The sequence below is a fragment of the Diadema antillarum genome, unplaced genomic scaffold (genome assembly GCF_040938485.1).
Source record: "Diadema antillarum isolate AM-2024a unplaced genomic scaffold, OU_Dant_1.0 seq00000894_RagTag, whole genome shotgun sequence".
Classification (NCBI taxonomy): Eukaryota; Metazoa; Echinodermata; class Echinoidea; order Diadematoida; family Diadematidae; genus Diadema; species Diadema antillarum.
The window spans coordinates 849176-1137533 of NW_027271757.1; the positions used below are offsets into that span (position 1 = coordinate 849176).

General features: G+C 38.9%; 7 protein-coding genes across 12 annotated transcripts in view; 3 read left to right on the forward strand and 4 right to left on the reverse strand.

Annotated features, from left to right (window-relative positions):
- Positions 1-3367: 3367 nt before the first annotated feature.
- LOC139740991 (solute carrier organic anion transporter family member 3A1-like) lies at positions 3368-28994 on the reverse strand. Its single transcript, XM_071651575.1, has 12 exons — positions 27554-28994; positions 24760-25023; positions 24075-24260; positions 14980-15153; positions 13634-14050; positions 12119-12283; positions 9767-9980; positions 8829-9021; positions 8266-8465; positions 6374-6438; positions 5124-5347; positions 3368-4064 (listed from the first exon to the last, which is right to left on the reverse strand). The coding sequence occupies exons 1-12, from the start codon at positions 27639-27641 to the stop codon at positions 3972-3974; spliced, it is 2283 nt and encodes a 760-aa protein (XP_071507676.1). The 5' UTR covers positions 27642-28994; the 3' UTR covers positions 3368-3971.
- A 9929-nt stretch (positions 28995-38923) lies between these two features.
- LOC139741002 (uncharacterized) lies at positions 38924-47684 on the forward strand. Its single transcript, XM_071651592.1, has 7 exons — positions 38924-39076; positions 41535-41607; positions 42317-42410; positions 43627-43761; positions 45269-45344; positions 46670-46815; positions 47492-47684. The coding sequence occupies exons 1-7, from the start codon at positions 39035-39037 to the stop codon at positions 47682-47684; spliced, it is 759 nt and encodes a 252-aa protein (XP_071507693.1). The 5' UTR covers positions 38924-39034.
- A 14707-nt stretch (positions 47685-62391) lies between these two features.
- Positions 62392-174637, reverse strand: LOC139740992 (serine/threonine-protein kinase MRCK alpha-like). Of its 6 annotated transcripts, none has more exons than XM_071651577.1 (40): positions 174459-174637; positions 168747-169036; positions 140917-141008; positions 138653-138736; positions 137422-137517; positions 136157-136399; positions 135619-135675; positions 118677-118820; positions 116858-117032; positions 114027-114189; positions 111746-111897; positions 111132-111215; positions 110098-110212; positions 106752-107028; positions 103811-103921; positions 102590-102739; positions 101736-101942; positions 99920-100044; positions 99384-99489; positions 96735-96883; positions 95886-95992; positions 95040-95107; positions 93764-93805; positions 86939-86992; positions 85803-85962; positions 83619-83690; positions 82720-82924; positions 81586-81667; positions 80918-81134; positions 78923-79063; positions 78087-78410; positions 77450-77557; positions 76617-76697; positions 75739-75836; positions 74976-75075; positions 74136-74232; positions 72814-72834; positions 65960-66047; positions 63430-63682; positions 62392-62588 (listed from the first exon to the last, which is right to left on the reverse strand). In XM_071651577.1, the coding sequence occupies exons 2-40, from the start codon at positions 168928-168930 to the stop codon at positions 62518-62520; spliced, it is 5103 nt and encodes a 1700-aa protein (XP_071507678.1). In that variant the 5' UTR covers positions 168931-169036; positions 174459-174637; the 3' UTR covers positions 62392-62517. The 6 variants fall into 6 exon arrangements, with proteins under 6 accessions (XP_071507678.1, XP_071507677.1, XP_071507681.1 ...); XM_071651576.1 differs by having other exon boundaries at positions 95040-95113; XM_071651580.1 differs by lacking the exon at positions 93764-93805.
- A 4106-nt stretch (positions 174638-178743) lies between these two features.
- LOC139740998 (protein jagged-1b-like) lies at positions 178744-213779 on the reverse strand. Its single transcript, XM_071651587.1, has 25 exons — positions 213719-213779; positions 212275-212720; positions 211588-211645; positions 210711-211085; positions 210162-210222; positions 209544-209674; positions 195467-195586; positions 194115-194228; positions 193073-193186; positions 192248-192361; positions 190663-190709; positions 189650-189823; positions 188736-188886; positions 187853-188020; positions 187415-187528; positions 186446-186559; positions 185852-185965; positions 184803-184919; positions 184119-184232; positions 182934-183047; positions 181630-181754; positions 181022-181378; positions 180485-180616; positions 179879-180041; positions 178744-179174 (listed from the first exon to the last, which is right to left on the reverse strand). The coding sequence occupies exons 1-25, from the start codon at positions 213777-213779 to the stop codon at positions 178744-178746; spliced, it is 4029 nt and encodes a 1342-aa protein (XP_071507688.1).
- A 2865-nt stretch (positions 213780-216644) lies between these two features.
- Positions 216645-231556, forward strand: LOC139741003 (F-box only protein 28-like). The gene is made up of 4 exons (XM_071651593.1): positions 216645-217037; positions 228627-228875; positions 230267-230465; positions 230932-231556. Exons 1-4 carry the CDS (start codon positions 216900-216902, stop codon positions 231411-231413), a joined length of 1068 nt encoding a protein of 355 aa, XP_071507694.1. The 5' UTR covers positions 216645-216899; the 3' UTR covers positions 231414-231556.
- Positions 231557-245107: 13551 nt separating this feature from the next.
- LOC139740999 (uncharacterized) lies at positions 245108-252698 on the reverse strand. The gene is made up of 6 exons (XM_071651588.1): positions 252638-252698; positions 250071-250210; positions 248921-248991; positions 248043-248140; positions 246264-247753; positions 245108-245211 (listed from the first exon to the last, which is right to left on the reverse strand). The coding sequence occupies exons 2-6, from the start codon at positions 250192-250194 to the stop codon at positions 245108-245110; spliced, it is 1887 nt and encodes a 628-aa protein (XP_071507689.1). The 5' UTR covers positions 250195-250210; positions 252638-252698.
- Positions 252699-253077: 379 nt separating this feature from the next.
- Positions 253078-288358, forward strand: part of LOC139741000 (CDAN1-interacting nuclease 1-like) — a 36096-nt gene continuing 815 nt past the window's right edge. The window contains exons 1-11 of the mRNA XM_071651589.1: positions 253078-253194; positions 255424-255582; positions 256826-256871; positions 260569-260633; positions 261636-261696; positions 262111-262183; positions 263441-263520; positions 264163-264212; positions 265282-265349; positions 267017-267082; positions 267683-267788. Of these exons, the coding sequence (XP_071507690.1) occupies positions 255482-255582; positions 256826-256871; positions 260569-260633; positions 261636-261696; positions 262111-262183; positions 263441-263520; positions 264163-264212; positions 265282-265349; positions 267017-267082; positions 267683-267788 (716 nt within the window). The 5' untranslated portion in view covers positions 253078-253194; positions 255424-255481. The remainder of the gene's footprint in view (positions 253195-255423; positions 255583-256825; positions 256872-260568; positions 260634-261635; positions 261697-262110; positions 262184-263440; positions 263521-264162; positions 264213-265281; positions 265350-267016; positions 267083-267682; positions 267789-288358) is intronic.

The window sequence follows — 288358 nt, forward strand, 5'->3', positions numbered from 1 at the left end:
CCTACTACACCATAACGTGAGGAGTAACGCAGCATAGAGAGACTGTGAAAGGAGAAAGAGATGTAGATATGCGGGGAGGAGTAAAATTACACTTTACTGACACAAGTTAAAAGAACAAACATTTTAGATACCGATAGTCTTAAGCTATTTCAGTTACGACTTATCAATAGAAATATATTTCGATGACCAAAAGAAAAAAGCAAAGCACGTCTTCCCTCTCAGGTCTAAACATGTCTGTGTGCACTTTGCACACACACACACACACACACACACACACACACACACACACACACACACACAAGTCAGCGCTTCTAAAATTAATAGAATTATTACGTATAGGTTGGATTAGACGACTTATGCATTACGTACTGTACGACAGATCATTATGAAATACCAAATCAGCGTTCAGCCAAACTTTGGCCATAGATAAGACAGGGTGATCAAAATTTGACCCAAAATGCTCATTGTGTGGGTCTTCCATGAATTTAAGTGCAATTTAAACACTAGCGAGTTGTTTCCTGGGGTATAGCCGGACATAGTGCACCAAGATATACTCCGAAATGACATCAATCAAGTTGACACGTGTACCATGTATACTTCAGCATGGCTACCGGCAATACAAACCCCGAGGAATGATTATTATACGATAATGTTTGGCAAAACAACAGAACCATTCAAGAAAGCAAGAAGTTATTAAGTAGGGGGTGAAGATATGGGTTATGAGTTTTCTTCCATTTTGTCTCCCTTTGTACAAACGAAATTTGCAAGATTGCAACACGTGATATTACATTTTTAACCAACATACCGAAGAAAAAAAAAAGAACCAGCGGAATTCGAACCTGTATACTGTATTCCGGGCAGCGAAACTACCATCTGGCTATCCCTGGTTGCCAGCAATGACAATGATGGACTTGGAACTAATTCCCAAACTCCGGAATTCCGACATTTTTATGTTAAGCAATCCAAGGCAGACAAGGCATATTAAAGGAAAGCAAGTGGTTATCAAGTAGAGGGGTGAAGATATGGGGGATGAGTTTTCTTCAGTTTGTCTCCCTCCCGATGTACAGACTGTTCTTTTTTTCCCAACATGTTTGTTAAAAATGAAGGTCAGCAGTTGCGATCATGCAAATTTCGTTTGTACAGAGGGAGACGAATTGAAGAAAACTCTTCACCCAGAACCATTCATGCTACAAAATATGGCTGGTATAGGAAGCAACATTAAGTCTGATTTTTCATATGTATACATGCACTTTGCACTGGACCGTCTTCCAACAACATCTTCAAAGTTTACGTATAGACTCTGAGACCAAGGTGAGTCCTCCCAACAAGAATGGTAACAATTTCAGTTTAAGTTTAAATTTGTCTATTCATTCGCTTATACAAATAAAATTCATTACGTTCATTTATTCATTCATTAAATCAACAACGTTCACATCAAAATATAGATAAGAGTTCTTAAAAGGTAACGAAAAGAAATAGACATATTGACGTGTATACACAAACAAACATTTCATATTATAGTATCTTATGGTATACTATCATATAGGGGTGAAGGAGATAGCGATAAGCAGGCTGCTGGAATGGGATTACGGCCTATTGGAGGTATGGTATCTTGTGATTCTCTCTCATGATTTAACTGAACGAGCGAAACACACATTTATACCAAGATAAATGATTTCAACCTCGAAAAATTTCATCAAAGGGGATAACAGAAAAGGAGCCATAGAAATAGGGCCATAGAAGGACATGCCTGAACAGGGAGAAATTGAGAGAAGAGAATAGATAGTAACATCTATGAACAGTGTATCAATGAATAGTGTGTATATATATATATATATATATATGTGTGTGTGTGTGTGTGTGTGTGTGTGTGTGTGTGTATGTGTGACTGCGTCTGAGAATGATCAGACAATGAGTTCCATATACATCAAAGGTCCATGGGTGTCTTATGATATTTTGTGCTATGATGGGTTTACTGTTTTCTAAATGATAATCTGTTGCGTGACCGCCATACTTTCGGGTATGGTATTTAATAGCATACTAAAGACTGAAACATATCTTTAAACTTTACAGGGAGGTAGTCATTAGTATATTCATACATGATTTTTTTTTTGTCATGTGTGTATATCAGTGATTCTGAGGGTCATTAAACAAGCAGTCAGTGTGTGCTAAATGATGATAACCAATGATAAGTCTTACAGAACGTTTCTGTATTGAAATATTATAGCATTGATTTCCCCATATACAATAACAATTACAATAGGCTATTAAAAGGTAGTATCAGAGCATTCATAGGAATTTGCAGAGCGTTTATTGTAAGACATTCTCTAACTTTCTAGCGGATCCCGATATTTCCCGCTATTGTTGAATGGACGTTATAGATATGATCTGACCATGTTAAGTGTGAATCAATGATCACTCAAAAAAAAAAATAACACATGACTTAAAATCGCATCTTTTACCCTCGATGTGAACAATAACATTTTGATTTGGTGTATTTTTAAAGAACTTGATTCGTTTAACCAATATTTTAATTGTAAAAGTTTATTACATTTGAACCATATTGAAACTTTTAATTATCATGGTTAGCGAATGTAAGATTTCATGAGAAAAAAAAAGAAGTGATTGTATCATCCGTAAACAAAACAGAATTGAGCAACAGTAATAATAGTTATAACTAGATCATTTATACAATTCTATTAAAAAATAAAGGTCCTAAAACTGAAACTAATTCAACACAACTCAAGCTTAGCTTGACACGACATAATATTTCAATTCAATTCATGAAAGGTATTTTATAGGCACAAGTAGACCAGTTAACATGAAATTGAATAGCAAATCAGCATATTAAAAACATAAATCAGCATATTCAAAAATGTAAATTAGCATTTTCAAAATTGGTCTATATTTGTCCAGATTTATTTGAGATAGGCCCACAAATCTCCAAAATCTTCAAAATATCATGTAGGCCTACCAATCAATTGGAGAACACAATGGTGCTATATAGAATAAGAAACTATTTCTTTCAAAGGCAATCGTCCTCATTTGCAAATCCTGTTGCAAACATCTGATATAGAATATGGCGTGTTGCATCCTCAAATAATGATAGGTACGATCAACGGAATGTAAAAATATTGACTAGTGATTATACTATCGATTTTCTACCTGTATATCTGTCAATTTAGCAAACAAAGTGCAAAATGAGACCGTCTTGAGTTGGTAAATGTGGCACGAAACATTAAAAGAAAGAGATTTACAAATGTCACTCCAGTCTGCAAACCAGCGTCTTGGTTTGACATTGCGAATTAGCACTATTTTGAAATGTAAGTATATCATCCACCTAAACAATCAATGAATTAAGGCTGGACTTACATCATCATGCCTTTTTTTTACATATCTACAGAAATCGTTTCTGTTGGTCGAAACAGTATTTCTTTGTCAACAGAACATGCAACTCCTGAGACCAATTCATGTCTTGCCATCCTGCCTCCCAGTCGAAGTACAAATATCCTTGCACTTGACGACATTTTTTTTTTTAAATCCGGCGACAGGCACAAGACTATTTTCGCATTTGAATTATCATCCGTCTCATTTCCCTCTGACCTACATTTCAAACGTGGATGTCCTCTTCCTGGTGGAAAAGATTTGTAAGCCGAGTTCAGTTTAAATGAGTCTTCGGAAAGAGAAACACTACAAGATGTACTGTTTCATTGTCTCTCTGCCTTTTAACTCAAAACTTAGTTGTTTGTCAACGTGACACATTATAAAAGCAGAGTAAAACGGTTTATTTGGTCCTCTTGGCGAAAGACACTTCTGTAGAGTCTCAGCGATGATCTTCTTCGGTCCTTATTCTGCCTTTCTTGTCGAAGTTCTTCGAGACGAGGTTGCCTTTATTATATGCCACAACGTCGTGCCAAAGTTTCTCGAGAACAGATATGAAATGGGCCGAATTGTCGTCGAGATGGACTTTTCTATATCGAGGTGTGTTTGAAGCTCGCGCTGCCAGCACCACTCTCCATTTCGGACACGTACCTTGTCGATAGAGGGTGGTTCGAAATGTAATCCTGTTTTCAGGGTGTGGATAGAAAGGAAGAAAACAATACTGAGTAGTTTGAATCCAGTCAATACACTACGAATGGTATTCTAGGCTAAAACAGCGTAAAACGCAAATAAATCTAAACTTGTACCTGTAACATAACTTGAATTAATCATGGCTTCCATGGTAACATGTGTAAAAAGAGCATAATGCTCCCTACAATGCTTACTAAAAGGGGACTGAAACCAAAATATACATGTGGATTGAGTTTAGAGAGCAATATTAGTAGAAAATATCAGTGAAAGTTTAAACAAAATCAGACGATCTGTTCAAAAGTTATGATTTTGTAGATTTGTTTGTTTAGCCATCCCTGAATGAGAAGACTACTACAGTTTGTGACGTCACATAGATTATAAAGAACGACATAGAGAAAACTATATGAAGAAAATTCAACAAGTTTAATTTTTCGTCAAAAGTATACATTCCCTCGACATGTATACTGACACATATTGCCCATTGTTAAAGCTAATGTCATTCCCCTTACCTTCAGGAAGAGGTAAAGTCATGTGTTGTTTATTTTTTCTTTATGCAAGAAAGGATGTAAAAATCTGTTGAATTTTCTTGAAATTATATTATATATATATATCTTGGAATTTTCCACGTGTTGGACTTCGAATGTTGTAATTATTAGAAGAAAGAGTCTCAAGTACGCCATGGATCCAACGATTACAAAAATTTTTATTACCAATTTTTGTAATCGTTGGATCCATGGCGTACTTGAGACTCTTTCTTCTATATATATATATATATATATATGTGTGTGTGTGTGTGTGTGTGTGTGTGTATACAGAGTGAGGAAAAATATTTGTTTTTATATAGATTATGATAGAAATGATAATGATAATAATGACAATAATGACAATAATAATACTATTATTATCATCATCATTAGTATTATTAATATTATTGGATCATTATTGTTATTGTTATTATTACTATTATTATTATTATTATTATTATTATTATTATTATTATTATCATTATTATATTAATGAAAGTAATATCTTCTGCGGCTCTGGTTCGTTACCTCCTCCTCCTCCTTCTCCTGCTCCCGTTTCCTGACCGAGAAGTAGGCCACGCAGTAGAGGATGAAGGCGACGACGCGCCCGCTGCACGAGAAGATCGTGAAGACGAGGCGAAAGGCCTTGATGTCATACACCAGGCAGTTCCCGGTCCGGCCGCACGCCTCCTGGAAGAGGAGGCAGGTCTTCTCCAGGATGGCCCCGAAGTACACGGGTCCCGGGATGAACGCTGCACCGCGTGAATTGGGGATTGCCAACATGAAGGCGGTTATAGATGACATCGAAGATGAGGGAAGAAATTTACAGTAAAGAGATGGAGAGGAGGGAAAAAAAAAAGAGGTGAAGTATGCATACATTCGCGAAAATTTACAACGTGTCATTGTTTGTTTGCTTGTTTGTTTGTCTCATTTCCATCTGAGAAGATAGCTGGATCGCCCATATTCAGCAGCAATAGCTGGTCAACCACGGGGTATGTATAAAGGCTGAACCACTTCAACGGGTTAAACACCCTGCTCTTTGCGATGAATAAATGAAAAGGGATCTTTTGCGTGCATGAGTTGTGACTCATTCACACACGAGATGTAAGTATATATGGCGTAGCTGTAGGACAGTATTGCAAAGGTAAACAGTGGTAGACATTGTAAGGAAATGTAGTAAGGAGAATTATTTGGGTGACGATTTGCTTGATTTATATATTATATAATTCCATTATTTCATGTTTGTAATTTTGCTGTATTATTTTCATTTCAGTTGTTGCAATGAAAAAAAAAAAACACGAAATGTGCACTTTCAGTTTCAGTTCAGTGTCAATTTCTTATTTCCAAGACGGGAAATATTACATAGTAAAGGAACTTGTTTTTTACGACGTACAGCAATACCAGACTGATAGCCTTTTTTATTGTTTGAATGGAAGTGAATGAATAGTATCGGGATTTTTTTTGCACATCTATTTTCGCGGTTGATACACGTAGTTGCTCGCTTAATGGGGGAACACAGCTCAATAAAATGTATAATCATTTCAGCCACGCAGATGCTCAATAGTGTCAAGTCTAACATGTATGTTGCAGCGGATCAATTACTTTGATATTTCACTGTACTTGAATTTCCTCTTCTGTTGGCTACTGGTGCAGTAATGAATGCTTTTCCACAATGATATTTATATTTCTCGCGTTTTTTTCCAATACGCGGTTTGGCGTGCATTTCATAGATATCAAAATAAGGTTGACCACTGCTAATAGTCAATACACACACTTACCCACCACCTTCATCAAAACGTTGCTGACACCGAGCGCAGTTGAACGATCTTCTTCCCGATGTGACCTGTGACGCCGCAAACGGAAAGAATAGACAAAGTTTTCATCTTTCTTTATGAAATCATTGAAATAGTTAAAAACGCTGTATAAGAATACCTCGTATTTACCAACACGATAGATTCAATATGGCCTATATATACATGATATTATTATTATTTTTTTTTATATACTCGACACTCGGGAGGAAGAAATCAAAGGGGAAAACTTCTACCTCGAATCTGCCTCCAAATTGAGATTTAATGGAAGAGGTCTTAAAACCGAAAGATGTTGGATTTGTTTCCATTCTGTTCTGGGCATGAATTTCAATGAGAGCATCAAGCCAGATCATCAGGTGTCATTGCTATTAAAGGGGACTATATTGAAATGCATGTTGTTCTGATCTATAAGACACTGTACTGCTATGATTGACACAAGATATCGGAGTGCAACGTCCCAAACACAGAGTATAGCTTGTATGTTTCCCTGCTGATCATGATAGTTTAGCAATGATAGGCAGATGATCAAAAATTAGTTAGATTAAAAACAAACAAACAAACAAAGAAACCTTGAATCAAACTCGTTGCTACGATGCTTCGCAAATTATCAGTGAGTTTGATTCCATTCTGTATTTTAATTCAACTAATCATTGATCTTGTACTTCGACTGGATGAATGAAAAGAATTTACATCAGTCTATTGACAGATGATGTCACTAGCAGAATCTTGTTTTGGAAGGTTTACGTGGAAGTATCCAATTAATCTGATAAAATACTGTAGTTATTATGTAATTTATGGCACGCATTTAAGATATACATTTGGCCACATAAGTGATGTTGAGGGTGTCATGAATCAACACACTTTAACAAGAATTTGCATTGCATATAGTTTCTTCATAAATGAACATGATTATTTAGATCGCGTTGGTTATGTTGTGTTACCCTTTGAGATCCGAGAAACGTCATTTCAGCGGTTTCGTAATGTATGTCTTTTTAATACATTTCTAAAGGTTTTTGATGTTTCATGAGGCAGAGTGAAATTTTACCTCTCATTTAAGTCCATTGATGAAGACAGATTATATATGGTTTGGTTAGAAAATTTCAAAAACCTCTTATTGCCAAAGTCATAATGGCATCTGAAGTTTTTTGACAAGACTGAAGTTTTTCCTTCCCTCTAAGACTGACAATTATTGGTGTCTTTGCTGCTATTGTGCAGATCTTATGAGTTTAACCAGTTACATTATAATTTTCTCTCAAACATACAGGATATGCACTGAAATTCAGAGGCTCCCGCTTATTGACGACAAGATGAAAACTTCTGCAGCGGAATTTTCCCAGCATAGAGGGCTCCATCAATTACGGAGTGTAACTACATCTTACCACTACTTTAGGGCTCACACGGATAAACAATTCCCCAAAGAGACGCGTGTTAAAAAAATCAAACAATTCTTTAAAATAGCTGGGAGAAATGAAATGTTTTATCTTCACTAACCTGGATAAGTGAACTATACCCTGTCACCATTCAAATTTCCGAGGCGGTTTCTTCAGCTCAAACTCTGTCCAAGGGTCCGCAAAGCCAGACTACGAGTTCTTTTCACTCAAAGATCACTCTTTTTCTTTACATGCACCCAATGAAATATAGTCCCTTCAAATTCCATGAGAAAAGATTTCATCTTCAAATTAAAATGCAGTTTGTATAGGAATTCATACTTAATATCTGCAGCTATTCAGTTTTATGCCAAACTGCATTATTGATTTTTAATTAATTTTTTATTCATTTATTTTGATATATTTGTTACGAATTTGTGAAGGGGTCTGGGACATTCCATTTTATTTACAGGTGTGAGCCCTATACTTTACCTGAATTGAAGCATGAACGAAGGGTTGTGCAGCAGTGAACCAAAGAGGGAGCCAAACAGCATCATGCCGAGAAAGTAGTAGAGACGGTCGCAGAGCCATGGACACTCCCCTAGGAAGGCAAACCCGTTCTCCATGGTTTCCAGGCCGACGATCTCCGTCTCGTTATCGGGTGGAGGTATACAGCTGCAGTCCACAAACAACTAGATTTGGACCGACAAAACGTAGCATCAAACCATCAACAAACTGGACCTGGGTCTACGCTCTATTGGCCAAAAGTTATCATGGATCTTACAGATACATCAAGACAGAAAACAACAGCAACTGTTTCCAGGGTTGCGTTAAATTCTCAATATCCGTTTTGTTCTTTTTTATGTGTTTGTATCAGTTTTAATTGAATTTTAATATCTGCCCCTGCTTAAGGTAGATTTCACACATCTGTTAATCGACACCATCATTATCTCATTTTTGAAAATGTATCTCCTGGAATTTTTATATTATGTAAAACAATCGGCTGTTTTCTCTCCTCAACGGAAGATTGGTTCAGCCAGGCATGTTGAACTCACCGTTGTGTTGGAGTCTCCCATGTTGACCTTTTCATACCTGCGGCAACCCGCGTGGCATGCGGTGGCGTAGGTCAGGCCGTCCGAACCGCACACGGGCACGAAGTCCCGCTCGCAACCGCAGTCGGCATTGCAAGGCACCGTTAGGTCGTCCGAGTACTCCACGGGCGGAGGCAGCGTTGCGTAGTACGGCAAGCTGATAGAGAGAAATCGATACTTGGAATTTGGAGATTTGGTGCTTTCTAATCCTCATGGTCATGACAAATGGTGATTGACGAAATCCTTAAATCGGGACTTCAAAATGGAGATTACTATATTATAACTTGTATTGATAATTGTAATGATGCCCACGTGAATGGTAATAATTGATGATAATGATGTTATGCTAATGTTTATTACAACAATACCATGATGAGCACGATCGAATTAAACGTGACATCATATTGATGATTATAAAGATGGAGATAAATCAACCTACATCTTACTTTTGAATCCAGACGTTTGGTTATCACTCTTTTCGCTCTGATCATTGGAATAGAATCTATAAGATGGGTTGTAGAATCTATGCAATCTGATTTGTCAATTACTATGTAGTGATTTTTTTTTACTGATCCATACTGAGCCATGCATCCGGCAAATCCCAACGCATAATGGGGGAAAAGGTTGAATTTCATGATTTTATAAAACGAATGATGCGAAGGCCCATTTCGTGGATCAGTGAAAATAGGATGCTCTCGTTCTCACTTTGGAAACAGTCTAAAATGCACTCGCTGCGCTCTTCGGATTAAGCAGTATAATTCTTGCCTATCCACTCTGCCCTGTGCATCATTTTTATACTGAATATGAAGTTTGTCCCATACTTTTCAACTATGTTTGGAAAGGAATATTCCCACACACACACACACAATCGTCATAAGTCATTAGACGTCGATCAGACTCACCTGTCTCCGTCTCCATAGGGAGCATAGGGCGTGGTGACACCGGCGTTGGGGGGATTGTCGCACCCCAGCCAGTACAGGGTGGGTGCCAAACACAGTAGCAAGCCCTCAATGCATATAACCATCTTGGCACACCCCTTGCTGCTGAGTTTGAACTTGCGCACGATCAAGCCTGCCAGGAGATTTCCTATGATTGGTCCTGGCAGCATCATCATCCCTTAATTGTCAAAAATGGAGAGTGAGAGAGGCCATAAATGGAGGGAAGGAAACATAATAATAGTGATCATCGCCATAGATTCATGAAAAGTAAATATACCGAGTTCGGATGCCGCCTGGTCCGAATGTGTTTTGACGGAATGTTCCACCAACAGCTGTTTTTCCCTAATGAAATGGATGCATTAATATACAATGTATTACAATTCTTCTATTAGTACTTTGCATAGCACAAAGTGCCAATGATAGTTATTACAAAATGGGTTCAAGAATGTAGCCAATTGGAAGCGCAAAAATGAGTCACGTGTGCGTGCATTAATTTCTCACTAACATGCACGGCCTGACGTCACAATGTTAACACTAGCAGTGCGCATTCAATCAGTTGTTACAAGTGCGTCGCGCGCTACTATACGCGCTGTCAATCCTATAAACGACTTCTAGTTCGGGCTGCCGGCCGGCCTTTCTTGTGTGCATAACGTGTGTGGCGTACGAATACTCGTACTCTTATACGCACAGTACTTATATTTGCGGAATTTCCGAGTGCGACGTGCGTAAATGTTTGGGACGAACATCTTCGGACATCTTGACTCTTGAGCGAGTGCTACATGTAGCTGACTGGTATTGACCCACAAAGGTACGTGAAAAATGCTGTTAGTTTTCGACCCATTTTATAAAACAAATGATGAACAGGATTATTTCTTGGCGTTAGTGGAGATGCAGATCACTCTCGGGTATTTACAATGTAGTGCAACATGCACTCGGCTTCGCCTCGTGTATGTTTCACAATTGTAAATACCCTTGAGTGCGCTGCGTCTCCACCAACGCACTCCATCCTGTGCATCATTTGTATAATAACGCTTGCTGACTATCGCAAGTCCCTTTATGCGATTAGAACCACAGGGGGTCGGCATCTGGCCCGTTTTCCAGCGTGGGTCTGTAGGTGGACCACTTTATCAGGGCCCCATTTCATAAAGAGTTGATATGATAGCAACTCTTGCTGGAATGGCAATAGTCATGGTAACGACAGGAATCCAGCTTCCTGATTGGCTGTTGCTATGGGAAGTTGTCATTCTAGCAAGAGTTGCTATCATCTGATCATACCAACTTTTATGAAATGGGGCCCAGGTAAGCACCCTCGCGCTTTGCGGCGAATGACTGAAGTGGGATCTTTTTTTACGTACATTATAGTCAACCGCAGAGAGCTATACTTGGTACAATGATTCCATGTTGGAGCCAAGCAAATTCGTGCATATGCAAAACGGTATGTTTTTTTCCTCTGAACGTCACGAAAATCTTAAGTTCCATATTGACTGTCCTGACGACGGACAGTCAATCTGTGAAACGTTGACTCCTCGAACAGGTGCTCAGTTCCAGGAACTTGGGGTAAGCTTGCTCAGTTCTTGTTAGAGTTACCAAGAGAAAGTATTAATATACCTAAGCACTCTCACACGATGACTTAGTAAACTCAGAAGCTTTAGTCATTATTCATCATATTGTTCTTGCCATATTTATGTTATTGCCATTATCACTGGAATTATTATCATATTACGACAACTGTTACTATTATCATCATCATACTATTTCCCTCCCGCTATTGTTGTTGTTGCTGTTATTTATTCGTAGTATTGATTATCAATTTCATCATCAAAGATTATGATGTCACGAACCAACGATTTAACGTTTATTCTCTATAATGGAATGTTCTGAAAACACAAAGAGCAAAACAGAAAGATAATCGAAAATATAAAGACACTAAAAATTCGGACGTAATGACACGGGCAAATAAGAATAACAGAAATTATGATTAGGTTTTGCTTCCTCATTCTCTTCTCTGCCTGTGTCAGGTTCTATTTTCGCCTTCAACATATTTATATTCTTTCTCAATTGTTTTTTTTTAATTATTTTGTAATGAAACAAAAAACAAACAAACATAAACTTGAAATTCCCTTAAAGTATATGGTTAAAATACTTTTGTGGGGTTAATATACAGTTCTCGTAAATCATTCAGTGTACTTCAAAGAAACAAATCTGGTTACAGCTGTGTCATATTTTAAACGTCATTACTGTCAAACTATTCAGAGTATCTAAAGATATACATACATGTATGTACAATTGTACTTGACACGTTGATGTAAAACTTACCGAACAACATTGATGACTTTGCTGGGGGAAGTCGGTACTGAGTGTACATGAATTTCGGCCCGAATATAAACCATCCCACATGCCCGGTAATCTCGGCACATACGGCAAAAAACACCGACATGGCTGTCAGGTTAGTTACTATCCGTTTGATAGTCTGGAAAAAATCTGCAAAGAATAGGGAATAATAATAATAATGATGATTGTTATTATCATTTACTTATTTATTTATTTATTTATTTATCCATTATTCGACCAGGATAAAACATATAGGATACATATCATTATAAGCATTACAAACATGAAACAAACACCAGAATGAACATTACAAAAGGGATACACTGTACTGTACATATAACACAAAATGAAAAAGAAATGAATGGTGACAACATGTAGGTCGGGGCACACAAAAGTAAAGACATTCAAACAATCAGTAGGCCTCGTACTGCAAGTACATGTATCAAAAACTGACATCTCATCTAAGACGTCAATTCGCAGTCCGTCAACAATGAATACATGTAGAACTATATTGACATGATTAGGATATCGCAACATGCCCAAATGCAGTATATAAGGCAGAAAGAAGGACAGTGACAAAAACCATCAAAGATGATATTAATTATGATCATGGCTTCCTCTTTACTCGTTAATGATGGCACACATTATATTACTTAAAGCAATTCAGGATTATTAACATTTACATTTTCTTTCTATATTTACATAGTATTATAGATACAATACGGACTGCCGATTGTCTGCACGGACAGAATAGAAAATAGTTAATTTATTGCACGCCATGTTGGCAAAGTGACAACATATTTCGGCCCATGTATAAATGGGTTAAATGCTAAGCACATGGACATACAGTTCAACGAGTTAAGAAGAAAAATACAGCCTATAATATGTCATCGATTCTTATGATAACAGTCTATTAATCAGTGACTCGTACAAATGCAATCATATAGCTGCGGCACCACGCCCTTACATCCTGCAGAAAACCTCTAGTGTTCAAGGGAGTAGAGCGCAAAGTCCGAAGGCCAGCTACAGAGGAGTACACTTCGAGCTTTCACGAAACATAACGTACGATAATTCCACTTGATTCTTGTGTCTTGTGATACTTTTTTTCATACTTCAATATTACCAGACACATAGGATTGGGAAAGTCTGTGCGTATGTCAAATTTGTCACTTATAATTTATAAAAACAATCATGTTCATAGGTTCCTTATTATGACATTGAGAATAAGGTGACAGAATGTGCAGACGCACTAAGCCTATGTCAACGAGACAGGACACTTAATGAATCAAACAAAACTAGATCCTATTCCCATTTAGTTTGCTCTTAAAAATTGAAACGTTGGAATATCTATAATTCTCAGTATATGGGCATAATCTTTCTGCAGCTAGAAAACCAGACACAGGCTTTCTGTTGCAAAGATACAATTCACAATAAGGCCAACACTGCAACGATGATATCGTAGCTACTGATGTTCTAACACTGACTGAGCACATTACGAACCTGTCAGAAACGCTACGAAACCCTGGTCGCTCGATCGCGGACTCGGCTTCGATGGGATCATGGCCGATATGGCACCACCGTGGCCGTTTTGGTTGTTGGCTTCCCTCTCCTTCACGTCCATCAGCTCCGTCACCTCCTCCCCTTCGTAGTGGTGGTCGCCGCCGTGGCCGACCGCGCCACCGGCCGCCTTCTTGCGCATGCTCTTGGGGAAGAAGAAGAACGGCACGCTGATGCAGATGAGCAGGAAACCGTTGATGAGGAAGCCGAGCCACCAGGCTCCGATGTAGTATGGGTGCTCCTGGCTGACGGCAGGCGGCGGGACCGCAGGGTCGTGGAAGAAAGTGGGCTTGACGAGGCACGCAGTGGCCACCATGTAGCCCAGCGTGGGCCCAAATGCGAATGTGCTGAATATGACGGCTGGGAGAGGGAATTGCATAAGGCATTAAAACAAGATTTTATTTTTGTTTGCTTTTTTTTTACCTCTTCATTACATAGGTGCAGCCATATCTTTTGACAAAGATATGGCATAACACAACAACTTACTAGCTTGTCCAGACATATACACATCGTATACAGCTCGTTATTCCGAAGGTTCGTTATTCCAAAGGCTCTTTATTCCTAAGATTCGTTATTCCGAAGGTTCATTGTTCCGAATTTCATTTTCGGATTAACCGATCTTCGGAATAACGAACCTTCGGAATAACGCCACAAATTTTCGGATTAACGAACCCTTTTTCATTTACGGATTAACGAACGTCTAGGTATAGGGAATTTGCGTGTTTCGGTTCAGCGACCCTTAGGAACAACGAACCTTCGGAATAGCGAACCTTCGGAATAACGAACAGCACCCATACACATCACACGGATGAACATTTGATAAGCAACTGAATGAGTCGATTCATCGGTGACTATATGAGATAGATAGACGATTAACAAAGAAAGAGAGAAGGAAATTAATGTTAAACTGACTAGATAATAACAATGTATTATAACCTAATGTCAAGATGATATTGCAGATTGTGCTCAGAGAAACAATGCGAAATTTTGTAAGCCCTTTTGTCACACACATACAAAAATTTTACTTGGTGTGTATCGTCGCAGAAAACTGCAAACTATTGAAAGAAGGAAATATTAAAATGACTAGATGATAACAATGTATCATTTAACCAAATGACACGATGATATTGCAAATTACGTGTTCAGAGAAACAATAATTGCAAACTATAGCATTCTCCTAACATGCAAGATAGGATATCACGTTGGAGAAGGGGGGGATGAGGGAGGGAAATTGAGAAAGAAAGATAGAAAGAAAGAGACAGGAAGAGAAGGAGTGAAATATCACATACCGACAAAAATGGTTGTGGTACGCTTATTCTTGACGTTGTCGTCCAGATAGGTGATGCAGAGAGGCTGCGCGCTCGTACCTAGCCCGCACAGAACCTGGCCCGCCAGAATCCACCCAACCTGCCAGAGTAAAGACCCGGATGTTGCCTCTTCCATCACGTCACATGTTTCTTCGTCTTGGTTGTCATAGAGACAAAAAAAAGAAGAAATGGTAAAGCGAAGAAAACAAATTAGTGGAGTGGTAAATTAACTACACAGGTGAATGATTCAAGATTCAAGATTCAAATTCAAGATTCAAATTCAAGATTCAAATTTATTTTCACTTCCATCAAATAAACAAAGAAATTATATACAATGCATATGTACAGGATATTTGTAATAATTGCAGAATGTGATTTAAGAAAGTACATATGAAAATGAGTAGCAGACGGAAAAAAAACCCCACAATTATATCTTTGTTAATATATACATAAAGCGTATAATACAAGTTAACTAAGGATGGGAATGGAAATGGAGGGTCCCACTAAGAAGCAATCGTCTGATAGAAGCGATCCGCCTCTGAGCCGAAATTCATTAAAATCGAACTGTCTGTTTTTCAGGGTGGCTGCGTTTAATACGACATGATATAACACTTTTCAGTCAGATCTATTTTGTAAAATTAAGAAAAAACAACAACAATAACAAATTGAAGGAGCTATGCATGTCAGTCAATAACGAAAATCATTCAACAAAAATGCTCAGATAGGAGAGCTTTAAAGGGATGATATAGCTTTTGTTGAGTTCAGGGATTCAGATTTTATGAGACTTTAGCAAGATAATTAGAAACCACTTATGAAATATCGAAGAGAATGCAGAGGAATTCAAAGTTTATTTGATAAAAATCGGTTTTTAAATGACTGAGATTTGAAAACAAAAAACAAAGTTAAAGAAAGTGGTTCTAATAAAAAAGGAGGCTTGAATATGTCGTAGGAATTATTTCCTTTTCCAATAATTATTTTTCTAGTTGTCATTTTCGTTGAAGTGAGTTATTTTATCATGAGCGACATTACAAACGAATCTTGCTCGATGCACGGTTAACAAGATTAACATTAGTGTAAACAATATTGATGAAAAGAGTATATAGGGTTGCAGACCCCCCCCCCCCCAAAAAAAAAAAAAAAGAAAAAAGAAAGGGGGGGGGGAGGGAAGCTTTTTTTTCACTCTGAATGACACTCATGGATCAAATTTGCCCCACTTATGTCTCTCTGTATTCATTCATGTACCTGTTGACTTCATTATGTACCGGTACATAATCGTACAGATAGATAAAAAAGAGATGTGCAGATATCTCTGCTTCTTCATCTATTCTTCCCATTCCCTCTTTCTCTCGTCTCTCGCTCTTCTCTCCCTTTGAATATACCAAGAAGTAGCCTGAGGTACACATTCATATCCCTTTTGACAAGGGCTTTTCAGACACTCCCACTGGTAGAATTAAAGATAACTGAAAAAAAAAAACTCACAAAGAATGCGAAACCTATAGCATTAAAAGATAGGTATTTAGGACAGGGTGCTAATACTTAGGACACATACCTTATTTTTCTCGTATATGGCAATGTTCTTCTCTTCTCTTTCTTTCTTTCTTTTGAATACAAAACTTCACCCAAGACATTCAGCGATTGATTTGCAAAATATATATATTTTTTTATTTTATCCGATTTCGATTTGTTTATCACCTTGCCTGCAATTACTGCGCTGTGAATCTTTGCTCTCTTGTTTTGCGAGTATCATTTTCTTGCAAAGAATAAAACCGGATCGACTGATATGCAGTTAAATAACCACCTTGTTGTTCAAAATTGCACATTCTTAGTGCCAATATTATAACTATAGCTCAAAATTGCTAAAACTGATTTAATAGCGCGGAAGGTTTACAATGGTTTATGAGTGAGCAGAGAAAACAATGAGAGACACAGAGGACATTGATTTATGTAATTTTTGGATATTACGGACCAAGCCATGAGGGTGGTCCTTTCATTATATGGCAGATATTAAAAGAATCTAAGCGGTCCAAACGCATGTTGACTTATTCATGATACCCTCAACATCACTTACGTGGCGAAACAAATATCTAATACGTTCCATGTATTTTATGATATTGTACTACTTTTTTGAGTATAGATTCATCTCGTAACTTCATCTGTCAATCGTTGCTAAAGTACTAACATGATTAACAAAAGACATTGGAATAAACTTTCCCCTACACTAATGATAACTTGCATGTTCTCATGCAATGTCTTTTGTTAAGTCATGGAAACGTGTAAGCTATCCTCAGTCGAATGGAAGATATATTCCAATGTCTTTTGTTAATCATATTAGTACTTTAGCAATGATTAACAGATGACATCACAGACAGAATCTGAAATTGGAAAGTTTTTTGTTTTGTGCGCGTTCCCAAGTAGTATAAAAGAAATGGAAAGAATTATTAGAAAAGACATGGATTGTATAACTAGATATTCCTTCCGCCACATAAGTATTTGTTGAGGGTATTATGAATCAATAAAAGTTGATATGCATTGGCATTACATAGTTCCTTTAATATTCCGCCACATTCTCGTCCTCTTTGTGCATTTGGCAGTCGCATCATGTTCTACGATATACTGAGTAGCTGATGACATTATATATATACACAAGTATGATGATGCGTTAAGTGTGCTGTTCTATGTAAATTTTTCATATTATGCTCCGTTTGCCAACTGCGCAGCATCGCCATGTTCTGGAACAAGGTGTATAAGTGAATCACTCTTTCGTCGACTTGGGATATTTTCGACAATACCAGAAAAATGCTATAGGGCACATGACACTATCGGGTGATCTGAGTCGTGGAGCAGTAAAGTTGCAATTGATATACATTACATTCACCTGAAAAACAAAAACAAAACAAAAACAAAATAAAACAAAACAGATAACATCGTCCTGCCTGTAAGTAATGTCATTACATTGCATGACGAAATACGTTGGCATGCTGTTTGCGCAGAGAAGAAAGACTGAACAATAAGATGATTAATACATTAGTAAACTTCGATTCAGAAATTTTTGTCGTTTTATTTTCCCGTGCTCCTTCGATATGATTTCGCAGGAGGCTTCAAAGTTCAAATACATTTAGCAAAATTGTGATAAACATTATTTGAAGTTGTTATATGAATTGATCTGAGGGGAAGGAGATAACCAGGTCGCCTGTTGATTCTAGGTAAACACACCACTTGCTCGTGAGTGCAAGCTCGAAAGCTTTTTGTCCCTAAACAATGAAGCAGCGTACCCCATTATTTCATGTATTTCATAAGTCGCAGTAACGGGGAACAGTTGTGATGCACATGTTAAGAAGCTGGTTTGTGTTAATGATATAAGGACACAGAATCCCCGTCAGAGACCAGCAATTATGCTCAGGGTAATCAAACCTTAGTGGAGTTTAACATTACACGGTATCCTGTTTTAAAAATTCATGTACTTTTTAAAACATAAACAATGACACTGTATGGGGAACTGAATACATTCGAACAAATCACTATAGTAAAACGTAACTTACTGGATTTAGCACATTTTTAAACCGCCTAAAGAATGCCTATATAAATCCACGTAATCTCATATGGGAGGATTTGGTCCAAATGGACTCAATATTTCATTAAAATACGGAAATTGTTCTTTGACTCCTTGTCACGAGAGTTTGAATAACAATGTCTGTTATAAAACATTAAGCGGTCTGTTGTACTTGTTTGGAATGAAGAACTTAACATGATTTGGCGATTTCTTTAACTAATTGAAATTAGCTGTCGTCAAGTCAAGTCTTAGTTGCCTCAGTTAAAAAAATAACGACTATAAGTTTTTGCTTTATAAATAGTGCACGGCTTGAAAAATGCCACTACATTTCTCTCCTGTGTTTACTATTGTCGATGACCTTTCAAAAGTTCTATCATTATAGTATACTAACATTGCAGATGTCATCCCGAATACAAGACATTGCATTGGGTAAGACTCAATACACACTCCACTGAATACAACTTCTATCATGCTCGTGGTGAAGCCTGTAAGGAGTGGTGTAGGGAATCTCTACGACTTGAATGAAAGTCTTCTCTGGGTTTCCTCTGAGGTTTGCACTCCAATGTGCGAATGTAGACCCTCATCGTCTTCGTCTCTTTCTATGTTCTTTCTCTGTCTTTGGTGTTTATATGATTATACCTGTCCGTCTATTTTGTTGTAACTGATCTTTTGTTTTCCTGTCTTTCTGTCCATGTCTCTATTATACATGTCGATCTAACGATATGTTGGGATTAGTCTATCTATCTATCCTCAATTAATGAAAATCATTATTATTAGTACGCCATCACTATTTATTTTCTGGTTGTATGCGTTTAAAATGGATCGGATGTTCAAAATGCAAATAGATGGTTTAAAAAAAGTTGCATACTGATCACGAACCATATTCACGAAATTTGATATTGATCATACCCATATATATATATTATATATATACATAAAATTTCAATAATAATATTAATAATAATAATAATAATGATAATAACAATAACAATAATAATAATAATAATAATAATATAAATATATCTATATGGGTCTTTATATGTAATTTTTGCACATTTTCTGTTTTTACTTGTCATTATCAAATCACTTTGATTTTTCAAGAAGGAAAGTTTATGTCGTTTTCCATTCTTAATCTGCATTCGATTACCCTTTCATCTTTTATTTGTCCTACATATGGAACTGCTATGGCACGGCGGAAGCACGACACGGTGCGAATCCGGTCAGCCGACAAAACAGAATACTGAGTACTCGAATAGTTTGCGTAAAGTTTGTATTTGTTGAAATGCGATGGCAGATCATGGCACATGTATGTTATGCCATATATCTAGGTTACAATGCTCATAAGCTATTTTTTCTGTATTGTTTAACGATAAAAAAGTTAGTGTTTTAAAGTGGGTTTAATACTTGAAAGCAAAATAGCGGAGAAGTAGGCAACGACTCAGCAATTCAACATCACGCCCCTGCACATAACAAATCATTCCTAATGATCTCTTTGTGCCCCGACGCCACTTGACATGGATACTGCATGGTCTCCAATGCCACTGATAGTAGCACCCATTTCTACTCTCGTCAGATACAGTGGCCGATTGAAGCTGACGGGCGTACAAACATTCGTGTTTGTCTTGCTCCACCGCTTGAATTTGTCTGCCTTCGGGAGTAATCCCGCTTCTTGAAATTCAACAAAAGAGATGAAATCTTGATTCATCGGGAAGCCTTTTGAAGACACTCTTTGCATTAAGAGAGAGAAAAAAACACACACACCGACCACTCGACTATGTAAAATGGCAAGAAAAATGCAGCCTACCATCCCCTCTCCCACCCCCGTCTCTCTGTGTTCGACAACATAAATGGTTTGACACGTGAAATAGCTTTTTAACGAGCGTGAATAAACGATGACACAGCAGGATCCAACGCTCACAATGTTCAACAGAAAAATGACTTGAATTGTTGTTTTGTGCTCATTCCCGTATCGAAATAAATCATCAGGTATGAGCACAGTGTGTGATCAAATAACAAAAATGTTCTACTTTTAAATCAGCCGGATTGCTGAGCATCAGAAGTGATTATACTTCTAAGTCCCATTCACTAAAAAAAAAAAAAAAAAAAAAAAAAAAACGTTGATACGATAGCAACTCTTGCTGGAATGGCAATTGTCATGCATGGTTACAACAAGAATCCAGCTTCCAAATTGGCTGTTGCTGTTGGTAAGTTGCCTTTCTAGCAAGAGTTGCTATCCTAACATCTTTTATGAAATGGGGTCCAGGTCTTCAATGGGGGCCGGTCGGTACTTCCAAGGGGATTCCTATTGTCTAGACTAGGACACTTTAACACCATTTTGTATCAAAAGAGCATAGGAGATTATGATATGCATCATCTGGCTCCTGCACTTTGAACGAGAACTCAAATCTTGTTTATTCTGTGATAATCATAGTCATGTTACCAGTAAGTTTGCTCACTAATAGTTATAGCCCCCATGAACTGTGGAAGGTAAGCTTACGAGTATGCCATAATGATTTCTGTAAAGTAAACCGAGTCTCTTTTGGTATATAATTGTTAATAGGTGAGTTTATCAAGGATGGACATACACACAAGTCGAGTAACTAGATTTTGTTTGCCGGCACGACACCTATGTCAATTATCCTTTAGGCCGACATGTTGAGTGTAAGCTGGTGGCTCTCGGGTGCAAATAGCGAACGCGTGGGAAGATTGGGCCTCTCCAGAGTTCACCCCTTGGGTCTACATATGGTATGATTACAACATCAATATTTGCGCAGGACTTTGGTATACATGAGATATTATGAAGAGCAACCAAGGCGGACGTTGGCGGTAACTGACAAAAGGCCTAAGTCCAGAATTCTCAACGTACAGGCCATTACCAATGTCATATAGTAATCTTTGCCCTGTGCATATCAACGCTAGCTGTCCTGCATTAGAAGGTCGTAGCAAGGTCCTGCTATTTCCTTCAATCGGCAAGGGAAATATATTTAACTCTTCTTCTTTTTATTCTTCTTCTTTTTCTCTTCTTCTTCAGCTCTATCTTCTGCCTCTTCTTCTGCTCCATCTTCTGGTTCTTCTTCTTCTCCATCTTCTGCTTCTTCTTATTATAATTTCTTTCTGTTCTTCTTGTTTGTCTGCCTTTTCTTCTCCTTCCCCGTTTTGTTCTTCGTCTTTTTCATGTTGATCTGCCTCATTCGATCCTGAAGATTCTTGAAGATCACAGAAAATGTCAGTGTTTTTTGTGTGTCTTACCACTTTCACCGGGATTTCACCATGCTCTTTGCGAGAAAAGTTAATTGGGTTCTTTTACTAGCATTTAGAGTAAAGCTCTCGTATACACGTTTCAAATTTCCTCCGAAAGACGTGGCAGAGCGGATAACAGTGCCTTGCAAAAGGGCACTACTGTCCCAAATCATTTGGTGCTTTAGACTATCAATGGCTGATCGATCGATCGACTTTGCTCCCACGAACCGGTAGGAAATATCCACTTCGTATCCAAGTTGACTTAGATTGAAAGAATTGTGTCAAACAGAGCTACATACAAACTCCATTAAAATCGGATTAAAATATAAACAAGATAGTTGTGGATGTTTATGCTACGGAAGCCTGGAGATTCACACGGTATCATGACAGTGATATACAGCGCACCCAAACGCAAAGTATTTTAAATTGATATCTATACTTTGTCAGCAGTTTACGAGCTTGTCCCCTTTGACAATTTGTGATTGCAAAATTATGACAACTCTAGAATTTGAAGGATGCAACTTCCTCCGTTTGAAATCCTAATCAAGAAAGATTAGTGAAGACTATTGCGTCAGCTAGCTTCGTTGGAGACTCGTAAGCCGATCATTACATCACTTCGCATGACAATTTCTTGAGAGTCTTATACTCATCTGCTTATCACGTTAATCGTCTGACCATAATAGGTATATGTGTGTAATATATGCACATTCAATTCATTGGTGCAGAAAAGGTTAATTGTCATTCTTGGTCTCTCTTTTACTTGTTCTACGTTTATTAAACTACGACCAAATATTAGTACAGTGACTTCGTCTGACAAAAACCAGACACCAAGTTAAAATGACTCATTTTTCACGATTTTCCATTTGATTTCATATCTGCGATATTAAGTGCATGTGATGTGAATAATATCATACTCAGGAAGTACAGATCTTTTTTTTTTTCAAATTACACAGTGTATGAACTATTCCAGAATCATCAACATATATTGTGATCAAGTTTTTTCCTTTAGAAAAATAAGAAATGAGGGATTGCATGCATAACTGTGCTCATGATGAAATATATACTTTTGGAAGAAGGAAGCGTTAGTATACAAATAATGACTGCTATGAGGGGTACAGTTAAAATTATGGGCCCAAGGTGATGTGAAAACCATAATTATGTCCGAAGCGAAGCTGAGGGCATAATAATGGTTTTCACATCACCGAGGGCCTACATAATTGTAACTGCGCCCCGAATATCAAGCTGTCATTATTTGTTTTGGATACCGAAAATATAGATTTTTCTTATCTGATTGGTTAAAAGGTTACCTGAATAACAAGGACTAAAAGCAGCACTCGTAATCAACGCTGATCAACAGCACGGCGGTCGTATCATTGGTGCGTACATATGAGCGATCTATGTGTACGGGGTTGCGACTGTCTCCAAACCTATTTACAGGGCACAGTTGATTCTATGCCCCGGGCACAGTAAATCATGACGTCATTTTGATTAAAAATGGGGCACAGCTATTTTCATGACTCCACTTTTAACCAATCAGATGAGAGGAATCTATATATGAGGTACTAGTATATAATTCGTTTTGCTGTATCATTTTCTCTAATCCTATTGTTTTGCTGTCACCATAGCCACAACTGAAGCAATCACATAACGACAACCTTCCTCATGCCCGTCGTTATGATCGTGGTTTGCAGCACAGTTGATCAGCATGATCATCATCCTGAGCATGACGAGCAACAACTACCATTATCAGGATCATTATCAGATTATCATTATCAGGATCATCTACTTTAACATCAACAATCTTAGCCGCCACAGGAGATCATAGGGGTGGACAAGACAGGCAGGATGATGTGTAAGAGAGAAAAAGTGTTTGAGGGAATTATTCATTATTCGTTATCTTATGTATTTTCTGAGGGTCCCATCACATCGTACAAGCTTTGCTTTTTTGTGGGACCCTTCATTACCATTCCCATCCTTATTCAATTTGTACTATGCGTACGTATTAAAATGCAATCATGTTTTCTTCATTTTGTTACTCATTATCACATATATTTTGTTAATTTACGTTTGTGCAATTATTTCAAATATATTCTGCTTATACATTACATATAATTTTCTCTGTTTATTTGATGGAAGTGAAAATAACTTTGAACTTTGAAGGAGAGGAATGATCCAATGCCACACCCACCCTCAAAGCACCCATTGCTTCCATTGCTCATAAACAAAAATAAAGAAAGAAAAAAAGAAAAAAAAAGGAAAAAGAAAGAAACAAACACAAGCAACTTACTAGGATCGCTGGAGTCACCGGGTCGACAGGTGTCCTGGCCTGCTCCACGCCCTCCCCCAGAGGAGCCCGTTAGGTTGCCCGACCACATTCCCGTCATCTTCGCCATCATGGCCTGTGGCGGGTCGTAGATGAAGTGCGGCAAGGCGCACATAATGGTTCCCAGGCCGACTGCAGCCAGCGCCGCACCTGCCCGGAGACAACGAGACGATGTCAGTGCTTTCAATGCATTCTTGTCATCAGCGTCGCAGTAATCATCGCCGCCATCAGTGTAAGAATCAAATGCCACTTGCAGAAGTCTTTGTGGCATTATCAATACTTACGCTATGACGATTATGTTAATGTTAAAAACAATGATGATGACTGTGATTCAATTATGACTGAGGTAAAAAGAATCCATAGAAGAGTGTGTATAATCACCACAGCAATCGTATCAATCAGCATCTTCGTCAACGTAGTCATAATAATCTTCAGGTCATTAATGATCGAAGTATACTTGGAATAGGATAATCTGATTTAAAAAGAAATACTAGTGTGTGTGTATCGTTTAGGACAAGGAACATATCCCAGTGAATATGACTGTGTTGATTCAAGTTAATGCCGTAGATTGGGAAACGATGGATCTACATAACTGTTGCTTTCAGCAAAAGTCATTAGTCTAAATGAACGAAATTATCAGCAACCTTACCAACGATCCTCGGCCGATGACGAGAGTGTCCGAAGTGCGTGACGAAGAGCACGGCCAGCATCCCGGCGACGTCGTTAATGATCGTGATCGCACCGGACTCCGAGCTCTTGAGCTGGAATCGACGTTCGATGGTGCTCAGCGAGGCGCTGACGTAGCCGCCGATGGCCGAGATGTAGGCGACATTGCCGACGCAAGTGAGAATGAGGTAGACCCAGGGGTTGAAGAACCAGTGACGCTCGAGCTCGATGTCATCCGAGGCTGTCACTGATAGAGATCGAAGGGAGGAAGCAATCATGGTCGTATAGGTAGCAGAATGATGCACTTCATATTGGGCGCCAGTCCCTTCCACCTCCATTATTAACTGGGCCCACACATTAGGGCCTACAAGTTCATTCATTCCATTCATTCATTATTCATTTTTATTTCCAAACAATATACATGGATAATACAAACGTCAAACGTCAAACTGAATGCACCATGCAAGTTGACTTGCATGGTGCAGTGTAAAATTTTGAGTGTAAAAATGTCAGATGGAAAAAATGTCGGAGGCGAAGTAAATGCTTTACGCCAGAGATTACGCCATAGATTAAACAACAACAACAACAACAAAGCATCCTCGCTGGAAAGAAGAGTGTTCCACAGCGTGAAACACAATGAGAAACGCAGTGTGAAACACAGGTAGTGTGAACACAGCGTGAAATCTATTCACACTGTTAAATTTGAGCGTTTTAACATTGTAAGCACTCTGTGAATCATCAATTCACAGTGCGACCCCCCCCCCCCCCTCCCCGCCAATATTACTATGTGAAGCAAACACTCTGTGAAAAACCACTCCACAGTGCGAAATCATCTTGTCTTCAGATAGACGACTGTGTGAACAAATAGCGAACACACTATGGGAACTGTGTTTTTTTTCCGGCAGGAATATCCGAGATGAAACACAAAAACGAGCAGAACAGCAACACTTTCATCAAAGTAAACATTAAAATAAAGTTATGGAATTCCAGCTTTTTCACAAATCTTCTTAATCTTCTTAATCTTCTTCAGTGATATCGGTCAAACACGAATGCAAGTGCATGATGTCATCGTTATACAAATCTTCCATTGATTCGAAAACATATATATTGCATACGTCATTTTGGTAATTAGTTTTTTTTTTAAGTCAGCATTTCTAAATCATAGCAATAAACTGTTTGATTGATCCAACAATCCTTTTGATTATGCTTATTAACTGCAAACGGAATATGCAATGTGCTGACGATTTCCATGGTATTGCTCTGATATAATACACTTTTTGTGTGAAAAGCGTGGGAAACTTTATCTTTCGTTTATATTTGTAACTTGTAACTCCCAACTAACACACAAAAGCTGTTATACATAATGCTCTTCTGTACATTCTTTGCAAGGACGAGTCATTGTACCTTTAATAGTCGCAATGACTGAGGGCAAACATTGCTGCTTCAATGGAATTTACGAATTATTATTTTTTTTTTAAAGATAACGGTGACCTGATCGTGCGTGGCGAAATTTAACTAGATGGGTGATCATGTAAAGCTACATTCACATACTTCCTTGTATTCTTCCTTTTATCTCGACAGCTAACTCAAGGTAGCTTGGGTAGGTCTTGTACCATTCTTGCCAAAATTTCTCCCAGTATCCAATTTGGAAGACCCATAATTTTGCTCCTGTATTGTCAACATTGGCGTGTACAGGAAACCCACTGTACCCTTCACATAATAGACGCTACTGAATTGCTCTATCGCGTGCTTAGAATGTCTCCATGCATGCATGTGATGACAACTTTAGTACTAAAAAAAAAACTGCGATGTAAATGTGCTATGGTATATTTAGTCCTCTATTGCATTCCAGCAATGGAACCATGGTTTTTTTTTTATCCTGTTCTTGCCAAGTTTCTTTAAATGCACCATGGTGGATCCACAACCGCCCCTCCCCGTATTATCGACTCTCTTTATTGTCCCTTCTTGTCTGTTCATGTACTTTTACAGTCCACATATAAATAACATTTTTTTTCACTCGATACAATAAGTATGTTCATTCTTTGTCGTGATTTTTACATGACTTACGTGTCTCTGTGTTTGTCCCTTTTGACCTTTACTGCTCCCACGTTTTTCGATGTTTTTAATAATGTATGTAACTAAAAAAAATGTTCTGAATTGAATCCTAGTTGTTATTCAAGCAGCCATACAATGCCTTCTGGAATGTTAAAGTTTGACTGTTATTCGTGGCGTCTCATTCATGTGGTTGTATGATTTGTGTGTGTCTCTCTCTCTTTCTTCCTTGGCTTTCTTGTCACCCACCCACAGCTCTGTTTTGAGGTAAAGTAACGCCATGTTCGAGTGTATCAAAACGTGGTTAAACTGTACATGACATATATCGCTGATTTCAAAGCGTACATAATAGACAAAACATGAAAATCATTAACAACCTGTCTTTCTTATAGACCTAAGACGAGGTACAATACGTCAGTGCTTCTCCTTTCATTGCCAGTAGTTAATGTAAAAGAGACTTTAAGACATTTTTCCCATGCTGTTCTTTTCAAACACAAACGAAAGAGGAAGTGCGTTGGAACACGCACTGATAATCGGAGATATTGTTTACAACCCCTGAAGCAACTTGAAGAAACTTCACAAACAAAATGTATAAACAGCGTATAGTATATGAAAAGCCGTGATTTACGAAAAGCTTATACGACAAATGTCATAAATACTATCATAACCATTGTCTGCACAGTTTTTGAGGTTTAAAGGGTTGATTGTATAGCACTACATCTCACCTTTCTCCGATTTTCTCTTCTTCTTAGGGGTAGTCTTTCCTCGCCCTTCCCCCATAGCGAAGTCATATTCGTCCATACTGTCTTCCATGGCTGCTGAATTTCGGCGGTGTGGGGTGTTAGTCCGAACACTGCTGGTGGTGTACAGCCCCCAGATGGACTCCACCCAAACGGGTTGCTTCGAACACGAGTTGTGATTTCAATATCAACTGCCGAATCCCACTCAACACATGGTCACACCAATTAAATTTTAGATACCCGAATGCAAATCAGCGGTGTCTAATGACATTTTGTGGTGTCGAGCTAATCAAAACGTTAAAAGTGGCCTTTCTCCGTCGCAACGGAGACAGGAGTTAAGCAAAAGATGAAATTAAATGTTAAATGTCCTCGAAGTCGACATGTCGTTCCTCAGTATACTGCGCCGGGTGGTGTCGGGTGCCCTCTGATGTATCTACCTTGTTTTTCGTGTCTTTGGCATCCGGAGATGGTGTCACGTAGAGGGCATGACCTAAAGTGTATTTGGTGACAGATTTTCAGATCTTTACGGTTCGTTCCTTTCTGTTTTTAACAATTCAGTTCAATGTAATAGACAAGGACTCCACTTGGAACGTCCCAAGTAATTTGCGCTTAGATGATACCAATCATTGAAAACTGCTGCTTATGCGATCGCTCAGGCTTGATTAAATAAGCCGTTCCAGACAACCAACAATACACAAAAGAAGCGACAACCTTTGACTTGCTAAGGTAAGTGCGATCATGATCAACTCCTTTCCCAGTAAAGGTAAGATCCGCGTATCTACGAGGAATCTTCGCAGTAGACGTGGTAATAACCCGAAACGGCCCGTTGGGCCGTGCCGGTCTGTTTCACGAATAATCAGAACTCTTCTCGTTCTTGTCAATAGCTCACCCGTTCAACACGTCTTGTACAAAGAAAATCCGTGCGCATGACGTCAAACATTTAACAATCCTTACTATCCTCTTAGCTGGCTGTCGATCGATAGACATGAGGCAAGTACACCTTTGATGAGCTGTTCAGTCAGTCTGCGTGACTCCTGCAAAAGTCTGCGCGCAACGGACCTGCTCTCCACCTGTAGACGAGACTGGTATAGCAACAGTCCGTATAAGCAGGGATGTGGTATTATAAGAGTGTTTTTAATTAGTTTGCTGCTTACGCCGTACAGATCTCGCTTCTTTCGTTCTCCAGCAAAAGTATCGGTCTACTGCTCGCACCCGAAAAAGGTGTGTGCCCGTCCCCTTCTTGACTTTGTTCCGTCGCAAAATCGCATTGGTCTTACCATACTAAAAGTCTCTGGGTTGTCAATTTAAACAATGTATCAACCGCTCTTAAGTTAGTCGCTAAAGGTGATCAGGAGAAACCCACAAGACACCTGCTACTAACCTTTTTTTCTTCTTTTCCACCTGCATTTGAATCCAGTTTCGACGCCTCTCTCAATATGATAACGTGATATTATATATGATCCGTGTTATTTTTACACTGACGCATGGAAGCAGAACAACACAGGTCCAAAGTCTGTCTTGCACTCAAGATTTTTTTGTCGACGGGAGAGATTAGCGTCCTTCAAAAGAAGAAAATATTCAGAAAAATAGTTCAAAGGACATCTGAAGTTGAATATTAACGATAAGCTCTAAACAAAAATCTTCGCCCTCACACCGCAGCTCTCTATCGCCAATCAGTGATTTCTGGTAATGACGTCCTGTATACGAAAGTAAAAAATTGTGGCATCTCTCCCTGAGTTTCTTTCTGTTTATGGCATAAACTGTAAAGGCAAAACAAATAAACAAACAAACAGGAAGATAACACAGCGGTGAAGTTCAAAGTCAAAAGAATGCTTTTTAAAAAAATCAGATCTGCTCCATGAAAAGATCTTATGACATTTTCTTAATTCAGATTAAATTGCAATTTCAACACGTTTTCCGAGTCCGAACGACAGTGACAAAGAGGTACACGGTAAAAGGTACATTTGAATGCTGCATGGTGAGTGAACGTTATACCTCTCAAAACTGAAGTATGCTTACATTGTTGAAGCTATATGTCACGGACATTTATGTATGTATGTATATCCTTTAATTATGTAGACAATATCAAATATGAATATTGCCAAAACATGTCATTCTTCAGTGTATATATATATATATATATATATATATATATATATATACATATATATACGTATATATATATATATGTGTATATATATGTATATATATATATATATATATATATATATATATATATATGTATATATTCATATATTCTTGAAGCATTTCAGAAGTATTTGTCTCATGCAAGCAAACTGGAATCAGAGTTTCGTAGTAGTATGCTGTTGAGATATTTGAATGATCTAATAGCTAATAGTTCAACTTTCTTTGTATCGGTCCTTAAGGAGTCACAATCCCCCCCCCCCCTCCCCCACCCCTGAAACCTCTATGAATTAGTTGGTATATATTTAGATGAATTGAAAAAGGCGAGGCAGTACTTTAGCTTCTGTGGTCTTCCATTTTAAAGACTGAAGCTCTTGAATAGAAAGTCAAAGAGGGAATTTGTCTCACATTATTTATAATTCATATATTTGTTTGTTGGGGGTAGACAAAGACATCCTGACAGAAATCACAGGAGACGTCAAAAGAAAATAGGCGATGCAAGAGAAAGGTAGAAATAAAGAGAACAAAAAAAAGATGCACACGCACATAAGATAAAAGAATACACATAAAGAGTTAAGTCAGAGACAGTAGTTCAGTTATCAGTTATTGCCCACGAAGAGACTCCAAATCACAAGCTTTGCTGTCACTTCCAACAATTCTGATTTTGATTCGGTGTAATCAGAAATGCCATGTTATTCAATGTCAATTCACAGTATTTCTTTGTTACAACATTGTACTGAGTTTGTGCCACTATGTGTATGTAAATGTTTTGTGTGGTTGGGAATGAAATAAAATGAATGGATGGAAGAAGACATGGAAAGACGGAGACGATTTGATTAGGCAGTTTAAAAAAAGAGGCGGAGAGGGGGATGGAAAGAGAGATAGATTAATGGATAGATAGATAAATAGATAGATAAATAGATAGATATAGATAGATAGATATAGATAGATAAATATAGATAGATAGATAGATAGATAGATAGACAGATAGATAGAAAGATATATATATATATATATAGATAGATAGATAGATCGATAGATAGATAAATGGATAGATAAATAGATATAGATAGATAGATAGAAAGAAAGAAAGCTAGATAGATAGATAGATAGATATAGATAGATAGATAGATAGATCTAGATAGATAGATAGATAGATAGATAGATAGATCTAGATAGATAGATAGTTAGATAGATAGCTATATATATATATATATATATATATATATATATATATATATAGGCCTATATATATATATATATATATATATAGATAGATAGATAGATAGATAGATAGATAGATTGATAGATGGACAGAGAGAAAGAGGGCGAGGGTGATAGACAAGGGAGAGTTTACACATTCAAAACGTTTCCTCGGGCGTCCGAGGATAAATATTGACAAGCAATTTTGGGGGCATTCCGAGACATCCCGCATTATATGACTGTGGCATTGTTATCACCGGTTCACAGTTCGGAATTTGTTTCTTTCTTTTCTCTTCATCTGATTCCACAAGCAGCCTTCTTAGACGTGTACAAGTCTTAAAGGGACTGTACAGTACTTGTTGAGGTGAGGATTCAAGTTTATAAAATTTTTAGTGAGATAATGAGAAACCTCTTATGAAATATGAAAGAGCATGTAATTTAAAGAAGGCTTCAACGTTTATTTGATGAAAATTGGCTTCAAAATGGCTGACATATCCAAAAACAGTGATCCTAATAAAATTGACAGGTCACGACTTTTATTACGATCTCTTTGTTTTTCCTTGTTTTTAGATATTATCTCTCAAAACCGATTTTCATCAAATACACTTTTGATTTCCATTAGAATTGTCTGCTCTTTAACATTTCATAGAGTGATTTCTAAATATTTCGCAAAACGTTACAAGCTGAATCTTCACCTCGACCAATACTGTGCAGTCCCCTTAAAGCGTGAGTCTACATTTACGTTGTTGTTTAAGTTTACGATTTAATGTCTTTATTTCGAAGAAATTCCGAACATCTGTTAGTTATCATTCTCCCACGAAAGCCTAAGCGAAATAATGTTGTACTTTGGAATAATGGTACTGTCTTACATGACATGTTTACACCTTCTTGACGACACAGGGTCATTTTGAGAACAAAAAAGAGAGAAAATGTAAATGCTTTGATAAGCCGCACATAACAAGGATGGTCGAACCAATGTTTTTCTGTAAACTTGTTTCTATGTTTCGTTTTTATTTGCTTTGTGTGTCTGCATGTGTGTGTGCATGCGTGCGTGTTTTATTTTCTTTTTTTCATTTGTATGGTTTCATCAAGGCAAGTCAAAAGGTCTTGAATTCATACAAGGTTTGCTTTGTGGCCGAAGCATGTGCATTTGAAAGAAAATGAAGGGCGTTCGAAGAGCACAAAACAATAAAGCCATTTCTGGTGGTTGAAAAGAAAGTTTGCACGGTATAGATAAACAGAACGTAATGAAATCAGGAAAGAGGCATTTGAAAAAGAGTGGAAATTGTCTCTACAGCGTATCTTACAAAGTCACATCAACCTATAGAATGAGAACAGGCTGAATGTAATTATCTTAAGGGCTTTTTACACTTGTGTTTCTTAACCCCGGACTTTCTCTGACCCAGGACTATCGTTAGTCCCGTACCAATTTTTTCAGCTTTTTACACTCGCCAATTAGTCCCGTACTATCTCTTGTCTGGGGCTAAGGAGAAAACTGACCTTTTTACACTCGTATTTCTTAGCCCCGGACTTTCCAATCCACATGAATATTCATAATTACGCTGTGTACTGTACACGGACACGCACGCACCGGCAGCACTTGATTACCTCGTTTCTGATTGGTCAGTGAGGGTCGGACTTCGTCTCCGTCGCTTAGCCCAGGATTATTTTTTTCGTTCTGTTTACACTCACTTGCTTGGCACCGCAATTGCGGTGCTAACCCCTGCTATTTTGCAGGGCCAGATAGTACCGTACTATCGGTGGGGCTAGCCCACTTTGGCAAAAACGAGTGTAAACAGAAAGTGGGCTAAGGATAGTCCCGTACCAACGGTGGGGCTAAGGCCCCCCCCCCCCCCTTAGCCCCACCGTTGGTCCGGGGCTAAGCAAAAATTTACAAGTGTAAAAAGCCCTTTATAGTATCCTTCACTGTCACTCGATTGTTGTTTTTTTTTCTCCAAATGTTATGACCGTGGTTACAGCGGTCACAAAGTTAGTACATAATAGTGACAGTTTGTGTCTAGTTTCATCATGAGTGCGACCTCAATCTATACGATATACGCTCCATATTTGAACTTTTGGTCACTTCCTTTTTAGTAGGTCATGGTAGTGTGTTTGTTTGGAAAACACACGTTCTTTCCGGTGCGTTACCAGTCAATCTGTGGCGATGCGTGCTTATATTTTATCTGATGATGTTTAAGATGTTATCTGCATGTAACCATGAATATTCTCGTAAAGAGTTTACTTAGTTGCTTTATTTGTCCCTTGAAAGACAGATTCATGTAAATATTAGGTTTGCATATACCCATGAAATAACAACTGCATGCTCATCTTCATTTTGTATAATCATGAAATAATATCGTACACTTTGTTTATCACTTACCTGTTTCAAGAAACTCTTAGAGTTAAACAATAGTAAATGACCATTTTCAATTGTCTTTGTGTTACATTTATGTATTAAAAGGAATGCAGTAATAAAATCAGTCGATCCAGCCATGACAGAACACCCTTGTATTAAAGCTTGGTCTACGATCACTGTTTCCGTATAATCATCACACTAGGGTTTATACATACGTTCCCTGATGTAACCCCAAAGCACAATTCAAGGGTTTTTTATCCTTAACTGTTGTCACCCGGTGGGATTAAAGGTTAACAATAAGGACAGACGGAAATATTGGTTGTTTGTTTGGTTTGTGTGTGTGTGTGTGTGTGTGTGTGTGTGTGTGTGAGTGTGTTTTGGTTGTTTGGTTTTGTTTTTTTTTTTGGTGTGTGTGTGTTGTTGTTGTTGTTGTTTTTTTTTTTTTTTGGGGGGGGAGGGGGTCGGTCTTGCTGACCTTAAAGGGGATGGCTAGTAACTGATCAATGGGTATCAGCGGGAATTCCGGGAGATGATTGTTCCAATCTTTGTGGGATTCATTTAAGAGTACATTATATATATGTTGTGTGAACATTATTTGCTTCAGAATGATATCATATTCCAGTAATGTGCAGTTTAATGTTTCCAGGTTAGCATGCCTGTACAGTGACGGGGCATTAAACTGCACATTACTTGAATATGAGACCATTCCGAAGCAAATAATTGTCACACAACAATAGACATATAATGTACTCTTAAATGAATCCCACAAGAATTGGAACAATCATCCCCCTGCATTTCCACTGATTCCCACTTATCAGTTACTAGCCGTCCCCTTTAAGTGAAGCCAATCACGTTGGAGAACTCCCGTACACTAAGGAAACAGATAACGTTCTTCTGAATAGATAATCATATCACTTGGAATTTATTTCCTTCCTAATTTTCATGTAATGACAGGGCTCAAAATGTCGAGTTGCTGCCAAGCAAGAGAACAAACATATGGAGAACTATAGAAAGAACCATACAAAGGAAGAGACGGAGAGAGATCATAGAGAGATATATAGAGAGAGATAGAGAGCAAGAGAGAAATTTGACAAGAGAGGGAAAAGGAAGAGAGAGAGGGGGGGGGGGAGAGAAAGCTGGGAAGAGATCGAGATCAACAGATAGAGGGGAAACTGAATGGGAAGAATCATCAGCTTTTAGCCAGCATTGTTTCTACTGATTACTATACAGCCTGATTGTATTCGCCTTTTTGTAGACAACCCCAAGGATTTAAAGAGAGATAGATAGATAGATAGATAGTAAAAGAGGGGACTGAGGAGGAAGAGAGCACAGGGAACATAAGAACTAATATGAATATATCAAAATAAATATATTCATCCACGATCAAGATGACTGTAACAAAATATTTAACAAGGGTAAAATCCAACAAAAAAATTGATAGAAGCTTCACTGAAATGAACAAGACATGACTGTACCTCTGTTGATGGTTAAAAGCGTTGTAAAGTTACACAAGTTTACATGGAGCAATGTGCATTGATCACAATGTCACATGCAACAAAGATGAGTTTCATGACGTCATCGCCGTACAAGATCTCAAATTTGACTTAAACACAAATCTTCCATAAAAACAATGTTAACCCTCGAAGAAAACTCGTAGCAAGAAAAAAGAAAAAAAAAAGAACGGAAGAAGACTGAATAATGATCTCGGGATTACATTATTGCGGACTTGCACTAACTTCGCAGGAATTACTTTAAAGTGAATCGGGTTGTAGATTATAAATTCTTGGCCATGAACAGGCATCGATGTGTAATATATGCTTTGTGTATAGACAAATTAATACAGAAAAATTTTAGACGATGACGTCATCTTCTCATGTGATTTACATTTGCGGTCAGATATGTTGCGAAATTTCATTTTAAAAACGAAAGAATACACGTGATGTTCCATTTGTCACTCTTCCCACTAAATCATGAAAACATATTGAAACACCATTCAGTCATTATCAAAAACTCACATTAGATGTACCTTTCATTTTGAAGGAAGGGCACGCTGTGTCGAAATAGCAGTGTTCTCTTTAGAGCCGATATAAATGTTTCATTGATTGCGAGTTTTAGATTAAGCTATAAATCTCTGTGAGCCTACCACAATTAAAGGAAGGTATAAAGTATACGATCTTATATGAACACATTATAAAAATCACGTAATCATCATTGTTCTCCTGCAAGACATGAACAATAAATTGCAAAATTCAGTTGATATGACATAAGTATATGGAGTTGGGCCCTCCATGTCCCCTATATATACGATATATACAGAAAATATATATTGATGTAATATTTAATGATGTGACATGTACTTTTAAGAAAAATACATTGATAGCATAATATATGAAATAAGATAAACGAATCACAAGAAAACTAAAAACAAAAAAATCGCACATGATGACAAAAAATGACATGATAGCAATAAGATAACTAATACTGCAACATAATATCGTTTTGTCACACCCTTTGTTACCCGACTGATCATATCAATGATTGACAGCTAAAATACGTACCAAAAAATACAAATACTTACAATTCAAGAAGTTCTGCTCCTGGCAACCCACAACTCGTTAGTATGATGTCTTCATTATCACTGGTTATCCAGAGAGTAAGGGACTTGCAGTAAATAAATAATGGAAAGATTATGATGATAATGCATGGAAGTCAAGTATCAAGTGTTTGACATTGTGTCAGGAGACAAACCAGCGATAGCCCTTGAAACGTTTCCGGAGCACGCTCAGGGTCAATGCCATCGAGAGAAGTGTCCGATATAGGAAGTCAACCCTGTTTGTTCCCCGCCAGTATCCGATCCTTCTATTTGACCCCGAAATCAGATTCGGACAATCAGGGCTGAGTGAGGTTGGACTAAACTCGGTCGGTAGAACTGTCCGCAAAGACATGCCATCCATATAGGACAAATCTAACTCTGATAATTGCCACGAACGATTGTGGTTGATACCACGACAATATTGTTGGTTTGGGGACTTTTTCGTGTGTGTGTTTTGCTTTGCTTCTTTGTTTGCTTGTTTTTTTTTCAATAATTAACCAGTCAAGAGGACGAATGAAGGAAAAGTTTGTTGATGCGTCGTCAAAGAGTGAGAGAAATCTTAAAGCTGTAAGACCGTTTAATGTTATTTTAAACAAAACATCGAAAAACTTTGTATGCTTATGCGGGCATCCATTCAATGTACAGTGTGTTCGTGCGTGTGTGTGTATGAGTGTGTGTGTATGAGTGTATGCGTATGTCTCTTTCTGTCTCTCTTTCTCCTTCCCTTTCGACCTCTCGTTTCTCTCTTGCTGTCCTTTTTTTTCTTCTCACGCTCTTTTCCTTTCTTTTTCCCTACATTATCCCGTGCACTCTTATTCAACGAACTTATTTTTATATACATGTAATAAGCTTGCACTATTATACTTGAGGGCTGCAGGCTAATGTACGTATAGGCATAAAAGTAATGTACCACTTTGTCATAAATGCATTTGCGAGTGTCTGTGCCTGTATGTATTTTGTGTATCTGTGTTCTGGTTTGTTTGTTTGTTTGTTTGTTTGTTTTTGGAGCGAAGTGCATGCGTGCGTGTGTGTGTGTGTGTGTGTGTACGTAGCATGTGCAAGTTTAAGTTCAAATTTCTAACTTCAAGATTAATCGTGGATTAATTTAATGAAACCGATTCATGCTTTCATAATAATTCAAATCACATCCAACTAAATTGGACACTATTCAGCTATTACTCATCTCAACGACAGTGTCATCTGATACATAGTTTTCGAACTACTAAGGATCTAAAATTTGGAAATGTGTTTTTGTAACATGTGGTATACTGGGGGTCGACAAGTGCAAGGGGGAAGAGAGGGTGAAGGGGATGGGGGAAAAATGATATTCATCATAGATTACAATATTAGGAGGAGCAGCTGTGGAGAGCTGGGGTGGTCTTTGGTTAATATACAATATGACCACGTTGTGTTTTGATGTATAGTTTTGTATTTTGTTCAGTTTCAGTTATTATTTATTTGATGACTGGAATGCCAAGTGTCAAATATCCAGTTTTCTTTCTCATTGATGATATTATTTTTGTATGTATCATTACCCGAAACATATATAATTATGTCAGAAACAAGTCGATGGAATGCTTTATATATCGTGTTTGAATGTGGAAGAATAAAGATTGCTGAAAAAAAAAGAGTGTGATGAATGCGCGAGGCCGATTCCACCTTCAAAAATGTGTCCCCCTCGCTCACTCTTGATCCCTCTTTTGTATTTAGCATTTCGTAAATCGGAAAATCCCTTTCGTAATACCAGTTAAAGTCGGTGAGGAATCCTTATACTACCTGTAATACGCTTGCACTATGGGGAAGGAGATAATTATTCTTCTTGAATTGGAGCTGACTGCTCATTTAAATTTATCATAGGTAATATAAGCCAGTTAACACTCGTCTGCAGTGACCTTTTGAACCACAGAATTTACAAAACACGTAATAATCTTTTGGAAGAGCATTAAAAAAGAAAAGCCAAGAAGAAAGTGGTACCCATATATGTAAGATGCTGCGTGAATGTCTTTTATTGATTCAATGGAAAGAATGCACATTTGCCTCTGCGGTCCTATAGGCACTTAGTAGTTCATACATGGTTATTTCTAACACAGTGTTCATGGAGACCTATAATTTGTGTGTGTTTTTTTAATACACTTGATATCAGTTTACAAGTCAATTTCAAGGGAAAGTCTGCAATGAACTTTGTCTACACATGCTCAACCCAGAATCTTGAAGTATGGATCCCTTTCATCAGCTCCTGGGGGACCTATAATCCCGGGATTGGTGAAGTGTCGTGAGTCAGTGAGAAGTGGTATCATTAATTGTGAATAAGACGATTTCAAATGTCACTAATGTAAGGCCTACAATAAAAATGACCATGCATAGTTAAAGTGAAAAACATGCCTCTTTGCTTAGAGCATGTGTGACCCAACAGGAGGTTGCATCTCTTGATGGGTTGGTAATCTCGACCAAGGGTCCAGCAGATGGTTCCGGGTTCTGACAGCTCGCTGGAAAAAGGAAAATTAGATTGCAACTAGTTCTGTGAACTGGCTGATAAATGTTGTCCTGAGTTGGGTGGTTTTTAAACTGGATTGATTAAATCTATTGTTTGACTGGGACAACTAATGGTTTGATTGACATAAGTTTACGAATCCTCCTCGATTACTTCAATAGACCTACCACATTCACCACTGATACTTTAAAAAGTAAAACTCTTAGCGACGGCCATGGAACTGATCGAGTGAACTCGGTCACGTTCAACCACTACTGACACCCCCTCACGACACACAGCTCGAGTTCATCCTAGTATAGCTTCATGTACAAGCTGCTTCTCAAGGGATTACTGCATCAAGGTATCAAGGTACTGCTGATACTGAATGATGTACCGCCAACACCCACAATATAATTGGGGGGGGGGGGGGGTACCCATTGGGGAGGTTCTCCCTCCCAACGCAACTCCCTGACGAATGTTACGTAACAGAATTTCACCTGCTGCGTGACGGATGTGTGATATGAAACGCATTTTCAGAAGAGCGTCCTCTCTAGTGCCAAAACCGACTTGCGACTACTGATGCTGAAGCTCTAGGACCTGGGAAAGTTTGGTCGGGTCTCTGGGTCGGTGTCACGTTTCATTTCCACATATTGGAATCGGTGATTTGAAAGTATCACCTCTTCCCAACGAGTCAGAAAGATGCCAAGTAAAAAGAAAAAGTACAATGCTCGATTCCCTCCCGTGAGTATCATTATGTTTTGTGCAGCTCTTTGAATACTGTCACGCAATAATATGACGTGTCCCATGTACTGAAAATTATGTTGGATTATTAATCGTGACGTTTTACATAGCATCGCAGCGCAGCCATCTAATCACGTCCTCACAACACTGAATACATGTATTACACCACTATTGCAGTGGAGTGTGACAGCATCGGCTACAAATATGTCTGTATGGGCATTTCTTGTTTCGTGTCAAGTTTGATTAACAACAACAATGGGTCACATTGGGTGTCGTGTTGCCAGAATTTATTCAGTCTTTGCTATTTTGTATGAAATTGCGGCAATTGCACACTTTATTACGGCCCTGTTTAACACTGTTAACAAAAAGTTAGTATTATCAGTGCCTCATTCGCCGTCAACCAAGGTGATATCCCATGAATGAACCACCTCGCACTGAGCAGCTGGCGAACTTCTCTTGCTGTAAGGAACGCTGTTTGACAAGTGATAAGGTCACTAAAAGCCTGCCTCAATCACTGTACTTCTGCGGAGCTGACACATCAAACACTGCTGGGCGATCGCAATTTCGCGTACCGTGCCAGCCCAGCCTTTGCTCTCCGATACAGGATTATTGAGCTTTCAGATCTACAATGTTGCATCTGCTATGATCATGGCGCAAAGTGTGAGAAAGTTGGCAGTAGTGTGCAGTACAATAGATTCCATTCTTGAACATCCTATTCCTACAATTGTAGCTTGCGCCAACTCGCCACAACGGTTACGTGAATATTTGTATGCCTCCTTCATTCATCCCATCCGACCCCATCACAAATCGCGCAAACCAATCACGTAGGCGAGGCTCTGTGTGTGTGTGTGTGTCCATGTAGTGGCTGCCTGTAAATTGGTAGCTGTACACACTTTGCACGGCGTCTGGACAAAATAAACACTAACAGACTGATGAATCTGAATAAGATTTTATTTTGTTTTAATTATTATTTCACAAAATGATTTCGCCAAGGCCGTGAGTGGACGTATGTCCTCTGCAATAGGTTGATTAGTATAACATCCTCTGCTTAAGATATGATCACAGAATTCATTCATTTAAAATCATGATTGAAGGGCGGAAGTTTAACACTCATTGCGTTCCGTTGTGTGCCAATGCACAGTCACCCTGTTTGTATAGGCAGGGAAGGGCAACCATGTGACGTACCGTAAATGCTTTCATCACGCACACACACGCTGACACATTCACACATGACACACACTACATCCCAATGCGAAATCTCGCACACATGCACACAGTCAAGTACATGAAGACATGCTGTTGAACCCGCGGTGCCTAACAGGCTCTCGAATTCTCGTGCACTGCTCCATTAGGGTGAAATCTCGCACCGATAATATAGGGCTGTAAAGTGCACAGTTGCTGAAATGGCAGTATCTAGGTCCTTTTTCTAGCGCTCCTCTGCTCTGTCTAGACCCCTAGGTCTAGATTAGATGTGGGTAATGATAGACAAACGTACAAGGGACGTAGCGTCTAGAGAATTCTGATGTTAGTATCGGCACCGGCACCAAGGTTCGACTGTGTGCAAAAGCGTATAGGTTTCTACATGTTGGTCTAGCAGGCAGTCAAAATTTGGATACGGTAGTGTTGTGGTCGATAATGCGGCTTGCGAATTGCGGTATTTTCACATTTCTAGACAAAAAAAAATTGTCTTTCCGGCCTCAGGAGTTTGAACTTTATAAAATTTTTCACTTTCAGTGTGATATATAAGTGGATAAAAAACATACATTGGCGCCACCGCAGGCTCAACAAAAATGACCTAGAAGTCAGTGGGTTGCACTATCTCCCCTATTCGATATTTCAATTTACAGACTGGTATATTCAATTACTGTAAAACGAGGAATGTTTGCATGCATTTTAATTTTGCGAATTTCACAAGAGCCAAGATTCACGAAATTGAATATACGCGAAAGTTCTTGTCTGCAATAAATGCATCGGAATGTCAGCGGCAATTCGCGAAAATTTCATGCCGCGAATATATCATGTTTGACAGTAGTCCTTCTTCCCTAGGATTTTATGACGAGCCTTTTCTGACCACAACTAGTGACATCATTGGTGAATGCATATATGGGACATTGCATGCACATAGGTTTTCACCCTTTCTGTATGCATAGGTTCATGTTTAGCTGAAGTAAAAGACAGTGAGTGGATGGGTTATGGTGGCCTCTAATGCTCTTGAAAGGTTTACCAATGTTCGTGTTTTCCTCACTGTAGTTTCCTTCCTTTTAAGTCATTTCTCCAAAAGAGGAACATAGAAAGTATCCATTTCTATTGTATCTTCTGTTGGGAGTGGTAAAAAAAGGGGGAACAGTATCCCTAGAAATAGGGGCATCAAAAATTTAGAAGACTATTTTGAAAGATGTGTTGCTTTACTGTATGTTTATGACAATGCAATAACATTTTCTTGTGTTTGCTTTTCCAGGCTCGCATCAAGAAAATCATGCAGAAAGACGAGGATGTTGGAAAAGTAGCAGCTCCAGTACCAGTACTTATCTGTATCCTTTCTTTATCATCACTCCTGGGGGGCGTTTCATTAATGAGTTCGTCGGAGGTTTTCACCGACAAATTTGCTATCAGCCAATCAGACCTAAGGATTTCAGTAGCTTTTAACAGTTGTCAGTGTAAATCACTGACAAAAAGTTTCATGAAACGGTCCCCTGATGGTGCTAGACCCTCATATGCTGTAGACAGTCATATTTAATGTTTTAGCATGCATCATTCTAGCGAGTGCTAGGATGTGAACGAGAGAGTAAGAATATTGCTTTAAAATGTGCCCCTGTTTTTATTATTGAGATCACAGGGATTAGATTTTCGTTACTGCCACTGGTATGATTTCATTTTAGATGACATGTGTGTCTGGAAGTAGAGTTTTATAATTATAGAGAAAGCACAGAATGTGTATGAAATTTGATCAGAGAGATACAAAGAGTATCAGACACGCTGGATAGAAGATTTGGAAAGTAGAAAGAAATTGAGACAAAGAGTAATGTGAGGGAGAAGGAGGAGGAGAGGAAGAAGAGGAAAGTGATGGGAAAGAGGATGACAGCATGGTGGTTGTGTTTTGATGTAACTAGCCTTGTTTAGTTAGCACAATGAGTCTCCAAACCACTGACAGATAGGGAAAGATTGATGATATTCACTTCCGTGCCAGCAGATGCCTTTATCCTTGACGAAGAATCTTCCTTGCGTATCTGTGCATTTCAGCTAAGGCACTTGAAATATTTGTGGAGGCTCTGATTACGAAGTCTTCAGAGCATACCCTGTCCAGGAACGCAAAGACATTGACAACGTCACACATGTAAGTAAACACCAAGGTATGAAAGTTGATGCCCTTTGCGAAACTGTCCCATTAAATCATATTGATGAAGACAAGTAGCTCCTTATATCCCCCCTCGGCACAAAATTTGTCACATTTTGGTGTACGATGTGTTGGTTTTCTTGTCATTTTCCTTGTGGGTTGTACCATGATGTTGATAGTATGACCAGAGCTGTATTTTTTTATAGACTGGTATGCAGAGCATTTTAAATGTATGCAGATTGTTAAAGTTACAGATGTATCAGTCGTAGCATTTCATGATGCTTTAAAATGAATGAACTATTATCAGTAATTTGTTAGTCATTCGCGTTCTTTTAATGACTGTGGGAGGTTCAGTCATCTCGCTCACTGGATGGTTTTAAAGGACTAAAGAGGAGGGTTTTTTTTTATGTGAATGAAATATTGATTGAGCGTTATTTTACATCTTGTACATAAGGACCACTTTGTCATTTAGGCGAGACTATGGTATAAGGACTGTGACATGATGGGGTTTTGTTGTCGGACTTGTAGCGTATGTAAAAATGTGACAAAGAAGAACCATCCATATTGTTGCCCTGATGCAGATGTACAGTTGACTGGCATACTAGTCTATTATGAACTGGAATACTGACTGACACAAGATAGCCATAGTAGCTGCTAATGGCATCTCCCGTCCCCTCCCTCTCACCCTCCCTCTCTCTCTCCCTCTGTACATCTTGCACACTTGGCTGTATTACAGATTGTATAAAGAACTAGAAAAGCACTTGGAGAGTGCAGACCTCCACCAAGCAGCTCATTTCCACCAATACACGCATGCTCAAAATTGCCCAATTTTCCAATATAGAAACCTTTCGTTTATGTCGTCAGCTTCCAGCTGTGCAACACCTTGCCCAAGTACAGTACACGCTATAAAGAGCACATGCAAACCTGAAATGCGCAGCTTGAACTCCTGAGCCAAAAGATTAAAAACCTTCAAAAATCCATTCAAAACCCCTTATCAGTACCAAAATGTAATCATCCGTTCCTTGTGTCGTTATCATCTTTTACTGCAAGTTTCATTCAAATCCGTTCCCAACATTTTGAGAGGTTTTTTTTTTTTTTTTTTTTTTTTTGGGGGGGGGGGGGTTGCAAACAGAAACAAACCAATGCTGATGAAAACATAACCTCCTTCCTTGCTTGAGGTAATTATTGAATCATGTGTTGACTCCCTCCTTTGCAGAAAGCAGTGCATTGAGCAGGAGAGCAAATTTGACTTCCTGAGAGACCTGGTGGAGAACGTACCAACCATATCTTGTGAGGATGAGGAACCAAATCATAGTGGATCCTACTCTGCTGAGAAGCACGCTAACTCAAGGTAGTCCATAAGAGGACTTGTATTGTTATACGAGTTTTTTGCACAGCCAGTACATGTACTATGGTACTTGCTCACCTAAATACATTTCTTTTTCTTTCTTTTTTTTTTATCATTTTCTTTTGTTTTCCTGGGAGCGTTACTCAAGTGGCATGTATGTGTACCATATCATGACAAGCATGTAACATAACTATAAAAGGATTTCCAAATTCAAAGAGACTTGTTTGATATCATGAGATGCACCTTGGCTGAAGTTAATGAAACGTTCAGCTAAGCTGACTTCCCACTCTCCCCCTCCCCCTTCATGTCATGGAGGTCATATTGATTCAAAACTCGTGTCCAGCAGCATGCAAAATTTAATTTATAGAAAACACTTCCAGATAGTAATTGTGTTTAGGAGAAACATGGTACTAAGGCACTTAACAGACCTAGCAAAAACAAACAAATCCAAGAATTCTTAGTTTAGAAGGAAACATGTTTTGAAATTATATTTTCAATTTTTTCTTTTGTTACTATGAAAAGGATTTCTGTCTTTTACTTTGAAGAAAAAGAGAGCAATCAGATTCCCAGATATAGTCTATAGAAATAAATAATGAGTTAATTGAATTAAAGAGAATTAGGTATTAATTCTCGATAATATTTAATATGTCTGATCAATACTTAGTTAGTCTGAACAAGAGTCTCATTGGCAACCCTTTTCCGCAGAGCTCGCTTGACGAAGATGGTCTGTCAGTCTATATCCCTTATAATTCTCCTTAAAGGACAAGTTCACCGTCATAGACATGTGGGTTGAGTGAATGCAGCAACAATAGTAGAACACATCAATGGGAGTTTGAGGAAAATTGGACGATCTGTTCAAAAGTAATGAATTTTTGAAGTTTCTGCTCAGTCACGGCTGGATGAAAAGACTAAGTAAGCTTGTGATGTCACATGAGTACAACGATATAAAGAAAGAATAAAGAAAATTCAACATATTTCCATTTTTCTCGCATAACAAAAGAACACTCGACTTCTCTCTTTCAGAAGGCAGGGGGAATAGTATTACCCTAACATACGTCAGTAGCAAATCAAAGAAATGTGCACTTATTTCAAAAAGTAAAGTTTTGTGAAATTCTCTTTTTATTTTTCTTTAGTTGTACGCATGTGACATCATACACTGTAGTAGTCTTCTCATCCAGCAGCGACTGCGCAGATACTCAAAATATTCATAACTTTTGAACGGATTGTCCGATTTTCCTCAAACTTTCACTTATGTGTTCTACTAATATTTCTGCATTCTCTCAATCCTAATGTATATGAAGGTGGACTTGTCCTTTAATACAACTAATTCTCTTTGTTGGAGTATATTTTGTAAATTATGCAAAAGTAATAATCATTTAATAAGTAATTCTCTTTAATTTTATTAGAGTATATTTTGTAAGTTATGCAAGTGTGTCAAGCAGATTTTGCACAAAGGAAGCCAGTTGATATCATGGATCTTATTTTGTTTTCCTTTGTCACGTGTACATAGGAGAAAGCATGGAATAAACAGGAATACCTCGGCTCAGAGCAGCATACAGTCTGTTGACGAAACGTCATCTGATGAGGTGAGTGGCATTGCCAGTTGTGTTGCAGGTCATGAAAAATCATTTCCTCAGTTTCGGAAAAAAAAAAGAGAGAGAGAGAGAGAGAGAAAAAAAAAAACTGCATTGTGCACACAATATCAGCTTATGATGCCTCAGGGGTAATTTGTTGCTTTCTGCCTTTTGTGTGTTTAGGTTTGTATGAGATTACAAAAATATATTTCATTTGGGATAATGATGTGAGGTCATTAGCCTAAGGGGAGGGGGGCAGTCAGAGGGCAACATTTGACATTTATAAGCCACTTTACATATTTCAATTTTTTCTACATTCAATGAGGGCTATCAGATCAAGAGCAAGTTACAACATTTGTACATGATCCTGTAACATGCATTTGATGTGATGATAATAAACTGCAGCAAAATGAAAAAAAAAAAAAAAGTTACAACATTTGTACATTAACAAGCAATTTGATCAGTTGTGGATCAACAGTGCGAGGAAAAGTATTAAACTAGAGAGTGGATTCCACAAAGGGCATTACTCCACTCATACAAATTATCTTTCACTACTCTTGTCAAAAATGTTATTTTACGACGTCATGGACTTATTCATGAGAGTAACCCCCTCACTAAATATTGTTCTCTCAACAGTTCCAGCCATCGTAATAACTACAGCATTATTGACTGCCAATTTGTGTGCCTGGGTCAAAGGGACATGGCAGTTAATATTTTGATATCCTATTAAAAATTGAAAAAATGCACACACTGTGTTAAGGTCAAACCCAAAGAATCTCTTGCTAACAAGTCCAGGACTTTGTGAATTGTTACCACCGTGTTACCTAACTATAACCTGGCGCATGACAAAGGAATACTGGAATTTCTTTCAGCCTACTGGACTGAAAAGAACGTAGCAGGTTTCCAACAATCTGCCTGATTAGGGAGCTTTAGATTTGCGATACAGACATTTGAGACGACGATTGCATTGGACATTCTCCTCTCTCCCTGCATCGTGCTGAAAAGTAGCTTTAGATTACGTGAGAACGCAACCTATTAAAAATAAAATGGGGCCCCATATGATCATTGCATTTAGTTGCTCTCTGTGTCATGAATTGAGCCGACATAAAAATAGCCCAGAACGTGCAGTGAAAACTCAGACAACAAGAGCTATAAATAGATTGCTTTTGATGAGCGGTTTTGTGCATACTCAGAAAAGGGTTTGTCCTCTGAACGTCTTGTCGCGAAAATCTAAAGCTCCCTATTATCAGATAGGATAGAACATTTCCTCTCATACAACATTCTTCTTGTTTTTATGTCGTTACCGCCCCCCCCCCCCCCCCCAACTCTCATTTCAGGATTCCTTTGAATCAGATGAGTCCGCAAAGGAAGAGAGGCACGCTCATCCCGCCGGTGATAGCAGAGTGCCATCAATCGCTCCATCGTCATCATCATCGTCACTCCACAAAGCTTCACCTGCAGTGCCAAATGTCCATCAGAATAGGTCTGTAAACAAGTACATCAAAATACTCTCCAATTTTCTCGTCTGTCAGTAAGACTTAATGTGTTGTGACTGTCTGGAGGCCTACACATGTATTTTTGTAGTACTCAATCTATGGGTGTGTGTTTTAATGCAGGTTCTTAACAATTTGAGAAAATTTTCATGGTCCGAAGTATCTGGTTATATTTGGGTTATTTGTATTTTCACAAGAATTGTGAGCTACTTTAAATTCTTACAAACTGAAATTGTATTCCCTTTTGTATGTCACAGACACAGTTTTCCATATAATTTATGGTCCAAATGTTGCCTCTAAATGTTATTTGCGTAATTTTCAAACCAAGACATTTTGACTGTTGTCTTCTACAATGTATGTTAGTAAATTCTTATTGCATATCCAAGCTGGGCATTATGTATCATATTTTGTTATATTTCATGCATTTTTCATGAGAAATACGAAAATAGATTGAAATTGAAATTGGTAGATATTGTGTTCATTCCTTGTAGTACCTTAAAGTGGTACATTTCAGGACAGGTGTGCAGTGATTCAAGTTCATTCTTTGTGTTATAGCTCTGTGTGTGTCATTAAATGTTTGCTTCAGGTTTTGATATTGTGCCAGACATATTACTTGATAGTTCTCATGCGCATATTTTGCTGTCTCCTCAATATCGCTGACTCTAGTTTACCGCACCAGTCGGTGCACCAGATGCCTGGCACCGCATTCCCTCCCAGCATGCCTCAGCCCCTACCTCTGCAGCACGGCGCCCTCACCGGCAACACGCCGGCCATGGGCTCGTACACCATGCCCCACGCCAGCTTCTCTCAGGGTGAAAGCAAGGACGACGATGACAGCGATGACGACTACGATGCATAGCGTCTGGCGAAGCTTGAAAACCCTTGAACTAACTCTAGTCAGAGGGGTGGATGGGTCACCATGGTGATGGCAGGAAAGATGCATCTGAATTTTTAGGCTCCTTACAACTCCTTGCTGTAAGAGAAATTTATCAACGAGTCAGATTGGGAGAGAAACAGACAGTGGAGAAAGATGTGTATCGTTCACACCAGACACGTCCCTTGTGTGCATCATGTGAAATGAAGTTGCTGCGTGATGCAGATGCTTTGGTTGCTATGGAGATTATACTGTAGCCTCAGAGACCCCCTGGTCCTAGTTTGTAACCTGAGGATGAGGAGTGCCTTGTCCAAGCTCATATGTGCAAAAAGAAGGGGGAAAAAGAATAAAAAAGAAAAGAAAAATATGTTGTTGACAAGACTGCAGACCTTGAGGCGAAAGTGAAGTTATACCTCCTCATTGACAATCAGATGTTGTTGTCATTTAGTGTGTTTTTCAGATTGTTTCTGTTTTAGTTTTTCCCCCATTGCAAAAATTGCATCATTGAAATCGTTGAAATATGAGGGAGAAAAAGAGCTTGGGATGATAATGACAAGATTATAATTGAGGCATAACTGCTGGCAGCTGATGTGCCTGAGGTGGTTGTCACTGTGAGTATGTCCAGTTGAATTATATGCTGCAGCAGAGATAAACAAACCATACAATGATTACTACACATGTGTATATCTGGAGTTTGTTTATGTGTCTGTAAATTGCTTTTTATGCCTCCGCCACGAAGTGGTGCCGGAGGCATTATGTTTTCGGGTTGTCCGTCCGTCCGTCCGTCCGTCCGTCCGTCCTTCCGTCCGTCCGTCCGTCCTTCCGTCCGTCCGTCCGTCTTTCCGTCCGTCCGTAATGAATTTTGTGGACAAGGTAACTATCAAAAGCTGTTGAGGTATCCTGATGAAACTTGGCATGTATGTGTATTAGGGGGTGAAGTTGTGCCTATCAACTTTTGGGTGCACGTGCTCAAGGTCAAAGGTCAAAAGGTCAAGGTCAAATACATAAAATTTCACTATTTCCACCATATCTATGCAATGCCTGAAGATATTTTCTTGAAACTTAGTGTATACATGTATTACCCAATTTAGATTCTCTGGTGAAAGTTTGGGTCATGAGGTCAAAGGTCAAAGGTCAAAAGGTCGAGTAAAAGTATTAAAACTTCTTTTTTTTCTCTGTAAATTGGAAAATTGTTCAAGGTATCTTCATGGAACATAGTATATATACATGTACTGACTGGCAGTGATTATCTAGAGAATGTAGGGTTCATGGGGTCAAAGGTCAGGGGTCAAAGGTCAAGTGCAACACTTCAAAATTTTACTATTTCCCTCATGTTCATGCAATGCCAGCAGGATTAGTATTTTTTTTTTACACTTGGTGTATGCATGTGTAACCTAATAGAAATTCTCTGGAGAGTTTTTTTTTCTTTTTCTTTTTTTATTGCCTCAAAGGTCAAAAGGTCAAAGATCAAGTGAAAGTGCTGAACTAACTTTTTCCTCCATATCTCGGAAGTGGCTCAATTTATCGTGAAACCTACTGCATATCTATGCATGTTCTACCTGAAAGTGATTATCTTATGAATTTTAGGGTCTAAGGCCAGATGAACATGGTAACAATTTACTATTCAGTACAGAAATTGCACTTTTTCTCCATACCGGTACCATGAAAATTACTCAATGCATAAATGTATGAATGGGTCAAAGTCAAGTTAAAGTCCTTAAATCCCCAAATACATGCTCTCCTATTCATCCAATTAAACCAAGTTCAAGGAAGGTGAACATTCAACACATTTCTGACAAACTTGTCATTTCAATATTTTGCCAGTTTTGTGAAAATGTAATCACACATTGTCCACATGGACTATCTAGACCTATTAGGAGAATCATGCATTATGGCAGAGGCATACCAGTCGCCATAGCGACATTTCTAGTTCTGAAATTGTGAGGACTTTAACCTCGTAGGTATTCAATATTGAAAAGCATCGAGTACATGCATGTGGGTACAACTCTTTCAAGTGAAGGTATGAACATCAACTGTCCAAGCATGCTTCCCTTCAAATGTTTGTTTCTGAAATGTGCATCTAGTCTCTGCTTGAGTCAGCCCCGAAGGATGCGTTTGCTGCCGTTATAATGAGTAGCTTAGCTTCTCACTGTTGGCAAAAAAAAAAATGCTAATAATAATAATGAATAAAAAATAAATAAAATCAGACTTCAGGGAAGGATGTTTGCTTGTTAGTGTCAGCAGTAAGAATAAGTGTGAGATATTCTTATTCAAGATTTGTACAATCCACATTTAAGCACTTCTGAAGCACTCATATCTTCCAATATCTTCTTGTTAACCAAAAAAAAAAAAAAAAAAGAGAAAGAAAGAAATACATAGATAAATATATACTGGTATCTAAATTCAGTAGACGTATACATGTGATATACAGGTAAGTTATCATAGTTATTTGTAAGAAATATGACAGTGAAACAGAGCTATCTTTTAGTTCCTCTACGTTATTTGGGTAGGCATGTGTCTTCATGCTGTTATTGGAGACACATGTGCCCAAATATGGATATCAGTGCAAGTGCTTGTCAATTGTAGAGTAACTCGTATGAATTGTATGTCGTTTTGTGTTTGTATAGATCTATAAATCAACATTGAATTTCTATCTATTGGAAGAAGGGAAAGATTAAAATCCAATATACATGATGGAATGTTATCAAAAGTGTGAGCCTTGTCCAAGAAACTTACGAGACAGTAAGGCCACCTCGCTCATGTGTAGAAGCAGTGTAGCAAGCAAGAAATGACCAGTATACAATGTATGTATATGAGAATTGGAATAACAATTTGAGCAACTTGTGCATTTGGATGATTATATTTTCTTTTTCGTTTTCCATTTTTGATTCAGGTAAAATGTAAATTCAGCATCTTCACTCGTGCTTCACAAAGTTATGAAAATACATGTACACCAGTTGATTATGAACTGAAATTGAATTGAAATTATATATTGAAATATGAATTGCATCGAAAACAGTATCTGAAAAAAAAAGTGATACACTCCACTGTACTGCTGTACCACAGTTTTCTTTTCAATGAGAAAATATTTCTATTCTAGCATCTGAGTGGCACAAAAGGGGAAAGCAAGAAGTAGGAAAAATATGTTTTTTATTGTGGTTTCTGCCTTCAGGTCACTTGCTGATTGTCACTGCAATATGCAAAGGAAGGGGGAAAATATTGCATCACTTCGTCCACTTCATTTTCTGCTCTGCTTTGAAACAAAAGAAAAATATAGCAATGCCAAGAGCAGAGGCATTTCTCAAAGAAAAACATGAGTAATCAGCTCCACTGGTGTTGGACAAACAACTTGTTGAGGGTACGCTTCCAAGAGAACCACCGCCTCTATTTCCATCTTTTCCTGGCCAAATGGCAGTCACTATTTCTTCAAGTGCCTTACATGTGTCGTACCATTGTGTTCCTTTTGTTTTGTTTTGTTTTGTTTGTTTTGCTTTGTTTCCTTCTTGCCTTCTCGTATGTATGAAGTGTTAAGAGTATACCAGGGCGTCTATGTCATTACATTTATGCAATTGTTCTCTGCTTATTGCTGTCATGGAAGAATTTTAATTTGTACAGATAGCATTATTTGCAAATGATGTTTGACTTTGGAGGTTTTTCAGCTAAAGATTGTGATTTCAAATAATTACTGATTATTGTAAGATATATATGCTTTCTATTGTTTGTAGACTTGAATCGGTCTCCATTTAATGGAGAATATTGATATGTCTTCAAAAGTCGAGGAGTAAGCCACCATTACCAGGAGCTTGAACTGAAATTGACTTTTGAATTTGTATGAAGAAAACATGTTGACGGTACATAAAAAACAGGAAGCCTCAGTTTTTACTGAACAGTTACTTAACTAGATAAAAAAAAAGAAGAGGTAATGGTGATTTTTATCGGTCTATTCAACCAAGAGAGAAGTTTTCCATTATCAGGGAGTGCAGGAATAGATTTGCAACACAGTCTGACCTCTCCTATCTGGACATGTCGGGAACGGCGCTCATCTGATAAGGGATTTGGCCGAATATGGGAGACCCAATGTTTAATACACGCAGATGCCTACCAAATGGTAGCTACATGTACTTGCATCAGTTTTGCGTGAATATGTCACATCCTTGTCAGCTGGTCTGCATTCAGAATTTTTTGATAATTTGCTCAGTGAACGATCATGACCTGTATTGTGTCCTGACGTACAGTATTTAAAAAGTTTTTTTTCCATGTTCTTGCTTTGATTTTGGAGTAGTGAGGGGGTAGCCAATGTCTGAATGCATGTTATTTAGATGAAAATTTGATGTGAATGTATGTTAAATTCTGTTAGGAATAATATGTAATTGATATGAATTGGTGCAGGAATTTTTCAGAATTTTGAATCCCCCTTTCCCCCTGGAATTATTAAATTAATAAAATGAAATGAAATAACGGCGAGATTGTATAATAGAGAGATCCGGATAAAGGGAGGCCGAATAGGAAAGGTTGAAATGTATGTTCATCCTATTGCTTTTCACAAAAGGGCATAGCTCTGTACGTATCATACAGACATTTTAACATTCCCTGTTTTAGAGTCAACTTTGCTTCTTCTTTTCTCCCAATCAAGTTTACTAGCTTTTCAAGCAGACATTTCATTGATGTTCCACTTTGATTATTAGGGCGAGCTCTTTTTTTCCCCACAACCTCGCCTGAGGAGTCGCAAGCGTAATGGTCGTAGTTTGTTCATGTTCATTCTTAAGTACATTTAGTAGTACCCGTTTGTTTACAAAATATTGTGTTTCTTGGGGGAAAACAGCTGCATTAGAGCCCAAAATTACTTCGTGTGTGTCACCCTTCACGTCGGGGAGTTTGTAGGCGGTGTCTGCCTTGAGCCTGATGGAAGGAGACTCGCCCTGTTTATATTGACTGGAATGTGCTGCAAACTCTCACAGAAAATAGAAAGGAAATCTGTCACCGCTCTTGCGTCCTTGCTGCTGAATGTGTTTGGTTGATTGAGCAAACAATTATGGCATCTGTTGTCTGGAAATTGAATAATGTTTGGACAGCATGCAAGAGAGGGGATATGGACTAAATATTTATTTGACATCTATTTATCTAAATAATTTTAGTACAAAATAGCATTAAGGATTTCTTCCTGTGCAGTGACAGTTTCTGTGTCCGGTTTACTTGATTTTTGAAGTGGTGAATGACTCCAAGAGACCTGTCGTGTATGTCTGCCGAGGGAAAGTCATTGTATTGTCAGTACAGTATGTTACTTCTGATTTTCAGAGCTGTCAATTGGTGGACACGATTGGTCAAACCAATATCTGCTCTCATTAGAGTACCAAAGCGATGATGTCACTGTCTTTTGGTATAGCTTAGTGCTGGTTCCACAGGAAATATCTATACACAAGACTTTGGGTACAAGCATGGATAGCAACCATTGTCTTCACATATATTCGGGTTACATGAGGTCGTTAAGAACCCGGTTTCCATGGCGATGAATGGCTATGATGTCACTGCTCGGCTCTCTGTTGGTGAAATGTTTGATGAATTTGCTCCATTTTGTTTTCTCTGCATTCTGTCCTATTTTAGCTTGGGATATGGTCTCTTTTTATTATTGTGTTGCTCCAAACTACTGCAATTTCTCACAGAATCGATGCGTGGCCTGCCCAGTTTCTGTGCGCACATGAACTTCCTCGATCCCTTCATCTGCTGTTTACCAGAAATGATTTTGATAACAATGATATTGCAAAGCACATACTGTGCAGCATCACCCAAGTGTTACTATTATAAGGCATATTTTCTTTTTCTTTTTTTTTCAAGGGATATATCTGTTCATTGCTTGAGTAATTTTGTATTCCCCCCCCCCCTTCCATGTTTGCCTTTGAAGGTACTAGATAAGGTCCATATTTGGGGGGTTTCTTTTTCATATAAGTCATAATATGAAGACAAAACAGTCGGGTTTGAGTTGCAGTCACAATTGTTTTCTGTGCAGATAAATGACAGGAAAATGTCATATTTTTTTCCCCTTTATACTAAATTGTAAATGGCATTGAATTAAATGAGATTTTATGAAATCTGACGTGCGTTGTGGCAACACTTTGTTTCTGTGTTTCCATATCTGTAAAACCAGAAATATTTGTGTTCATTTTAACTGCGAATTTTGCAATCTGCAAAATTAAAATACATGCAAAAGTTCTTGTCTACACTAAATGCATGGAATGCCAGTAGCAATTTGCAAAAATGTCATGCTGCGAAATTATTGTGCTCTACAGTTTGCTACAAATCTGACAAGTGTACAAATTGGCAGTGCATTTGGCACAAGTAATGATCTTTTTTTTTTAAATTTCTTTGCAGGCATTTCAAAGCTCTCAAAATTGCAGGTACTAGTACATTGTACATGAGTCGTGCAGGTCAAATTCATTGCACCTGCAGATCAACAGCTTGCCCTTATAAATAAGGTGCATGGGCGGTGCGTAACTCATTAAGTTAAAGACATTTTTTGGTCACATCGAAGTACTGGTTTGTGCTAAGAGCGAGCTTCCGCTTGACTTTGTTTCTCACTGGGTAGGCCTGTAAAAAGTTAATCTGAGGCATAGCACCCTGTCAAAATGTCACCTATGACTGTTGGATATTCAATAATGATAACATTTCATGACATGTGCTTCACAAAATCTTTAGTATGGATGATGAATTTAGTATAAGTTGTATAATATAGAATAGTAAGTAGTATATTTATAGCAAGATTTGAGATTGGTTGAGTTGGTACTTGACATTCATTGACTTCATTACAGTTCACAGTACAAGTGTACTAATAACTATACTTTTTTTTTAATTGCACAGGGAACCAAGTGTTAAAGTAATACATGTAGTTTGATATAACAGTCACTAATACACTATTTTCTGCATGCATTGAATTGGTACATGTCCTTCCATGCACTATTCTAGTCAATATACACTCCAAATGCATAATTAGCCCTTGGGTAATTCTATTTCACCACAGCTGAAATAAAATTGCACTTGGACTAATTATGCATTTGTCATACATAGATATAATCTAGTACAGTACATTCAAAATCATGTACTATTTATGTAATGTTATACAACTATTATGCAGATGCTAATAGAGAGAATGTCTATGACTGCAACTGCAGTTTAATACTCCACAGTTCTTCTCAGTTTCAATTTCTGGGGTCTAATCTTTAAAAAGGAAGAAAAAAAGGTATTTGTCATAAATATACCTTGCAGTTAGTGCAGCTACTGCAGCAACAATTTGAAATGCTCACAATGGATAATTTCCTGGTTGTTGTCATAGTAACTGAGAGCACTACAGCCCAGCCTACGCTGATTGGGGACGTCTGACAAAGTGGGACCGTGACTCATTTCTAAAGTCGGCTGCTGGAGCAGAGGCTACGATGCATTCCAGTTTACCAACACGATGGTGTCAAGTTCAGTCACATGCACACAACAACAACAACAACAACAAAAATAAAGCAATTGACTACAGTTGTTGTTTTTTTCTTTCTTTTTTTTTATTACTATTTGTACCTGTTCATTTCTTCTCCATTCAAAACAACTAGTGCAGGCATTGACAAAAGTCTCTTCTGTTTCCAACATCCGATCGGACAGAATTCTGGATTGCTTGCATCTTTCCTCCCAATCATGACATTACATAATACTATAAACAAATGTAGTAAAACCAGACATAACTTTACACTTTGCTGCTCACATCGTAATGTCAATCCTTTGTTAATATACACAACAGACAGTATGCTTAAATACATAGAAATAAGACTAGGCATTTTTTTTTTCTCATAAGAGGGAAGAGAAGACAAAAAGAAAAAAAAGGAGAGAATAAGAATAATTCTTATACTTGATACATATAAATAATACATATGTTCATTCATAATTACAGTTATATCTACCTCTTTACATCAACATACAATGTATTACAAGGTAAAGAGTGCAAAACTCTGATCAATATAATTGTATAATTGTAAATCCGTGACGATAAGAGTTACCCCTGTTCGATTTACTATTTGAAAAACTCCAATTACAGTAGGTCATTACCTGCTAAGAATACAGTAAAATCATACTAGCCAACTGGTACACACGAAAAAAAGCACCTATAAGTGGCTGGTTTACCATTCATCAAGGAAAAAAAAAAGAAAGAAGAAAAATAACCCACTATGCCTATTGAGGTAAAAAATACTGAAACTTCATCTCTCAGAACAATCGCAGACATTGTGACTTGCGTATAATACGACCAGGAGATAGAGCAAAAAACAACAAAAAAAAGTTTGTATAAAAGAAAGATGCACACACATAAATACACAAAACATAGGTTCCTCGTTCTCCGAGTGGCTGAGCAGTGAGTTTACAAGAGAAACCTATACACTTGCTCACAGATATCGACACCGATGCAGACAGACAGACACACACAGACACACACACACACACTCGCACACGCCATGCACACTGCAAGCAACGGAGGGTCCCCTTGTGTCTTTGTGTACCAGATCTGTGCAATACATAGTTAAACTTTCTTTCCTTTTTCTTTCCTTTTCAAATCTGGACATCCTTTGCGACCTTTTGACATTGAACGGTTCACGCAAAAGAAAAGAAGAAAACAACAACAACTCTGCAGGCATGGAAGACTGACACACTCAATTTGGCTAGCCTGCACTACAGGACTGTTTAAACAACAATGAGCGAGAGAGAGAGAGAGAAATAAGAAAAGAAAAAAAAAAAGAAATTGCCCTTCATACAAGACATATCTTTCTTGAGTGACGCACTCTGTTCGTTCATGCCAAATTCCCATGCCCTGGTAGACTGTCGCGACAGCGCAAAAGAGCTTTACTCGTTCCGGTTACCTGAAATTGCCAGTCATTTCCATTTCGCCATACTCTCTTTCTCTCTCTCTTAGGGCCAGCTAACAGTCAATGTATCCAAAACACAAACAGGTACATCAATTAGTTATGCATTTATCAATCAAAAGTTCAACATTCCTTGGGGGATACAAAATGGTGGGGAAAAAAAAAATCACAGAAGAAAAGCATTTCTCTAGTGAAAGCTAATTAAGAAGTGCATTTACAGCGAGAGATTACATCAAGGTCTGACAGAATCCAAAAATAAAGACTAAAGCAACAAACTAAAAAAAAAAAAGAGAAAAATATTAAAAAAACAGTGAAAACTCTTCAAGAAAGAGGGCTGCTTGTTCTTGTGTGTTATTCCAGTAGCATGAAGAAATTGCAACATAAGAACTAGCTAGTACTGCCCTTCTTTACACCAGACTGGCTTGCAGTCAAAGAAATTTACAGACAGGAGTTCGCACAGCACAGGATGATACAGTCACAGAGAGAAAAAAGAGGGGGGAGGGGGGAATCGATGGACTATGAAATCTGCAAGCTCTGCAAGCAAGTCAAGGATTCTATGTGTGCCAAAAGCATAAATCATGAGTAACTCATATGATCAAACACTACTACTCCAAAATGAAAAGAAAAAAAAAAAAGACAGAGAAACACACAAATGAGAGGCATACATGTTCAACAGGCATAAGATCATTACCCCGCAATTCCCTCTCATCTCCTCCTTCACTTTTGAACCCTAATTCACCCATAATTTCACGAGGGTACAAGACACAGGATTTGAGTTGCAACAATATAGCCACCTGATAAATTTTTTCTTCTTCTTCTTTTTCCTTTTTTTTTTTCTTCATAATACTGTCTTGCACACTCAAGCACATGAATTTGAGAACGCAGACTGTCTTACCATTAAAACTGCATACTTCGTTTCGGAAATAAAACTTTCCACTGCGACATGGTTTTACACAGCACAAGCAGCGCTAGGTACACCCTGAAATACACATTCTACATCACTTATGGTAATCTATTGTTCGCTATTTTAACTTTCAAGAAATTTCTCTCGACTTTGACTACTCTGACTTTTCTGCATTTTCTCTCTCCTTCATTTTTTTTCTTCGTTTTTGGTAAATTTTCACGGTATCATACAAACATGTCACACCTTGTTATTCATTCTGATAGTACTGTTACTTATATATTGTTTTCTTGAGAGTCTGTCGTCTGCAAATTGGGCAGATTAGTCTTACGGTTCCACTTTTCAAATCTGGTTTGTCCGTCGGTCTCCGACCCGAAATTCTTCCAATCATTCCGGGCTATTACGCTATTGCTCTGATTAACCGAAGTATACTAACTGTACATGTAAAAATCGGCAATAAAAGCAGACATCTCACTACAAACGGTCATCTCACATTCCAAAAGGGGGGCAGCATGAACAGTGCCTCTTGCCGACAATTCTCTTTAAGACCCGGTAGCATTGGGATTCATGGGAGGCCTGATTCATTCGCTGCCCACCGGGGGTACATTCGAAGAACACAAACAGCACCGGTCAGCGAATATGTGCATTGAAGCGTACCCTCGTCGGTAACGGTCGCCTCCAGTCGAGATTATTCGGCTGTGTTTGAACTTACATAGAGATAAGAGACAAAGCTATACACAATTTGTTACAGGGATTCTCAATATCCCTGCCAGGCCAGCCTTCCCACTATATGATATCCCTACGCTACCAATCTTTAACAAGACCAGTACATTGTACCACCAAAGAAATCTCACATTAAATTACCTTCATTTTCTGTTCAATATAAGCCAGCCCCCACCCATCCCATCCCCTTCTTTCTTTAATTTGTTGTTGCTGTTTGTTTGTTTTTTATTTGCAATCTGCTATCTGCATCAATGCTAAACGGGACTAGCTGCTGTAGATACACAAAAACATAACCACTCCTCGATATGACACATTTGTACACAGAGCAAAGGTAACATACAGTATGTCGTCATGTGTGTATGTGTTCAGCGTGTGTGCGTGTGAGTGAGTATGTGTGTGTTTTAGACATTCATAAGAGAGAGAGAGAGAGAGTGAGATATGGAAAATGATAGAAATATAGATGGATAGATAGACGAATCTAGATATAGAGTAAGATATAGAAAATGCATCACTGCTTCACAGGACTAGCTGCTGCAATATGCAAAATGCTAAATAGACAGGTAGACAGACAGACAGATAGATAGATCGATAGACAGTCACACACACACACATACACACAAACACACACACATACACACAAACACACACACAGTGACCTCTAGTGTAAACTGAAATTTGTGAAAAATGCTCGGCTTGTTCAACACAGCTGCTTTCTTGTCCTTGCAAGTTTGTTAGGGTTGATCTAGGCACTTAATGAGCTCAATGGAGGGCATTCCGTGGCAAAGCTTAAGGATTAGTTTCGGGACAAGATGCATCACCTCTATGGAAAATAGAAAAGAAGTTAACACGAGCATTCTGCACTCTCACGCACCGATAGAGTGTGATTTCCCAGTACGAGGAAATATTATCCTCCCACGAGTTTTTCCTCTTATCAAATGACAATACACTTTTTTTCTTCTTACAATAAGATATTCACATTTGTACAGTATATATAACACAACAGATGCTCCACGACAAATATAAACAGGAAGCCAAAAATAATTAAGTACATCTTAGCGGTCATCTTTAAACACTTTTTTCTTTCTCTCCTCTGCTGTCATAAGTTAGGTTTACTATGAGCTAATGAAAGACACAGATACGGCTATTCCAGAAGAAATGAAATAAAGGATTAGAGTTTAAATGCCAAGGAAGATATACCACATAAGTATAAACAAATGTCCATTATTTCAATTGTAACTTATATATCTCTAAAATTTGATATGTCTGGTAGGACATGAGTAAACTGATGAACACTGGTTGGTTTAGACTGTGCATCCAATGACACAAAAAGTATCCACTTCAAGGCAGGGTGTATTTGAGAGAGAGAGAAAAACAAAAGAAAAACAAAAAAAAAACCTAATGGGCACTTTAGTATTTCAACAAGGAAGCAATGGGTAATGTTACCAGCACACAAGAGTTCTATAGACTTTTATCTGTACAAAATGCAGATGTCAGTACAACCGGTACAAGTACAAAAATGACCGACCAAACAGAAACTTTGAACAGCTCTGATGAACAACATACAGATTCTTGAAATGCACTTAAAACACCACAAATAAAACCCCAACAATTTAAAAAGGAAAAAAATATATATATATTAATGCTGCTGAGATGTTCTGCATTTGTTCCTCCTCTCTATGTTGAATAGATACGAAATAATAACAGGATACATACACGGTACTGAAGGAAACCCAACAATACATATGTTCCACACCTTACAAGCAAACAGTAAACTGGACCTCAAAAAGAAAGGCATTCACAGTCACACCGCCAAACATTACTAAGAATAGCTGGACACAAACAAGCGAGCGGTTTTCTGTGGACCTTCTGTCTGAATTTCTTGGATTGTGGCCGCTCTATTGTCATGTCAAACTGAACAACATGGCTCAAAATTTTCGATAGTCCGTTTCAATCTCTATTCCTGGACTATTGCCCTTTCTACATTTTGAGCATCTCTCTCTCTCTCGAGTCCTTGTAAAGTCTCACTATTGAAAAAAGGGGAAATTCCTGTTTTACAACAGGCTTTTTATTGTTTTGTTTTGCTTTCCCTTTTTATATGTTTGTTTTGGGTGTGTTGTTTTGTTCTGAAATCTTAGGCTTGTGAAAAATCTACTCTGTCGCAACCAGTGCCTCGAAGTGCCATGGCAATTGAACACGATATACTCGCTGTTGTCTAGACTTGGCCCCTACTTTGCTCTATTTCATCACCATGGACCAGGTGTTCAGACATTTATAGCTTTAATGCTGGGTTAGCAGTTCTTCATTAGTTACAGCAACACATGCATGGGGTGAGTTGATAGACGACTCTCCCTCACCCCAATTACCCTCCCCTTTTGTCACTCTCAGTGAGGTTATGAGAGATGTGTGGTTTGGAATTTCATCTCTCTTGTTGGCAGCGCATCCGCTGTACCGTCATAATATGGACCAGTTCTGGGTGAATTGCATGACACAAGTGTTTTTGGTGGGGCGGCCTACGTAGGTACCCTTCACATTATCTTTGAAACCCTATTTGGCGCCTGTCACTGCAGTAAGTTTCAGCACGGCAACCCACCCCCACTCTGTATACATATGTACTCTGGGGCCCAGATGAGGAAGAATGTGTGCATGTGATAATAATGACAGCAATAAATATTTATAACAATGATGATAATAAATACGAACAATAAAAGAGTGCACTGAACTTCTGTAGGAACGGAAGGGTCAGCTCTTTACTGGGGGATAGCAGCACATCACTACCCAACTCACCGACTGTCTTTCTTCACTGGCATTCACTTGCACTGAATATACACGCTGACTCGCACACACAGACGCAGCAAACATAAAGCTTTACTCTCGCATGATTTTTTTTTTTTTTCCGGCGTTTCGGCTCTCTGTTTTGAAGTTGTTGGAAGATGTCCTTGTTATTTATAGCAATCCTACGCTACACAGTACTAGGATATGTCCACGCATTTCTCTTTGCAGGCAAATATGGTGCAGCATCACACATGTTTGTATGGTTCCTTTTCACTTTAAAATTTCTAGAGATGACCTGTTGCTCTTAAAAGACTTGGAACTCACTTCTCTCTATGTCGTATCACATAAATGCCACTCACAATCCCCACTGAGGTGAAAGGTCAATGCTCACAATTGCCTCTCTTTTTTTTTTTCTTCTTGGGCACAGCACAACTATTTTTTTCCTCCAATTCTAATTCTTTTGGTGGCTGCAAACAGTACAAGCTTTTCGTATTCTAGTGATTATCACCAGGGATGAATGTGGACAGTGCATTGCCTCTTTTCAGTGGCACATTCTACCTGGGTCTCGCACATTTTCCCCCCACCTTGGGAAGCTGAACCAGAAACGAAAATCAAAAAGCCTCCCACTGAATACTCTCTTTTAATGATGGCAATACTGGACTCTGTGATGCTAACCGTAGGACGACCAAAGCGCGGCAAACACACGATTCCACTCCCCCGCGGTAGACATCCCTCTTGCAGTGCAAAACATGCAGTTTAGCTCATGAAACTAGATTGATCACGACACCACCGTGTACTCCCTGGGCACTCTGTCCCATCCTCAGCAGGTCAAATCTTTCATCACACAGGATCTGCCCAACTTACACAACAGCATTGCATGTTCAATCTATTCATTTCGGCATTACTTGTAGGCTTCTTTAATACAACATATTCCCCTCCCCCCCCCCCCAAAAAAAAAAACTTTCTATCCTTCTATCCTTCTCAAAGTCTGAGTGATGACTGCTTGCGCTGTACCGTCATCTCAACAGATGCCATCAAATCAGTCGCAATTTGAAGCCATGTTTACTCGAGTTACGATATTGACGATTTGTGCTTAGAGCCTGCTTTCCTACATTGTAGTAAACACGACACTCTAAATTCCTGGTAATATATATATATATTTGTACGTATATTTCTAGAGAGGAAAGTCCCCAATATGCCAGAGCCTACACATCTACTTCCATCCATGGAAAAAGAATCACCCAAGCATTGGCATCTTAAGTTATAGCCTAAGCAATGCCGATGTGTCTTGAAAAATTAGCCATGACGCGCGGCCAAGGCGACACAGAAGTAAAAGCTAATCAAACACCGAGCTTCAAATGTGCCGATCTGATAAGACCAAACAGCAAAAACTTTCATGCAAATGTAGAAATGGGATAGGTGATACGGTGACACGATGAACGTTGCCCCTCGCAGACGATGACAGCATCCTTTCGGGGCAGGGAGTGCATCCCGCGCCCCCCTCCATTCCTCTCGTCTCCGGATCACTGCACCCCCCTTAGCTCGAATTCTGGTCCGGGTCGGCGTAGCTGGTCCGATGCGGCGTGGGTGGAGTCCCGGAGCTGGATGCTGTGCAACAAAGCATTAGGAAGGACAAAATAAGATGTCAGACGCTTTCCCCATGCAAAAGGCGACAGGTCACAGAAAGCATCCAGATAGTTAAAACCACACGTGAGATATTCCCATGATACCCTCAAGATGTTTTCGATGTGATGCCACACCATGATATCTACGAGTAATCAACCCTCCCACGGATGTGGGAAGTCTCTCTTGCTACCATCTCCCTGATCTTCCAATAAAGAGAGTTACTGTATATGCCAAATATTTCACGAGTCAGGTGCTCTTTGCGAATTTAAAAACACGCGAAAATATCAACTCTGATGCCGACATGAATGTGACCCGCATGCATACATTTCTCCATTCAATACTGCACTCCAGATCACAAATTTAGCCACTTGCGAAATCATTGGGAAGTCCCCATTCAAAAAAAAATAGACTCCCTAAATAAATGGTGTATATAGTAGCCTCATCCAACTATAATCACGAAAAACATTAACCCCAGTAATAATCTACACTGTATAACTTGTAATTCTTTAGTGATTTGAATTTTAGATATATACAAGAACTAGGTGGCTTGCATTTTTTTTTTGTAAACACCTAATATCAAAATATTTTTCAAAGTATGTCCCTGAAATGCTTTTCATGATTCTAATACAGATACAGTGCACTCCCGTAAAGCCAGCAGGGCTATAATGAGCACAGTTATAACAAAATTCTCATTAAATCACAGTACAAATTAATGTCCCGAAATCATCATCAATACATCTTAATATGCTATACTGTTTGGATACGACAAAAGAAAACTGCTGGTCCCCAGGACTTCATTATAATGGTAGTCGCCTGTACCCACCTTCACCAAGCGAATGCCTGGGCGAGTGGCCAGAGAGGTCGGGTGATTCCTGCGACCCCTGGGAGTTGTCGCGCGAGGCCACGTTCACGTCAAAGGCGGCGCCGAGGGAGGATCCCGCCTGGCCGTTCTGGTCCCACTCCTTGCTGATGTTCATGACAGTGTTGGGGCGCTGCCGCGTGACCCCCGACGAGCGCAGCTGGGCCGGCTGGCCCATCATGCTCTTGATGCGGGCTGGCTTGTTCTCGGGCAGCGACTACGGGGGGAGGAGGAGGAGGAAGTGGAGGGAGATGGGGGGAGGGAACGGGTTGAATGAGGGTATGGGGGAACGGAGAGAGGAGCGTACAGCTTATAGCAACTTAAAAAATGTGCCCAGGGAGGAGTGATTTTACCAACGAACTTACAGGACAAAAGCCACTGCACCACTTTACTTTACAGATGTGAGGTAGATGCAGTTAGAAACTAATCCAAACACCTTTTAGAAGCCGAAATCCAACTGGATGATGCTCTTTTAAAATCAATTTGAAGATTGTGTTTACGCAATTTTACAAAAGCTGAAAATAATGACCACGCAGACGATAACAAAATAAACCAAAAAAAATAATAATGGAGGGTCAACACTAAGCGTCAGAGTCAGCATGCGATGACATCTTTTAGGAAGCAAATAAACAAGCAAACAAAACAACAGAAAACATAATTAAATTGTTGAACGAATCTATTGCAAGAAAAGGTAAGTAAGTAGCACATTATAGTATGCGATTCCTTGAACAGAAATTAGTAAATGTTTTATTTTCCATTAGCTGAAGAGGATTGAAGAGTTTTAAAAAAAAGACAAAAGTGAAATCAGTGCTAAACTGAGATAGGTGCATGTTTAACCTGATCCACAATCAACATTTTCTTGAGGCAAAATGATGCATGTGAAGACAGTACATCTATGTGTATAACATACGTGTATTCTCATTCATATCACTTGGGTTTCTTTCATAACAGTTATGCAACAGAGCATGGTTAAAAATGTTAATGCAATGAATATCTTCCTTTTTTTGGGGGGAGGGCAGTGGTGGTCTTCTTCCAATCCTCAGCTAGTCATGTCTCATATTTCCTTCACTCTTTTAAAGTCAAGACAACTGACTGGCTAAATTTGCATTCTTCAATGAATTTCGTTTCTCAGATTTATTTTCAGGCTTTCTTATCTATAGTCTGTTCCCAAGTGATGTGCAGTCCACCTAGTAGAAATTTTGACTCGGATGAGGACTAGCACGCAAAGAGGATCTGCTCAGTTTACATATCTCTCCATTATAGGCTGCAATAATGCCTCCAATGAAGCAAACATTCACAAAGAGCACTCTTTTATTAAGTTTTCATGTTTTCATTGGCATTGTTCATTTAATTTGGGTCGTTCTCAAGACTCAAAGGGCCTGAAACATGAGTGAAGTCAAGCACAAGAACAACACGATATTCTCCCCCTCCTCATTTCTTTCTTTTCTTTCTTTTTTTTTTTTTTTTGATCCTGTGTGCTTTAAAGAGAAAAATCAGTCTGTCAGGCTGGGCCAACAAATTGCACGATGCTCATGTAACAGAAGTACTGTACGAGCTGAAATTTTCGCGGTGGTTTTATTTTCGCGAATTTCGCGAATCACCTTTGAACCGTGAAAATAACAACGCGCGAAAACAACGCAGATAAACACGTATCCATTTTCATCCTGCGTGTTATTTTAACGTCCACTTGCAAACATGAAATGCATCCCGTCCTGCGCTGCACCTAGCTAGCCTTCAACTTGTCGACTGTGCACGCACGTCGCACAGTACAGCTAGCTATAGCTGTTTAAAGTGCGTTCAGTCTACTCTTGCAGCTGCATTCTTGGTGTTCGCCTGTCGATGTCAGGCACGAATTTCGAGAGTCCTTGTAAAGTATTTCTTTTTGATATTTGTTTTACTTTCAAATTGAGAAACTACTAGTACTTACACGTGTAAGGTACTTTTAGTTTAGACAACTATAGTTTTTTCGTGAGAGTTCAAGTAAGTTCAGTTAGACCCTCGCAACCGCGAAATTGACAACACGCGAAAATGTCCTCTAAGTAACAATTCGCGAAAATATCTGTACGCGAAAATTCAGCTCGTAGAGTATCAACCTTTTCATGACAACAAATGAAGATCATTTCAAATGCATTCACTTTTGCAGTGTCAATATGAACTTTGCCCCCTGCTACGCATGTTTAAATCAGAAATCGTTCATGGACTTGCTGCAACCCAAATTAATTTTCATACCTTTGCTACATGGACATCGCATACATATATATATATATACATATCAAACATTGGCTATAATTCCTCCCGTTTGAAATTGCAACATCCATGATGCTTGCGCACTAAAACTTGGTGGGATAACGGCTTCTTTCTGAAGTCATTATTGGCAGATATTTGCTTGGTTTTGATGAAGCCTGGATTTTGAGTTCTAGTACACGAATGTCACAAAAACTGACCCAACCCTGTGGACTGACCCAGAAGGGAAGCGATCTCACCCAATACTCACCGGCAGATCCTGCAGCTTGGACAGGCTGTCTCCCGGCCCCATGTGAGTCACGTGGTAGAAATTTGTCGGCTGTGATATATGAATTGTCCTGTTTCGTGAGAAATGGGAGGGAGGGAGGGAAGAGGTGGGGGTTGTGAGGAATAGACCAAACAGCATGATCAGACAACATGATATAATAACAACAACAACAACAAAGAATTGCCAGCAATCAGGAAGAAAGCTATCAGGAAGAAATTAAACTTTTTTTTTAGGAGAAAACCTGTGTGCTGCACAGCACTGTTCCACAGAAGTGGAGTAATGTAAAAGTGGAAACTTCTGAGAGAGTAATTTTCCACGCTCAGCCGCGTAGAGTGAATTTTGCATGAATTTCATTCCGCAGAATGAAAGCAATATATCATTACGTATAACAAGCAATAGCAATCACACATTTTTATTTTTCATGCTAGTTTCATAGCATGCAAAATTTCCACTTTGACAGAATCTAGCAAACTCTATCAAGCTTGTACGCTCCAATAGCCTCACATCTAGAGATGCAGCCACTACTGCCTGATCAGAACAACAGGGCAGCACACCGCTCTCCTGGCTATTTACTGTAAAGCAGGTGTCGAGATCAGAAGAGGTTAGAAATCCACACAACATTATGTGGTGGGCCCAGGTTGGAACCAACCTGGGCCCTGTTTTATGAAGAGTTATAATCGATCATATAGTTGAATTCTATGGTAAGTCTATGGCAGCCTGTGTGGTAAGAAAATTTATAATCGATTATATCTTTTGATAAAACGGGGCCCTGGGCTATGCTGGTGAGCTATATAAAGCACTGTCTGACGATAATTTCTAAGCTACTGTTCAATATCCTATGCCATATACAATAAAATGGCTAGAGCTACATTTTGTCAAGCATTTACTGAATTTTTTCTCAGCAGCAAGATTAATTATCTAAAAACTTTGTATTTCGTACAAAGATTTACTGAAAAGTTCTGGCCACTAAATCAAAAAAAAAAAAACAAACAAACAAACAAACAAATATATATATATATATATTGAAGTGGTATTGTCTCATTCATCAGTGTTCCCACATATCCGAGTCCAGATAAATGTTGGCCGCCATATTCTAATGCATAGCAGCTTCTTACCCTTGTGTGAACATAAAAGAATATGACTTAATGTAGCAAAATACAGGAGAAGGGGGATATCCACCTCGTTGTATGGTTAGCCTTGTGTCAATTTTTGGTTTGGTTTCTGCATTCATTCCTCAGTTTGTTTTGGATCAAGTAACTGCCATAACATAGTTGTTGTGTCTCATCAATTCCCTCTTTCCAAGTACATGTGACAGCAATTATAAGGTGCATATAAACTTCAATCCCCCTCCCTCCTCTTCCCCCACCCCCCCCCCAAAAAAAAACCAAACTTGCTGATTAAAACACTAATGCACTGATTTTCCCTGGCTCATGCGGAGCACAACAATTTGTGGCAAGACTACTATTTCTCTATATATAATGATACAGGCTATAAAAACCCACTTCAGGGGGGCATTTCATGAAGCATCTTGGTCGAATATTTTTCTGACAAACTGTTACAAGCCACTGAAATCCTTGCATCTGACTGGCTGAGAGCAAATTTGTCGAACAACTTTGTCGGACAAAGTGCTTCATGAAATGCCCCCCTGATCTCCAAAAATAACAATTAAAAAATGGTGTGTTGAGAACAAGCCATGTATTTCTTTCCAATATTCAACATTCTTCACATTCTTTTCATATCTTTGTTTACAGTCAGGGTGTGTCCGCTGCATACAACTCTCTGATATCACTCACAAGGGTAACAGCATAATGCCCTCCATTCATTTTTATTTCCACTGAATGTGTTTACATGTGTTTACATGTATTCTGTCTGCTTGTCCTTCCAACTATTCATCCTGGCTTGTTATTAAGATATTACTCATGCCAACTGATTCTATGAAGATTGAATGCATACATTCAGGGAATTTGGCAATTTTGTAGGGAATAAGGAAGAAATGACACCATGTAAATAAGGTATGTGCTGTAAAGTAATAATTCACAGACAAAATGAAAAACACTTAAAATATCTGAAAGCACATAATAGAACCATACTTTGAAGCAGTGGGTGTATAATATAAATGAGTTATATATAGCTGTGCATACACAACAATGTATTTTGTACTGTATACAAAATGATATATCTTTTCTTTTCTTTTTTTAAGGAAGAAAGAGAGTATGTCAAGCCAAATGAAGCTTTTAATACATGTCAGTCTTTTTAGTTCTCCATCACAAATATCACATTCCTCTGTTAAGTCATATCAGCCTATAGTAATACATGTAGTAATATGATAATAATGATATTGAAATCTTCATTTGATGTGTCTTTGAGCAACAAGATTTAGAGTAGATGCGCCATAATCAAACAGTTGATTGGATAACATGAAAATGTTATTGTTATCAATCTTAAGAATATCTTCCACAGCACTGAAAAAAAAAAAAGAGTCTCAGAAAGAAGGTTCAATTTATACACAGGTAGTATATTGGTTATAGCATAGCTTAAAGAGACCAAGGTATTAAATTCATGTTTTTATCACTGAACATCACCATCATCTGTAAATGGGTTAGATCAGAAGTTGTTATTCTGTCTTTTGGTGTGATGTAAGGTGATAATTGTAATTCTCAGTGACAATAATTGACTAATATCACTTGGGCATGTTAATCAACCTGATCACACATCAAACAAATTATTAAAACGAGGATATTGTTGAAGATCACGTTTGAATTTCTTCAAAACAAAATCCCTCCTCTGATAAATGAATAAATTTTGATGTGAGTACAAACAACAACAAAAGTAAGATATTGATTTCTTCATACAATGACAAGTCGGTTTAAGTTTTCAAGTAAAGGTGTAAATGATAGCAGAAAGATATGAATATGGTAGTTAAACATTCATGATTGTTATTAAAGAATGTCAGTATTTGATTCATCTCCATGGCCACAGAAAAAAAAAAAGATAACTAATTGTTCCATGATTCACTCCCTTATGGAATACATTCACTAATCCGGACGATAACTCTTGGACAAAACTCTTGTAAAATTTCACGAGACCAAGAATTTTGCCCCCTTTTGTCCTCAGTGCTCTCAAAGAACTTGTAGCGTGGGGAGAGACGGGCGGCCTGATTTAATTAAACTTCATTCCCTGCCTGCTTGGGTACATTCAAAAAACCTTGACTACTGCAGCCACTTTCACATCAGCAAATATGTACATTGAAGTGTATGGTCATCAGTAACGTTCCACTCCAGCCGAGATTCTTCAGCCATGTGCGTACTTACATCTATATAGATCTGTGATAAAGCTACACACAATTTGTGGCAGGGATTTTCGAATTCATCCAAATCGGGCCAGCCTTCTAATTACACAGAGCCCCATGCTGTTGGGTCTTAAACATCATGGCTCGGTGTTTTTCAGTGCAAGCATGTAAAAAAAAAATCACCATTCTACTACAAATACCTCCTCCAGCACAATGTATCGCTTTCTCCTCTTTCTGATGCTTTCTGAGAATGGCACACACCTGCATCTTCCATGTTCAACAGGCGGTTTGTGAGACATATTAAAAATGTGCGATGCGAGTAAAATGCCATCGACTATTCATCGAAATGAGTTGTGGAAATGGGTATCTCTTGAGAGTAAATCGGTAACCAATGTGAGTTATTACGGTGAATGGCACAGACACACTGGTACACCACATGATTTCATCTGAATAAAAGTGTAACGAGGTACATTAACAAATATCGTCGCTGGGGTGACAAGACCTTGTATCTGCAATTTTGGTGAAAATGACTTTTTTGCATTTATGGTCAAATAATCGGTTAAGTGATGTCCTGTCCAAATCCTAGCTGTCTTACCCCAAAAATGAAGCCACCATGGCACGTCAAAGAAACGGCTGTCCCATTTGGTATAGTCCTTTGGCCGTCATGTTTTTTGGCTCTCCTGAACATTTGACATTTTGTAGATACGAGGTCTTGTCGCCCAAGCGACGATATGTATCTGCCCAAATGATCTATTTAAACAGGCTAATAATCTAATTTTTCCGACTGAACACATGGTGAGAAGAGACTGTGGATATCTGGTTGTGACAAAATGAGGACCTGACATGACACAAAATCACCAGTGACACTGTGAAGAAGAATTAGACACACCCAAGATACAGAGCTAGGCTTCCCAAATAGATGGCAGTCTATGCACAGGTAGAGTCAAAGAATACTGCTGGAGAACATTATACAGATATTACCTTTTTAGAGGTGTAATATAACACCTGGCATCCCCACAGGAAAACATAATTCCCAATGGACTGTCAAGTATTACATTATAACGACAGACAGGGCAATATTTGTTATAATAGATGGTCTACGTATATAAAATACAATTGTACACATCATTTCCTTGTAGCGTGGAGTCACACCAGTTTGGATGTGTTGCAAAGTTGCAAAACTGCGCATTGCACATCGCGTCGGCAGCCAGTCGAATTTTGGAATTATGTCACCTGAAGTGACGTCAGTACTCACAATATAACAATATCAAATCCTCACTGAATTAGTCACATGATTGCATTGAGACCAATTACTGACCGATATTTATGTAGACCATTTAATATAAACTTTGTTGCCCTAAGAGACAGCATCTCCTCCTTTGACTAGTGTTGTTGTTGTTGTTGTTTTTTTTTTCTTCTTCTTCTCACATTTCATACAAACATCTCATATTCAACAAATCACAGCTCACAAATGTCCACAGTGAATGAATGAACACATACTCAACACTTACAGGTACATTTGCAATGATGACAACTGCTACAATGAATTCAGAGTGAAAAAGGAATTGATTTCTTTTTTTCTCATCTAGCACAAAAAAAAATTCAAACAAACAAAAAACTAAGACTGATGCTCAAAATTAAACAAAATATGGCAAAGCGCAAGTATGCTAAGGGCAAAACTACTACCGTGCAATGAGCATGCTTCGCTTGTGATTGAAACAGAATAGTAGCAAGTCTGAAAGTGCACTGATGGTCTTCAAGTCCATTCAACTCAACATGTACCTTCATCTTCTTGAAAGGTAAAAACATTCATTTACTTTCCTCCAACTCAATATGTACCTTCATCTTCTTGAAAGGTAAAAACATTCATTTACTTTCCTCCCCCTTCCCCCCCCCCCCCAAAAAAAAAATCACCTTTCAATCCTTATTCAGACAGACAAACTGCCAGTGAGTGTACATAATTTATCACATTCAGATGGAAATGCGGATAAAATGTTACCCGAGGTTTACGCATCCCAAGAGAAAGCCAAACTCTACTCCTTCCCTGTATGTCGTGTCTTTGTTTTTCCAATTCTCATATAATACAACAAATCTATACTTACTGCATCAAAAGTCTTTTTTATTTTTTATTTTTGCTTTGTTTTTCTCTCTAGTGCTCTGTAAATGAGGGCTACTACTAAAATTGGTCTAAAAGAAAAAAAAATAAGACAAGAAAGCATTTCTTTAGCAATAGTAAGTGCCAATTCTGGCGGAGCTTCAACTGGAAATTGAAAAAAAGAAAAAAGTCAAGGCATGGTCAATGCAAAAAGGGTGGTCAGTGATCAGCAAATCAAAAGCAAGGCCAGCCATACAGTTATTAAGAGCAGCACATGCATGCTGTCCACTACTCAAAAATCACGCATTGAGGGAAAGATGCACAAAGCCATGCCATTCGCTGCGCAATAGTCCTACGAAATCAAAAACAGAAACAAAAAACAAACAAACTGGCAATAAGATCTTGAGCAGAGCTAAATTAGGACTAGATTGTGGATTGCTATGTTCTGCGGGGCGAAAGAAGAGAAACGTTACTAAACTCTTTGTTGTTATTTTATTTGAATTGCAAATGAAAAGAAAGCAGAAAAGAATCCTCCCTTGCAATACAGACTGCACTTTCTTCAGTCCCTTCTCTTCATTTTTGTGTAAGTTAGCCTTCTCCAACTGGATTGTTTGCCTTAATTTTGACTGAAAATCTGTCAAAGAGTGTCGATAGCCTCCTTCTACGGAGAATTTGTGCAAAGATGTTTGGCTTAAAAGTCCTTCAACATACACAAAAAAATCTACCATGGAAGTATGAAACACAAAATGAGTTTGCACTATACCTATGAAGAGGATTCGGAAAAAAGAAAGAAAAATTCCAATGTCCATGATACCATAGTGAAATGTCACAAACGATGTGGGGATAAAATGAATGTGATCTGTGTTTGAAAGAAACCTCCACATGATCAATGACATCTCTTCATGGTCAATTTATGACACTTGAATTACCTGTAAACTGTATTATCAAAGGCTTCTGTAATTTCGGGCACACTGTCTAAAAGCTCTATTTCCATGGCCTCATTCACTAAGTGCAATTTTTTAATGTCATGTGAAATCCGCACATACAGGCTTCTACCCCCTTCACTTTTCTTTTCTTTCTTTCTTTCTTTTTTTTTTGGAAGAGAAAAGAAAAATTGCAAAATGGCACAGAGGCATTTGAATTTCAGGCCCATCAGCTCCCGCTGTAATAAACGCCGCTCAAAGTAGCAAAAATATGTTAAAAAACAAACAAAACTAAAAAGAATTTAGAATTTTAGGGAAGCTGCGTGGGTAGGTGCTGGATTCCAAGGCTGCGGCTGCTGAAAAGCGTTGTGTTGGTCAGTGACTGTACATGATGATATTACAAACATCCATATGGTGGGGTTATAGAGTCAAAGGGGAGTAACATCAAGCTATTAACACTGGGAGTACAGTGATGGTATGAAGAAGTCATCGGGAGATACGAGTTTACCTGCAGGAAATGTATACATACCTCATCTGAAACTTCGCCCCTCTGGTCGCCATGTACGTTTTGTTTTGTGTTGTTATGGTTGTTGTTGTTTGGGTGGTTGTTTGTTTGTTGTTGTGGTTGTTGTTGTTTTTTCAAAGGGTTAGGTGGGTGTAATAAGCAAACACAAGGATACACAGGTTTAGGTACGACAAAAGCATTTAACACAGCATTCATGCAGGTTGTCACACAGTTTATCTTAAAGCAAAACACAGATTTCTTTTCTGTTTCCGTCTGTCTTTTCTTCTTTTCTTTTCTTTTCTCAAACTCAGAAAATGTGCACTTCCCAAACAGAGCAAATAGAAAATGGCTTCTCCAGTCACAGCCAATATCTATGCCATTTACAGAAAGCATGGTGACAATGTCTCTTGAATCCCAATATGGTTCTTGATTAGCATAAATCTATTCTTAAACTAAATTTACCAAAAAAAAAAAAAATGACGTCGAGCTGCTAAACCATCCCAATTATACTTCCTGCTTAATTAAGCTTTTATGATCTCGAAAATCATGTCAGCAAATTTTGTCACAGACTTGTCCAATTAAATTTACAATGCTACTGACAAACATCCATCACTGCAAGCAAAGCATACCAGTGATGTACACCTGCCCTGGGATCCGGACCATTACATAATCCTTTGCAACAACAAGAGTGAGTGCATTGACCCTCCTATTACTGCCAAGCCACACCAGCAGTCCGTGAGGCTAGATGCTTTCATCTCACTACATCATGCATCTAATGGGACGGATTGCTACACAGGCCGTAAAAAAAAACAGGTCTATCAAAAAGCATCAGGTCACAGCACACAGCTGGGGAGACATGCAGGATCAAGTGGGCATCTCTTCATAGGGGCTTCTTCATAAGCATCTTCTGGGTTTCTTTTTTTATTTTTTTTTCTTTCTCTCTCGCTTTTGCGGTTGCTGTTGGTTTTGTTTTGTTTTGCTTTTATTTTTATTATCACTCGTGAATTCCCATAGGCACGACCTCAAAAATAAAGCCTATTCAGTTGACATGCTTATCATGGGAAATCATTCACAAATAATCTGTATTTTCTTGTTTTTGTTTTGGGATCTTTTTTTATTTTGGGCAGAGGGGAGGGGAGGGGAGGGGAGGGGCTCAGCACAAGGAAATTAGCAAACATAAAGCAGCATTAAGGGTTTCTTCTTTTTTTTTAAAATCCCGTTGCAATGCATGGTTCACATAAAATGAATGTAAACATATAAATCTAAACTTGGAATACTCTTCTCGGGTTTGCTGTAATATCGTCAAATCAAATCCCCAAAAACATAGGGATGATAACAATGCTTACTTTTTGATGTCTTCCTTGGACTTGAAGGAAAATTTCCTCTTGTTGGCAGCCTGCTTGCTGGACTTGACTATTGTCGGGATATTGAGCTTCTCCTCATCTGAATTCAAATGGTTAAATTGGGATAACAATAACTTCATAAACTAACATATAACACACCAAGATAAAAGTGACAGCTACGAATTCAAATTATAGTTACTGGGAAAAGAGGAGATGCATACAGTGCACGTCAAATGGCGTGGAAAACAAGAATGGAAATATGTGTTGTGTTACAGAAAGTGAATCATCTGTAAGCTGTGTAAACATACATCACAGATGAGTGACACAACAACTAATAGGTATTAGCACAAACACCACACCTGTGTCAAATTCTAGTACTACATAAATTTTCTTTGACAAGAGCTTCAGTTTCAGAAACATCTGAAATATGTGAAGGATCTGATTCTCACATGATAGACAGAGAGAGAGAGAGAGAAAATAAAAATTGTCTCATACTCATTCAATACTATAATGCTAACAATGATGGTGACGAGAGCAATAACTATTACGACAATGAAAGTGGTCATAACAAAATATAACAAGAATATTCATCATCAATTCTAACAAGTTTTTTACAGTTTTGCCTGCATGTGTTGTATGGCTCTGCTACCTTCACACTAAGGAAACATTTTGCTCAAGCATTTCACAAAACTTCCCTTCAAAATTTCTCCAGTCCTTGCAATACCCTCAATTCATTGAATCAGACACCAGTAGAGACACACTGTCAACCATTGCTGCAGCTGTCTGATCGCCCAGACGGACAGCCGCTTTGCGGAACCCCAAAACTTGTGGCTAAGTGCTCACCCGACACAGAGAGCCGGTTGTGGAAGTAGACGAGGCGGGGCGCGTGGAGGTCCGTCACGAAGCTCAGGTTTAGACTGCCGTCCCACGAGAGTTGCCGAGTCTGTCGGACACAACGGAACGAAAGATAACAGCGTAATCGTCATATTCCTTCACGTGCATCTCATGGCATCATCCCACCCAAGGGCGAGCAAACAAGTTTGTGAGGCTGCTCTTCCAGAAGTGTTTTGGGTGCTGGGGACTCTTGGTGAGACTCCGTAAAATCATCACGTTACATCTGCCTACTTTGGGCGTTTACCAAACCCACACGAGGTTCCACCGCATTAAATGATACCACCGTTAAAGCCCACAGTTTGGTTCGAAAGCATGGTCAACAAACTGAAAAGTCCCCAGCACTCAAAGTGTCCTGGCCTAACAATCTGAAAAATTTTACCCATTTCTTCTTTAAAAATTCTTCGACTACAATGTACTACATGGCAATCACTATATGAACAATTCTCTTAGTACACTCTAGACAAATTGTCAGTATAATAGTTGAGGACTGTTCTAAGATACCGACAAACGTGTTGCACAGAAAATGAACGTCATAATACTGGACACGGAATAAGTGCAATGTCACTTTGTAACAACACTGGCATAAAATTAGAATGCATGCACCATGACATGGCAACTGCTGAATGCACAGCTATCTTACAGATGAAAAAAAAAAGGCATCAGATCTTTCTAATTGCATTTGAGAGATAGCTATTGAGTGTTTCCAACTCACTCCTTTGATGGGGATTGTCTGCACCCATTCCAGGAGTTTGATGTCGTAGATGTCGACGGAGATGTCACTGTATACGATCAGGTACGGATTGTTGAAGGCTGTCACAAGGGGAAAAAATGAATACACGTCTCAAGCAAGTGTGACATAATGCTGCACGTCACAGCTATCACCTTGTAACTCTGCCAATAACATACAATTCTGTGAACATCATTGTGCAATGCATAAATAGATATGTTTGAGTCTTATTCATTTTTGTGGCGGCCATCAAAGCAATAAAATGCTGTTATGCAAGCAACCATCAGATCAACTAAGACCCTCCAAGATGGACTAGGTGATGGAAGATTATCAAGTACTTTGCAATAGGGATCGAGCATTGCTGTTGCTGGATTAGAACCAGGGACCTCAAGTATGAGAGTCCATAGTCTTAACCACTGAGCCATAATGGATCAAGTGGAATAATCAACGCAGACAAATCTTCCTCGAAGAGGGAGCCCTTATAATAATTTCGCCCTGGCTCAATAATGGACTAAGCCCATATTATAAAACTAATCTCTGCGTCCATGACACTCCTGAGGACACAACTGGCTTAACTTTGCTAGGTTTTCCACATTCAGTGACCTTTCTAGGACAGCGATGTTATCTGTGACAAAGATCCGGTATGCCTGTTTCTTTAATCTTGATTATTTTTCCTAGAAATGGTTGAGGTGTGTCATATCTTCTCACAATACCCTATGAACTGACTGTCTGTAACCTTTCAAGAATCCTTCTGTAGATAGAAAAACGCAACTTGGGTTCTACAGAGAGTTGCAAAACACAGTTGTCTGATCGGAATGACGGCAACTCTGCATGTTTTCAGACTTCTATAGTTGGTGCCTTACCGATGGTAGTAGGATGAGACGGCCACATGAGTTCCTGTTGTCTCGACCGCCTGCCCTGGAAGTCTACATACACACCAAGAGCTGCACAGCAGAATGAGAGGATGTTTACAGACAGACATCAAGGGGGGGAGGGAGATAAAGTAGAAAGCAGAGAAAGTATGGAATCATAGAGGGGGACAGAGAGGGAGAGCAGAAAATAAATGAGTGAAAGCAAACACGAAACAATCTTTGAATAACTATAAGAAAATTACATCCATACACTGGTAGAGTAGCATTTTTAAGCAGGCTACAAGAGACTACATTAGTGCAGTTTCTATTAGTACATACTCAAGTGTGTGTGTGACCTCATGAAACAGCTATATATTCATTGAAAATGCTTCCCAGAACATATTTGCTGTAAACCTCAAGCAATAATAACCCAGGGAATAAAAATTGCTCATACATCATTTCTTTACTTAATTTTTTTACATACTTGTTCACACATAATCTTGCCCCCGCCCCCCTAAATAAAAACAAAAATTAAGATGAAAACTCAGATTATTTCCAGTACAGAAATCATGAATGAATGACAGTATTCCAAATGTACGTCACTTCATCAAAATCAAGCTGAAACATGACACTGAACAATTTGCTCATTGGTTACTACAGTCATCCCATCATGGCCAAAAACACAAAACAAACCCCTCCCCCCCCCCCAACAACAACAACAACAAAATTACAATATACTTTGTTCAGTTGAACAAAAAAAGCGCTATAGTATGACAACTCCCAACTATTGAATCAAAATGCAACTATATGTTTGCGTAAACAGAGAGAGACTTCAGAGTACTAACTTGAAAAGCAAAGCAGGTACTCCCTGGAGCTGATCTCTATCGCAGCTATCGCCTCTGTCGGGTTCTCGGTGAGAAACCTCAGTGATGGGTCCTCAATGTTCAGCAGGGCTGGGTGTGGAAAATAATTGGCATAATGATAATAAACAGTCTTTTGTATGGTGCATTTTCACTCAAACTGATCAATGTGCTTTTACATGACCTATATCATCTCAATGACGAGGTCAAAAAGAAAACAGGAACCTTTTTTTAGATTCGTTTTGAAAATTGACACTGAGGGTGATGAGCATAGTTCCTTTGTATGTGATGGGGTTGTAAAAAAAAAACGAAAAAAAAAATGAGAATCTAATCTTTGGTAAGTCTTTGATAATCATCACAGCATCCGTTATGAGTAGCGAGATAAATCCATACATACATCCATACTTCTCCCCTCCCCTGAACACAAAAGAAAATGACACAGAAAAACAATGAATATGCATACTTGGCAGCTTTGCAACTCTGAGATTTAAAAAAAAAAAAAAAAAGATTACCAAGAAGCTACATGCCAAATAGATTCCAGATTAAAGCTACGAAACATAACACATTTGTAACTGATATCTTTTGGCTAACTGGGGGAAAAACTTCATGATTGACAACTTACGCTGGACGTGCTGGTCCACCATCTGGATGCTGAAGAGACCGAAGCCGGAGGTGTAGCCGGCGCAGAGGCGGCCGCCAAACACCTCCATGCACTGACAGGGTGCGGGCAGCGTCACCTCCTTGATGCGCTTGTGCCGGCCCATCTTGCGGTTGAACTCGTAGATGATCACGGTGCGCTTCATGGCCACGCACATGCAGGTGGTGGAGCCCTGCCGGATGAGGCCCGTGGTGAACATGGTGCAGCCCCGCGGCTCCTCCACCTTGATGACAGTCCCCTCCCCGTCCAGGCAGGCGATGGGGAAGAGGCGCAGGTGCCGTCCCCTTCCTGCAAAGGTGGCAGAAAATTTTAAGAAAGGGGGGGATGTGGGAGAGAAATGTACAGAGAGAGGTGACATAGTCTTCAGGTCAAGGGTCATTTAGAGGAGAGCTTTTAAGTCTTACATCATCTGCAAACAATCTTGTCATGGACTCATGTTTTCAACCAACAAAGTGTCATAGATGTTGGCAATCACATGTTATTCCATTTTGACTTTACAACTTTTAAAAACCCATTTCACGGCCTTTTTTTTTAATCTTCAAAATATTGGTTTGAAGTACACATCTTGCTATGGACAAAATTTCAATGACACACCACAACAAAGATCAAAAAAGGTAACCGCATAAAAGTACACAGTCATTTGCCCTTATACAACCCCTCACTATAATCACAACTTTGTGCAACTCATTCTTCTATCCAATGTTTAAGAAAGACACACATATTGTTCTGACATGAATGCAAGACTAAGTATCTCATTCCCACTCTCTCCTGCCTCGCCTCACATCACCACCAAGACCTACCCGATATGACAATGACTAGCTGCTCGTCCTTGAGTACCCGTACTTGGTGGATCTGCTTGCGGTCTACCCTCACTATGTACCCCGTGGAGATTTCCACCGTGTACAGGCCATCCTCCGTACCAATCACAAAGCGGTTGGCATCTGTTTGCAACGAGTGAAAAGTGGAGAATAAAAGAACATGACATTCACTACAAGATGGGAACCCGATAGAAGAAAAACAAGAGACCCGGGGGTCTCGCGCTCACCTGAGTATCACAAGTTCACCTTCCATGCATTCTGGCATACTCCTACCTGAGAACATTGGAAACTTGTGGTGGGGTAGCTTTGAGAGCTGGGGGCATCATGTCCATTTGCATATTCCGTCACACTGGTAAAAATATCTTCAAAGTACACTGTACTTTATAGAATGTTGGACTATGCAGTTTTGGGCCCCCAGGTGGGCATGGTACCCATTTGATGGAATTGAGATTCTATCCCCGTAGGGATGCTACCTGCCAAGTTTGGTGAAAATTCATCATCCCAGGTTTTCAAGAAAAAGATTGAAATTTACAATTTAGGCCCCAATTTAGGCCCCTGGGGCCCCCGAGGTGGGGGCATGGTGCCCATATGATGGGAATGAGATTCTATCCCCCTAAGGATGCTACCTGCCAAGTTTGGTGAAAATTCATTTAGGCACTTTCAAGAAAAAGATGAAAATGTACAATTTGGGCCCCATTAGAACCCCTCCCCACCCCCTTCCCCTGGGTCCCAAGGGGGGCACCCCTGATTCCGCCATGAACAAACTTGAAACTACAGTCATCAAAGTATCAACTCACAGTATTGACTTAGCTCTATCACTTCTAGTTCTAGAGAAGAAGATTTTTTAAGATTCCTTAATTTTGGGGGGTTTGGGCCCCTCTGGGGGCCCCCCAGGTGGCACATGGTGCCCACTTGAACAAATTGAGATCCTATACCCCTAGGGATACTACCTGCCAAGTTTGGTGAAAATCGGTCATGGGGTTCTCAAGAAGAAGATGAAAATGTAAAAAGTTTACGCATGACGCATGATGGACGATGGACGTCGGACGAAGAGCAATCGCAATAGCTCACTTGAGCCTTTTGAGCCTTTGGCTCAGGTGAGCTAAAAATAGGCACAGGTTACCGTCACTTCGATACCTAGTGGGGCTTCATCATGAAAGACTGAACTTCAATCACGTTTTCAAACAAGCATTTAGTCTCTGTTGACATGTGGATCCTATATTTGTAGCATGCATCTGGTCTATGCTTTGTAGTCTGGCCAACCATAAAGGGCCGTGTATATGAAAACACAAAAACAAACTCCTCTGACTAAAAGCTTCTTGCAATTTGCAAAGAGACAATATACTGTTTACACAATATATTTAGCTAGTCTAAATTTTCACGAAACGGGACTTCCCGACAATTTGGCGAGTGGTTAAATTCGCGATTGTGGAGCACAGTACTCATCACAGAAATGCATGCATGCACATCATATTGGGATCAGAGCTAATATTTTTGCATGTTTTTAAATTTGCAAATAGCACCCGACCGAAATTCACGAAAATAAAAACATCGCGAAATATTAGGCGTATACAGTACATTTGGCATCATATAGGTCCTATGGAAGTTACATGATGCCTGCAAGACATTCTTACCTTCTCAAACTGAAACAGTCAGTGATATTTTCACTACTGATTACATAATCAAAAGCAAATACTCAGTTGAGGTAATTTTCCTACTTGTGCCACCTGATTCATTCCAAGAAAATACTGTAAAATGCATGCGAAAGTTCTAGTCTACGCTACATGCATTGAATGTAAGAGGCAATTTGTGAAAATTTCATGCCACGAAAATATTTTGTTTCACAGAATTAGCTTCAAATAGAAAAATTAAATTCTTATCTCTGTGTTGCCTTATAAGTGCCAAAACTGGTGACATATTGAACAGTCACATCAAACAGAGGGTACCCAATCATTATGGGGAAAAAAAAAAACTCACCAACAAGGTCAGCACAGTGTGTGACCTTGACCAGGGGCATGCTGCTGTCAAAGACCTCCTGCGCCCTGAAGACTGACCGGTCCGGCAAGCGGTTGGACTTGAGGCGGCCGTGGAGGCTGGCGAGGGCGTCCACCCACTTGCGCTTCTCCTGCTCAGTCCCAGCCAGCAGCAGCAGCTGGGCCGTCAGCCCCGGCGGGTTCAGCTGGGACACCGAGACCTGGCGGGTCACGGATGATGAGAGGGGGGCAAGGGGGTGAGGAGGCGAAAGGTCAAGCGGTGAGAGGTCATTCGTGATGGGTCAAAGACAAGTTTGGACAGTATTCCTATACGTAATGACAACTCATATTGCTCTTCACTAGAGAGTCTGCATATCAGCAAACACCTTTCTAGCATAGTTGTGCCACATCCGATGTTAGTGGGTTGAAGACTACACAAGCATAATTGACAACATCTCTGAAATTGAAAGTAAAGAAAGAAAGGAAGCTTGCCCCACAGTACCACTGAATCATATTTGGACTGATAACAGAATCAAGCCATACTGGCGTATTTCTGAGGTAAAGTGAATTTGAATGAAAGGAAAAAAATTGGGGACATCCACGTTCAAGGGTATGATTACTGCATGATGATTGCTGAGATGTACAGACTAGGACAGGGCAAGGAGGTCTCACCTTGAATATACACGGCACATCTTTCTGGGGTGCGTGGATGACATCAGATGCTAGAACTGAACTGACCGAGAACTCTTCGTCCCTGAGTGAGCACAAGCATGGGCAAAACAATGTGAATGTGAGAGAAGACGAGATGTTCCGCGGTCAACTAACAATAAAACGCTTTGCTGGTAGAGGGTCTAGTTTACGCTCAGTGATGATGGAGTCCCAAGTAAATACAATCCCAAGATCTCTGAATAAATAATGTTGGTTGGAGGGAGTCTCATGATGATCCAATATCAATTACGTGCTGAGTCTGTGCCATTTAACACATCTTTTTTTTCTTTTATTGTTTTTGCATTGTATACATCAATAAAAAGGATATATGCTTATCAAATGCAAACCTAATCCACTGTTGGATAACTTTGGATATGCAGAGTATAACAAGACAAACAGAATGAAAGGAGATTATTACAATTAGACACAAAAAAATAGAAAGGAAGTGATGTCGTCTCTACAAAAATCTTCATATTTTTCCCCAACTTTTGCATGAAGTCATTTCATCATTATCAGAATATAGCATATTCGTAAACTTGTAAGTGAGAAAAAGAGGTGTGCAACTGTGAAATTGACGGCCAGAAATATGATTTTTGTGATATTTTTGTGCACAAAGCAGTGAGAGCATTATGAGGTAATGATATCACCGCCAGGAATGCCAACCTTGTTAACAGCACTGCAGTATTCTGAGAGCTGAAAAGGCATAGTTTTGATGGAAAAATAGTTTTGTTAACTCTCCTGCAACAGACATATTTGGTACAGGTGACTCTCGTAATTTATGACAAAGTCCTTGGGATCTGCAGTTCTCTTTCGTCATATATTTAATGATTTTGGGATCTAAATTTTTCCTTACTTTAACATTATTTTGTTGTAAAAGCATGTTTGTTGAAGAGGGTGCACCCCGTAATGCAATTTGGAAAAACAGTATATTCAATGAAACCTGACATGTTCTTGGGGGGAAAAAGGGGGGAAAAAGTAGAAAATACTGTTTAAAAGAAGTGGCAGTTGGCATCCCTGCATAGCCTGTGCAATATAAAGTCTGATTCTATTTCACTGCAGTAGACATAGCAATGTCAGTGTTGTTGCACTACACCCTACCTCATGTCTAAGATATGTGAAACATCGTTGGTTGGTTGACCGTTCCTCCCTTCGAAGACGTCGAAGAGGAAGAGCTTAAAGTCGCACACCACCACAAATTGCTTCATCCAGCCCTTCCTCACGCCGCCGGGCTTGGGTATCCTCAAGAAGCCCTCGTACGCTGTGCCGATGCCTCGGTCCGGGTCTATCCCCTGTGGTTTCGCCACTGGGCAACATAAATGTACAGAACAAGGGAATGTTTGCCAATATCATCATCCACACTTAAAAATGCCCAAAGAATGTAAATATGAGAGTTGAGATCAACTGCATTTATTAAAAGCAAAAAAGATTGTATTCATAACTAGAAAGCACTCAGAGAGCGCAGACCTCTGCCAAGCAGCTCATTTCCACCCTCTCCACCCATACACGCATGCTGAAAATCGCCCATTTTCCTAGAGTAGAAGCCTTCTGTTTACATCATCACTTCCAGCTACGAGGCGCCTTGTTCGAGCAGAGCACGTGCTTTACTGCGCGTATGCAAACCTCAAATATGCGCAACTTGAACTCCCAAGTTCATTGACCCTTTCTGCCAAAAGGATAAAAATCCTTTGTTGTCACATTGATTTACCAAAACATACCAAATGATTTGCTAAATGACACACCGTACGAAAGGACAGCAGAAGGAAAACTGCTACCACAGATATGCAAGGGAAAACTATAACCTGAAGTAACAGAATTAATTTCTCTTCATCTCATTTCAAAACATATTAATTACAATTGAATGTAATAAACCCCTTAAGAATTGACTTTGGTGTGTTTCTCACGCACAGACAGACAGATGGACAACCCGAAAACATAATGCCTCCAGTGACACTTTGTGGTGGAGGCATAGAAAAGGTAGGAAAGATGAATTCACTCACTTTGCTGGGCGGGCACTGGACATACGCTGGGTGCCTTATCAGCACAGGCCACATGACACGCATAGTGACATACTGCAAAGTAACAGCATCAGAGAAAAAAAAGAAAATTAATCAACGACAAATACATTTTCACTGAAAGAAGTCCAAATACTCATGCCGATTTATGATGTGTGGCACTTCACTTCTATTTCCTCATTTGCTGACAAGTAGTAGTAGCAGTAGTAGTAGTACAGTACACTCCGCGTAATCGGGTATCGCTTTAAACAGGTGCTCCGTTTAATTGGGTAGTATTGTCAGAGTCAGTTCCAATGCACATTAAAATTACCTGATAATCGGGTTGCCTCTCCACATAAACGGGTAAAAAATTTTCTTCTAATCTAATTTTTACCCACATTTTATCGCAGATATAACACTTTAAGAAATCATGCATGTCAAATTTTTCATGGCTAATCACATTTTCTGCTTAATTTGCAAAGAAGACCGATCATTTTGGGAGTGATTAAACATGCAAACACTTGTACACATACCGACTTGCCACACGAAAACGAACATTACAAATGTAGCTGGCACTCACAACTGCATAGACAGACAAGAGTTGAACACACTTGCGCTCCTGCCTTGCTCCGCAACAACGTTCACAATACGAGAAGTTTGCAACAAAAATCAGGCCATGCACCATCTGGCCAGCTCCATATAATTTTGCCTTTCCCCAGTCACTTCTCGAAAAGTAACCCGACGTTCTACGTGACTTGTGCAGGCAAAGAGACGTGTTCATTTCAGAAAACATCTGCGTGTTAGCGAGGAGTCTATAATCAAACGACAAAGTGTTCTGAAGACATATTTGTCCCTAAAAAAAGAGTGTAAATTATATTGCTTGTGACTGAGCAAGTGAAAGGTATTTATAATGTGCCGTGCAAGCATGGGTGTTAAGCATACATTGTAGGTGTTTGGTGCAGTATACAATGCATGTAAATACACATTGTGTGTGTTAATTGTGAATGAGACGTGTTCTTCTGTTAATCGGGTACTCCGCTTAATCGGGTAAGAAACGCTCTGCCCGAGCCTACCCGATTATGCGGAGAGTACTGTAGTAGTAGTAGTAGTAGTAGGAAAGGTATACATTTATTCACACAGTCTTGGGACATCAGACATCACTTTACTTTACTCGGGCATCAGCTATGCCATGCCCTCTCAATATTGTAAAAGCAGACATTTTCGTGCCGTGTAATGTTTCACACTCGGCCGGGTAAGATGAATTTGCAGTGTTTTCAATTTTACCCAGAGTCATAACAAATGAGGAAGCACTTGAAACAGCTCACTGCTACCATGGTGCTCTAAGAGCTTTGGCAGCACATACTGCAATAAAAGGTAACTCGTCCACACTATAAAATTCGGGTGCTTTTATTTTTACACTACAGTTCGACCTCTCCTATACGGCCTCCCTTTATCGGGATCTCTCTGTTATCCGGATGTGATCTCGGCATGATTTTTTTCTTTCAATGTAATAATTATGGGGGAAAGGGGGATTTCAACTCAAACAAAATTCCTACACAAACTCACATGAATTACATATCTATTCCCAACATATATTTGCATCTAATTTTCATCTAAATAACATGCATTTAAACATTCACTAATTGAATCTCCCATATCCGGTCAAATCCCTTATCCTGATTAGTGCCGGTCCCGACATGTCTGGATAAGAGAGGTCGGACTGTAGTTGCATGACGCGCAAAACACACAAAAATTTCCATGTTCACAGTAACTGTTACTGTAAGTCAAAGATGCCTCCTTCTTAGAAAAAAAAATAATGCTGTAGCTACTCTGGAACAGTGGGTCATGAGTCAGAGTTTAGGAAACATGAACATTAAACACACCTGTCTACAGCAAATTTAACGCCAGCTCAGAACAAATTTCTCATCTATTCATCATCCATTCATTGTCCATTTCAATGAGCTACAATTTCAAGATGTGAATAACTTCTCTTCACTGAGTTTGGTTCTGTCAGAATATCGAAAACACACGTAGGCAACTTTGGGCTTTACGAGTAATGACTTTGGGTTTTATGAGCGATCACTTTGGGCTCTATGAACTATAAAAATGAGGCATCACAGATCACAGCCGAGTCTTGACTGGTCACGAGTCACATGGGAGGAAATCTATTAAAATTCATGCCCCCCTTACCTTCACACATCATGCCTTGCCTGTCCTGGCCAATCATAAGAGATGTGCAGTACGAACACTTGACTGGCGTCTTGAACTTGGTGATGAGAAACTTGTGGGTCTTGAGGTGCTTGGGAGTGGGCGGGGGCGTCTCGCTTGATGAGCCGGACGATTCTATACTCTGGATATATCACAGAGAAAAAATATCCACAGGAGACGTGTAAATGACAATGAGAACTGGGGCTAATAGAATCCACTGACAATATTTACTTCACATTCACACATGTATCCAAAATTCCAGTGTCGGGGGATACAAACCATGGAAATAGCGTTGCAGTATTTCGAGAGCTGAAACGGTGCATTGTTTTCTTTAGCTTGCTCTCTTTCTTTCTTTCTTTCTTTGTTTTGCAGAAAAGTACTATTGCCACCTTACCTGTGATTGGCATGTGTAGTAAAACAATTTGGGAAAAAACAGGATTATCCCTGAATCCTGCAGTATTTTTTGGCAAGAAGCAACGTATAACACTGCAAAAAGGGTAACACTTGGCATCTTCGAGTGTCGCCATGACAAAGCTCAGATTATGACGATGACAAAGCCACTGCAGGAGAGGGGCCAGATGAGGTTGAACATTTCCTCAATCTCTCTTTTTCTACTTTTGGTATGAAAATACTACTCCATGTGCCTTACTAAGAAAACAAAAACCACAAATTCTCCTTGAGCTGAATTCTCCATAAAGGGGAAACTCTCATGACTGGCTGGCATCAATCTTGGATTTGACTGACAATCTATAGCCTGTATGTTGAGGTCAAATTTTATCATGAAATCATGCCCAGATTCCTTACGATTTTGCCTAACCTTTTGTTTTGCTTCCAGAGCCAATTTGCACAGGAAAGCCCCTAGCGTTGCGCACACTAAAATCCGTATCATTGAAAGGGTTGAGGCATCGATTTTTGGACAAAAATGTCATACACACACCCTGTGAAGACACTACTGCACCACAGATTGACTTCCAAACAAATAGATTATGAAGGCAGAAAAAAAAAAACATGCATGTGTCACAAGTCACATGGCTTTGTGATATGATACCCAGAAATATCACTAGAGCCATGGTCCTGCCAAAAGCAGGTGCAAATGATTACAACCCGCGAGTACATACCGGTTCGTCTGGCGGCTTTGGTTCATCTCCGCCTGGCTCATCATCTAGCTCAGACTGCAAACGACAAAAACAACAGCAGGGAATAAAAAAAGAATCCAAACAAAGACAAAATGAAATGAAAGAAAATGTCTACAACGAACATGTGACATGAATGAATGAATGAGACTATATGTGAAGAAGGAACATATGGGACTCGATACCAAGGAAATACTCTTGATAGAAAGGCTAACCCAACCAAACAAGATTTGGATGAAACACATACAAACTTGTACACGACTTATGGGCATTTTTTTTTTCTTTGGCTACATGTGATGAAGTGCCCATGGACATGAACGAAGCACAAACGCATTACCAACATAAGATGACTTACATGAGAAGCCCAGGAGTAGTTAGTGGCACACACATGATTCCCATAGCCCAAAGGTACACTATCACAAACACTTTATTTTTCCCTCTTAACCCCAAAAAAAGACTGGGAGGGGGGGCATCATGTCCCCCCCCCCTCCCCTGGAAATTTTACGATAACTTCCAGAATTTATAAGATCTCACCTCTGAGACTTCATGACTTTTTTGAGTCTTACACATCTTTTGATACCTATTATACGTATACATATACCTGCAGCGGTTATGGTGTTACGTAACATTTTACGGTCACATGTCTGTGAAACATGGCATATTTGTATATGTTTATATGTTAAATGAATGAGGTTTCGCAAGATTCGAATGTGTTACTTTTGTTTTTCTTGCAGTCTGTTTTTCAGCTATTAAAATCTGATCTGAAGTTGAAATTAATTGTTCTGAATATAAAAAACAGAAAACAGAAAACATAAGAAATAAAATACTGAGAAACCTAAGTTTGATATGTACAAAATATAATTTTTGGTCCTAGACAATCATTTTTCTTAAAAATATATGTAAATCAACTTCCTTTCACATATTTCACAATTAAGGGATCACTAGACAACCATATTAGCACACAATAAACAAACAATGAAAAAAATCCATAAAAATTAGCATATTTGCATAATTAATTAGCCTTGATTAGACAATTAGGGTAATTTTTGTAAAATTTACAATCGGACATTCCATGGCCAAGATCTGAGGGGGGCCATCATGCCCCCCTCGCCCCAATCCTCAAAACCTTCAAATTAGCCCAGTCTTTTTATGGTTAGAGGACAAGACCACCCAAATATATGTGTCGATTTAGTGAATGCAGCAATATTAGTAAAACGCATCGGTGAAAATTTGAGGGGAATTGGACGATCCATTCAAAAGTTATGAATTATAACATTTCAGTGCCGCCATCGCTGGATCATTGCAGGACGATATGATGACAATATAAACAGAAATCCAACACACTTTCATACTTCCACCAAAAATGAGAGAGCACTGGACTTTACCTCTTTCAGAAAGCAAGGAGAACAATATCAACCTCAACATCTGTCCATTAACAAGTCGAGGGAATGTGTACTTTTCATAAAAAGACAAAATTTGGTGGAATTCTTTTAATATTTTCTTTATGTCATTGTGCATAAGTGACAGCACAAACTGTAGTGGTATTCTCATTCAAGCGATGGCTGCATAGAAACTTCAAAAAAAACTATAACTTTTGAATAGATTGACTGATTTTCCTCAAACTTTCACTGACGCATTCTGCTATAAATATTGCTGCATTCACGCAATCCATACATACATTTGGGTGAACTTGTCCTCTAACGCTTGCAGACCTCCCGGACAACAGAGACACGACTGACCAGCAGCTGAAACATGGTCTCTAACTGAACATGGAACCAATATATTATGTATTGTATATGACACTTTCCACATGTACCCACAAGGCCATGTAATTTAATGATATGGGCTTGTATATATGCAAAGGGAAAAGATCCAAGTCCCACTCAGAACCATAGTCTAGTTTCCAGCCACGGTGGTGGTACTGCCTTTTGTCTGTGATGATTGGCAATACAGGGCATGATGTAGTTTACATAGTGCAGGCCAGAAAGCATTCTCTTTCACCGCCACCAAATTTAATGGATGTCAACGGCACTTTCATCCTGCGATTATAGACTGGCCCAAAATTACATGCTTTACACATTCGCTCACTACATAGACGGTGATATAGTTCATGGCTGACTTACTTTCGTGAATTTTGGTAGGGGGAACCAGCAGAAAAGAAGAACAGCACACCAAAACATTGCCTCCCATAAACAAATGAGTAATGTTTATCGTCTCTAAGCTCAGAAATTGCCAATTTGCTTCCTGTGGTGAATTGATGGTACTCATTTCTCATTCTTTCTTTGTGGTTTTCCACTATGAATTTCAAGGGATGATATAGTATTGGTTGAAATGAGCATTGAGCTATTTACTTTTCACAAGATTCTAAGAAACTGTCACACAGCATACAATTCTACGAGGAATTCAAAGTTTATTTGATGAAAATTGGTTTTGAAATGACCAAGATATCCAAAAACAAGGTAAAACAAAGCCTCTGTTTTGGATATCTCAGCCAATTCAAAATCAATTCTTATCAAATAGACTTTGAATTCCTCTTGGAACAACATACTCTTTCATATTTCATAAGAGGTTTCTCATTATCTCACAAAAGAAAAAAAAATGTTGGAAATCCAGAAGTACCATCTCAACCAACACTATATCATCCCTTTAAACACTTGCAAAGTTGTTGTTCAACTTATAATTCACAAAATATTAGTCTCATGGAGTATAAGACATAGGTAATATATGAATACTATGTCCAGTTAGGTCTGCATCCCCTTCACACAGCAAACTTCCACCTTTTCATTTCTTTTTCTTTTTTTTTGGGGGGGGGGGGTGGGTGGGTAAAAAGTGAACAAAATAAAGAGTCTTGGTTTAATTTTCTGAGGGGTTTCTTTTTTTCTTTTGAAAGGGTTAGGGTTCAATAAAGCATTCAGTGATTACTGGATAACTGCAAGTCCATCACCCATTGTTATGTACTAATCTTGGATTATGCTACAAAAAAAAAAAAATAACACTTAATATACATTCAGAGTCCAACTAAATTGAGTTGAGAGCCCTACTTTACATGTTGTCCACAGCCTACCTAGAGATAATTCTGGTGTTTTGTTGTTGTCGTTTTTTATCCTCACAAAGAAACAGACATTTCAAGACAATGTTAACACTGTCTACCAAGATATATGCAACCAGAGCCAACACGACTAAATTTTCACCTATCACATGACTACGAGATCTCTCTACTGGTGCATGGAAGATTTGACACACATGAATGCTACCAATGCGAGGGAAACGATGGCCAATTCTCAACAACTTTTCAGAGAAAACACATGACGGAAAAAATCTGGGCAGCCCTAAGTGAGATGGAAACAATGTCACACGACACCATGGTATCACATCATCTGCCATTTCAGCAATTTGGCTGAACCACTGATGTGGCAGACAACAAAAAAATAGTTGAATCTGGAGCTCTCCCACTAGGTTCATAAGTTATGATGATTATCCTTACTCAATTGCCTTGATTCATAGAAAATAGTTATGTATTTTTTTTTTAAAGGGAAAAAATCCTGTGATTTTATCAAAGGCTTTGAAATTTGACCATTGGACGACATCATTACAGTGCAATTACCATAAGTATGCTCTTGAACTTGAGTCGATAATCAAAAAATTATTCGAGAACGAAAGTCACTTAAAAACTGACAAGTGTCATTTCAATCCTTTAAATGCTTGTGTTAGTAGCAAATACTGCCATTTAAGTGCTGACACAGCAAATCTGGGGTATTTTTGTAGTCAAGTGTTGGACAATACAATTTGGGGAAATGAAAAAAAGAAAGAAAGAAGAATTTATCAAAATATTAGAGAAGCGCTCCTTTCAAGTTAGTGAACACAGGTTTATTTGGAGATTTCCAAACAAAATATCTGACATTTGGTGCACCTGACACAATGTGAAGCAGTGTTTATCATTAATAAAGACATATTCATTTTATTTCTTAGTAGCTGGAAGAGCAGGAGTGTTGTACAGTGTACACATCAAATCACTTTTAGATCTAGTACACTATGTGTGTGTGGTTGTGTGTGTGTGTGTGTGTGTGAGCATAGCCAAGGTGCATTACCGTATGGCAAAAGAAAAAAATTACAACGGAACCCTCCGCAATGATAACTTTAAAAATAGTGAATCAATCCACATACAATTTCAGGGTATGAAACTATGACTTATTACTGACATCTTACAGAAACCCCATCCGATTTGCTTCAGTGGTCAAAGAGAAATGAGGAGTTTTGTAGAGCATGTCAGGAATCCTTTCCCTCCAAGTTCTGTCCGTCGTGTTCACACATTATTCAGTTCCAAGAGCATCCAAGTGCTAAACTTTGAAGAATCAGACCCTTGACATAATTTACGACAATTCCACATTTCTCTGTGACCACTTAACCAAATTGAATGGGGTTTTCTGCAAAATATAGCTAAAATGTTATAGTTTATGACCTTGAAGTAGCATTTAGACAGTTTAATCATATAGGTAGTAATCAGCGCAGAAATCCGATTGTAAGTTTTTTGGGGGACATACTGTATAGGTCCAAGGAATATGCAGTCTACAGTCAAATCTGTCTATAGCGGTCACCAAGGGAATGAAAATAGTGGCCATTGTAGACAGGTGGCCGCTACAGACACTTCAGGGTCTTTAACATGACTCTTTGATTGGAGGGAATTGAGTTTAGTGGACGTATATGGCAGGTGGCCGCTATAGACAGGTGGTCGCTGTGACAAGTTTGACTGTATATGCAAATCCTCTCGTTAGGACCATATCATTCTCTACATTTAGGAAGTGATTATGAAGTGGCTACCACTACTGTAGACATTCTGAGCTTCTGTCCATTTGGCCCTTAGAAATGTTGATCTCATCTCATCAACATGAGGTGTTCTTGTAAGGTATTTTTGCTGCAAATTTGCAAATGCAATCAACAAGCTCGTTGATAGTCCCTGTCATGGTATGTTCCAGTGCTACATATCATTTCATGAAAAGTACTTGATAGTGAAAAACCCAGCTGCATCATGCTGGAGTCAACAGGTGAGAAATGGGCAAGGCAGAACAAAGTAAGAGTGATTCCTTATCATGACAAACTTTCAGTTTAGATGCTCATTACTACAAATCTATACTTTTAAAACCTACGTAATGAAACACACAACACACACAGATTACTGAAATAACTGAATCTAGCGTTGCACCTACAAAATTTGAAATGGCAACACAATGAGAATGAAAGATAAAATTACTGAAAATGATTGAAAAAGTCCCCTTTTTTTCCCCCATGAAGTAAAAAGGATTGATCAGTGAAATGATAACTGAAACAAAAAAAGGTGTAGGTGACCCATCATCTCTGTTTAAAAGTCAAAATATAAAGTCCTTCATTTTTCACAGAATCAAAGCTGTCAACATGGGTACATGTTACAGAAGATGCCAACATTTCTAAAGCTTTTTCTCTGGTATTACAGTAGGTTTTTGATTAAAGGGGAAGTAACACTTTTTGCCGAACATGATCTATCTAACACGAACATGATCTCTATCGTCCCTGGGGTGACAAGACCTCGTATCTACAAAATGTCAAATGTTCAGGAGAGCCAAAAAATATGGCGGCCAAAGCACTGTGGCGAATGGGATAACCATTCCTTTTAAATGCCGTGGTGGCTTCATTTTTGGAGTAAGACAGTTGGGATTTGGACAGGACATCACTTAACCCATTATTTGACCATTAATCCAAAAAAGTCATTTTCACCAAAATTGCAGATACAAGGTCTTGTCACCCCAGCGACGCTATGAAGCTATTTAATGATAACCCGTATGTTCGGTGAATGTAGCCCATAGGCTTTGATTGATCTTTCATCTAAGAACGAGTTCAAGATTTTTTTCTGTTTGTTTGTTGTGGAGTTTTTTATGTTACAGCCATGATAATCGTCGTGCACGCGGCAGAAATGTTGTTAACCCTATGCGCACTCCCACAGCCTAGCGACAATGTGCCATGCGCAGGGAAGCGTGCTAACAACATTCTGCCATGCGCATGATGATATATTCTAAAATGTTGGCACGGTTCTGTCTTTTACCATAAAGCTTTTAGGACACATGAAAATGGAAAGTTCAAAGAGCAAAGAGAGCAGTTCACTCTAATTTGTCACATGAGTGGATTTGGAAAATGACTTAAGCGATGACTGTGATTTACACTGCAAATATGAAACACAGCGAAAATTGGACAAAACTGTGACAAGCCCTTCAACTGCAGAAAAATATGATATGTGATGAAATTTCATGTCATACACTGTTACTATGTTGAGGCAAAGGAACGACCCACACGTACCCTTCAAATGCAAGATATTTTGCACTTTCTCTACCTAATCTAGCTTGGAAACTTGGGAAAGGCTGAACTGCCTGTGAAATGTTCAAGACTATTCTCACTGGTGTAATGCTAGACTACCGACAATAAAGGAAATGGTATTTTACTATACGGAAAAGGATGGAAGTGTTGTGTTTGTTACCCCTGCTCTACAGACACTATTCAGATACACGCATCTGAAATTCTGCTCACAACTTGCCAACATGCAAACACGTTTTCTCTACAAAGCCACGTGTGATCTAGATCTGACCTGAAAAACGAGGCAGCGTGATTTGAGTGTATGCTGATGCTTTTTGTGTGCTAGGCAGCAGAATGGCATATTTACACATAAAACCATATATATATATATATATATAATGTATATATGTACAAACGGTGATTATAAAGTGTGGTCTACAAGATATGGAAATGAATCCGGAAACAGCACAAACAAAAAGAGTGTTTCTGAACCTGCATTGCAATTGAGATTCTCTGTAATTTCTGTTTCTGTTCCTGGGAAATGAGACAAGAGAACAGAAAACGAAGAGATATCATGCTTACAAACGATTCTCAGACGACAAACACACTTGACTTGCACTGAACATGTCCGAGCAAAACATTTTCCACACAAAGATGTACACAACAGTGCACATGAAACATTCACAAAGGGTGCTGCATAGTAAACCAAGCGTTGTTTCTAGCAAAATTCCCGTGACAACCAAATGATCTGCACTGTGGTCTCCACCAATCTTTGCCCAAATTCGAATTGTTCTACGCAAGTGAAACGGACCATTCTTGTAACAATCCACCTTTTTGGTGTTCAGTCTAATTTCTACCTAAGCTCACAGATTTACTTCCATTTACATGTCATTTCTTCACACTGCATGTCCAACTTACAGCACAATCAATTAGTGGCAGTACAATGACAAATTTTGATATACATTTGCATTCATTTGTATATGTTTTCTTTCTTTCTTTTTTTTTTGTTCAGAAATGGGACACAATACTAATGACAACAAACTCATTACACCATATGACCTTGATATACTCATAATAGACCTAACTGTTGGATCTGAGAATCTGTTAGAAGTGTTAGTTCTTGTCTTTACTTTCTTCCTCTCCTCATCCCGCTTTAAATGGCACAAAGAGTGGCTTTGAATAAAGGGACTTCAACACTTGGAATTAAGCAATAAACACACACATACAAAATTAAAGGGTGTGTACAGTTCTGGTTGAGGTGAGGATGTAGCTTTTAACCATTCTGTGAGATGTCAAAGAGTATGCAATTCTAAGGGGTATCAAAAGTCTATTTGATGAAAATCGGTTTTGAAATGGCTGAGATATCCAAAAACAAGGTGAAACAAAGAGATCCTAATAAAAGACGTGGCCTGTCGCAATTTATTATTATCACTTTTTTGGATATCTCAGCCATTTGAAAACCAATTTTAATGAAATAAACGTTGAATCCTTTTTAAAATTACATGCTCTTTCATATTTCATAAGAGGTTTCTCATCATCTCACTTAGGAATGTTCAAAACATGAATCCCCACCTCAACCAGTACTGTACAGTCCCTTTAAAAAAAAAAAAAAAAATCTTGCAAAATTTGGTACACATAAATATAAAAAAAAAAAAATCAGGTTTTATTGAGGACTTTAGAAACAACAAGAACAACAAAAACACAAGGTATTCATAGGAGTAAATTAGTTTTGCCTTGTCTAAAATACACTTTACTCCAGTAAACTTACCAAGTCCAGCTTGACGCTACTGCCGATGTCCAGCACCTTGGCAAAGAATTCGAAGTTATTCATGTCCACTGTATCTTGGAAAGATGATAAGGAGAGAGCTTTACACAGCAAGCCACATTCCTGACAATTCAAACTCAGTTTTGAAGTTTACCTTATTGAATGTTCTGCGTCAATGAGGAATTACTTTATTGCTTTATTCAGACCACACATGCCTCAATCCAAAAACTGTGTTTGAACTATTTGATAACACTCATAGATATTCTATGGTCAAGACTGCATCCTGAAGAGTGTGCAAGATTATGTGCATTTGTGAAAACCACACATCTTGGTATGTGTGACTCTAAAAATGAGCTCGAGAAAGCATGACAAAGGAAAACAGAAGTACCATTGATAGTCATGTTCCATGTCACCAAGGACTGGTGTAAATAATAGCAGGAGCAAGAAATAACATGTTTATAGTAATTTAATTATTCATACAAAGTTAGGCTGAGGAATAAGATGGGTATTCAATACCATCTAGCAGTAGAGTGCAAACACATTTTCAAAATTTCAAGGGTATTCTCCACCTATCCATCTGCCCCCAAGAAAAAAACCGAAGTATGGACTACCCTAATGGCATATAAATAATGACCTCTAGTTGCAGGGAAAACTGTCCACTAAAATCTGGGGGGGGGGGGGGGGGGGAAAGAGATACAGAAATCAATGCTGGTGTTGCAATATGCTGTTTGTTTGTTTGTTTGTTTGTTTGTTTGTTTTTTTAAATTAGTCTGCACTAGTAGCTGAAGGATTGGGCATCAAACAGGAGTGGAACTTTTGATACAAATAATAACCTCTTCAGATACTCACTGGATTTTGAGTTCTGAACCTGCTGCTCCAATTCCAGCACACGGTTATTCAGCCGAGTCACCTCTTCTTCCAGCTCGCTATTCCTGCCTTCTGCTTTCCTCAGTTTGCTGTGACGAGAAACGGAACGCACAGAAGAAGAATATCAAATGCCTGACTGTACAGTTGCTCAGAGGGAGCAGTATACTGATGGAGTAACCAGAAGTGCGTACAGAGATATCATGCAATGTGTGGAGTATGGAGTTTAGTGCCGTGTAATGTGGTGAGCTGTAGAGTCGTAAGGTAGAAGTGAAACATGTGGCATGATGACTGTATGTACATGAAATCGACCATTATGTGAAAAGTAAGATTACCACAAGTAAGCTTAAATAAGTTCATGGTGCATTTAATGTGCTATGAGATGGGAAAGAGCAAGATGTAGTGTTGTGTTGTGTTGTGTTGTGTTGTGTTGTGTTGTGTTGTGTTGTGTTGTGTTGTGTTGTGTTGTGTTGTGTTGTGTTGTGTTGTGTTGTGTTGTGTTGTGTTGTGTTGTGTTGTGTTGTGTTGTGTTGTGTTGTGTTGTGTTGTGTTGTGTTGTGTTGTGTTGTGTTGTGTCATGTAGTGAAGTGTAGTGTAGTGTAATGTAGTTGTACAGTGTACAGTAGTATAGTGTAATGTAGGATAGTGTGGTGTACAGTAGTGAAGGATAGCAGAGTACAGTATAGTGTAGTGTAGTGTAGTGTAGTGTAGTATAGTGTAGTTTAGTGTAGTGTAGTGTAGCATAGTGTAGTGCAGTGTCATGTAGTGTAGTATACTGCAGTGCAGTATAATGCAGTGCAAGCATCGAGAGTAAACTGGTGTAGAAGAACTGACCTCTCATCAGCAGCATGGGTAGCCTTGACTTTTTTGAGTTCTTCCGTGATCTGCTCCTTGGCCTGAATCTCGCTACGCAGGTTGGACTGCAGGTTCAGGAGTTCCATCTTGTCCATCTTCTGTGACCGCCGGGACTGCCAGCTCTTCTCCTGCCATGACAGAGGAGAAACACCGGTCACATGTGATCTCAGTGTTAGATCATCACTGGCAACGTAATCAGAGCACTCCATCTCCATCTTGTCGGCAAAGGCTTATCGACATCATTACAAGCTCATCAGAATGCTCTTTCATTTGATCTTCTTCCTCCTCAGCATCATTACCATGCTCCTTCTCACTGTCATCATCATAATCATCTTCGTGATCTACTCCCACTTCGTCCAATAGCCATTTAGTCTCAATCCACAAGGTCTAATCCCGTTTTGTCTACAATCAATTCGTCTAATGACCATTTAGTCCAATTGCCACATAGCCTTATTACCAGTTCGTCTACTACCATTTCGTCTCATACCCACAGTTTACTAGTTATTAGACGCAGCGGGAGAAATCCAAGGACACAAAATTGCAATTAGACCATCTGGTAATTAGACAAAACAATAATTAGTCAAATTGGGCATTAGACCAAGTAAGGATTGGACCAAACGTGCATTAGACAAAATTGATAATGGACCAAATGAGTTTAGCCATAGTGGTGTTAGACAAACTGGGAAGTAGACCGTCTGATATTAGACCATGTGGCAATAAATCATCATCTTCATCCCCACCATCACTATCGTCACCATCATCATTCACTGTCACTCAGGGAGCGTCACCCATCACCCTAACCAGCATCTGCCATCAGTCCTGCTCTCCGTACTGCTAAAAATCATCATTCAATCTGCCATCATCGCCATCATCATTTCAATGGCGTGCTCACGGTTCCCAATATCATCCTCATCTAATAGACCTAGCATAGTGCTCATGATCACCCCTACAATCAGGGGGGCATTTCATGAAGCGTTTTGTCCAACAAATTCGTTGGACAAATTTGCTCTCAGCCAATCAGATGCAAGGATTTCAATAGCTTATAACAGTTTGTCAGAAAAAAAAAAAATCTGACAAAAGGCTTCATGAAATGCCCTCCCCCCCACCCCAAAAAAAAAAAAACAAGAGACCCGCGGGTCTAGCGCTCACCTGAGTATCGCAAGTTCACCTTTCACGCAGTCACTAATCTAAATCATTCACAGCTCTACCAAAATTTGACCAGGCATTATCAAGTAGAAGATGAAAATGTACAATAAGGGCCCAAGTTTTTTAAGATTCCTTAATTTGGGGAGATTGGGGCCCCCTGGGGCCCTCTGGGTGGGGCATCGTGCCCCTTTTCATAAATTGAGATCCTGAGCCCCTAGGGATGCTACCTGCCAAGTCTGACGAAAATGCATCATGAGGTTTTCAGGAAAAAGATGAAAATGTACAATTCAGGCCCCCATTTTGACCTTCCCAACCAACCCCCCCCCCCCCTGCCCCCAAGAGGGGCACCCCTGGATCTCCTATGAACAAACTTGAAACTACAGTCATTAATGTACTCACTCATAGTATTATCTTAGCTCTATAACTTCTGATTCTAGAGAAGATTTTTAAAGATTCCTTCATTTTGAAGGTTTGGGCCCCCCTTGAGGCCCCCTGGGTGGGGCATGGTGCCCATTTGAACAAATTGAGATCCTAACCCCCTAGGGATGCTACCTGCCAAGTTTGGTGAAAATGGGTCATGGGGTTCTCAAGAAGAAGATAAAAATGTACAATTTAGGCCCTATTAGGACCCCACCTCACCCCCTCCCCTGGGTCCCAAGGGAGGCACCCCTGATTCTGCCATGAACAAACTTGAAACTGCAGTCATCAATGTACAAACTCATAGTATTAACTTAGCTCTATCACTTCTGGTTCTAGAGAAGAAAATTTTGACAGATTCCTTAATTTTGGGGCGTTTGGGCCCCCTGGGTGGGGCATGGTGCCCATTTTAACAAATTGAGTTCCTAACCCCCTAGGGATGTTACCTGCCAAGTTTGGTGAAAATGGGTCATGGGATTCTCAAGAAGAATATGAAAATGTACAATTTAGGCCCCTTTAGAACCCCTCCCCACCGCCCTCCCCTGGGTCCCAAGGGGGGCACCCCTGATTCTGCCATGAACAAACTTGAAACTACAATCATCAATGTACTAACCAATAGTACTAACTTAGCTCTATCACTACTGGTTCTAGAGAAGAAGATTTTGACAGATTCCTTAATTTTGGGGGGTTTGGGCCCCCCTGGGGGCCCCCTGGGTGGGGCATGGTGCCCATTTTAACAAATTGAGTTCCTAACCCCCTAGGGATGCTACCTGCCAAGTTTGATGAAAATAAGTCTTGGGGTTTTCAAGAAGAAGATGAAAATGTAAAAAGTTTACGCACGACGCACGACGCACGACGGACGACGCACGACGGACGACGCACGACGGACGCCGGACGAAGGGCGATCGCAATAGCTCACTTGAGCCTTTGGCTCAGGTGAGCTAAAAAATACACAGGAAATGATACTCCAGATATTACACTACACCAACCAAATGAATTTATACAAAGAAGTCAAAGCAGAGTAAAAAGATCAAGGTGGCAGCACATCTGCCACGAGTAGCTCACCCTTGCAGCACCGACGATGCCAGACACCTTTATGCTCTCCAGTTCGTCTGTCATCTTAGAGGCAAGGGCCTGCAGGTATCCTCTGGCATCCTTCTCATCACTCACCCTGTTGAGATGGGGAAGGGGGAAAGGACACTTGTAAAGGTATGGTGCCAACATAGAGCAGTTCATGGACCAGTCGCACGACAATCCACCATGTTGCTTAAATACGAGAACAGCATTCTGTACTTGCAGTATTTACAATCTGAAGAACACTATGTGGACCATATATGGCTAACAAACATCGCACTGCATTAATTTATCACTTCACGTCTGGTGGCCATAATTCACTCGATCTTGCTACATTAAACAAGTCCTTGCATGCATTTTCTGAATGATGCATAGATAGCATGTTTGGATTGACAAATTCACTGACTGAAATTCATATAGATAGTCGCTGAAATGGTGCAGGGTTGTTGTGTTATATGGGTGCACTGTACTATGCCCTGCCCTACTGCTCTGACTGTTGAAAAAAAGCACTGTCATGAAGTTCTCACCACTGAATAATCTCCGATATCTGGGCCTCCCAGTGGGCCACGGAGTCTTTGTTTCTCGACACTTCTTCCAGCTTCTCCTCCGATATTCTGTGGTCTCTCTGGAGTCTCTCGTGGTCAACAGTGATCTGCGGAGAGAGTAAGTCCGTGAGTAAAAAAAAAAAATCCCTCACGACAGGTATCAAGGGTAGATTCTTTATTACAGGCGTGTTACAGTTTTGGTTGAGATGGGGTTTGAGGTTTCCAACGTATTTATTTGATAATTTTTGAAGATTCCAACATTTTTTGGTGATCATATTTTTTTTTAGATAATTACAAACCTCTTATGAAATATGAAAGACCATATAATTCCAAGAGGAATTTAAAGTTTATTTGATGAAAACTGGTTTTGAAATGGGTGAGATTAAAGCAAAGCGATCTTAATAAAAGGTGGGACCCACCTTTTATTAGATCACTTTTTTTTTCTTAGTTTTTTTTGATATCTCAGCCATTTCAAAACCAATTTTACAATACAATACAATATTAGTATTTCTATAGCGCTCTTACAAATAGTAAACATGTATCACAGCGCTTCATTTTCATTAAATAAACACTGAATTCCTCTTAGAAATAGAATTGTATCCTCTGTAACATTTCATGGAGTGGTTTCCAAGTATCTCGCAAAAAGTTAAAAGCTGAATTCTCACCTAACCAATACTATACCATCCCTTTAACCTGTTGAGGACGAGCTGATTTTGCCACAACACGCATTTCCAATAGACATGTGGCCGAGTATACTCAGGACTCGTCCTGAACAGGTTAACATTTGACAACGTATAACACTCAAGGACAGGATGGCATTGATACGTCAACCTATGCGACTTCTTTGTTGTTGTTTTTAATTCATGACTCTATCATGAACAAGGGACGTTCAGCACAACACAAGCTTATTTGACACTTTTCAGGAAACAACATTTCATTCATTCAAATGTCTGCTGTAGAATAAAAGAAATTTGCCCTAATGAAAGTGATGGGTGTCTACCACAAAGGGACTTCCTCAATCTGAGGTCAACTGAAACCCACACACACAAAAAAAAAAAGTCAGTCTGCTTTAAAGATACAGCTCACCCCCCAAAATCAGGAAATATTAAGGATGAAATGCTACCACCGTCCCTCAATTTAATACTGACAGAGATTTCATTTTTCCCATCATAATGGCTATTTCAAAATCTTTCACAGATTGAAAAATTGTCATATGCCTCATCATCACATCTGCAGACCTCCCAACCTTTCTGACTGAAAAATAAGGGATGATTTAGCTCAAAAGTAGGAAAGAAAGAGCAGTTCCCATAGGAGTGTGTAGCAAAAATTATCAAGAAAAATAAACTCCTATTGAAATAATAGCTGGGAATGGTCAAAATTCAGATTCTTTCCTTTAAATTCAGAATGGTTGGGAGGTATGCATCTGCTACATGAAAAATGATCAATTTGCAAAACTGAAAAGTATAATTTGCCCAACTGATATTGCCATTTTTGCACTTGGGTGTCATAGAGCTTATCTACAATTCAGTAGTCTCATCTTACGGGCCTCACTACACACTGCCTTTTGGGTGGAGTGATTTGCACTGGCCAGATTGGATCACTCATTTAGTGGGAGTCCCACTTAAAAGTTTGTTTCCTGACCCCTCCTCATTAAAGTGGGATGTTCACACTGAAACTCCCAGCTACGCCAGTCAATGGATAATTGCACTATACTCCAGGATGGCACAGAATCAAGGGATGTTCCAAGGAAAGGATAGGGGAGGGGCACCCCCACATGAACTCCCAATCCATCTCTTACCCTGTCAAGCTCCGCTCCCAGCCTCGTCTTCTCCTCGATGAGCAGGGAGCGCTCCCGCTCGTGCTTGCGCTTCATCTCGTTGATGCGGTCCAGCTGGTCCTGCGAGCTGTCCTTCTGGGAGCGCTCCAGCTTGTCCTGCAGGGTCGTGATCTCCCGCCGCATCGACACAATCTTGCTCTCGTTCTCCGAGTTCTGCTCCTTCAGGATCTGGGCGTGGAAGGTGGAAGGGGGAGGAGAAGCAGTTGTAGAAGTTATTCCTGATTACAGCTTCTTTAGACATTGGCACGAGTATTGTGGTCTTTTTCTTTATACCTAGGTTGAAATTTCAAATTCTTGGTAGGAGTCACAGCAAAGAAACAAAAGAGAAATGTTATACGCAGGACTTAACAGTAGCGGTGGCCTGGTAGCCCATGGCCACTTCAAATTTATGTTGGGCCACAAAACTTTCAAAAAGGATACCTTTTGGTGGCCAGATTGGGCTGCTACAATTCAAAATTCATTTCTATTTCGGGCCACCAAAATGGCTTCCAGAGAAAACTGTCAAGCCCTGATACGTGTATACATCTTTTGATATGCAGAAACATATAACGTAGGTTTTGCGAGTACAGTCTGTCAATCATTTTCAACTTTCCATTCTCAATATCAAAGTGCTGCAAGAAGTTGATGTTATGCAAAACAGAAGTGACATTAGGCCACCAAAAAAAAAAAGCAAATGCAGACAGCTGTGTCACAAAGACAGAATGGAAGTCATAACAGGTTGCTTTCATAACCTCAGTAAAATTGGAAAGAGCTGTGCTCATCAATCAAGACTTTGGTGTCCAACACCGGTATCTGATGGGATGGGGGACACTCACCTTCTCCTCCATGGTGTGCCGCGACTTCTCCTTGGCCAGACCCTCCTCGTACTGCACCTCCTTCCTCTCCATGGCCTGCTTCAGCCGCGTCACCTCCTTCTCGATCTCCATGTTCAGGGCCTCCGGCTTGGCCCGCCCAAGGGAGTTGGCCTGGGCAGGGTGGAAGACCAGCACATTTTCTAATTGAGATTCTCTCTGCTGGGAGCAATTTTCCTTCTCAAAAAATGAATAGAAATTTGAGTCCATGGACAATATATTCTGAACAAACTGACATACAACTCAAAGTAATAAAATTGCTGCGCAAATGAAACTTTACATAGCAATCATGTCCTACGAGCAGAGCAAGCTGCTGTGCAATACCAGTGATATTATTCCCTGCTGTGTATCGTGTCTTTCGTCATGCCCGAGGATAAATGCTTCTTTCGAGATGAAGAGCTATACCTCGATCACCGGTTGACATTCATCAATTCTGACGGGTGAAATAGGTTAGAATGGCTTCATCATCTCTTCAGAGCAGTAATGTGGACAACATCCCATCATCTCACTGTCGATGGGAGCATCATCTTGTCATATTTGTAATACAGTGTGCCCAATATTTAACTTTCAAATTCAGGGAGGTCCAAAATGGCTTTATGGAGATACTTTAATGCTTCAAGCATCTCAATATGATGGACTCCCATTATAACGAAGTCATCGGGACTGGCAGTTTTCTTTCATTAAATTGAAATTTTGTTATAGCCAACCAAATAAACAATAAAAAACATAGAGAGGACAATGTTGCGGCCTCAATTTTTATTTCGTTGTATGCGGAATTTTGCAATAGCCGTGTTCGTTATAATGGGAGCGCACTATATAGGATGGCAATATCAAAATCAGGGGGGCTCTCGTGTTCTGCTGTCAAAACCTGAAGCAATAGGTTACGGTGTTCACAGAGCCTCCTCATCTCTTGCAAAACAAAGAGCAAGCACCGAGCAAAGTTACAGCTGGGGGGGGTTACAACATTAATAACCTTTGCCTTTACAGATTCCAGCTCCTATAAGATCACCATTAGCGAGAGCAGTGGGCAAGTCACTGAACCTAGGGAAGATAACGGTTTTCGGTTGTGCTTTTTTTTTTGGGGGGGGGGAGGGGTTGTTATTGTTATTGTTTTTTATGAGGGGCAGTCATGTTTCTTATCTTCCATGATTGGGCTAGAGACCCATTTTGCTGGCACTCTCTTACCTTGTGGGCTTCCAGCTCCTCCTGAAGCTGCTTGACATTCTGCTCGCTCTGCTGCCTGAGTTTCTTTTCCCTGGCTATCTCTACTTGGAGGTCCTCGTGGAGAGCCTCAAGCTGTGCAGGGAGAAAGGAGGGTGGGAGGGGGGGGGGGGGGAATCAGTTAACAGTCTGGTTCACTCATTCTACTAGTCAATCTGAGCAGCTCTCTTCCTTCTGGTCATATTCTATTCATCTTTATGGCTTATAGACTTAGACCTTTTTCTTCTTTTTTTTAATTACAGATTCTTGTGTCAAGTTGTTCTTATTGCAACTGACTGACAAACTGCCCTTCATTGACAAAAATGAACAATGATTTATAATAGCTTCTATTCAAAAACAATAAAACACTGAATAATCAGTGTTTATTTACGTCGATGAAAGGCAATCTGTCAATCAGTGGCGACAGATTTTGTTGTTGTATGCATTCTCACTGGGGGGAAAAAAAAGAAAGTGACATTGTATTGAAAAGTACTGGATTTTATATGATGCCTTACAGGAAAATGTTACAAGATGGCTTTAATGTCTTTCTCACTAAGTACTGATCAACAATTGATCATGTTTTGCTCACAGATGAACATAAAAGGTGACAGGACTATTTATTGTATATAAGCTTGACCTTCACACCTTTCACAGAGTTGAAGGAACTTAAAAGAAATAAATGCATGGATCTGCACATCTAGAGTTGACAAAAAACACATATAACAAGCTGAAAACGTTGGTCAAAATCCCTTTGGCTAGAAAAATCTTTGAAGGGGTACTTGTCTTAATCATTTGCATGTCAAATATTTCAGGATGTGACGAATCGACCATTTTTATCCGCCCAACAAAGTGCACCCACACTTACGATCGAGGGAGTATGGACAGATCTTACAAGGCACTTATAGACACGGTAGCATGGGGATTCATGGGTGGCCTGATTCATTCATTGTCCATCTCGGTACAACTGAAAACCAAGGAGAGCACAAGTCAGCGAATATGTGGATTGAAGCATACCCTCATCTGTAATGGCCGACTCCAGCCAAGATTCTTCGGCTGTGTGTGTACTTAGGCAAAAAAAAAAAAAAAATGTCGTATTGGCGTAACATGAGATTTTCAAATAGGGTCGGACGGGCAGATTTTTTTTTTTTTTTTTTTTTTTTTTTTGCTACCTGCATTTTACGTGTAAAACTCATATTTAACAAGGAAAAGTAGAAATTACGCGGTGCGTAATATATGTCCCCGCCGGAAGTAGCATTTTGTAGCAAAATGTGCAATATAGGTAAAAAATCAAGGTCAAAGGTCAAAGAAGTCAAAGGTCAAAATTCTGTGTAAAAGTTTTGAAGCCCTCACCTAGTGCCATCACATAAAGCAAACGGAATCGAAATCGGGTTAGAAATGGCGAAGGAGTAGCATTTTATAGCCAATGTACAATATAGGTCAAAAATCAAGGTCAAAGGTCTAAGAAGTCAAAGGTCAAAATTCTGTGTAAAGTTTTGAAGCCCTCACCTAGTGCCATCACATAAAGCAAACGGAATCGAAATCGGGTTAGAAATGGCGAAGGAGTAGCATTTTGTAGCCAATGTACAATACAGGTCAAAAATCAAGGTCAAAGGTCAAAGAAGGCAAAGGTCAAAATTCTGTGTAGAAGTTTTGAAGCCCTCACCTAGTGCCATCACATAAAGCAAACGGAATCGAAATCGGGTTAGAAATGGCGAAGGAGTAGCATTTTGTAGCAAAATGTACAATATAGGTCAAAAATCAAGGTCAAAGGTCAAAGAAGGCAAAGGTCAAAATTCTGTGTAGAAGTTTTGAAGCCCTCACCTAGTGCCATCACATTAAGCAAACGGAATCGAAATCGGGTTAGAAATGGTGAAGGAGTAGCATTTTGTAGCGAAATGTACAATATAGGTCAAAAATCAAGGTCAAAGGTCAAAGAAGGCAAAGGTCAAAATTCTGTGTAGAAGTTTTGAAGCCCTCACCTAGTGCCATCATATAAAGCAAACGGAATCGAAATCGGGTTAGAAATGGCGAAGGAGTAGCATTTTGTAGCAAAATGTACAATATAGGTCAAAGGTCAAGGTCAAAGGTCACGACTGAAATACTGTGTAGAAGTTTCAAAGCTCCCATGTAGTGCTATCATATAAAGCAAACAGAATCAAAATTGGCTCATAAATGACAGAGAAGTAGCAAATTGAAGATTTTGATCACACACGGACGCACACACGGACACACGGATGGACGGACACACGGACGGACGGACGGACGGACGGACACACGGACACACACACGTACGGAGCCCGTTTCATAGTCCCCTGCTCGAACTCGTTCGGCGGGGACAACAAAACTCCATTCGATACAGAGGGTTTCCAACAGAATGGCACTCTGGTCGGACAGCAGGACATCTTTGAACGGACCTGTTTCCGCCTTCCCCACTTTAACAACCGTCATGACAGAATACGAACGAACAAATTCCTGGGCTAAATCACCCAGCGCCACAGACAAATCGATTCTCCGAATAATATTGAATAAAATCTCCGAACCGGACTTGCCGGTCGCCGACAGCTGTACTGCGCGGCCATTTTCCGACACCAGCTGTTGTTGTTGTTGTTGTTGTTTTTGATAATTCGCAAACCCGTATCGTGCCCTCTCTCGGTAAAAATGATGTATTTCCTTCTTTTTTTTTATGAAAAGTTCAGGGTCGGGGTTTTTTTAGGGTCGGGGTTTTTTTAGGGTCGGGCGGGTTACGCCAATACAACATTTTTTTAATTTTTTTTGCCTTATCGAGAGATCAGTGATAAAGCTGTACACGCAATTTGTTATGGGAAATTCTGGAATACATCCAGGCCAGGCCACCCTTTCTACTCCAAGGTACCCCCACGTTTCCAGGTCTTTAGAGGCACATACTATGGAGGGTCCACTAACTAACCTCCTTGTTGGCCGATTCCTGCTTGCGGATCTCGGTTCTCTGGGAGTCCACCTTCTGCACCACCACATCCATCTCTTCCTCCTTGTCACGCAGCTCGCGGGAGAGCTTCTGCTTCTGGGACATGATGTCCGCGTAGCGGTCGTTGATCTCGGTGAACTCCTGCATGGCCAGCTTGCGCTGCGACTGCGCCTCCTTCAGCTCCTTGTTGATGTGGCGGCAGCGCTCCTTGAAGTCTTCCAGCTCTGACGTCAGATTTTCTTTCTCCTGCTTCAGCAACCTGCATGGGGGGGGGGGGGGGGGGAACACATATCGATGAATGATTTGTGAATAAGAGAGGGAACATCAGTGAATGTCTTTTCAGAATAAAGCAACAACAACAACAAATCCATACTAAGCAATGGTTTTATAGAATGGCTTGTAGAATGGAATCTTCATATGATGACTCCCTCAAAAATTCTGGATCCCACTTGATTGTAATGTGTCAATATTCCTGCTGGTTTTGGAGTAAACACTTCTCTGCACCTGGCTCCAAGCATGAAAAGAGAAAATCATACGTATGACAACAGGAAGTGAGCAGGGTGGAGGGGTGATGATAGAAGCCATTGGGCATTGTAATCAGTGCTGAAGGCTAAGTTTGAGATGTTCAGCAGTGCAAAGGCTGAATTGTGGAAAAACAACTACAGGACAAGACAAAACATGCATGAACAAAGAGCACTCTCATCACAGGCTGCTGTACGAGCTGAAATTTTCGCATACAGATATTTTTGCAAATTGCTACTTGTGGGACACTTTGGCATGTTGGTAATTTCGTGGTTGGCAGGGCCTCCATTAATTGTTACTTCATCTTTCATGAAAAAAAAAAAAAATAAGTAACAAATGACGATACTAGTAGGCCTGCTGAATGTCTTTACTCAGCAATTCCCTGTACATAAACAAGTAATGTGAACTGAGTTTGAAGCACTGTACAAAATGTGCAAAATTTTGCTATGTCATGGCCCATACAGCATGCTAGACCCACAGCAGTTACTGGTTGTGCTAGATCCTGCTCTGGCATGGCTCGATTCTTTCTTTCTTTTTTTCCTTTTTTCAAATAAAAATTATTCTTGTGTGTTGTTTTTGTGTTTCTATATCTGCACATTGTTATAGTCACAGTTCAAAGGTGACTCACAAAATTCACAAAAATAAACAAGAGACCCGCGGGTCTAGCGCTCACCTGAGTATCGCAAGTTCACCTTTCACGCAATCACTAATCTAAATTATTCACAGCTCTACCAAAATTTGACCAGGTATTCTCAAGTAGAAGATGAAAATGTACAATAAGGGCCCAAATTTTAACAGATTCCTTAATTTGGGGGGATTGGAGCCCCCTGGGGCCCTCTGGGTGGGGCATGGTGCTCATTTTGATAAATTGAGATCCTGACCCCCTCGGGATGCTACCTGCCAAGTTTGATGAAAATCCATCACGAGGTGTTCAGGAAGAGAAGATGAAAATGTACAATTCAGGCCCCCATTTGGACCTTCCCAACCACCCCCCCCCCCTACCCCTGCCCCCAAGAGGGGCACCCCTGGATCTCCTATGAACAAACTTGAAACTACAGTCATTAATGTACTCACTCGTAGTATTATCTTAGCTCTATAACTTCTGATTCTAGAGAAGATTTTTAAAGATTCCTTCATTTTGGGGGTGTGGGCCCCCCTGGGGCCCCCTGGGTGGGGCATGGTGCCCATTTTAACAAATTGAGATCCTAACCCCTTAGGGATGCTACCTGCCAAGTTTGGTGAAAATGGGTCATGGGGTTCTCAAGAAGAAGATAAAAATGTACAATTTAGGCCCCATTAGGACCCCTCCTCACCCCCCTCCCCTGGGTCCCAGGGGGGGGGGGGGCACCCCTGATTCTGCCATGAACAAACTTGAAACTACAGTCATTAATGTACTCACTCATAGTATTAACTTAGCTCTATCACTTCTGGTTCTAGAGAAGAAGATTTTTACAGATTCCTTAATTTTGGGAGGTTTGGGCCCCATGGGGGCCCCCTGGGTGGGGCATGGTGCCCATTTTAACAAATTGAGTTCCTAACCCCCTACAGATGCTACCTGCCAAGTTTGGTGAAAATGGGTCATGGGGTTCTTAAGAGGAAGATGAAAATGTACAATTTAGGCCCCATTAGAACCCCTCCCCACCCCCCTCCCCTGCGTCCCAAGGGGGGCACCCCTGATTCTGCCATGAACAAACTTGAAACTACAGTCATCAATGTACTAACCCATAGTATTAACTTAGCTCTATCACTTCTGGTTCTAGAGAAGAAGATTTTTACAGATTCCTTAATTTTGGGGGGTTTGGGCCCCATGGGGGCCCCCTGGGTGGGGCATGGTGCCCATTTTAACAAATTGAGATCCTAACCCCTTAGGGATGCTACCTGCCAAGTTTGGTGAAAATGGGTCATGGGGTTCTCAAGAAGAAGATAAAAATGTACAATTTAGGCCCCATTAGGACCCCTCCTCACCCCCCTCCCCTGGGTCCCGGGGGGGGGGGGGGGGGGGCACCCCTGATTCTGCCATGAACAAACTTGAAACTACAGTCATTAATGTACTCACTCATAGTATTAACTTAGCTCTATCACTTCTGGTTCTAGAGAAGAAGATTTTTACAGATTCCTTAATTTTGGGGGGTTTGGGCCCCATGGGGGCCCCCTGGGTGGGGCATGGTGCCCATTTTAAGAAATTGAGTTCCTACCCCCTACAGATGCTACCTGCCAAGTTTGGTGAAAATGGGTCATGGGGTTCTTAAGAAGAAGATGAAAATGTACAATTTAAGCCCCATTAGAACCCCTCCCCACCCCCCCTCCCCTGGGTCCCAAGGGGGGCACCCCTGATTCTGCCATGAACAAACTTGAAACTACAGTCATCAATGTACTAACCCATAGTATTAACTTAGCTCTATCACTTCTGGTTCTAGAGAAGAAGATTTTTACAGATTCCTTAATTTTGGGGGGTTTGGGCCCCCTGGGGGCCCCCTGGGTGGGGCATGGTGCCCATTTTAACAAATTGAGTTCCTAACCCCCTAGGGATGCTACCTGCCAAGTTTGATGAAAATCGGTCTTGGGGTTTTCAAGAAGAAGATGAAAATGTAAAAAGTTTACGCACGACGCACGACGGACGACGGACGACGGACGACGGACGACGGACGACGGACGACGGACGACGGACGACGCACGACGCACGACGCACGATGGACGCCGGACGAAGGGCGATCGCAATAGCTCACTTGAGCCTTTGGCTCAGGTGAGCTAAAAACCACTTCGAAAATTTCAGCTAGTGCAGTACTGACGCTACTGGGGTACTTACTTGTTACTCCTCTCCGCCGTCTTGACTTTTGACATGGTATTGTCCTCTACATTCTGCATTTCTTTCCGTATGGCATACAGGTTCTCCTGGGCGTGATTCGTCTCCGCTTCCGATTCTATCACAGAGAAAAACACAGGGGGTAAAGAGTGTGAGAAGTCGATTCTGGCTCCCCTTTTCTCTTTTAATTTATCATCAGATGGTGGACAAGTACATGTTCCCTATCACTCTATACTGTAAATGTACAACAGATTTCACAGTGCAGAAGTCTCTGTGAATATTGTGTTCCATAGAACTCTTGTAAAAACAGGAACACACACAAGCATTTTTGGAGATACTGAACCACAGTTAACCTTGCTGAAGTCGACCTCGCATAAGTCAAATAATTGCCTAAGTCGAAGGTCTTTTCAAGTCCTCTTCTTTTTATATTTCTATTGATTTTGATCCCTCATAAGTCAAATTTTCTCAAAATCAAAGTTATTTCTTCAGTCCAAATAGATTCGAATTAGGTGAGGCGGAATGCTCGTACAGTACACTCATCGGTTAAATCATAAAGAAGTGAAGTTGGCTCTAAGCGAAAACAACAAATTCATCATGGAGAAGTTTCCCACCTTTATAGTGCTTCCATGGTACGGAGACATTCTAATTACGTTCTCTCTTATCCTGAGTAAAGCATAGAGGAAACTGCAAAAAGCAGTTAATGCAGATACTAGCCTTATTGCACTTCTCTCTATACACATCTCTTTTCCCTCCTTATATATTTTGAGATCCCACCTCTCATATCACTGCTGCATTTTCACAACTTTTGTAAGTCATGAGAGACCTGCTGTCAGCCTGGAGAATCCTTGGAGCCCATTTCATGAAGTCCTCACATAAAAGTCTTTACATGAATCACAAAACAGCCAAAGTCGCTCACATTTAGGTATGTAGAGAAGCAAAATCCATTTCATGAAGTCTCTCATAAGACGTTCACGAAATGGGCCCCTGGTCATTAAAAACACGCACGGTTGCAATTCCGAGGCGATTGCTCTACTCACCAGCAATCTTTCGTTTTAATGACTTGACTTCATCCTGTAACCTTCTCACTTCATCATTGTCTCCTGCCCCGCTGCCTTTGGCATCTGTGGGAGGATGACGTAGGACAAGAACATCGACATCTCAAAACTGTGTTGCGTCAATATTACTCGCCTTCAGCGCTGCACATCTCAATTTCTGCTATATCCTGCGTACAATGTGCAAATCTCATGTGTGACAATGTGATGAAATTTGGCATTCAGCCATTTAATGAAAGTGTATGATAATTTATCATTTATTAGAATTTGAGCAACAATTTAGTATAGACACTTAAGCTTTTTACAGAACAACTTTGGGGATTGTCATGAAGCAGAATCTGTCAGTGTGAATGCCAATCTCATATAACCTTGTGTGTCTATCAAAACACACTCTACTCTTGAGTACATTTCTCCATGTTCTGCAAACTCCAAGTTTCTGTAAATGATGCCATTTTCTGTGAAAACCTCACTCATTGTTTTCTAAGATATATAACAGGACACAAATGACATTCATCAAGCAGAGAAAACTCTACTTCACAAACATCCTTGTACAAGGTGGTGAAAAGCTGAGATGACAGAAAAACAAACTAGACGGGCACCTGATATCATCTTCTTGAGGTCAGCCTTCTCGGCCTCCAGCTTGCTGATACGTCTCTCGTAGACCTCCACCTGCAGGCTGTCCTCCCCACTCTTGCCACTGGGAATGACCGCGTCTTGGACTTCGGCCAGTTTACCAAGGTCTGAGAGAATACTGGATGAGATACGAAGGGTGAAGGGGAAAAAAATCTGTGATTATCAGTGGCAAAATGGTTGCACAAATAATGCCACACTCCCATTCTTAACCCCTTGAGGACAAGTCCTCAGTATACTCGGGCAAGTGCCTACGGGAAATACGTGTTGCAGCAAAATCAGCCCGTCCTCAACGGGTTAACAATAGACATTTTACGAATTGCTAGTTATCATGCAAGCTTGAAGAAAAAGTGTCATTTCAGACAGTGGTGAAAACCATCCTTGCTTCTTCCGAGAGAATAACAACTTGATGCAAATGGGGTACAAAAAGAACCAATCAAAGGTCATGAATGGTATGACACAAGGCAGAAATTACCTCCAAGATTTTGACAACGGGTGGTAGGCAGCAGAGCATCTTGGAAATCAGCTCTATATTTTGTTACATTTGTATTCTAGACACTTCAGGTATCACTACCTCATATATATTATTATCATCATTATCATTATCATCATCACCATTATCACCATTATGATGATTACCGTTATACAGTGCTGTGAGATTTTTTTTTTTTCAGATTGGCACATCTACTGTGCATGCTTTCTTTGTCTCCTAGCCCCGATCTCCTGAAACTATCAATGATGGAATAGAGATTTCACAATCCTGTTAATCATATTTGTCTCACAATGGCCTTCACACGGGCCAGCCACATTTTTATATTGGAGCAAGTTTGTCTAAATTACAATAAAGGAAATGGAGGGAGTCTTTTTTTTTTGGGGGGGGGGGGGGGGAGAGAAGAGGTGGGGGTTTGGTTTGGTTTAACCAAGTGCCAAGGAAGTTACACAACCAATTATGTGCCACATAACATGACTGTCACAGAAATAGCTTCAGGATTCGCTTGGCCTGCCGTGGCACATATCTTAATACAGTAAAGGAAATGCATAATTAGTGTAACCTTATAGCTACTCTTATCAAAGCATGAGGCGCTAAAAATTATGATAATTTAGGAATAATGTTACCTTTCACATGTAAGCACTGGAGATATAGGAGGCAGGGAGCAGTCATAATGAAAAAGAATAATCGAATAACACCACTGCCATGCAAACAGCACTGAAGTCAAGGCTAACAAAAAGGAGGCCTGGCTACCTAATTTCTAGCAGCAGCCACCCTAAAATCAAGCTCTGATTATTTTAGATTCAGAAGAAGGCTTCTGTTTGGTTACTAAAGAGAGAGTTGTCAATATACAAAATTAGTGAATGGTCACGAGTGAGATGGTACAAGATTTCGCACATGGTGAAAGATAGAGGCACTCCATTCAATGAGGTGAAGCCGAGTTGAATAGTGCGCCTCATCTTTCACCGAGTGCGTTAGTCTTGTTCCATTGCACAGGTGAAGACCATACACTATTTGTTTAATACAACACCTCAGACGTCAATGGCTATGGTCCCCACCGGTTCTTGAATTTAGCACAAAAATGGCAACCATTTTTTTATTGGTGAAAGGCAAATGGGGGACACAGCGCAGTCAGTCATACCTAAAAGCGATTGGTTTAAGTTGTTGATAGTAAAATGAGTGACTAAATACGTGTCTGAAACTGACTGAGTATGTGCAGAAAAGGTATGTTTATTGTGACGTCAGAGGGCTGCAATAGTGCACAAACTATGAGACGATCATGTGTTGAACACAGAGTCAATGAAAATTTGTGACATCAGCCATGTGCTATCCATTTTTACTCGAAAACTGCACAGCTCAACAGTGACAGCATGCAATGATACTTTTAACTGCATGTCACATGTAGGTGTTGTAAAACAACAAATAACGAGCATAAGCTAGACAGAATACTAAGATTCTATTCCACAAAGCAAGCAGGCTCATATTTCAGAACACCCAGTTTAGGGTACCACTCCTGCTACTATCATACATATCTTACATTTGTCTTGAGGCATTCAGTCCATTGAGCAAAAAAGAATTTGTAAAACAAGGGAAATATAAGTAACTGCTTTCCCTTCTCGAAATGATTCTTGGCTAATTGCGCAATCACTTTACATTCAACGTTGGTCGAAGTCACTGACCAGCTATTTCTTTTCTTAAACTTTTGAGTTCCATACACAGAGGGTGTAAAAAAGGACAAAAAAAAAAAAAAAAAAGCTCACCTGTTTCTTGTAAAGGTATATCCCAAGAAGGGTAGATGGTTGCCAGTGAAGGCGGCGTGCGTACTAGGCGGCATCACTTCTGAGTTCCTAAGGTCGGCCTCGTCGACGTCAAAGTTTGACGTGTCTGTCGCACCCTTGACGTCAGGTATGTACGGTGGCACCACTGATAAAAAGAAGTGCGTATAGGCATTAGACATACATTGGGGGGATATGCCTGCAAACTTGTTACAGAAATTACATAGTCTGCACATTGAAGGATTTATCTGACACAGCCGGCGGGGGGGGGGGGGGGGGGGGGGGGGGGGAGAGGGGGGTGCTTCTAGTGAATTTTGAGAATCAAAAGCAACAGAGCAGAGGAAGTGAACGGAAGTGAGAGAAAATACCAGCTGAACGACAAGGAAGTTACAACCACATATACAAGACAGTATTAGAAACCATGATGCTGTAAAATGCTCACCATCGAGATATACAATGTTGGAATGCAAGTCATTTATTCTGAAGTACCTTTAAATAAAGGACCGAAGGATAAATGATTCACTGGCAAACTGGACAGTAATAAGACTGAGGCGTGTAAGATTTCTTCTATGGAAGTTCTCCTTCATTGCCTTTTTCTCTTCAAATTATCAGGGTAAATTTGATATCACCCACGTACACCATACATTTAGCAGTCAATTTTTTTTTTTTTTTTTTTTTTTTTTTGTGAATCAGGACTTCCCAACGTCGCCAGTGTTCAGATTTGCAATCGTGAAGTACAGCAATGAATGGCAAAATGTATGCGTGCACGTCACATTCCAGTCAGAATCTGAGTTATTTCAATTTTTGCATGTTGTTAAATTCGGGAATAGCACCCAAGTCACAAAATTCATGAAAATGAAAGCCTCATGAAATATACGGCATACACAGTATTCCTCAATGTTGCAATGTAGCCGTGGGAAAGGTGGCTACAACAAGAAAAGGTCAAAGTTAATCTGATAAATAATCTGATAAATACTTTTCTTTTATTTTTTCTTCCCCACACTTTGAATGATTTCACAAGAGAAAAAAAAATAGCCTGGGAAAAGACTGGAAATGCAAAGAGGAATTTAATGTCGATATTCTATCACAGAACGGACATAACACCACACAAGTGATATGCTGTGCAAAGAGGAAGCAAGGACAAAAAAAAAAATTAATAAATAAATAATAAAATAATGAGGAAGTACATCAGATGCACAAGGTTGTATTTACACTGATTGCTTCAAGAGCAGCATACTGTAGAACATGATATTTTAGTACAGTAAATAGTGTAAAACGTCACAATATCCCTTCTCCCCCCTTTCACATTACAAATGTTAGCATGTTCACCACATATATTTTGGTATGTTCATGTGATAGTGTGAAGCTCAATGTCAATACGATGCAGCAGTTCCTCCTATGGTGGCCAGGAAGATTCTAGAAAGCAATACACATTACACGACATTCATTATCACCTGCCAAAGATTTATAAAACCTTATGCCTTGTGCACTTGACAGGTCACTTTAAAGGGATCGTATAGTTTTGGTTGAGACTTAATTACAGGTTTTTAACATTTTCGGTGAGATAATGAGAAACCTCTTATGAAATATGAAAGAGCATGTAATTCCATGAGGAATTCAACGTTTATTTGATGAAAATTGGTTTTGAAATGGCTGAGATATCCAAAAAAGAGCGAGTCTAATAAAGTGTGCAACCCACACTTTTTTGCGATCACTTTGTTTTACCTCGTTTTTGGATGTTTCAGTCATTCCAAACCCGATTTTCATCAAATAAACTTTGAATTCCTGTTATAATGGTATGCTCTGTACTATTTCATATGTGTTTTCTTGGTATCTCGCAGAAAGTAAAAAACTCAATTCTCAACTCCACCAATAAGGTACCATCCCTTTAAAAGAACAGTCAAGTGATCCTCTATTTTCTCCGTTCAAGGATTACTGAAACTGTTTTCTTTTGTCGACTTTGAAGGTATCTACACAGTGCTTCAAGATCAGAGCTTTATATGGTTGCATCTTTTTTTTTTTTTTTTTCAAAGGGAAACAAAACCCAAAGAGAAATATGGATTGAGTGAAAGCAGCAACTTAGTAGAACACATCAGTGAAAGTTTGAAGAAAATTGAAGCAAAATTTATGAATTTTAAAAGTTTTGGTGTTGGAACTGCTGGATGAGGATACTACTAGAAGTTATGGCATTATGGCATAAATATTCTAAAGAGAATGGAAGACACCACTAAACACAAAACAACAACATCATGTGTGGACAACAATATAAACAAAATACAAAGGGAATTCCACAAAAATTCATTTTTCATAAAAATTACACATTCCATCAACTTGATACTAACATATGTTAAGGGTAGCAATTATTCCCCCCTGCTTTCTGAAAGCGGTTAGTCAAGTGCTCTTTCATTATGCGAGAAAAGTGAATTTTTGTGGAATTCCCTTTATATTTTCTTTATATTGTTGTCCACACATGACGTCAACCTCCAGTAGTCTCCTCATCCAGCGGTTCCAACACCAAAACTATAAGAATTCATAACTTTTGCATCGATTGTCTGATTTTCTTCAAACTTCCACTGATGTGTTCTATTAATGTTGCTGCTTTCACTCAATCCACATATCTCTTTGGGTTTTGGTTTCCTTTAAAGATGCCATCTTGTAATGTGAATGGGTGGTATCCTACTGTGTTGACAAAGCTTTCAATTTCATGCCAGTCACAAAATCCGCCTAATTTACGCTTCAAGATGGGTCACAAGAGTTCGGCACAAGGTTACGCTGCGTACGATGAGTCATCAGAAATAATGCTCTGCCAGGCTTACTGTTTCTGATGTTCTCCCAGTCGATGCCGTCAAAGAAGGCATGGTTCTTGAAGTCCTTGAGCCCGTTGCGGCCCAGACGGTCCTCCGCTGAGCAGATGAGGCTGCAGATTAGATCCTTGGCATCCTTGGAAACGGGTTGCTCATCCTCCGTCTCCGGTGGAAAGTCAAATTGGTTCTATGGAAGGGGGGAGGGGTGGAGAGGGTTCTATGTAATGAACATTTCTCATGCAATTGATACATACATATATGATGTGCAACACTCCTTGGTGTTATAACATGGCCAATCAAACATGCTTTACTTACTGTCTTCACAATTCATTTGTAAATCTCACTCTCTTGCCTTTCAATCCCCTCAAACCTGAAGTGTAATAAACAACAATTTCCATCTTCCATCCCATACAAGGCTTAACATATCTAAAACCAATGTGGAAGAAGAAAAGCTCAAATCCACAGTGACATTGCAATAGAGTCCACTGCACTTCTACCAGGTTGATATTCGGGAAGAACATAATGAGAGAGAAAGAGGAGAAACTGGAAAGCAGCGAGGCGAAAAGAGAATGTTTAAGAGAGGCAGAGAGAGAAAAGGGAGAGAAGAAATGTATGGCGATAGAATGAGCTGATTTCAATTTGTCTTCATCAAGATAATTGTCACACTGGAACACATGGACTACCAGGGTAGCCGTCGTAAGACATAGTCCATTAATCACCCGGGTCTCAGCAACCATCTCCGATTTGAAATGCTGGAGTAAACACGTGCCTCCTTATTTGCTGGGGGGATGTCACGGTTCCGGTTGAGTCATCAACAAGACTATCAATCAATCCCCAGACCCTCCCCCCTCCCTCTTACCCCACCCCACCCCACCCACACCTCACCCCACCCCCTTGGACCATCTCACATGAATGTGGAAAATGCTGGGGCTGGAACCACATTGTTGGATGTTGTGCAAGTTTATAATGGCATATGTCCTTGTATACATCACTGTGTGTGTGTGTGTGTGTGTGTGTGTGTGTGTGTGTGTGTGTCTGAGTATGTCTCCAATGGCAACGGATGTATGCACAATCTATAACGATTTATGAATGAGATGTTCTCTATTTTCATCTATTCCATCCACACTGACAGACAGGGTGAATATTTTAATGAAGATGGCCTTTTCAACAGCATGTCTATCCCATATTTCTCATTCTCTAACCCACATACTAGAAATGATAAGAAACAGAAGTCTTGCCATCTCTTGTTGTTTAAAAAGAAAAATAAATATTCACATTGTAATTATCTCATGCAAAATAATACAGCATTTAATCAAAATACACTCATGCTACAAGCCTTTCTGTACAGTCTGCAAGGGGGACCTCCAATACAATCTTCATTAAAGAGAATTCCCTGTCTAAAAGTGCGTCATTAACATCACTCATAAACTAATGTCATTTTGCTTTCATGAGTACCTCTTTGTGCTATGTCACACTGACAACGCAAAATACAAATCATAATGAAGTGTCCATAACTTTCATCCAGCAAGTATACCAGCTGAACATAAAAATTTAGAAAGAAAAATAAAAAAAGTGAAAAATTAAATCAAAATAGTAAGTTTTGTAAACTACACGATCTATGAGGTTGTATGGAAGAAAAAAAATAGAGTAATCAATGCAAAGTTTTGGTTTCAAAATCCTTACTTGTAGCCAACAATTTTTTTGGGTGTGTTACAGTGAGTAAATTTGGAACTTATTCCTGGAAATAAAAGGAGGAACCCTTCAAGCTAAAGGCGGACAAGGCTGGAAGCGGAGAGGGAGGGGGTGATGTTGGTAATGAGTCCATCCTCACTTTGTGATTCATGATCTTTCCGTAGGTTTCGACCAGAGACTCGGCATAGAAGGGCGTCTCTCCAAACAGCATCTCGTACATGCAGACTCCTAACGACCACCAGTCGCACTCGGGACCGTACCGCCCTTTCCCATCCTCCATGGCCTGCAAATGATACGAAAATGCAGAAAAATGATGGGATAAAAAGAGATATGTACACACACACACACACACAATCACAGTAACAACACAAAGATAAACATGTGCTTCTCAAGCGCAGCTAAAAATGTAATAACTTTTTATATATACCAGCATATAAATGTGACGAAACAGCGATGATCCATTATTGAATATGAATGTCTCTTTGTCAGTGTTGGCAGAATGCCTGGGAGTCAATCCATTTTTGTGCAAATGTTCCCATTCATACGTCTGACTGTGAGTGGCCATAAATTGGTCTGTCTGCATGTCTGTCTGTACATATGTATGTCTATCTGCCTGTCTTCACATTGTTTATGTCTACAGTGTATATATATGTGTTCCTTGGTAAAAAGACAAAATGCACTCAATGGAGACTGGACAAAAGGAAAACAGCAAATTACTACAGGAGAGGCTCCACAGCAAAGAGAGTTGATTTGGAAGAACACGAAGGAAACAAGTAAACTTGAAGCCCAAACCAGAGCACACATTTCAACCGAGTCTTATTTTTATGAGAAGGTGAACTTTAACACACGGAATGGCAAGGGTAAAATACATTATTGCCAAAAGGTGTATCCTGTTTAAGAAATTGCATTCTTGTTGACAGAGGAAGTACAATCAAGTAACACAGGAAAAGTGAAAAGTCTCAGAAATCTTGTCTCATTTGTTAGAGAGTTTAGATGAATTCACATTTTTTTTAGTGACTGCTAGTTTCCTTTCAGGTGCTAGAAGCTATTTTGTTAAACAGGGAGTCTCTTCCATGAGGCTTACCCAAAATACAGAACTGCAGCAAACTGTAGAACACAGACTACATGGTAATGCCTCATTTTTTTTTTAATAGGAAGGATGTAGTGTTTATTACTATCTAAAGTATTTCTATTCCTGCCAAACCTGTGCGTCAGGTTAAGAGAGGATTTATTACCGAGGAGTTCTCCTTTTGAGTTCCCAGCTTTACATGGGTGTCAGAATGCAGAGAAGGTACAAAACACAATTATGAATTTCCTTCAAATATAGAAATTTGCAACACAACAACCATTATTTGGGGAAGAGAGGAAAATTATATGATCACAAGTAAAATACGATAGCATTCCTTCTTCAAATACAGGTGAATGAAATAAAAGAAGTGGTCTTAGTATTAGATGACGATTAACTTAAAAGATAGGAAATCCCAATTTGTAGGATTGTCAATTCCACATTATTTCACAACGCACTGCTCACAGAGTCAGAACTGATAATGAAATACTGAAACAAGAGTATAAAGTGAAGAAATCACTGTGACATTTAACAAGTTGTAAATGACAAACAGGATACTGCAAATAATGACATTAAGATGGCCAATTAATAAAAAGAAAATAACTTTATCACTGGCTTTTACAAAGGCACTGTTGAAAGGCTTTATGCCGACTAAATCAGAACCAACATGGAGATATCTCTATGGTACATCGGTCGGTGGCTGTATGCACCCCACATGGTGCTTACTAGAGGGAATTCGAAAACATAATTTTACTTTCCTGCATGTTGCACAATTTCATCTGCACAATATTCCATACATGAATGATTACATCAATGATATGTGTCTTGTATACAACTGCATTGTATTCATTACTGTCCTTCCCCCCCCCCCCCACAAAAAGAACAAAACACACACACACACACACACACACACACACACACACACACACACACACACACACACAAACACACAGACACAGACACAGTCAAAAATTACATCATTCACTCCCACACATTAGAATGAACTCATTACATCATCTCTTCTGTGATTTGCTGCAGTTCATTCGCACAATTCCTCTGTAGCACTGGCTGTTTCTGTGATAATTTATTCACATGGTATTGCATTACATTTATCTTTTTATGTTCCTGCTACCTCTAATGATATGAGGGAGGAGAAGGCTAAATTTTGCATGAGGGAGAGAGGAGAAACGAAAAAAAACCCAGGAGATCTGACGGTTTTAAATTCAATTAATGGATAATACATTATCCATCCAAGGCTAACAAACTTAAAACCGCAAACTGATCTAATACTTGATTCACATAAATTTGAAACACAGGCATTCATTCGGTGTAGAGAGCAAATGCCGCCAAAGTGGGTTAATCAATAGAATACCGGGATACAGGGCTCGCAGACGGTATCAAAAATTGGTTGGAATGGGTCAATATAACATTAAGTCTGCCGGGGATGAGTCAGAACTCTACTCGACGCAGACTCCCAGCCGGCGAAATTGATGCGGGAGCCAGAGCCGCCCCGACTCAACAAGATGACATGGACGGATGGGGGATGAGAGAGAAAGAGAGAGAGAGGAGTGGGATGAGATGAGTGCAAGAGCTGGGATGGAGGAAACAGCTCGTCATACAAGCATCTCGGGGAGGGATGAAGACCTCTGGAGATGGTACAGCAGATAAAGAATACATTTCCTCTCCTCCTCCCCCCCCCCCCCCCAGCCACACACACACACACACACACACACACACACACACACACACACATCAACATATGTATGCTGCATCACTGCCATCGTCAGTCTGACAAAAATTCCTGCATATGATTTGGTGCTCGTTAAAGGCCATCATCACATCCCTCTGGAAGCGATGTCATGTGTCCGGCGGGCCCGGACATCATACGAAGTGTGCCGCTCCGGCTCCTACAGTTGCTGGCTAATGGGGGAATGCCAAACGGACGCCATCAGTATCCTCATGGTTACGGGAGATAGGGCTGTGGGTGGATGCATTAAACATGAAATTGGAAGAGCACAGACCTACAATGTACTTGTATGTGTGAGATATGGTGGGAAGGAGGTGGGGGGGGGGGGGGGACGTTACTCCCAGCAAAAGTGGAGAAGTGGCATGTGCATTCAACATTTTTGATGTTGACACACTAATTGGCTGATAAGCCTAATGGCGTGTAATGCATGAGTCCTCAAACTATGGCACACTCGACAGGCAAAATATCACTCTCATAACGCACGCTGCACACGCTTCCAGCACATATAATTCTCTTTATTATGCCAGGATGGCATGGACAGAGAGCCACCTCAAACAAACAGAAAAACATTATAACAACTTTCAGGCAACCTTATGCAAAATATCCCTACATACAATCCCACATACATAAGTTATCTTTCGGGGTGTTTTCCTGTTTTAATTGAGATTTTTACCCCATTTTGAATTTTAAAGTCATTGTAAATATTACTAATTGGTGACATTTTCTTATTCAGTCATTGGGGAAAAAAAAAAATCTTGTTTCAGTCAGTGTCCTTCCATTACATTAAAAACACCTAGATGTTGGTTCTGTTCCCATGGCAATGATACAATTAACTCTGGATTTACTTGTTATCAAGTGCAAGACAAGCTTATACTGAACAATAACATATCTTCCCCTATAATTTGCTCTAACCAGTGATCAACTTCAATAATGCAATTACTAGAGAATTAAATGACAGACTCAGATCTCCTAAGAGACCAGGTGACATACATGTACATCGTAGCACTTATATGCACCTGCGCTTTTTCTAAACAATTACTGCCTATTTATATCAAAATCCCAATTTTTTAAAAAAAAAGTCAAGAATGTAGGGCACTGACTATAAAATTAAATAGATTTGCGAGAATAAACAGCACTATCGATAAGATACACTGAAACAGAGGGTGAGGGTAACCGATAACGTTTGGAACCCTCTTTCTTTCTTTCCCCCGACTGGACACAACCACCAGGATCGTCACAGCTTGAAGCCTATGAAAACAGGATGCCCAGCCATTGCTGTCAATTACGGCAATTTGTATGGATTCTCTTCGACGCACGCTACTGAATTTATCTGGGTAGGAACAGGCCGTGGAAGAAGTCCAAAATGAAAATGAACATTTATATTACCACAGAAAACAGGACCTGCGCATGAAAGATAATGACTTAAGAGTGATTGGAGAAAAAGTCAAAGCTGTGAGACCTATACAATCCTACACACATTGCAAAGGCAGGAATACTGTTAGTCTATGTTTTCAAAACAATGGAAACATAAACTAACATCTTTGACTCAGATAGAGGCAAATTATTAGATTTGCTCTTGTGGTTTTCTGTTCGAATGATATGATGGTCCGGGAGAGACACAGGGTACCTGCATCAATTGACTTACTTTGTTAATGATTCAACTTTGAATACTACAAATATCAGTTTTATTGTCACTTTTAATACTGGGAATAAGCCAGTCTATGATTAGCTCATGTGCATACTTTTCAGGCGACCATTCTTTTTTTTTCTAAGTTGATCAGGAATTTTGCTAATTTTCAAAGCAACATAATGCATTACACTCACCCGGATTCATGTTTAAACACAGAATGAACGTGCATGGCCCAGGTGGCCAAAATGGCCCATCAATCTATACTTTGGGGTGCATCCATTTCATTGTTTTGCATTGAATGTGCAATAACAAACTTTTTCTACCATTATTGCCACACACTAGGCTTTTATGAGCATTCACTTGAAGTCAGGTAGATGTGTTGGCAAGTTCCATTTACAAGGATAAATGAATAATCATTATATCAAAGAAGATCATCTCAGTGAATCTAAAAACCATCATGTCTTTTATCACATGTAACCTTTTTTCAGCTCGTGCACAAAGCTAAACTACGAACAGGCTTATTAGATGCACAGCAGTATAAAGGCCTTGAGTGATATGGTAGGCTGTTTCATGCAGGTGTATGGGTGAGTGGAAAAAAACCCAATGTTTACTGTTGATAAAAGCATTTATACAGAGCAGCTCATTTTGTTGAGTAAGATATTGTAAGAAATTGTCCCACGAATGCATCACTATTGTTCCCCCTTGCAACAACATGCAACCAATGTTTCTCCAAAAATCAAATAGACTATACATTTAAAGCTTACGTTGTAGATATGCTTGTACATGCCCATCGACAGTACTAGCTGAGTGTCAGCTGACTATGTAAGTTAAAATTTAAATCATAATCATGTAGATAAAAATCACAGAAATATAATAAAAACCTTACAATGTGCTGAAGAGCACTAACACAAATGTGTCTGTATGGGACTAGCATTGTGTGTGTGTGTGTGTGTGTGTGTGTGTGTGTGTGTGTGTGTGTGTGTGTGTGTGTGTGTGTTTCTTTTTTTATGATATTAGCTATCAATATTATGGTCTCCTCCCTAACTCAAAGTCAAACATTACTTGTACAGAGATACAAATATTCTTTCTCTCTTCCTTCAAATGAATTCTATGCTTGTGGGCTGGGGGAGGGGGGTGACTGTATAAGGAGAATATCTCAAAAGTATACATGGGCCATGATAACACATAGGCAATTACATTTTGACCCAATTGAATTCAATTAAAAATGGGTGGGCACTTAATGTTTGTTCCATATACAAGTACATCAAAAGTTTAGCATGATTTCAGCATTGAGAATGTCTTCTCAGATGCCCCTGTGTAGAAGTAGTATTCAAATTCAGACCCGAGGCATATGAATGCAAACTGGAACTCGCCAATTTTGACAGGAAGACAGACATCCCCTGTTACAATACGCCACAACATTTTTATCCTTCCAAGCAGCTGGATCACTGCACATGAATGTACACATGTATGTGTGCTGTTGACTCACTATCTACCTATGCCGTCACTATGCGTACAACACCCACAACGGACACTACGCACAGGGTACATGGATGTAACGCACGCTAACATTCTTCCACCGCAGATAACGAAGCTTAGTCATCGCATCACGTTGGGGCAGGTACTGGGGTGAGTGTGGCCGCAGTAAATCAAATGTGCAATAAATGAGATGTCATCAGAGGGAACATCCCTTCTCAATAATGTTACACTGCAATGACACACCATGTGCTACAGACTGCTCCTTGTTTGAGAATGTCAGTAAAAATCTTCCCAGTCCATTCTTCACATACTTGATGGTTTAAAAAAAAAATATTAATAATTCTCTTTAAAAAACACATAGCAATTTTCACTGATGATAAAAGAAAACCAAGAGCTCCAGGAATCAACTCTTTAAAGCTATCATAATGAAGAAATGCAACTGTTACCTTTATAATATCTTCCTTTTGTCACTGATTCTATTACAAAAATGCACCATTCTGGCCCTAAATTTCAAGCTCAATATTTCTCTACCAGTGGTATATCAAAGTCAGTGCAGCAATCCTCACACACTGTAGCTCACATAAAGATAGATGTTCTCCCTCTGTCTGCTCATCAATGCAAATGTCATACTTAACCCCCCCCCCCCAACTATAGGGTTTATCAAATAATCTTATCCCAGTACCCAACATCAATTCAAATTAACTCAATCGGCCTGAAATGCGAGTATGAGACATGTTATCACCATCCTTCTATCATCATTTATCTCCCTCTGCCCCATCTCCTACCCCTCTCCCTACTTCACCTACCATCCCTCACCCCCATCAGGACGGAGAAAGAGGAATCTTTTAACGTCATTGGAGTTAACATCCATGATATATCCATCGGGGGGGGGGGGGGGGGGGGAGGGGGAGGGGATAGCATCTTTGCATCTTTCAGCAAGAGTCCTATGCAGGACGGGTTGGATGCGAGACATGGAGGTATGTTTGCCGACAGGCTCCTCTTTGTCTGGGGCAGGCTCGGCCTGGCCGTATCCTCTGACAGGAGGCACGGGGAGCGCATGTGAGGATCAATGTCCAGCGAGCTCAGCAGCATCAGATGGAGTCGGCACGAGTGGATAATGTGTTTACCTTTGTTGCCATAACTTCTACACTGCTCATATTCTCCTCTGTACCCAGCTCCAGACATCTCCCCCCCCCCCCCCGACTTCTTCTCAATATCAAGCTCTCCCCGTTCATCGACATTAAACTCGCATCTCTGCTGTAGCGAATTTCTGCACCAAGTGTAATCAACTGAGTTACTGCCCAGCATGAGATACGTGGGGCAGGATTTTATGCGATTAGTTTATACACCCTTTCATGTTTGCTCTTAGCATGAGTGGTCTAGACTACACTGAAAGCATGGGGCAATAAAGCTTCATGAGTCCCCCTTTACCATATATCATTTTATCCATCTGATCAACAGCTCAAATATTCATACTCGAAGAAAGTTATCGATACTGGACTAAACTCTTACAGTCCTTTACATATTGTGTTTCTTTTTACAAAAACATGTACCCTCATTGATTATTTTAAGTATTCTATACAATGTAAAGATCTCTTATAATTTCTGAAGAAGTCAGAAAGATCTCAGAGGAACAGAGCATGGGCACTTATCAAGAGAAGCAATGGTCTTATCAAAACACTTAGAATAAGATAAACTTGCCCATGTGACAAATCAAGTTCTGTGATAAAAAGTAATTCAGCATATTCCACATTGCTAAAGATGAATATCTGAATGTGTTTCATATGCTTTATCTGAGCTATTAACAGATTGTATAAATTTGTATGATGCTTCTCTGCTGTCTATGAATCTCCTTCTGAAACAAAAACTGCAAAACCAGAAATTTTCGTGACTATGAAACTTGGTGGAATTTTGACAGGAGCCATGATTCGGGAAAGTAAGATGCATATGACAGTTTTTGTCTATGATACAATGCACAGAATGCAAGTACAATGCTGCACACCATCATCATCGGCAATTCGTGCAAGATTCATTCCACGAAAAAGGCTTGATATAACTGTAAGTTAAAGCCTGCCTTGAAAGTGCTCATATGAATGGGAAGAATCTTGATCTGTAAACTGAACATAAATGTCGGCAGAATTGCTATTGTACAGTAGAGCGAAGGGTTCTTCAAGACTAGCTCGAGATTCTTGAGACACTTTGAGTTTCGAGGGCTTGTAAAAGTTCTACCATGCCTTCGCAAAACGCACATCCTAAGGACTTCCCATCATCGCCTCGGATTGACTGATTCATTGGATCGAGATTGCAGACAGATATGCTTGGAGATTGACAATGACATTACACAGAGGGGCTTCATCTCAGAGAATGTTGGCAGAGGTTGGCTGGTTTATACTCGGATCCTCTGTAGCAAATTTCATCCATGGCCTAGTAACAAGAGACTCTGCACCAGAACATCAATGTATCTGTCTGCATTGCAGCCTGCCATAAACCAGTCACTGAGTGTGCCACTGTGGACAGCATCATCAAATGCAGTGCCTGTTTGAAGAGATTGCACGAAGGCAGTCAGACTGATCGATGCTCTTTCATAGGCCACTAAAACTGTCAAAAACTCTCTGGGGTGATGGAGACAGTTTGGTAAATTCAAGGCCGCCACTTTAAAAAAAAAGAATAGAATGAAAGAAGAGAGACTGGTCCCTTTGACACATGGCATGCATGCACCCACACAGTTATATCTTGTAATTCAGCCCTCCATTTCACAAGGCATTCTGTGTAAATTGATGATTCACCAATGTGGCTTTTTTTTTTCAATGTGGCAAACTGGTATATCATGCGTGTTTCGCTGACGCCTGCCGGGCAGGTACAGTGAATGCATTGTGCATGCGAGAAACCAGCTGGCTGCACTGCATTACTTGTGTACCGTCATGATGGGGAAGACAATGGCTGCGATTGCAGTCAGTTTTGCCACCGTCACTCATTTATATGTGGATCAATTTGATGATATGCATGGAAGCACATTTCACATAAAAATAAATCATAACACTTCTAGCGATTCAGTCAGCACATTCATTGCTTATACACAAAAGACTACCAGCTTTATTTTGACATGCACTGTACAGTGTATGGGGGGGGGGGTAACCTAAAATCAGTACATCCTTGTCTATACATTCAAACAGGAAAAAAAAAGAATTTATAAACAATGGTCTTTCATCTGCTTTTTTCTGAGAATAATTTTAAGCAAACCCTATTTTCATTTCTAATACCACTATACACATAGCACTTCTTTCACATTATACCTGAGAATAAAAATAATATAATCAAAACTTGCCATATCTTGACTACTATGAATAAGCTTGAGCTTATATCAAAAGAATGTTTGCTATCATTTTCTGTCGTACACTTGAAAATCTAACCCAGATAGATTCTAAAAACTAAATAAGTTACAGCATTTCACCACAAAAAAAAAATCAAAGGGACTTTCTCAGTGTTAGGGGGTTACGTTGTAACACACACCTTTTCATTCTACACAATATCATTCATACTCGCTCAACAAAAAAACCTTGTCATCCACATGGAAGATCACAATGAATGGTACTATCAAAGGAAATACCTTTTATCTTATCATCATTACTATTATTATCATTATCATCATCATCATCACCATTACTATTATTATATCCTTCAATTACAGATGGTAATGTTTGCCCCAACAGTGTTATCAGCATGGTGATAATTGTTCAAAAATCTCTTGACAGTGACAGCGTAATTCTCACAACTGTTGTATACCGGAGTGTTTCCTTCATGCATGCATTCAAACTGCAACATCATCACACGGCTCAGACAAGCAAACTTTGAGTGTTTCTGGAAATGAGCCACCACAATGTCGACCAATGTCTTCAATGGCTGCCCTTGACCGTAACACTGGATTGATTCCTCTACAGCAGGCACCAACCACAGAGAGAAGAGATTTGTGTTACGTACAATGTGTATGTACAACCTCAAGGATGATAGAAAGGCCATCATAGCCACAACGATCCACTCAACATTATCGATAGCTTCCTTCTTGGCACTTCTCCATGAATCTAATATTATTCTTTTTTTCCGTTTTCAAGTTTTACACCATGCTATCCCATCCTAATGATTCTGTTAGTCATCGATTGCTCTCAAGAGACCCCCCACCATCCCTCTTTATTAACATACACACAAAAAAGAAATGAACAAAAAAAAAGAAAAAAAGCATGAGAACTTGATGAGAATAACATATCGCATGACCAAACTCATGTTCCCCTTGCACGGCACTTGAGGATAATGAAAGGGGCCCCGCATTGTTGCATGTTGTTCACAGGGGCAGGACTGAGATGCAATAATCTATTTCAAGACCCGCTGATTGGGTAATAATCACGGCGATACCGGGGCAAGATACTTCGCATTCCTCCCCTGGCTCCGAGGGAGTTCTCGCCTCTCAGCTTTGCTGGGAGACAAAAAGACATACACTCACTCAAGGAAAAAAAAACAAAATATTACTTGGTCAGCTTGCCTTCTTAATTCTTGTCAACCACACTGTATATGAATTAACCCCAAAACAATCAAAAAAGAAAAACAAAACAAACACCAAATATCATTTGGCTTACAATAAAAGAGTGATGCAAGCACCCCTAACAATAATCTAATTCACTGCTGTGACAAACAGTGAGCAGATGCTGCTCCTTGGCAAGCCCTCCAAATAGATGAAGGTGAGGTTCAGTGTGAAAATACAACTTGACCCTGACCTCTGACCTTTATCAGGTCATGGCAGCATTCACACATGTAAACTGCTCTGGTGTAGATGAAGTCCATGCCACATTTGGCCCGAATTCCATCTGATGCTTCTTTTATTCCATGGAGAATAGGACAAATTATAACTACAGACTCAATTCTTAATGCCACTAATCAACACTGGGAGCAGTGATTTTTTTTTTTTTTTAAAGTTAGAATAATCATATTTGATACATATGTATAGTTCAGCTTTATCACAAGACACCCTACCATACTACAAAAAAAAAATGCAATAAAGCTGCAAGTATGAGTAGATATAACTCATTCTCATTAACTGTACGATGTTGATTTAATCACATTAAATGCCTCTTGAATTATTGCTTTCAATGATAGTTTGACTTTTTATGGGGGGGCATGACCATCTATTCATACCATGTTTCCCTGACATACCGCATATCTGGCAAAGTTCTGAAGTTGTTTTGGTGGTCACAGGAATTGATTATGCACCGACATGACTAAAGCGAGAACTTAAATATAATGCCTTTAGCACTACTGGGCCATAATTGCATCATTTATTAAAAACTATTTTAAAAAGAATGAGGATGATATTACATTTTATCAGTGTGTGCATCTTTAACATCAAATTTGGTTCATGATTCCTCAACTGTTACTTCGGACTCACTAACAACATCTTGTGCACTTAGTATTTGACCAACAAAGAAGCAGGGCAGCGCAGTGGACATTAGATGAGACGAGCGGCTTGATGACCAGTCACAGTTAGTGGGCATTTCACAGCATGTGGTCACTAAAAATAATCCTGACTAAACGCGCTCCACTCGCTAATCTCTACACGAAACATCTTGGCCATCCCTGTGAATGCAGCAACGCGTGCCGCCGTGTGGCGAGGAGTCGCGATGCAAACGCAGGGCAAAAGTTAGCGGTGACACATTGCTTCTCCCCCCTGTCTCCGACAACGGTGCCCTGTTTGACTCAATTACATAACACAGGATACAGATATTAGCAAGAGGAGGGTCAGCGTATGTTCTACTTTGTGCACATCTCCATGGACTAGTGGCCCTGAAGTCATGGGGGGGGGGGGAGGGGGGACACTGTGCAGACGAGATTCTAAGAAGTCCGAACAAAAAGACACGACATCAATGTTCACTGTGAACAACTGAAATCAACTGGGGGAGGGGGGGGGGGGGGGGACTCGCATAGAGAGAAAGGTAAAGATTAAGAAAGTAAAGAGAGCAAAAGAAATGTTGATCTGAGGATAAGTTATTACACAGATTGAACAAATAGGTCATTGGAAACGGCAACATTGCAATCTCGGAACATTTCGACACAATCCAATCTTGACAGCTTGTCTGCATTAAAAGGGTGCTGGGTTTTATAGTGCAACCGGTTGTAAATTCATTTATGTATACATCGAAAATTTGTACGTAAATCATGCTGTACATCTAATCCCCTCAGAAAGGCCTGATAAGACAGAGAATGAATTAGACTAAAGGAAAAGAAGATTTTGTGTTTTAGCTTCTTGTCACCTTGAAAACTGATGATTCCATATCCTTCATATCTTTATTAGTAAATCAAGTCTTCAGTACATTGTCTCATGGCAGAATATGTCATTAGATCATGCAGCACTTTGTGAATTTGTGTGTGAGAAAGCATAAACATATTTCAATTTTTTTTAAATGCAGAAAAATAACCAAAAACCTAACATTGGCTACTGCCAATTAATAATAAAATCTGCACATAAATATAAATGTTACTTGAAAACATGATAATATACAGTAACATGATGTTCAGTGTTAAAATGCCCATGGTGCATCTCACTTGTGTCATACAGACAGCCAGTTTCCTTGTTAGGAAGGAGTAATATTTCAAAGAACAGAAACTGCAGTCTTGTATCTGTCCCACTGGATATACACTGTATGGTCGTATACCATGAAAATGTGCGTTTGAAAACTTACCACCCATAAATAAAGGTAATCTGTAGTGCCCTTAATTATGAGGTCATGCCCTTAATTCTGCCGTAACCTATACTAGTAGCCTCCTATAGTTCCTTCTTGATACATGTATTTTCATTGCAGGTAGACCTTCATTGCAGGTAGACCACTTAATACATATTTGCAGACAATGTTTAGCCTCGCATACTTTTGTACCCACATGCTTCTTTGCTTGCATGCTCCAACACCCACCGGTATGTCTTGGCATGTGTCCTGGTACTGGCCAAAACAGGCCATTTCATACCAACACTTGCCACGAGGAGAGAGGGGCAGCTAGGGACTGGTCCTCACAGCTACCCTGTAGGGTTACAGAGGGTCAACAATGGCTGGATTCTCATTCCAGTGTCCACTCCACTGACAACTCAACTCTCTGGACACAACACTAGGTCAAAGGAGGAGGAGAAGGAGGCAGCCTCTTCATACAGCAACATTCCTACATCACTGATGCTTCCAAGTCTTCTGTGGAGGATAGTAACCCAGGTAGAACTATTCTTCCTTGGGGTCTAGGGCAATTACCCCCTGGGCAATTACCCCAGACCCTTCTCCTGACCCTAACCCTAATCATGAGCCTACTCCTACATTGTAACCCTAACCCAAACTCTATACCCTAACCCTAACCCTAACCCTAACTCTAATCTTCACTCTAACCTTATTACTAACCAGTATTTATTGGGGGGGGGGGGGGGAGGTAATTGCCCTGATACGCTTCCTTGATAAAAACATTCTCTCATTTTTAACATTACACAGCACAGCAGAAAGTCACTGGCTGACAGGGGTTTCCTAACAAACTCATGCAGCATATAATCAACAATTTTGTTTTCAATGTATTCAGTGGTGTAATTCATCAAAAACCTGTCATTACAATGATAGCCAGCTTTCTTGCATGCAGTTTTTCAACCCTCATTGGAACAAACTGTCATCTATAACAACCCTGATCAAGTCTGACGTAAGTTTACATACAGACAGACCACTTCTGGGGATAATTGCCTAAAGTACTCTGTTTTGTTGCGGTAAACAGCTTCCTCTACATTTGGTCAAAAAGGCACCTGACTTCATGCACACTGTTATGTGTGAGACTTGTAACATATGGTTAACTGATCAGCAATGATATAAAATAGATATGATTTATTATTATCATTATCATCATTAGAGCAGTGTAGGAGAGCAGTCCAGTGGCCAGCTAAATATCTTTTAGAATTTCTTGAATATGATGCAAACAATCTTTGAAAAATCACATGGCAACATAAATTAAACCGACCACAGTTCTGAATAGGGAAAAGTCAAACAATCCCATAATGCAAAGGCAGTAATTCAAATACAATACACTTCCCTATGAATGCATTTCACAGCGTAACCGACGACAGTATCTTCCAGGAAATAAAAATATCAAAGAATACAATAGGATGCAATTGGACACTCCTCGGCACAGCTGTGGTAGACTAGCCATTGCTATATGATCTGCAGAGAGCATTTCTGCTGGTACATGAATGGCTGATACAGCATACACAAATGCAAGCCAAGCTGGGGCAAATGAATCTTGCTTTTATCAATCTGCAGCAGCCCTTAACACGGATTGCATATCAAGTGACAACAATGACCATAGTTCACACATTTGGTCAAGTTCGTGATGTAACCGGCGACTTCACGCCTTGCGTGCACTATTCCAAAGACACATTTCATGTTTCTTAGATGAGCAGTTTATTTCAACATCAACTACCATCATTTCATTTGTGGGCCTTCATCACACTTTTCAAGCAAGATGACGGTTACATGTACAGCTATAAAATCTCAATACATGTACTTAGGTACATGTATCTATGCAGAAAGAACTGTCTGAGACCGTGTACTAACTACAAAATGCATTGGTTTCAACATATGCGCAACCATTCCACACTTTGGCAGCAAGTATACATGTACACAATTATGAGATTACAATTCCTACAAAAAAGCAAGAAAAAAAGAAATATATCAATTAGAAAGATTAAGAAAGTTTAGGGGATGTTTCTTGCCCAAGTTTAACCAATTATGACAAGTGGGCCTCTTAGCCACATTGTGTCATTTTGATTCAGCTGTCAGACTAAGGATCCTGATAGAGATAAGATTGCACATTATGAATCCACACAACTAAAGTTTGTTCTTTCATTACATTTTATGGCATCTCAAAACAGGAACTTCATAGCTTATAAATATGTGCAAACATGGTCAAGGTACCACTCGAAATCAATTCACTTTTGTACCCATTTTTTTTTCTTTTTTTTTTTTGGGGGGGGGGGGGGGAAGGGAATTGGGGAGAGTGAAAAAAATGCCAGAAAAGCTTTCCATTAGCAATTATTACCATCTGTAAATTTTGACAAATGATGCTTGACTTTTGAAATGTAGATCCATTATCATACAGCATCATAAAGTGGATATGGCCATATGGTGGTTCGAGGTGAATACTAGCAATACTAACATGGGTACCATTCTAGAAGCTTTGAAAACATAGGAGATGATAGCAAAACGTATTGAATCAATGTGTTATCACAGCACTACCCATAAAAATCATCTAAAGCAAAAACAAAGAACAAAATTTGTCTTTTTTTTTCTTTAATCTACCTCCAAACCCACTTCCAGGTGGCATATTTTGTTATGTGTATTCCACATTTCTTGCCGGAACAGGATTTGCTATCATGCATCTAACATGGTAAAGCCCCTGTATGGACTAAACCCTCTTCATCATGTACAGTATACATGAGAGTCATGGCTTTACTGTGTGGGTTAATGTATGTTTTATAGAAGGCACTTGGTATAAAGGAACATACAGGATGTTTAGTTTCATTAAGGCCCCCTTGTTTACAGTCTCATTTTCCACCTGTACAGACACAACTTGGGTCCGTGACAAGGAGAGCAGCCACATTCAAAACCCCTCGGTATTGTGCGAGTGCAGTGAATGTGAAAAAACTGAGACACACTGTGTCGAGGATGGTCAACCTGCCGGTCTGTACGTGTACATTCCTCGCCTGTACATATTTCTCCACAATGGCAAATTCCAGATACCTTTAAAGAGTGTGCTTGACAGGCATGGCACAATGTGTGTCCTAGTTCACTGGAGGGTAAACTCCTCCCACTCTTAGAATTATAGACTGACAATAACAGGAGAATTCATTTCCAGTAGACTGGATTTTCTCATCCTATTTACAATGCCGTTGTCATTTTTCTTCAAAGGTAATGTAATAAACTTCCCATCGTGCCCCTCAACACTAAGCATGTCAACACCACACACAAAATCATTTTTACAAAACAGGAACTACAGATGTCAAATTTGAATTTCACATAACAGAAATGACTTATGTTTCTCCATACGTCATGTATTATCGATCCATGAACTGAGAAGTATGCCAATCATATTTTTGTCGTACAATATGACCTCTTTATAATTCAACATACACTGTAATATTACGTCCATACACCCAGCAGAAGAAATTCAGACTCAAACTGAGTTACGCACACATACACACACACACACACACACACACACACACACAAACAGACACACAAACACACAAAAGAGAAGAAGATATTTGTGTGGTAATGTTAAAAACATCTAAACGTTTGCTTTTTTTTTGGTCCACCTCGCTTTTCATGGGAAGATTAATCATGACAACGAACAGTAGAAACATGATTTTATAATCTCCTTTTGTAATACGTTGACAAAAGACACACAAATGACACAAACACATACAATATCACCATACAAAGTGACGCCAGTTCTGCAAGTCAGTGCACCATCTTGGCAGCATAATCTGTCCACACTGTACAGCGTGTACATTTGCTACGACTAGATATAATACCCTGTTTTGTGTGTAAACAACAGACCATCTCTACAAATTTGTCCGAACAGCTGTGTAGATCTTAAGACAGTAATGATATGTCATTGACAAGGTTGTGAATGGACTGTATGTGAACCTTATGGCATTTTCCCTCCAACTACATTATTTTGCTCCAAAGTATTCCTTGTAGCCTTGTCTCTTTTATAATCCGTAGATTCACCTTTCATAAATGCATTTACATTTGGCACGTAGTGCAGTAATTATGTTAAGTAACTTTGCCATTTCTGATAGCCCCTGTGGCAAGAGTTAGTTTTATTCTATTATGATAAAAAATTCTTGTTTCAAATGGTGTTGTGATACATAAACAATTTGTTTTGTTTTTTAAATATTTTGCAAAGGGGAACAAAATTCCATCGCCATCAATCTACATAAGATATTTTCATGTCTGTTTTTGAATATATTATTGTATACTTGATGTATGACTGCACTGAAGTTACGTGTTTTTGCTCTTAATGATTACTGTCAATGATATGATATAGTCAACAAACTTTCATCACATGTGGTCTATGAAACAAATCCATCTACTCACCCTCAGGATTTCAGGTGATATGTAATCAGGTGTTCCTACAGCCACATTGGACATGACCTGGAAATCCAAACAAACATTGAAATGACAGACATGAGTGTGCACACAAATAATTACCACAGATACTAACAACCACTCTGTATATGAGATAGCTTATCTTTATGAGCAGAATATTGTGACTTCTTTCCTACTCTAAGGTCTGCAGGATAATACTCCTAAATCATATAGACATACCTGCATACGTGTACAAGTATCTCCAATTAAGGATGTGTACATGGGTATGTAATGTTTACATACAAGCCCTCATGTCGCATACCTGTCATAACATGACTATATGCCCCCAAATTTATCCGACTTCCTGCTTTTCACCTGTCAAGTTCAGTGTTCTATTCTTAAACAGCATGAAGAAACACATGGTTTCATCATACTAGAGCAAGTCCCCCTCCCCCCCCCCCCCAAAAAAAAAGCAAGAATACAACACTGATGATCAGAAGTGGTTGAGGCAAGTTGGCAAACATAATTTAAGAAATGTCACACTCACTGTGTTATCGTCAAGCATTTTCAGGCACGAGCCGAAGTCGGCCAGTCGTATGTGGCCGTGTTTGTCCAGGAGCACGTTGTCGGGCTTGATGTCGCGATGAACGTAGCGTAGCCTGTGTACCGAGTCTATGGCCAGGACCATCTCGGCAATGTAGAATCGGGCCATGTCCTCCGGTAGGCGATCATCGAATTTACTGATGAGTGTGAGGAGATCACCACCACTGTAGTAGTCCATGACCAAGTACTAGATTTAACATCCACCAAGAGAGAGAGAAAAAATAAAACAGACATGTTAAAGGCATAATTTACCATTTGCAGATGAAACAAAAACCCGGCACTCGTGCTTTAAAAATAGTTCTAAAATGTGAGTTAGGGATAGAAACAGCCACTGTAAAAAAATGAATCAGTATGCTCGATATCAAGTGTTGTTAAATACACAAAATGTGAACAATAGTAATAATAAAAATGTTTTCAGATTAAACCGCCTACAATTACGGTTTATTGAGAAAAACACTGATATCTCCTTCCATTTTAGGCTTTATTGCAAAAATTGTATAAGGTAGGATGTTTTGTGATGCAACAGACCTACACATATGCATCAAATGTGATATCTTGAACATTTTTGAAATCACTGCTCCCAAAGGTAAACAGGACCTTTAAGTATCTAGCTCATTCTATAATTTTCCACACATCATGAAAAATGAAGAGGAGCCATTTCTGCATAACAGTCCTGAACAGCAATGAGTACAGGCACATCTCTTGTGACACAACAGCCCTTGCATCTTTATTTCAAAGCATTTAATCATGGTCAATTGATTACTATCAAAGTACAATATGTCAATACAAACCTATCGAAAGGTATGTTTGAGTTTTTAAATGTAATTAAAGTAAAACTTCAAACTTTCTTTGAGGAATCAGATTACTTCTGTGAGAAGTGAACGGGTATTTGGGTGAAGGTTCACATATTATCATGCATGTAAGGTAGGAACATGTTCAAAGTTATACTGCCTTTTGTTTTGTAGTATATCAGTTGCTTTTATTTTTAAGTAATAAAAAAACTCTCCCATCAACACTTTGTACTTATACATGTTATGATGATCACATTTGTCATACGTTTTTCATCAAAGAAACTTTGAATTCCTCTTGGAATGGTATGCTCTGTACTATTTCATATGTGGTTTCTTGGTATCTCTCAAAGAGTTAGAAGCCTAATCCTCATATCCACCAACACTTTACCATCCCTTTAAGCTTAGGGACAGAACTCACCAAAAAATCATCATCCTGGAAAGCGTAGTGGAGATTGGTGATCCACCTGCTGTCTCCATGGACCAGGACATCACGTTCCTCCACAAAACACGCCGTCTGTGGCACAGGGGGAGGGGGGATGGAACAAGAGAAAGAAGAGAGTGGGCGAAATGAGGGTAGGGCACTGTCAGTGTTTGTTGCCGTTGTTCACACTGAGCGCATATGAAGCTTTCGTTTAATAGCGATGATGACATTTCTGCTTTGATTCCTTCGGAGGGATGCAGCAACCAAGCTCACTGCGGGGGGAAGAAGACCTACATCCACCACAAAATGCTCTCAGCTTCACACTTCAGCGAGAGAAAAGTGGGTGGGAGGTCGTGGAGCAAAGGCATTACAGCGCGCTAAAATATCTGCTATAGAGGCATGACAGAATCAGTTAGTCTTAAGTTCTCCAGTCTAGAGCAAGGTAAAGACTGCTAGTTCCATGCATCCCTGTTGTATAAATGCCATGATGATACTGGCCTTCAAGTACATCACCTATTGGGAACACCTCTCTGTCGTTTTGCTTTTCATGAAATGAGATTTTAAATCATTCCTCTCACAAATAAATACTGGATGTACTTTTGCATTAAACATAAAAGGACAGCAACATGCGAATTCATAGTCAGAATACAGTGAATGCATGTTTGCACAAAAGCCTTGATGACAATTACAAAGGAACTAATTCTTATCATATATTTCGAAAATATGTCAATCCAATAAATGTATTGATGCACAGGATGTTTCTTTCCCCAAAACACATAAACACATCCACATGCACACACATGTACACATATGTCTCAGTCCACAAAATGGTATCTACAAAATGGTATCAACATTATCAGTAAATGTTTGCCCACAGTGGTTCATCGCTACATCAGCTTGAAGACCAATTTTCGAACCCTGGCTATTTTGGTCTCATATGTCAGGCTTTCTTTCTCTCACACTTTTGCTTTAGTTGTTTTCGTGGCTGAGGCTGGACACATGTGCAATCTACACCAGGCTATGTATGGCAACTCGTAAATATCGTGCATTGTATTGATTTCTTGGGGTTTTTTTTACAGCATCCATTCTCTCACTGCGATGGGAAGAAATCTTGTCTTTGGGCAGGTGCACCAGTTACCGGCACACCCTACAACGTAAATGCCAGGGCATACATTAGCGTCTATGCCTCGATTCTCCCCCCAGCCAGCCGTGCTGGGATGACCCTCACCTCCGCTCTCTTCAGCATCTCCCATTTGTTGAGCAGTTTCATGGCGTACACATCGTCTGTGTTCCTCAGCTTCACCACAGCCACCTATGGGGAAGAGAGAGAAAGAGATTGCACTCAAAACGTAGTTATGACATGTGACCAAAACAGGCTAATCAGGTCATACATCACTAATTTTTTCCTCAGGGGGGAAACAAAGCCATGGAAGGGCCATAATCAAATCGATGGTTCCTTGACATTTGAGAATTTAAAACCAACTCCAGAGGGGGCACTGAGATGAAATTCTGTTCTTACACATTTGGCGTATTCAGCAAGTGTGTAAATTGAATAAGGGATGGTCTACCTCTCTCCCCATCCCGAGCTATTCTGATAATTCAACAAAAGTTCATTATGCACAGTGTAGCAGCTGCTCAGTATAGGCAAGGCTGTTTGGTCGTCATTGCAATCATCTAGTTAAGGGCACAGGGGCACTGTTACAGTTTAATACACCCACAATAAATCTTCACAAAATGCGATGATATATCGCCAAGACTTGCATCATTACAAGGCTTCGCACGACATAATTATAAAATCCAGTTTTAAATCAATGTAAATCGATGTCATACCACATTTTGAGGTAACACTGCGAATTTATACAAACACTGCGAATTTATACAAATACTGCCACTTTGCCTCTATTTCATTATGGTCTTACAGGAAAAAACAAAAGTATGTCTGTACACGTGAAGGCAATCTTGTGTAAACATTGCATTGAGACCATCATTTTCATCATGAAATAGGTGATATTTCACCTCAACATAAAGTTAATTTGTCCATTAGGCACATCACACGTCATGCTCCAGGGAAAGTGGGAAAGTTATACACAATGCTAAATGATCTATCAGGAAAAAAAAAAACAACAACATAGGGCCCGTTGCATAAAAGTTACTATCATGGTAACTTTGCCATCCAATGGCAACTTCAACAGAATTCTTGATTTTGATTGGCTGTTGTATGTTTTCCACTAATAATGAAATTCATAAATACAATACACGAAATTGCAATAGATTTCATATGTGGATAGTAAAAACAAATCTGGTTTCAAACTCCGTACGTCACCAATTTCCATTAATCTGGCATTCGATTCCTAGAGATATTTGTTCACGCAATAGCCTGTCCTCATTTAAGAAATTTTTGAAAATATACCTTTTAGCAAATCACACATAGTCAGTCTATCATATCATTTGTCTTATGTTTTTGTTTTGTTTTGTTTTGTTATGTTATGTTATGTTTTGTTGTATTTGTTGGTTTTCTGTCCATGTCTACACTTTGTACCTTAAAAATCAATTATTTTATGCATACTTGTAAGGGAACTTACTTCACAAGGCCTTTTTTGGCTTTATTCAAGTTCTCTTTTTTCATTTTCACTGTTATATGTAAATAATTATTTTTTTTTGTTCTGTATTGTGAAATTCAATGCTGTTGTATTGTTTTTATCAGAAAATGAGATGAATAAACGAATTGAATTGAATTGAATTGAATTGAATTGAATTGAATTGAATTGAATTGAGTATTGTTGCCATAGTAGTTACCATTGGATGGCAAAGTTACCATAACAGTAACTTTTATGCAACGGGCCCCTGGATAAATTCTTGTTAGGTTCTCTGCATTTCTTTATGAACATTAACTATTTGTGGTGTTAGGGCTTATCAAAATGCCTTTTCTGGCAGAAAGGATGGCCTAGCTACACGTACAGTCCGACCTCTCCTATCCGGCCTCCCTTTATGTGGATCTCTCTATTATCTGGATGCGATCTTGGCGTGATCTTTTCTTTTCTTTTCTTTCTTTCTTTTTTTTTTTTTTTGACATTTAATCATTAAGGGGGGAAGGGGGATTTCAAACTCAAATGAAATTCCTACACAAACTTGCATGAATTACACATCATTCCCAACATAATTAACATACATTCACATAAAAAATTCATCTAAATAATATACATTCAGACATCCACCTCCCCAAAATCATCGCAGTGTACGCTACCTGCACTAGCTTACATTGTACAGTGCACATGTTTAGCTACACTGTACCATTGGGTAGGCATCTGCGTGCATTAAACATCGAGTCTTCCATATCCGGCCAGATCCCTTAACCGGATGAGCGCCAGTCCCGACATGTACGGATAGGAGAGGTCAGACTGTGTGTAGCTTGTATTTTTAATACCATCCAAGTGAGCCAGTATCTTTTTCATACATGCCTGTACTGTGAACAAGTCAAAGTAGCTGTTTTACCTCTCCAAAAGCACCTCTTCCTATGATCTTGAGTGTTTCGAAATCCTCTCGATGTAGTCTCAGTTCCTTTACTCTGTGTACTGGTTTTTTAGCTGAAAGAACAATTGAAACATATCCATGTTATTGAAAAAAAAATGAAATAATTAATATCATACAGCTGTGATTGATATACATAAGCATCATAATTCTATTGAATTATAAGTAAGCATCGTAATTCTATTGAATTACAAATAAACATCGTAATTCTATTGACTTAGGACAAGATAACGCACAAGTAAATGGTAATATCAAATGGTAAACACCTCTGTGCAATCTTTCCCAATTTTCAGAAAATCTCACGAAAGATAGATATTGACCATATTGAAATTACTCCTGTTATTGAACAAACTTTTTATCTTCTAAACATCTTGGCAGATGGTGCACTTTATTCAGAAAATATTGACCAGCTGTCATTGATAGCAAGTGCATATTTTGTTTTTCTTTTCATATCACTATAAAGAAACAAAATATGGCTATGAATAGATATTCTATTTACATGGGAACTGCTGTTATTTGAGTGTTTCAGTAGACCTACATGTTCTTCCTTTGGGATCCTTCTCTCACACCTTTTTGAACATGGAAGCTCTTGACTTGAAAATTTTCAATGCTACACACTGTGTCTATACTTGAATTTTTCTGACAGTTTTTAAAACGCATGTCTATTGAAGGTTCAACATTTCCATGTAAACCTTCATGAGAAAACTACACTGTACAATGGTGCAGACCTGTTTTTATCTTTTATTATGCATTTGTTGTTGTTGTTTTTTATATAAATGCAGATTGTAGAATGCATTCTCCATTGAGACCCATTTCACAAGTGTCACCTGGCAGGTTCACTTTGATATACAATTTCATTGAAAAAGATGGTTTACATGTTTTCATTTGAACAGCATGAACCCTGATTTACAACACTATTAAAGCAGCAGCATCTTCCCACGAGTCATAACAGTAAACAGTACTTCAATTCTCTTGAAATACATAATTTTTTACTTGTATACACACAAATTTGCTACACAATAGTGCACATGTGTGTGTGTGTGTGTATTGAGAGGTGCACTTGTCATATCCTGTATACATAACACTACAATAATATTGACATGCACTCGCCTCTCCTGTGTGTATTTCTCCCCTAATGCATTAGCTTTGGGGGGAACACCAGAGCCGGCGAGCACAGTTCACAGCCTGTGCAACATTCACACCTATGGTCGCTGATGCTCAATACAATATTCCATGCTGCAGCCCGCAAAAAGAAATTGAAAAAGTTAAACAAATAAAACGACAACTGGAGACCTTGAATGACTCAGTGTTGGTCCTCTCCAGATTGCAGTGTATTCATTCATTTATGCACTGCCACAGCCCTCGGAAGAAGTGGCACTTTTCACGGACGGGGGAAATGAACGCTCCATACAGAAAACTTCTCTTTTCTTTTCTTACCATTCTCTTTCTTTCTTTCTTTCTTTTTTCTTTTTCTTTTTTTAGTGAGTCAACACCTCAACATAGAGAGGGTAGGGGGGAAAAAAACTCACAACAGACCACCACTGCACCCATTCATTGTGATGCTAATTTCCAGGTCAGTCGTTCAGGGGTATTGAAACGGACAAGAGAAGAGGAGAGGGGATCTCCATTCTTAAAGCAGGAGTTCAGGTATGATGCTATCCTCATTCCTCATTCCTCAAGTCACAATATAATGCATGTCAGGTTTTTTTTTTTTGTTCTCTCTCTCTCCTCCCCTGCCCTATAGAGTAAGAGCAGATATATATAGTGCCAAAGATATTACAGTCACCATTCCCAGTGACTACTGACATTTTTGTTTTGTTTTCTTGTCGTTTCATTTATTTATTTCTATTTCAAATAAGAAAATACGACAAATACAATGCATACAATACACTTAATCATCTCTTTACAATCTGAAATCAAGCCTTTGTTTAAAGTCAATGTGAAATGTGAAATAAACAGAGAACTTGGAAAAGGTTCAGAGGCCTTGTGGGGGGAAAAGGTCCTCTAGACAGCATAATATAGGCACAATCAACACATTACATTTTAACACTTGTGTAATCAAGTCATGTCTGTTCATTCTCAAAGTACATGCAATTCCTGAAATCTTCAACTATATATTTTTTGTGACAGAAAGTTGTTTCTATTTTGTGTAAGACAAAAGACCTTAGTTTTGTTCTGCTTTGCTAATTACGTCATTTCTCATGAAGTAAGAAATGATGAGGATAACGAAAAATTGCTCATGTCTACATAATTCTAACTTCACACAGGTAAGTGGGCATTTGGAATTTGCAAACTATAAAAGCACTTTCTTTCCTATCAGCTTCTTTTGAAATTAAGATTTTGTTTCCTCATAATATAGTTGGGCTGCATAGCAGAGTACCTTCATGCTCAGAAATAATACCATTTTAAACTTGGGTCTTTAAACGACCAAATGATACCTTACGTTTCAGCTCATTTCACTTTTAATAGCCAGGACACTTTCCCTCCACCCCCACCCCCAGACCTGGCCTATCCAACCAAGGGACTTGTCAGAGACATAAGAATTTATTTGGGGTTGTATTGTTTGACATTTGACATAGCTTGCTGTATAATGCCTACTGTGTTTTTCAGCACACTGTAATTCTAAGAAACATGATTTATGAAATAACAAAATATTCAATATATAACTTTGTTATGCACAAAAAAAAAAATTGTATAGGCCTATATATCCTATCACATCAGAAATGAGAGACATCAGAAGTGGGTAGATATAAATCAAAAGTGGTAGTTGATAATTTTATAGACAAAGTTACAAGAACTACAGAACATCGTCCTACACTGCAAGAAATCTATTTTTAAAAGCCGCCCCAAATGTCGTCATATCTTACTACAATTAAGATGGTAAAAAAGTGTATCATCTTTGATTTTATAGACATTTGCATTGTCTTTGAATGCTTGCAGCACTTCAATCCACTTCACATTAACAACAAGGTTACTTTCTCTAGTTTTAGTAAGGGAAACATGACTTTTGAGTTCTTCTGTTTTTCAAACTTTGAGGAAACTTCCAAGCATAAGTTGACTGCTCAAGTCTCGCTCTGCTCAAATGCGCCTGAACAATACCAGATACAAATAATTTCAGTATTTATCTTCATGACTTTACACACGAGGGGCTTTGCAGCAATATAGAGGTGTCTATTAAATGCAGGAGAGGATTTTGCATTGGATTTCTTTGTGTCTGCTCAAGGATTCACATCTGTGCCTTTTTTGAGTAGTCGATGTGACAAAGTGTCGCGGTTTGCAGTGGGTGGTGCTTTGTAATGAGTCTGGTATGGAATGTGAGGTTTTGGGGACTGAGGTCAAAATGCCAGATCCACTGTCTTGCTTTGTATTCGACAAACTGGAATGGAGTATGCAGCACTTCAATACCCATCGCAGAATGGAATGTTTGCACGTCATGGTAACGAATGACAGACTGACAGGTCTGTTGTATAATATTTCAGATAATATAATATTCATGCGTTGTTGTTTCGCGATTCTCATCACAACCCCCACACATAAACCGAAAAATGCATTATTGTTTGCACAGTTTTGTAGCTTCGCATAGCTAGACAAAAGCTAAACACAGAATGGTGAATCCGCAAAAACAGTGATTACCAGTATGCCGAGTAATTGAGCAAAAGACAGTCATTATGGTAGAAATATGCAAAGAAAAAGAAATGAATAAAAGTGACAAATGAAATGAGTGTGTGCAGGCATGAGATCTATTGTTCATGCTCTACATGGCAGCCTCAGGCGTCTGTAAGAATCAAAGAGCTAGAAACCAGTAATTTGACAAGTCAATGACTTTATTGTCAATTTACATGTAATCCTTATCAATACACGTCTACACAGCAAAAGGCCGGTTTTCTTTCTAGTGCTGTCTATAGCATACACTGTAGAAATGTCACATGACCAGTCTTAATTGTTGCTTGAGATATTGCAGGGACCCTGCAAAAAGTACACAGAGTTTTTTATTATCATCGTTATTGTAAGGTCAAGGTAGGGATACTGCTGATCCTACCATAGCCTGCAATACAGACCATTCTAAAGGAATGGTGGGTATGGCAATGGATGCGACACTTTATCATTTCTAACTTGTCTCATCAAATTAATGTTGCACTGAATATAACAGGAATGATCGTTTTCAATGACAACAGGTTTGACTTAAAAGCAATCCATGGTTCAGTGAACCTTACAAGCAACATGTCAGGAGTGAAAAATGTTTTGGCTCTCAAAAAGTTAATATGTCATGAAATGTAGGGGGAAAGAGAAAGAAAAAAGTTATCTGATGATATCTGATAGACACACACACACACACAAATCTTTATCCTGCCAGTTTCTGCTGTGTCATCACTTGCACTAACTGTTTGCCTTGTACAAAAAAGGATCAACATACCCCCCCCCCCCCCCGAATTTGTATGAATGAATCAATGCTAGTTTTCTTGGAAGTGTTGCAGTGTGATGCTCATGATAAACGTGAATATATCATGCAGAATCAAGGAATGCATCTCTCCAGAAACTGCTGAACCAACATTTAGTTAAAATGCAATATATAGGCCTATAGTTTGGTGGTGGTGGTAGTAGTCGCAGTAGTAGTAGTAGTAGTAGTAGTAGCAGCAGCAGCAGCAGCAGCAGTAGCAGCAGCAGCAGCAGCAGCAGTAGTAGTAGTAGTAGCAGTAGTGGTAGTAGTAGTAGTAGCAGTAGTAGTAGTAGTAGTAATAGTAGAAGTAGCAGTAGTAGCAGTAGTAGTAGTAGTAGTTGTTGTTGTGGTGTGGGAAGCACATTAGGCAGGTGAACTGGGTTGTGCAACTGAGACTGCTCGTTTGCGGTACACACAAGACCCTGCATCAGATGACTCACTGGCATTCAGATGGCCGCAGCCTCTCGCACATTTGCCACATTTCTGTGGAAACGTCAATGAGCTGTTGCCTTTGAATCACTTTGCCCCGAAACTGTGACACATTGCTGTATTGCTTTGGTATACAATTTCTCTCTATTTGCATCTCAACTGTCTTTGTCTTTATGTGCCCCCTACAAATATATGTCAAGAACATGATTTAATGATATCTACAAGTGTATCTCTCTTTCTGTTGTTTTTTTTTTTTTATTGTCTGTACATCAGTATGCATTTAAATGTATATTTAATAAAAACATGGGTAAATACAATGTTTGCATGTATGCAGATACACTTGTATGTAGGACCTACTTGTATGTTTTATGTCAACAAAACTGCAAGAACCACAACAAACAACTCAATTCCTAGGGTACTAGTACAAAAAGCCTGTACTTATACATTGGTACATTTATGTTGTAAAATGTATATTGGGTGTTTTTCATGCTGAATCCATTTCTATAGATCGGGGGGGGGGGGGGGCATTTCACAAAGCATTTTGTCAGATAGTTTTTCAGACATATTGTTATAACTACTGAAATCCTTGCATCTGATTGGCTGAGAGCAAATTTGTCCACAAATTTGTTGGACAGAATACTTCATGAAATGCCCCCCCCCCCCCCCCCCCAGTTTCAGTTTCTGCATTTGAACCCATGCTGCATAACCATGGCATTATCACTTTTGTATCACTGGATAAGGCTCATATTGTAATGAAATATTATGCACACAAATTTACTGGCATGTGATGTGCAAAGCAAGGCAAGAAGATATGTATGTAAAATCATAATCATAAATGGAAGCAAAAAATATTCAATATGAAACATCATACCATCGGCCCCCTTCACCCAATCTTCATAATTGCTTCAACATACAGCAATACGGATTTCAATCATATAGCCAATATAAGAGCGGCAATGCAGCAACATTATCCCTTCCTCCCCACTCCACCCAACCCCCCCCCCCCCCCAACTTCCAAGCATAAGCACACTTCCTGAGTGCACATACAGCTGGCATTCAGCTGAAGAATGTATACAACGTACCAATGTGCTGAGACATGCCATCCAGGCAGGTCTAATAACATGCCAGCATCTACAGTACAGGCGAACACATTCACCAAGTTCCGTTTGCAAACTGGCATGTAAAAGTCATGAACTCTGCGACGCTGTTGTTATCTCGCTAATTTTGAATCCTGTCAGGCTTCGGTCTGTGTGCTATCACCAAGATCATACAAACTGCTAGACTCACGCATTGGATTCTGTGTGTGTATGTGTGTGTGTGTGTGGGGGGGGGGGGGTGATTGTCTGTTTATTTTTACTTTCTATTTCCTCCCCAACAATTTCCTACGACATGTGATAAGAAGCGTAGAAGAGGCTTGCTGTTCAGATATCCCACTCACATTAATCACAGAGTTGTGTCAATATACATATACTGAACTTGGCTGCAAATGTCAATGGCAACCTAGAATGGCTCTAACACTATGAAAGACTACCAGGTGATGGCCTGAACCCCATTCTGCCTTTAAGAAAATACATAATTATAAAGCTATACTAAATTTATTGACAAGGGTATGACTATCACGGTCAAACTCGATATAACAGATGTGCACATATGAGCATGCTGGCTGTAAATATTATATCATGCTACATGTACATTCAGCAGGAATCTGACCATCCGACAACACACAAACCCCACAGTCTAAGGAACAATACACACAAAGTTGTTGCAGTTCCAACAAGTTAGTATTTCTGCCCATAGCCCACCCCCCTCTCACCCAAACAAGGCTCTTACATCATTTGACATTTAATGCATTTTTTTGTCTGCTCTTTGGCAGTTCATCACAGGTAATCAAAATAAATAATTCTTAAATGTTAATATCAATGCTCATGTTAAGTCATATAGGGCCTACATGTATTACGATGCATAAAAACATTTAAAGCAGATGCCCAATGTGAGTTCTACATTGTACCTCACAACATTGTCTCTTGCAAAGTACAAGAAAATAAATATGTGTATTTTATATTACATACCTCTAGTATTTACAGGTATACAAATTTATGTATGGTAATCTTGATGAAATGCAGTGCTCAGGATCTCTCATCCAATTTCCCTTCTGTTCCTCGTATTGAGAAATATTTTTTCTTTCTTTCTGTTTTTTCCAAGAGAAAACATACACACTCATATGGCCTTGAGCTACAGGTAATCAATCTGCATAAAGTGGTCATCACTTTCACCGGCCCAAAATTAATACCCCTGTCTGATCGACATGCCTGAATGACATGCCTCATAGCCCTGGAGCATCAGACGGAACAGGAAGCTTTGCTGTGCTGCGGTTTACACAGAGGTAAGCATGCATGCGAGTGTGTGTGTGTGTCTGTGTCTGTGTGTGTGTGTATCTGCAGGATGGATATCACCTACATTGTATGCATGGCAGCCCTAAGTGAAGTTTGGATGGGAAAGGGAATATATTCATTCGCACAGCTTCCTCAGTAGAGGTGCCGGGTGCCAGGCACATCGAGAGCAGTATGTAGTTCTCTTGATGTGTATTCCGCACCATTCGGGGGACAGAAGCCTCACATGTATTGTCCCTACCTCTTGCAGGTTGAGACAGACATAACTCTACCTTCAGCCAAGCCTCTCATCTTCAACCATAAAAAAACTAGAGGATGAACACCTTGCATCATAGGGCCAAAGTGTCAAAATTCACTACCGGGTACACCTGTGACTCCTAACCTGACATGAGTTTAACCATACATCATATCTTGGTATAATGTGATACCAACAGAGGGGATATATTGCTGTTGGGGAGACAAAACCTTGCGTCTCAAAAATGTCAAATGTTCGGGAGAGCGAAAAAAAAAAATGTGGCACGCTAAAGCACTATAACAAATGGGATTGCCTTTCCTTTGACATGCTGTGGTGGCTTCATTTTGGGGGTCTGACAGCTGGACTTTGGACAGGACACTAATTAACTAATTATCTGACAATTAATTTTTTTTTAAAGTGATTTTAACCTAAATTTGAGATACAACGTCTTGTCACCCCAGTGACGATATGCTAATCACTGCTGATTCATGCTGAACAGTCTGCTTCTCATAGACTAGAGGCCCACATTCTTGAGTGAATACAGACCCTGATTACACACCCCAGTGGAGATGCAAGGTATTTATTTCGGACTTGCGCTCTCGACTAGAAAAGAGGCGCATTGCATTAGCAATCGCAAGGATGTGACAACACACAACACGTGCACAGCTGGAGTGTTCTGCTCATAACACATGCACGCATTGTCTCAAACGGAGTATGCCAATGGAGTTACCCTTGCGTCTACATACCATTGAAGATTAGTGCCAATTTAATGAAGTATTACACCAACAAACAGCAACAGGAAAAGCACGAAACCAAGTTACGACCTCAACCCTGTTTACCGAAAAAGCATCTCTATGGCGAATTACTGCTTACACATCAAGAATCAAATGTGCACGTATAGTGTGTTTTCATTACAAAGCCCAACACAGCCAGCCATCATGCCATGAAAAAGGAAGTCAACTGCTTTAGAAATGTGTGTTTGCAGTTTTTGTATAGACATGTGTACTACATGAGGGCTCAAGATACTGTATTAATGTGATACACAGGTGCAATATTTTTGTGAAGAAAATTTTGTGAGTGGTTTGATTTGCGATCACGAACCACGGTGAAATATGCATTTGTATGTATCCCTTTTTAAAAAGAAAAGTTAGTGTCTTCTATAAAGGCTGCACAGACGATACACAGCGCATTCGCAATATGGGAGGCAATATTTGTGTGGTTGTTCATGTTGTCACTGTTGATGCACTAGTGAAATTTGCAACAACAAAAAAAAAGTGAAATATCACATATACTGTAAAGAATGGTAACTACATTGTACCACAACACAGTTATATCGACAACCAGAGACATCCAGTTATTGGGTTATAACAGTCAAAATTGGGCAGGTAAAATCTTGCTCATGAGCAGCATCCCCATAAATCACTAGCCCATGTTACAACATTCAGCCATGGGGAAAAGAGAGAGTGAAGTGACCACAGCAACACATGACCTTTACATGCTGACTCACAGGTGCAACACGCATTGCATTTCATAGCCCATGGTACGTTAAATCAATAAATGGGAAACTGATATACCGTAATGAATATCCTTTGTGTGTACACATGGGCATACATACATGTACATCACGGAAATTCAGTATAAAAATGACAAATTATCATTTTTTTATTAACAAACTATCACTTGCCTTCACAATCATAACAAAGACATCAAATTTGAATGTGCATGCATTACATACATTGCCCACAAGCCTAAATTTCATGCAGTTGTTGGAGGCACTTTAAAGAAATAGTTCGAGCATGCATTCATCTCTTTTGTTTTCATCAATATCTGAGCCATAGAACCACATCTTGTCTAATTATTTTTATTTGGGACATTACAGAAATTGTAGATTTGACTAGTCTGAGCCTCCCAAAGTGTAAAGTTTGGGTTGATATTCTCTCTAGTTGGCCATAGAGAACACTACATATGGTCCGAATTCATAAAATCAATCTATGATTTAAATTTAGTCCCTGAACTATAAATAAGTGTGAACAAGGCATATCGTGTAAATTCGCAGGACAGCGCGTATTCAGTATTGGATGTCTGTTGGCATGTAGGCCTATCTGCAACATGTCATGCACAATAACAACATTCAAAATCTGCATAATCCACGGGGCTGAATCTAAATTACCTTCGTGAAAGCCTATCACACTGTCTTTCTACACACTGCTGTTCATTTCCCTGCATCAAAACTTGCATCTTTCATGAACCTACAATTGTATGTCATCTCTGGTTGGCACCTAGAGTGAACACAGTGCCAATGTTGCAGTGCCTAGAAAAGTAAGCCTTTCCACCTATCATGATTCAGTTATATTACCTCATATCTGTGAATTCCTGTAGGTGACAGAGGAGATGAACTTCCTTTGACCTGAGTGCTTTTCAGTGGAACTCACTCAGTTTTGTGCCCCATACAAATATACATTGTACGTGTCCCATTGCCGTCCAAACCTAGCTTGCTTCACCCTCCCCATTTTCTTTTTTTCTGAATGCCATAGATATAGTTGCTGCCATTAATTCAACTAATCTATCAACCCATCACTGCACAATGTGAGAGAATGCGCCCACTGCCACTGACGACAAAGCGCTGCTCGTATCGTTCATCTTCACACACAGGAAAACCACCAAACATCCAGCGACCACTCACTGACACCACACACAGGAAATGCGCCATTCAATGCTGGCGCACCACAGAGGTACAATGTAAATATCAATATTGTTACATGCACACTTCCCATAAAAGAAAGGCTAGCATTGCTTTTCTTTTGTTGTTGTTGTTATCATTTTCTATCATTTTTCTGCAGTGCAAATGGGTATTGTCGAACAGCATATTTTCCATTAGGAATGCTTGGTCAATCTTGACAATATGCCCAGCAGTGCTTGATATTCTTACCTCTGCGATGATTTTTATGACCACATCAAACATACCAAAGGACTGAGTCAGTTCATGCCTGCTCTTCTGTGATTTATACTTCTTGCACAGATACCAAGTTTGGGTGGTACAATGTTGTATATACATCAGTCGAATAATGTGTCCTTAGAACAGCAACAGAGCATAACTTTTTGTGAAAAATAAGAACTCCTCTTTGAGTACATTTCACGTCTTGATGCAGAAGACACAGTTGAAGGAGCAAACAACTAATACATCTGATTTGCAAACAAATAATCCATGGTACTGCAGGCATTTGAGAATAAAGTGTTTCTTTTACACATTTTCATACAAGCAACTGGTATCAATACCATAAAGCAACTCTGGCATTTCTTTCACATGTACAATACTCTGGCAACTGTGTGTCTTTTGTTTGTTTGTTTGTTTGTTTGTTTATATTAATGTTGACTATCAAATACTCTTCTTTACGACCCTGACACCTCACAGAATATACATACAGCGTACTCTATTTCTCTTCACTAAAAATAAACCATGAGTGTGTGTAAGTATGCATGTGTTTTGTACAGGAACCCCTGAGCAGATGCATGCATATTATCTCATTGATCTGGCTCTTTTTAGTTCAGTGTACCTACACTGCAATTTTGCATGGTTCTGGCATATTCTTCCTTTATGGCTCAGAAACTCAACATCCCCTGAGTTTCAATGGCCCTTTCTGCTTCGAATTCTAATTAGAGAATGTGCCCATATGCTTCACACTGCATTTTAATATCTAAATGAGCAGCCTTACATCCTATCCCCAGACCTACGAGGCGTTATCAATAGAGATGAATTGAAATACAATGGTGAAAAGTAAATGAATACTTCTCTAAGAGGTATCTTCTAGATATTGCTCTGCACTTTCACTGTTCTACCAATCCAACAGGTTCTGTGGTCTGACATTAGTCCAGTTTGTTTCAGGGCAAAACGCACCCTGAAATGAGTAAATGGAGCCTTTTCTCTTGCGTAATTATGTAATCATCATGAAAATTGGAAGAGTTTCTCAAAGTGTGATTTGCGTTAAAAAAATCCAACAGACATACTTGCAATGAATGCAACAAATGCTCTCAAAACTCACATATTATAAAGAAATTAACAAACTAACTTGAGGAATGGTGGCAAAGTTTGTAAAGTTGCACGAACCAAGAATCTGATTTACCCAAATCCTGCTCTGCCAGTATCCGTACTTTCCTTGGCGTACCGTCATCCTGCCTCAAGTCTTTCTGAGGTCAATCCCCTCCCTTCCCTTCCACCTTATTTGGCTTGAACTCCGTCACGATTCTCCCCCGCACTGACAAAGTGACATCATAGGGCTCTGTGCACAGCCCCTCACCCCCCCCCCCCCCTTGCTAATGGGGTCAATCACCATCACAGGTCACTCTATGAGGGGGTTTCACATGCAGAATTGATCTTGTTTGTTGTCACATTCTGACATATTGTACAGAGTGGATACTTTTGCGTAAGTAATTTTTTGCGCTCGGCAGAGTAAGATGAATTTCGCATTTTTAATTCCATGGAATCAGGACAGTAACTACTGGAACACATGACATGCAAAAATATTCGCATGCTTTTATTTTCGCACTAGTTTCTGGTTGCGCGAAATGTGCGAAAATTTCCACTTTTACAGTACGCATTTGATTGTGTTTCTAAGTTATGAAGAATTCAGACAGTGTAAAAGCTCTCCTTGTAATAGCTAATTACCCTGTTCCCAACATTCAGTACAACTGCTATGTCACAAACTATGGTTTATGAATCAAACATGCAACTCATGCAAATCTTGCATGCATTCACAGACTAAGAAACTATCCCTATTTGCAGGCACTCTGGCTGTAGTGAACACAAGGTCAAGCCAAGCTCTATCTAATCCCTTGAATTTGAAATGTCAAACCTTTCATAGACTACAAAAGTGCACATACAACTTATAGTCAAGAAAAACTCAACAAAACTCATCTCAGAGACAATTCTTTTTTTTAATAATCTAAAAGGGCTTTATCAAGTACTGCCCAAAGATTAAGGGGTTATGACTGCAGCTTTATTTTCAATAATATTTAAACAGTTTAGACCAGTTCATCTGACCATAGCATGTTGTTAACTACATGTAGCAGGATTTTGTAGCATGAACATGGAGCATTTAGGGAAATCTAAATATTTCCTTTGTATGCATAATGCTGATATTTGGTCATACAATAATTCTCAGGGAACACTGCCATTACAATTGTACTTATAAACTCCATGAAGTGACAATTACCTTTTATTGTGAGATAAGAAAACCTTTTATAATTTGCAATACAAAGCTACTTTAAATTTATTTTATAGAGGACATCAATGCCCCTCTGTATATTACAAACCTCCGTCAATGCCAAAACCAGCAATCCCTTTGTAGAAATCCTTGTGATTTTTTTGTTTTTTGTTTTTTGTTTTTTGTCCAAAACAAAGCATCTATTACTGCACCAATAAATTCAAGAACAGGTACATGAGGGACTTGACTGCAGTGCAAATCAACATTTTCAATTCGAGTCATCGAGAATTTCTCCCTGGAACTTTTTTACCCCTACTACAGAACTTCACCAGTGGCTTTTACCACCCTGCTGAGCAAGTCAGCAACCAGTAATGGCATAACTGGAGTTGCCTGCTGTGCTCATGATGGGGTCGAGTCTACAAAAAATCACAAAACTGCATTGCAAATGCTCTACATCACAAAGCGCTACAGTTATCTTGTAATAACCACTATACAGGCTCTTCTTTAACTCATCAACTTGCAGTAAACTTTTAGAGTGCCAAATCACTTTTTTTGTGTGATTTGGCACTCTATCTTGTTATTATAAGTTACCATTCATTGTCCAAAATTCCAACTGTACTATTAAAACTTCCATCTCATTTAAGACCTTTTCTGGCCATAAAGTACATTGTATGTTTATTTCTGTTGCAAAATAATCAAAAGCTTTAAACCCTCTATGGACATCTAAAAGCCGAAATGGTGACATGTTTTTAAAGATTAAAACATTTTCTATCAAATTGGAAACATTTGTACATATCATTTTTGTTCTGATTTTGTACAGATTTAATGAAATTAATCAGTTCTATGCAGTCTCTCTCCAACATAGAATATTTGTCAAAATTCACAGTTGCCAATCTAGTGAGCTCAAGACTGTAATTTCTGCAGCAATATCATGCAAGGACATAATGAGTTAAAAACAGAAAAAAAAACCAACTGATATTTTTCCTATCATGTTCTGCATTTCCTTTGAAGTGAACTTGAAAATATTGTCATGTTAGACACAAGATGCCTTCAGATTTTCAACAGCCAGTGTACTTTATGTTTACAACTGCATCGCATGTAGGTAGAATGTGTAAAGCAGCATTGCATTCAATTCAACGCATGGGTGCGAGCATGACCTATTCCACAAAAATACTGGGGTATTTAACTTCCTTGTTTACAGTAGATTTCTGCGATACACAGTACATGCACCACCAAAATCTGCTGGCAAACTGTGAGAACCTTAGCCCTGACATACAAACTTGTATACTGGCTGTGTTAACCATAGTAGAACTTGAAATGCGTGACCTTCACTGGACCTTCATTGTGACAGGATTAATCCTTTCACAACATCAATACAATGTTTGACAAGAAACGAGCATTATTAGTGTATTGATACACTAGTGGTTGATATCCACCTTTATACAAGGACCAAGAAGTGTTTTTCTTTGGATAACTTTGCTTTACTTCAATCTTTTACAGGACCAAGTTTGTTTTGAATCCCCAAGCACTGCATAAACAGCGACGATTTGTGATGTACATTGATGTGAGAAGCTTTATGCATGGAACTACAACAGATAGCAGCACCACACACACTACTGGTTGTGTGTGAACTTTAAAAATAAAATGCTGGTTTCTTATCACAACAATTGACATCTATGTATGCAAATTTGAAATCAAATACAAATTTGATGCAGAAGCTGAACTGAAGGTTTGCAAACAAGCCATCCTGTACAGTTCTTCTCTAGGGTCTCCAAAATCTGGATCACAAAGGGCCTTTTGTGACTCCACTGCAATATCCTTGCTATGGACTCCAAATTACTGTAAAGTAATACTGGTCATATGCATCCATCAACACTGCGTAGGCTACATCACGGGGGCAACATCACAAGGAGCACAGCTAATGGAGTTGCATTTGCGATCACATCAACTTGCCAACTAAATACAAAAGTGAAATGGCGATGTGCTAAATCTGGCGACAGGATTTCGATGATATTATCATTTAATATACATCTAGGCCAGCACAGCACTTGCCAGCACTTGCCAGTACTTTGCAGTGTACCTCATCCATTCGCCTGCTGACTGAGCATGTGAGATGAGAATAAGGTACTAGTTTTTGTGTTGTTGTTGTTGTTGTTTTTTCCAGCCATGGAACAGATCTTTTTTGTAAGGACATAAGTGCAATGCATTTCACCACTGCATTTAGAGTTGCCAGCAATTGAGCTGACAAAGAGAATTTCTATGCAGACCACAAACCACACGGACATTTCCTACAAGAGTATGTCACAAAGTCCATAGTTTGTCAATAGTAACACTTGGTTCCCAATTCAAATGAAATTGGGGCAAGAAGTTGAAGAACATGCATTGGTTTCTAAATCTACATATCCATTAAAAGTTTGACAGTGAAAGCTAATAGAAAGTCTAGTTAAGCTCTTCCTCTTCAAATATGTTTAAAGAGGTATGGGGCATTACAGAAAAAATGAATTTTCCCTACTTGTTCCAATGGGCATTCACCTTGGGCAAGGGCTCAATACTTTGAATAGGGCTAATGTCCATTCACGGCATCTTCTGTCCAACAGTGAGTTTTGGTTTCCCCAGACAAGCTGTCAATTTGTCAAGCAGGTCTAGAGCAAGCTCATGAGATGACACCATTCACAACTATGACAAAGTAAAAGTTCGACTGGAACACACCTTTGGACCACACCTTTGGACCACAATTTGCTAAATGTCACTATAGAAACCTGAGCAGAAAAAAAAAAGGAAGATATTCTAATTCAATATCAGGTAAACAAAAACAAAAGAAAAAAATTAGTTAATAAGCCAGTAGCAAGTTACATTGTGCATATGAGGAGATAAATGTCATCTGGAGAAAAAAAAAGACACGGAGTTGTAGTTCACGAGCAATGTCATGGACAGCGCTTAAACGGTTTCTGTATGTTGCAGTGAAAAAACATTTCTAAATGATCAAAGGAGCAAGTTGGAATACCTATAAATGCAGGGTGCTACATAAGCACTTGTCCGATTGCCCGGGGCAAGCAAAAATCAAAATCGGGCAAGTGTTTTTGAACAATGAGAACAAATGCTTGCCTGAATTGGGCAAGCAAAAAGTTTTGAAGCCACTTTTTTTCACGTATTCCCCCAAAAAACTCACAAATTCATCCATACAAAAGTCCAAAGACAGTGGCTGTTTAATTGCATCACTAAACAGCAAACAGTAAACGCTTCATATTTCATTTCTGCAACTTTCCAACACTTGTGCGCAAGCCCCATTGCAATGCAATGGCAACTTTTGATCGGACCAAGTTTGTCACTCCATTGTGAGCGTGTGAATCAATATGTGCTGTTTATTCAAATGATTGTGCTTTAAGCCCTTGACTAACACATGATTGTCATATGATTTCCTTACATTTTGGACTTTCTTTACGGGCCAGTAAAATTAATGTTCGGGCAAGTGTTTTGCAGCAAATTTGAAAATCTGCTTGCCCAACCGGGCAAGTGGTAAAATAAAGTTATGTAGCACCCTGTAAAGGAGGTGATATTTAGCTGTGTTGTTTCGATGGTTCAAAAATGTGGGGTCATTTGAACCATCGCTACCTGCAAACTGGTCTAAAATTGTTTTAAACTTGTATCTTAACACATGCTACAGACAAGACCTTCTTTGCCATGTGAAACCCCTATGGGGTCTTACTGTCACCCTCCTTGCAGAGAGCAAGTGTCTCTGCACATTATGTCCGGTGAAGCTAAAAACGGGGTCCCCGGCTTCGGGAGACAGCAGCACTTCCCATCAGCTCCAGCAAACTTCTTGTGCTAATTGATTGCCGCTGGGCTTCCTGGTCACATGTGCCAGGCATCAGCACTTTGTCCATCTACCAAACTCGACACCAATGCTAAAATGCGTGTATACCTCAGCCAGCCAAACTCCCCTCACATCACACAGAGCCCCACTGTACATCGCGGATGCCCTGGTCGCCACCAGTGATGTGCGCTAAAACAACTACAACAACAGAGAGAATATGGTACAGATCGTTTGTAACCTGAGCCCACGGCCAGCACTGTTTTTACTGCGCCACCATCGTATTTATTCCACAGCATGCTCTTTAACTGCGGTGTGAACAATTAGTTTTAATGCTGTCTGGCATTGAAAAACAGAAAAGTCCTTCGCACTCACTTTTTTTTTAAACAATAATTTCAAACAGCATCTGCCAAGTATTCCAAGCCATAGCCAAAGTTGTTCACTGCCGTATCAAATTATCATTCATTTATATGCAAAGGTGTTTTAGCTAGGCCTGCCAAAATAACTATCTCAGAGTAATTCCTGCCTGCAAAGAATACGACCAAGATGTCATCATTACAAAATAAAAAAGAAGCAGAATACCAAGGAATAACTGACATTTCTCACTCAAGACATACACGTAGAGTGAGAAGCAATAGCAATGTTCAGACGTATTTCTAGTCGGAGTAAAATTTTATGGTGTAGCAATTAGAATTCAAATTTATGCTTATCTTACCACGACCCTGTGTCCACACGACGATCGTGGGAAGAAACTCTGACCAATTTACCAGGCCTTCATGGGGATCACCGTGGAGGGTCGGTGTAACTTCCGGAAGTGGTAGCGCCGCGCACGTCAACCATACCATTGTTTTTTACCAGCAGCATTTATCTTCTCCATTCTTGTTGATGAGAATTTCTGAGCGCTAGCTTCTCCATCGCGATCGACTAGGTTAGAATTGTACTGCACGCGCACATGTACTCGCATTTGACTCCTTAAGTTTTACCTAGGTCGTATAAGGTTTGTAAGGTCATAGATACTCTGAGGGCTTGTCTGCACGGGCAATTTACTCCGACCAGCTAGTCGTAGTAGCGAGATACTCCTGAAAAAACTCAGGAGTATCTTGGTCGGAGGAAGAGATCGTGGTAAGTTCCCCGACCGGAGAAAGTTACCACAACCTTGTTCAGACGGTCGCTACTCTGACCTCTCCTCCGACGTCTCCTCCGACCAAGCTTCCTCCGACCCTTCCTCCGAAGTTACTCCGACCAAAACTGCCTCCGTCTGAACGCAGCTAATGTTCAGTGAATTGATGAAATCATTCAGGCTACTTCTGATTGCATCATGGAGAAATACCAGACAATGCTAATTTCTTGTGTTTCTAGGCAACTATTATCATTTCTTATACACAAGAAGCTTGCAGGCACAAGAGTAATCTGACACATGCAGAGAGATGCACATGTGGAAACACACTACAGCAAAATGTCAGTTATTTCACAGCAATGAATGAATGATGTCATTCTAATTTGTGTCCTAGGATCCCTGGTTGTTGTTTTTTTTTTTCTTTTTTACAAGCAGCTGTAGCCAAGCTGCAGGTAAGTACTTCCTGTCTTTTAAAGTACATAAGATGCTGCAAAAGAATTCTAAATGACCATGGAGTCAGGCACCGTGCTACAGTTTGACACACATTATGTAATCATGGAAGGTACTCTCTGTACTAAAGCCTTGTTCGATGCTCTTATATTACACAAAATGTTGCTTCTTGTACCTAATGGCTACTTTGTTGAGCCTGTAACACAAATGTCACTGCCATATAAGCAGCCGCCATTCCCAAAAATTCAAACTTATATGTGTCATCGGCATTGTAGAAGACATACTCTCGTCTTCTTGCTCTCTAGAAAGCATGAAGTGGTATAAAGATATGAGTCTGATCCTAAAAGGAGAAGTATGGGATTAACATGGTCCACATACCGAATATCAACTCTGCTTCACTGAGCTGTGAAACATCAGGAAGGAAAGACCTACAATCATATGTATACAAGATGGCTGGATGATTTTGCAAGCTCATGAAGTACAATGTAATCTATGCTCTACACTTCATTCAGTCCATCATTACATCTGTCATCTGATAGTGGTATACTTGATGTAACATTCAGCTCTTGTATCTTGTTCTTTTACATAAACTTTCTTGACCAAGTCTACACGCATCTTTATAAACTATTTACGCTTTTGAACATGGCCTTTCTTTCCCCCTGGAAGCGACAGTTTATTACAATGCTTACATTGTACTACTAGTATACATGTCTCTCATCATCTCTTTTTTTTTTCTGTCACATGATAAAAATTGGCCGACAGCGCTTCCTACAGGAATAAAGGTGGTGCACTCACATGCCACCAAAGAAAACTGGGAAAACAATGGCTGCAGGCACCTTCATGTGTCTGCAGGCTACAACAATACTAGGCTGCACTTCGGGGTCATCCTACAATGAATCATTCCTGCAAACTTATTAAAGAGTCATCAGCATGCCACATATGAGGTGTGGGTGTGCGGTATGGCTGGGTGCGTATGATTTGGCACGTCTGAGGCACATCTTGTTCCCATCTCTACCTTGAATGTCAAGTTGAAGTACAGTGGGGTGGGGATACCCCCTCTGCTTTAATAGCAGTATGGGAAGCAGTAATTGGGGAAATTACCGGCACATGCTAAACCACCTTGTTTGTATACAGACCAACGAGACGACACATTGTACAATGGGCTCATCACCCGAAATAAAACTTCACTGAACACCTGTTGCCGAAAACATCCTGTGCATGATCACAAGCAAATTTTGTGCTTGTGGAAGTGATCGTGACATCGGACACTCATCAATCATACCGATGGCACACAGAACTCCTTTAATAGCAGTGTGCCTTTCACTCAGAAACATGTAAACTGACAGGTTTAGTAGAGACTATCAATACTTGATAAATTATTCCTTTCATAGTGGTTATCCAAAGTCAGCATGCAAGCTTGCTGGAAGTTTGGTGGAAAATGGTTTTAGCCGGTAAAGAGAAATTTATGAAGAAAGAAATCATACATGGTAGGCCGTGGGAACAATAAAAGGCAAGCAAGTGCTTGTTACTGAAACACCCATTACAGATACATTTGGAAAGCTGTATTACTGGCATATTCTCCTTTGCATTTACAATGCTTGTTTGTTTTCCATCTGAGAAGACAGCTGGATAGCCCATATTCAGCTGCACTAGCTGGTATTCCATAGGGTCCAGTTCGATGTGGGGCGGACCATTTCAATTTATAATGCCTCTTGCAAGCCTACACTTTGACGATTATCAACAGTACTTCATTCATGAGGAGATTACTATTCAAAGCTACACACCATACATGAAACTCAATAAATCATGTACAGTGTACATGTTATCTGTGTTTAACATCCATGTTAAAATTCAATAGATACACACAATCTTATGTGCACTGATGTATGGTCTGCTTTCCACAAGTGTGTATTTCATCAGGTTACATATCGAGTCTACTCTTGTAAAATAATACCATCTCCACGTCTGCAGGAAGTAGCAATGTTGTAATTCTTATTCATAGGCATGAAATTTGTTTTCAATTTTTGTGTGGGGCTCTGTTTTTTCACAATCAATCCACACAAGAACAGTAACTTACTTTGGCTACATGACAGTTCTTCCTCTGAATTCTTTCAACTTGTCAGCTGATTCAAATCTTGTAAACGCTCCCAGATCATTAGGTCCTGATATTCCCCCTTAATCTTTTTCCATGTACAGCGCTGAATAAATAATACCACTCGACAACAGTAAACAGCACATTCTGGACACTGTCCGCCCAAGCTTCACAAATCTACGAAAATGTCAACACCAGCACAGACAGTAAAGTTATGCAACCTTTTGTCCGGCCGCTGTTTGCTCTCTCTCTCCAGGTAACATGTAACCTTGGTGAAGATGGTCTTCTGCATTTGACTGCACTCTCCCTGTCGTCTTTATTGGGTCTGAGGGGAGAATGAAATCTGGAGCTCCAATATTTGACTTGGGCTGCCCATGGGTGGCTTCCAAACCCAGCCCCACTTTTTTTTTTTTGCATACCAACTTTATAGGTACAATAACAACTCTGTTCAAAAATCCGGCCGAAACAACGTGGCAACATTGTGAGATAGGGGAGCCTAAAACACAGACGCAGGAACACAAGAATGAGAGAACGATGAAAGGATGAATCGTCAAATATAATGTGAGAATGCAGTGAAGAACATTGCAAACGATCTTTGCCGGGCAGATCTGAATCTAGTTCTGAATAACAGAATCTACCTGCTCTGAGACTGGTAGAGAATTTACCTCGCATAGATTTATCTTGGCGTAGAGCTTTTTGATAACACAGATGTACTCAGATCAGTCACTAATTATAAAGCTTGATTGTATAAAAGTCAGAAACCATCCACTCATTTATCATGACTCCTAAGTATCTCAGTTACAGCTGTTTCTGTCATGTGATTGTAACCTTGTCTTACAAAAAAAAAAAAATTGATCTGTGTACTTTCTACATGTCATTACATTTTGTCCTTTTTTTTAAAGGATGGTTTACAGTGTATGTGATGCTGGACTAGATACAATCAGATGTGATTTCATTAGGACATACACATCAAACGATGTCAACTGTTCGTTTTTCTTTTTTAATGAACGAATTCAAACAAATAACTTGGTCCTTCTGTTCATGTATTTGAAAGGCAAGACATTCAGCAGCATGACCCATTCTTTCAGTGTATACCCCCAAAAGACTACATGATGTAATGATAGATGATTTAGAAGCACTCAAGTGCTTTACATCATAGATTCTGGCTGCATTTCTTCGACATGTATACTGATCAGCTGCTTACCTACATGCATTATTTTATGGAAAAATAGCTTCAGTAACAGGGGTAAAAATTATCCTCTTAACCATTCCCTCACCGTTACGCAAATCATTTGGTCATCCCAGCATAGCCTATTAGTATACCCTGTGCCTAAGATCAGCTATGATCATTGAATGCGTGGGACGACTCTAGTCTTGTGGCAACTGCCATGTCCTCTTGGACATTCCCAACATTCTCATTTCAGTCAATGGGATTGGCATTTAGAGGCCAGCATGGGATCACTTCGGGGATGCATATAATTTGCTGCATACACTGCACAGTGCTCAGACTACCACAATTCCAGAGGATCAAATGGGAATGCAAGATTACTTTCTCAATGCATGCATGTGATCTCATGTCAGTGGCATGTACACTGTACTTGTGCATAGTGAACATGTACAAAATTCATGTCCTGCCCTATTCCACTGTACAAGGATTTCCTACAGATGTTTCATCCTGCTGAATCATTGATAGATTGTCAAACATATAGGCCTACTGAAATATCTACTGTATGGTAGAAATGTCTTTAAACTTCTTGAAACCATTAAAGATTGTGCATACTGTCAGTCTTTCTTTGTTTCGATACAATAAGGAGCCATGAACAACCCATAGCATAAGGTAGAAGGTAGATCCCAAATAACTTTGAGAATTAAAACTACACCTAAATCATCCTGTGACATAAAACAATTCTCATCAACATACAAATTCTTATCTTGAAAAGGACCTTTAATATGTATCATTTTTCACTTTCTATTTCTTAAAGGGAACGGCTAGTGACTGATCAGTGGGAATCAGTGGGAATGCTGGGGGACGATTGTTCCAATCCTTGTGGGATTCATTTAAGAGTACATTTGTTCTGTGAAAATTATTTGCTTCAGAATGGTCTCATATTCAAGTGATGTGCAGTTTAATGTTTCCAGGTTAGCATGCCTGTACAGTGATGGGGCATTAAACTGCACATTACTTGAATATGAGACTGTTCTGAAGCAAATAATATTCACACAACAATAGATACATAATGTACTCTAAAATGAATCCCACAAGAATTTGAACAATCATCCCCCAGCATTCCCACTGATTCCCACTGATCAGTTACTAGCCACCCCTTTAACACAAGGGAAATTTCATTTTAACTATGTCTACACATTACAACCTGACCAAGTAGAATATGCAGAGTTTTTCTTTACAATTTTTTTTCCTCTTCTTTCTTTCTTTTGTTTTTCTTGTGTGTGTGCCCATTAGAGCAACACCTATATTCTTTATATTCTTGGATGAGAAATATACTTGGAAAGTTCCTACAAACTCTGCAGGCCTACACAGTATCTATTGATAATGCCTTTTTGCACCTTTAGGCTGCTGGGGTTGGGAGACCTAGAAACTGAGAGTCGCACATTTTTTTCTCCATTGCCAAAGCTCACATTTTGGTCTTTGTTCAAGACATCAATAGCCGAACAATGTGACATTGAGTACATGCAATGTATATTCTGATTCCAACAGAGCAACATGTACCACTGCATGAAATATAAGGTATTACAGGTACACTTCTTCCACAAACAAACTGGATGCAATATGTACTCCAAACAAAGAGGAAGTTGTGCTTGTGAAATTCAAGGAGTCATAATTAATAAGGGGAATCTGGGCCTCCATGTTAAAGGCTGCCTTCAGCACACCTTAACAACAAACCTGATGCAGAATATATGTGTCAAGCAAGGGGTTCTCCACATAGTAGTTCGGCCTGGCCAGATATGTACAAAGTGTACCTACATTTATATACTAGTGAAATGCAGCCCGGATGTACAAAGTTTTGGAGTCGGTTTGCTATTAGCTCTTATGTGGTGGTTTAAATCAAGATACTGGTCTCTTACAGCCGCTTGGACAGAACAATCACGCTTGGCATGATAAACAAAAATAAGTAAACTTGTAAATAAACAACATGAAACTCAAATGCCTAGCTGGACAGCAATATTTTGGCATGCAATTTGGAAGGCTCATTTCTATCAATTAAAAAAATAAAGAAAACAGAATGACACATGGACAAAGCAAGCAGCAAAAATATGTACTTTGCAAAAGTATAAACTTTGCAGCAAAGGGTAATTGCTTCAATGAGCATTTACTCTCTATAAAACTTGCATAATATAACATCCTCTGATTTGTCTGGGCAAGTGACCTCCCAGTTCAGACAACCTTCCATTCTTTTTGTTGTTAGTATTTTAATCTTCTTGCCAATTCAGGCACATGGCTATGAGAAATGTTTAGTTTCAATTCAAAGCACCAGGACAACAGTTTTCATTAGAATGTGGATACAGGTGATAGGAAAAAAAGAAAGAAAAAAAGAACCTTCCATTGGTGACAATAGAAACTACACTTTCCGCTGGTAAGCAAAGTACAATCAGAAAAAGACCTTGCCTTTCAATGTGAACTCCTGATCTCCATGGAAGGGCTGGGATTTCCCCTTCCGGTACACAATGGACCCCACAGACATCTGTCATTCAAGCAGAGGATGTGGCCAGTAGCCCCCTTGTAGGCCTACATGTAGGTCATTATTTGCATCTATTTATCCACACCAACACTTTATCTAGAACAGGTCTGCAATGGCACCTGAACTTGAATGTTGTCTACATGTATGATGTCAGTAAAAATGGAGTGTCTGTGCAAACAGGTGCAGTGTAAACTGCACACACACTAGGGGTCAATCACTATAATAGAACATGTACAAAATACACTTCAGCACTTTAGTACAGTGTAGGTGGTATGGACTGCCCTCTCCCTAGTGAACACTAATGAGGATTTATCAGTGTTATGCCTGGACAGAAATGCCATGAATGTAGGACAGAGGAATTGACAACTTATAGACATTATGTACATGTCAAAATGGTTGTAGTGTCTGCACACAGTAAACCTTGTATGTTACTGAGTTTTGTTTCACATATAAGATCCTTCAAGCTCCTTGACATGTACATGTGCATGTATGCTTCGTAGAGCGCTATTGTCACTCTTTTCTCTTCACACAAGTATTTTGCAGGGGTAATTCTACCTCACTACATTTTGTATGTGCCAAAGTTGGCATGGCGTAAACATATAATCTTAATAATCACATTCTTTCTGCACAGCTGGTGAAATATCATACAATGTATACAAGGTACAATACAGTTGTATAACCATCCTTTTCCAGTCCCCCATCAGTAGCCTATCCAACCCAAATACAAGTTACACAGTGCACTGTCAAAGTACAACTAATCAAACAATTCTCGCCCTTTAGCCAATGTTATGCAAAATTTGTGGTAGTTACATTGTATATAACTATCCCTTATAGCACTGGCCTCCTGAAGGGGCCTAGTGACAACAAGGACAACTGCATGTATCAGTGGGCAATATTGGAACACATGAATACATACATGTACAACTACAAAGTGCCATTATGCCTGAGTAGAGTGGAAGCATGTATAAAAATTAGAGCCATTAGCTCCATGTTTAAGGATAACTGCAAAAACAAAGAGATGGAAGTTGGAAGTGAATATACATGTAAATCAGTGTGTCGGGTACTACCGAAACGATGTACACAAACATGTACCTACAATCAGGATGTCACGTTGTGGTCGTCTTATCTCTGTGGTTGCATTCTGACTAATACGAATGTACACAGGTGAGGAACAGACTTATCAGTGCTCAGTTGTAGCAGCCAAATATTGTACAGTACTGTTCGATGTAAAGGGTAAAAGCCGCAGGTAGAACCCCAGTCCTTGATTACATGCATTGTTACAATTTGTGTTTGCATTGCAGTTGGTAATTTTGATAGCAATAATTGTGTAGAATTTCATGAAGATAACCCAGCAACATACAACCATGTAAATACAATGTATTAAGTCTGTAATAGCTCTAATCATAAACTCTCTTGATCTGCATAGGGATAGCACAGAAATACATGTTTTCCAAACTTCCTTATCAATCCTACAAACACCTCGAGCATTTTCCAAGTCATGCCATGGCCATTTAGTCAATAATGTTCAAAGTACGATTTGGCACCATGAAGTTCATTTTGGGATTTTGATTATGTCCACCACATGAACCATTATTCTTGGATACTGTAAAAGTTGAAATTTTCGCGATGTTCAAATTTTGCGCGCATTTCGTGCAAGTAGAAAGCATCATGAAAATAAAAGCATGCAAATTTTTTGCTTGCCATGTTTTCCTGTAGTTGATGTCTTGTTTCCGCGGAATTAAAAACACGCAAAAACTCTTCTCAACCGGTCGAGCGCGACAAATTAGTTGCGCAAAAATATCTACTTTAGCAGTATAATGAACCATTATTCTCAGCTATACAATGATCCATTTTGACTCAAAACCTCTCACCATGTTCATCGAAATATGAGGACAACTGACTGTACAAGGCAACTTTACATCAACACTGTGAACAGAATTGTTTTGTTTTTGTTTTGGTTTTTTTTCAGGTCTCCATCAGGCATCTCCTCATGCCCCATCCCCCCTTTTTTTTGTAATATTTCAATCGGGACATCCCATCTCTTACATGGACATTGTCGTGGCAACATTACTGTGATAGCTCAAGTATGCGCCTCCAATCATCTCCCTCATCTGCTGCGGGGATAGGAAGCAGCAAAAAACCATCAAAATTGCTTTCTCCCTCCAGGCTGAAGGCATCGGAGAAGACAAGACACACACATACGCCCAGGCTTTGATTGTGTTGTCTACCACGTTGGATCTACAATGTACACAATCAATGTGACGGTCCGCTTCTTGTCCCTTGCCACAACGGTTACCACACATACTGATGGAACATGTAATTGGTGCCAGGTGCCAATATCATATCCATTCCACACGACAATGTCACCAATGTGCAAGCCCACAGCCAGGCTTTGTGGATGGGTAAAATCCTGTCACGCTGAAACCAAGTCACATGCCCTCATGAGTTGAGTAGATGATTGGCATGAATGCCAAGGGCTTTTTATAGCTTTCACACTTTACTTGTGCTCAGTGGAACAATACTCTCTAGTATTCATTCAGTGATATGCTGATATGTATATTGAACAACCAGAAAGTTATTAAAACCAAAGGGGCATTAAAATAATCTTTGTTTGTTTGCTGTTGTTTTTTGTTGTTATTTTTTGTTTTTTTGTTTTTTGTTGAGGGGGAAGGGCACAGTATTTGAACACTCTTGGTCAGTATATAAATTCATAATTTGCTTTGCAAGAAAAATCTACTGATTGGAAATGTTCCGAATGGCTCATTTCAACCATGCAGGGGCATTGACTCCTTTCTTCACAAGCAATGTCTTTTATCATGAGACCAAGATGGCCATGGATGCATGGTATTATTATGATATGATTAAAAGAACCTACTGTCATTTCAAGGAACACAAATTTTTTGACACCTTGTTGTTGTTTTTTTCATGAAAACTTTGAAGATCTGCTGCTCAGATTTCACAAACATTCATTCAAACTTTCTTGTTGAGTGTGTGTGATCTCTCCTCGAACACTTTTCTAATTCAATGATTCCTGTAACAATGCATTCCCCCGACAGCTCCCTGCAGGCGCTATATTTACGGCTGGCAATGTGTTTTCAATAGACCTCCACAGCTCCAAAATAGCTGACTCAGCTGACGAATGCCAATGCCTGTCTCAACTGCTCTAGAACATGAACAAGGCCAGCCTCTGGCTGTCACAGGAAAAACCCATGGCCGTATGGGTTACCAACACACAAGACCCCGGAGAGGAGCCCATATTGATTGCTCCACGTAGTTGAAGGTCACTCATTCATGGGCCCTCTGCTCCAGAAATTAAACTTGGATACCGTGGGATCTATAACGATTTTACCATACTATCTCCTCAAGGCATACATATATGTATATTACATATGATATATATTTTCAGCATCTATTGTACTGTATATTGCATGCCTAGGCTTGCGTGTACAGCAGACTATTTTGAAGTACTATAAAAAGAGGATCTATGTAGACAGAATGATGATTTCTAGTGGTTATAATACCATTCATTTTAGGAATTTTTTGGGGAAAAATAAGATATAAAGGAAAGTGCTCTCAATGTTCAATGGACTGCAATAATTTACAGACAAAACAAAAATTACTCAAAATAAATTATTCAAAGATTTAAAGTCTATCAAAGATATTTGGCTTGTAACTATTCAGCTGGCTAATAGAATTAAAAAGTACTTGTTTTTGCCTTGTGTACATTCTCATGATGCAAGTTTCTTTATGAATTGCAGCTTTTAAAACTATTCTGTCTTGCATTTTAATCTTAAATCTTAAAATATTTCTAACTTAATCTCAGCTAGTGAGCAAATTTCTTCCATCCACTTTGTGTAACTGAAATAAGAACTAAGGTGAATGATAATTCAAGTCTACTCTCAAAGAGCAATTATGATGCAGCAGCATCCTTACCCCATTCTATAAAGTTTGTCATGCTCTTCTCGCGCCGGAGGGTTGAGGAACTGCACTCATCGTGAAGAAGCACAAGTACGTCCAGTAAACTTTCCAAGCTCAGGGTGTCCCCCTTGGCGCCCTGCACACCGCTCAGGTAGAGCTTTTCCAAGCGCTTCAGTCGAACCTCCACCTGGCTAGCCATGGCTGGGAGGCCTCCGTTGGTCCCGCGCAGCGGACAGTCACGGGAAGGAGCAAGTTCTCAGTCACAGCCAAGTTTACTAGTTAGTGCTGGTGATATCTAAAAATACCTGCAGTGAAAGCAATCACACAGATTGTGTGTGTGTTAGAAGCGAACATGTGTTTGCCTTCTTTGGTATTGTGATTCATACTACATGTTCATTGATTTGCTGAAGTAAATAGGGCTCTCTACAACACACTAGGATGGAAAATCTGAAATAGGTTCATAACGAAATTGTGTCCTGCATGAACTACCATATGTAGCAACTGCTATCTCGATGCTTGTTACTTCAAGTAATCTTTGAGATAACTTTTATAACAATCAAATTATAAAATATACAATTATAAAATTCCTGTAGTCACCTTCATTTTAAAATCCTGATTACACAATTATGCTCACGATGGGCAATCATGCAAACATGTCTAAAACAAAATATACTCAGGCAACACTACTGCCTGGAAAAGATAAAGACTCATAGACCTGTTACATACTAATCACATCTTTTTTTCTTTTTTTTTTTCAACAATACATACACATATAGATCTACACACACACAAAAAAAAAGAGGTCTTCATTTCTGAATGTTGACCCAAAATGAAGGCATAACTCCAAGGTAACGATATTCCGCACAGCACTTTTTATCTTTCTGCATCTATTGCTAAAATGCTTCAAAGCATACAAACCCAATACCTCTTATTGAATTACTGCACTTTTCCATAATATTAAAAGCTTACATCCCACCTTTTCATTACAAAGGCCTTTACAATCTTAACAATAAAAATCGTAACGCTTATGCAAATTGTTAATATGACTGTATCAAGTGTCCACTGAGCCATTCTTAGACCAGTACTGAGGTACAGTGTACACTGTACAACTGTATGTACAATGTATGTTTACCTAAAACAATATTAAAGAAAAAGGAAAGTGACTTTCAATATATTTGCTTATACAGTACAACCTCTGCTATCCATCTACAAATTACATCCAGACGGTCCAACATGAGTTGGCCATATATGCATGTACCATATAATTATGAGAGATATGCTCATTGTATGTGGTGCTTTCTAGCATGTTCTTCTGGGCATAGCATGTACACATGTCAATATCAATTTATCAATGCTATGATTACTTGCAAATTATTGTCATGTTTCAGATGACACAGAAATGAAATGAAATGTGATTTAACTGACTTCTCATTTGTGTTTGTTTAACATTGAACAAGAATAAGATTGAGATCACTACTCGTTGAATACTGCCCATGTACAACTGTATGATACCACTGCAATGCAATGCTAGGTGATTAGTGCAGCATCAAATGCAACTGTTTCTTGCAGTAAGTACAATGTATGACTGAACCTAACAGTGTGTGCAAAAATTTGCAGATTTTCTAAACTTTCACTGACAAATCATTCACAGGAATAAAAAGTCTATGATTATTGGACATTTGGCATTGAAAATGCTTGATACCAAAAGAAAATCATTTATAAGCCAGCCCACGTCCAGAGATCCAGATAAGCCATGGCCAGATAAGTGAGGTCAGTCTCTATAATGCTACATAAGGCACAAAACAACTATGACAGTTTTCATATCAGTAGTCCACCTATATTACAACATAAATAGTGTACACACACACACACACACACACACATTCTTCTTGTAAAGTCTCTCTCTAAAAAAAAAAAAAAAAAAAAAAGAAACACCATTCTAATCAAATGTATCTTTACTGCACGAGTGCATGACAGGTTCCCTCTAAATGCATTCTCTCTCTTTCTCTCTCTCACACACACACATACATACACACACACACACACACACACACACACACACACACAAAAGCTTATATGGAGCAGAGTAACAAATAATTTTTGAAGAAATCATTGACATATAATACTCTTTTATGCAGAAAACAAATAAAGGGTACAATAACAGTATTACATGTATGCATTAACAATCAGTCATGTGATCTCGCCAGCTATTTTGATATAGCATTTACATGACAATTTGAGTACAATACAAGTGTTTCCTCTGCGTGTCTGTATCCTTGGTGCCAAAAGCACATGATGTATGCATTGGCTGCCTCAACATGGTTTGATTTCAACCGTATCAAGGTTCTACAGTCAGGCCAAAGCCCCGTCAAATGTGATCAGCTGCTAATCACAGCAATCTGTGTTAATCCCTGGAATACTAAAATCCAATGTCAACTTGAAATGGCAATTGATTGCTTTTGGTTGGCATTCTATAGCTTTAGTATTCTGTCAACAAGAGGCCCCATCTAAAGGCAGCTAATAGTACACTGTATTTATAAGATTTACATATACCCGGTACATACATTTGTGGGTAAATTTTCATACTTGCGTAGTCCCATAGGAGTTTTAATGATATCTCTCACACGACATACACAATCCCACAAGTCTGCAAATTATTATGATGCAAGTAACATTGCCAACAAATTTCAAACATGATAAAAAGCCATGCCATGGGTAATCAGGATCTGTGCTTTTTAAGGTGCTCTGGTATTATCAGTTTTCAGTACCAAGATTACAACATTTGTTGTTTGTTTGATTTCCATCGGAGATGGCTGGATAGCCCATATTCAGCTGCAATAGCTGGTCTTCCATGGGGTCTAGTTGGATGTTCGCTGGGACCACTTCACCAGGTTAAACACCCTGCTCTTTGCGATTAATAAATGAAGCGGTATCTTTCATTATGTGCATGAGTTGTGATTTTCTCACACACGAGGCCTCCATTTTATGTCCTACCCGAGGGACAGAGTTTTTTGCCTCGCACAACACTGCTCGGTGAGACTCGGAAATTGAACCTGGATCCTTCAAATCAAGAGGTAGACGTGCTACCGACTGAGCTAAAGGCCCGGTCGCACTGCCCAAAAGTTGCGTAAACGCATGAATCACGTAAGAAATTTGAGCTTTACGCGATACATGCGCGATTTGCGCATTTCATGAGTTTGTCTGATGTGGAACCTTGGTAGTTGTCCGCCATGTGCGCCGGATCGGTGCTTTACGCGATTCCAGGTTTTGAGCAGCTCAAAACTCGGCTTCACGTTTAGGTTTACACAGTATTGCGCTGTTTTACGTAATTTTTGCGTAGTTTGCCTAGTTCTTACGCGAACAATGCGCGAAATATGCGTGGAATATCAGTGATCGTTCGCGAAAATGTTGCCGCTATCGCGTTCATGGGTGAATCATGCGCGATTCATACGCAGTTTATTAGTGATAATGCACAGATTATGCGTGATTTTCCGTGGACCTGTCATCGCGCACAACCACGAATTCGCCCTATTTGGGGCCTTTGCGTGCCTATGCACTGAAAGTTCGTGGTTTGTTAGTGATTTTTGCGTGATCTTTCCTTAGTTCTTGCGCAATTCATCGGTGATTTTCATCGCGTAAATCAGCGAAAATTCTCGACAGACAAGCACGCACAACCAAATTTCTTGCTTGATTCATGCGTTTATGCGACTTTTGGGCAGTGTGACCGGGCCTTAACTCACCGCCCTTTACTGATTATAAACTGTCAACTTTTGCTCTGAAATGGACATCTTTTGCATCAAAAAAGTGTGTGAAATAATGCTGTGGGCTTGTGATGATACTATTTCAGTTGGGTAATGGTAAAAGTGTAAAATGTTACCCAAAAAGGTACACCACACATGCATTGCAACCTTGGAGCACATCCAATCGTTGTTGCTAAATGCTATGTGATGTTCATATAATCGATTAGAGTCTACATAGCAATATCCAGCGTGCGGGAGTGAATACGATTCAATACTTCTGCTATTTGGCACATTTTGATCATCACATACAAGAGTCTATTAACATTCTACCTACCCACCACTGAACTGGGAGGGCACTTAAGGAATACAATTACGTAAAGGCGTACATGTAAGCATACGATCCAAATAATATTAGGGTAACATCCCCAGTATTCGGTCACTTAAGCTTTTTTGCAATATTTTTCAAACTAAAATAATACATACATACATCATATCTACAGCAATGAATGTGAAATATATCAAATTTCTTTAATCTCAATTTTCATTTCGTTAAATATCACACAGAATTTCACAAAATCGCAAAATATATCACCTTGAAAATTCCCCTGTATACGGTCACCGGCTCCAGTATGCGGTCACGCAATATGCGCGTTCAAAGTCAATGCGTGTTCAATGCAGCTGAAAAACGCGCGCGCGCTACCTTGTTGGCGCAAAATTGCATTGGGACGTTGCGGCGCCCGTTGGTGACCGAATACTGGGGACACAGCACTTGCATTCAACCCTTGTGCATTGAGACACTGTATCAGCACGTACGGAAATTTTGTTTTTCTTTTGCGTTTTTGAGGATACCATCACTCTCCAAGCTTGCGATTAGCAAAAAAAAAACCCGTGAGAGAACGGCCTATTTCTCGATTTTTAGCGCTTTTGGAAAGTAGCGCCGATTCTGCACTGACGGTAAAATTTTGGATTTTGGATGGATTTTTGGAGGGGGCTAAGGGAGTTTCCTATTGTGAATGAGTGTGAAAGTATGTGAATTGATGTGATTTGCGTGTGTTGTGACAGTTGAACTTACTGGCTGGTGACTAGTGATAAGTAACCGAATACCGGTAGCTGACCGAATACTGGTGCTCTTACCCTACACATTTTACTCATAATAGATAGAGCTCTACTACTCCAAATTTTGAGCCCTTCTGTAAATTACGTTTCACCTCTGAAGATATTGCACTGAACTAATATACAATTTAAGAAATGTGCTGTGCAAGTAATACATGTGACGGTGTTCCTTGCAACTGCCTATCAAAAACATCTAACACTGCCACCACTCAGATCATCCACACACACACACACACACACACACACACACACACACAAAATGTCCCAACTCTCAGAATCATAAAGCTGTAGAATCCATGTCATGCTCCAAATGGTGTTAGTTCAGCAGTTCTAATGAAGTTAGAAAGATGGACTGCTTGCCTTATAACAGGCAAATCATTTAAAATGTTGTCACTTAAGACAGATTCTTGTGGCATCTGTATGGCTTCTTTTTCATTCCCTCATCACAGGGCACATTAGAAATTTAAGTTTCGTGTGACAGAGTTGGCATCCTAATCCTATTCCTACCTAGCCTCTCGTCTACATTTCTTTATCTGTTGCTAGATCTAGCCAACGACATTAATCTCTTCAACTACAGATGTATAATTTATTAGACATTTCATGGGCTCCACTATTCAAGACGCAGTTATCGCGAATAGATGAATTCACAACGAAGACTCGTATCGAAAGCCAGAAGCCACACACATCCAATACACAGCACTACGCACAGTGCGCTTGCACACATCACAGAACAGACCGGCTGGACGGTGTGTCGACTGTCGAGCACTCAGCTCCGTGCTTGCCCCTACCGGGGCCCTACCCATAATTTAGAGCGATCACAACCACATACTACACTCGAGCCTTAACAAATGTACAAAACAAGGTCTAAACATACTTCCAAAGGAACGGTTTTGATATCAGCATAGTCCAGTCAGCTTTGCTAATGTCCATCCAACGGCATCCGGCATTCTGTCCCGCTGGAAAATGCCTGAAAAATCTTAATTTCCCGATCTCCTCCGTGCGATCGCGCGAGAAGCAGGAAGACAGTGGAAAGTTGGAAAGATGGCCGAGCAAAGTCCGTCATACGCGCGTTGCATTCTGGGTATGGTATGGGTGAAATTTCCGGATATTTTTTATTTCACTTTTTCGATCCAGCGGCTCTCTGCGATGCGCCTGAAATACCTCTAAAACCCACGGCACCTTGTACACAGTATGTATTGTAAAACCCTACAGTCACAACTGAAGAATTCTGCGATGTACAGTCTTGTGATTTCTATCCAAGTGTGTTTATATGTTTCAAAAAAAAAATACTAGGAAAAATACTTTGTCAACCACAGCGACGCGTTATTTGTCAGATAGCGCTGTGGTCAGGAGAAAAAAAAAAAACTTTCAATAAATTATGAACTCGATTTGGAGTGTATAAAAGAACATGGATAGGGGCCTATTATAGAGTTTTGTTTGTAATAACTATTCACTATCTTAAAAAAAATATATATATTTGGAAAGTTTGCTGGAAGAATGAACCTTAGATTCTTTTACCGTATCGATGTAATGTCCCATGTCAATACTATGGATATTTTGTTGTGACGTCATTTCTCGTCTTTGTGTCTGTTTTTTTTTTCTCTGCTTGTTTGTTTCCACTCACATCTGTACTCAAACTGTAGGAAAAAGTGAGGAATATATCGGATGGTGAAAATAGTACCTCAAAGTTACTTTATTGAAAGACTTGTCAAAAAAGCACCTTCGCTTTTACAGGGTTTGCTTAAATCTAAAATTGTATTGAAGATGTCAATGCTGAAGATAACGTCAATGATCACGATGGTCGTAACTGTTGCATGACGCATATTATAATGATATTATTTTTTTCATATCAAGTCACTCAGTAAGCCTACCCGATGTGTTTGTCGATTTCTTACCAGCAGTAATAAAGTCATAAATGTGGATAAGGAGGAATCTTTTGTCTCAAGTTTTTAATGAGTGAGATCAAGTCTGAGCGGCAGACCAAGATAAGGGAAAAATTGCAGATGATGATGATTGTAGTGACGAGGATGATAGCTAGAATGTAGGCTTACTGAAACTACAATGACAATGTGTATAATCACTACATGAATAAAGATAACGATAATAATATCAATGATGATGACGATAATATTAATAATAGCAATAATAATGACGATACAGTACACTACTACTACTACTAATAATAATAATAATAATAATAATGATAATGATAATAGTAATAATAATAATAATAATAATAATAATAATAATAATAATGATAATAATAATAATATTGATTATAATACCAATAGATATGATAGCAATGGTATTAACAATACCAAGCGATTAGGCTCCTACAGTACTAAAAAAAAATGATAATGATATCAATGAAGAAATGGCAACCTATGTATGACTGATCATTTGAAATGAAGAAAAACTTTGTTGAGCTTGTTATTTCTTAGGTATATATTATTCTCCTCTTGTCATTTCGATTTCACTTAATTTTGCTGCATTCATTATTTTGTGTGTCGAAAGGAAAGCATACCTGGAGTAGAGAACGGAGAGCACACAGGCCCTGCTAAAGAAGGTGAACCCGAGCCCCTGAAGATACACTCGGACGTACACGCGCACACAGACACGCACACACACATACACACTTCTGTTTTTCTTCCATGATATTCTTTGAATATCAGTAAGATTCAGCTTTCAGTGATATGGACAGTTACGACAAAACTAAAATTTAAGAAAGATTACGCTCTAAAAGACTCAACACACAAACACACACTTCTGTTTTCTTCCATATTCTTTGAATAGTAAGATTAATCTTCCACGCAGGGATATGGGATCTTACGACAAAACCCAAATTTAAGAATGATATGCTCTAAAAGGCACACATAATACACACATAAACACGCACTTCTGTTTTTCTTCTATTCTTTGAATAGTAAGATTATGGAACGTTACGACAAAACTGAATTTTAAGAAAGATTCTATAAAAGACACACATGACATACACACACACACACACCCACACACGCACGCACAAACAAATATTCTGAGTATCATTATTCACCTTGCCATCTTTCCGCCTATTCCCACTGAAACCGCATTTGGAAACATTACAAGGATGACAAACAACAACAACAACGGCAATACTGTCACTGAAGACGGAAATATTAACGAGAGATGGCAGCAAATAACAGTTACGGCTTACCGCAATACAGATCTCGAAGATTCTCCGTAGACACATGTGTTGAAAATAGGAAATTAAAGAAATAGATAGATAGATAGATAGATAGATAGATAGATAGATAGATAGATAGATGGATGGATAGATAGATAGATAGACAGACAGATAGATAGATAGATAGATAGATAGATAGATAGATAGATAGATTGATATAAATAGATAGATATGGATAGATAGATAGATAGATAGATGGATGGATAGATAGATATATATAAATAGATAGATATGGATAGATAGATGGATAGATAGATAGATAGATAGATAGATAGATAGATAGATAGATAGATAGATAGATAGACAGATACACGTGAAATACACGAAATATTCAGTGTTATTCGTGATTCATATCTTGGTAGACAAAAAGCTAATGATTTAATTGCAGTCGTGAAATGCGTAAGGGGGTGAATGGTTTGATGTTGAAACTCCGCTCAGAGGTCCATAGAGTGACCATGCCCCTATAAAAGAAAAAAAAATATGACACTTCAGTCCTGACACGTATTTCTCAACCTATGAAAATTATAGTTGCATTGACAATCAGCAATAGAAGAATATTGCCAATTTTCCTTTTACATAAAATATAGGATCCCTCATATACAAAATATTGTGTAAAAGTGTAGGGTTGGGTGAATTAGTACAGTACATGTACTCTCTAAATTCTTTAGATTGAGATGAGGGACAAATCTAAAATTAGATTCAAAATCTCAATTTAATATATTTAGAAGTCAATCTTTTTCTCAAACAAAGAAAAGATAATGATGAAACTTGTAATTAAAATGACAACATACGACAGAGGCATGATAACGGACAGGTACTTTACATGACTAACCATGATAATGTACATGTTTGTTTGTTTGTTTTTGTTTTGTTTTATACAGAAATTACCTAATATTGCTGGCCAAATAATGACCTCCAAGGTTTGACAAAATTATGCGCAGTATAAAGAAGACACAAAGGGTCACGATAGAATCTGACCTATCATGCATGTAGGCTACACGTTTTTGTAATTATCGGCAAAGATAACACTTCACATTATACACAAACTGACTAGAATGTGTCCAAGCACATGTTACATCAATGAATTTGTAAGTTTACGTTAATGACAATGGTAATCACATGGTGCAATAAAAACGAAGTACATGTATACATAATAATGGTAATCATCATATTATTCTTCTTGTCTGTCGTCAGATAGAAATCCTAGATAAATGGTAGCGTTGCCATGGTAATATGATTCACTGTTACAATATCCATCGCTGAGATGTGGGTCAATCAGTGTGTCAATTTTATAATAATTGTTAATATCGTCTTGGGTAGACACGGTTTTGGTAAGTTGGAACAGACTTTGTGACAAGTTGTCCAAGATAATATCAATTACATTACATATACATAAATGTGCACATCCATTTACCCTGTATAATACAACATTGTCATCATGCTTGTTTGAGTATTTACATGGTCACCTATTGTTCCAGCCACCGGAATAAACTTATGCCTTGTTCTAACAAAGTTGTGCGTATTACCACCAATTCAGTGCATGTTGCTTTACCGTTATCTACATTGCGGTTTACCGGTGACAGGGGAATATAATGGAGTAAATATGCATCTATGGCATTACTGTAAAGACATGTATCCCTCGAGTATGGGCCTGCAGTCGAATCACGGCTGTTATCGTTTAGACGTGTAAACATGCGCTATAAAATGAAATCATGACATGGAAAAGAACTGCATGTCAAGATGGTAATAACAAAAAGCAAGGAAACTTCATTAAAAAAAACCCCAAAGTCCTTGAACGTTGGCTTCAACATTCACAATGGTGAAACTTGTATGCTATAGTTTATCAACTTGAATACTCTGTTGTGCTCGCCTCTTTATGTACATGTTTTGGGTTGTGTGCGTGTGTTTTGTTTTGTTTTTTATTGTTTATTTTCCTTTAGGCTGGTCGAGTCTCGTAGTCGCATTTACGGTACGTCCTCATGCGATAATCGTCATCCTTGCCGTTGTTCTTGGTGACAGAGCAATCGGGAACCAAATAGCAATGTCCTGGAGGACTCGGAGTGCGGGTGTCGTTCTCATACGTGTTCGACGAGCTCGAGAGATTCGCGCTGTCATTCGATCGTGCCGACGCCGAGTTCGCTGATGCAGCATCCGCTCCAATGACGTAATTGTTTTGACGTTGTGTTGCGCCAGAAGGATCCGCTGCAGCCCTGCGCGCTGCGGCAATGACGCGCAAGGGAAGGGGAGGCGGAGGGGGTGGAGGCGAGGAAAACATGTTCCGCTGGCATCGACGACCGAAACAGATGACGACGCAGCCGAAGACCGACAGCGTGAAGAGCACGACGACGTAAGCGATGACGAGCGTACCTAAACACGCAGAAACAAAACAAATTCGACAGTAAACAATTCTTTATATTGGTATGAAACTATTCAGCATGAAAATTGCAATATCATACTATAATTCATGTGTATAATCATTATCCCTCTCCCTTCAGATGGACAAGCGGCAATGCTGACAGAAAACCAAAATGCAACAAAAGTACAGTGATTCTAACTCGAGTGCTTTCAATATTCGTCGTCTTTCTCACGAAGTCTTCATGGCAAGATTATTAACCACCCTCGTGCTGCGTCAGGAGAATCGGTATTTTGTGTTGATGACTGGAAATGAATGATGACAATACTACCGCACGTTCCACTTCACTACAATCAGTACAGAGATTACACGTGATGCAGGAGGTAGAAGGTTATTACTCTTGCAATATTTTTCTTTTACATTACAACGTTATAGCTTTGTTCGCTAAAATGTATGCGTCTTTTCACAATTATTTTTTTCTAATTACTTTGGCAATTACTAATGATGTCTGATCCATTGATTTCAGTTCGGAGCATAACAATTACGTCGTTAGGGAGGACGCTGAGCCCGCGAATCCCGCGTTAATGATAGGATGGCAGTACTAATCTTTCGATCTCGTATACAACGTATAAAAGCAGAATGAAAACGACCCATAGGTGCATGCAGCTGAGGTAATCGTTTAGTATGTTGATGCATTTGTTTGTTTACTGGTACTTACTGCCATCGGATCTACTCTCCGCAGTCAATGCAGGAGAGAGCTGCTGAATGGCCGTCACTGCACGAAGGGCAAGCGAGCTCTGAGACGCTGGGTGACGCAGGCTGGTGGCTATGCGTCGGCCGAGTTGCCCCGCTAACTCGGCATCGGCCTCGATGTCGGTAGACTGGAAATGAAAATCAGTCATGACGACAGGCTATAGTAGACGTCAACAAACTGGTTTACGAATACGATTTGTTTCCAAAACTGTCGTATCATTTAGGATTCTAAGTCTTTCATCGTATTCGAAATTGTTTATAATGTTTATAGACCTAATAAGTCTAAACATAACCATTGCTCATAGACTGTCGTTGCAATTATTGTCAAGTTTTAATTTGAAGTTTGACAAATCGTTACTTCCAAACATCTGAGAAACGGGTTTTTTTTTTCAAAGTGCTCCGAATCTGCGATATAATTATGTCAAGTTCTTTCTCGTTGTTTCGTTGAATGAAGACACGTCATTGTGTAATTCGTTTCTCATACTCAGTTTACATGACAGGTATAGGAAACAACGTTAGGGACAGAAATGTCATCCCTGCTGTATATAGCCGTTCAAAGTGTTATAAGTACCAGAGTTAGGTCGATCGAATTCGATGCCTCATTGTTTCTGCGACAGATGATAATGACGGAGGACCTCTCGGCAGCCGAGTGGATTTCCGAAAGCTGTCTCAGATCGCTGCACACTGTATCAATCGTCATTCCCTGCATTCAGAAAATAACAAATTTCGTCAGCCCACTAAATGGATTGGTAGATTAATTACTTAGTAATATCTAAGTTTGAAGAAGAAATCGATAATATTGGAGTAGCACTTAATGTTTACAGTTGCATAATCATTGTGCCGAATCATCTGTCACTCAAATCTATTCATGCACGCTGTTCTATTCTTTTCAATAAATTGTTAGTCATCATGATAATCGTATATCTGCAAATCTGTATATATGTCCTCTCAATAATCTTCTCAAAGTAGATGGTGACGATGAACAAACACATAGTTTTAAACAATCCAGTTGAGTAAAAAAAAAATGCTAAGCAACAGTGAAAGTGTAATTTGCTACAATATTATTTATAGCATCTACCGAATTGGGTTGAACCTGATAGGACGTTACCACTGGCATTTCCCACACATTGAATGTGAGTAACAGGTGGATGCAAGCATCCGAGGAGTAATGTTCCCCGCTAAAATCACAAGTAGTCCCGGAATCGGCGTCAAGGAGTTGGTAAGTCTCCTCGTTGGCTTCAGGTAAGGCGTCATCGCCGTTTAATCTGGTGGCGCTATTCCTCTTCGCAGCGGGCAATTTTTTGCAGGTCCCCCACGGTCTGCAAGGTGGGGTGAAGCAGTCGCCTTCTGGTATGGGCACGCAGACGAAATTGTCGGGACAGCGAAACAGACTCTCGTCGTCCGCGGCGGTCAGGTAAACATCGTAACCCGCCGAAGCTAGGCAGAGAGATGGTCCGCACCACACCTGAAGATTAAGGTATAATTTCGCACGCGTCAACATCCTTCGTTTTCGTAGAATGACAAACAAGCCTACATGACTTACAATATTGCATGGTTGCTTTGTTGGTGATCACGTGAAACAAATCGTACTTAAAATTTCAAATTTTTAGCAAAGACTACAAAAACAATGTCATGGTCTCGAACGACTGGATGTTTTTGCTATGGGTATATCAAAAGCACATGGAGAAATTGCAAACCTCTGTTGCTCGTAATTACCTTGGTGCAGGTGATTTCCCCGTCTTCACAGCGACAGCTGTTGCAGTCCCGCCGCCAGGTCTTACCGTGGGCATGGACGTGGCGCCCAGTCTTACACGGTCTCGGCGCCGGCTCGTAGCCTACGACTGGAGAATGGAATCGTTAATAGGTGATTCGACTCATTAATTGACTTCTCAGTAAGCTGATCAGCTTGAGATTACCACCCAAGTACCTACATACATACTCCTGTTCTATACACTTACTTATCAACGATGTCAAGGTGCTAATCCTACTGAAACCTCTGGTTTCTATTAAACTAAAGTAGGATTTGCGGACAATGGCTGATTACTTTTGTCTAAGGTACAAACTTTTGGAAGTAATCTTCATTGTTCTGCTTAATCTGGTTTAGGGTCTGGTATGTCCATTGTGTATCACATTTAACGGAGGGCGCGGCCATTTCAGTGAAAAAACGTAGGTGAGTAAATAAGTCCTATTTAAGTCACCATCTTACTCAAATCGTCGTCACTTTGAACACGTTTCATAGTTTGGCGTTCTTTAAATCAGTGTCAAATAGAATGTTGTTGTTTTTTCTGAGCTACGACGTTAAAAGTATAATAATTAGACAAAATATGGGACATATGCAAATTGGTGAACTCGATTTTATTATACTAAGATATCAATGACCAGGATGTGATTGACCTCTGAGGTGTCTGATGCCGAAAGCCCCGTAGTCTGTAAAAGCGAAATTAATCTTTTTCAAAAGTCTTGGCACACGTAAAGATACGCTTTTTGAGCCAAACGACATTGGACTTAACAGCTCCTGAACAATTAAGGCTCTGTAAAATCGAAAAGAAATTGCAGCTTTGCCGTTTTGTAAATGGAAGGAAGACTCTGTGTTGTATGAGATCTTGTCTACCACTGCTGACGGTCACATACGGCATGTGAAATGTCATCTGATCACAAAAAAAAAGAGTAAAACTCCAGCAGTTTGCAATTCGTTGATGTTAGCCGTCAAAAACTCAAGAAACGCTTAATACGTTTGTTTGGAGACATTTCGCAAATCAAACCTAATACCAAACAAAGAAACTTTAATCCATTGAGAGAGAAGATTATCCCCAATTTGTGTGGAACTGGGGTGATTTTTTTTTCCTTAGTAAGAAGGCAACACATCATAACGAATTACTGAATCGTTTCTTCAATCCTGAAGATTATTGCTTGGTTGTGTGAATTCCACGGGGAGAATCGTGCGGGTGCAAGTCAGCAATATCTTGTGTTCTTTTCTTATAGATTGATCTTTGATTCTGTCGTGCGTAATACATTTATACCTTCAGAGCAGGTTGATCCTTCTCTACCGAGTGGACACTGGCATGTGAATGAAGCGATGCCATCTACACACGTGCTGCCGTAAGTACACGGGTTCGACAGACATTCGTTGATATCTAATTATGAAAGGAAAGGACAAAAGCAAAATGCACTTATACGTACTTGCAAGCGTTCTCATGGGCGTTTTTTTCCCCTAGCCTAAGTAAATGTACGACAACAACCCTTCAGTTCAATCAAAATTCCACTACAATGTTTTCCTTCCTGTTTGTAATTATCAGCGGATATCATCTTGTACTTATTCACGACTTTTCCTTGCTTTTTGTCTTCATCCTCAACACTGTGATTTTCGAACATTTTTACTTACTATGTTACAACAGTAAGATCTTGTTAAAATTCATGAAATTCTTCCGTCGAGATGTTTTCATTGCAACTGATTGACAAATTGCCCTACATCGACGTAAAATAAGCACTGAATTGATCAGCGTTTTAGTAGTAGCCATGATAAAAAATCATGGGCGTACATACTCGAGCAGGATTCGAACCTACGACCTCCTGATCACCGGACAGGCGTCATCTCCACTAGACCACCGAGCTTTCGCCCGACAGCAAGTGTTGGTTCTAATCCTTATAGCATGCAGCGGGTACTGCTTTATTATTCAAATTCATGAAATTCTTCCGTCGAGATGTTTTCATTGCAACTGATTGACAAATTGCCCTACATCGACGTAAAATAATATTTTACGTCGATGTGGTGTTGTTTGTTTGCTTGTTCTTTCAAGGGTGTGTACAGTGCTGGTCGAGGTGAGGATTTAGCTTTTAACGTTTTGCGAGATATTCAGAAACCACTGTATGAGATGTCAAAGAGCATGCAGTTTTAAGGGGTATCAAAAGTTTATTCGATGAAAATCGGTTTTGAAATGGCTGAGATATCCAAACACAAGGTGAAACAAAGAGACCCTAATAAAGTTGTGGCATGTCGCCTTTTATCATTAGCACTTTTTTGTATATCTCAGCCATTTGAAAACCAATTTTCATCAAATAAACGTTGAATCCTTCTTAAAATGACATGCTCTTTCATATTTCATATGAGGCTTTTCATCATCTCACTTACGAATGTTCAAAACATGAATCCTCACCTCAACCAGTACTGTACATTCCCTTTAAAGTCAAGAAAGTAGAAATCGTACTTATCCTGCAGTCCGGGCCAGCGAAGCCGTCTGCACACTGACAGAGAAACCAGTTGATGCCGTCAATGCACTTCCCTCCATTGTGGCACGGATTTAGGCGGCAATCATCCACGTCTTATCAGAAAGATAATCACAGGAATAAGTTAAAATAAATTCTATTAATGTGATTAAAAAAATACATCGTGACACAAAATAGCGTAAATCGTCAGATGGAATCGCATGATTTGTCATTTGGTAACTTTGATTAGACGTTACAAGATTTTAAAAAAAAAAATTAAAATTCTTTAGAAAAGGCACCTTCATGGTGGATTCCTTTTTTCCTTATTTATCGCTGTTCATGTTCACATAGTTTCATACTGGTAAGTATCTGTCTTTTACAAAACAAAATTAGGCTTATTCCTGATGAAGGATGTATCATGCCACCTACCCAGTCAAGTCTGGTGCCACTTTCTTCTATAGGATATAATCATTCATCGCAATGTATTACATTTAGAGCAATGATTATACACTGCGATGTAACTTCCCAGTGATGGTGGGGAGCATTTAATAATAATAATAAATAAGAGAGGGAAAGAAGATAAAGAAAGAGAAAGGGACATAGATAGACAGAACCAGAGATTGAGGGAGACACAGAGACAGTGAGAGATGGAGACAGAAACTGAGACAATGGGATCGTCTACTCACTGATTTCACACCGCGGTCCTTCGAATCCATCTTTGCAGATACAGGTGAACGCCTCCCCACTCGGAATGCACGTGGCGCCATTCTCACATGGTTTCCCGGAGCAACTGTTGACTACGGCTGAAACAAGATTGGTGATAGGTGGAAATTAATGATTTCATTTTTTTTAGCAGGTAAAACACAGAGGGCATCGACTGTGAGACTATATCCCCCTTCAAAAGAAAATAAATGAAAAATAAAACTTTGCCCAAACCCTACCTCATTCTTGTCCCTTCCCTTGTCACACCTTGTGCTCTCACTCACTGTCAAAAACGAGAATGAATTGACATCAAATGCAGTTTCTGTACGGGGGATTTTCGTTATTCCGAAGGTTCGTTAACCCGGAAAAAAAAGTGCGTTCCAACGAACATTCGAAATTACAAACTCTATTTCGTTTTCGGATGAACCAACCTTCGGAATAACTAACTGTAGCATTGCGCACAAAAAAAAAAAAAACAAACAAATAGAATAGGGATTGAGGACATAGGTTTACTATATACCATACAAATTTTGTACAATGATCATCGTTGTGCGTATACTATTCTCTGGGCAAGGTGAAGGTGCTGTATGACACGACCACCAGTGAAAATGCAGTCATTGGGCGTTAAGGAACGAATGCCTCCATTATTTTTTCGTCACCTTTGAATGAAAAGGCTCATGTGAAAAATCCATCATAGAAGTACAGTCCTATCGAGTACATTCATGCTGAAATGTTGCATAGCAGCAACCATCGAAACAAAGCAAACAGTTGAGTATGTACACTACATACATACAGGCTGAAAAGACGTAAAAGGTGCTTGTTAACTTTCGAGTATTTTCTCTTTGAATAATGGTCTGCTAACGCTCTCGTTATGAAAATTCACGCGAAAGGGATAAGTGCATCACGTCTAATTCTCTCCAAGAAATATCAGAAAGTGGACATCTCGAATCTCCTAAAGTGTTCCCCGTAATGAATAAAAACAAAATCTAAACTGAAGATATTGGTAAAGTTTTGTTCAGTAAGGAAGACTTACCTATTTGACATGATGTACCTTCCCAGCCAGATGGGCAGAGGCACATGAAGGCGTGGCCGGCATCGGTGCATACCCCGCCATTGACACAGGCGGTGGAGTCACAGTGGCTCTCAACTTCATTGTTAGGAGGTTTGTTGTTGTTTGCCCGCCAGAAAGATACATAATATACACATTTTATTCATTATTAATCTAGATATTTGGATTTTTCTCTGCAGAATTGGTGTTTGTTTTCAGCTCCCGGATAACTCTATGATTCAATGATGTGCTACAGCGTATCAAGAAAAGTGTCTAACGTTTACAATCATGAAATCGGGCGGCCATCAAAGCAATTTCTAGCACTAGACATCTTACTTGGGATGTACATGTGTACTTATAATGGCGTTTGTACAGCAAGAATGTTGCTAACGACGCTCTTTAGACTTTACAAGTTTATGCCGTAAAAATGCTGTTGGATAAACGAGACTCTCTTGTAAACTTTCTATCCTGTTAGCAGCAGCTAAATAGTACTTCTCAGCTTCCATGTCGAAGGCTCCTGAAAAGACAAATGATGCTTCTAAATCATATTGCATTGTTCACGGTGTGGTTGGGACTTACGTGAGTTGCAAGTTTTCCCTTTCCACCGATGAGGACACACACAGACGAAGTCGGCGTGGAGATCAACACAGGTGCCGTTGTTTCGACACGGAGTTGTGGCACATTCATCAGTACCTTGGCGTAATCATGGAAAGATGAAGCCACACTCATTCTGAGAGCTCTGAGCAACGTTTCTCTTAGACAAAAAGCTTTACCGTGACTTAACCGATACAACGTCAAAATGCTTTGGCACCTTTGGAATTAAGCACAGCATCCATTTGTCATAATAATGTATTCTACTCCAATCTCCGCCAGCATCTGGCTCCCTAACTGTGAGTTGGAAGCCAATACAAATCGCTAGCAAACTTACGTCAGGTTAATTGAATGGTCATTTTCGAAAGGATTCAGTTCAAAATCATTGATGACTATACATGCCAAGTGACAGTTTTAATGCAATGCTCACAACTGAAATGACTGGTCACTATTCAACGTCGTATGTTGGTTGCTTGGTAAACATCAACTTGCTTTGATGTTTCTTTCCTTTCGTCAATATTGTGAGTATACCGGAGAAGGAAATCCAACCGTTCAGTCGGTATAAATAACGGTGCAAATAAGATAATAGACAGCTGGGGAATATTCTTACGATATTCTTGACTCCACCCCCATCGACCCCACTCCCCTCGAAAACAAAAACAAAAATACACACACTTAATTCACAATTACATTGTCCTCAGAAACTGAGACATCTGGTCCTGACAACGAGTCTCAGTAAGGAAAGTACGATTTGGCTACCAATAATGGGTGAGGAAGACACTACCTGGGCCATTTAGATCTGCAATTTACGGAAACATTGTAACCCCACAAACAAACAAACAAACAAACAAACACACACACACACAAACACACACACACACACACACACACACACACACACACAAACAAATAAACAAACAAACAGCAAGGACAAGAAGGCAATGGCGCCCTCTTTACCAATGTGGCAGAATGTTCCCTCCCATCCAGACGGGCAGACACACTGGATGGCGAAGCGACTGTTTATACAGGTCCCTCCATTCTGACAGGGGTCGCTCAAACAGTCGTCGATTCCTGCAAAGACGTAAACAACATCAAGAATGACTTACTGAACGTCAAACAATTACTCACGGAAATCGCAAATGATACAGAATGGCTGCATTTGGATGTCATCTCCTTTATACCCAGTTGCAAATCGTATCGGAATCAGTGAAAGGGACATGACATACACGTTTGGCTTATTCATTGTAAAAGACTCGGTATTAAGCTCTATCAATCAATACTCGACACTCTCGTAAGTTCGGTTCACTTCCAGCTCGTCAAGACAATTTGATGCATAATACATACTGCCCCTTTCCCGACAAATATATCTTTCTTATTCTCTTCCTCTGTCCTTACTTTCCTGACAGTAGAGTCCAGTGTATCCTGAGTGACAGATGCAGGTGAAATCTCCATCCTCGTTGAGGCTGATACACACACCGTGAGAGCCGCAGACATTGGAGGGACGCACCTCCAGCCCGCCCTCAGCGCCTCGCGTTGACACGGTAATCGTGCAACTATCGATGGCTGCAAGTTCGGGAATGATTATAGCATGTATTGATTACTCTCAATCTTTGAATTAACTTTTCTTCATCAATCAGCTGTGAGTAAACGAATCAAACTATTTTACTGTGCCATAAAATAATGTCTGTACTGTAGTGGAAGTATCTGTACGTGCCTACTATTTATAATGAACTTTCAATACAAAGTAATTGTCGTTACAAAAGTTGAGCTTAGAGATTACGCACGCCACCGGTATCCTGCTGCTCAAATAAGTATCTGTATCTCGAACAAGTACACAAAACTAAACAAACAAACAAACAACAATACAATCATTAAGACAACGATGCATTGAGTGAATGGAACAGCCATGGTATTCTGCAGTAACACGAAATAGAAGCAGTTCGTAGCGAAAGCTACAGAATGTCATATCATATTAAATTCAATTTAACAATGTTGTTAACAAGCATTGCCTTTTTAGTGGGTCCCTCCATTTTTTCGATATTTTGTGTAATGTTATATCGTCTATATCACTTCAGTCAATTTTCATTACAACATTATTTGTTACCCCAAGGTTCCGCAATTATGTTTTCTCAATTTACTTTGTTTGGATTATAATATGTAACCTTATTCTCTGTTACCAAAGAAAGTGAAATGTTTATGTTCTTTTCGTAAAATGAAATAAAGTTTGAATTGAATTGAAAATAAATGTAGTGGATGCGCATCATGTATTCATATTTACCCTGGCAAGGTGATTCCGAGCACATCTTTTTCTCCTGCGAGCAATTTTTGCCCTGGAAACCCTCTGGACATGCGCAGTAGTAGTCTCCCAGCAGATTGAAGCAGTTTGCACCGTGCTTGCAAGGGTTTGGATCGCAGAGGTCAATGTCGTACTGGGGGGGGGGGGGGGGGAGGAAAATTAGTTTACTATATTACATATTACATATTAGTCTCTGCATTTCGAACAAACAAACACAGGCAAACAACTGCAAACATTAAAGACAACGATACACGCACATGTGTATAATTTATGTGTATTATGTATGTATGTGTGTGTAATATATAAATGTATAAATGTATAAATATAAAGAAAAACTCCATATATTTTCACTTTTTTAGCATATTGAGAGAGCACCTGAATCAGGAGGAATACTATTACCCTATAGCATGTCAGTATATAACAGGTTGATGGAATGTGCATACTTTTCATTAAAATCGAATTTTGTGGAATTCTCCTTATATTTTCTTTACATTTTTGTCTATAATGAGTGACGTCAGGAACTGTGGAAGTCTTCTTCTCCAGCGATGACGGCCCCAAAACCTTGAAAAATTCTATAACTTTTGAATCGATTGTCCAATTTATCCAAACGTTCACTAATGTATTCTACTAATATTGCTGCCTTAACTATATCCATATTCATATTTGGGCTTTGGTGTCCATTGATATTGTTGACAAGTATAAAAGTGCTTATACATTAATTGTTCCTACTTAAGACTCATATCTACCATTACCAATCTAGGGGATATCCCGCAATCCACACGAATGGTGCAATTTCAGATCTACGGGATAATACGGGATGAAGGCCTACTAGTTATTGAAAATTATGGAAATAAATGAATTGAAGATTGAAAAATACGTTGCAGAAATAACTTTACCTGACAACGCTTTCCCGAGAAGCCTGGCTCGCAGTCACATTCGTACGCGTTGACCAGATCGTTACACTTGCCATCGTGCTCGCACGGGTTGCTGCTACATTCGTCGATGTCCGTCTCGCACTCGACTCCGTCGAAGCCAGGTCGGCATACGCACAGGAATGAATTTATCAAATCCTGCAGATTGACAATATTGGGACTGCACACTATTGTGATATGCATCAGCCAGGTTTTGGTACTAAGTAGGTTATATATCCAATATTGGAGGGAATAAAACCACCTTCTTCTTCAAAAAAAAAAAATAAAAGCAAAATCAGAGTTGCATGCTTTATTCATGAGCGTTACACATCCTTACATTCTAGTCATTGATCAGCGAGTCGACAGCCTTGTCGAACCAAGGAGGTACTCCTTGGTCGAACGATGGCGTGAGCGCTTTCATACTTAGTTGCACTTACATTTCTATTGTCTAAACAAATAAACACACACACACACACACACACACACACACACACACACACACACACACACAAGAATATATCTATGTTTCGATTATTGTCTTGTGGTGTTTATGAAATGCAAGAATAATGTATAGAAAGTCATCTCCAGCATAAGACGCTTCAGTGAAAAATACAAAGATGATGATGATCTTTTTTTTTTTGCTTGCTTGCTTGCTTGCTTGTCATATACACAAATCACAGGAGTAGCAGAAACACGCAAGTTCACGGTATTATGATGCTGCACTTATTGAACGATGTTTTCTACTTTGGATTTCTGTCGAAATGCTTGATCGCACTACTCATGACTTCATGAATGCAAAAACGACGCTATTATATTTAGAGTCTTGAACAGAAAGTCAACAAGATATATCTAGGTTTACATTATCTTTCATCAATGGCAGTCATAGCAGTCAAGTCATGAACGTGAATATCCCAAAGCGTATGCCCTAAACATGGATGCATCAATATTTCAAAACAAAGTTCCTCGTAACTGATTGCTTGTTATAACTTTGTGCCTACCATGCAAGTGGCGCCGTTGAGACAATGCCCCACACAATCATTGGCATCTAGGAGGGGGAACATAGAGATCATAATCAGTTACAAGACAACAATATCACAGCGTAGGAGACATTTTACAATAGTCATGACGAAAACTTGCATATACTAGTCTTCGAATATCATCTTCCAAGTAATGCTCACTTTGCCGACAACTTAGCAAGTCATTAAAGTGACAGTGCTCTTTGTTATGCGTTACCCTTGGTGAATGACTTGAATGGCTATAAAATTGAACCATGTAATGAGCAATACTAAACTTTAATGAACAGGAAGGATATTCATATGCTTATTCTTGAGCATGAAGAATGTTTCCCTAACCCTTATTTCACGACCATCAGGGTATGTTGGACCCCCTTGTTTTTCTTCATTGTATTAATGTTATTCATTATCGATTGCCAAACAGTCAAGCTTTGTGCTTATTATTGGCAATCGTTCTGTATGAAAATTTGACACAGGTAGTTATATTACAAATACATTGTATAATTGATGAAAATTATGATAATTGTTGAAAATAGTCATATTGTTGTTATTTTGTACAATGTTAATTAAATCACGGAAAATATTTTGTGCAATGTTGATGAAATTGAAGAAAATTGACTTGTAGAAAATGGCATACAGAGAATAAATCAAATCAAATCAAAACGAGAATGTGGACGTGTTTCGTGATGATTGCTGATTGTGGACGTGTTGATTGTTGATTGTGGACGTGTTGATTGTTGATTGTGGACGTGTTGATTGCTGATTGTGGACGTGTTGATTGCTGATTGTGGACGTGTTGATTGTTGATTGTGGACGTGTTGATTGTGGACGTGTTGATTGCTGATTGTGGACGTGTTGATTGCTGATTGTGGACGTATTGATTGCTGATTGTGGACGTGTTGATTGTTGATTGTGGACGTGTTGATTGCTGATTGTGGACGTGTTGATTGCTGATTGTGGACGTGTTGATTGCTGATTGCGGACGTGTTGATTGTTGATTGTGGACGTGTTGATTGCTGATTGTGGACGTGTTGATTGCTGATTATGGACGTGTTGATTGCTGATTGTGGACGTGTTGACTGTTGATTGTGGACGTGTTGACTGTTGACTGTGGACGTGTTGACTGTTGACTGTTGATTGTGGACGTGTTGACTGCTGACTGTTGATTGTGGACGTGTTGACGGTTGACTGTTGATTGTGGACGTGTTGACTGTTGACTGTTGATTGTGGACGTGTTGATTGTGGACGTGTTGACTGTGGACGTGTTGACTGTGGACGTGTTGACTGTGGACGTGTTGATTGTGGACGTGTTGACTGTGGACGTGTTGATTGTGGACGTGTTGACTGTGGACGTGTTGATTGTGGACGTGTTGACTGTGGACGTGTTGATTGTGGACGTGTTGATTGTGGACGCGTTGACTGTTGACTGTTGACTGTTGACTGTGGACGTGTTGACTGTTGACTGTTGACTGTTGACTGTTGACTGTTGACTGTTGACTGATGACTGATGACTGATGATATGATGATTGATGATTGTTGCATAAGATAACATTCTGTTGTGAACACTCACTGACATCACAGTCCTTGCCCGTCCATCCGGGCTGGCAGTCACACAGATAGTCGCCGACAAGGTTTCGGCAGCGGAAAGCGAACACACACGGCTGGCCCATGCACTCATTCGAGTCTAAGACGAAAGAACAATGAAGCAAATAAGGAACTAACTCACTAATCAATTAATTAAGTAATTAATCAATTGATTAATAGGTAAATAATGAAAATAATTAAATAAATGATAAATAGTAATACAAGAGAACAATGAATCTGTCAGTTAGATTTTGTTCGGAATGAAAATGATGGAAGAGGATATAATGAGATATTGGTATGTGATGACATATCAGCTTAATTTTGTCAGTAATCGCATCTTGTCAGATTATGCGATAATTTTTGTTGTGTCTTTCAATTCTGTTATCTTTAATCAATTCAGCTGTTCTGTATAGCTAATATTATCACGATTATGAAATTGATACAACATGAATCCTGGTTGCAACAGATTGATTAATCTACTTGTATGGAAGGTGATATACATATCCGTTGTGTACTTTAGTCTGAATGAAACAGATAAACTTGCAAGTGAGATATGGAATATACAGCTGCATATACCTTTATATTTTCTACAACCACCGTGAATACTAGTTGTATATTTTTTTTCTTGCTGCACTAAGGTATAATAATAAATATCATTTCTGTTGAGACAGCCAACATAGTACATTGTTCACATTCTTTTGAAGGCTCCTCAGGTGGCTTTCTATCAGTCTGAACTAAATGGCGTCGATCATGGTTACTATACACTATACACTACATGGTAAGAGAGATGGATTCATGTCTTTATATATACCGAACTGGCAAACCGGTCCTTGCCACTGCGGAGTGCACTGGCATTCGTATCCGTTGACCAGGTCAGAGCATGAGCCACCATTTTGACACGGGGAGTTCATACAGTCATCTACATCTGAACACACGCGTGGGAAGGAAAGTCAATATGAGTAATAATGATTATGATAATGATGGTGATTATGGTGATTATGATGATGATGATGATGATGATGATGATGATGATGATGATGATACTCGGTCTGTTTATATACCCAGGGACGGGGGGGGGGGGGGGGGGCTTTTCAGTGTTAGCACTGTTCTCTGAGCGGGCCCTGGTATTGTGTCATCGTTCGTCAGCATTGTCACTTTCTCATTTACATACTTAGGGGTTAAGAGAGACAAAGTGAGTTAAGTATTTTGTCGAAGGATTCATGTACCGTTCGGGATTCGAACCAATGATTCTCCCATTAAGCATCAAGAAACTTGCCGACTATCCCGAAGGCCTTACACGACATCGTGGCTAGTTCCTGCTACGTGCTTTTCCATGTGGAAGGTGATTCGGCATAATCTAAATCTAGGCAAGCTCTTCAAAACAAAAGTTGTATCACTTTTTAATTCATTTACAATGATATTAATAACCAGACAGTGAAAGTAGCTGAGATGTACAAAATGTCACAAAACTTCACATGATGCCTTTGGATATAATTGCGCAGGACATCGGTACAGCCGGCATTTCGTATCGTGTATTATAACTAAGTTGTGTGATCAACCAGCTCGATCTTACCTGTTATCCATTAATATCGCTTATACCTCTCTCATAAAGAAATAAAAGTCATGCCAAGCAGTACGGACATAGAAAAGACGACTAGATGTAATCAAATCACGTGATGATGATTGTATTATGACTTATTGGAGGAAGTAAGACTGTGAGCGGGTTAAAACGGTCAACACACTTCAATTCATTTCCGAAACACGACCCTCATAATTCCTCATTTATAATGTTTCCCGCCATAGATGGCACCAGGACCAAATCAAAGGAATGTCAGGCTGGTCCTGTCACTCACTGGTCTGGCACGTTGGTCCAGTCCAGCCCGGAGAGCAGAAACAAACGAAGCCCCAGTCCGCCTCCAAGCAGCGACCCTCGTTCGCACATGGATAGGAATCACAAGCCTGCTGAACTGCGGTAAAGAATTTAGTTTTTTGAGGGCTTTTTAAACCAATCATTAGGTTATTAATAATGCAATATAAGAACCAGTAGAAGTGGTTGGAGTAGTATAAGTAGTAGCAGTAGTAGTAGTAGTATAGTATACTTGACGTTTATAGTAGTAGATATGTATGGGTACTGTTTTAACAACTTGAAGTTAATTTGGATCATTTTGACAAGCTTTTGGCTATCCATGTTTATGAACTCTATAAAATGTTTGGTCGTACATATTAACTGTCATGATTTATGTCTTTTAAAATCAATAAAACATTTAAACAAATGAATAGAAATAAGATTTTTTTCTTTACTCACACATTGTGTGGTTCGTTGAATTTTGACTATAGAAGAATAACATACCATAAGGAACTGAACCATGCTGATTATGCCTAACCAAAAAGGCAAGGGATCAGGAGGGAAGATCTCTCTTACAGTGGACTCCCGCTATAACGAAGTCCTCGGGACCGGCAGTTTTCTTTCCGTTATGCATACGTGTATCGAAATTTCGTTATAACCGAACAAATAATTAATTAAAAACATTCAGCCGAATGTTGCTTCCTGTGTTTCTATTCGTTTAAATCGACATTTCGTTATGAGCGCGTTCGTTATAACGGGAGTGCACTGTAAAAGAAATCCACAGTTTACTCTTCAATATTCAGCAAATCATAATATTATGGAACGGAATAAGCCAAATACGCATGTAGGTGCATGTGAAAGCAGTTATCAGGAGTCATGCTTGTTGTCATGTCAAGGTAATAATTTGATGGAGTAGAGAGAACATAATGGAACTGATTTTTGTGCAGCGATAAGAAAAAGCTCCCTGTTTTCTATTGGAGATGTGCATTCATAAGCTATGCTTATGATGGTCCCATACATTCTGTTCTGTAAACTTTACTATAAAGTGCCCCCTTTATTTTCACTGTACATCCAACATCGGACATTGCTTTATATCTTTAGTTTCGATTTCTTTCTTATAATGTACTACATAATTATGCATATTAATTTTGTATCAAAAAAATTCGACACTTTGTTAAAATTTTTGTATCACAATAGAATGCAGAAATACAACTGAACTGAACTGTGTTGAATAGATATCTCTTGCGTGACAATAAAAAATTTTGAATGTAACGTTAAACATTTCCTTGTATTTCCTGAATGAGACATGATAACGAGACATGTTAATAAAAAAAAAAAGAGAGAGACATGATGTCGTACCGAACTCGCAGTTGAGACCCTCGAAACCGGCGGGACATCGGCAGCTGTATTCGTTTGGGCCCTCGTTGGCACAGAGCCCGTTGTTTTGGCATGGACGATGAGTGGCGCAGAAATCCAAGTCTTGCATGAAAAGAGAGAGAGAGAGAGAGAGAGAGATAGAGACAGACAGACAGACAGGCAGCTGTAATGTATTGAGTGCATTAACATAGATATCATCTCAAAATGATACATTATTGTGTAGCTTTGATCGCAACGACCTCCTCCTCATATGAAGTCATTAAGAATATCATGCATGTACACTGCAAAAACAGTGGTGTTAGATTTAACACCACTGGTGTTGAATCTAACACCGGCCGAACTTCAATAAAGGACCACACCATCTGGTGTTGAAGTAACACCGTCTCTGGTGTTAAAATATCCAACACCCATGGGTGTTAAAGGGTGTAAAAATATACCAACACCAGCCTCGGTGTTTTTTCAACACTTAAGAGAGTGTTAAGAAGTTGACACCATAATGGTGTTCATTTGACATCCCAACACCAGTTATGGTGTAAGTTCAACACCCGTGGTGTTAAAATATACCAACACCAGCTTTGGTGTTGCTTAGATTATTGATAAGTTGACACCACTTTGGTGTTCTTTTGACACCCTTTAACACCAATGACGGTGTAACTTCAACACTATTTGTTGTTAGAATCTATACCCCAACACCTGTCATGGTGTTATTCTAACACTTCAAAGTGTTATAAGTTTGCATTATTTGGTGTTTATTTGACACCACAGAAGTGTTGATTCAACGCTTCAGGGTGAGAAATAAATTCCAAGTGATGCCAACTTATTAACAATTTGAAGTGTCGATACCTCGACATCATTTCACACTCTCCACATTCAATCGCACAAAATAACACAGTAATGTAAGTAGGTGAAAGACAGTCACGTGCTACTAGGTTGATCAAAATATTTAATAAATTCTGTCTGTCACAACAAAACACAATAATTCTATTACATGTAATGAAAGCCTCATCTCTACAATATAAGTATCAAAATGGAATACCTTTGACCCTGTCAGTTGGTTCTTTGATTATCTATGCAAATGAGATACATTATGGCTATTGTAGGCTAAAATATCAAATTTAAATACTCACTCTGAATACCTTTGGCCTTCTTGGCACTATCAAGTTGAATTTTCAAATGAAATTGATACTAGTATTATATCTTCTTGGCTCTATCATTCAAATGTTCAAATTGAATTGCCTACTCAGCTGTGTAATTCAAATATTCAACATAGATCATCCAGTCTGGTTGTAAAATGTTAACATAAAAAAAAAGATTATACTCTTTCTTTTGATCAATGCTATTGCAAGTGATGATACAAGCATGTGAAATTCGGATCATTTGAATATTCAAATGACACACATAAGGCCTTCTTGGGCCAATATTTTCAACTCGAACTGGATGTAATTGATACCCCCACCTAAAACTTAGAGAGTTAGCTCAATTCATGATATTCTTGTATGCCTTTTGTTGAAAAAAAAAGTACAATGTAACAAAAGTTGTTACCAAAGCAAGATTACTCAACAGTGAGATCAGTGTGCGACTCATTTTAAGATTACACTGGTTACATGAGCGAAACCTCAAGTCAAATGCTAGAAAACTGAGGGAGCTCACCCAATTCACAGTATTTTTTGTTTGATTTTCATTTTAAAAGATGGTTGCCATTACATTAGCACTCTGTTCAATATTTCAGGCCAGATGCTCAGAAACTGAGGGAGATTGCATAATCAACTGTTGTGTAAGTTTTTAATTTGAAAATGTCACTGCCATGATAACACTTTCTTTGACCGATACAAAAGATGACATTTGCACATTAGCGCACTACAGTGGTCACGTGCCAAATTTCAAGTCAAATGCCTAAAACATGAGGGAGTTATGAGTCAATCACAATATCTTCGATTGCTTTGTATTAAAAAAAATAATAAGTTAGCATGGCAACGCATGGTTTAACATTGACGAGAAAAGTGTTTTGCACATATCTCAAGGTTATTGCTAAAAATTGAGAGAGTAAGCTCAATCCACTTGTAGTTTATACGATTCTCATTACAAAATACCATTAACTTGACAACATACTATTTGACAATGACGAAAAATAAAATTTGCACAGGTACATAATACAGTGGTCACATGTGCCAAATTTAAAGTCAAATGCTCAAAATCTGAGGAAGTTAGCTGAATCCACATCGTATTTGTGGATGATTTGTATGAAGATGCTGTTGCCATGGAAACGGATTTATGACCCCCACAAAAAGTGTCTTGCACGATAACATATTATCATAGTGACCATATGTATCAAATTCAAATTTAAATGCTAAAAAAAAGAAACTAAGAGAGCAGCGTGATCCACACAATTTTGTATGATTTGTTTAAAAACTGCAATTGCCATGGCAACAGATTTCTGGACAATCGAATTTCAACAGAATTGATTTAAAATTGAGTAGCTTGATCCACATTCTGTATTTGTAATCTTTATGAAAATTTGATGTTACCATGGTAATGCATTACTCCATACTGACACATGTAAACTAGGACATGTAAAAATTACAAGGTCGTTGTTCAATGTCCTCTTGACTAAAGGTAATCACCTCCTCATCAAAAACTGTCATCGACTAATGGAGAGTACTGCTTCATCAACTGTATACAACTTGTATCATCAGTCTCTATCTCGGTTCCTCCATAGAACTGGACTTGGAGTATCTTCACAGTTTCATTGTCACAATGATGATTCTTCAAGTATCTTCTAAAACCATTGAACGAATCAAATTATGTCCGTACACAGGCCCCCTGGGCGAAATTTATTGTTTGTCCATCACTCAGTCCATGTTCGTATGGCAAACAGTGAAAAAAAGCAGTTTCAGTGGGAACTCCTAAAGAATGCATCACTTCATTATCTATTTGAAAGTTTAGATCTCGGTTCACGAACTCGGGGTAATTCCAAATGTCCAAAGGTTGATGAGAGGTTTTGCATACCGTAGACAAAACACATATTTAATGTGCTTTGAACAATGTGTCGAAGGCACTCTGAATGATATCACCAGGGCAGGGTAGTACCAAGTGGTCAACAATGAAGTAATATTGGTACACATGTATGTTATCCTTCTGACGTCCTCTGTCAAGCAAGCTGCATCTTCTGATCTTCAAGCAAGCAAGCTGCATCAAGAGCTGCATCTTCTTCTGCTTTCCCTCTTCAAGTGGTGATCAAAACTAGCATCAGGCTGAAAATGTAAGGAAACAATGAAAAACAAACAGACATTGTATGAATCTATTACAAAGAAAAACTAGACAAATTTGACTGTGACCTTTATTTCGATTCCATAATGCAATTTGATAGACTCAGTCATACATAGGCTTAACACATTTTATTCACATTTATGATTATTTTAACAGATTTCAAGCTATCACACACACGGAGGGATGGACTACTCAAAACTATAACAATTCAGGCACCACTTCTTGGCAGAGGATAATAAATGGATCTTATTCCATTTTACTTAAAGATCACTATAATTTCACAATTAAAACTCACTTATACCTATTTTTTTCTTAAAGAAGCTTTGAAATTTATCACTTTTCTCTTATTCGTGACTGATCAAAAAGCAACTTCAAAATTTCAGCCTACATATGGGGAAGACAATCTTTAAAGTTCAAGGATCGACTTTGAAGCATTCATGAGTAAAGTTCTCGTCGACATCAGGACATAACCCTGACAAAGGCAAGTGCGCAAAAATATTCACAACATCCAAAAAAAAAAGTTAACCTGTGAAACATGGAAAAGCAAGTGATCTTAATAAATTACATAGTCCAACAACACAAAAAAAAAACCCAGAAAATTTCCCTTGACCTCTAATTTCTTTTCTAATACAAAAACAGATCATAGAAAGTAGAAAATGCAAAATCAATTAAACTCGTAAAAATCAATTTCATTTTCAGAATACCAAAGTACTGTGAGTTCTAATTGCCTGTCCAAAATGACTCATAAAGGCTTGTTCAGATATGATGAGTCAAACTCCGGCAACATTTTAGTGCACAAATCAATGCGATATGAGATGGTAAAAAACAAATAAACAGATCAAAATGCAACAAAACAAAACAAAAACACTGAGGCAAGAGGAATATATTTTGCCACACAGTGGCAAGAAGTTATGGTGCAATCAAGCTCAAAAGTAAGTGAAGATACAATGTCATGAGTTTATCTTTATCTTATTTTTTTTTTGAGTCATGTGCATTCATAAACATAATGAAAGTGGCGTGGTTCGGCGCACCATATCTGAACACTAAAAATGTCAGGGGGTTTGTCGCATCATATTTGAACAAACCTTATAGTCATGTAGACTTACCTTTTGAAATCGGATAAGGTAGTCTATAGCCAAAGCACAGCAATCTTGCACAATTCTTGCGCCCTGGTTCACAGGTGGAAGCAGATAGAGTACAAGAAGGATTTGCAGGTTACTTACATTCTATGCTGTGTTGTAAGAAATGCATGTTATATACAATATATTCTACGACTCATTAACAAAGTATCCAGGTATCAACAGAAATTATCAGTGAATTGCACTGCATAATCAGGGAGCATTAAGTAAAACATATGATCCTTCAAGTAGGATGAACCCATGGGTTGATGTGTGACTTCTTTAAAAAAAAACAAGAAAAAAAAAACTCTTCTTTATTTCATCAGCATCTCCAAAATAACAAAATTACATTACATATTGATTTGTGACTGTGAACTTTTATATTACAATTGAGTTTGGTGAAATCCATTCATCTGCCTTTGAAAAATCAAAGTCACAAGATATTTCCTGCATTTTTTTTCATAATGAAGGGCTCCTGACCCTTGATTATTGACCTCATGACCCTTATCGACTCCAGGGAAACGTTTGATAAAATGTATTGTCAGATGCAAAGATTTCAGCTACTTATAACAGTTGTCACCAATGACAAGTTTTGTGGAACGCCCCCTGGATTTACATAGCCTTACCAAGTTTCATTCACAGATGATTGTTTTCAACTTGCGGCATGATACACAAGAAACGATATTGGATGGATAGACATCTAGAACATAAAAAAGGGGCTTTCAAAACCTATAGTATTGTGCATACCCTGACTGCTACCAGGTCTGGTGGTACACTATTTGATGATTACTCCAAGTCTCATGAATCCACATCAGTTTTCCGCATGTGTTCTCCCAGCAATCTCAACAGCTTGACTGTGGTTTCTGAAGGCTTTCCTCTTGCTAGCTTGACAAGACCTTCCACCAAAAACTGGCCACTGCTCAAAAAAGCTTGGCATCGTTGCCTGGGAGAAGGAGTGAGAAGTACTGTTCAACCTGCAAGTGTAAGGACCATGAACATACATAATTATCAAGTGGCTACAAGTCCACAAACTGTCAAACTGGTGCGCAAGGTGTGATGCACTGGCTTAGGACTCAAAGTACTGAACATCCACATAACTGCACTAGTGTATTTACTGTATACAAGTGCATGAAACAGATTTATCTTGTGTGCATGAAAGATTTGATCAGAACTGCAGAAAACAAAGGGTTTTGTTCAGGTGGCTTCAGATTAATTCAGTCGGTGATTCTATTATATATACCTACTTGAGATATGCTCATAATTTCAAGTTCGTTTTAATTAGCCACCGGGGGGGGGGGGGGGGCAATAATATCCTGCTTCCAGGTATTCATCATCTTTATGCAGTGTACATTTATGCAAATATTATTTGAGGAGAAATGGAAAAATCAAATGCCATTTTGCAATTGATCTACTCTCATTTTCAAGGTTTTTTAGATAGATAATAAAAGGTCTTTTTGCAATTCTGTCATTTGCAAGATTCTCAAGTGCACTATTGCCAATATCATTAAGTGTGGCAATAACATAAGTATGGGGAAGAGGCATATTCCAGAAGGGATTTTTTTTTTTCAAGAGATTATTTCAACAAATACTACCATCAAAGTAGACGTATATTCCCTCACCTGAATCATGAAAAAAGCGATGATACATGTATTCCATTTTGACTCATTTGTGAAATTTAGGATCAGTTCTCAGACAGAGAACAACTGCCAGAGATGGGCTGTGATTCTGTTTCTCGCTACCCTTGAACTCGCACCTTACAATTAGATCTAGAGTCTACATGTAGAGTCTTAACATGGACTCGGTGGAAATACCGGTTTTACATGCATGTGACGTCATCAACTTTATAAGAGCATATTCTTATATAATGTAAATTTGTAAGCGGTTAGCAAACTCATAAATAGTAGTACTCATATTAGAAACTAGTTAGTAGATTCTAACGTAAGATCCACACGCAAACACTAGCATCCTATATAGGCCCCTACGTTCCTACGTGTACACTGTAGCTACTGAAAACATCACGTAACCTGTTGTGATTGAATAAACAAAAATCGGGTCGGGAGAACCCCCCACCCAGCCCCTTTAATCGGGTATTTACGCTCTTTTTAGAGCGATATTTGCTACTAGTACCTAGTACTAATTCATACCTAACAGTTTGGACCTAGAACAGTTACAGTAGGCCCTACAAAAAATATAGTAGGCCTAGGGGCCTACCAGCCTACCAGTATACCTACGAACATGTACACACAAACATTGTTCGAACTTCGTCTTCGTGCACGTCAGTAGCGGGTAATGATTTGCGCGCTAACAAAGATCCGCACCAGAGCCTCAGAGGTAAGAAAACTACATCAATAACAATACAAAATGCCACGGAACCTTTTATATTTAAAATTTGATGATATTTTTAAAATGCAATTATTGGACAAAGGAACCCTCAGCGAAATTCGGACTCAATGCACCGCTGTGCACAGCGCGTTGGTGTTATGGCCTATTATGTATGGCAAACACTATAGGCTACATGTACTTAGTATGCTGCGCTACATAGTATACTATAGTATTAGTGGGGTGGCTTAGTGAAATTATCGTGACACGGCGGACAAAAGCATGATTTTTTCACCAAAGGTACTTCATGATGTACCTTCTCAAAAAATAGGGTGCTCCAAGAAAATTGATGCTGGGAAGGAGGTCAGAGGTCAAAGGTCAATGACCTTTATTTGTGAAACAGGTTTTTTGGCTATTTCTCAGGTCAGGAATATCAAATCTGGATAAAACTTGGCAGGAAGAATATTGAAAACAAGTAAAATATTTTGATTGAATTTGGAGTGAATTTTCCAAAGGTCAAAGGTCAAAGGTCAATGAACTTTTTCTAAAAATCATGTTTTTGTTTATTTCTCCAGGTAGGAAGATTCAATTTTCACAAAATTTGATATGAATGTTGTATAGAAGGTACTAAGAGTATAAACCAGGGGTCAAATATAATTGTTGATTTGTGCGTTGCCATGGCAACCCAAAACTAGGGTTTTTAATTGAAGTTAGTTACAGGAGGCTATTTTCCAGTTTGGAAGAGATTCCATTTGAATAGGTACAACTGATCGACGGGATGTATACAGGTTTGAAATACTTTTCATTAGTGTTAAGTGGTATGTTGCCATGGCAACTACATATATAGATTTTGGTTAAACTTAAAGGAGACTTCAGAACTTATGAATTTGAAGAGATTTCCATCAGGGTTGGTATAATTGATCAACAAAAAAGTCGCCAGACAAAGATTTGTCACCTTTATAGCATGTGGGTTGAGTGAATGCAGCAACAATAGTAGAACACATCAGTGAGAGTTTGAGGAAAATTGGACAATCCGTTCTAAAGTTATGAATTTTTGAAGTTTCTGCTCATGCAGTCGAGGCTGGATGAGAAGACTACTATACCTTGTAATGTCACATGTGTACAATGATATAAAGAATGAATAAAGACAATTCAACATAAATTATTTTCGCTTACAAAAGGATACTCAACTTCTCTTTCAGAAGGCAGGGGGAATAATATTACCCTTGACATACGTCAGTAGCAAGTCAAAGAAACTATGTGAACTTTATTCAAAAAGTATGGTTTTGTGAAATTCTCATTTTATTTTCCTTAGAATGTGCGCATGTGACATCATGCACTGTGGTAGTCTTTTCATCCCGCCGCGACTGTGCAGATACCTTAAAAATCATAACTTTTGAACGGATTGTACGATTTTTCCAAGCTTTCTGTGATGTGTCCTACTAATATTGTTGTATTCACTGAATCCATGTGTGCATGAAGGTGGACTTGTCCTCAAAAGAGCAGACTGTAAGCTTTAAAATGATGTATCACACAATTCAAAGGGATTCCCCTAACCTATCTAAATAATAATACCGGTACTGGAAAGAAAGCACACACTCTGGATAAGTATGAACTGAGAAAAGAGGCTGCATTGTCTATTTTAGCGTTTAATCTTTACCAAGCTGTCTCATGTCAATATGTTCGTCTTTTCTTCCCCCCTCCAATTTTCATTTGAGTTTGTCATTATCAATTTTTGATGATAAGAACGATGCCACAAGGCATTGTTTCTTAAAAATGCTTCACCTGCTCCTTCAGGTCCAAAATCTACATCAATATATATAATTTTCCGGATCTCCTCAACATTTTCCCAAAATAAAGCATACACCTTTTATGCATTGAGTCCTCCTTTTTGTGGATAATTAAAGGCAAAACCCCAAAATTAGTGCTTGAAAATTATTCTTAAGTGTGAGTTACGGATAGAAAGAACCTCTGTAAAAATGAATCTGTATAATCAATGTTAAGTATTGTCAATAACACAAAATGTGAACAATATTTCTATGATAACATGTTTCCAGACTAAACCGTCCGCATTTATGCTTTAATGAGAAAAATACTGATATCTCTTTATATGTTTGCTTTGATTGCAAAAACTGTATATGGTAGGATGTCTTGTGATACAACAGGGGGGGGGGGGGCATTTCATGAAGCAGTTTGGTCAAATATTTTTCTGACAAACTGTTACAAACTACAGAAATCCTTGCATCTGATTGGCAGAGAGCAAATTTGTCCGACAACTTGTCAGACAAAATGCTTCATGAAATGCCCCCAGACCTACACATATTATGCATAAAATGTGATATCCTGAACATTTTTTTCAAGTCACTCTCCCAAAAGTGTATATATAGGACCTTTAAGTTTTTCTTGTGTTTGTTCCTGGCAGATTACTAGTACACAAATGCTCCAATCCATGATGACCTAACGGAAATTAAGGAAATTAAAATGAATATACAGCTGTACTGAAAACCAAAACTACAGATACTAATAACTTACTTCATTCTTCTCTCCCCACCCCACCCCTTCTTTTTGGTTTCTTGATATACTAGTAGATCTAGCTAACTTTGATAATTGTCATTATGTAACATCATCTTCAATTGACAAGGCGATAAAACTTAACAATCATTTCATTATGCTGCTGGACTAATGGGGTCAGTTGAACTATATTGTTTTTAATGTACTATACTTTTTCCTCCTGTCAATCACATGTATTTTGGGTGGAATGTATTTTGACATAAAGCATCATAGAATCAACCGCCTTTGGGGTCGGGAAATTTGTCATATTGTATTGTGATTTAGATTCTGCTCTATGCCGATTTTGTTTTATTTCTATCAACTTTTTAAACTCCCCCATAGACTTTGTTCACCAGCCAACTACATCCCACCCTCTTTGGATAATGTGAACCAATCAAACATTGCTTTTACTTTTTAATAACATGTCTATACATAGCTATCAGACCAAAAATATTCAAACCGCTTTAAGTCTTTATGAGTGAAATTACAAATATCAATATATTTTTAAGAATATTCAAATTGTCTAAATTCAACTTCATCTATGAAAACAAACTTTTAACCTTTTTAAACATTTGAATAACCCCCATAAGAAATAAGAAACATATAGAGAGGGGAAGTGCGGACTATAAAAATTGCTTACGGGAACCAGGTAATCCCTGCGCTAAACCTATGGAATTCACACAATCTTGGAGGAAACAGGTTAAATTTGTTAGGAAATATGTAGGGTAATACCCAAAACCTTAAGTTCTCAATGGAATATGCAGCTCTTCTACTGGTAAACTAGTAGTTCTGGGAGAAAAAATGAGCTGTGACATAGTCCTACACCTGGCTAAGTCATTGCCCAAGATTTAAAGTATCTGAGCCAGAGTCACATGTCACTCTTTGCCGTTTCTCTACAGGAGGTAGACAGTACTAAAAAAAATCCTTTACCAGAAATTATATCAAATTATTTAATGAAAAGGTGCTTAAGAAAACTGGACTATTCCAACACACCTCCCTCAGGTCTGCAACACAGACTAACCACCTGCTACCATAGGAACACCAGTAAATATGGTGTATTATTGGTAACATGCACATAATATGTCGAATTATGGGTCTGAATTTTAAGACTAGCAACCATGTACATTGCATTGCATTGTACAGAAACCTGGCGAATGCCCTGTGTATAGTCTTTGAATTCAGACATTATTGTTATGTACAAATTAAGGGCATTTTCTCATTTTTTCTGTTAGCGGATTTCTTGGAGCACCCCCTAATTTTGATCCTCATATATATACAAATGTCTGAGGAAAAAATGACACTTTTGTCCGGCGTGTCACGATTATCAGTATATTTGTCACTAAGCCACCCCACTATATTACGTGCGTGCAAAGACAAAGTTGTCTATAATATGCGATGAAATCCGTGAAAATCATGCACATCGTTTATGAAAGAAAATAACTGGTACAGGAAATAATTACCTTAAAAGATACTTATCCCCGTTGACAGACTTAGCAAAGTCACCATCATAGATTTAATGTCATTTTTAGCCCCAGGCGACATCGAAAACCTGACTATCGCGATGACAGACGTTGACGACTCCGCGCCACAGCAACAAATTTCAGGCATTGGCATGTGTAACCAATGAGATCATCGGACTGCGAACACGTGACTTTCTCTGGTGGACAACTAACACCGATACGGTGTTATTAGTGAAAACCCCCTTTTCATGACAAAACTATAACACCACTTGGGTGTCATTTTAACATCGAGAATCTAACACCCAATGAATGAGAGAATGTTGGTGTTAAATTAACACCGAAGGGTGTCAAATTGTGTCAATTTAACACCAAATTTAACACCCACAGTTTGACACCCGGTTGGTGTTACACTTTTAACACCGCATTTTTTGCAGTGTATAATGTCTCTTTCCAACCCCTTGGTGTATACGGAAGCAACGCATTTTTTCTTCCCTTTCTGGGGGTGCCGCATTCAACCAGATCGTAGTTATATCATCATGACCACCATCATGCTATTTTTTTACCATTATTATTATTTTTATTATCATTATTATTATCATTATTATTATCATTATTATTATCATTATTATTACTACTACTACTACTACTACTACTACTACTACTACTACTACTATCATCATCATCATTAGTCGTCCTACATGGGCATCAGCAATGAAAGCAAACCTAAAATGGCTGAGTTCAGCAAAAGGGCGTCTAGTGGCAATCAACACTTTATACCCGAAACTATCCTCTCTGTAATAAAAAGCTGTTCAGCATTTTTGTTAATGATACGGTCATATCGTTAAGCATACCGCGGTATACAGTATTGCATGAATTCATTAATAACTGTATGACGTTGGTGAAAAATAATATCCTTGAAATACCCTTCATGCCGATCGATATTCATGACTAACGTGACAAGAAGTCATAGTTGCCGGGTCATTAAAAATTTTGGAGGCTTTCTGGGCATGTAGGTAAAGGTGTCGCCAGTGAAACTTGGCCTGTTTCCGTGCCACACATGACACGGTTCTAAAATCAGGTTATTATAAGACAAAGACGCAAAATAGAACGATATTAATTTTTGTTGATCTGTAATGACCTCATTGGGTTAAATACGGCAATATGGTGTCGTGCTTAACATTGTGTCCAGACGGCGGAATTCTCTCTCTCTCTCTCTCCCTCTCCCCTCCCCCTCTATCTCTCTCCCTCTGTATGCATTTCTCCCTCTCCCTCTTATATTTCTTCTGCTCTATACAAATGCCGATGTCTCGTGACCTCCACTTGATCCCTATATTCCGTCTCTGTCTTTGTATCCCTCGCCGACTCATATACACACAAGTAATTATTTAGACGTACATATATCATAAACACGTGACTTCGGTCAGAAATACAGCCATCTATTGATCAGGAAGTCTCATCTATCATTCATGCGCACGCCATCATCTTATATAGCAGTGAGTGTTAACCGCAAATGATAAAAGATGCAGACGCGAACACGTGCGGAGATGACGCGCGAAAAGGTCTCATCCCTTTTTAATCCGTTAAACCCCAACCCATTTAATATATATCTTACATTCTGTCTGTATCCGGCAATGCCCTTTTGTCTCCCCTCTCTTTTTCCCTGTCGCCCCCTCCCCCTCCCCCTCCCCCTCCCCCTCCCCCTCCCCCTCCCCCTCCCCCTCCCCCTCCCCCTCCCCCTCCCCCTCCCCCTCCCCCTCCCCCTCTTTCTTTCATTCCCCCTCTCTCCGCATAACATCTAAGTCGTGAATCTTTTATTATTTTGTGTTCAATACCATGATTTACTGAAATACAATTCTTCGTCTTTTCCTCAATTGTTTTTTCTCTCTTCTCAATTTCCATTTTTCAGCAAATATAATTTCAACTCAGCTTATTTGATAAGCTGAATTTGGGATTGACTGTTTCGCATTTTCTTGAATTAATTGACATGCAGTTTGTCGAAAATATGTTGTCATCATTTTATCTACGAATAATAGGGAAAATGGGCCTCATTCCACTTTACAAGTCTATATTGCTAAACGAAAGTATGAACATAAAATTATCAAATCACACGCACAAACAAACAGATACACACACACACACACGCACACACACACACACACGCACAGTTACAAATTTTAATACAGACATTTTCTTCAATGGTTGACTGAAGAAAATGTGAAATTTCCAACGGCACCCAATAACAGATATCAAAATTTTTTTTTTTTTGTCAACCAAATATTATACTACAGCAATGCCAAATACAGTCATGCATGTTCATTACATAGCAGCAGGAGAAAAGTGTTCGTATGATTGTATAATCTATATCTAAATTACCATCATCGTTTGATTGCATAGACCAGCGATTGTTTTGAATATTCGTTGCAGGTAATCGACAAATGCATTTGTCGGGGGTTCACTAAAAATGGCGCTTTCGATTTGGGAGCGCAACAGTGGTTGAGATATTATAGTTGCATAAAGGTCTGTGTCGCGTCAGCTGTATTTCTCCAATCAATAAGTCAGGCTGACCACTTTAATTAGAAGCCCGCGAATATAATGCTGGCTCCACATCGAATACACACAGATCAATCTATAAGCCTTTCGGCGTAGGACTTCAAGTCAACTGATTAGTCCTTAGGCTGAGGAGATACAGGCAATTTTCATATTTTGACTATATGTATAATTATGTATATCTGAACATAATCTAATACGCACATAATTAGAAATATACATAATTCATATCACAAATATAACATGTAATAACAAATTTGTATATATACAATGAATATGCATGTGCAATATTATAATTCATAATTCATTTCCGCTTTTGTGTGTGTTCACGAGTATGAGTTTGCATTGAAAATAAACCGAAAAATCGTGCCTTGATCGGAATTCAAAAAATGTGGGTGAATAGGCTGAGTTAACTAAACATTACATGATCATATAGACGACAGAGAATCTACATCAATGTTAAATTTGTTTTGTGTTTCATTACAGATGTTTCATTTGCGTGTCATTCCGTAAAATGCATGTCAAATTAACGTATTTTTTCTTACGTTCTGTTGAACAAAGTGAAATAAAGTGTGAATTGAGTTGAATTGAATTGAATAGGTGCATGCTCAAATGCCAAACGCGAAATTTAGGTAATGCACCAATTCTCTCTTCCCAGACGATGCGCGGGATTGTTTCAGAGCAGGATGTAACGTACAGTAGCCATCATTATTCTTCTTCTCTCCCATCCTCCTTCACCCCCCCCCCCCCTCTTCCTCTATATCTCTTGCTTTTTTTCTCTCTCTCTCTATGGTTTACCTTGATCGCACAGAAGTCCGCCCCATTTCTCCTGACAATCACACTGCCAGGGGGACACACATCCACCGTGTAGGCAACCTGGATACGGCATGCACTCGTCGCAAAGATCCCCTTGCCAGCCGTGGCGACACCTGAAGTCACGTGATGGTCGAGCATTAGCCAATCACAGCTAAGGTGAGTAAAATATGAACTGCGACGCAGGTATTTCACTGAACAGAACATATATAGCTTTTTCAGATACTCTTAAGATGCTACCTTGGAAAGATCTTGTTGTAGACTACAATATCAAATACCTTGGAAAGATCTTGTTGTAGACTACAATATCAAATACCTTTTATAAGTTACTTTTGAAACCAATAATTGTGTGACTTTGCTGGAAAACTTTGACACATAACTGTTCACGCAAAGGGAATGTAAAAGGCGCAAACGTTTTAGCAAATAAAACACACACACACACACACACACACACACACACACATATACGAAATAACCCAGTTCAATTCCCCTGCAACATGAATATATGGTAGCATATAAGTCGTTATCTTCATCTCGAGTCTTTATTGCATTTAAGACATCATTACAATGTGTAGAAAGTGGTCTCCTCTGCATGATTCTTACCTGCATTCGTCGGGTAAGTGACAGTATCCATAGATTGCGTGGCAGCCTTTTCTGCAAATAGCTAAATTGATACCATTAAAACATGTTAGAGTAGATCTTCTGCTGTCCAACATGTTGAACAAGTGAATGGTTATTGTCGACAAAAATACGAAAGAGAAGCGCATGACAGATCCATACCTGGAGAAATTATGGACACAGTATGCACGTGAGCACACAAATTATCACTACACACATTTTGTATGTTATGCGACAAGCGTATAAGGAAATTTGTAGGGAAAAAAAATCCAAGTCAGAAACCCTCTATCACACAAGATTCGACCAATAGTTCAGATTAGTTCAGGTCAGTTTGTTTCAGTTATCTACTTTATATGTTATGAATGAGACGTTTGTGTCGTTGAAAGTCATTCCCCTCACTGCCGGTTACAAGTACTGCCCTTTGATTGCAGGCCCACGATGCCATTGAAGTTGTACACACAGAGATTGCCAATAGTATTGACATGGACTAATAAACACCGTATACACATTTTAGTATGATATTACCACACCAACCTATCATGCAGTTGCTGCCTGTCCAGCCCTCGAAGCACACCTTGCCCCCATTCTCGTCGCAGGTGTAGTGGCCGAACACATCGTCGCGCGGCTGGCAAAAATTCATGCACGCCGAGCCGTAGAAATCCGCGTCGCACTGCAGCCGGATCCGGTAGAGGAAGCTCGCGGTGGGGCCGTTGTGGCGGAGACGCACCCACGATGCAGACGGCACAATGATACCCGAATGAAAAGAGCGCTCAATGAGCTGGTAGTTTGCCATCCCCGACTTCGACAACGGCGTGACCGCCGTGCTCGACAGAGTAGAAGCTATCGTCGGTAGGTCCGAACTCGACCGTCTGGGTGTCGTTTCGGATGACGCAGTGTTAGGTACCACACCTGGTTGGAGAAAGAGACACCACGAGTATTTCATGAGCTTTATAAACCTAAGGCATGGATAACAAGACACAGTATTTATTTGCATTCATTTAATGAAAAAAAATCATCACACTGACACTATGACGACATAAATACGTTTCATGAGAGATGTGTGAAACATGTAGCAATTAACTGAAACAAGATATGAGAAGCAGTTATGGATAAGTTATGGAGAGTTACCAATGCTGACCACTGATGAAATAACGATCATGTCAAAGTATACTTAATCTGATAGGTGAATTAAAGATAGATAGAAATATATATAAAGAGAGATATATTATTTGATTAACATTGATTAATATTGATTGATTGATTGATTGATTGATTGATTGATTGATTGATTGATTGATTGATTGATTGATTGATTCAACATTGATTAATAAATTTTTGAGGACATTAGGAATGTATATCATTATATTTGTTGCAAAGGTTTTTAACCTGGGAAATAAACTACTTAACTCACCACTGTCTGCAACGTTGGTATCCACATCAAAAGCCTTCAGAATAAGAGTAAATGTTCTCTGGAAATGATTTAAAGGTACAATGTTACATACGTCAATTTAAAGCTAGCTAGTTAGGACAGCTCAGAAAAAATATTGCATCAATGCGTGATGCTTCTTCTTTATGCTGTATAAATAAATAAACACGGACACTATCATAATATCATGCTACGTCATGCTGCGCTGTTTTGAGCGAAATCTTCATCGTAGCTTATTAAATGGGTCATAATATGAAACACTGATTTGCAATCTCCGATATATTATAATTGTTCATATTTGCATTAGTTAGCATGAATTATGAAGATGATGTATCCAGTTTCTTTACCGACAGCGGATGTGGTTTTCCTATTACATCACAACGAAATAATTGTTTTTCGAGAGAACTTCTAAGTATGTGTAACGTAAACCTCATCCAGTAGTAGTTATAGTGTGTAAAACTCATGATATTTTGTTAATACATTACAAGTATTACTAGAAGATGTTTCCCTTGTTTCTGATGTTATGATGTTACAATGACAGTTACACAAAATAATTGTTATGAGCACTGATGAGTGCTTGTACATGACACACAAAACTTTGCTTGCAAAGAGTTAAGGCACTGTACAAGTTTAATGATGCAAAGGGTGTAGATAAACTAACGACGGACCTACCGGCCAAGCGATGTCAAATGGAAACTTAATGAGCGTCGTTTCCTCTAGGGATAGATTGGTAGCCGATATCGATGATGTCGGGATGCCATCGTCGACCTCGAAGTGGTTCCCGGCCACAACACTTGAGCGTCCCTGTCCGAACGTGCATCGTCCGTCGTGCGAGATTCTCGGCTGATAGTGCATCAGGCAGGCCACGAAGGTGACTTCGCATTCGTCGGTGCATACGCGTCCGCCAGAGTCCGACGACGAAGATGACGATGGTGACGACGAGTAAGAGGCAACGTCGCAGCAGGAGCCGTCGGCGAGTTCGCCCCGCGGGTCATCAAACGACAAGACCTGAAGCTCGAAGAACCCATCCGCTCTGGCAAACTGTATTCGAAACATAATCAGGAGATCGTTGGTTCGAATCCAACCCGAGTATGTATGCCCATGGTTTCTTATCGTAGCTACTTCAAACAAAAACAAAAAAATAAAAAATGAACAATTGGGGCTTATTCACGTCGATGAAGGGCAATTTGTCAAGCAGTAGCTACAGAATCCCTTAGAGAAGTGAAATCAAGCAGTGTTGAGAGAACTATATAACAGGACGAGAAACACAAGCCATTATTGTGCAATGAAAATAATGGCCAACGATAAAGAAGGGAATTTCCATTCATGTTTTACCAGGTTGCACCCCTTCTGCACTCAGATATGATTTATATCAATTCCCTTTGTTCAACATAACCAAAATTCTAATGGGTTATAATACTTCATCGCAGTCGATGAAAAAGTAATTTGTTCGTACGTGTACAAACAATGAGATCATTGTTACAGACACCCCCACAATTTTATATCATTGAAAACTATATTTAGTGACGATAATTGTTATTTGATACTTGCCTTTGAACAACCGAGCAGGAATATCAACGAAAGTAATGTCGTGTGCATGACGTGACTGATGGTGATATTTGCAGCTATCGCCATGACGACAGAGTTGCAATAAGACAACATTGATATATCCACTACATTTAGTAGTCCAGCTACCAAAGCATGCAACGGGATTCAGACGCAGCTCGAATGCTTTACTAAGTCATGCTCTTCTTCCAGGTGCAGTTCAGCGTCAAATGAATTTCATAACTTTGTCTCCATTTTCATGACTGATAACGGCGTTACTGTATCTGCTCTCATCGTAATTAAACAATGCGCCACTCGACGCAAAAATGGACAAAGTGCGCGTGCGTGCACATGGTGAAGCATTGTGTTAGTTAAGTTGTCGGAATGATAACAATAGCCCGTTCTTTTTGTTTACTGCATCGTGCTGACTGAAAAAAAAACACAAAAGCGTATAAATTCAGCTGCCGATCTTATCCAGCACACTGGGAGAATATCGACTGGTGCCACGCCGAGGGCACTTTTTTTTTTCCTGACTTTAATTCGGGAGGCGTCCCTTGCTTCGCGCCTTTACCGCCACCACGATCGCCTTCGTATCGACTTTTCGTGTTTGCACATGGGTCAATTATCGCCATATCGCTGCGAAATAAATATTGAAACAACTCCTGACATTACCATCGGCAACTGTATTGCATAAAAGGTCAATGGTATCGAGAAGGTTAAGTGGGAAATTGGCAGGCTCCACGGGACTTTGCATTGCCAAAGTGTCAGCAAGGTGGTATATTGTAACGCAACCGTCACTGCGTATCCACAGTTTGGCAGTGGCACTTCACAAGAAATACAAGTTAAAGAAATTAGTTTTCATCCTATATAATACCTCCTTGTTAAATTACAACCAAAGGAAATTCAGACGAGGCGGAATTGGGGAAAACTGACCTGGATGGCCATCGTAAAATTTATAGGAGAAAAATTACAATAATAACAAGAAGACAATAATATAATCGTCTCACCTCATTAATAATTATATTCAGTGTGTGACAAAATGTGGTTCACTTTGGTTGGTGTCATGTAACTTTCAGCAACTATCCTTAAAACATGTCGGTTAAGTCGTTTAATTGGACGTCAACTCGATCACAGACTATTGTGTAGAATTTAGGTACAGCGTATGCAAAACGGCACACCAAAGAAATGACTGCTCAGAAAGTCCGTCACCGAATATCGGTTTTCCGATTAGATCACACCAAGATATTTGGGTTGTGATATAATGTGGTTTTTCTATAGGCCTACAGCCACCTTAAACAATACTCTAACGTGGTTCCTTTCAAGAGTAGGTCAAGTACACGAGTGCATGTCACGTGCTCGGCACCAGCGAGTCACTTACAACCCACGAGTAATTCTGCCCAGAAGTCACACAACCCATGAGTTAAACATATCATGAGCCATGTATAGCCCTTGAGCTAGATGCAGGCCCATGAGCTCGACATCAAATGAAATAGGCCAAGGAGCTATCATAGATGATGGCTTATGTGCTAGAAACTAAGCTAATGAGGCCATCGAGCTACACACTACGCAAGAAAAAAAAGCCCACGAGCGCGATATTAGTGTCGAGCTCGTGGGCCTTATTTGCCTAGCGGCTAGCTCGTGGGCCTTTTTTACTTGGTGTCTATCATAGCTCGTGGAGTGTATGACTCATGGACATTTTTCAATGTGAAGCTCGTGGGCCGCTATGACTTGTTTGTGTCTAAGTCGTGGGATGACCCCAAGTATACAGGGAAAACAAAGGCCTTTTTGCAATTCCTTTCCACGGGTCGTTCAATTCTTTTTTCTTTTCTTTTTTTTGATGATGGAAATAGATAAACTATTGAATTGAAAAAAGTTGGCTAAAAGAACAGGGCAGTAGAAGCTTCATGAAAGTGAGGCACAATATAAGAGAGACATGGTACTCAGTATTTTGAACGATGCCTCACCGTGATCTTCAAATGAAACAGTGGTATTATAGCAATTGCAACATTATTACGCAAAGTATAGATTGCATAATGGCAATGACGTGCCATTTCTAATAACGGTACTGTTGGCTTTCTTTTAAAGATTTTTTTTTTTTTTTGGGGGGGGGGGGTAATTTTAGATCAAAATCAAAATTTGTTTATGCCTAGGATGACGAGTTGTGTAAATTTTCATTCATACTTTTTATTCTAAATTCTCAAAATATATAACTAAAACCAGAAGTTTGAGTGTAAATCACATTTTTGTTTGTACAAACCAACGACTAAGCTTGAAGTAATGACATCATCATTATCATACACGAACACATCAAATTTGCATATGACGTGACAACCAAGACAGTAGTTAGAGCCTCAGTACAACGTCAACAATTAATCAATTCCATGTTTTGATAATTATGTCTGACTGAGTGAATTAAGTGAATGTGTTTCAAGTTCATTTGAACATGAGGTGAAATGTTATTCAAAGGACAATTCCCTGTCGAACCAAGGTTGATGACATGGGAAATAAAAGAGAGAGTGGGGGGGGGGGGGGAGGGGCAGGGGTCATAGAGGGAGAGAGAGGAAGAGGAAAATGGAAAGGGGGAAACATACTCGCGAATCGTCGCCATACTTTGTGACTATTATCACAGTCAAACCATGATTTGCACTATGGTGATCTATAGATGGCTTCAGATATGTTCAAATATATTTCCATCATTCGATTTGTGGAGGCACTGTGGTGGATAAGGCTCCCGACTCCCAATTGGAGGACCCCAGAGTTCGAATCCCGCCCTATATGTATAATATACAAATACTTCTGGTACGAAAAACAATGGCACCGCGGCATAGTGAATAAGACTGTTAACACTCATTGGGAGGTCCAACGGTGCTTACTTCCTTGGACCACACGTTTTTACCCACAATGTCCCTCTCGACCCAAGTGTATCCAATGGGTACCTAACAATGCTAGGGTAATAGTAATGACATGGGCCTCTGGTAGGGCAGTGGCAACACTGAATAGACTACCCTGGATAAATAAGACCTCATCATCTTCCTTGAAATCATTCTTTTCTTTAAGCGCTCAAATCGTTCAAGTTTGAAGTTGTGTGTCATTCACACTTCATCTTTATTTCTTCCCTCTTTGCTCATAGTCCCTCATGTACGAACGAAAATTTTGTGTTTGGTTGCAGTGAAATGTGAGAGACTGTTACAAAACGATTAAAAAAAAATCCTATGTGCATAACCACAGATCTCGTCACGTTTCATCAAGGCTGACAAAACGCGTTTTTAGGATGCATGCGGTTGTAACACGTGAGGGCGCATTGTTTCGCAGAGGGGAAAGGAACCAAAGTCCTCACCGCAGTACACGACACTCGTACGCAAACTCAGGATCCACTTCTTCTTTTTTCCTCTCTCCCTCTCTCTCAACTTCTTTCTTTTACAAGCGCATAAAAACACAACTCGGGTCGGTGGGCGAAATGTACAGCGTAGTGTATTATAGATAGCATCAATCAGCACTATCCACCTACCAGATCGGAACTTTACTTTACGGACAACGAAGGAGTGCCGCCAGGGAAGAAATGACTAAATATCCCGTCTTATTCTTCCAAATGAAGTAAAAATACTGACCTCTATCTCACTCTGCTCTGCCTCTCTGGGCAGAGTATTTTCGTACTTGTACTTGATTGTGCAGTGCCTCGGTGCTGTGCTAGCCGTAGTACAGCAAAGACGGGCGTAAGACCATAGTGGCCAGTAAGGTTATAATTGCAAGAAATGGCTGATGATATACCGTCCACTTCTGCTGCCGGCAATGATGAGGATAGTCTTGCAACTCTACAATCGGTGCCAGATGTTGTTCTTTCTCATGTCTTATCCTATTTGTCTTATGAGCGGATAAGCCAGCTGCGTTCGGTAAGTGCAATGCTTCGTACAGCTAACGCGTAATTGCACATATGGGACTATGGCATTCCCTTTACACACAATGCCTTTACATAGCCTCATTAATAGTGCCTCTCTCTTAGCGTTAGCAGTTAGTTGCTCTCTCAATCTCACTCAGCTCAGTGATGTACTGTACTAGTATTGTAAGACACTTTATTAATGCCGCAAGAGACATTTTGGTTGTTTTCCTGTTATTAGTCCATCCTGTCAGCAGTGTTAGTGTTACCCAGAATGTTGAGCAAATCACTGACAGTGACCACTTGGGGACACTACACTACTGACCTCGTTGACCTTGTTGGATAGAGAAAGAGAGGGCCGGGGTCATGGGGTATGGTTGGGTGTCCAACACATCGATACCCTAATGTTTTTCTATCAATAGAAACTTAAAATATCTCCCAATTTGCCCGAAATTTTACTCACATGTCAAGTAAATACTCTGAATTCACAGGCGCGCATGGAAAATGCAATGTGCGGTACACGCTCCCAAGATAACTGCTTTGAACGCGCGCGTAGGTTGTTTATTAATATTTTGACGTGCTCAGTTGCGCCGTTTTTTGAAACCTACACCCCTACCTTCTTCCATTGACAATACGTGTGAAATGCATGTAATGCTTTTCCTATGTGCCATTTGTAATCTACAGTATCATTGTTTTGCTGTTGATCTTGCTTTATATTTATATTGCTTTTTTCAGTAATATTTTGGCATCATCAAATCCCCAGTGAAAAATGCAAAACCACTGCACGTAGTCTCATGCATGGAAGTTCGTTCTTTATGCGCAATGCTATAATTCGTTTATTTCATTCTTCGGATAAAAAAGATTGGAAAATTAACAATCATGCATATATACACAATATGTACAGGTTAAAATGTTAAAAAGTACTATCAGCGAACAAATACAATAGAACAAACAGAGTGCATTATAATAAAGAAAAATGAAATAGGATGTATCAGTAAAAGCCTAGGAGGCTTGACAGGTAGATACACCCATAACGTATGACATAAAAATAGCTACAGTACAGCACACAATAACTCAATGTGTGTTCGCGCGTGAGCGAGTGCGTGAATGTGAGTGAATGTAAGTGGTTGCGTTAAACATAAAAAGACAAAAGATGAAACTTATACTTAATTTTAAATGAGTTCAGAAATTGAATATTGCGTAGCGATGGAGGCAGAGAATTCCACATATTTGGTCCAGTATACCGAATCGATTTATACAGGGAATGGGAAGTTACCAGGGTACTCTAGATTTGTGAAAGAGTTGTCTATTTCTAGTATCATAATTATGTTCATCCAGATTCAAAGAAAACATTTCCATCAGATACTCAGGTAATGTATTGGAAAAATAACGATGCATAATCATACAAATACTTAATCTATTAATATCATGAATATTTAGAGTGTTCAAACTATAAAATAAAGGCATCTAGATGGAGCATAAAATTCGGCATTTGAACAGATACGCAGAGCCCGTTTTTGAAGACGGTGCAGTTTGCAGAGTTTGGACGGGTATGCAGTGGCCCACACAGTGTTGCAATACATACTGTATACGCTATATATTTCGTGGGGGTTTTATTTTCGCGAATTTCGCGAGTCGGGAGCTATGCGTGAAATTAACAACACGCGAAAATATTACCTTCCAAAATGAATCCCTTGCCATGATGATACGAACATTTCAGTACTAGTATACCATGTCACGGCTTACCGAACAGACCATACTGGCTAAGCTTGTTTACGCACGTCCACGTCTACTTAATACTGTAGAGAGCCAATCCATTATCGCAAGGGGACCACTCGTCAGAAATCTAGCGCGATGGACTTAACCACTTCAAAAATGTTGAATTCTAACTTACTAGTTCGCAGAGTTTGGTAAGTTTTTTTCATGCAGTGTATAACTAGTATCATTCTTATTTGCTAGTAAGTTGAAAATTCACACTTTCTTTGCCACTTCATATTTTCTCTGGTCCCCCAATCGCGAATTTAACCACTCGCGAAAATTTGTGACAGCGGCAATTCGCGAAAATTATAGCGTATACAGTAATATATGGAAGAATAAATGCATTGTACATCATGAACAAAATACGAAGGGGGACAAAATGCCTTATATGTTGAAGTATACCAATGATCCTGGATACTTTCGAACTGACATGATTAATATGAAAATCCCAGGCAAAATGTTGATCTAATGTCACTCCCAAGTATGTTACTACCGAGCAGTGTTCAATTTCAGTGTCATTTATATACAATGATATGTTATCATAATTTTCACTCAAATTTTGCGAATAACGAAATACAACGTATTTTGTTTTGAGAACATTCAATGATAACTTATTACAGAGAAGCCAAGTATGAGCTAAATTCAAATTTTCATTTATGGAATCAATCAAAACTGAAAAATCAGAATGGGATGCTACTAAAGTAGTGTCATCTGCAAATAATAAGAACTGAAAAAACGGTGCACATTTTACAATATCATTAATACATTGTATATATCAAAAACAGAAGGGGTCCTAATATGGACCCCTGGGGAACACCGCATAATAATGAGTTGCTATTAGAACAGTAAGTATTGTATAAAGTATATAGTTTTCGACCAGTTAAATAACTATGAAACCACTGGTATGGTATACCACGAATCCCGTAGTATTGCAATTTGGATAGTAAAACTGAATGGGAAAGGGTGTCGAAGGCCTTCGATAAATCCATAAATATTGCAATTGCATGCTTAAATTTTTATCGATAAGATTTAATACCCGATCACATAAATCAATTATCGCAAACTCGGTAGAATAATGAAAACGGAAACCATATTGATTGGAACAAAGAATATCATTCTGATTAAGATAAGTGTAAAGCCTATCAAATGCTATTCTCTCCAATATTTTTGCAAAAACTGGTAGTACTGATATAGGTCTGTAGTTATTACAATCATTCTTGTCCCCTTTCTTAAACACAGGGATAACTTTGGCAGTTTTCATACTGGATGGAAATACACTGGTTTCCAGAGATAAATTACATATATGTACAATTAGTTTAATGATAAATGTGATAACTGATTTTACAATGGAAGCAGGTACATCAAAACCAGCACTCTTGTTACCATCAATTTTGTGAACAATATCATATATTTCTGATTCAGAAACCGGTTTAAAAAAGAAAGAACGTTCAAAATTACCAGAGAGAAAATCAGAAAAACTCGTAGACGTATCTGATGTATCAATCGAACGAGACAAATTTGGACCAACATCCACAAAATGTTCATTAAAAATATTTGCTATTTTATTAAAACTTGATCACATATAACATCTTTTCCTTGTACTAAAATTTCAGGCAGATTACCATCAGTTTTTCCCAGAGTCCAGTTAATAAATTTCCACATACGTTTTGAATCAAATTTAGTCTTATGAAATTCATCATGATAATATTTTCTTTTAGCATGTCGAATAACAGAGTTCAATTTATTACGATATTGCTTATAAAATAATTCATTACTGATGTTTGGGTTCAGTTTGTACAATTTAAATAATCTGTTTTTCTTCTTGATTGACTTCAATATTGCACGTGTGATCCAGGGCTTTTTAGTCCTTTTATCAACAGAACCCCCTTTTCTAAGCGGCATATGTTCATTCAATATAAATATGGGGGTGTCAGTTTCAATGACAATGTACAGTGTCGATGTGTTGGGCACCTACTATTGATTCTATACATTAAATAGAAGAATAGAAGATTATGACTTTCGCGGAGTCAATGGCATTCTGCAGTACCAGACAGAAAGAATCTGTCTAAGATCCAGAAGTGTTTTTTATAATTTTTTTTAAAAACTTCTATGGCTCTCCTCCTCAGGAATTAATGAAGCCAGATGTAGTCTCCTTGGAACATATCCCCAATGACAAGATACAGACAGATCTTTCGGTCGAAGATAAATCTGTGTCTAATAATGGACCTCTATTTTCATATTTTCATGATGCAGCTAACTTGCCACTCGGCTAGTACTTAGTATTTTGATATTGGTCTAGTAGTAGTACTCAGTGTGCCGTAAATTACCCAACCCTGTGTGGATCAAAATGTGATAAATACTGATAATCTGGTACTGCTTGATGCAATAATCCATTGATGCAGCTCACATAAGAAGCTATACTATAGAGTTCTGTTGGTGCTACAGATGAAATGATAGCCCACGCCCATAAATTGTATGATTGATTAGATTGATTGAATTAAACAAGGCTGCTGTTGCTAAATCACACTCACAGTTGTTTATCCATATAATATAGTATTTCAGTTATGGCCCTACTTAGCAGGGGAGTATTTCATGAAGAATTTAAGTTGATCTTAAAAGTTAAGAACAACTTAAAATTATGGTTTGCTTTTGGTTTCCTTGTTCAGTTTTATCTAATGTTTTCAGAATCCGCTTCACATTTTTGTCAAAATTTACAGAAAATAGTCCTCTGTCCCTTATTTTGTTTTGTTAATGCCTGCAAGAAAGAGTACCCCAAATTTTCAATTTTTATTTCAAAGTAAGAATATCATTGAAGACACCCACAAACTACCATAATTTTAGATTTGGCAACTGATTGACAAATTGCCCTACATCGACGTGGATAAGCACTGAATTGATCAGTGTTTTAGTAGTAACCATGATAAAAAATCATGGGCGTACATACTCGAGCAGGATTCGAACCCACGACCTCCTGATCACCGGACAGGCGTCATCTCCACTAGACCACCGAGCTTTCGCCCGACAGCAAGTGTTGGTTCTATTCCTTATAGCATGCAGCGGGTACTGCTTTTGTTATTCAAATTTATTTATTTTTCCGTCGAGATGTTTTCATGGCAACTGATTGACAAATTGCCCTACATCGACGTGGATAACCAACACTTGCTGTCGGGCGAAAGCTCGGTGGTCTAGTGGAGATGACGCCTGTCCGGTGATCAGGAGGTCGTGGGTTCGAATCCTGCTCGAGTATGTACGCCCATGATTTTTTTATCATGGTTACTACTAAAACACTGATCAATTCAGTGCTTATCCACGTCGATGTAGGGCAATTTGTCAATCAGTTGCCATGAAAACATCTCGACGGAAAAATAAATAAATTTGAATTTTAGATTTATTGTAAAACCTAAGATGAACTTACAAAAAATTCTTTGTGAAATACTCCCTCCCCCCCCCAAGTTGGTATTTCTTTCTTATAGAATCTGTGTATTGTACTTTCTAGTTTGTACTGTGTTTAGTAGGTGTTTAGTATTTTTGACCATGTCTTGGCAGTATGGGGTATTGATTTGTTTCACTCCGATGTAGCTAATATGCTAAGTATTGTACCTTTCAGTAGGTGTTTATTTTGAAATTGCACTGAAAGTTTGGTATATTATCTCTATACAAACTTAGGAAAGTCTTCAAGTAAAGAACTATTTCGTGATCAAGCCAAAAGTACCGGTAAAGATGGCCAATAAAACATTCAAAACAACTACATTGCAAGATTAAATCTGTCCAGAGAAAAGATCATACTTGGATGTTGTAATCTGTATTGTTAGGGGACTAAGCAGAATTATGACTGTAAATGATGATATTAACGGTGACCATGCATACATAACAACCTGTCAATTGTAGGTTACAAATTTGTATTTTCACATGTTCCAGCTTCTTGACAATGTCATAACAGGCTGTGGTCACATTGGCAAAAGATCATGATGTTAAAGATTGTAAGGTCTTCGCGATCATTGGTCCTCCGTCCACACTGGCAGCATTGTTAATTCGTGAAAAAAAAAATATGGCCTTATCAGAGATAAATTGCCCTAGCCCATGCTGACATTAAAAATATATATTAAAAGTGAGCAATATTATCATCTCACAGGCCTATGCGATAAATTACTGTGTCTTTATAGGAGCTTGTAGTACTGTTAATAAAGTGTCTCCATATAAGGGAGCTCATAAAAATCATTGTCTCCAGAAGGGAGCTCATGAAAGCATCTCCACATGCCTGGGAGCTCAGAGAACAGTTATTCAGAAATCAAGCCCATAAACTAAAATGTCTCCATTTCAGAGCTCAAAGATACTACCTAGATAGATTTAATGTTACCAGTTCTGGAAATACTGTGTGTTTGACATCTTGCAGAACATTAATTGTTCATACTTATAGGGGAAGATTTAAAGAATGGGCTTGTGGGAGGCAAACTCTCAAAACTAATCTGCTTCTAGTGTTATAGAAGTATTCATAATCTAGTAATAGGTCCGGCAAAGTAAGTTTCAGGAATAACAGAGAAAAAAAAGCAAAAGAGAACTGTCATAAAAGAGTGAATATCTGAATAAGAGATGGATTGATCATAGAGGACATGATTTCACTGGTGAACGTGAATCATTTGCAGGATCTCTGACATGATCAATGCAATATCAGTATTTTGCCCAAGTGGATCCGATGGAGCAAATATGGAATTATTCAGATTTTGATAATAATGATAATAATAGTTCAGGGGAAGATCCAGGAATGCCGTAAAGGGGAGGCGCCTTTACAAAATTAAAGGGGGCGCACGAGCCCCCCCCCCCCTCCATTCTTTTCTTTTTATTTCTTTTGTTTTAAAAAAAATAAAGAGGGGGCGCCCCCCTCTGGATCTGCCACTGTAGATAGCACGTGGTAATTATCAGTTGACCAATTCTATATGCGCTTTGCATTCACTTGTACATGTAGTGAGATTCTGATATATATGTATATAACACGAAAATAATTAGTATTTAAGAGTTGAGAAAGTTAGAAAATAAGTATGTCACTTTGTGTTTTTAACACTGATGAATAATATTAGTGTTGATATCAATGATATAGAGTTACAGAGACAATTTATTGACCAATTTCACCCAAAGAGTATAATATTTGCTACATGGTCTGGATGAAGTCCATTAGAGTTTTGGCGACACTCAGAATCGTCATAGGATCTTCTTTGTCCCAACACACCATTGATTTCAACTTTTTCCCCATTCTTGATACGTTACAGAGGATTTTCAGTTTCGAGCTGTTGACAATAACTGTGCCATCTTTGGGGTTGTCAAGTCTGTCTTGATGGTAGTTTCAGGATTTAATAATTGAGACATCAAGTACGCACATGTATGTGCAGAGGGATCTCATTTTGATCTCAGAAATGCCCCTAATGCTGCACCATCTGCTTGTCGCTGCACCAATTCAATAAATCTAACAATGAATGTTGCATTGGTATTAGATTAGAATTTAACATCCAATGTTGATACCACTAAAACATACAACTGCACCGTTATTGACAAACACACTTTAATATCACATTATATCTCACAGAGAACTACTGCAGAGAGCTCCATACAGAGCAGCGATGAACTAAGTCATTGTGCCATGTTTTAAAAAGATGCCATTTTGTGAAATTAGTATAAATATGCGAGCAAGATCAAGTGCATGGTACGCTCACATTTTTGTCAGGTATCTGATGTAATGTTATAGAAATTGGTCAATCTTTTCTGTCAAATAGCAGTGACTGTTGAATATTCATGAGGGATGGATGACTATTTTGTTGTGTTAATGCATAATCCAAAGGAGTCTAAAATAGCATATTATAAAACTATTCTACATTGTACATCAACCATACTTTTGTGGAAGGTTATGATATATACTGGTAGGTAACAAGTCTGTTGCGAATAAAATGTGGAAAATTTTTTTTTTTTACAGAAAAGAGGGTAGATTGCAAAAAAATTAATATAAAACAGGGAAAATCAGGCTGTATTCATTTGTTAAAGTACAGTATATCCTATGGATATTATACACATACCATGTGTCATCTCTACTATTTTCACTAATTTATCCCTTCAGATTTTTTGGTAACGTATCTGGTGTGAATTTTGGCGACATACACCTAAAAAGAGCTCCAGAGCGAAAATGGTATAATTGTTTCAAGTTTTTGTGTTTTAGCATTAGAACATATCACAAACTTATTATGTTTACCAATGATATTTTTGGTGCAGGCTCATTTCATATAACTTTTAAACATGTAATAGGAAATGGAAAGTTGCCTCGACATTGGGTTTAGAGGTACTTGTCCTCCTTCATTCATGCATATTTTGAATACTAGTATTTCAATAAGTAAGCAACAATAGTCAGGTTCTTTGTTCCTTACTCCTCATCATTACTCAAGTTGTACTATGATTTAGATGATTCAAAGCTGGCCTTTCTTGAAAGAAATTGCGAGATTGCTGATGACACTTATTCTGCATTTCCTAATGCTTTTGCAGAGAATTTATATACCCACATGGTTTTGTATTAGTGATTAAGTCAGTTAAATCAGCAGGTTGTGATCTTCAGACAATGATGTTCATTGTTATAGAAGAATGATAAGCCAGTTCATGGGTGTTTAGCATTCCCCACAAATGAGAAAGGAAGATTATGGAAATTTAAGGGTTTAAGTTATGTTTTCTTTTAAAGGTAAACATCACAGTCTTGTTTGCTGCTTTTTGTTTTTGGGAGTAATCTTACTTGAAATGTTGTTTCAGGACACAATGATTTAGTCCATCAGTATGGTAGCCAGAGGCTCCATGAAGAAGCAAAAGAACTGCTGTTGAGACAGAAACTTAGTTTGTGGTGTAAGTGAATTGATGTCTTCATGACTGGATTTCGATCCCAAAAGGTAGTTGGCAAATCTGCTATGACACATTGCACCAATACACTGTCATTCGCTGTGACCATGGAAACCGTGGTGTTGATTCGCTCTGACTTGTTGACACACTGTTGTGCCACCCACAAACATGCCGCAGAGCCAGCCGCCGACATGACGGCTGGCTCATTCGAATGACAAGTCAGCCGTCACACTGCTGCCCATAAGTAGGAGTGTACCGCGAGCCACTGTGTTCTTCTCTCTGTTTCAGTCAGATCACAAAGACAAACTGCAATTCTTAAAGGGGAAATATACAACGTAGTTTCCATATGCCTGCAGAAACTGTCAGCTTGTGATATAAAATGGCTAAAAAGTATGTTAAATAATGCTGAGATAGCACAATTTCAGTTCGCGGTAACAATGAAAATGTGAAATACTAGCATGGAAGGTATGCCAAAAGTATTGCAATCTCAGAGCATACCCAATCATGGCTATGTTACACTGTATGTTTTATTATCAATCACAAAGCGGGCCACAGCAGTATCTGTCGATCTTACGCGTGAGAGTGAATCACATGCAGTTGTTGGGAAATACTAAACTGCTAGGGCAAGATTGATTGTTACATAACATTCTTTAACAATACCCACTACTGAGCAGGGAGGACACTTCAGGTACAAAAGTCGTGTACTACGATCGAAACTACTTTACACTTTTGATCTCAAAATAATCCAAAACAGCTCATTATCTTTGCAGCCAGACAGTTTTTATGGTAGACCCTTTCGCTGTATTGCAAGCAAATTCCAAATGGTTGAACATGAATTAAAAGCTCTTCTGAACACTATGCCTTCCCTTTAAATAGCTAGGCAACCAATACCAGAACTATTAGATGTGCCACCCACAACTCTGAAGTCTCATGCCAAGTGTCTGCAACAGGCTCCCTATTAGTCACCCATGTTATGGGACATGACTTGAATAGTGCATCTGTCATATGCCACTCTTACGTAAATACGGTTCAGCAGGGTCCATATTATGCGATCTATAGCTGGAACTTCTTCTTGAGACTCCTCCACAAACAGTATACAAGCTTTTGATGTGATGTTATCCTGGGTTCCAACTTGAATTTGACCCCCGACCTTCAGTCATTCCAATTGATATTCAGTTGGAATGTTGGTGCAGTGTTTTCTACAATGTATGAAGACATGTAGGGTTTTCAGGCCTTCTTCATGAAAAGCAAACAATTTGTTTCTTTTTTTTCATGAATATGTCCTTTGTTGGGGTCAAAAAACTCTTCCCACTAGTGCAATAAGCAAATAAATCAACTGTAGTGGTATAAGAAACTAGATTTTTAAAAATGAAACAATACCACAAGTTTCTACAAAATGTCTTTGATATTGATGTGCCATTCAGATAATGGGAAATGTACCCATGTAATAGCATGACTGAAATGTATGGACTACTGTATGGACTTGCTCACAATATGTCTTTTCCTGACAAAACTGTTTGGATTCATTTCCAAGTTTACATTGACTTTCAGGAGTAATATATTTGTTGTCTGTGAATAAAGTATTACATTTTTAGATCTTGACTTAGAGGGTCTTGTAGCCACAAACCAGACACAGCTCCTGCGAACAGTCATTAGTTCCTTTTGACATCTTTTCATCATCACTCCCACGCACAGATGAAACAAACAAACAGGAAGAAAACAGGACCCATGATAAACAACAGACAGGGTTTTTATGTACATCTTGTTACCAAAGGACTTTTACATGGCAGATGTGGCATTGATAACCCAACATACTGACAGAAATTAAAGTCTGGAAATCCTGTTGTTGTTGTTTACATAAGAGAGCTAGCACATACAATTCTTATACCTTGTAATGATCATTTATATTACCATTGTCTTAAAGCATCATAGTAACATATGATGAGCAATTAGATCTAACACAAACTTGCAACTGTTGTGAAAGATATGATTAAACTCACTGACCCAATTTTAGCTTAATTCCATACACTATGATCTAGGATACTGTCATGGATATTACCAAAGATTTCAAATCTATGAGTCCATACATCATTACCTCTGCCAAGGAAGGAGGAGGTTAAGTGATCATCGGCGTAGGTTTGTCTGTTTGCAAAATAACTCAAAAAGTTGTATACGGATTAAAATGAAACTTGCACAAAAGGTCGATATTGACACAAGGAAAACCTCATTCCATTTTGGTAGTGATCCAGGAATTTTTATGGATTTTTGAAGGATTTTTCATCTTTTTAGCATATAGGGTCAACGAACTTGGGGTTCAAGCTGCGCGTACTGGAGGTTTACATACATGTACGCGCACTAAAGCTTGCGTTCTATTCGGACAAGGTGCCGTGCATTGACATAAACAAAAGGCTTCTATTTGGGAAATTGCATGCATGTATTTGTAAGGTTGGAAATGAGTTGCTAGTGTGGCGGAGGTTTGTGCTCTCTGAGTACTTTTTTCTAGTTATATTATGTAGTCATGTCTTCAATAGTAAAAACTGAAATAAATCTTCATAGTATGGATTTTGCTGAAGAGTGCCTTGACATGCTAAAGTTGGCTTTAAGTAAGAAAGCAAAATCAGAACTTGTTGTTGAATTCTCGTTATGTTTTTTTTTTCATATCCTTGTCCATGCACGACATCATGAAAAGTTGCAGTCTTCTCATCCAGCAATGACGACACCAAAACTTTATAAACTCAAACTTTTGCACAGATTGTCCAATTTTCCTCAAACTTCACTGATAAGTGTTCTACTAATATTGCTGCATTCACTCAACCCACATCACACTGTGTATGTATTTAGGTTTCATTCTCCCTTAACCCGTTGAGGACGGACTGATTTTGCTATGACAACAAGCATTTCCCGAAGATGCCTGCCCGAGTATTCTCGGGACTGGTCTTCAAGGGGTTAACACTGCTCTATGCTGACTCTCCATCTGCTTCAGCTATGCCGGCGATTTAACCGCATTGGGCAGCAGGTCCTGAACCAGGGCTTCACCAAGCTGGACCGGTACCACAGCCAGTGTGCCAAGGAGCTGAAGGCCCAGCTGCCGCGGCGAGAGTCCGAGCGGCGCATGCACCCCCTCGCCAGGCACTGCGACATCCTTTCCGCCGTGGAGACCAGGCTCTCGCTGCTGGCAATGACTTACACCAAATACATTGACCTCCAGCTCTGCTGCTTCATACCGGGAAAGGTGAGCACAATCATCTTATGACATATTATGATCATCCCATTGATGATATCAACATGTTGGTCATGCCAATGGGTTTACCTACGACTAATATTTATTTTTCTTTCCAACTTAAACAAGAATTACAGATAAGATCTTTGTGGCATATCAAATGAGTATAAGAATCAAATGGTACAAGTACGTGTATTTTCCTGATATGATAAGGCTTTTCACGTGCAGACATTTGCCCAGAAGCCATTTCAATTAATTAATCAGAAATATCCAATACCGATGAAAATGACGCATAATACGTTCATGTCTTTTTCGTCTTTTACATTCATTGGAAAAAATTTAATCAAATGTGGCCTCAAGATTGATGATTTATATCTTGTTATGACAGTATCAATTCAGTTTGCTGAAAAATTGCTACTATTTGCTAGAGGAACTACATTCTCTACATGAAAACCTGAGAAGTGATGCTGGAAAATATATACATGGAAAGTGGAGAAGTTTTCTGCAAAATCAGAATCCAGGTACAGATCTTCCAGTGTGAGAGTAAGAGCAGATCCCAGGTATAATTTTTTTCAAAAAAAAATGTTGCATGGTGATTGCAATTCAAATCAGAATACAACACCTCGAAGGTGTGGATCAGCAAGCCATCTGCTTCAGCTATTAAGGGATGCAATTACTCCATTAACTCTGAGCAATTTGCCATCTGATTCCACAGCTGAGAATATTGAAATAGTCTGCCATCTTTGTCTGCCTTTGTGTGAGTGTGAGTAAAGTAGTATTTACCTGATGGTTAAAGTTGCCCTTGCCCATTTTCAAGAATTGGGTCAAATCGATTTAGATTTAGTCCATGGACCTTAGACAAACTTGAAGTAGGCATGCCTTGCACATTATATGTCTTATGGTGTGTCTGTGTTATGTTGTCATGTTCAGTTACCTGGGGTATGCAGCCAAAACTTGCAAAATCCATGGACCAATTTTACGTTGTCTTTATAGATTCTCGCCTGTGTGCCTATCAGTGTTTGTCTCATCTGTTGTGCCTTTCCAGTTTTCACTATACCAGAGTAGGGTTTAAATGCAAAAACAGATATATCCAGTTTTATCAGTTTGAAATATTTTGGTACTGCTGAGAAACAAAGAAAGTAATTAAGTTGCTGTGACAATTTCAATGATATCTTCGTAAAAAGTTCTATTTATGTCACAAGTACAGCATCATTGAACAGATTTTATTTTTCTCTAGATATTTGATAACCTTACTGTAAAAAAAGTTGTAATTGGTGTTTATCTTTGTTGATATTCAAACTCTTCATTACATCTTACTCCCCACTTTGCAAATTTTGTAAGACTTGTGCTTCAATCATCTCCCTACACCCTACCCCCATCGCTCCACCCCCACCCATACTCAGGTCATAGATGAAGCCTTCAGAGTACTGCACCTGGTGAAGACCACCAAGGACCCTCCTCGCACCCATGAGCTCCTGCAGGAGCTACGGGATCTCTCCTCGATGGCCATGGAGCACTTTGACGAGAAGATCGTCCCCGACCTGAAAAAGAAGTCTGGCGTGGAAGTCCGGCTGTCCAACCTTGCCAATCACTCACTGTCATGTAAGCCCCTTGAATTCATTATTGCCCAGGAAAGATGTGCACAGATGACCTGATAATTCTTAACATCTGCAAATCTGACATGTATGATCTTTAAAGGAAGGAATCTTTCTAATTTTGTGTTTTCAGATGCTCTATATGTAAATGAGCCTAAAAGGATGGGTATTTTTTTAAGTAAATGCAATTGTAATTCCTAGTTGAATTTCCATCAATATATTGTTGGACAGTTTGAATGATATTGTACTTTATCTACAGCATGTTATCTTAAATTTCAGAACTGTAGACTATTGGTTCCTGTATTTCTATATAGCCAATATGCTTTTCCAATCCATATGCTGTCTTTGAGTACTTCAGAAGGTGGAAGCTGTAAAATGTCAAATAACATGTTTTATTCTGCATGGGATGTCTTGGGATTTAAATATTGTATCTTCTTGCTATCATTTCCCCTTTGCACCGTTTCTACCCAAAGCATTGACGAGCCGCAGCCTCAAGGTCAACACACTCTCCACACCGCCGGGATCCCGCGAGCAGTTCACCAAGCTGCACTCGCAGTACAAGGCCACGCTGGCGTCCTTTAACAGCCACAAGAGGGAGCTGCAGGCCTGCAAGAACGAGCTGCAGGAGGTGCGGAAGGCAGCCGACGAGCAGAGCCGCAAGCTGACCCAGCAGCAGCAGCTGACCGCCGAGCTCTCCAGCCGGCTGGCCTCCCAGAACCTCCGTGTCACCGACCAGGAGAAGCGCATCGTGGAGCAGGACAAGCGGCTGGCCGAGCTTGAACTGAAGCTGGACGCTCTGGCGTCCACTGCCACGAAGCCCGCCCTCGGTCGGCTGGGTTGCGCCAAGAGGAAAGCGGAGACATCACCTTCACCCTCGGCAGGAGGGGACGATGACGGCGGTGGAGGAGGAGGAGGAGAAGGAGGAATGCCAAGTGCTAAGAAGGAGAGATTGTAGCAGAGAGAGAGAGAAATAGATGACAGAGGGGAGGCCGAAAGCTTTGTGAAAAGCTACCAATCACACTTTTTCCTCTCTCCACTGTATTTTGAGTGTCCAACTGCTGAAAGTGCCAAGGCCCAACGTAGGGTGGTAGTAACCAACCAGAGCATCAGATCAACTGCAAGATCAGTATTCTGAATGTGTGACTTCCCTGGTGGCTGTCACACCTGAAATCCAAACTCTTTGAGAAATAATGTTTTTCAGCTCTTTTTTTTCCAACCATTAAACTTTATACTATCTATTTGTCAGAAAAATTTCCAGATCAATCATGTCAAGAATTTTCCTACTACTTATAATTTTATCATGCCGAGAAAACCTTAAATAGATTGCAATGTCAGTTTTCCAAGCCCTGGGAAGGTAATCGCACATGACATAGCTTGTCTGGAAAAAGAGAACGCAAAGAGCCGATTGCCTCTTGCAAGGGGAACATGTAATTACTGTGGTAGACATATTTTGGCAATACATTGCATTCCCTTTTATTTGCTGTCTGTGTCTGTAGTACCACGTATGAGCATTTTCATACGCACGCTACCAAGGTAGGAGAGAAGAGTGGATTTAACATACAATGCATCACGCACTATCAAAAGCGACCAATCATTTAAGATGGCTGTATGGGGTGTTCACATTCTGCAGAGAGAATAGATATGCAAAGAAACAAAATGTGAGACAAGCTTATTTGCCACACAATATGTTCACTCTCCTGAGTACAGCTGCGGCTGTTGCCATACTATATCTCCATGGCAATAGTGACATTCTCACAAGTGAGCTGATAGAGACTTCTTTGGCCGTTTCTCCTGACTTTTTGTGTATGTGCTTGAGGTGTGTGTATGGGAGGGGACTAGACACAAGAATATTATTGTTTTGCAGAATTTGCAAGTTGTGTGTCCACCTTCCCAATGTGATTTTTTAGCTGTATTGTTGTGGCAGACTGTGTTCATATTCATGACAGCCGTTTGATTGTTTTAGACACCGATAGTTTTTATGCATTATTTGAAGGGGTAGTGCTATTGCTTTCACACTTTGGTGCTGACATCCAAGTTTTTGTTTGGGTGTATGTTTGTTTTTTAGTACAGCCCTCACTCCACATGCAAAGATTTGTGACACACAGGCAAACTTTGCAACAACATCATGTAAAATCACAATAAAATTTGGAGTTTATATCCAAACAATTATTATTATTATTATGTAAGAAAATTTGCAAATCCATGTACAGAATGACTGAATACTGATCATAAGGCCACACTTGATATACACGTCAAGTGTTTATATTTCAATTAAAGCACTTAGAAAAGATATATATAGGAAAGACACCATTTACTGTGCAAAGATACACTGATTTATAAGGACATGTAGAAATTCCTAACTTTTTTTTTTTTTCAGCTGTCATAGCAATCACATCATTTGTTCTGGCTTTGTTTGCCAAGCAGAATTTAGTTCATTGTTTAGGCTGATGTCATATCCAGGGTCATACAGATATATTTATTTTGAGATCAAAAGTAGAAGGCCAAGGTCAAATATTTACAATTTCACAGTATTCCCCTTATCTATGCAATGCCTGAAGGTATTTTCTTGAAACTTAAGCCCTGTTTTAACAGACCTTACCGTGACAATGTCATGACAATGTCCCGACAACGTCCAGAGAACAAAACTCCTCGCCTTGGGCAATAAAACTGCAGAAGAGAGTAATGAGTACCGTTTTAACAGACACACGCCGAAAACCTTCGCCGGGTAGGTTTCCATGAAGGAAGTGTGTCCACTGATGCGACTACCCTGACCACCGGCCAGTGCCATCACCTATACTGTTCTAGATTATGCTCATCTAGGTACACGTACATACAATGTAGTAGGCGATCGTGTTAGGAAACAAAACATGGTTAAAGTCACTGATCTTAAATACCAACGTACATAGAGATCAGTGGTTACAATCCATGCACGTTATCAGCGCGTGGTGTGTCAGTCATTCTCTGTCCACAATGTTGCGCATGCGTGTTGAATGTATCAAAAGAATGTTACTGCGGTTGCATTGTAATAGAGGGATGGATGTCGGTGTAATATCATGGTAAGGCCAGGGTAATGCCGGGGTAATTACCCTAGCTGGCTAGGGTAGAATTTGGCAAAAGTTACCACGACAACGACCAAGCAACATTTTGTGGAGACTGTTTTAACATGCAGGATAAAAAAAAAATTACCCGAATGCTACCCGGACAATGTCACGGTAACTCTAGTTTGAAAGGCTCTTTTAAATGGGGCTTTAGTGGATATAAGTTTACCAGAGAAAAATTCCCTAGGAAAGTGTTGGGCCATGGGGTCAAAGGTCAAGTGAAAATACTAAACTTTCATTTTTTTCCCCCTTCTTATTTCGGAATTGACTCAAGGTATCTTCATATCTTCAACGTAGTACATATGTATGTGCTGCCTGACAATGATTCCCTAGGGAAATTTTTTGGTCATGGGGTCAAAGGTCAGGTTAAGATGCTAAAATCCTACTATTTAATGCTAAATTATACTTTTTCTCAAACACATTTTAAATCACCCTTTAAATGGCAATTCAAATTGGCATTTCTAACCGCATTTGAAAACATGGTTGCATTTATCTATCACTCGAAAATGCCTAAAAACATCTTTAGGATCATGATTTTGCTTCAGAAATTTTTTAGATAAATGCACCAGTAGTTTAATTTGTTGACCAGCCTCGTGGATAAATATACATGCCCATCTTGTGCTAATACTATTCATTATGTAGAAAAAAAAACAACAAATCAATTTCTTTCTGCAAAATAGCATTTCCTATTTCCTATTCTTGCACGGCAGGCTACAAGACTGGATGTAGAATATTCCGGAAATGCATTCTGCTGAATGCAGAACTGCTCTGAAATAAACAAGTCTAGAAATATTTAAGAAGTCCATTTTTCCATTTAAGGAGGAATTTATAGTTCCCTGAACAGATTTTAATATATACTTAATCTTTCCCATCGTAGCAAAGTGTAGAAGATGGTTATTAAAGGGATAGTACAGTTTCGGTTGAGATAGTGCTTCAGGTTCCCAACACTTTTTGATGATGATTTTTTGAGATAATGAGAAATCTCATATGAAATATGAAAGAGCATACAATTCTAACAAGGAATTCAAAGTTTATTTGATGAAAAGTGGTTTTGAAATGGCTGAGATATTGAAAACAAAGCGAGCCTAATAAAAGGTGGGACCCACCTTTTATTATTATCGCTTTATTTTACTTTGTTTTTTGATATCTCATCCATTTCAAACAGATTTTCATAAACTTAACTTTGAATTCCTGTTAGAATTGTATGCTCTTTAACATTACATAGAGTGTTTTCAAAGAATCTTACAAAAAGTTAAAAGCTGAATCCTCACCTCAACCAATACTATACCATCCCTTTAACACACTTTTGAGTAGAGCTTGTAAAGAAACCAAGAAATGGATTGTTGTATTGATACTGATATACCTGACAAGATGTAGTTACTGTAAAACACGATATATTTGCGGCATGAAATTATCGCGAATTGGAGCCAACAGCCTTTTTCGTGGCATGAAATTTTCATGAATTACCACTGGCGTTCATTGCATATAGTGTAGACAAGAATATTCGCGTGCATTTTAATTTTGTGAATCTTGGCGTTCGCGAAATTCGCGAAATTAAAATGCCCGCGAAACATTCCTCTTTTTACAGTATGTATTTAAGTGTCTATCCTATGAAGTGGGGGGGGGGGGGGGGGGGGATAGAAAACAGGGGCATGATTCCTAGTTGTGATTATTGGTCTTCCAAAACAACCATTAAGAGGTGTTGGCGCAAACATGCCAACATATCAGCGATCATGTGGTGTTCAATTGTGTGACAGGATAGAACCGAACATCTGTGTACAAATTGCTATGCTGCACATTGCAGGATGTACGCATGTGTGATAACACTGTCATTTGTACATTCAGGATATCATTGGCATCCAATGTATAATATATCCGAGTGCATTTTCAGTGCGATGATAATGAAATTTGAATGCCCTCTTGCTGCATACAGATTGAAAATGTACTTTTTGGAAATGAGAGTTCTTGAATCAGGTCTTATTCTTTGTAAAGCCATTGTTCTTTTCCAGCAGGAAACAATGCGTCACTCGTGTTGGTGACTTGTATTCTGTACGCATGTGACCTCAACAGGAAAAAAAAAATTGTCCTCATGATTGTGATATTTTCATGTAAAGATATATGTGTTATATATTTTCTAACCTATGGTTTCATTGTCACATATATTTATTCCCAATCAAGACCACTCAAACTGTGTTAATGTAGAATTCTGTGCAAGCTTCTATTGTTTGGAAGTATGGGGGAATGATGCTACTGCAACTGCTGATGGGGGTTTTTGTTAAAGGACTCCACCATTAGCTCCGGGGCAGGTCCCCAAACCACCCCTGCAATATGCTCCGTTTACATCATTAAAAAGTTTTGTATGCTTGGTGTCGTATATTGGTTATTGTCAGAGTTAAGTGGGTCTGGTGTACTTGCAACATATTTAAGAGACTTTTTTTTTTTCAGTACCATGTGAATTTTATTCAGAAAGGCAGTCAAGCAAAAGTTATATAGAGTATTTTTTCCCCCTTTCAACTTTTACTAAAAGAAAATCTGGAGGGTTTGCAGACTTTCCTTATACATGTATCACGCTGTAGACTGACCATCAATCATTGCTTCACTTTACACTCATCCAGTGGCTCCAAAAGAAGAATAATTGTTAACCCTTCCTGTTTTTCTTTTTAATGGTGAAAAGGCATGTTCACATAAATAACATCAAATTGTTAATTAGCTCAGTTAAATCATTGTCTGAATGATGAAAGGAAATCATAATCATGATTGAGAAGAAAAAAAAAATGCAGTATCAAGTCTTAAGGAGTGCAAGATTCAAGCAAGATGGAGGTTTTTATAAAATTCCAATCAAATTAGTCAAATGATATTTTTGTTTTCACTGTGAACATTTTATATTGAGTATTCTACATGTGTTGGGTATGCTCCCGTGAGCTTCACCCAGTTGATGGGAAATAAAGGCCGTCAAGTGAACTTTAGATTTACTCACACAATGAAAAGCAGCACACAAACATGAAGCTTGTTATTAAGGTATACTTTTCATTTGAATGCACACACAAATGCTTCTTGGCTGTAGCCTCTACATTGATGTCAGGTAGAATGTTGCTGTTCACTCTTGAGCTTTGTGATGTATCAGAGAACCAAAGTAGATATCCTTTTTTGGTTGCCTCATTCAAGCAAACTGCATGGATGCCTGATTTTCAGCCAGAGCACAAAAAGCCACCCACTCGAGATCAAAGTACATGACAGACTTTGTGCTGTACATGTATCTCAATCTGTGTATCACATAGGCTACAGTTCTACAAATGGCTTCCTAATAAAGCACAATGAATTTTTTTTTTCCCCTGTCAATTTTACATGTAGAAATGCTCAGTTAGAGGAAGTTTGACATGTTTGTAGAGGGAGAGAGAAAAGTGCTATGTCAACATGAGACATGTTTTCAACCGAAACAAGCACTCTGCCAGTCATGGGAGTCACACACAGGAAAAAAACCAAAAACAATGAAACAAATTGGTAACAGCGACAACCAGTCATTATAGTGTTGGAGTATGTTGATGAAATGCAATGTTTTTGGCTTTCTGAGGTCTGTGTTCGCAGCTTTTGGGGCCCTTTCCCGTCTTTTGAGACGAAATTTAAGACCTCCATAGCACTCTCTTTGTTCCACTCTCCCGATCCAGCTTGTTGTTGATATTAAATGGTATCCTCAGGCTACCTCGGGGCTGGGAACTATCCGGCACTTCTGAGAATCTTCAGAAGAGCTGCAATCATACAGATGTAAATTGGTGAGGTTTCTAAAGGTCGTTATCAGTAGGTGTATGTATCACCATCACGACTTAGACCACACTTTGTATGTCAATAATGAATGGAATTTTTTGTACATGTATTAAATGGTCGAGACAACTCATTTCGCCACAGCGTCTCTGAGCCTTTGATGGACAGTTGTGTGTCGGCATGTTTGTGTGAGGAGAGGGAGTTGAGAGAACAGAGATCAATGCACAAATGAAAAGGTGTGATTGGATTGGATTTGCACACTGCACTGCACACACATCAGGCACGATTCACAAAAAACACCGACTTGCTGAATAGGGAAATATCATTGAGTGCCATCAAGAATATATCTTAAGATGCAATACAGTGGACTCCCATCATAACGAATTCCTCTGGACCAGCAGTTTTCTTTCGTTATCTCGAAATTTCATTATAACCTTACAAATAAACAATAAAAATACATAATGTGGATAATGTGGCAGCCTGAATTTTTACTTCGTTGTAACTGGAATTTTGTTATAACCATGTTCGTTATAACGGGAGTGCACTGTAGAAGTAAATTTAGAGCCGCGATGCTCCCTTTCTCTCCTTAAACTAGCGTTTCATGGCTGAAGACAGCCATTTGTGTGACATTGCCCATGGCAAGATCTTTGGTACACAGATACATTGTAGGTCTTATTTTGGTCTTCACTATCATGCTTCCATGGAATTCTGTTAACACAGAGATCGTACATATCAAATCCCCTGTTATAACGGAGCGGGTCCAAACACTATATTACATTTAGTCGTTGATTTAATATACCCGATATAGAAAGAAACCTTATATATCAAAGTAATTTTCATGGTCCTAACATCCTTGTTCCAGCAGGGTTACTCCTTCCTTTGTAAAAGGCAGGCAGCAGAGATCCTGACAAAATCTAATTCCTACAGAACACTGGGGTGTCATTTTTTAACCCTCATGTACTGTTATCAGTCATTCAGCCTGCTTATAAAGCTTTTGCAACACTGACAATATGTACAAAAGTGTAAGACTTTAGTGTAATACTGTTTTGTACATTTTACTGCATGACTGAGCATGTACAATATAAAGCAGATTAGTATATATACTGTAGTATAGGGCATTTTGGCAGTGCATTAAAATTGCATACTCTTGCCCACTTGGTTTTCAATATGTTGTTGTTTTACAGAAGAAAGAAGAGAGAGAAAAATGGGGCCCATTACAAATAATTTGCCCCACACAGCACTTAACATGAAACAGACATTATAAATCTTAAAAAGATATAAACAAGATTATCAAATATATATTTATGTACCAAGTCTCCACGAGGGAGCTCAGAAGCGGATCTAGAGGGGGGGGGGGGGGGGGGGGGGGAGGGGGTTGCAACCCCCCCCCTTATCTTTTTTTTTAAACTTGTAATTTTCAATTTTGCAATGACCTCTATACCAAAAATAGTGGTGTTTTAGATGCAAGAAAATTCCATTTTCACACATAGATTTTCAAACATTCTCCCTACTGTGGGAGGACACCCCCTCCCACACCCTCCCCCCCCCCCTTTATAAAAAGCTAGATCCGCCCCTGAAGCTCATATTGTCTCCACAAAGGAGCTCATTAAGTCTCCACGGGGGAGCTACTATTGTCTCTACAAAGGAGCTTATTAGGTCTCCACGAGGGAGCTCATATAATATTTATGAATACCTCAAATACTTTCGTTATGCAAACTAAAATTACTATACAATACACGCGCGCGTGTACCGCACATTAACTCATCCATGTGCACATACACTTACACACATACATCTCCAACCACGCACACACTTACTAATATCAGAGGTCAACCCAAAATGATATACAGTATTTAGATAAAACGCACACACAATGATGTAAATTACAGAATAGGGAACATTACTATAACTGTATCATTGTTTCAAGAGAAAGAAAAAAATATATATACTATATACAGTGTTTGTATGAATATCATTATTTCGAGAGAAAGAAAAAAAAAACCCAAGATATATATACAATGTTTATATCATAGAGCTCTGAGCATCACATCAATGATTCGTGAAAAATCCTGAGGCGAATATATGTAAGAGTGTATATGTAATAAGAGAGTGTATATGTAATAAGAGAGTGTATGCAACGAAATGCATAGACCGATGTCTTACAATGGGATACTGTATTAATGTTACAATACACCATATCAAATTTTTGTCTCTTCTGTTTTGCGAACGTGTGCATGGTTGCTAAGTGTGCGAACTCTTGCTACATGACGAGTGCCCAAACCCTTGCTACATATTGCAAGTAACAATACAGTGCAGAACCTACTTCAAATTTTAGTACATGTATCAACTGCTTTGCAGCTCTTTATGCCTTTCTCTACATATATAATTATTTAAGCATTGATAATGATTATATTGGATGGCTTTAATTCACGGAATATCAGGGATTATATAACGCCTAAATAGATCCTTGTCATTTTGATTGGTTGTTTTACATTGATCATTCGTCCCATTTCACAGTGACGTCATCATCCGTGCTATTGTGGCTCCATTTACCGTGCAATTTTGGATCCATACGATTTGCTCCATTGCACGCACGCCGAGAGCCCGGCACACTGCGTATGTAAAACGCTTGTGTTTGCAGCGTGTGTATGTGACAGTGCACTGACGTAAAGCGCTCATTGAGCACTCTCTCGATCTCAGATTCTCTCGTTTTTTAATTAATAAAACATCAACTGACAAGGATCTATTTTAGGTGTTATATAAAACAAATAATAAATGTTTTTCATTCGTGCAATGGACAGAATATTTCATTCGGTGGAAGATGAAATCTTTGATCCATTCAACGAGGCGCAGCCGAGTTGAATGGATCATTTCATCTTTCACCTCCTGAAATATTCTGTCCATTGCACTCACAAATATTCATTATTTGTATAATATTGCGCTCATTAGGGCCAATATTGCACTTCATTCATGCAATATTGGTCTGGACTTGTGCAATAGTCTGTGGTATTGCATTCATTGACATCCAATATTATACAAATAATGAATGTTTATGAGTGCAATGGACAGAATATTTCATGAGGTGAAAGCTTAGTGATCCATTCAACGAGGCGCTCGTTGAATGGATCTACATTTCATCTTTCACCGAATGAAATATCTGTCCATAGCACAAATGAAAAACATTTATTATTTGTTTCATATAACGCCTTCAATAGATCCTTCTCATTTGATGTTTTATTAATCTAGAAACAAAAGAGAATCTGAGATCGTGAGAGTGCTCACTGAGCGCTTGTAATACGCTAGCGCCCTGTCGCATACACACACTGCAAACGCAAGCGTTTAACACGCGTACTGTGCCGGGCTCTCAGCGAGCGTGCAATGGAGCAAATCGTATGGGCCGAATGATCAATGTCAAACAAGCAATCAAATGACAAGGATCTCTTCAGGCGTTATATAAAACTTAATTATTCACCAAAAGAAAGTATCAGAATCAAGAAGACAGAAAGACAGAGAAAAAGTAAGAGAGAGAGAGAGAGAGAGAGAGAGAGTGTGTGTGTGTGTGTGTGTGTGTGTGTGCGTGGGTGCGTGTGTGCGTGTGTGTGTGTGTGTAAGAGACAGAGAAAGGGAAAGATATCACTTCTATAATCACACAACCAATGAAAAAGGTGAAAAATACAAGCTGACCCAAGTTTCCTTTCTACGGTATATTAAATTTTCACAATATAGCAGTTTGGGGCTTTCTCTGCAAAGTAATTGATTAACTTTTTGACAATTAGGAGTACTTAGAAATTATCAGTCAATGAATCAATCAAACCAAAGTAGTTATTTCTGAAATTTCCATAAGCAGAAATTCTCTGAAATCAGGTTGCGATAAAAAACTGGAGATGAGCACTTATTACATCACAGCTGTTACATATCATTAAAATGGAGAAGAAAAATAAGCCACCTTCTTTACCACTCGGAGTTAAAGGGGAAGGCTAGTAACTGATCAGTGGGAATCAGTGGAAATGCTGGGAGATGATTGTTCCAATCCTTATGGGATTCATTCAAGAGTTCATTGTATATCTATTGTTGTGTGAAAATGATTTGCTTCAGAACGGTCTCATATTCACGTAATGTGCAGATTAATGCTCCGTCACTGACCAGGGACGCTAACCTGGAAGCATTAAACTGCACATTACTTGAATATGGGACCATTCTGAAGCAAATCATTTTCACACAACAATAGATATACAATGAACTCTTGAATGAATCCCATAAGGATTGGAACAATCATATCCCAGCATTTCCACTGATTCCCACTGATCAGTTACTAGCCTTCCCCTTTAAATTTTACCCGAAGGAAAATAAAACAGTGCCAACGGTACATGTATTTAAATTATCACATTGCTATCCAAGTACTTTGTACATTTCCTTCAGATACACTGAGTGAGAAAAGAAAATTTTTGACAAATATAGAATTTAAGAGTTGCAGGAGTACATGCGTATAAACAAGAAGGGAAATCCACTTATTTCCTGTGCTTTCACACTTCAAGGCAAAATACATTGTATTACTGTAAACGTACAAATTTTCGCGCATTTCACGCTACTTTTGGCTAGTGCAAATTCTAAAACTCGAGAAAATATCTTCACGATTTTCTCTGTAGATTCTGAATGGGTTGACAATCGGGTAGCACAAATTCAAGAACCAGCGAATATGTTTTTGAGCCACTCAGCGTGAAAAATGAATTGCATGAAAATATGGACGTTTACAGCAGTACTTGATCTTCATAAGTCTGTTTTTTTTTTTCTTTCTTTCTTTCTATAACCCAGCACCACTTGGTTCACTCTGAAATGCGTGTACACTGTACTAACACACTGGGCACTCTGCCAAATACAATGTATACTTCGCCTACTTACCCAAGAGACCGGTTCTGTAATATACACTGTATTCAGATTTTATCTCTATTATGGTCACAAAAGTTGCCCTTAACAACCACAAAGCTTGCCTAGGCTTGCCCTACCTAGCAACAAGGAAGTGAATTCCTGCCTATGAAACTCAATGGGAGGGAGCAGGTGAATGAAATGCTTCATTACTAGGCTGTAGGGAAAAGAAACATACACAAATTGCAATACAGTACATTACAGAAACAGTCTATTGAAAATTTGGGCAAGGGCCCAATCCCCAAATGTCTTTACCGAATGAATGTGCTTTATAATTTTTCCCCCCAATAAATCGATAGAAAAAAAGTCTGAAAGTATCTAAGTAGGAAGCAAACTGTATAGGTATTTTAGTGACATATTGATTCCCCACATATTCTCTACTCGAACTGCGATTGAGATAATCTTCGTCAAGCAAAAACGTCAAGACAACATCCACATAAATGTTTCATACTTTGTTTCACTCACATGACGGGGGGGGGGGGGGGGGGAGCTTGTATGGTTCCTCTCCTATATAATCTTGAAAAATATATACAGCACTTTCCTTCTTTTGGCTTTCAGAAAAAAATATATCCCCTTTACAACTTATAATTTGTAATCTAATTCTGCAGTATGTCCACAGTATTGGATAAATTCACACGACATATACAAGTGTACCAGCTCTGGATTATTTTATTTTTAAAGTAAAAATCCTTTTCGATGACTCAAGTGATCCCCTTCAGATATGGCAACTACTGGTATCTGTACAAATTTCATACATGTAGATAATCATACTGCAGAGACAAAGGTGAAAAGTACTAGTACAACTTATTGAGCTCATCCTGTGTAACAAAACTTAGGATTTGAAAAGAACCAATTGTGCAATGTGCTTTTTACATCACAATTTTTCTAAAGATATCCACTACCACAGAATTACTAATCAGTCATTGTAACACATTTCCTTGAGTTAAACATGCTTTTGCATTGTACACCATCAAAGATATCCACCACCATACAATCAGTTATTGTATACGCCATCTATTTTTGCAAATTGAGACTTGTAAGGCAATCTCACATCAGGTTCAATTCACAATTGAGAACCATGTTGATGGAATAAAGAAAAAAATTGTATCCCTCTCCCAGAGAAAAGCTAGCAATCTCTCACTTTTGAGAGGATATACAATGCATTTATGTTATGGAAGGCAATATCTTTCTGAAAGAGGCAAGTCAAGAGCTCTTTCACTATGCTAGAAAGGTGAAAATGTGATGATTTTCTTTGCATTTTCTTATTACTGTTGTCCACACATAGTCTTCTCATCAAGCAATGGTGGTAACAAAACTTAACTTTTGACAAATTGTCTGATTTGACTAAATTTGCACTGGTGTGTTATACTAATCATGCTGCATGCACTATATCCACACACACATATCTGGGTTCCATTCTCCTTTGTTAACACTCGGAAGAGTCAGATTTCAACAGTTTTAGTGTGTGTATGTGTGTGTGGGTCCATTTGCTTGTCTGTGTGTCTGTGCCCTTTCACATACAACCTGATGACATACAATGCTCACTATGATGTTCTGTACACCCTTCCCTGTCGACACTATAGGTAATGTTTCTCAATTGCTCAGCATGACAGCAAAGGCAAAGAATTGACCAATACTCATTACCAAATTCCTAATTTCACAAAGCTTTACTCCAGGTAGAACTCTCAGCAAATTCCAGTGAAATTCTTTGTTTGGAAGTAGGAAAACAAAAGGAGACATGCTCTACAATCTTACTCTTTGTAAGTCTCGCATTCTTCTTCAGCCATCTAACAGCTACAAAAAATTACTGGGATGACCTGTAAGATAACTACCAATACATTTAATCCACTTTTACCACCATTCAAGTGTCTTGGCAATAAAAGATACTGCCTTCCTTCATAACATACTATGAAATAGAAGAATCCAAAATGCTCATATAAATTGATGCACATATCATAGCAAAATACTTTGCAAAAAAGCTTGCAATGATCCATGCAATCGACAGACATGATTTCTCCAGTGGCATTTCCGTACAAGAGTGTTTCCTCAGTGTGCATTAGACTAAATAGATATATATTTCTATCAGGGAACAATAGCACATTTAATCTGACGTATTTCTCTTTCTTGTCACATCACAAATGTTTCCCTTGAGCACGTAGCATTCTCATCATCACAAGCAAAACATACAATTACCGTATGTGGGGGCTTGTGAATGAGAAAAAAAAAATGCAGAGAAAATGAAACAAATGAATGCTGGCATATTCCTCAATTTTGAAACTGGTGTGTTGGTCAATTTTCCCAACAAACACAAGACTCGGTCTTCAGGCCGGAGGATGCAGACTCACTGGTCCCCTAACTGGAGCCACTCAAATATGGGCAAGCATCAGTCATCTGTCTGCATGCATATGCAATGCAAACTAATTTTCTGACATTACCTGCTGTTTGCTTAAGTACCATTGTTGGTTTGCACGTGTATCATATCTTTACCCATTGTGAGTTCCTGCGTGGGCATGTTCAATGGTGGAAAATAAGCTACAGATGCTGGACTTTCAGCTTACATTACAACGATGTCTTCATCAGTGCAGTTGGTGTCTTGTCGACCAGTAATACTTTCTCCAGCCTCACCTGGCACATGTACACTCCTGTAGCACACTGTTACATGTGAACACAAAGACCTCATACTATGAAAGATACTTTCCAATACTATCTTGCAATAGCTGCAACCACTCAATGATAGATAGGTAATCTTGAAAACGACTAGACTTGTGTTAGCCCTGCTGTAACCTTCAGAACATAACTGTAGCAGTGAGGATCTCATACAGCAGGGCTTCTGTAGACTGTATCTCCACCTGGCTGTAGCCATGTCGAATCAGACAAATGGTTTGGTGTGGCGCTGCTTTCTCTTGGCAAGTGCTGCTTGTCGCTTCTGCTCAATCTCTTGCTGACTGCAGAATCTCTGTAAGTGAATGTGGTCTGCAGACACAGAAACAAGCATGCAAGACAGTGTAAAAGGGCAGACATACAATTTGCAATTCTTAAGCAGATGTTCATTGTCTGTGGGCACATACTCAAAGTGCTTTAAAGGCATAATTTACCACTTGCAGATGAAACAAAAACCCAGCATTAGTGCTTGAAAATAGTTCTAAAATGTGGGTTAGGAATAGAAACAACCACTGTAAAAATTGAATCCATGTAATTAATGTTAAGTTTTGTTAAATAGACAAAATATGAACAATACGTAGTTACAATAACAATGTTGCCAGACTAAACCGTCTACAGTTATGGCTTTATAAGAAAAATACTGATATCTCCTTATATTTTAGGCTTTATAAGAAAATCTTATATGGTAGGATGTTTTGTGATATAACAGACCTACACATATATGCATCAAATGTCATATCTTGAACATTTTCAAAATCACTGTTCCCAAAGGTAAACAAGACCTTTAACCATTTTAGTATCCACAGTAAATGGGGAGATGCAAAGTGGTCAATGAAGTAAAGACACTCTAACAAGAAAACAGTGCCTTGTTAAGTCAAAGTTTTAAAAAAGGCTTTACTCAGGAATCTATTTAAATAAAAAAGACTATTTTGAAAAACAATGTTGCAATAAACCAGCAAAAGTATTTGTTATGGCCAATAGCCGACAATTGTTCAAAGTTTATAAAGTTTTAATTAACATCTGTACATCATGGAGACCTTGAAATAGACATATATTTTCATGAAATCATTCATGTAGAATTTTTACTCATTTGGAGATACTGATGAAAAACATATTTTCTATGAAGGGATCAACTTCCATTCTAAGGATTTGTTATAAGACCCTGCTCATGATATGTCAAGATCAAGCCGAGATGGAAGTGTTTAAACTCATGAAAAAGGTATAAACTGCAAAATACACACAAAAAAACTACAGCTGTATAGAAAACAATAAGATACTTAATCAGTAAGGAGTGATGATTCATGGTGATTTACACCTTGATTTTTTTTTTCTTGGACCAAATAGAAAATTAAACAGAGGTGTACCTTTCTTTGCTGATGGTGTGACAGGTTGGGAAAGACTCCTCCTTTCATTGTGAGATTCTGTACAGGACATCTCAGAAAATGACATTGCTGGCTGCTTCTGCTGTGCAGGCTGGTCTACGGCCTCAGGGAGGCGAGAGGACAAGCGGACAGACGATCTGGTGGCCCTGGAGGATGCACGCAGTGCGGGCTGGCCAGTGGGTTGACCGGCGGCCAGTGTGGACTGCCTGGCAGGAGGACTCTTGGCACAGTGCTTCACTGCTCCTCTTCCTGAGGAAGTGTGCTTGGACGCTGCCCACGACACAGATGAAGATGGTACCGTTTTATTGCACGTTTGAGTCCATGTTGCTGATGTTGGTAATGATGCTGATGATGTTGATGTTGATGGTGCTACATGCACGCCACTCAGCTTGTTGGCATTGCTGCCATTCGGGGCAGGATTAGTGGCCTTTTTGCTGTACTCTTCAAAGTCAGAATCATTGTCCAGGAGAGCCAGCAGCATGTCGTCAGGAAGACTGTTGTCTCCAAACAAATCATCCAGGCTGTCATCGATACTTGGCTTCTCCTTTGATGCAGCTTTCGCTTGGCCTGTAGTGTCCACGATAGACGGCACTGCAGAATTCCCTACAATGCTTGATGGTTTTGGGCTGCTCCTACACAATGGCCTGTTCGGAAGAGAATGGCTGTCTCGTTTTTGCATCATAGGTGCTTGTTTTGACATCTTGACGTTTGCACTGCTGGTTTTCAAAACTGACTTTTCAGCTGTCCTTTTCGCGTCAAAAGGCAACGTTTGGATGGTAGGAGATGTTCTTCTGATGGTTTTTTGAGGATGTGAGCTTGCATGCAAGTGCTGCTTTCCCATTTGATTCATGACTTGAGAGCGATTACCACTCATGTTTCTTGTAATGACCCTACATGTGTTGCTGGATGAGTTCGTTGACAAGTTTTGTGGATTAAAGGAAAAAGTCTTGCATGACTGCTGGGGGCCCTGACAACCCCACCCACTGGTCTTGCCCGCCATCCTTGAGTTTGCCAGAGTCTGAGATGGAGATATCACATCAGCCTCATCTGAGGTCCTACGGTCAGAGTGTTCCTGCTGTTGCTTCTGTTGGGTCAGGGCCTCATTTTCCACCTGAGTGGCTATCCTGATGATGGAATCGTCGTCGAGCCAGTCGTCGTTTCCCCACAGGTCATCCGTGATGGAGTGATTCAAACTACTTGGCTTGCCATCCTCCAATCTTGCTCCTTTACAGCCACTCTCCTCGGGGAGTTGCACATCATCACAGTCCATGGGATCTGGCAACCTCTCTGGCTCCACCAGTACTTCCGCTTCTCTGTCTCCACCACCATCCACCTTCTCCTGGTGCTTGGAGGCTTCCTCAATGGCAGCAGTGAGGTTACCCGTCCACTCTTTCAAAATCCTGAGGTCGTTCAGCACACCTTTGTCCAGTCCAGTCCTGGAGAGCTTCCTTCCGTTCGTTCTTCTGGTTGGCCTATTTGATGTGTTATAAATACAATTGGGATAACGAGAGAGAAATTACATTTTCGCCTCATTCCTTACCTATCGCTACAATGAGCTCTTGATGGAGCTCTAAGTTAGATGTATGCATGTGCACAATACAGACTTTTTGGTTTGAGAGTAAACATAGCCTTAAACTCCTTGGATTTGTGTTCATTAGATTTTGCTTGTTTTGTTTATTGCTAAAATACACTTAATTCTCTGTTGAACGGGCATTTCAATAGTATAGAGTAACTTTGTGAAATGATTTAAATATAATTTACCTGGTCGGTCTATGTCTCTTCTTCCCTGATGAGCCAGGCTCTTGCCTGTTCTTCATCCAAAGTCCAAGGAGTGGAGGGGTGTTTGACTCTTTGTTTTCCTGTCATAAGGAAGAGAAGCAAATGACAAACATGAAACAGCAACTTAGGCAGGGCAGAGCTCAACAATAGCTGTGGCCTGGTGGTCCAGGGCCTCGTTGCATAAAAGTTCCTATTGTGGTAACTTTGCCATCCAATGGTAACTACCATGGTAACAATACTCAACAGCCAATCAAAATCAAGAATTCCATGGAAGTTATCATTGGATGGCAAAGTTACAATAGTAACTTTAATGTAACGGGCCCCAGGACACTCAAAATTGATGTCGGGCCATCAAATTACAAACACGGCTATCTTCTGATGGCCCGATTGGGCAACTAAGATTCAAAATGGATCATCATGTTTCCTTCTATTTTGGGCAGCACATTTCTACTTGGGCCACCAGGGAAAAAAATGTTAGTGTCAAAACCTGGTTAAGGACAAAAGATATTACTATTTACCATAATTATTTGATTGTAAAAAGTGACACAAAGGATGCCAATCTTCCTGGAAGCAAATAACAACAACAATAACAAGAGAAAATTGTAACATTTACAGGTCCTAGAGCAGTTCGAGGGAAATATGTCCAAGAGCATACATCAAAGTGGTCAATCATACATATAATCAGTAAGGAAGATATCTGTTCTTTTAAAGAAGACCTTTTCAGACATGATATACATCATTTACACAAGCTCACTGAACACACACACACACACACAAATACACAAATGTCATTGTCTACTCTACATCCTTGGGAAAAGCAAAAAGGCTGTTTCATTCATACAGAATCTTAAACTCCATACCTTTGGATGCACACAGTCAATGAGGTCAGCCAGGTCTTGCTCTGCAGCATGAGACCTTGTGATTCTTCTCCCTGTGAGAAAACAGTACAGACACATAAAAGGTTACATTTACTTCAGGGATGCCAACCCCGTAAACAAAATTGTAATATTCAAAGGGCTAAAAAGGTATATTTTTGGTGGAAACAGTATTTTTACCTCTCCTGCAATTGACATATAGTGATGTAATTTGGGAAAAACAGTATTTCCATGAAAAGTATATCTGGAAAAAGAAAAAACAAACAAAAACAAAAAACAAAAAACAGTACAAATTACTGCAACAAAGTAACAGATCACATCTCTGTTACTTGCATCATTATATTCAGTAGCAGCATCTTCTTCTTCTACTTCTTTTTTTTTTTAATAAATCATTTGCCATCCTGATTAATGGATTTTTTTTTTCTCTCAAAGGTTCCCAAAAGTGATTATACTGATATAAAGATCTCCACTCACGAGAATGATTTCAGGTCCGCATGTAACAAGTTTTCTGCCTGCCTTTGCACAGTATGGTTTACATAAAATTACTATGTCAGAGGATCAATCTCTTATAAGAATGTGAAAATGGTGGCACAAGGTACTTCATATCATATAAGCATGTCTATACACCAAATATACAACATGTCCTTCACGAATTATTATGGAGAAATCTACTATTCATATCTGTAGCTGTAGATCATCACGTCTATTTTGCAAACCATCTTCAAAGCAATTTCATGAGCACGTCTTACTCTACTCGGCTCTTAGTCTTTTATCATGAACACATGTAGACTGAGACATTGTCTTGCAGTTTTAGACAGGTCTCTATTTTACATAGGTCAACATGATTGTATACCATTGATATGGAATTTTGTTTACTAAATCTTGAGCACAGTCAAAGAAACTTTCCTATCCCTCAAATTATGTTAAAAAGAAGTATTGCAGTCATGAAATTTAATGCTGAAATTAAATGAAAGAAAAAACCACACCCACAATTTGTAAACAGCACAGCAGTCAGACGAACTATACTTTGTTGGTTTTTTTTTTTTAAATTGCAGTTTTTGTGTGATGGGACTCCATAAATACAACAAAGGCGACAACTACTATGTCAGTCACTACTGCATATCTAGATATGTACCTGGAGTTGTAGGGAGACATACTCTTCTGGCCGGTGGGGAATCCCCCCAGAGGATGTCCCTCTCATTGTCAGTCACAGGAGAATCTTGAGAGCTGGAGCGTGAGAGGGGTCGAGTCCTTCGCATGGTGTCTAAACCAGATCTGTTGTATACACAACACATCAGTTACCCGTAAAACAATCATGATCATGGCTTTCACATAGGCAGCGCAGGCGCGGCGATACGGTGCAATTAACTTGCCAAAAGCATATGACCTCGAAGCCTCATTTGCATAACGTAAACAGCTTTTGTATGCACAACTGCTGGGGAAGTGTTGCAGGACAATCGCAATATCTCACCTCAGAAGCCATCAAATGATTAAATCTATACAGCAAATTGAAAAGGAAACTATTCTCTAACTGGCAATGTTAGTTATTTTGGGTTTTATTGAGGATAAACTTGTGAAAATAACGTCGAAACTTAGCTTCCAAAACAGAAAATTTGGTCTCTAAACAAGTGTTATTTTCTCACATTTTCCTTCATTGCCCCAAAATGAAACTTTGGTATATGACTTTATGGTAGTATATCCATACTGTGTTCCAAATATCTTTTCTGTATCATTTGGCGCATGGTTATGTCTGGAAAAAATCGAGATCACTGTCACTTGTGACCCATGTAAAATCCATAGCATAAGCAGTACGCAGTCTGATGTTCGTTCGTTCGGTTTTCGTGCTGCATGAAACAGTTGAAGCACATTGCAGGGTTCGTCTCTCACCCACTCACCACCCTGTGGACCGAAAACCGAACCCTGTCGCCATGCGCCAAACCTGACACCGCTGATTGGCTAAGTGTGCACTGACCAGTAGAGAACGCATGCGCAGGACGATGATCTAGTTGTGCATGTCCAGTATTTTCTCTTACATTCAGTTGTCTTTTTGCTCTGATTTTCACCCAACTACTAATTGCACAAATAGGAACCTTTGCAGGTAGTGAGTCTGGAGTATACAGACTAGCAATATGTTAATCAAATGCATATGCTGGCGCAGACTTGTGTTGGGAAATAATCGTAACCCTTTCCCACGGTTGACTCAAACAGAAAAATACACATATCTCGAAAGATAATCAGCCTTTTCACCCCAAAATCATATGAAGAATGATACATTTGTATATCCATATTAAATATGTGTACAGTTTTAAGGGATTTGGTGGTAAAATAAGGCCTAAGGGAGATACGAGGAGGTGAACTTTCGAGATTTTTTTGCCCTTCGCTTCGCACGGTGCTTCGATAACCATTACTAATTCAAAAGCTTTGGCCTCTTAATTCAGAGTTAATTGCACCATATCGCCTGGCCTGAGCATACCTTGGTATACAACCACACGCATATGTCTTTACTATCCAGCCACCGCATGTAGTCGTAGCCACGGCCAGAGTGGTTGGATATAGCCACACTTTTACTTTACATATCCATACACACGGAGAAGCTGGATAAATGTTTACATGTATTGCCGTATCAAAATGTATGGGGAACCTGCTATCGCTGTGTGTAGCCACATCAATACACAGCTCAGGAACCAATAATATCATACCCCCCTTCCACCCCGTTGCGGGGCGCTGTAACCTTTACGGTACATATTTGTCCGTACGGGGTCGCTGCTGCGGTTAACACCCCCCCCCCCCCCCCCCCCCCCCCGAGGCCCCCAACAATCTTTTTTTCCACTCCATTCCCATTCATTGCCTTTTTGTTTAATGAGATGGATTCAAAATCAATAGCAGTTACAATTGATAGAACCAGAAGGACTTAGTGATAGTGTAGGTTCAATCGCAACAATCATCTTCAATACGACAGAGTCTTGGTAAAAAGCATAGTCATAGAGTATACTTTATTAGCTATGAAGTTCAAGTTCTTTTTTTATTTAACCGCTTGGCATAAAACATACAAAGATACAGTACATCATACAAAATAAGACAATAAAAAGATCATGACACTTCATGTATAAAAAAGAGAAATTATACTATGCAAGTGCAAGGAATCAGCAGAAAGGTCGAGGCCTTAATAAATATAAATACTTCTAGAACTAACGTTACAAACAATATAAATTTATAGTGCCTAGACTACATCGACAATATTCCTACGAATCCTATTCCTAGTGTAACTACCGACGTACGTGTCTACCTGCGACTAGACTAGCCCAAATGCGAACAGATAACAGTGTTAATTTACCACTAACGCGTTAGAATTTCTACAAGGAGCGCCCACGCCACGGCCCCGTCAATCCGTCATGTCTGCAGCAGCAGTGATCCAGCAGCCCAGTATAGTACCATGCAGTGAGTGTTCTGTTGTACGTTGGGTAGACTGTACGGTAGTGCATGCATGGTGCGCAAGCGAGAACAAACGTCGTGCACTTAATTCTCCATCCACGCACCGACACACTCACCACTCCCTCCCCTACCGACTGACCTTCTCCACTCTTACCTGAGCTTGTTGTTGACACCCTCACCAAATTAATGGTATAGCAATACATGCAGGTTAATATCGCAAAATACAGCCTATCCAAGATACTCATTATTAAAGGCTTTTACAAGTCTTACCTCAAGATGCTCAATTCAGTGATTTCGAAAGACACGGAGGATATTTTTGAGACGTCCGCGAATTTCTTCACAATCGTGCCAATTTAGATAGGGCTGGGTATTTCTGTGAAAATTTATATATTTAATTTTTTTGTCCTTTTATGTGACTTTTTTTTCGTTTAAATATTTTATTTTGTTGTATAAATAATTTTTTTTTAAAAATAAAATATTGAAACAATCATAAAATTTGAAATATAATTAGTCAAGCTAAAATAGTACTGTACAATGTTATTATCTTAGACTTTTTTCAGGGGATCTTCTAGATTGTTTTTTGCGTGTTGGCATGTGAAGGGCGCATTCAACACCTAAAACCATAGGGCTGCAACAAAACAACTGTGTGAAAAACATTGAAGGTGTCTGAATGTAAAGCCAAGTTTTCCTCGGATGCATATCCCCGTGGTCGTCGTATATGGACGTGTCAGAATTCTGAAAGTGAAAAGTTCAAGCCCAAACCCAAGCCAAGCAAGCACTTCTAACGTAACAGTTAGGTGGTCTACCACTACACTAAAAAAGGCTAGGTAAGATGGGTTTTGCATAGCAAGGCGAAACATTTCACTTACTAGTAAATTTACGTGGCTTAAATAATAAAAGTTACTATCTTCGGTTCGCGTGGTAGGTAGCGTAACCCGGCCGAGGTCCGCCAGCCGTTGGGCGTCGCAGTTACCAGTGCATGAGCAGTCACCAGTGCATGAGCAGTCACTGCAGTGTAACAACAGCTCCCGGTGCGCTCCTTGTACACAGTTCGCGTTGTCGCAGTTTAGCAGTGCAGTGTATCCAGTGTCAGTGACAGTATAGAAAAGTTAGACAGGGCTGTGTATTAATCATATACATAGTTAGCCTGCGCCTGCCCGGACCCATGTGATGATGCACATGGCCATAAATTTAATTAGATTTATAGATTCCATCTAAATAAAATCATGTCCTATTTAGAAATTGGATGTCACCTTGGCCTTGACCGAAAGATCGGTCAGTAACTTATCTGGTCGTTGGGGATATGTTCCGCGGAGACTGCGTCTGGCTTCACGGAATCCCCTCCTCACAATGTCTACAGAGGAGAGCGATAACATCAAAAAAATAAAAGAAGACTCTGGACAGACGGATCTTTCTGTCTAGATGTCACCATGCATGTATGCAACAACATAAATCATAATGACATTGGCATGGCAAGGTTATCCAGATGAAATATGCACTCCCCTAAACCCTCCTAAATTTAGTCCTAATAGATTAGGTTGACATTCTCAGACTCGGCGCAGAGCAAGTTCACTGCATCAATAAAGAAATTCATCTGTCAATCTGATCATATTTATGGTTTTACCAATAAACCATTGGCAGGCAATATTTTCTAAAAATAGATCTAAAACTCCACGCAATTGAACATAAAGGTCTATAGTATAGATTCTAGATTAGGTTGAGAGAATCCTGCAGTCTCATTGGTCATGGTCGAGAACCATGTAAATTTAGATGTATTCGTGGTAAGATCAATTTTTACAGGCAGCATGCATCATGCTTGATCACTGGCGATAGACACAGTAAACATGAGATTGTTATGTGTACTTGTAACAAAGAGTTTGTGGACTTGGCAAGCATTCGCGCACTTGACAAAAGGTGGCTAGACTAGCCATGCATCAGTAGAAAAAAAATAAATAAAATCATGCATCAATAATTCCTGAGGTTTCATCTAATATCTATGGCTAGCCAAAAAAAAGGATTAAAACAATTTAATGGGTTTTGGGCAAAATTTGTCATCTTCTTCTTGAAAGCGAATGCAGTACATATGTGTCTTTTTGTAAGTCAGTAGGAATAATATGCATGTACATACTCTAGTATTCTGTGTAGTAAGTAATAGAATTCAGCCTAAACCTACTCTGCTTCTCCTTGTGGATTAAGCATTCCATAGTTACCTTTATGCACACAATTCCTACTGATGCACTCAGACCCATGCATCATTGATACATGTATATTATAGAATGAGTGGCGAGAATCCTGTGTTGATTTTTTTACTGCCCGCATGCTGAGTCACAGTGATAAACATGTTATCGCGCACTTGTAGCAAGAGTACGCGCACGTGTAACAGAGGTTCGCGCACTAAGCAAGTGTTTGTGCACTCAGTACAAGATGCCTATTGGCTAAAAAATCATGCATCCAGTAATTACTGGATGCATGGTTTTGAGAAAAATCATGCATCCAGTAAATACTGGATGCATGATTTTTGGGCTCTCGTCTATGGCAAGCCAAAAGAAAATGCATCCAGTAAAATGGTCATCGGGTAACGTGACAGAAAATGGATTTTTGGCAAGAAAATCGCCCATTCTATAACACAGATGACGCACATGTCTTTTTGTACATCAGTCGGAATATAGTGTGTGTGCGGTAACTATGGAATTTAGCCTAAACCTAGCATTCCATAGTTACCTTATGCACACAATTCCGACTGATGCACTCAGACCTATGCGTTATTTGCATACCGTACTGATGAGTGTATCACATTTACTAAATGGCTGAATGGCCAACTGAAATTGATAAAACTGTTGTAAATTTTTACTGTTTATTGTCTTAGTTTACGCCTTTTAAGATTGTAGAGATTGCTTCTAGGCTGCTGTAGGTACATGTACACCTGTATCTTTGGCTATGATAATATTTATAAGATAAAATTTGATTTTAAACTGTCAGATTTACTGATTGGTGAAAAATCATATTCTTAGTATCACTGCTGTGTCTTAAACTGTCTGTTTTTTTTCTTTTTCCAGATTAAATGGTGCCTTGACTGGATTGCGTTGAGCCAGTAACTACCCTGAATGGAACACAATGAAAGTAGCAGAATATTATGAAATTTTAGAGAGTCTTACAGATGGAGCATGCGATGGAACAGCAGAATCTCTTCAGCAGATTCAGTCTAAATTTCCAAAGTAAGTTGGTAGTACATCGATTTATGCATTTGAATGCTTTGCTTTGTTTTGTTTTGTTTTGTTTTGTTTTGTTTTGCACAGCAGCTATGTTTAATGCTTAATAGTGTCAATTTGATGAGAAAGACTGGTGAGTAGTTTGAAATGATCAACATGTGCCTTTGTCATGGATCTGCATTTTTTTTTTTTTGGCTTTTTGTTTGATAGTATGACACTTACTTCGTAATAATACTTTTAGAAGTATAATGTACATTGTATAAGCTATATAATAGCTTATGCAAAATTCGTCTAACCCTGTATTTAGTACAGAGACTCCAACTTTCTCACTTTCGACAGGAGATCTCCTGCTGAAAGCCCATTTTCGCGAAATCTCCCATTCTTCGGATTGAGATTAAATTTCTCCCGCCCTGTCTCTGTGTCTCCTGCTTGTATGGTTTTGTAGATGCCAGTCAATTTCATATGCATGCATGAATAGCATCTGCATATGATATATGAAGTGAAGTTTTATTAAGCCAAAATATATGACTTTAATCATTGAATTATTACTTGCTTAGTGCCATCTTATGTTGAAAAATAAGCGTGAGATAGCATGAGAGAGCATCTAGAACCCTAATGACCCAAGGGACTTCACGCACATCAAGTTGGAGTCTCCCATTTGCTAGGGGTTCATGTGGGAGAATCTCCAAATCAGAAGGTGCTTGAGGTTGGAGTCTCTGTTACTGTAAAAGTGGATATTTTTGTGCGACTAATTTTTTCGCGCTCGGCCAGGTAAGGAGAGTGTCGCGTGTTTTTAATTTCGCTGAATCAAGACAGTAAGTACGGGAACATATGGCAAGCAAAAATATTCTTGTGCTTTTATTTTGGGGTAAGTTTCTGGTTGCGCGAAATATGCGAAAATTTCAACACCGCGGACATTTCCACCTTTACAGTAGTAGGCAAGGTGAGATGAACTGAAACACTTTGCTGTACTTCACACACACTTAAACAAGTTTACTAATGTACAAATAGCAGAGCATTACCTGGAAATCATTTTTTTTTTGTGGGCAAGTTTCTGGTTAGCGCAAAATACGCGAAAATTTCAACACCGCGGACATTTCCACTTTTACAGTAGTAGGCAAGGTGAGATGAACTGAAACACTTTGCTGTACTTCACATACACATAAACAAGTTTACTAATGTACAAATAGCAGAGCATTACCTGGAAATCATTTTTTTTTTTTTTTTGTTCCCTATTTTCATTCCTCAGTGTGTCACATGCGTCACTGGTTAGCATCTACTCCCAGCATTTTCAGGTAATTGAAGTCAGAGAGCTATACATGTACTTACAAATTGCCAGGCATCTGATCAGTGTATGTGGTACATTCCTATGATGTACCAAGCTTTGATTGCATAATTGACTGTTTGCACACGACTGAGATGAAATATTCATTCAGTTTTAATGTGAAAATTTTTGTTAAGATATTATTTTTCTTAGAACTGCCCCCCTTTTGCTATGTCCTTAGATGAGCCTTTGTGCTTCATTCAGAATTTAAAGATAATAAAAAGTTTTGGTACCTCAAAAGTTTCCCTGAATTTCCTTGTCTTGGTTTGTGTTTCACGTTAAAGTACGTTGTCTGTGAGAATTACTCGCCCCGAAGTTCCTAATGTCTTAATAATCATGCAATAATGGTTTCGTACCAGAGCCGTCGCCGTACAGCGTCGATGAATATTGTACGAAACCACTGACTGCGACCAGCAGCGTGCAGCCCATTGTACGCATAGCTAACTGCGACCAGCAGCCCCATACGCATAGCGTAATGGGGCTTCGCATTGTAGCATTCAGGATCATGACAGAATTAGTATCGTTAACAACGTTTGGTTCTGCCAATAGTCCCTTTCTTTTCGAATTGATGACTGAATGTGACTCGGTCGAGAGGACCTTGGGAGAGCTACATACACTGACTACTACGGCCAGCGCATGTGCACACAAACATCTTGATCCATTGATGGATTTGAAATTTGTGCGCATGTGATGTGTTCACATGCACTGGCTGTAGTATTCAGTGTACAGGTAGCTCTCCCAAGGTCCTCTCGGCCGAGTCTTATTCAGTCATCAATTCGAACAGAAAGGGACTATAGGAAGAACCAAACGTTGCCCGAAGCCTGTTTTCAATACTTCACCTTAATTGGTAAGTCTTCAAATTGAAGAATTTTTGGGATTTTAAGTTGACATTTATCCTGCGATACTAAATCTGTCATGATCCTGAATGCTACAATGCGAAGCCCGATTACGCTATGCGTATGGGGCTGCTGGTCGCAGTTAATTGCATGATTACTAAGACATGAGAGCACTTTGGGGCGAGTAAGTCTCACAGTGTTAGTTATATGAAAGGTACTTTAACCTGAAACACAAACTAAGACAAGGAAATTCAAGGAAACTTTTGAGGTACCAAAACTTTTTATTATCTTTAAAACACATTTTAATATCTCATCATAATGTCCCAGTTAACCAACCCGGTAGAAAAGTAATCAAGTCTGTTTTTGTTTATTACTAGCTTTGTATTACCTGTCCTATGGTATGCCATTATACAGGCATTGTCAAGCAGATTCTATATGTTGCTAATACTGTGATGTAATTATTTAGAAGAATTGTCAAATTCAAGTAAAATTTATCTAACAAGATATGCATTGTACAAAAATGTATCTACTCAATTTGATAATTTTTGTATTCATAACACAGCTCAATGCACTGGGCTGCACATACCTTCATGACTATAATTAACCCACTGAGGACGAACTGATTTTCTTTAGCACACATCTCCAATAGACGCCTGCCCAAGTATACTTGGGACTAGTCTTCAATGGGTTAACTGTGAAGCACAAATTTTAGATTAGAGTTATATTCATAAAACAACTTGAGAGAGTATTATGAGTATACAGCCCTATTTTAACAGACCATATCCCAACAAAGTCTGGACAATGTCCTGAGATAAAAATTCCTCGATGTTGGACAGTAAAAATGCAGGAGAGAGTAAGAGGTATCATTTTACAGACACACTGAAAACCTTCTCCAAGTAGGTTTCCATAACATCCTACCTATTCATGCACAAAGGGGGGTGTGGTTACAATCCATGCATGTGATCGGCAAGCGGTGTGTCATTCTGTTTGGACTATCAGCATGCATGTTGAGTGTATCGAGAGAATGTTGCCACGAGAGTGTTTTAACAGAAGGGTTGTCGGGGTAGTGTCGGGATAATTACCCTAGCTGGCCAGGGTAGAATTTAGCAAAAGTCTACCACAATGTCCAAGCAAAATTTGCGGGAGCCATTTTAACAGGCAGGGTAGAAACAGATTGCCCGGATGTTGTCACAGTAACTCTGGTTTGAAAGGCTCTGTTAAAACAGAACTACTTATGCAGGGCTCGACACTAACTTTTATTTTTGGTGGCCCGATCGGGCCACCAAAGTCATGAATTTGTATATTTTGGTGGCCCGAAAAAAAAATCAAGAAAAACATGAAAAAACTAAATCGGTCCTACTAAACATAGAAACATAAATATTAAGCATTACTGAAGTAATACAGGTACCCATGTCCAACACTAGTGAATAGAAAATTCAATCATCTTACCGTTATTCTGAGTTCTAAGATTTAGCAAATAGGCTTATAGATTATATTGAAATTTATGCTATTTTCGTGGTCAAAACTTCCGTTTGAAATGAGAAAGTGGGAGCATTTCATTTCAGCATCTAACTGAACCGACTGAAACCGTTAATCATTTCCAAATAATGTAAAAGTAACAATCTGTTATTCATTTCCAAATTTATATGCAAACATCCGGCATTTATTTTATCATCGTACGGAGCCGAATGTTACTGCTGTCCACTTCCGAAAGTGAATGAATCATCTGACAATTATTCTAGCATCATACGGAGCTGAATGTTATTGTTTTTCATTTTTAAACGTCAAGGCAGACATCAGACATTTATTTTACCATCAAACGCAGCTGAATGTTACTGCTATTCATTTCGAAATGTAAAAGCAAATATACGACATTTATTTTAGCATCGTATGGAGCAGAGTGTTACTGGTATTCACTTCCAAACGTAAAAGCAACAATCTGACATTTATTTTGCCATCTTCTGGAGCCGAGTGTTATTGCTATTTACTTTCAAAAGTAAGAGCAAAGATCCAACATTATTTTATTTAATCATCGTACGGAGTTGAATATTAGTGTTATTCATTTCCGAACGTCAAAGGGATCATTCGACGTTTATTTTAGCATCTTCCGAAGCTGAATGTTATTGCTATTTACTTTCGAACGTAAAAGCAAACATCCGGCATTTATTTTATCATCTTACAGAGTTGAATATTATTATTATTCACTTCCGAATGTCAAAGCAAACATTCGACATTCATTCCAGCCGCGGAGCCGAATGATATCCCTATTCATTTCCGAAAGCAACATCAAATATCTGACATTAAATCTAGCACCGTACAGAGCTGAATGTTACCGTTAATCATTTCCAAAAGTATAAGCAAACATCCGACATTTATTTTAGTATCATACGGAGTCGAATATTACCGTTATTCATTTCTAAAATAAAAAGCAAATATTGACATTTATTTTAGCTTCTTACGGAGCCAATTGTTCCCGCCGTTCATTTCCAAAATTAAAGGCAAACATCCGACTTTTTTGGTGGCCCAATCGGGTCACCAAAATCTTCCTCTCTGATATTTTGGTGGCCCGACGTGCGTTTTTGGTGGCCCCGGGCCACCGTTAGTGTCGAGCCCTGTTATGTCCTCGATATGTTTCTTGAGCGGGGCTTTCTTTGTGTACCAGACAGGTAACATTTGTATATTTTGTACTGTATCCTGCCATGTCAAATTATTTTGTTCCATTCCCCCTCCCCCCAACGCACATGTGCGTATTGGTGAGTACAAGGTCCCTTGATTGTGTAGCTTCTAGCAAGTACACACTAACTTTGTCATATTTTCACATATGATACACAGATGATCACAAGGCAGACATTACACCACCACAACAGTCCTGATATGATTGCCTATTATGTCCAAATGTGAGTATATAAAGATACGCACAAAATCTGTTTGTTTTTGTTGTTTTGTTGTCCCTACTGTTCGATTCAATTTTGTTCTATTATTTGTTAGTTTCTGGAAATCAGTGATTTGAAAAATAATGTAAAGGATCTTGAACTGAAACAAACTGTCATCTTATTCAAAGTGATGCATCTACTAGTGAATATTACATCACAATTAGTTGTAATTACATATTTTGTATCATTTACATGAAAATTTGAAGATTTTAAAATGGATGGAACTGCAAGTCCTTATGCATTAATGCAGCATTTAAGGAAACTAAAAGAAGTTTTGAGAAACATATCCGCCTCATGTTATCAAACACAAGGGCAAGGATATTCAAGGAATAGATTCCATACTTTGAGGTATATTTATGGTTAGTGGTACAAATATTTGTGGAATTTGGGAAAATGCAGAAATATGTGACAGTTTACAAGTTTCACCCCAGGTTTTACATCATAACCATTTATATGAATAGATGAAATCAGATTTAACATATCTTGATTGACTGTAAAACACAATAGATTAAGAAACATCTCGTAGATCCCAGTCATTAGTTTGTTTTTTCTTCTTGTTTTCAAAGCTAAGGAGAAGCTTAAATCAGCATCCTTTGTGTCTACTTTAAGAAAAAAATGTTTCATGTAAATTTTGGCATACACCATCTTTTTGTGCATCAAAATTGATCACAGGTATTGGAAGACATGTCTCACAATAATTCAGCTAAAATTAATTTCTGTAAAGGAATGCACCTTAGCGCAAATTAAATGTATGTGCCTGTAAATGGCTTATAACATTGCACTGGCTGTTTGAACCAGTGATGGCTCCACAAGTATTTAATTGTTTCACGTCACAGCATGTTTGTAATTTGCCATTTCTTGATTAAATTGTTTCACGTCACAGCATGTTTGTAATTCTTATGCAGACTTTGGTATTTGAAGCTAAATTTTGAAGTTTATGGATCTATTTTTTTATTTCATACATAGGTACCAAGCTAGAGTTGCTGGGAACCCAACTGCACCCATACTAGCAGAAATTGCCAAAGAGGTAAGACCTCACACATGTCATTTTACACACACATGACACATACTCCTTGATGACATTGATAATACACTATAGGTATCACTGAAAAGTTTCAAGTGCACTTTGAAAAGTATTTATTATGTTTCATGTTTGGTGTATCCATGAGATATAAATCTGTGGCTTTCAGATGTCAGTTGTTAAAATGGCATTGACATTATCATCAGTATGACAACAGGTAAACTTAAAAGATGATCTAACATTGGCCATGAGTATTGTAAATTGCTCATGGAATTACACATTTATTTTTCATCCGATGGACCAATCTTCAAATGGCTAAAAACTTCAATAGAAAGATGGAATGAATATAAATTGTAGGATTATTGCGTAGATTACTGTCTTATCTCATTTCAACATGTACTTTTTCTTTGTATTATTTAGGCCCATCTCCCTCCTGTTATGATAGCCAGGATTATTGTAGAAGGATTGCAGGGGCAAGTCTCTAATCAAGAAGGTAATGTGAAAATGTAATGTCTTCTTTAAAAACAAACATATGACGGCAACGAGCTAGTAGTGCTGGGGGGGGGGGGGGGAAGGTTGCTGTCAGACAAAATCAGCCACCCAACTGCATCCAAACACCTCACATATGGATCCTAAATAGCGTATTATGGCACATTATACTTGCACCCTTAAGAGGCATCATACAGGCGTCACATACCTGAAATGGCATATTTCGTCTTGGCACCAAGTACGATACACTAAGTAGGATACAATAAATGGCATTTTGAATAAATGATTCTTACACTATAATGTAGTTAGACGATAAAAACAAACTTGCTTTTCCTGAAATACAATGAGGAATTCAGTTAAACAGATGTCAGATTTAATTGTATTTTACGATCCACAACACGTAGTAGTGTCTTCGTATTACTCTTTCAGATTGCACCTTCCTGAATTTCAAAATTATATTTAGATAAGTGGGACTTCTAAATGGCAAATGACAGAAAAAGAATTCCCTTTGTAGGGAAAATGTTGACTGATGTCTAAAAGCCAGACCCTTTACGATGCTTTTTATGGACAGCCTACTTTCCACTGATGAGCCCTTTAATCTGAAAATATCCCCTTCAAAGCTCATGTGTTATGCAAATTAATGAGTAATGACGCAGCGGGTGTGAAGTGTGTTGTCCTCTTGTTTCTGTAGATTATATCGAGATATATTATAGATAATGCGATGCAAAGCATACACTCATTATTACCCGTTAACTTGAAAATGCAGTATTTTGCAGTTTAAAAAAAAAACCAGAAACTCAGCATCATTGTAACTGAAATTGTGTGTTCTTGTATAATCTTTCCTTTTCATGAGCATATAGGGACATATACACTTTGTGTTATGTGCTATATAAGCAGTGTTAATTATGATAATAACAATGATAAAGACAATAATAATCACCATCATCATTTGTAGTAGTTGTAGTAGTAGTAGTAGTAGTAGTAGTAGTAGTAGTAGTAGTAGTAGTAGTAGTAGTAGTAGTAGTAGTAGTAGTAGTACAGTAGTAGTAGTAGTAGTAGTAGTAGTAGTAGTAGTAGTAGTAGTAGTAGTAGTAGTAGTAGTAGTAGTAGTAGTAGTAGTAGTAGTATCTTTTTGGTCGTCAGTGTGAATGGCAATTTAATGTCACTGCCAGTTTCTGTTGCAGAAGTCATACATTGCAATTTGTACATTGTATCTCAGCTGTCTATTCATTCTATGTGTTTATTTTTGATTGTCTTCCAGTACCCAAGTCAGTGGTCACCCAGTTACTAAGAGAGCCGTATCTAATAGCAGATCCAGTGCTGGCCTACCAAGTGCAGATTGTAAGTCCAGATCCAGCAGATGAAATGGCATTTTGCCCTCATATTCTTCGCTTTTGCTTTGTTTTCCTGTTAGAAGCATATATAATACAATAAAATATATTATGTATGTATGCAATTTTTTCAGAGGATTGAAGTGTTTTATTTGCCGAGATTTCAGATTTTCTATTCACCCCAAAAGAGGAAAAAAGAATTGCAAATCAATCAAATTCAGATGCTAAAAACACTCTTTATGGATGACTATTATTTAAAAAGAAACAATGAGATATACAACATATGTTTCAGCTCCTATTAAAGCCTCCACTTAAAAAAAAAACCAAATGAATCTGTGCTCTGTATGCAGTTGAATGCGTAAGAATGTCTCAGTCATACTGTGGACCACGGTTGTACTGCCATTGTTGTGATATTCAGCATGATTATCAAATACAAATCTGCAATTTTTTAAAAAAATCAAATCTCAAGTTTGTCAGTCAATGTGGGATATAAAGCAAATAATAATCTCCTATTTCTCCGGCAATGGATACAATCTGCCATTCGCCTCAGTTATGTTAGATTGTACCATCTCCCTCACAGTGGATGGTTATTTGCTTTAACCTCCTCTCTCTCTCTCTTGACTTTATGAGTTATGACTTTCTTCCATTACAGTGCACATTGCAGGATTTGACATATGGACCATATGCTGAGGGTATCAAGCAGTATCCTTGTCTACGCACCTTTTTTTTTTTTTTTTCATGGTAGCAGATTCAGGGGGGCATTTCATGAAGGAACTTGTCGGATAAAATATCTGACAAGTCAATTATATCCGACAAGTTTTGAGAAATTCTTTCCTCTGATTGACTGATTTCTCAAAACTTGTCGGATATAATTGACTTGTCGGACATTTTATCCGACAAGTTCCTTCACGAAATGCCCCCTTGATATCGGGTGACTGAAAAGCTACTCCTCCTGTAGGGTTTACCATTACAGTACAGTACATACTTTGCTATTTGTGTCTGTATCATACACTTTATGGCTACCACATACTTTGCCTCTCTGAAACATCTGTTTGCACTCTTTCCGAAGTAGAGTTGAAATGAATGCATGGGACAGAAAATAGAGATTATAATGACTGTCTCATTAAAAGAATACTTTTTCCTCTCTTTCCCTTCTTTTCAATTATATTTGCCAACTGCTTATTGTGTATACTGTATGCGCCATATATTTATTGAGTCTAATTTTTCGCGAATTGGGACTTCCCGACAAATTTGCAAGTGTTGAATTTGCGATACAGTATTCAACTGAGAAATTTATGTATGCATGGTCGGGATCATAGTTAGTATTTTCGCATGTTGTTAAATTTGCGAATAGCATCTGGCCTGCGAGATTCGCGAAAATAAGAACCTCATGAAATATATGGCATGGGTACAGTATGCCTTATGTCAAAGTCAATTTATTTGATCCAATCCATTTAAATTGATCATTATCTATGGCCCACAGACTGCTATCATATATATTTTGCAATAAAGGTACTGCACTGTCCCCTCCTCTTTCTAAATGAAAAAGCTCTGTTTCCATAAAATTAATTCACCACTAAATTATATAAAAAATGCTTGTGACTCGTTAAAATAATTTTTAGTTTTAGAAAAAAAGTAATGTCATAAAGTTATCAATCATCAGTTGTGTCAGTAGGATTCATTTGAAACAATTTGCTTGCAGCATGTGTACAATCATCTTATACAATTCAGTATGTTTTCCTTGACCAGCTTTTTTTTTTTGTTATTCCAGCTCTGTTGGAAATGAATATGAATTTCTTTTGGTGCAGCTCTTGAAAGAAAGAAATATATCTTTTCTGCGTAAGTATTTTTTGTTCCCATTCCTGATCTGGTGAAGTAGTGAGTCTCTTTGCATTTCCTGAGCAATTTATATGTTACTCATGCATTGGCAAAGATAGGAGAAAACGTAGGGGAGAATTTACCGTATTATATGCTTCACAAACTCATAGCCACCACTTGGAAATTCCTTCAAAGAAAATGTGTTCAGAACCACCACTTGCCTAATGTGACAATTGTCCACAGATTTTGTTTCCACTGGAGGACTTGCAACAAAAACAAAACAAAAGAGCACAAATTGTTACTTTTTGTATGTAATATCTGTCTACAACAACTACCTGTCTTATAACGACCACACCTTATGTTTCCTTTGAGCGGCTGTTGTAAACAGGTTTGACTGTATCACTGTCATGTCTGGCTTAGAGCAAATATCAAGCGTACATTTGGCTGTGCTGTATCTGTATCTGATATTCATTGTGATTCAACAGTGCTCAGTTTGAAGTTTGAATGCTGCCCTCTAGTGATGAGAATTCCTTTGATAACAGCTGTGTTCAGTTTATTCAGTATGCATAGTGCTCCAACTCTCTCAGACCCAACATGTCAAACTGCCATTTACGTTAATTCACGGTATCACCAATGCGCAGAAAACTTCTGCGCATGCTAAAAAGCCCTGTCACAGATGCACTTTGGGATTCCTCGGTGCCGTTGTCGCTTCCGGTTGTCTTGCACATGTCTTAGTTCCCAAACAATTCAATGTCATTTTTGTCTGCTTCTCTTTCGTTGCTGCTTTTTTCTTTGCGTAGAATTTAACTAAATAAGAGTCTAAAATTTCACAATTTTACTGATCTGCGGTCACTAGAGACATGGTTCAGTACCGCAAGGCTTCAATGTGCTGGTCACATGATGGAAAGCAAAGAAATCTTCAACAAACAATAACCCTGAATAAAGATGGAATGTGACCGGAGTGCACATGCAGCCAAAACCAGAGCAAGTTTGTCCCCTGAGCTTTCCCATAATGCATCTGAAACACTGCTCTGTGCACAGCACCTAGGTATTGGCGGTACCGAGAATTGTTCGTAACACTTTGACAATAAAATTTACACAGTTAGCTGTGTACGATGAAAAGGAAATTCTGTGCAGTCCCAGTGAAAATGGAGAAGCAACTACTGAAGTCTACTTTGTGACAGCAACAAAGTGGTTCTTTCCACAGACCTCCCAACCATTCTTAATTTGGAGGAAAGAGTCTGAATTTTGACCATTCCCAGCTCTTGTTCAATAGGAGTTTCCTATTTTTCTTTAAAATTCTACTACACAGTCCTATGGGATCTGCTCTTTCTTTCCTACTTTTGAGCCAAATCATTCCTATATTTCAGGTTAGAAATGTTGGAAGGTCTGTTTCCAGCGAAGCATTTCCAGCAAAGCAACAATGTTGAGGATGTTCCTTTTTAAATGTTGTGGGTGCAGAAGTGATACTGATATTTGTGGATGTCATTTCCTGTTTTGAATTTATGATGACAGTTTAATTGTTTATCCTTTATAAATCTGTATTATTTTATTTTGTTATTGATTTTTTTTGTTTTTTTTTAGAGGGACGGGATAGTGCTGTCACGGTTCATGTACAGTCTTAACATTTATCATACACTGCCTGAAGTCAAATAAGCTTTGTAACTGCTTTTGATTCTCCTTTGCAGAGGAAGATGACATGAGGAAAAAGGGCTATGATAAGACACCAGACACTAAACTGGAGGTTCCAGTCGGTAAGTGTTCAGAAAGAACTTCAAACAAGAAAGAGTCCAGATTGAAGGACGTGATGCTTGTCCATATGTCAGGCAGCTTTTTATTTTTCAGTCTGTCAATTCCATCATTTTTCAGAATTCTCCAGAAAGGGCTGTCTCACCATTGAAAATGACTAATTGTTCAAAAAAAAATAAATAAAGAAAAAAAATTGTACTTTCTTGTCTCTTTTGTGTAGCATAGAGTTCAAGTTTATCACAAATAAAGCCACTGCAATAATTCAAGAAGAAGATGTTTGTTATGGTTTAACAAAAAGAATGTGTATTACAAATTTTATGATAAATATTGAGTATTTGAAAAGCACTGTATCCCAATAAATTGGTGCTGAAAATGCAATGCAGGATAGAGCATGGTCAATTTCAAAAACACAATAAGTAAGTAGAGTGTTAACAGGCAAACATAGGAGAAACCATGAGGTGACAAAATTCATCATGAACTACAATAGCAGAAAGAAAATTATGTGATGTAGGAACAGTTGTCGTCACAATAGGAAAAACAGAACTTTTTAAAACTTGAATTAAATTAAATTGAAAAGTGGAGCGTCTGGTGTCTTTTCTTACCAGCTTGGAATGGACACATCATCAACTGGATCGAGAGCAAGGCCTCGTTTGGTGACAAGTTCAGCCATGAGAACTACCTCAAGGACCAGTACCTCAGCTACGCCAACAGGTAGGTTGGTTGATGATGCCATGAATGTTTGCATCCAAGATGGAGATGCTACTGTAAAACATGATATTTTCGCGGCATGAAATTTTGCGCAAATTGGAGCTGACGACCTTTTTCGCGGCATGAAAGTTTCGCGAGTTGCCTCTAACATTCAATGCCTATAGTGTAGACAAGAAATTTCGTGTGCATTTTAATTTCACGAATCTTGGCTGTCAATAAATTCGCGAAATTAAAATGCACATGAACATTCCTCGTGTTGCAGTATTTACTAACTCCGCCAAGGAAGGAGGTTATGTTTTCATTGGCGTTGGTTTGTCTGTGCGCAAAATAACTCAGAAAGTTACAAACGGATTTGAATGAAACTTACAGGAAAAGTCGATAGTGACTCAATGAACAGATGAATAAATTTTGGTAGTGATCAAGGAATTTTTATGGATTTTTGAAGGGTTTTTGGTCTGTTGGCATATAGGGCAATGAACTTGGGAGTTTAAGCTGCACGTACCGGAGGTTTACATACAGTTAAGGGTGTTTTGCTGGGGCTACGCACCTCACAGCTGGAAGCTGATGACATACAAAAGGCTTCTCTATTGGGAAATTGCATGCATGTAAGGGTGGAAATGAGCTGCTGGCTTGGCGGAGGTCTGCATTCTTTGAGTGATTTTCTAATTTATTGAACTTTTTTTTCTTTTTTTTTGGGGGGGGGGTGCATGCCATCACAAAAGAGAATTTATGGAAGTATATCTACCTATGTAAAAATGTAGATTACTGTTAGGTGAACAGTACACAATTTTCATAAGTGCAAGCAGATATAAGAAATAAGCAATAAATGAATAAATAACAATTTGATGCGTGATGATTATTTATTGTCGCAGAGCTGTAGAGTGCTGTAGTGTCTTTTTAGAGGTCTCTTCTCTGGATTGGCTACATATCCAAACTTAAAACTTATCTGTTCCTTTCATACTGAGGACTGTAATTGCTGTATGTCATTAATATTGGATCAATATTGTATTTTTAATTGGTATATGTTGTATTCTTTATTTGGTATATATTTGGTTTTGTTTACCATTTTCTTATTCATTGAAATGTTTGAATATGTATATGCATGTAAATATATGATATCTTTTCATTTTTGAAGCGCCATGAGCACTGAAAAGTGGACCTGTGCGCTATACAAGTAGCCACTATTATTATTATTATTATTATATTGGGGGGGGGGAGGGGGATGGTGATTTTTCTTTGTCCTTTTTTTTTTCAGTTTAGAATATCAGCCAAATAGCCAAATAGAAGCAGCTTATTTTTATCACATACAATGTAGTGGTTACTGCTTGGCAGTTATGTCATTAGAGTTATAACCAGACTAGGCAATGCTGGTGATACATGTGTGGATAAAATGATTCAGATTACTCATGTCCAATGATATAATCTGAACTGTTCTACAAAATTGGTAATGTATACTTGTGTTTGTGTGTCTGTGTCTGTGTAAATGTTTCCTTGTGTGCACTTGCATGTGCATTTATGCTTGTATGTAGGTAAGAAGTGTATGTTTATATGTTCATATTAGTGGTATGCGTTTACAGGGTCCATCCCTTGTTATCCAATAGCTAAGGAAGCTAAACTTGTGCTATACATCTATTGCAATGCAAGGCATGATTCTAATGGTTCCATGACATTTGATCCTATGACAATCGCTCCCACAAAATATCTGCACGCTAATCCAAACCTAAATTCAACCCACAAACATAACCCTAAGTAACCCTAATCCTAAACCTCACATCAAACTAAGCCTAAAACCCTATCACAACCCTAACCCTGTTAAAGGGATTGTATAGTTTTGGTTGAGGCCTAACTTCAGGTTTCTAACATTTTTGGGTGAGATAATGAGAAACCTCTTTTGAAATATGAATTAGCATGCAATTCCAAGAGAAATTCAATGTTTATTTGATGAAAAATGGTTTTGAAATGGCTGAGATACTCAAATCAGAGCAATACCACGGGTATTAATAAAAGATGGGTCCCACCTTTTATTCCAACGGCTTTGTTTCACTTTGTTTTTTAATGTCTCGGCCATTCCAAAACCGATTTTCATCAAATAAACTTTGAATTCCTCGTACAATTGTATGCTCTGTACTATTTCACATATGGTTTCTTGATATCTCACAAAAAGTTAAAAGCCCATTTCTCATCTCCACCAATACTATACCATCCCTTTAACTCCTTGGAGAAAATATGAGTGGAGCAATTGTCGCAGGAGCATAAGGTCATGTCTTCAGGTCATATGAAATAAACACACAAAGCATGTGTACGCATGCAGTATGGCCATGTGAAATTCTCACACAGATGCACACATACACACACAAATATATATGATGTATTTATGTCCAACAGCTGAATGTGCTGATTGGAATGCAGCTGAATGAGTAGAAATCAAAATATTTGTCACCTGTCAACTTCTGATGAGATATCATGATTGATTATTAGAGGAGGAGCGCTTGGCCCCAAGTCAAGCCCCCGGAAAATGAGCCTCAGTCAATGTGGTGTGCTGCTCCGCGATCAATTAATCAATGTTTCAGCTAGATCTGACTGATTGTCTTTCTCTCTGACAGTCTATCTGTCTGTCTGTCTGTCTCTCTCTCTCTCTCTCTCTCTTTTTCTCTATCTCTCATATGACTATCTAGCTGTATGTTTTATACATATATATATATCTGTCTGTCTGTCCGTTTCTCTCTTTCTCCCCTATCTAACTATCTATCCATATGTATGTTTGTCTGTCTGTGTGCGTGTCTGTCTTTCTCTCTCTGTCCTTATCTACCTATATCTCTGTCTGTATTATGCTCTTTCCTTCATGAACCCAAGAGTGAGAATGTCACAGATGTAATTTGAAGAGTATCAATCTGCATGTGGTATGATTACGCAGCGTAGGATTGCCACGAGCTGCTGCCCTCGCTCGTATCTTTGATAAAACCTTCCCAGAGTCCTCCAAATTTCGTCTGTAGAGTAGCGAGATATCATTAAGAGCTCCAAGAGTCACAGTCGCTGTATCAAATAGCCCAATGGTTTACAGTGGATATTGAAAACATGCAATGCATTGGAAATTAACCCGTTGAGGATGGGCTGATTTTGCAACAACGCGCCCTTCCCATAGACCCGTGCCCGAGTATACTTAGGACTCATCCTCAACCGGTTAAGGATATCCCCAACAATTGTTTCCAGAGTGCTCTACTGGCCACCTTCCAGGTTGTTATCAGATAAAAATGCGTCTGCTTTCACATTTATCATTTATCAAATGTGATGTGATGCTGCACGTAAGTCACATGATCCATTGGCGATCGAACCAAGTTAGAATGAACCCATTTCTGATGGATCTGACCACCCACACTCTTTCCGCTGATGGTCGTCACCGCCACTGAGCTGACTGTACATTGTGAATGCGTAATGCTGTGAGACCAATACACATACGTGTGTTGCTAAACATCGAGTTTCGAGTTTCGAGTTTCGAGTTTCGAGTTTCGAGTTTCGAGTTTCGAGTTTCGAGTATCGAGTATCGAGTATCGAGTTTCGAGTTTCGAGTATCGAGTATCAAGTTTCGAGTTTCGAGTATCGAGTTTCGAGTTTCGAGTATCGAGTTTCGAGTTTCGAGTTTCGAGTTTCGAGTTTCGAATCTCAAATTCAAATTTCAAGTTGCAGATTTTCGTTAATTGGTAATTGAAAAGCCAGCGATAAATCGGGAGCCTGTGTCTCCTTCTTTGTCATTGAATACTTCAAGCCTTACAGCAATAGCTTTGGAATCTGCGCTATTTTGTTATTGAATTACACTTTTACTGCAATTCCATATCAAATTTGTGTGATTGAGTTACGTAACAAGTGTACTGTGCAACCCTTAGCATTTGCAGCAAAAAAAAAGAAAAAAAAGAATAGGGCCCATGTCATTATAACGAGATCATCGGTCCGACTAATTTACTTCATTATGTCGAGACAATTGTATCCTGACACATGGAATACAACCATAATTGTGCATTTATTAAAATGCCCTGGTGCAAACTGGTTACATGTATAGACGGATAATATGACGCGATATTGATGAACAGAAAAAGTACATGTGACGGGGAAGTGCTGACCGTAGGGAATTTACTCGCGAAAAACAAAGCAAACTGTTATTTTCTAGGCTTGTTATCAAATGTTTTAGATTTGACGATGCCGTAATGATATCGCAGACGGGACCTGCCTTTCGTTATACGATTACATAGCTGCTATACCTTGACCGCCGCGTAAAGCACCCGACTTTAAAAAGAGAAGGAAAAGAAGAGGATAAAAGAAGATGAAAAAGAATGGTGAAACAGAGTTGTATCGCTCTAACCCTCCCGAAGCCGGTTGGAAGAATACTCTTTATGTTCGGCAATTTGCTTAAATGTCTTTGGAGTTCAGGTCTTTGTCAGACATCTTCATTTATTCTGAGTATATTATCATTATATTTATGATCGCCCTGCTCTTCCTGCTGTTATTATTGTCAGCGACAAAGTATTTGCAATCGAGCAAGAAAGAGGTAATTAATTTTTTCCTCATTGTCGATTCAGGAGATTCAAGCATGGCACAAATTCGAGTTCAAACTTTGTCAGCGAATTGCTGCTTTCCTAAAATAGCAATGTGACATTTTGTGATTGAATTATAAGTATGTAGCCCTTGTCTGGTGCAACATTAAATAACATGTCATTGTACTGTGTTAAAGTTTAAATAGTCTAAACTACATTGTGTAGGATTGTGACAAGAGAAAGTGGGCACTAGACCACACATTCCTGAGCACTGTGGTCACTACTGGTCATTCAAGGACTCCTTCAAGCACACGCCCTGTGTTCTGACAGGTTCCGAAGTCCAGACTGTGTGGTTGTCATGGCAATGCACATGATATATGTATATACCAACTTCTGGTAGGAACCTGCGTCATCACCCTTCTCTCTCACTCTCTCTCTCCCTCTCTCTCACCTCCCCCATGCTTTATTCACTCCCGCTCTTGGTTCCAATCTCCCTCTGTCCCTGTCTCCCCTTATTCTTTTAACCTAGACCACTTTCTCTCCCTACCCCTCTCTATCGACGGATCGTCTTTTCTTAGAATATATAGGGTTATTCATTTCATGCGAAATGGTGTCTTCCATCTGATGAAGCAAAGTTATGCAAGTATTAACAGTATGATATTTGAAAGTAATTAGTTTTAGAAAATGTTTCGTGTATTATGTGTATGAAAGTGTATTACATTGTGGTAAAACCAACCAAAAAATACGCTTCAACTGAAGACTCCACAAAACCCTCAAACTGCAGAATACCGTCCATCTAATTGAGCAAGATGGTACGTCTACCTCATGTTGCATCATTTTGGCTCAAACTTTCTCTTCTTTTGCTTCTGCTCTTCAAGGTGCGAGGATGTGTTGAGCATCCCAACTTTTGACAGTCTTCACAACTTTTGGTATTTCAGGTCAACCCAACTACATTGACGTGACACAATGGCACGTCGAGAAAAAATGTCTGCAATAAAATCAATTTCTTGTAATGGCTCAACTAATGCAGAGGATGTACAAAATTTCGACTTTATTATAGGAATTCCTTTGGCAAAACTGAACCATATTGTAAGTAATGTATGATATTTTTTTTTTATTAGTACCATTAAAGCAAGATATACATTTCCTTCAAAGACAGTTGTCTACGTAATTCAGCAGTCATGGTAGGGAAGTTATTTAACCACTCCTTGTCAGCATTCTGTGTGGTGAATGTTGATGTTACACGCATGTATTTTCTCTGTAGACCGAAAGGTTTGGATTGTGCTAAGTCAGTGTAAAAGTCAATTCTGTCTTGCATCATAAGTTTGTCTTTGTCATTGAATTGCAGCTTTCCTACCATAGTAATGGAACATTTTTTGATTGAATTGTGAATAGATTCCCCTGGTCTTTATAATCTCAGCGAAAAAAGGTTTGAAATTGGGCAAGAAAGACTTGACTCGAATTTTGGCCATTTTCAAGTCTAGACTCGAAAATGGCCAAAATTCGAGTTAAGTCTTTCTTGCCCAATTTCAAATCCTTTTTCGCTGTCAATATAAAGATAAGGACAATCTATTCACAATTCAATCACAAAATGTTACATTGCTATAGTAGGAAAGCTGCAATTCATTGACAAAGTTGAAACTCGAACTTTTGCCATTTTCGAGTCTAGACTCGAAAATGGCCAAAATTCGAGTTAAGTCTTTTTTGCCCGATATCAGATCCGTTTTTGCTGCCAATATAAAGATCAGGATAATCTATTCACAATTCAATCACAAAATGTTTCATTTCTATAATAGGAAAGCTGCAATTTAATGACAAAGTTGAAACTCGAACTTTTGCCATTTTCGAGTCTAGACTCGAAAATGGCCAAAATTCGAGTTAAGTCTTTCTTGCCCGATATCAAATCCGTTTTTTCTGCCAATATAAAGATCAGGACAATCTATTCACAATTCAATCACAAAATGTTACATTGCTATAGTAGGAAAGCTGCAATTTAATGACAAAGTTGAAACTCGAACTTTTGCCATTTTCGAGTCTAGACTCGAAAATGGCCAAAATTCGAGTTAAGTCTTTCTTGCCCAATTTCAAATCCTTTTTCGCTGTCAATATAAAGAGCAGGACAATCTGTTCACAATTTAATCACAAAATGTTACATTGCTATAGTAGGAAAGATGCAATTCATCGACAAAGTTGAAACTCGAACTTTTGCCATTTTCGAGTTTAGACTCGAAAATGGCCAAAATTCGAGTCAAGTCTTTCTTGCCCGATATCAAATCCGTTTTTGCTGCCAATATAAAGATCAGGACAATCTATTCACAATTCAATCACAAAATGTTACATTTCTATAGTAGGAAAGCTGCAATTCAATGACAAAGTTGAAACTCGAACTTTTGCCATTTTCGAGTTTAGACTCGAAAATGGCCAAAATTCGAGTCAAGTCTTTCTTGCCCGATATCAAATCCGTTTTTGCTGTCAATATAAAGATCAGGACAATCTATTTACAATTCAATCACAAAATGTTACATTGCTATAGTAGGAAAAATGCAATTCACTGACAAAGTTGAAACTCGAACTTTTGCCATTTTCGAGTCTAGACTCGAAAATGGTCAAAATTCGAGTCAGGTCTTTCTTGCCCGATATCAAATCCTTCTTCGCTGTCAATATAAAGATCAGGACAATCTATTCACAATTCAATCACAAAATGTTTCATTTCTATAGTAGGAAAGCTGCAATTCAATGACAAAGTTGAAACTCGAACTTTTGCCATTTTCGAGTCTAGACTCGAAAATGGCCAAAATTCGAGTTAAGTCTTTCTTGCCCGATATCAAATCCGTTTTTTCTGCCAATATAAAGATCACGACAATCTATTCACAATTCAATCACAAAATGTTACATTGCTATAGTAGGAAAGCTGCAATGCAATGACAAAGGTGAAACTCGAACTTTTGCCATTTTCGAGTCTAGACTCGAAAATGGCTAAAATTCGAGTCAAGTCTTTCTTGCCCAATTTCAAATCTTTTTTCGCTGAGATTATAAAGACCAGGAGAATCTATTCACAATTCAATCAAAAAATGTTCCATTGCTATAGTAGGAAAGCTGCAATTTAATGACAAAGACAAACTTACGATGCAAGACAGAATTAACTTTTGCACCGACTTAGCACAATCCAAACCTTTCGGTCTACAGAGAAAATACATGCGTGTAACATCAACATTCACCACACAGAATGCTGACAAGGAGTGGTTGAATAACTTCCCTACCATGACTGCTGAATTACGTAGACAACTGTCTTTAAAGGAAATGTATATCTTGCTTTAATGGTACTATTAAAAAATATCATACATTATTTACAATATGGTTCAGTTTTGCCAAAGGAATTCCTATAATAAAGTCGAAATTTTGTACATCCTCTGCATTAGTTGAGCCATTACAAGAAATTGATTTTATTGCAGACATTTTTCTCGACGTGCCATTGTGTCACGTCAATGTAGTTGGGTTGACCTGAAATACCAAAAGTTGTGAAGACTGTCAAAAGTTGGGATGCTCAACACATCCTCGCACCTTGAAGAGCAGAAGCAAAAGAAGAGAAAGTTTGAGCCAAAATGATGCAACATGAGGTAGACGTACCATCTTGCTCAATTAGATGGACGGTATTCTGCAGTTTGAGGGTTTTGTGGAGTCTTCAGTTGAAGCGTATTTTTTGGTTGGTTTTACCACAATGTAATACACTTTCATACACATAATACACGAAACATTTTCTAAAACTAATTACTTTCAAATATCATACTGTTAATACTTGCATAACTTTGCTTCATCAGATGGAAGACACCATTTCGCATGAAATGAATAACCCTATATATTCTAAGAAAAGACGATCCGTCGATAGAGAGGGGTAGGGAGAGAAAGTGGTCTAGGTTAAAAGAATAAGGGGAGACAGGGACAGAGGGAGATTGGAACCAAGAGCGGGAGTGAATAAAGCATGGGGGAGGTGAGAGAGAGGGAGAGAGAGAGTGAGAGAGTGAGAGAGAAGGGTGATGACGCAGGTTCCTACCAGAAGTTGGTATATACATATATCATGTGCATTGCCATGACAACCACACAGTCTGGACTTCGGAACCTGTCAGAACACAGGCGTGTGCTTGGAGGAGTCCTTGAATGACCAGTAGTGACCACAGTGCTCAGGAATGTGTGGTCTAGTGCCCACTTTCTCTTGTCACAATGTCCTGATTATCCTACACAATGTGATTATAGTTTAGACTATTTAAAGTTTAACACAGTACAAAGACATGTTATTTAATGTTGCACCAGACAAGGGCTACATACTTATAATTCAATCACAAAATGTCACATTGCTATTTTAGGAAAGCAGCAATTCGCTGACAAAGTTTGAACTGACAAATGAACAGCCAGATATTCTGTAAGTTTCTTTTCTTTTGTTTTTCTCTCTTTTAATTATGGGGCTGTGTTTTTGCAGGGTTGGCAGGGACAGTTTGGTTTTTAACACTTGTGAAAGTTCATACAGGTTGGTTTATTCATGATTGGGTTGCATACATGTACACGTGTACGTATGTACATTGTATGTGCATGTGTGGGTACTGAAAAGGATGTGTTTCCATGTTTATAGAATACATGCATGCATAATATGTACATGTCTATGACATTATAGTAGTTTGTTTGGGGTATTTTTCAGGGTTCATTTGGCATGATATGCAAAACAGACACTAGCATTTTGGTAAAAAACATAGGTCTTCGGGCTGCAGAGGTGTAATTGAAAACTGTGTACATTCTAATTGTAAATGTGTCATGCAGAGGTGCCACCATTCCCTCGTCTCGTTTTGTGCATGACACCTGCTGTACAAGTGTACTGTGAAGGGATGACACATGCTAATTGTAATTGTGTTATGCACAGGAAAATATTCATCTAAATGGCGGCGGTATTATTTGTGGTCAGTGTGATCAAGACAATAATGGATGCTGAAGTTAATAGTGATTTTAACATGTTAAGAGTTTGTTTCAATTTGATCTGCTGATATGGAGTGGTATTGAACGGAGAATTGTTCGTGTTTACCAGGGGTGATGTTTCTGATACAGTATGCATGAACGTGCAAATGAATAGCCAGATATTCCGTTTAAGTTTCCTGTTTTGAATATGGGGCGGTGTTTTTGCATGGTTTGAAAGGACGGTTTGCTTTTGAACACCTGTGAAAGTTCACACAGGTATAGGTTTATTCATGATTGAATTCCAAATATACGTATGTATGTGCATGTGTGGGTACTGAAAAGGATGTGTTTCTATGTTTATAGAATACATGCATGCATTATAAATTTTTGTACATGACATTATTCTAGTTTGTTTGAGGAATTTCTCAGGGTTCATTTGGCCTCATATGCAAAACAGACATTAGCATTTTGGTAAAAAGCATCGGTCTGCGGGCTGCAGAGGTGTAATTGAAAACTGTGTACATTCTAATTGTAATTGTGTCACACAGAGGTGCCACCATTCCCTTTGCGTCTCGTTTTGTGCATGACACCTGCTGTACAAGACTTAGTGTACTGTGAAGGGATGACACATGCTAATTGTAATTATGTTATGCACGGGAAAATATTTCATAAAAATGGCGGCGGTATTATTTGCGGTCAATGTGATCAAGCCAATAATGGATGCATAAGTTAATAGTGATTTTAATATGTTAAAAGTTTGTTTCAATCTGCTCTGCTGATATGGAGTGGTACTGAACGGAGAATTGTTCGTGTTTACCAGGGGTGATGTTTCTGTCATGCATGAAAGTGCAAATGAATAGCCAGATATTCCGTAAGTTTCCTTTTGTTTTTGAATATGGGGCGGTGTTTTTGAACGGTTTCAAAGGACAGTTGGGTTTTCAGCACTAATGCCTCTTGTGAAAGTTCACACAGGTTAGTCTATTATACGTATCTACATGTGTGTGCATGTGTGGGTATGGACAAGGATGTGTTTCTATGTTTATAAAACACACGCACGCATAATGTACATGTATGTGACATTATTGTAGTTTGTTTGAAGTATTTTCAGGATTCACATGGCCTGATATGCATGTAAACAGGCATGAGTATGTAGGTAAAAAACATATATCTGCTGGATGCAGAGGTGTATTTGAAAACTGTGTACATGTACATTCTACATTTGTAATTGTAATTGTGTCACGCAGAGGTGCCGTCATTCCCCTGCGTCTCGGTTTGTGCATGACACCGGTTATACAAGTGTACTGTGAAGGGATGATACATGCTAATTGCAATTGTGTCACGCAGAGGTTGGTATTTCTTTTATGGGTGGATATCACTTGGGGTCAGTGTAATCAAGACAATATGGATGCTAAAGTTAATAGTGATTCTAATATTATGTTAAAGGGATAGTACAGTGTTGGTGGAGTTGAAAATTGGGCTTTTGGTTTTTTGTGAGATACCAGGAAGACTCTTGGGACATAGTACAGAGCGTACCATTTTGGGAGGAATTCGGGGTTTGTTCGGTGGGGATCGGGTTTGGAATGGCTGGGGCATCCAAAAGCAGAGTGAAACACAGCAATCGTAATAAAATGTGGGTCCCACACTTTATTGGAATCGCTCTGTTTTGGATGTCTCGGGCGTCTCGGGGCCGGTTTTCTTCGGATAGACGTTGAATTTCTCATGGAATTATATGCTTTTTCATATTTCATAGGAGGTTTCTCATTATCTCGCCAAAAAATGTTGGAAACCTGAAATTGGGTCTCAACCAGAACTGTATAATCCCTTTAAGAGTTAGTTTCAGTTTGCTTTGCTGATATGCAGTGACATTGAACAGAGAATTGTTCGTGTTTACCAAGGGTGATGTTTTTTGACATGCATGAACGTGCAAATGAATAGGCAGATATTCCACATGTTTTCCTTTTGAATATGGGGCTATGTTTTTGCATGGCGGAAAGGGATAGGTTGGTTTTCAACACCTGTGAATGCTCACACAGGTTGGTTTATTCATGACTGGGTTGCAAAAGTGTATATCATACATGTATGTGCATGTGTGTGTATGGATATGGATGTGTTATTATACATTATATGTCTATGCATACATGTATGCATAATATATACATGTTTATGACATTATATGGTAGTTTTGTTTGAAGTATTTTCAGGGTTCCCTCGACCCGAGATACATGACAGACACGAATACGTTGGTACGAGGCATACGCGGGCTACAGGGGTGTACTAGTATTTGAAAGCAGTGTGTACATGCTAATTTTAATTGTTTCACGCAGAGGTGCCACCATTTCGTGGCATCTCGGTTTGCAAACATTTTTTCTAAGTACTCTGGGGGTAGGTGTTCCCATGGAGCTTCTTTTGGGGTTTTGGGTTTATTTTATCTTTAATTGTTGTTGAGGGGTCGCTTGAGACTCTTCGGGTAAGCAACCGAGTTTTGGTTAGCACGCCCTCTCCCGTGTGTGTTTTGCTATTTGTCTTTTGTAGTCTATTGTGTGTAATTCATTTGAAAACTACTTCCACAGGTTGTCCTTTTGCACGTTTTCTGAAGGTATATTTACCTAATGCAGGATAATGTAAAATTTATTTCGATGAATTGTCGTGGCCTAGCGAATAGCCAAAAAAGGCAAGATGTTTTGTCTTATCTGAAGTCAAAAAAGTATGATGTTTGTTGTATTCAAGACACTCATTTTATACCGAGCACTGAGGCAGAAATCCGTAAGGAATGGAAAGGTGAATGTTTTCTTTCATGTAATACCTCAAACTCAAGAGGTGTCGCCATATTATTTAAAGACACAATCCCAGTAAAAGTTAATAGAGTTATGATAGATAAAACAGGAAACTTTGTGATATTAGATTTGAAATTATATGAATATAATCTGACATTTATATCTTTATATGGTCCGAATACTGATAAACCTGATTTTTTTGTTGACCTTCAAAAGATTATATTAGAATTCGAAAACCCACATACTATCCTTTGTGGTGATTGGAACTTAGTTCAGGATACAACCCTCGATACATATAATTATGTACATGTAAATAACCCTAGGGCCAAAAAACAATTAGACACAATGAAAAATGATTTAAGTTTATGTGATCCATGGAGAATATGTAATCCGGATGAAAGATGTTATACGTGGCGGCAACAAAATCCCTTTAAACAAAGTAGATTAGACTTTTTTTTGATATCCTCCGAATTGCTCTCTTTAGTTTGTAACACTGATATTTCTTCAGGTTACCGTACTGACCATGCTAAAGTTTCTCTTAGTTTAAATCTTAATGAGTTTAAACGGGGACCAGGGTTTTGGAAATTTAATAATATTTTATTGAAAGATGAAATATATGTTCAGAAAATTAAACAAATTATAAAAGATACAATTATATTTTATGCAAAGGGAAATGTTCAGTTTGATCACAGTGACAACGTAATTGGTGAATGTCAGCTGACTGTTAATGATCAGTTATTTTTTGAAACTTTAATGATGATAATACGTGGGGAAACTATTTCTTACGCTTCTTATATTAAAAAGCAAAATATTGATAGAGAAAAGGAATTGGAGAAAAATATAGAAAAATTAGAAGAAAAATTATTACTGTGTAATGATAAAAGCGAAATATTAGATGAAATAAATAAACAGAAAGAAGAATTTGAAATATTACGCTCAAAAGAAAATGAAAGAATCGCAATGAGAAGCAGGATTAAGTGGATGGAATTAGGAGAGAAGCCCTCAAAGTATTTCTTAACCTTGGAAAAACAGAATAATGTTAATAGACAAATTCGTCAGCTCTTTTGTGAAAATGATATTATTATGAATCAGTGTGATATACAGAAAGAAGTGTTTAAGTTTTATTCCAGTTTGTATGAAGAAAAAGAAACCACAGATGTAGATTTAGACTTATTATTGTCATCTTCTGACATACCAAAACTATCACAACAAATGTCGTTATCATTAGAAGGTCCCTTAAATGAAGAAGAGGTATACTCTGTGTTAAAAAATATGAAATGTAATAAATCTCCCGGATTAGACGGTTTTACCGTGGAGTTTTATCGTGTTTTTTGGAAGGAAATAAAATCTTTTTTGTTAAATTCCTTAAATTATGCTTATTTTTCAGGACAAATGTCGGGAGCACAAAAAATGGGAGTAATCACATTAATTCCAAAAGTAAATCAACCCCGACAGTTTCTAAAGAATTGGCGTCCAATTTCTTTATTGAATGTAATATATAAACTGGCATCTGGTTGTATAGCAAACAGATTTAAGACATTTTTATCATATTTGATACATGGAAATCAAACCGGATTTTTGGAAGGTCGATACATTGGTGAAAATATTCGTTTACTGTATGATATACTTTTATATACAGAGTTACATGATATACCAGGTTTGTTACTTTTAATTGACTTCGAAAAGGCTTTTGATTCTGTGTCTCATAAGTTTCTTTTTAAAGTTTTAGATTTTTTTAACTTTGGCCAATCTATGAAAAAATGGGTTCAGTTGTTTTACAACAATGCTACTTCCAGTGTTTTAGTGAACGGTTATTTTACAGATAGATTCAAAATAGAACAGGGCTGTCGACAAGGAGATCCCTTGTCACCCTACCTTTTTCTGTTGGTCAGTGAAATTCTTGGAATTATGATTAGGCACACAAATTCTGTGGTTGGGTTGCAAATTAATGAAAAAAATTTTAAAGTATTACAATACGCAGATGATACACTTTTAACACTTAACGGATCAGATCAAGATCTAAAAGATGCTCTTGAGATTTTTGATACTTTTGCTAACATATCGAATTTAAGAATTAACCCCAGAAAGACTAAAATAATATGGATAGGAAAGAATCGGAATTGTAGAATTAAATTATTGGAAGATTGTAATTTTGACTGGATTTTTCAGGGTAGGTACTTTAGGTACCTGGGAATAGAATTTTCAGTTAAATTATATGAAATGGTTGAACAAAATTATTGTGAAAAAATGAAAGATATTACAAACACAATGACCTCCTGGTCTAAACGATCACTTACTGTTTTAGGAAGAATTACTGTAGTTAAATCATTATTGATGTCAAAATTAAATTATTTGTTGTTATCACTTCCTGAACCAAATTTTAAAACATTGACAGATATAAATCGTTGTTTTTATTCGTTTATATGGGAAAATAAACCTGATAAAATAAATAGAAATCAAATGTGCCAGCTATATTGTCATGGTGGTACTAAAATGATTGATATTTTCATGCATGCTAAATCTCTTAAAATATCCTGGATCAGAAGGTTTATTTGTGATCCGCAGACTGAAAATTATACGTTCCACATGTTCCGTTCTTTCTTGCCCCAACCAGTATCGTTTCATTTATTTATGGGGTCACTGTACTACAAAAAACTTGCCAATGTAATGTCTAATGATTTTTGGAAAGAGGTACTTCTGGCTTTTTCAGAATTTCTACAAATCAATACAAATGATAATTGGGCAAGCCAGCCTCTTTGGAATAATCCTTTGATTAAAATGAATAATAACACTGTATATTTTAAGTCTTGGTGTGAAAAAGGTGTACGTTTTATAAATGACTTGTTAGATAATGATGGAAAATTTCTTTCATATTTTGAATTTCAGAGGAAGTTTGATATACAAACTAACTTTCTTCAGCACGGTGGACTGTGTAATTCTATCCAATCATTTGCAAAAAACCGCATGTCGAAAATAGCAGACCCTTTTATTCCTCATGGTTTAAATGTAATACTGAAATATAAGAAAGGTTGTTCTGATATTTATCAAACGTTGTTAAGACACACGTCAAAACATTGTAACAGTTTTGTTAAGTGGAGTAGCATGTTGGATCTTGATGATGAAACATGGTCTTTATACTGTTTAATTCCTTTTGAATCAACTATTGATATTAATATGAGGTGGTTTCAATTTAAGATTCTCAATAGAATATTATATATGAAAGATGCTCTTTTAAAATTTGGTTTTGTAACAGATAAAAAGTGTACGTTTTGTAATGACAGTGAGGAAACCATAATGCATATATTCTGTTCATGTCCTTATTCAAATAATATATGGAATAAGTTTGAGCGATGGTTACTTTTGAAGATAGATAAACAAATTGTATTTACAAACCAACACAAGTTATTCGGATGATATGGTCTCAACAACAGTGCATTAAACTGTATGATGATTGTTATAAGAAGAGAAATTTTTTCAGCGAAATTAAAAAAGACCGTTCCGTCATTCGAACATATAATATCTGAGATAAAATGTTATTTTGAGATGGAAAAATGTATAAGTCAAATGAATAGTAGAGAAAAAACTTTTGTGAAGAAATGGGCTTTATTCATTAAGTGCTTTTGAATATTAAAATTGCATGATATTCATAGTGTTTTCAGGGTTATTTCTGCCAATAAAATAAAAAAAATGATATAAGTTATATGTTATATGTACAAGTGCAGTAGGCCACTCTTTGTCGATGTTTTGTATTTAAAAAATTATTTGTAAATGTGACTTTCTGAATATGTGTATGAATAAAACACCCTGTGGAAGGGAAAAAAAAAAAAAAAAAGTTTGAACTCGAATTTGTGCCATGCTTGAATCTCCTGAATCGACAATGAGGAAAAAAATTAATTACCTCTTTCTTGCTCGATTGCAAATACTTTGTCGCTGACAATAATAACAGCAGGAAGAGCAGGGCGATCATAAATATAATGATAATATACTCAAAATAAATGAAGCTGTCTGACAAAGACCTGAACTCCAAAGACATTTAAGCAAATTGCCGAACATAAAGAGTAATCTTCCAACCGGCTTCTGGAGGGTTAGCGCGATACAGCTCTGTTAGTTTCACCATTCTTTTTCATCTTCTTTTATCCTCTTCTTTTCCTTTTCTTTTTAAAGTCGGGTGCTTTATACGCGGCGGTCAAGTTATAGCAGCTATGTAATCGTATAACGAAAGGCAGGTCCCGTCTGCGATATCATTATACGGCATCGTCAAATCTAAAACATTCGATAACAAGCCTAGAAAATAAGAGTTTGCTTTGTTTTTCACGAGTAAATTCCCTACGGTCAGCACTTCCCCGTCACATGACTGTACTTTTTTCTGTTCATCAATATCGCGTCATATTATCCGTCTATACATGTAACCAGTTTGCACCAGGGCATTTTAATAAATGCACAATTGTGGTTGTATTCCATGTGTCATTATACAATTCGTCTGTTGAGAATGAGAAGGGCGTTAAGTTGTCTTGAACACTATGGGTTTTGTGGCAACTTAACGCCCTTATCATTCTCAACCGAAGCAATTGTCTCGACATAATGAAGTAAATTAGTCGGACCGATGATCTCGTTATAATGACATGGGCCCTATTCTTTTTTCTTTTTTCTTTTTTGCTGCAAATGTTATGGACTGTACAGTACACTTGTTACGTAACTCAATCACACAAATTTGATATGGAATCGCAGTAAAAGTGTAATTCAATAACAAAATAGCGCAGATTCCAAAGCTATTGCTGTAAGGCTTGAAGTATTCAATGACAAAGAAGGAGACACAGGCTCCCGATTTATCGCTGGCTTTCCAATTACCAATTAACGAAAATCTGCAACTTGAAATTTGAATTTGAGATTCGAAACTCGAAACTCGAAACTCGAAACTCGATACTCGAAACTCGAAACTCGATACTCGAAACTCGAAACTCGATACTCGATACTCGAAACTCGAAACTCGATACTCGAAACTCGAAACTCGATACTCGATACTCGAAACTCGAAACTCGAAACTCGAAACTCGAAACTCGAAACTCGAAACTCGAAACTCGAAACTCGAAACTCGATGTTTAGCAACACACTACACATACACTCCTTTATAATTAGGGTCAGACATGCTGCGTGAGACTTTTGCTTGCTTTGTCCTCCATTTCTGTTTGTGTGGTTATCATTACTCCTGCTGCTGATTTGATAAACATTATCATCATTGTAACTATTATAGTTGTTATCATTAATGGAAGTAGTACTACTAGTAGTAGTAATAGTAGTAATAGTGCTAGTAGTGCTAGTAGTGGTAGTAGTAGTAGTAGTAGTAGTAGTAGTAGTAGTAGTAGTAGTAGTGGTAGTAGTAATAGTAGTAGTAATAGTGGTAGTAGTAGTAGTAGTAGTAGTAGTAGTTGAAGTAGTTTTCTCTGAGGTTGATATCAAAGATACTTGTCTTTAAGTCCTTGTAATTGTATTTCCCCTAATTTCTCAAGAAGCAGCATAAGCATCAGTTGTTTGAACAGCCAATGTAAAAATGTTATTCATTATAATCAGTGTTGAGTATTGTTAGATATACAAAATATGAACAATAGTTATAATAGAATAGTTATAATAGAATTGTTTCTAGAATAAACTGTCTACGGTTATGATTTATCGAGAAAAATAGTGATATCTCTTTATTTATTAGGCTTTATTGCAAAATTTTTATATGGCAGGATGTTTTATGATACAACTGATCTACACTTATGCATCAAATGTGATAACTTGAATATTTTTTAAATCACTGCTCCCAATGGTAAACAATACCTTTAAATTATTTCTCTTTCACAAAGTGGATGAGGTTCAGTTCAAAACTTTCTTGACGCAATATCTGAAGCCAAATTTCTTCTGCTGCCAGCATATATCATAAATAAGGTTTCCTCAAGAGTACCACAACCTCATATAATTTGTGCGATCTTCACAGTTAGAAACAGAATTACTAGAGATGGATGTACCGTACGCATAATACATGGTACTCTCCATCGCATAAGATTGTCGAAGAAGTACCGGGAATCGCAAAGACGAGATGGGTGCACAATTTGATATCTTACCCCGCTGGAAGAAGAGGTCAGTCAGAGCCTTGCCTGCACTTTTTGCCGCAAGCTTCCTTGATCCGTAAATTTGCCGTCAACATTGGGACGCCATCACTCTTTTTAGGCCGCACCACAGAGTGCTCCGAATTCGCCGCCGACAGAAAAAGCGATCCGTCATGTTTTTAAGCATCTAGCTCTCTCTCTCTCTTCCTTGTGCACTGCTGTGCAAGTTGACTGTAGATGAGAGGGGATTTCAAAATGCTATTCCATATCAATTTTTGTTTTGCACACTTAAATGTGAGGGACTGTATGGTAGGAAAGCTAAGCTTTGAGAGAGGTATTGTATGTTTGTGCACGCACTCATTTGAACATTTCTTCCACCCCTAACTCTCCACCCCCACCCCCATGCAACTTCTGTATGTGTTATTCCTTGAAATAAAGATTTAAAAAGCAATGACAGGTTATATATTGATGTGGTGGAGGAAAAAAAAATGCCTGGTTTTCAAACTGCATCACACAACAGAGTTTTCTCCAAGCTGCAAATAGTAGTTGTTGAATTTTTTATTCCTAGAAAAGAACAACATCAGTCACCCACACAAGGTGATTCTGCTGTAACAAACAAGTGTATCTGGCATATCTGGTAGCAGGAAATGTGCCTCCTTCGAAAAAAAAAAACATGAGGACACCAAAAAAGATGGGTCCTCAAAGTTGGGTCATATCAACAAAATATTGTGGTCCACCCAATTTCAATGTAATTACTTTGTGTTTGCTCACTTTTGTATTCTGTACTTTGGGCAAACTGCAGAAATATGTATGTCAATAGGTCGCATGTACTTTGGACTCCAAAATAAGTCGCCTTCAACTTTCTGGGATTTGTGAAGGGGTCAGAATGTTGAAATTCCACCTAAAACTTTCTTGTCTCATGTAGAATATATTTGAAACAGTGTTGTTGAGAAAATGTGGTTATATACATAAAATCCTGTGAAATGAACAGATCAAAGTGCAATTTGTTCACAAATTCAAACTTTGAATTAGGCAGTCACTTACATTTAAACTAGAAAAAAGTGCCTCATGGTAGAAAAGGTGACAAGTCATTGCTTGGTCCTTTCTAAACTTTGTGGTACAGTCAGAGACTCCAACCCCAAGCACCTTCTGATCTGGAGATTCTCCCGCCCGAAACCCCTAGCAAACGGGAGACTCTAAGTTGATGCGTGCGAAGCGCGAAGTTCCTAGGGTTCTAGATGCTCTCTGGTGCTATCTAAGGCTTATTTTTTCAACATACGATAGCAATAAGTAAGAAATCCTTTCCAACGGGAGACACAGAGCCAGGACGGGAGGAATTAAATCTCAAGCGGGAGAACGGGAGATTTTGCAAAAATGGGTTTTCGGCGGGAGATCTCCCGTCGAAAACGGGAGAGTTGGAGTCTCTGTACAGTGTGTATCACAATGTTAGTTTTGCACCCCCTATAGTGATGTAGATTGATTGTTTGATTGTTAAGATATGTCATTAAAAAAAATCATGTTGATAAAGCAACAAGACAAGACCAGATGTCTGGTATGATCCCCCTGAAGTTAATCTATACTCTGTTTGCATGGAGTGGCAGTAAGGTTGCTATGAATTGATGTATTGATAGATGGATGGAGAGAGAGATGTTTTTATGCCTCCGCCACGAAGTGGTGCCGGAGGCATTATGTTTTCGGGTCGTCCGTCCGTCCGTCCGTCCGTCCGTCCGTCCGTCCGTCTTTCCGTCTTTCCGTCCGTCCGTCCGTCCGTCCGTCCGTCTTTCCGTCCGTCCGTCCTTCCGTCCGTCTGTAATGAATTTTGTGGACAGGGTAACTACCAAAACCTTTTGAGGTATCCTAATGAAACTTGGCATGTATGTGTATTAGGGGGTGAAGTTGTGCCTATCAACTTTTGGGTGCACATGCTCAAGGTCAAAGGTCAAAAGGTCGAGGTCAAATGCTTAAAATTTTACTATTTCCCCCATATCTATGCAATGCCTGAAGATATTTTCTTGAAACTTAGTGTATACATGTACTACCCAATCAAGATTCTCTGGTGAAAGTTTGGGGTCATGGGGTCAAAAGGTCAAAGGTCAAAAGGTCAAATAAAATGTTAAATTTTCATTTTTTTCTCTGTATCTTGGAAATTGTTCAAGGTATCTTCATGGAACATAGTATATATATGCATCTACTGACTGGCAATGGTTATCTAGGGAATTTAGGGTTCATGGGGTCAAAGGTCA

What these genes read in the sequence shown, in the direction of transcription:
- LOC139740991 (XM_071651575.1), bottom strand. Translation starts at nt 27,641, where the DNA reads ATGGAAGACAGTATGGACGAATATGACTTCGCTATGGGGGAAGGGCGA. An exon ending in GAAGAGAAAATCGGAGAAAG is followed by an intron (nt 25,024 to 27,553) that starts GTGAGATGTAGT and finishes GATCTCTATCAG; the next exon opens with TGACAGCCTCGGATGACATC. An exon ending in CGTTTTGATGAAGGTGGTGG is followed by an intron (nt 5,348 to 6,373) that starts GTAAGTGTGTGT and finishes CACGCGGTGCAG; the next exon opens with CGTTCATCCCGGGACCCGTG.
- LOC139741002 (XM_071651592.1), top strand. Translation starts at nt 39,035, where the DNA reads ATGCCAAGTAAAAAGAAAAAGTACAATGCTCGATTCCCTCCC. An exon ending in ACAATGCTCGATTCCCTCCC is followed by an intron (nt 39,077 to 41,534) that starts GTGAGTATCATT and finishes TTGCTTTTCCAG; the next exon opens with GCTCGCATCAAGAAAATCAT. An exon ending in ACGAAACGTCATCTGATGAG is followed by an intron (nt 45,345 to 46,669) that starts GTGAGTGGCATT and finishes CTCTCATTTCAG; the next exon opens with GATTCCTTTGAATCAGATGA.
- LOC139740992 (XM_071651576.1), bottom strand. Translation starts at nt 168,930, where the DNA reads ATGGCTAGCCAGGTGGAGGTTCGACTGAAGCGCTTGGAAAAGCTCTAC. An exon ending in AGGAATCGGCCAACAAGGAG is followed by an intron (nt 103,922 to 106,751) that starts GTTAGTTAGTGG and finishes CTCCCTGCACAG; the next exon opens with CTTGAGGCTCTCCACGAGGA. An exon ending in GTAGCGTCAAGCTGGACTTG is followed by an intron (nt 93,806 to 95,039) that starts GTAAGTTTACTG and finishes CTCATTTCCCAG; the next exon opens with GAACAGAAACAGAAATTACA.
- LOC139740998 (XM_071651587.1), bottom strand. Translation starts at nt 213,779, where the DNA reads ATGGCGATAATTGACCCATGTGCAAACACGAAAAGTCGATACGAAGGC. An exon ending in CGGACTTCTGTGCGATCAAG is followed by an intron (nt 195,587 to 209,543) that starts GTAAACCATAGA and finishes TTTTCATGCAAG; the next exon opens with ACTTGGATTTCTGCGCCACT. An exon ending in TGGACTCTACTGTCAGGAAA is followed by an intron (nt 187,529 to 187,852) that starts GTAAGGACAGAG and finishes ACGTCTTTGCAG; the next exon opens with GAATCGACGACTGTTTGAGC.
- LOC139741003 (XM_071651593.1), top strand. Translation starts at nt 216,900, where the DNA reads ATGGCTGATGATATACCGTCCACTTCTGCTGCCGGCAATGATGAGGAT. An exon ending in GGATAAGCCAGCTGCGTTCG is followed by an intron (nt 217,038 to 228,626) that starts GTAAGTGCAATG and finishes CATCTGCTTCAG; the next exon opens with CTATGCCGGCGATTTAACCG. An exon ending in TGCCAATCACTCACTGTCAT is followed by an intron (nt 230,466 to 230,931) that starts GTAAGCCCCTTG and finishes TTCTACCCAAAG; the next exon opens with CATTGACGAGCCGCAGCCTC.
- LOC139740999 (XM_071651588.1), bottom strand. Translation starts at nt 250,194, where the DNA reads ATGCGAAGGACTCGACCCCTCTCACGCTCCAGCTCTCAAGATTCTCCT. An exon ending in ATGTCTCCCTACAACTCCAG is followed by an intron (nt 248,992 to 250,070) that starts GTACATATCTAG and finishes GTTTTCTCACAG; the next exon opens with GGAGAAGAATCACAAGGTCT. An exon ending in TTGACTGTGTGCATCCAAAG is followed by an intron (nt 248,141 to 248,920) that starts GTATGGAGTTTA and finishes TCCTTATGACAG; the next exon opens with GAAAACAAAGAGTCAAACAC.